Raw genomic sequence first — 288,358 nt, 5'->3', positions numbered from 1 at the left:
TAGATGATTAAGACACAAAAGCAGGAATTCATTTTTCTTTACAAAACCATTCCAAAGTTTCAGACTTGCTTCTATTTTGAGTCAAAGTCTCCAGCTGGAGATGTAGCACAGTGGCAGGGCAGTTACCTAGTAAGCATGATGTCCCATGTTCAATCCTAACCCAAAGCAAACAAGCACCACACCACAGAGAGTAGGCTTCTGAAATGTTTTCATAGGTTTAAAACAGAGAAGGTGCTGCAGTAAGATTAGGATTTGATCTCCGAGGCGATATGGCAGTGTATATTAGAACCCAATTCTTGATGACATAGAAATATTCACAGAGATCACACACACAAGTGGAGTAGTTATGCTAGTAAAAAGATAGAGTCACTAGGTGTGCAACTACAGGGAATTGGCTTAATAGATTGTGATATACGTGCCTACCATTAACAGGAGTGCTTCCAAAGATATTTTTAGGAAATTGAAAATTACTAAATATTTACTAAATAATGATAAAAATCTGTACATAATATCAAAAATTATACATATATTTATCTCTGTCAAAGATATTCTTTTACACATGTATTACATATGTGTATTGAATGCACATTGTAAAAAAATGAAAATACTATCTCTGACTGAGTGGTGGGGCTAGGAGTCAGTCTTACTTTAAAATTTTTTATATCTTATATTTTGAAACAGGGTCTCAGTCTAGCTCAGGCTGACCTGGACCTCACTCTGTAGCCTAGGCTGGCCTTGAACCCACAACAATCTTCCTATCCGCAATGAAAGGTGAGAGCCACCACACTGTTCACACCTCACTCTGTAATTTATTCTACACTTCCTCTGGCTGTGCCTGGACAGTCAATGCTAGCTGTTGCTTTGCATGTGCTACAATTTTCCACTTGATGGATGAGTCCTGGTACTTTGGCTTGGCTTCCTATACCACCAATCCCCTTGTCTAGAATGTCCTCACCTTTGATGTCATCCCATCTGGCCAATGACCTTTCCCTACTACTCCTGAATCTCACCCAATGTCCAGAGTTGGATTCTCTTGTTGGATCAGCTTATCCTTGTGGCTGGAGTGTCTGCTAGGTGTAGCTTGCAGGTCTCCCAGGTACTTTCGGGCCAATTGAGCATGGAGATTAGGTGGATAGGTAGATGGATGGAGATACACGTAGCAGGTAAATGACAGGTAGGTAGGTAGGTAGGTAGATAGATAGATAGATAGATAGATGATAGGTAGATGATTGATAGATAGATAGATAGATAGATAGATAGATAGATAGATGGATAGATAGATAGATAGATAGATAGATGATACGTAGATGATTGATAGGTAGATAGATAGATAGATAGATAGATAGATAGATAGATAGATAGATAGATAGATGATAGGTAGATAGGTAGGCAGACAGACAGATAGATAGGTAGGGTTGTGTTCCTTCCAAATCTTGCTCCAAAAGCTCTATCTTTACAAGTAAGTCAGGTGTCCTAAATGAACGGCTTAGTCTTTCTTTTTATTAGCAATGGGAACTTACCTGGTGCTTTCCCGTAACATAACATGGGCTCTACCAAAGCACCACTCCTGTGGCCTGGGTTAGGTGAAATCCTCAGGTAGTCAACTCCACCTGTTCCAAATTCCACTGTGGGATGGGAAGTAAATGATGCATAATTAATATTTATTCAGTTTTGGAAAGAATGATTCAATAACCCTATGCATAGCACCTCCTATCAACATATAAAATGTATCTTTGGCTCCCGAGAAGCAGGGATCCACGTTTGGCAAGGGCAGGCGTAGATTTCCTGGAACAGTCGCCTCTGCCATGGCTCTGGCTAAGGCATATTCCCTGCTCCCATCCCTACGCCTTCCCTTATTTCCTCTCCCAGAAACAAATGAAGGGCGCCTTTCTGGGTGCTCCTTCTGAGCTCTACCATGAGGGACACTGTAGCTCCACAGTCTTTTCTGCAGTGAGGAAAACTCCCTTCCAGACGGCTGACTACCGTAACTGAAGTTAAGACCAGTCCCCTTCTACACAGTCATTTTCAAACTGTGCCATTCAGTATTTCCCTCCTGTTCTGCATTGACCTTGACCTGTGAGTCGGCCTCTGTTAAAGGACATCTTCTTCTACGTCAAAGTGTCTCTTTTCTCTCGACAGTTCTGGAAAAGTAAACAAATTCACTCTTGTTTGTTTGGGAAGCGATTCTTGGTGAGTGGTTGTAACTGGTCTCTGAATTTGGCAGCCTGTGGCCTTTTCCTTCCTTGTGCGGTGATCCAGGAGGGCTGCCTTCCATTGTCCTTGAGAAAGTGGTGAGGTCAGCTCCACCAGTAACTCAAGGCCCTAGGAGACAAGAGATTTTGAGTCAAATGTCTTTTAGAATATGAAGGGTCTAGTTTGGGAAATGATTACAAGAAAAGAAGATCCCTACATCGAATCCTAAAACCCTGCCTCGTACGAGGCCAGAGTGGAAGATACACAGTTGAGACACGAATGTGACTCTCAGCTAATCCTCAAAACAGCTTTGCCTCCTTGCTCAGGCTTACTAAGGATCCAAAACAGCTGGGTAAAATCTGGAATCATATAGAGTTACAGTTAGCATGTTTAAGTTGAAATTAATCTTAATCTTTTTTTTCATGAGCCTTTTATGTTTATCTGCTTCAAAAGCTCCTGGGGCGGTGATGTGAATTACCCTGCACAGGCTGATGATTTCAGGGTTGAGTTGACACTCTGCTCCTGCTGGCTTCCTGAGCTGGGGGTGGCGGGCGGTTCAGACTTGGTTTGTCTGGGACTAGTGACTCGTACGGGACTTTGTTTCCACAAAGCAAAGACTCGTCTAACTGGACGAGATGGCCAGCCGCCGCAAGTGCTTTGAAATATTTCAGGGAGAAATATTGCGGCTAGTAGAAAGTGTTTCGGAAGAGTTTTCCATATCACCATGGGCCATGGCTTGTTCCTTTCCCACTTTGGCTAAATGGAAATTTATAGCAATTGTATTATTCATTTTTAAAAATCTCCCTTTTTCTAAAATTTCTGAAGACAGCATCAAAATTAAATGGACATTTTTCTTCTAAGAGCTACATTGAATCGATTTGTATAAAGGATACTTGATTCAAGATTCAACTAAAGTATAGGATATATCAATTTGGTATTTTGTTTTCTCTTCACAAAGATGTAAATTTGGTCCTTTTTATTGAGTGAAGAGGTTTTATAATCTCCAATAACTCCTCTCTCACATTGCTTGCTCTAAGAACATTGTACGCATGTATGAAAAAGCCACAATGAAATCCAGCTTTTTACAATTAACATATGCTATTAAAAAGTTTTTTTAAATATTTTTTGTTCATTTTATTTATTTATTTATTTATTTGAGAGTGACAGACAGAGAGAAAGACAGATAGAGGGAGAGAGAGAGAATGGGCGAGCCAGGGCTTCCAGCCACTGCAAACGAACTCCAGACGCGTGCGCCCCCTTATGCATCTGGCTAACGTGGGACCTGGGGAACCGAGCCTCGAACTGGGGTCCTTAGGCTTCACAGGCAAGCACTTAACTGCTAAGCCATCTCTCCAGCCCTATTAAAAAGTTTTTAAGTGCTCACTTCAGCAGCACATACACTAAAATTAGAATGATACAGAGAAGATTAGCAAGGGCCCTGCCCAAGGATGACACAGATTCATGAAGAGTTCCATATATTTTTTAAAAGATTTTAGCCAATTTTTTTTTTTTTTTAAGTTTTGGTCAGCCTCCCAGCACTCAGGAGGCCAGCTTGGGCTAGAGTGAGATCCTACCTTGAAAACCCCCCACCAAAAAAAAAAAAAAAAGTTTTTAAAGGGCTGAAGAGATGGTTGGTTCAATGGTTAAGGCCCTTGTCGGTAAAGCTTAAAGACCTGGATTTGATTCATCCCAAGTGCCCATGTAAATAAAGTCAGATGCACAAAGTGGTGCACATATCTGGAGTTTGTTTGCAGAAGCTAGAGGTGCTGGTATCTCTCTCTCTCTTTCTCTCTGTTTTCAAATAAATAAAAAGTTATAAAAGTATAGGATTTGCTGGGCATGTGGTGGTGCATGTCTTTAGTCCCAGCTGTTGGGAGACCAAAGTAGCAGGGTCGCCTTGAGTTCAAGGCCAGCCTGAGACTCCATAGTGAATTCCAGGTCAGCCTGGGCTGGAGTGAGACCCTGCCTCACGAAAACCAAATTACAAGAAAAGTATGTAATTTTAAATTCTTGACAAATTTACATAAATGACACCCCCTTTTACAAATGTGTTTATATAAAGAAGAAATGTCATTTAGCCTTGTGAATTTTGTATTTGTTCCTGGAGAATTGCTAATTTTGATATGTATAAATGCCCTGTGAATACATAGTGAATGCAAGTCAGCCTGGGCTAGAGTGAAACCCTACCTTGAAAAACCAAAAAGAAAAAAAAAAGAAAGGTCAGGTGTACAAAACTGGTCAACCAGGGAGTGTGTCATCTACAGAAAAGTCGCCTTCATGTTACAGAAGAGTTTGCACCAGAGCGCCCATCAATGCAGCAATCTACGTGCATTTACATACAATATTTTAAAAACTTTCTCATTGTAAATATCCATGTCCTAAATTTCATTACATTCACCTCATTATCCAGGAAACTATGGTTTTATAAAAAGATACACCTTGGGGCTGGAGAGATGGCTTAGAGGTTAAGGTGCTTGCCTGCAAAGCTTAAGGACCCAGGTTCCATTGTCCAGGTCCCAAGTAAGCCAGCTGCACAGGGTGGTGCACACCTCTGGAGTTCATTTGCAGTGACTAATGGCCCTGGTGCACCCATTTTCTCTCTCTCTCTGTCTCTAATAAATAAAAAAGAAAAAAGTGTTGTTCTAAAAGAATAAAAAGATGTACTTTGACCTATCCTAAAAGCAGGAAATTACATTACTCGCTTGTGGAGATGAATGGAGCCTGGCATGGGTTTGGCTTTTCAGCTTTAGCTTGCAGTTTTAAGGCAGTCAAAGACAGTATTATCTCCATGTTCATGTTCATTTATTCTTGCTCATAAGCATGTGTGTTTTTTGTATTTTTGTATTGTGCTTATGTGTATTTGCTATAGGACATTGGCTAAAATTTTCCAGCCTAAAAATGGCAAAAGAAACTTGATTTTCTTTTTGTTATTATTATTTTTTTCCTGAGATAGGGTGTCATCCTAGCCCAGGCTGACCTGGAGTTCATTATGTACTCTCATAGTGGCCCTGAACTCACAGAAGTCCTCATATATATATATTTTTGTTTGTTTGTTTGTTTTCGAGGTAGGGTCTCATTCTAGCCCAGGCTGACCTGGAATTCACTATGGAGTCTCAGGGTGGCCTCGAACTCATGGCAGTCCTCCTACCTCTGCCTCCTGAGTGCTGGGATTAAAGGCGTGCGCCACCACGCCCGGCTCTTTTAGGCTATTTTGATAGAGGCTGGCCTCAGACTCAGCAATCCTCCTGTCTCAGCTTCCTGAGTACTAGGACTTCAGGCCTGTGCTACCATACTAGCTAACAGAAAGAAAGAAAAAAAATCCCTTGCCCAGTAAATAGCAAATGAAATGACGGCATCTTAATGATTTTACAAAGTTATTCACTTGTTGTGGGTACTTCAGAGGCTGAGGCAGGAGGATAGTGAGATGGAGGCCAGCCTGGGTTACATAGTGAGAGCCTGTTTCAAAGCAAACAGTTGCAAAGTATCTGGCAAGCTGCTTCGCCACTCCATAAAAATGATAAAAGAAACTTACTTTCTTGATGTTTTTGAAACAGAGTATACTATGTAACCCAGGCTGGTCTCAAAACTCGTCCTTTTCCTGCCTGAGCCTCCTGGGTGCTGGGAGTGAGGCGTGCACATTGTGAAATGGTGCGGAGGTGAGCCATCAAACAGGAGGGGACAGAAGCCCCACGGGAGACTTCTCCAGCTCCCGCTGGACCTTTTGAACTCTGGGGGCCCCAGAGAAAACATCCTTTTGAAAAGGTGGCATTCACTGGGTTGTCAGAATGAAACACTGAAGGAAAGCTCTGGTGAAATGTGTCTGGACTTGTAACATCACCTCTGGGTTTCATCCCCACACTTGGAGTCACTGTGGTGCTAGTTTGAAACATTAAGCAAAGCTGCCTAGAGGAAATGAAGGGGGACGGGGCATCATTGTACTTTCTGAACAAACACGTAAATTTAACGCTGGAAAAGCTCCGGGTGGGGGCTGTAGTTTATAGAAATGTCACAGCTGCATTCAATTATATAAAAGGACAGACTGTTCATTTTCGGGTCCAAGAGGAAGATTTGCACCCCAAGTATTTTTGTCTCCTTCCCTGTCCTACCCGGAGCCCAAAGGTGTGTGGAAGGAGCAGATCTTCCAGAAATCAGCCCAGGTCTTCTGACATCCCTATGGTACAGCTTCTCACCAAAGGGTGGCCTTGAAAGTGTTGACCTCGGAGGAAGCTTTATGCTAGAATTGTTTTTCTTTTTTTTTTTTCTTTTGAGCACATCTTGTAAGTAAAGAACCTCAGGGTTCTCCTGGCCTGAAGGTATTTACGGTCTCAGATTCCTACCCTGGCTGGGAAGTGTTCAACCTGTCCTCTACCACCCAGACTCTCTAGTACTGATGATGATGGACACCTGGTCCTGTGAAGCTCACAGTGCAGAGGCCAGAGCCAGCGTCCGCAGAGGCGGGCATCGCGTCTGCACCCCACGGTGCGGCCGCCCTGGCGCGGGGTTTTGGCCCACCGGGCCCCTCATTTCAGCACAAAAGCTCGAGGTGCCTTGCTTTCTTTGGCATAAAGCCCTGGCCGGGTCAGAGTGGAGTCTCCGCTTTTTTCAGGAGCATAGCGACACAAAAGGTTTAAGGGGAGAAACTGCTAAAAGGAAGCCCTTTTCTCTCAGGCTGAATGCAGGGGGAGATTAAAACTTTCATTGGCGATTCCACAGCGTTCATGGTGGTGGGAGGTGAAAGGCGCGTGAAAGCCGAGCGGGTGTGCCCTTTTATCTGCACATCTTCACACACAGGTTGTTTGCACTTGAAAGAAGGAAAAGAGGGGAATGTGGGGTTTGACAGCTGATATTGGCCTCTGAACTCTTGACGGGGATTTTCTAATTAACCCCAAGTAAGCATCAGGTGGTCAGCTCAGAGGCGTTTCTGCCAGAGGAAGGCACGTTGTCCCGTTTGGGTCAATTGGACAGGGAGGGGCTTAACACTTTAGGAAATCCAGAAAGAACCTGTGAATACAGCATATGAAAACCCACACAAGGGGAGCTGTGTTGGGAGAAATCAGTGCCCAGTGACCAGGACACCTGCCCACCCCAGCTCAGCCAGGCCTGGGTAGCGTACCGCTGGGAAGTGAGGCGCGAAGGAGAATTGCTGTTATGGCCACACTGGAGGGCCCGGATTGTTTGTGAGAATTCTGGCTCAGAAGTAAGACGGATTGCCAGGATCTTGACATCTCACGCCCATGTGAAAACACATGTGTATGGATACTCTCATTGGGAACAACCCTGGGGGGCTTTAATGAAGGCACCTTATGTTTAAGGGATGGGAGTAACAGCTGGCCAGCCTTTGTAAGCAAAGAGAAAGCTAACGGCTTGGGGCTCAAAACCAAAAGTCTGGAAGAACTAAGAATAAACAAGTTTAGGTGATGAGCTGCTAACCTTCCTTAGGATCAGAGCTCTGAATACTTTGGGGAACGCCCCTCAAAGATAGTTTCGAAAGGGCCCTGAGAAGTGATTCTTCTACCTGGGCAAGCCCCATGCCGCGCCTCCCAGCCCACTGATGGAGAGAGCAGGGGCTGTTCAGGGAGCGGAAAGCCAGCCTCTGGTGTCTGTGTTCATGCTGAGTGCACGCTTCTGTGGGTAATTCCTGGGCATGGGCTCTATTTGTTTTTATAAGACAGAGAGAGAAAGAGAAAGAGAATTGACACATCAGGGCCTCCAGCCACTGCTTTTGAACTCTAGATACATGCATCACCTTGTGCATCTGGCTTACATGGGATCTGGGGAGTCAAATATAGGTCCATAGGTATTGCAGGCAAGCGCCTTAACTGCCAAGCCATCTCTCTAGCTCACGGGTTCTATTTTTAATAAGCTTCTAGGTCCTCCAAGCCTGATTTCCTTGCCACACACTGGCTGCTATTGCATTTATTTCACAGCTTCCCTTTTAAAATGTCTTAGTTGATTTCTAATTGACAAGTGTATGATTCATTGATGTAGCAAGAAGTTTGGAGTGGAGTCTACATTGCAAACTCCATCAAGATAACATGTCTCTTCCTCTGAAGGCCCAGCCTTGAATCCTATTCTCTTCCTTATTGTCTCACCATTCTCACAGCTTGCCAATAACTTAACAGCTTCTCAGACACATCTCTGGCACAGGTGTTAGCCCTGAACACCACACTCCATCTAGCCAATGGGCTATACTATAGTATTATCTCTCCAGACATCAGAAACCAGGCCAGTGTGCACAAGATGCTATGGAAAATGGTGAAAGGTGAGGATGGAGAGGAGGGGGAATAAAGGTCGACCATGGAGAGTCCTTTAGGCCATAGAAAGAAGTCTAAGTTCTGTTGGAAGGTTTAGAGAATTAGAGAGACCTTATGTGATCTAATTTCTTTTCTATTTTGAAACTGGGTCCATAACATTGGCCAGCCTTCCCTGGAACTTGCTAGGTAGCCTGAGCTGGCCTCAAACTCATGATGCTCCTGCCTTGGCATTTTAAATATTAGGACCACAGGCATTGCCACTCTGCCTGGCTTTAAGGATTTTTATATCAAAATCTCTTATAATATTTTAAGTAGATTTCAAATCAATCAAATTAAATGAGCCGGAGTTCTCCTCAGTTCTTGCTTTCGCAAAGGAAAGAAGTTAGCTGAGAGACACAGACGGTTTAGGCAGAGATTTATTTGGCAAAGCAAAGGAATAGCGCACTCTAGAGAGCTTAGGAACTGGCTCCCAAGAGTGGGTAGCCCTCAAGAGTGCTTGGCCTTGCTATTCTTCTAAGAGGGCATTAATGAATATTTATGAGACGAATACATATTCATGAGGCAAGGTAACCCCTTTCTCATCCCAAATCATAGTGGATCAGATCTCCCTTTTTGGGTATTTCTTCCCATGCTCCTCTCAAAAAGCCACAATGCTAATATGGTATAATTGCACCATGGTCTTTTGAGGATGCAGCCCCTTTGTTAGTGAGCAAGCTTGGCGTTGGGAAAGTCTTCTGGCACCTTAGCTTCTGGTCCAGTGGTAGGGACCCAGGCCTCCATCTGTGAGAGTGTTAAGCAGAGCCTGGAACCTGTAAGGGCTTCAAGGAGAAGCTGTGCTATACTGGCAAATGGACCTTTCATCTGCTCAGCCCCTGGCATCATCCTCATGGCCACCAGACCAGGTGTCCTGGGCAGAGCTCACTGCTGGCTTCTAACTGCTACCTCCAAGTCTCTGGGCTGCCTTCTGTGTCTTTTCTTTGTGGACATCCATGTTCGCACCACCAGTGCAGAGGCTGAAGTTGATATGTTCTAGTCTTTCCAGATCTCAGCTTTCTTCACTTCACTTGTGGGGAAATTGAGCTTCCTGACTGTGCCAGGAGGTGGGAATGAAGCTCGTAACTCCAAGATATAATGAGCTCTCTAAGAAAAAGGCAGGCTAGTCAGTGAGCCATGCTTTCTGAATTGGTGGAACACCACAGCGTCCCGGGCTGGAGCTGGCCTGGACGGATGGGTGCTTTCCTGGAACGGCAGCCTGGGGGAGGTCACAGCTCCTGAGTGGTTCTGCTGCCAGCTGCTTACTGCCCGAGTCAGCTCAGCAGGAAGGGGCAGTGCTGGCCACAGGACAGTCTGTGCATCAGGTAACCTGTGCCGGGACAGGCACGAGGGCTTCAGAGCCTCTCCCCTGGGATTCCCTCCTGTGTGCTTCTTCCTCTGTGCCATGGATTCTGGGGTCCACTCAGCCAGCTCCCCTTGGTGTCTACTACTGATGTAGCCAAGTTTGTGGCTTTGGAGGAAGACCTATTAGGATTTGCTGGTGGGTGTCTGCGCCACCACAGACTTACTAATCGCCCTGCTGTTTCCATTAGCAGCACTGGGACAGTGGGAGAAAGTAATTTTGAAGCCACCTGATGTCCTTTGGAGAAGGTTCCCATTGGCTTCCCTTTTTTTAAATCTCCACAAATTTTTCATAATTGGGCCGGAGAGATGGCTTAGCTGTTAAGGTACTTGCCTACAAAGCCTAAGGACCCAGGCGTGATTCCCTAGTACCCATTATGCCAGATGCACAGACTGGCACACGTGTCTGGAGTTCATTTAGAGTGGCTGGAGACTGTGGTGCACCCGTTCTTTTTCTCTCTCTGTCTCCCCTCTCCAATAAATAAATGAATTAAATATTGGTTGACACGTAAAATGGAATGGCATGCTGGAAGCTGGAAGAGAGTCAGTCCCCAGACAGTCAGCATGTCTAGTGTCAGAAGGTGCTACATGGGTGACTGGGGGAAAATGACCAATATCTGTCCAAGCAACTCATGGTCTAACCTACTTAGCAGCAAATAACCTGGTGTGATGCCTACACAAGTGCAATAGTGGCACACAGCCTTGGTGGGGAACCACCTGCTCTTGATTTGGCTAACTGATCCCCTCAGTGGTATGGGGCCCACAGCTGGAGCTGGGAAACAAGTCAGAACCATATCCAAACATAAGCCCACTCTCCATTATCAAGCTGCCACCAATCGTGGGCTACAAGAGGGCCTACGCCTATTAAATTCTCTATAAAAAAGTAAGGGTTATCTCATTTGTCTGGTGCTAACTTACTCTCCATTGGAGAATCTGCTTCTCTTTTTCAGATATACATAGATCCTAAGGAGACAGCCACCCCATCATACCTCAAAAGGGCCCCAGCTGAAACTAAGAACAATTGGCGAAACATGCAAGGGTGCTGTTTTCTTGGTGAACCGAGTACCAGCACAAGGGTGAAGGAGATCAACACAGAGAAAAATCAACTCCTACCAAATCAGAGATCCAGAGACCCAGAGGCCCCCAACACCTCATCACTGAAGCAGATCAAAAATGAACCCAACATGGCTCCAGGAAATTTTGCAGAAGAGGGGGCAGAAAGAATGTCAGAGCCACATGTTTGGTCATGATATGCAGAGACATTTAAACTACCCATAATTGTGGGCTAACTCCAGAATGCATGACCCATATATCTCAACAAGGAGGGGCCAGGGGGAGGGGGTAGGACATGGATGAGCCTAACAATGGTACCAAATTGACTGTATTCACGGAGTACAAAACTAATTAATAAAAAAAATTAAAAAAATTTAAAAGGGAGCCAGGTATGATGGCACATGCCTTTAATCCCATCACTTGGAATGCAGAGGTAGGAGGATCACTGTGAGTTCAAGGCCACCATGAGACTACATAGTTAATTCCAGGTAACCCTAAACTAGAGTTAAACCCTACCTTGAACCCCCCCCCAAAAAAAAATTAAAAGGGGATGGAGAGATAACTTAGTGTTTAAGGTGCTTGCCTGCAAAGCCAAAGGACCCAGGTTTGATTCCCCAGGACCCATGTAAGCCAGATGCACAAGATGGCGCATTCATGTAGAGTCTGTTTGTAGTGGCCAGAGGCCCTGGCGTGCCCATTCCCCCCACCCCAGCCTTCTCTCTTTCTCTTTCTCTCTCTCTCTCTGTCTGCCTCTTTCTCTCTCAAATAAATAAATAAAAGTTTAAAAAGTATTTTCTAAAAAGGAGGCTGGAGAGATGGCTTAGCAGTTAAGGCACTTGCCTACAAAGCCAAAGGACCCAGGTTCAATTCCTCGGGACCCACGTAAGCCAGATGCACAAGGTGTTGCATGTGTCTGGAGTTTGTTTGCAGTGGCTGGAGGCCCTGGAATGCCCATTCTCTCTCTACTTCTCTCTCTCTCTCTCTCTCTCTCTCTCTCTCTCTCTCTCTCTCGATCTCCCTTACAAATAAAATTAAATAAATAAAAAATTAAAATTAAAAAAAGTTGATCTGGGTGTGGTGGTGCATGCCTTTAATCCCAGCACTTAGAAAGCAGAGGTAGGAGGATTGCCATGAGTTCAAGGCCACCCTAAGACTACATAGTGAAATCAGGTTAGTCTGAGCTAGAGTGAGATCCTACCTCAATAAAACAAAACAAAAATAAAATAAAATAAAATAAAATAAAAATTTTCATGACTACCTGGAAAACCATCTTCAGGCTTAGATTTTTTAGCTGGTGCCACAACTGCTGTTCTTTCCTCCTCTTCATCCTCATTAAACCATGTCTCTTCATCTTCTTCCATGGCTTTTGCACCTCTGTGAAATCCATTATTGTTTTCAGTTTTATCCTGAGCTAGGAGGTACAGTACAGTTAATGGGACTTCTTCATACTCTGATTGATCCTGAAAACATGTTGGCTACAACTAATAAACAGTTTTTGTTTTGGATAAACATTTTACTATTTTATTTGATTTCCAGTAACATTAATCCCCTCTGAACACATTCTTTCAAAAGCACTCTCTTTCCTTGACTTTCTAAATAAAACTGACAAGAAGCTGGGTGTGGTGGCACACGCCTTTAATCCCTGCACTTGGGCGGCAGAGGTAGGAGGATCGCCGTGAGTTCGAGGCCACCTTGAGACTACATAGTCAACTCCAGGTCAGCCTGAGTTAGAGTGAGACCCTACCTCAAAAAAGGAAAAAAATGCAAAGCATCTTGGGAAGAAGGGGTCTGGGCTTACAGTTGGGGGCATCAAGCCCATCATGGTAGAGAAGGCTGCGGCAAGAACATGAAGCAGCTGGTCACGCTGTTACCGCTGCAGACCAGAAGCGGGTCAGGCTACAAACCTCAGCCCGGCACCAGGGTCCCACTGCCTTTAGCCATGCTCCACCTCCTAAAGATCCCAGAACCTTCCAAAACAGTGTCACTGGGGACCAAGCGCTAAATGCCTGAATATATGGAGGTGTATTTCGCATCCTAACCACAACACAGTTATGCCCATAGATTAGTGTTGCTTTCAGCTTTGGTCAGAAACTCTGCTGGGAATAAGCAACTGTAGAGTGCTCACCCCTGAAAGGGACATCTATATTACTCTTTCAAAGGCTCAGGAGTGGAGGTGGGCAGAATTAAGAGATAGAAGAAGGGTGGACTGTTATAATATGTCCCTCCAGGTGTGACATGGCATCGTACTCTTGAATTCCCAGTAGCTTGGGGTTACCTGCACAAAAGCCCTACAAGATTGGGCCTTCCCACACCTCGTCATGGACAGGGTGAGGACTATTAGAGCCCCAATCTCCCTGAAGAGCTTCTTGTAACCAGCTTCACATTGCTGGGATGAACCTCCACATTAGAGCCGATACCATCTTTAAAAAAAAAAAAAGACATTTTAACTGAAGTAATATTCATTAAAAATCTAGGTGTCATGGGAGTATGGATGAAAGAATTTTCACAAACTGAGCCCAGACTAAGGAGAACGTGCCAAGTCCCTAGGACCCCCCAGCATAGGGGTCAGTAGCGCCCAGTGGAGCTGGTATCTGGGAGGATGGGCAGGGTGGGCATGTCAGTGGGGATGCAGGTAGCAGATGGAGTGGGTTGTCTGTCTGCAGTGGCCCAAGCGAGCTTGAGTGTGGTTCCTTTCCCAATCTGTAGGACCTGGTGGCCTCCTGGTGCCCAGCACATGCTTCGAGGAGGGGCCGTGGCAGTGGATCTGGTGGGTGCTGTGGCCTGTGATAAAGAGGCTTGTCAACCTCACGGACACGTCTGCTTCAGCTGCTTCTGTGACAAAGTGTTTCTCTGCTAAAGTTCAACCTAAGTGTCACAGCGTGGGCTAGAGGGAGCTGGGGTGGGGTGCGGCTGCCTGCGGCAGGCTGCTGTGTCTTAGGAACCACAGCCTAGTGGAGGTCCTGAGAGAAGCTCATTTCCAATTTACCTAATCAAACTTCAATTCCCAGTTTTAAGTCCAAAGCATGGTGACTTTTTTTTTTATTACTGACAACTTCCATAATTATGGACAATACACCATGATAATGCCCTCCCCTCACTTGTCCCTTCAGAACGCCAGTCTCCATCATGTCCCCTCCCCCTCTCCATCAGTCTCTTTTATTTTGATGCCATCCTCTTTCCTCCTAGCATGCTGGTCATTGTAGGCAGTGCCAGGCACCACGAGGTCGTGGATACCCAGGCTGTTGTGTGTCTTCCAGTGGCCTGGGCCCACTTTGGTGAAGGTCTTACCTGCCTCCCCGGCCTCCCGAGTCAGCCCCTCGCTGCTCTCCTGCTTCCCCAAGCCAGCCACTGTCCCTATGCAGGCCATGCTTTGACATAAGTCTCTTCAGCAGCACATGGCCCCCGATTATCTATTTGATACACGGAACAGAAGCCGGAGTTGGAGTGCTGTGAGCACCTCATATGTACTGACCTGCAGCTGGGCTCCACCTGGCCTTCTTGGTGATGCCCACCATTGCCAGCATCCTTCCTGTCCTTTGTGGCACTCCCCAAGGACCTTTAGCTTTTCTGACATACCTGCAATCCAATACAAGGCTCCACAGGCTTGCTCTGAACCTGCACCTGGTTGCCTGTGGCTAGAGACAGCCCTCTCGTCTGCCTACCTGACAATCATTACAGCCTCCACAGGAATGTCCTCTGCTCTGAGAAGACGACAGCAATGTAAGCACGTAGAATCAGCGTGAGGTGCCCTGAGATTCAGTCCCGGGGAACTGTGGTCTCAAGCGGAGCACTGCTGACCTTCGTGTGAACTTTCAACAGAGACCCTGTAGGCAGTGAGGGCAGCAGAAAGTGGATGCCACCACGCTGCACTTGGATGGATTTCAGGCCAGCACTGGGCCTCGCCCAAGGCAGACACCTGGTGAATCAGGACATCGCCCTGCTGTTCCCGTGCTCCTTGAAGCGGTCCTCAGCAATGCTGAGGTCATTTCTTCCTTGCAGCTCCCATCCCCCAGCTCATCACACAGGTCTTCTCAGAGGGACTTTGTTTGTGCGTCTCATTCTCCTGCTCTTCATGGGACCTCCCATTCTCCGCCCATCCACCGGTCTTCTCAGAGGGACTTTGGTTGTGCATCGCCTTCTCTTGATCTTCATGGAAGCTCCCATCCTTCTTCCATCCCCTGGGTCTTCTCAGAGGGATTTTCATTGTGCATCTCATTCTCTTGCTCTTCTTGGCTGGCATATGCCACTTCTGAAGGGTCCATGTCTTAAGAGTGGCCTTGATTGATGCCTGTTTACCTCACTTACATTCTTGAATCACTACTTGTTGGGGGGAGCAGTTTTTCTCTAGAGGTATTGTTTAGCCTCGTTACTGGCTAAGAAATGGTGCTTCTGTGGTAAGTTTAAGATTGCAAGAAGGAGAAATTCAGTTGTCACAGGGGTTTGGTTTTGGATCCACCTGTGTCTAGTGGTCACCAGGGCAGGCTGTAGTGGCTCTTGGCAGCTCCTCAGGTAGGCACAACAGCCTTGAAGATACTGTCTCTTGTGCCTAATACTCCATGCAGTTTGCTTTTCTGTCTCACTGAGTAGACAGCAGTCATTGATGACCCTGGTGTTGTTCATGGGGCAGCTCTGTCCACCTGTAGGAACCCTGTGAGGCCCGTGGTCAGGACTGGCTGTATTCTCTGGAACCACTACAGGTATCTCCCATGACAGGGTGGCAGCTTCCACAGCAGTTGTTGGGATTGGGATTAGGGTCACACATGCCTGTGACCACAGTCCTGACCCCCTTTTTGGTGTGGAAGGGTGGAGCTCAGACAACCACTGGACTCACTGGCCAGCTGGCCTGACCAGAAGCAGTAGCTCCAGGTTCAGGGAGAGATGCTCCGGATGTTCTCCTCTGGCCTCTGTACAATCTCACAATCCATGCACACATGTGCATAGACATCACACCTAACATACACACACATACACACACACTCATGTGTCAAGGCAACTAAACATTCTTACAGTTGCCTAAGTTTCTCAGTAGCAGGTGAACAAAAAAGGTTGGCATATGTGGGAATTCAGAGCCCACACGAGTTTACTTGGGGCTGGGGTGGACCTTCCTAAGATCATCACTATTCATTTCTAGAATACACTGGGTTTTTTCTTTCTTTTCTTTTTTTTTTCTTTCTTTCTTTCTTTCTTTTTTTTTTTTTTTTTTTTTTTTTTTGGTTTTTCGAGGTAGGGTTTCACTATAGTCTAAACTGACCTGGAATTCACTCTGTATTCTTAGGGTGGCCTCAAACTCAGGGTGATCCTCCTACCTCTGCCTCCCAAGTGCTGGGATTAAAGGTGTGCACCACCACGCCCGGCTTAGAATACACTATTAATGGGCAGTTGTTCCCTCTACTTGGAATAGCAGACTCACTCGTCACCTTGGAAACCTAATCTATGAGTATATTGCCCTGAGAGCACACATTTGGGCCATGAAAGGACGGTGTGCCACTGTGCTGCTGGATACGGATCTGCTTGTGAGCCTGGATCATCCATTTCCTGTAAGGAGAAGGCAGTGGTGTTGGAAGCATGGCTCCCTTTCTCCCCAGCCATGCTTCTTGCCAGCTCCTCCCACTTGGCTTTGGACTCTATGGGCACCTGTGAGATCCAGGCCTGCCTTGGGTGGCAGGCACACCTGGGGAAGCAGGGAGACGGTATGCCCGTCCTGAGCCTCCACCTCGGGAGCACGCTTGCCTCAGTCCTTTCCCAACTCTGCCTGGGCCGTGAAAGCACATGGGTGCTTCGCTGGGGGATGAGACCACATGCAGGGCAGAGCCAAGGCTCACTGGATCCTCCACCCATAGTCAGCAAGGCTGCTGACCCAGAGTTAGTCGGCCCAGCCGAGACCAGGCCCACTGAAGGCACACCCGCGTCACGCATGCTGTAGTCACCGAGCTGCCCGTCTTCAGCAGCTGCAGCAAGCTGTGCCTTTGTGTGGCTTTGGAGACTGGGAGATGGTACTTAGGACAGATGCTCCAGCTCTCTGGTCAGTTCCTCCAGTGTGTGTGAGGTACTTGAGGTGACGGACACTCATGTCTCAGTATATTTTTTTGTGGCTGTCATTAATCATGAAGTTATTTTGAAATATTTTATGACATTTTCATATCTATATGTCATTGTACTCTGCTGATACTCCCTTACCTCTCCCATCTACTTCCCCATCCCTCTCCCCCAAATACTTCCCTTTCTCCTTTTATTTATTTATTTATTTATTTAAGAGCGACAGACACAGAGAGAAAGACAGATAGAGGGAGAGAGAGAGAATGGGCACGCCAGGGCTTCCAGCCTCTGCAAACGAACTCCAGACGCGTGCGCCCCCTTGTGCATCTGGCTAACGTGGGACCTGGGGAACCGAGCCTCGAACCGGGGTGCTTAGGCTTCACAGGCAAGCGCTTAACCGCTAAGCCATCTCTCCAGCCCTCCCTTTCTCCTTTTATGCCATGGGTGTGAGTGTGTGTGTGTGTGAGTGTGTGTGTGTAAATGTAGGTTCCTTACATGATCAGTAATTTGTCTTTCTTCCTCACATCGTCCTCTCGTCCCCCCCCCTTGAGATGTCTTCTTGCCCCACACAGCACCCCTCCTACTTTCATGTCATTTAGAGATTATTTTTTTCCCAATGCATCCTGCTGAAAGGCATTCGTGGGAAAGGCCCAAGTTAGCTTTACTTAGATGCTCGGGCTCGGAAGCTTGGGCATGACCTCCTCAAGTCAACTTCACGGCAACATAACTGCATTCTTCTGCTCATTAAGTAGAGGGATACAATTTCAATTTGGCTGCTTCTTGGACAGCAGAAAATTGCTGACATGATACTAATGAAATGCTCACTGACTTACATTTCCTTAAAAAATGTCTCAATTATTTGTGTCCTTCTCTATTTTCCAGTGACCTTTCTCCACAGACATCCACTTGGCACCACACACAAAGGGATGCTCTTTCAGCAGAGAGGAGAGGAAACGCTCACCTGTCCCACAAAGCTGCCACCGGGGTCCTGGAGCCGGCAGAGCTGCCTTCTCTCACTGCCATGCTATTTCCCCAAACAGACTGTAAGTTCATCAATTTTCCATGCTCACGGTCATGAATGCGTGGCATTACCATAGCTGAGCATTAACAAAGAAGGAATTTCATGGCTCCAGTTTTCACTTGAAGGCAGGGGAGGCGTGAAGACCTCATCAGAAATATGGTGTGTCTCGTGTTGGTGTACACATGCCTCTCTGGGTACGTTTCCTTTGGCCAGTGGTAGGCATTGCCCACCTCCCAACCCTTGCCCTGGTCCTGTTAGGTAACAAAGAGTTGAAAAATCTTTTCCACGGCCTTTGTTATAATAGCTACAAGGTTAATGCTTACAAACTTTGGACTAGGAGCTGGGCGTGGTGGCACATGCCTTTAATTCCAGCACTTGGGAGGCAGAGGAAGGAAGATTGCCATGAGTTTGAGGTCACCTTGAGACTACATAGTTAATTCCAGGTCAGCCTGGACCAGAGTGAGACCCTACCTCGAAGAACCAAAAAACAAACAAACAAACAAAGTTTGGACTAGGGCTGGGGAGATGGCTTAGTGGTTAAGGCACTTGCCTGAGAAGCCTAAGGACCCATGTTTGACTCTCTAGGTCCCACCTAAGCCAGATGCACAAGATGGCACAGCACGCAAGGAAGCATCTGGAGTTTGATTACAGTGGCTAGAGGCCCTGGTGCACCAATTTTCTCTCTCTCATTCTTGCATAAATAAAAAGGCCAGGATCACTTGCTCCAGAGGGTGTGTGCTTGGAAATCTGTTCTTTTTCAGAAGATAGCGAGACCCAAGGAGTTAAATGCCCCCTCACACTTCAGCCAAGCCACAGCTGAAGCCACAGAGGAATTGGGGAGACCAAAAAGAGTGCTGCTTCCATGGTGAGCCTGATAATCAGTTCCAGGGTGAAGGAGACAGACTCTGAGGACACTCAGCACCTACCAAAGCAGAGATCCAGAGGCTCCTAAGAGCTCATCACTGAAGTAGATTTAAAACTCACCCACCACAGCTCAGGGAACTTTGCAGAAGAGGGAGCAGAAAGATTGTAAGAGCCACAGGTTGAGACATCATGCCCAGAGGCATTCCCTCCCTGCCAAAAAATAACTGTCTGCTGCTCCCACAATGCATAACTCACATCCCCATGGGGAATACCTGCAACCCCACTGAGGAGGGCCTTCAGTGGAATGGGGGCAGGGGTGAGGGAAGGAATGGTACCAACACATGACATAGTCATACAAAATATGTTGTTAATAATAAAAAGAAGAAGAAAATTGTCAATTAAAAAGCTAAAAAAGAGCTGGGCATGGGTGGCATGCACCTTTAATCCCAGCACTTGGGAGGCAGAGGTAGGAGAATCGCCATGAGTTTGAGGCCATCCTGAGACTGCATAGTGAATTCCAGATCAGCCTGAGCTAGAGTGAGACCCTACCTCAAAACAAACAAATAAACAAACAAAAATGTTTAAAAAGAAATAAGCATTTAAAAAAAAAAAAGGTCAAATAAAAGGCCAGGCTGTTGAGCTTGCCTCCAAAAAAAAAAAAAGTTCAGACTAGTATCCATTATGGAGACCTAGCAGTGCTTACAATCAGGGCTCTTTCTTTTGTATTTTCTTTTTAAAGAATTATTAATCGTTTATTGAGCATGTATGTGTGTGTGTATGGATGTGTGCACCATGGTGTCTTGCCACAGCAAACAAATGTCATATGCTTGGGCCACTTTTTGTGTTCAACTTTGAATGGGTGGCTAGGGAATTGAACCCAGGGCTGCAGACTTTGTGAGCAAGCAACTTGAACCACAGAGCCATCTCTATAGGCCTCTGCATTTTCTATATTCCTCTATTGCTGAGGTCCAGCCTCAGCGGGGCTGTAGGACTCGAAGGGGACGTGTGGAGTGGGCATTGTGAGGAAATGATGTGGACCAGTGGTTCAGGCGAAGCACACTGGACGCAGAGCACCACTCTGCTTCTTTATTTATACTTTTACCATACACTATTTCTTTTGCAAGCAAGACAGCAACTTATTCATGTAACTTCTATTCTCTAAGAAATCTTGCATGCTATTCCTCTTGGTTTTCCCTGCTTCTGCTTAACTCATGAACCTCTTGCCCCATAGACATTCTGATAACATCTTAAACAAGAAAGTCAAGGATTATTGGGCTTCTGCATGAGAAGGAAAATACTTGGTAGCAGAGGCCAGTAAGTTAAAAAGGAGACATAAAGGGAAGAGAAAGGAAGAGAGGAGGATACTTCATAGGTTGATATTGTATATATGTAAGTACAATGATTGTAATAGGGAGGTAATATGATGGAGAATGGAATTTCAAAGGGGAAAGTGTGGGGGTGGGGAGGGAGGGAATTACCATGGGATATTTTTTTATAATCATGGAAAATGTTAATAAAAATTTAAAAATTAAAAAAGAAAAAAAAAAAAAGAAAGTCAAGGATTGCAAGCTGGTTAATACCTTACCCAGGCTCATGGAAACTAGCCAAGAGCCCCGGCAGGCAGCACTTGCGGTTACAAGCTGCTAGACATTTTTGACCTCAGAAAGGGAAGTGTTAGCCACTCTCTACATAATATTATCTTGCAGCCTGAATAACAGTACGTTTTTCTATTTCTAATCCATTACTGATTTAATTGTCTCTCTATGACCTTTTTTGTTGCTCTGTTTTACAGTTTGGTCCTGACCTTGCAAGTCTCTCCATAAAAGGAAAATTTTGACATTTAACTCTTTTCCCATCTTTCCAGACTATCCTTACTCCATTAATGTATGCCCCTATATATGGTAAAGGTTGATCTATCTAACCAGTGTTTTGCATTGATGTCTTTCCTATAGAAGCCCACCAAACTCTATTGTTAATTCTGAAAGTTACATATTCTGTTTTACTTCTTGTGTGGGCCCAACCCCATTATTTGAAAGATAACTTTTGCTCCCTAGCAGTTCAGGCTCCTTTTCTAGTAAGTCATCTGTAGGTTCATGAAATGTGCCCCTTAATTCCTGTAATCATAAGTAATGTTTCTTGGGAACAATTGGTAAGGCATGTGACATAGCATTGTGAGGAACACGTCTCATTAGGTGAAATATACATTTGTGGTGTTAAGAAATTTTGTTCATTCAAAATACTTGTAGTTTCAGAATCCATAATGTGTTTAAACATTATAGCCTCAGAAATTTCTGTAGGAGAGGATTTATTTCAGACTCACAGGCCCAGGGGAATTCCACCAAATGGTGGAAGGAGCTGCTTCTACTCATACATCCACACGGGGAGAGAGAGACTGAGAGAGAGACCACCACTGGCAGCAAGCCCCAACAGCATCAGGCACAAAACTGGCAGCAAGCAGCAGGGGCCCCCACCAGAGCTCAAACCTCTCTGTGCACCTTCGGGCTGGAATTCAGATCATCCCCCAGTGACACCCTAGGGCAGGACTCCAAGATCCACCCCCAGGGACACCTCTTCCAGCCAGGCGGCCAGAGATCCAAGTTGTAATCTGAATAAAACACCTGAGTAGGCCAGGTGTGGTGGCTCACGCCTTTAATCCCAGCACTTGGGAGGCACAGGTAGGAGGATTGCAGTGAGTTCAAGGCCACCCTGAGAATATATAGTGAATTCCAGGTCAGCCTGGGACAGAGTGAGACCCTACCTCAGAAAACAAAGAAAGAAAGAATCAAACAAACAAAAAAAGCAAGTAAGCAAGCACCCGACCAAACTCAGTTTATGGGAGGAAAGGTGTTTATTCTGGTTTACAGATTCAAGGGGAAACTCCATCATGGCATGAGTAAAGGCTGCACGTCACCTTTGCCACAGCAAGTAACAAACAGAACCAGGAGGATGAGCCAACCACTGCCAAGGGGAAGCTGGTTGTAGCACCTATAAGCCCATCTCCAACAACACACCTCCCTTCCATTCAGAACACATGATCTTATGGGGACACCTGAATCAAACCAACATGCATGGTTTTTTTTTCTGGACACAGAATTTTATTTCTTTTGAGTAAATGTCTAAGAATGGAATTTATTACATATAAAGCACATGTTCAAATTTAAAAGATACTTCTAGGGCTGGAGAGATGGTTTAGTGGTTAAGCGCTTGCCTATGAAGCCTAAGGACCCCAGTTTGAGGCTTGACTCCCTAGGACCCTTGTTAGCCAGATGCACAAGAGGGCGCATGCGTCTGGAGTTCATTTGCAGTGGCTGGAAGCCCTTGGGCGCCCATTCTCTCTCTCTCCCTCTCTCTCTCTCTCTCTCTCTCTCTCTCTCTCTCTCTCTCTCTCTCTCTGTCACTCTCAAATAAACAAAAATAAACAACAACAACAAAAGATACTTCTAAGCTATTCTGCACATGCACCACCTTGTGAAGCTGGTTTACATGGGTCCTGGGGAATCAAACCTGAGTCCTTAGGCTTTGCAGACAGGGCCTTAACTTCTTTGCTTGTTTGTTTTTGTTTTTCGAGGTAAGGTCTCACTCTAGTTCAGGCTGACCTGGAATTCACCATGTAGTCTCAGGGTGGCCTTGAACTCACAGTGATCCTCCCATCCCTGCCTCCTGAGTGCTGGGATTAAAGGCGTGCACCACCACACCCAGCCAGGTTCTTAACTTCTAAGACATCTCTCCAGCCCTATTTCTTTCTTTAAGTTAATTTTAATTGTATTTATTTATTTATGCTTGAGCAAGAAAGAGGCACAGAGAGAGAGAGACAGGGTGTGCCAGGGCTTTCAGCAGCTGCAAACAAACTTGACTTGCATGCCCCCTTGAATGCATGGGCGACATTGCCTGCTTGTATCACTGTGCATCTGGCTTATGTGGAACCTGGAGATTTGAACATGAGTACTTAGCCTTCGCTGACAAGTGCCTTAACTGCTAAGCCATCTCTCCAGCCCTTTATCTGTATTTTCGTGTATTTCTACGACCTTGAGTTATATCAACAACAGTTATCTTCTTGTTGCTGGAACAAAACACCCTACCAAAGCAACTGATAGGAGAAAAGAGGTTAATTTGGCTTACAGTCGATGGCAAGGGAAAGTATGGCATGAGCTGAGGCAGGATATTACCTCTGCACTTACCTCAAAATAACCAAGGTTTGTGGGTACAGCTCAGCACCTGTTTGCCTAGCATGGCATGGCTCTGGGCTCAATCTCCTGAGCTGAAAAAAAATAAATAAATAGCAACAGACAAACAACAAGGAAACCACTTGAGAGCCCCTGAGCTTTTCTCAGGTTCAGAGTGTCTTGCCGCTGTCCAGGCTCCTGATCTTGATCACCAGAGGAGGAGGGCCAGGGACATGGTGAAAGAGCAATGGGAGACTCAGGTTTGGAGGCTCATCCCGCCACCAAGTGGCTATGAGTTTTAAGGCGAGCTACATAAATTCTCTAGGTTTCTGTAACTTCCTGTAAAATGAAAGTACTGACATTATTGGGGGGAATAATAACAGACATATGAGAACATTTTAGAAAATATGAGGAGGATCCCTAGGACGACGAGGCAGCCCTTTCCGCCTACTCGGTGAACACAAGGTTTGTGAGAGATCCTGTCTCAAGAACAACAAAACAACAGGTGGGTGGCACTGGAGAATTATGTGTATGTTACTAAGGAAATTTGATAAGTAAATAAACGCCTTTTCACTGACTTGTCTATGGTCCATTTTAAGACTCTTTTAACTCTAACCCCATGCATTGATCTCATGGTCCCCTCAGGTGGGCTGACACCGTGAAGCTTGCTCCCCTTCCCCGTGTGAATGTGGAGGCTGTGGGTGTCCCAGGCAGCATCTCTGGGCACAGGGCGATGGCTCACAAGCTGCCCTGGTCTGTCCCAGGCTCTGACTTGATGCACGAGCTCTATGGTGGGAGGGGCTGGCATGTCTCCTGGTCTGGTTACTGTCTTTCATTCCACAGGGCTCAGCATCCTTGCAGAGACCTTGCACCTCCTTAAAAGCCAGACTGAGAAGCACCAGCTGCGTTGCACCTGCCACTGTCCCTTGATGGGCTGTGTCTTCTTCCTCAGTGGCACCACTTACTGCTAGAAGTGGCCATCTTGGAATCTGGATAGATCACGTGACTCTTGCATATGGTGTCCACATCTTCTGGTCCAGGCACATACTTCTGTTCTTTAACTGTCCTGAAATACACTGTGCAGAGATGAACATTTCCTGTTTCCTCTTCTAGGCTGCCCACACTGCTGCCAGGTTAACTTCTCTATTGCCTTTGGCATCATTCCATTCCTAGGCTCCAAAACCACTTCCATAGAATTGGGTCAAACTCCCCTGACAGCAGACCCTTCCTCCCCGGCTGCTGCCATGTGAATACCCAGAACTTCTGTAGTCTGTACTTTGCTGACGTTGGCACCTGTCTCAGGCTGTCTCTCTCATGTCTGTGTCTGGCTCTTGTGGTCTCTTCCACCAGCCCCTCATTCCCCTTCCCACGCATGCATGGCCTCAGCTTGCCCCCTTCAAGGCATAGCTTGAATGCCATCCTTTTTACGCAGCGACCGCTTGCTCTTCTGAGCTCACTTTCTGCTTTGTGCCCAGGGAGCTTCCACTCTTCCTGTAGGCTCTGTTCTAGCTTTGTATTCCCACAATTGCAGTGCGAAACAAGTCTCCTTTATATTACTATCTGTTGGACAACATGAGTGAATGGAATTTAATCTAAAGGGCTCTTGGGGGAGTCTGCCATTGGAGTCTGTGGTTATCCCTGTTCCCTGCCTGACCCTCCTTCTGCAGCCTGCACTTACTTCTGTTAATGTTTTCCTTTCTTTCATATGAAATTTACAGCTTATATGAAGCCTGCTGGTTGAAAGATTTTTTCCTGTTCCCACTGTTCTCGTCTTCCTTTACGATGTATGCAATTACATGCGCTGCCTTTGAAAGCCAGATTAGATTTTAAATCTCGTGATTAACCTTTCCCATTGTGAGAGCAGCTCCAACTTGCTCGTCAGATCCCCGGTGCTCATTTCTCATTTCATCTCTTCTATTTTGTTTCTTACAACTCCATTCTTGGCTGCACGGGCCCTGTTGGGAGAATTTCTTCTCTCCATACGGAATGCATCTACAGAACAAACCACCCAAATGTGTAAATGTGGGAAAGCACCCTGAGGAGATTTTCCAGTTAGCATGGGGCAGCATGCACAGTTGCAAAATTCTTGTTAGTTTGTTACTTTGAACACAAGACCTTAGAAGGGAAAAGTTTGAAAAATTTATTGAAAATACAAATTACGTATATTTACATAGAGGAATTTTCCCCAAGTTGACATCCACTTAGCTTTAAATCAGAACATTGGGTTGGAAGTTTTTTGACCCTACAAAATGCTGTTGGGAGGCTAAATTTTTTGACTTTTATTTTTATTTAAATTAAATTTTAAAAAGAAACTGTTAGGCTCTTATAAGAGCATGCCAACTTTCAGAGTTCAGTAGAAAAGTATTTTGCTACTTATCCAACAACAATGTTAAAAGTATATATTTTTAAAGTTACACAAAAAAATTTATTCAGAAAATAACCAATGGCTAAACTTAGAAATAAACAAGACGTGTGATATTTTAAGGTATTTTTAAAATAAAATTGTAATAACTTTTAACACTTCATTTCCTGGCTGCTAATATAAAGCTAACATGAATAACCAATCCGTATTTAAACCAAGGGAAGAAATTCACTGATAGTAATTGGCTTTAGACAACATTTTAGGCATGAAATTAATTCAAGCCTGATCTGAAAACCCTGATAGTATGAAAATGGGTGTTTAGTGCGTTATTGGTTAATGATATTTGGTCTGAAGACCTTATCAGGTTGCGTACAGCGAAGCTCTTGTCATTATTTTTTACTCTCCCAGAGTGACACTTTAATGAACCGTGTCAGCGCACCAGCCTCAGGATACGTTTCATTAATGCCCAGCACTTTTGTTCGACGCTTTACATTTGGAAACAGATTTAAGTATTAAGTGCCTCTAATGTCTGCAGCCAGGGAATCCTTTCCGAATTTGTAACAGTGACCAGAACAGACCGCATTACACTCTCCAAATGGCGCGGTTTTGCATTTGAATGTCTGAATTACCCTGGTTTCTTAGAGACGACCACAACACCAACATCTCAAATCCTCAAAATACTGTCCGCTTCACTGAATGCTGGAGATCTGAGCATGTGTGTAATTATTCTGTAATTCTCCCCAAAGTGTGATTCCTTGGAAATGCATACTAGGTTCCCCTATTGTAAATCCAATGAGTATTTCTTTGTGGCCGTTTCTTTAACTACGGTAACAAGCCAGCCTGTGTGTCTGGGTGAACTGTCTTGTTAAAGATGGTTTCTTCCCAAGCTCTCCTCGGGACACCCATCGCGGAGCTATGCCCTCCGTTTGTTTGAGGGTAGAGACCAGGATCACAAAATAGCTACAGGACAAGGGGAGCCTATCCTGACAGCAAAGGTCGGCCTGGTGTCACTCACTAGAGCCTTAAAAATAGTCTTGGACAGGAAGTTGAAACTCACACGCGCTCCCAGAGCCAGCTGCGGCCATCCGCGCTGCAGACAGATTGCAGAAACAATGTCCTGCCCCTTCAGCCGCTTTGGGTGTGGTCAACCGTGGAAAATTAAAATGTAAACTTTAAAACCTGACAGCTGAAAGAAAGGTAGAGGGGAGGGGGAGAAAATACAATCAAAGGTGGACTTGGGGCAGAGACTAAGCTCAGTTCTTTTTTTCAAAGTTTCGTGCAGCCTTTGGGAAAACTCGCCAATGATGACTTTTCCAGGAAAGGACTATGGTGTGCAGAGATCTTGGGTGTGCACTGTTCAGGTGTCATACGTTATATAAGTTATATAAGTTATAGGGGTGGCAACCCCTATAACTCCAACGTGGGTCAGTTCAAGTTGCCTTTTAGTTCAGTAAAGTAGAATGGGTCTGCGGGTGTTGACTGGTACGTGCCAATAACCATGGAGGCCAAGAAAGAACAGTTAACTGGCAAGGTCATACTCAGGCTATGAATAACTCACTAATCATGTGCAAACAGGTGTTTGATTGGTGTAATCTCTTGCTGGGGTTTAATTTTGCAAATTATTTGGCTTTTATAGCCATCCTGCTCCCACAGCCCAGGACTTGAAGTCTCCTCATTTTTTCTTTGTTCTTGGTGAATGTAATGTATTTATGAACGAATTTAATGTATTTAGAATCTAGAAGGAAAGGAAATACTGTGACAAAGAAAGAGAATCTGCCTCACACACATTTAAAATTTGGGTGAAGGGAATTCTTTTCTTTTCAGAATCACATGTATTCCAGGTTGGGCTTGAACTCACTGTGTAGCTCAGGATGACCTTGAACTAACTAAGCTTCCAGCCACCACTTCCAAGAGTGCTGGTGGATGGGCCTCACTATGCTGGTTTTATGTGGTGCTGGACAGAAGCCCTGGGCTTCCTACACACTATGCAAGCTCTAAGCTCTCTACCAAGTGAGTGTCACCCCCAGCTCTGAAGTTACATCTCAGTCTTCCCAGAGGCACAAAGACAAATGTGAAGACACCTGAGAGCTGGCAAAAGCTGAACAGCAGCTGCTAGGGACAGAATCCACTGGGACACCGGAAGTCCTTCCTCTGGACCACCAGTTCCTCATGACTGATTCATTTGATTTTTGTTAAAAAAAAAAAAAAAACAAATTTCCAGTTGTAGAGTGATTTAGGAAATGAAAGAAATAATGTCAAGAACCCCTGCAAGACTCATCATGTTGCTCAGAGCTATAGCTTTCTTCCCAAAAGAAACCAATTTATGTGTAAATAATCCAAGGATGCCTGAACTCATCATGCCTACTATTGCCATTAATCTAAGTCCTGTACTATATAATTTATATGGGAACTATATGTCAATCTAAAGAGGAAACAGGTCCAGTAAGGTGAGAATAATGAAATGTATACCATAGGTCTGTTCACTAATTTACTACTGAGAGCCCCTCAATGCTCACTCCAGGCCAATCACTCTTATGATCTAAGTACTTCTAATGAACATTAATGTCTGTGCTCCTCTCAGAGACCAGATTAGAGGCAGCATAGCAGATGGGGAACAAATGAAGAGAGGGTCTCAAGACATACTGGGAACAGCAAGAAATGATAGCTGACAGCTTGATTGTGAGGTGAGACAGAAAATCCATACAAAGCAGACACAAAAAACGAGGAAGGTTTAGTAGTCTGCAACTGCCCAGGGTTTCACAATGTAGCAAGCCCAGGTCTCCTTGACCCCATAACGCAGAAGAAAATGCCCATTGTGATGATGGCACCAGGAAAAGATTATGTATTGCAAGATGTGCTTGACTGAACAGCAGGTTTATAATTATTTCCATTAAAAGAGATCAGTGTTTGTACTTAAAAGTTGATCTTTCATGCTGAGAAATTAGGATGCATGCATAGGTATATAGGATGGATGTAGTTGCACAAGCATGGGACTACAGGATTCACTGAGACACTGGGACTGAGGACAGTGTCAGGACTCACTGGGACACTGGGGAGGAAGGCAGGGTCAGGACTCACTGGGACACTGGGGATGAGGGTAGGGTCAGGACTCACTGAGACACTGGGGATGAGGGCAGGGTCAGGACTCACTGAGACACTGGGGATGAGGACAGTGTCAGGACTCACTGGGACACTGGGGATGAGGACAGTGTCAGGACTCACTGGGACACTGGGGATGAGGACAGTGTCAGGACTCACTGGGACACTGGGGATGAGGACAGTGTCAGGACTCACTGGGACACTGGGGATGAGGGTAGGGTCAGGACTCACTGAGACACTGGGGATGAGGGCAGGGTCAGGACTCACTGAGACACTGGGGATGAGGACAGTGTCAGGACTCACTGGGACACTGGGGATGAGGACAGTGTCAGGACTCACTGGGACACTGGGGATGAGGACAGTGTCAGGACTCACTGGGACACTGGGGATGAGGACAGTGTCAGGACTCACTGGGACACTGGGGATGAGGACAGTATCAGGACTCACTGAGACACTGGGGATGAGGACAGGGTCAGGACTCACTGAGACACTGGGGATGAGGTCAGGGTCAGGACTCACTGAGACACTGGAGGTGAGGGCAGGGTCAGGACTCACTGAGACACTGGGCATGAGGGCAGGGTCAGGACTCACTGGGACACTGGGGATGAGGGCAGGGTCAAGACTCACTGAGACACTGGGGATGAGGTCAGGGTCAGGACTCACTGAGACACTGGAGGTGAGGGCAGGGTCAGGACTCACTGAGACACTGGGGATGAGGGCAGGGTCAGGACTCACTGGGACACTGGGGATGAGGGCAGGGTCAGGACTCACTGAGACACTGGGGATGAGGGCAGGGTCAGGACTCACTGGGACACTGGAGATGAGGACAGTGTCAGGACTCACTGGGACACTGGGAATGAGGGCAGGGTCAGGACTCACTGAGACACTGGGGATGAGGGCAGGGTCAGGACTCACTGGGACACTGGGGATGAGGACAGTGTCAGGACCACTGGGACACTGGGGATGAGGACAGTGTCAGGAATCACTGAGACACTGGGAATGAGGGCAGGGTCAGGACTCACTGAGACACTGGGAATGAGGGCAGGGTCAGGACTCACTGAGACACTGGGGATGAGGGCAGTGTCAGGACCACTGGGACACTGGGGATGAGGACAGTGTCAGGAATCACTGAGACAGTGGGGATGAGGGCTGTGTCAGACTCACTGAGACACTGGAGGTGATGGCAGGGTCAGCACTCACATGGACACTGGGGATGAGGGCATTCTCCAAAATTCCTGTTGAGGTATTAACAATGACTTGAAGCTTACATAAATTCCAAAATATTAAGGGCTTTTCATATTTATATTCTAATACATACTAAATTTATTTGATCTTGTATTTCTAGGCCATCATGGACTTGTTACTTCTGAAACTTCTAAAAAAAAAATAAAGCCATTTATATAACATAAAAACAAAATTTCAAGCTTGAGGATTTCAAAATCTGAGTGAGAGCCATTTGAAACTGTGCCTGTGCAATGTCTAGTGATGAGCGGAGCTCCACACTGAGATACATTCTGCAGTTCTCCATCTACATCGTGCCTGGAGCTCCACATGGTGACACACTCCACAGTTCTCCATCTACATCGTTCCTGGAGCTCCACACTGAGACACACTCTGCAGTTCTCCATCTACGTCACGACAGGAGCTCCACACTGTGACACACTCTGCAGTTCTCCATCTACATCGTGCCTGGAGCTCCACACTGTGACACACTCTGCAGTTCTCCATCTGCATCGTGACAGGAGCTCCACACTCAGACACACTCTGCAGTTCTCCATCTACGTCACAACAGGAGCTCCGCACTCTGACACACTCTGCAGTTCTCCATCTACGTCACGACAGGAGCTCCACACTCTGACACACTCTGCAGTTCTCCATCTACATCGTGACAGGAGCTCCACACAGTGACACACTCTGCAGTTCTCCATCTAAGTCACGACGGGAGCTCCACACAGTGACACACTCTGCAGTTCTCCATCTACGTCACGACGGGAGCTCCACACTCTGACACACTCCACAGTTCTCCATCTATATCGTGACAGCAGCTCCACACTGTGACACACTCTGCAGTTCTTCATCTATATCACAACATGAGCTCCACACTCTTACATACTCTGCTGTTCTCCATATACATCACAACAGCAGCTCCACACGGTGACACACTCTGCAGTTCTCCATTTACGTACGACAGGAGTTCCACACTGTGACACACTCTGCAGTTCTCCATCTACGTCACAACAGGAGCTCCACACTCAGACTCACTCTGCAGTTCTCCATCTACGTCACAACAGGAGCTCCACACTCAGACACACTCTGCAGTTCTCCATCTGCGTCATGATAGCAGCTCCACACTCTGACACACTCTGCAGTTCTCCATCTACATCGTGACAGGAGCTGCACATGGTGACACACTCTGCAGTTCTCCATCTACGTCACGACAGGAGCGCCACACTCTGACACACTCCACAGTTCTCCATCTATATCGTGACAGGAGCTGCACACTCAGACACACTCTGCAGTTCTCCATCTATGTCACAACACGAGCTTCACACGGTGACACACTCTGCAGTTCTCCATCTACGTCACAACAGGAGCTCCACACTCTGACACACTCTGCTGTTCTCCATCTACATCACAACAGGAGCTCCACACTCTGACACACTCCACAGTTCTCCATCTATATCGTGACAGGAGCTGCACACTCTGACACACTCTGCAGTTCTCCATCTACGTCACGACAGGAGCTCCACACTGTGACACACTCTGCAGTTCTCCATCTATGTCACAACAGCAGCTCCACACTCAGACTCACTCTGCAGTTCTCCATCTACGTCATGACAGCAGCTCCCCACTCAGACACACTCTGCAGTTCTCCATCTACGTCATGACAGGAGTTCCATTCTGCCTTTCACCCTCTGCTACATGTATGCGTCCCAGAGTAGCTATATGTTCGTTCAGACTTGGCAAGTCAAATCAGCCTCTGGAAATCCATAGAGGTGTGGCATTAGAGAAGACAAATCTGAGGGCCTGAGTTCAATCCCCATAACCCATGTTTAAAAACCACAGGTAGTAGCTCTCCTTGTCATCCTAGTTTAGGGAATCTGAGACATGGAGGGTCTTGGAGTTCGCTGTCCAGCAAGTCTAACTCACTTGGTGAGCTCCAGGCATTAGGGAGAACCTGTCTCAGAGAAGGTGGGGAATGACAGCTGAGGCTGTTCTCTGACCTTCACATGCAGGCACACAAGAGTGCATGTACACCTGCACACACTCACACATATACATCTACACATGCACACACATGCATACACAGGTGCACACAGACATGCATTACAAAGGAAAGAGTTCTGGCTTTCACAGCAAATATACTAAAGCTGGAATGATACAGAGAAATTTAGCATGGTCTCTGCATAAAGATGACCTTCACATTCATGAAGCATTCCATGCGTTTTTAGAAAAGAAAAAAAAAAACCACTTAATGAAAAGAAAGAACTAAGAGTCCATAGTGAATTCCAGGTCAGCCTGGGCCAGAGTGAGACCCTACTTTGAAAAACCAAAACAAAACAAAAAAAGAAGAATGAATGAAAGAAAGTAAGAAAGAAGGAAAGAAAGAAAACTCTCCAACCAAGCAACTGCTCATCTCCTGAGGTTCCCGTGTCCCCTGTCTTTCAGCTTGTTACGTGAAGTATCCCTCTCCTGGGCAGCCTCACCATGATTCCCCTAGTGCCTGTGTCGGGAAGGAACAGGTTTCTGGGCTGGAGGTGGCTGGCTTCTCTCCCAGGATCATCTCCATCTTCAGGTCTTAGGACATCTGCAGCCCATGGAAGCGTCTTGGGGACATCACATATGCCAGGATGCCCTGGATGTTGAATGTCCCAGCCAGCACCTCCTGGACACTGGCAGCAACTTGAAAATAAGTTGATTGAAGCTTGGTAAAGGTGCCCCCCAATTTAGTGACAGCTTGCAGGGAGTAAATCCTCTCACTGAAGGTTGTGAATAAATAATAATAATAAAGGTTGTGTATAAATAAATAATCTGAATAAATTCCATTTCAGAATCTGCCCTTGATCTAAGCCCCAGACCCTCCAAGGACTAAGGACCTTCAGGGTCAATGCCAAAACAAAGGATAGGAAAAATCTGCTCTTCCTCATATTTCATCGCTCTGTTACTCCAGCCTACTAGTGCAAAATGCTCTCTTTAAATCAAGCAGTTTTAGGAGAATCTACCTTTATTTTAAAGGTGGTATTCAGCACTTCCTTTATGACTGTTCAATTTGATACTAGAAGGAACTCTGGAAAAAATCTTGGGAAACCAGGGGTACAATCCAGGCAGGGGAGGGATTTGGTAAAACAATTTTCCCCATCGGAACAGCAAGATGGGCCAGTGTATTTTTATCCAAACTGTGGTGTTTTCAGAACCATTCCCACCCCCACCCACTGGAACAATCACAAACTTGTGAGACACACCAGGTCTTATCCCTTATCTCTGAGGCAGCCCTGAGGCATCCTTCCCTAGAGACGTGTGTGTGTGTGTGTGTGTGTTTCAACCCAGTTTTCCAATTTTTTTTTAAAAATTATTTATTTATTTATTTGAGAGCAACAGACACAGAGAGAAAGACAGATAGAAGAAGAGAGAGAGAATGGGCGCGCCAGGGCTTCCAGCCTCTGCAAACGAACTCCAGACGCGTGCGCCCCCTTGTGCATCTGGCTAACGTGGGACCTGGGGAACCGAGCCTCGAACCGGGGTCCTTAGGCTTCACAGGCAAGCGCTTAACCGCTAAGCCATCTCCCCAGCCCAGTTTTCCAATTTTTCTTCCTAAATTGAAACCCTATTTTGCCCAGTAGTCATACTGTGAGGGAACACCCCACACGCGCTCTGACACAACCATGGGCGCATACGTGGTATGCCCTGTGTGCACCATGTTCAGGCAGTTGCATGACTGCATAACATTGCTGGTGCTTGAGGTTGGGGGGAGAGAATTAACTCATCCCAAACTTCTCAACAGTTCTACTAGTTTCCTGTAGGTGTTATGACAAATAACCTCAAACGATATGGCTTCAAATGTCAGAGCTGGAAGCTGGAACCTGTTCCCCAGAGCCCAAATGCTCCAGCGCTCCCCCTGGAGGCCGGTGGGAGAATCTGTTCTCTCTTGGTTTCTGGGGCTGTGACATTCTTTGACAGTATGACTACAGCCTGGGCCCCTATAGACCCATTGTCTCCACCTCACCTTTTGGTATCAATATCTCTCTGCCTCTCCCTCATGAGTCTCTTGGGGTGGCATTTAGGTCCTCCATGGATAATCCAGTGCCATGACTTTTGACTGAATTCCCTCTGCAAAGGCACTTTCAAATGAGATGATGAGGAGCTGATGAGATGGCTCAGCTTATAAAGGAACTTGCATGCAAAGCCTGACTGCCACCGTTCAATTTCCCAAATTATGTGGTCTTGGACACTCACAGGACCCAGGGAGAAGGACCTGGTATTTTGGTTCGTTATTGTTCACTACAGTAGCCTGAAACCAAGAGTTAGACCAAGTACGTCTTCAGGCATAAATGTTGAGTCTTTGTGCTTGGGTAACTAAACAAACAAAAAAGACAAAAATAGCAGATGCAGAAAGATGTGCTGCTGCAAAGGACACAGTGAAAAAAGCAAAGAGGCAACCTACAGAATGGGAAAAAATCTTCGCCAGCTATATATCTGATAGAGGATTAATATCTAGGATATACAAAGAGCTCAAAAAGTTAAATAATAAGGAATCAAACAAGCCAATCAAAAAATGGGCTATGGAGCTAAATAGAGCATTCTCAAAGGAAGAAATACGAATGGCATATAAGCATCTAAAAAAATGTTCTACGTCACTAGTCATCAGGGAAATGCAGATTAAAACTACATTGAGATTCCATTTCATTCCTGTCAGATTGGCCACCATCATGAAAACAAATAATCATAAATGTTGGCGGGGATGTGGAAAAAAAGGAACCCTTCTACACTGCTGGTGGGAATGCAATCTGGTCCAGCCATTGTGGAAAACGGTGTGGAGGTTCCTAAAACAGCTAGAGATTGATCTACCATATGACCCAGCTATAGCACTCCTAGGCATATATCCAAAGGACTCATCTCATTTCCTTAGAAGTACATGCTCAACCATGTTTATTGCTGCTCAGTTTATAATAGCTGGGAAATGGAACCAGCCTAGATGTCCCTCAACTGATGAGTGGATAACGAAGATGTGGCACATTTATACAATGGAGTTCTACTCAGTGGTAAAGAAAAATGAAGTTATGAAATTTACAGAAAAATGGATGGACCTGGAATGGATTATAGCAAGTGAGGTAACCCAGGCCCAGAAAGCCAAGCACCACATGTTCTCCCTCATATGTGGATCCTAGCTACAGATGATTGGGCTTCTGTGTGAGAATGAAAATACTTAGTAGCAGAGGCCAGTAAGTTGAAAAGGAGACATAAAGGGAAGAGAAAGGAAGGGAGGAGGATACTTAATAGGTTGATATTGTATATATGTAATTACAATGATTGTAATGGGGAGGTAATATGATGGAGAATGGAATTTCAAATGGGAAAGTGTGGGGGTGGGGAGGGAGGGAATTACCATGGGATATATTTTGTAATCATGGAAAATGTTAATAAAAATTAAAAAAAGAAAAAGAAAAGAAAGATGTGCTGACTTAGTGAAAAGCTAGTCACTGACCAACTGGTTGTAAGAGGCACTGGATCAGATGCCTCGGCAGCACTGTGACCATAGACAACTTGATATGCAGTGTTTTATTTTCTTCGCCTAGGAAAGGTTTGTGGCTTTATTTTATTAATTTTTAAAATTAATTTTAAGTTAGCATAAAAAGTGATGGACTTTATATTATGGTGTTTTCATTCATATGCCGACTTTTACTCGTCTCCCACACCTTCTCCTCTGGCCCCATCAGGCTGTGTTGCATATATTCCAGTCCCCTCTCTTACCTCCACTTAAGATCTCTTCCTATCCTCTCATGACCCCTCTCATGGCCTACATACAGACCTATATGTACATATAATCTAAATGTGGGCTTTGTGTATGTCAAAAAGGTACAATGTGCCCAAGATTACCAAAGATTCTATATTTAATAGAAGCCTTTTGCCTTCTGCAAGCTATAAGTTGGTATTTTCTAGTATTTATGAATTCAGCTCAGGCTCTGACCTCAGCCCCAGCAGTCAGCATCGGGACAGCCCAGGCCAGTTATTCCCTCCTGTGCACCTTCCTTTTCTCATGGGCAGAGTGAGCAAGCAATGGCAGGGCCTCCAAGGGCTGGACGAGACAAGGATGAGATGACCATTACCCAGTGCCTGGCTAAAAGAAAGTGCTGGGTACATCCAGACTAATACACCAATGATTATGACTATAGGGTCAGAGATTCTGAGAACCTTTAAAAAAGTAGGATGCATGCAAGAGAAGCATGTTAGCACGGTGTGTGACCATTCCAGAAGGAAGGAGCAATGTGGAACCTAAGAGTGGAGAGCCATCCTCAGATGTATGAAGTGTTTCCATGAGGAAGCTCAAACAGGCTTGTTCTGGGGGGTGCAGAGCTGACATCAGCAGAGGTGTAGCAGGCTTGTTCTGGGCATGCAGGGCTGAGGTCATCAGAGGTGCAGGGGGCTTGTTCTGGGCATGCAGGGCTGAGGTCATCAGAGGTGCAGGGGGCTTGTTCTGGGCATGCAGGGCTGAGGTCATCAGAGGTGCAGGGGGCTTGTTCTGGGCATGCAGGGCTGAGGTCATCAGAGGTGCAGGGGGCTTGTTCTGGGCATGCAGGGCTGAGGTCATCAGAGGTGCAGGGGGCTTGTTCTGGGCATGCAGGGCTGAGGTCATCAGAGGTGTAGCAGGCTTTTTCTGGGCATGCAGGGCTGAGGTCATCAGAGGTGCAGGGGGCTTTTTCTGGGCATGCAGGGCTGAGGTCATCAGAGGTGCAGGGGGCTTGTTCTGGGCATGCAGGGCTGAGGTCATCAGAGGTGCAGGGGGCTTGTTCTGGGCATGCAGGGCTGAGGTCATCAGAGGTGTAGCAGGCTTTTTCTGGGCATGCAGGGCTGAGGTCATCAGAGGTGCAGGGGGCTTTTTCTGGGCATGCAGGGCTGAGGTCATCAGAGGTGCAGGGGGCTTGTTCTGGGGATGCAGGGCTGAGGTCATCAGAGGTGCACAGGGCTTGTTCTGGGGATGCAGAGCTGGTGTCAGCTGAGGAGAAGCGGGCTTTTTCTGGGAGGGATGCTGTGCTCCCATCAGCAGAGGTGCAGATGGTAAGATCCTGGCTCATCCCTTGGAGAGTCTGAATCCATAGGCAGAGCATCAGGTGTTTCCAGAACTGCAAGACCGATCACAGGAAGAGGTCAAGCAGATTTGCGAAGGCTAGTGAGCCATTTCTTCCCCACAGACTTGTCCTCGTGCAAGAATACATAGCCTTTTGACCATCACTTTATGCCCAGAGCTTGTTTAGGGCACAGCACAGAAAGGATTCAGAAATGATTGGATGGGTGAATGATAAACACCAGGGATGTGCAGCGTGGTAAGAGCCAAGTGAAGGAAGTTAGGGAAGATCAGTTAGGAGGAAGCAGGCATACTCACAGTCTGAAACATGCCTACAGGTAAAGCACATTTTGGGAGGCTAGATGCCATGGAAGTCTGTAGAAAGAAGCCACTCACTGTGCTCCAGTGTTTCCCGTCCTGACCATATGGGAACATTCCCAGTGAGTACTGTGACCACTGAACACCTGCCGTGCAGACTGGGACGTCAGGAGGAGACCAGCCACTCCTGCACAGAGCCTGGCTGGCTGGCACGGTCTCCTCAAGGTCCACTTGCCCTGCTGGGGGCTGTCACTCTGCTTGCCAGCCCAGTCATTCCAGGTCAACCCAAACATTTCTTTGTTTTCTTTTCTTTTCTGTCTGTGGGTGTGCATCTGCAGATACGTACCACAGTGCATGTGCGAAAGTTAGAAGAAGACCCTGTGTATTGGTTCTAGCCTTCCATCTCTTGGTTGGATTATTTTACTTAAAAAATTTTAAAGCCAGGTGTGACACACACCCTCAATCCCAGCACTCAGGAGGCAGAGGTAGGAGACTCGCTGTGAGTTTGAGGTCACCCTGAGACTACATAGTGAATTCCAGGTCAGCCTGGTCCACAGTGAGACCCTACCTCAAAACACCAAAAAAAAAAAAAAAAAAAAGAAGGAACAAAGTTATTTTATTAGCATGTGTGGCAAGCACTGTTCTGGGTTCCTGTTCTCCTGGGGAAGAGCTCCTCCCCATGACCTGAGTGCTACAATTGGTGGGAAACAGACGGCCTTGCGGGGACCTTAAGTACTGGGCTTAGAAGCTTGCTTCTTCCAAGGGCTGCTGTGCAGGGCACCTGCAAGGGGAAGGAGACATGCCTGGGTTCCCACGTTGAGTGTTCGGCTCTCACCTGGCTCTTCTCTGTTGTCAACACCTGGAGTTCAGGGCCCTGACTCAGTCAAGGAAGCACTCATCAATGTAACTCCGACCCTAACACGCCAACAGAAACTTGGCAGGGTGAGTGCTGAGGCAGCCATTCAGGAGCCACCACCAGGACTGCAAATGCACGGACCCATTTTCTCCCTTGGGTAGAGGACTCTGGGCTGGAAAGAAAATGCACTGCATTGACATGCACTCCTGTCTGTTGGCATCTGGAGTCCCCATGCTATTTTTGTTACCATGTGCTATTTGAAGACTGGTCACATTTTACCTCACCCCTAACAATGGATCACTGATGAATTCAATTTTAACTGCAACTTGGGGCTCAGCTTACCAGAACCATCCTTGGTCCCCAATGGGAAGCTCCTTGCCAGATTAAAATAGTTCTGCTCACCAGTAGCACTCCTCATGGGATTTAACACACACCTCACCTTCCTCACACCCCCGCCCCCCGAAACTTGCCCTCTTCAGTGGCATTTCGTTCATCCCATTCTAAAAACCCTTCTCCCATTCTATCCCTTCTTCAAGGCTGGAAGCCTAGAGCCTCTCACTTTGCCACCCACCACCCACCCCATGACTCCCTGAGACCATGGAATATAAGGCCCATGGGAGCTCAGGAGGGTTTTTTTGGCTGTGTGGAGAAACTATTTGAAATTTGAAAGCATAGTTGGTGCTGTAGAGCTTTTGAGAAAACAAATAGTACAATTGCAAAGAAATTTAGAAAATCATCAATGAAGTCAGCCACTGTGAATACTTCAATAGATGAGTCTTTTTCTTTGTTCAAGGGAAATATGATATATTTTACCATAAATGGTAAATGTGAGTTTCAGCTTGGTCTACTTTTATTCTTTACACCCTCTTGTGTGCACATGTATATTCATGTATGTTGATACACATGTACATACGTGGGCATGTTCACATGTGGAAGCCAGAGGACAATCTTAGGTGTTCCTCAGGAATGTCTACCACTTTTTTGTGAAACACGATCTCACATTACTCCAGAGCTCAGTAGTTAGTTTAGACTGGCTATCTCCTGAGGCTCAGGAACCTTCCTGTCTCCACCTCCCAAGTGCTAGGGCCACGAGGGCACGTCACCGTGGCTGGCATTTCTACATGGGTTCTGGGGAATCAAGCAGGTTTTCATGCTCGTGGGGCAAGCACTTCACTGACTGAACCATATCTCTGGCCTTTTTTTTTTTTTTTTTTTTTTTTTGAGGTAGGGTCTCACTCTGGCCCAGGCTGACATGAAGTTAACTATGTAGTCTCAGCGTGGCCTCAAACGCACGGCGATACTCCTACCTCTGCCTCCCAAGTGCTTGGATTAAAGGCATGCACTCCTTTTTTTATTCTTTACAGCTAACTATGAGCATTGTCTAAGTCAAACTGCATTTATAGGATATCAGTTTTGAATGGCTACATAGTATGTCAGGGTATATTAGATAATGATTGACTTATGGGTATCAGACTGACATTACAAAGGACAAGTATAAATATTTTATTCTTAAAAGTAAAATTATTGTGACAAAATTATGAATATTTTAAAACTTTTGATTTCATGTCTATAATTCTGTTACATTTTCTCCAACAGGTGTTAACAATTAACTTGTTAGTATTTTATAGGCATATTATTAATCTTAATGAAATATAGGGCCATTAGGGCTGGAGAGATGTCTCAGTGGTTAAGGCACTTGCCTGAAAAGCCTAAGGACCCAAGTTCGATTCCCCAGTACCCACATAAACCAGATGCACAAGGTAGCACAGGTGTCTGAAGTTCCTTTACAGTGGCTAGAGGCCCTGGAACACCCATTCTTTCTCTCTCTCTGTCTCAAATAAAAATAAATTTTAAACAAAGGTTAAAAAATAAATTTAAATTCTTGGAAGATTTCAACAAGGATGGCCTCATCTCATGAATCTTAGAAACACTTTTCTAGAATAACTTGATCAACTTGTGTCTTGGGGAGTTCCAGTTGTGTATGGCTGGAGACACTTCAAAGCTGGAGGTGACCCTGTCATTAAGGAAGGATGTATGGAGCTTGTTTCCAATACCCAGAGAGTGTCAGACTTCGAAGTGACTTTAGAAGTCATCTTCTCTACTGCCTCTTCCAAGCTAAGTCAGAGAAGAGGGTCACACAGAGATCTGAGGTAACAGCTGAGGCCAGACCTGAGAAACAGGGTGTGATCTGGACAGTGTGAAGAAAAGGCATAAGATTAAAAGAAAGAAAATTACCTTAAGGAGAGGGCTGACTTCATTTATCTTAAATGGTATCGTCTCCTATTCAAATGTAGTCTCAGTTCTTGTACAACACAAGCCATCATCCACATGTCTCTCTCAAACTTGCCTGTTTTCTTTATTACATTTTCCTTTTTGCCTTTAGCTAATTAACTCATCTACTGCAATCATACAAGTTATACAAAATACACACATTAAGGAGGAATTACTTTAGAAACCAGATATTTAGATTTTCAAAATCACTCAGGGTACCTTTTGAAATTACAGATTCCCCAGAGCTTTTGATTTCAGAGTTCTGATCATCTCAACAGCTTCCAAACTTGCTTTAAAAAAGAGAGTTGCCGGGCATGGCGGCGCATGCCTTTAATCCCAGCACTTGGGAGGCAGAGGTAGGAGGATCTCCATGAGTTCGAGGCTACCCTGAGACTACAAAGTGAATTCCAGGATAGCCTGGGCTAGAGTGAGACCCTACCTCGAAAAAAGCAAAAAAAAAAAAAAAAAAAAAGAGAGAGAGAGAGTAAAAGCCGGGCATGGTGGCACACGCCTTTAATCCCAGCACTTGGGAGGCAGAGGTTGGAGGATCGCTAAGAGTTTGAGGCCACCCTGAGACTACATAGTGAATTCCAGGTCAGCCTGAGCCAGAGTGAGATACCACCTTGAAAAACCAACAACAACAACAACAAAAAGAGTATAAAACATTTCTGAGACTGGAGAGATGGCTTCGAAGTTAAGACACTTGCCTACAAAACTAAAGGACCTAGGTTCAACTACTCAGGACCCATATAAGCCAGTTGCACAAGGTGGTGCATGCATCTGAAGTTTGTTTGCAATGGCTAGAGGCCCTGACACACCTATTCTCTCTCTGTCTGCCTCTTTCTCTCTCCTTCCCTCCCTGCTTTCTCACTCTCAAATAAAATAAATAAAAAATAAAATATTAGCTGGTGGTGCACACTTTAATTCCAGCACTTGGGAGGCAGAGGCAGAAGGATTTCCGTTAGTTCAAGACTACCCTGAGACTACCGAGTGAATTCCACATCAGCCTATGCTACAGCAGGACCCTACTTCACAAAACCAAAATAAAATAAAATATTTTTAAAAAATTTCTGGGGCTGGAGAGATGTCTTAATGGTTAAGGTATTTGCCTGCAAAGCCTAAGGACCTAAGTTTGATTCCCCAGGACCTATGTAAGTCAGATGCACAATGTGGACATGTGTCTGGAGTTCACGTGTAGTGGCTGGAGACCCTGGCATGCTCATTCCCTCTTTATCCACCTCTTTTCTTTCTCTTTCCCTCTCCTCCCTCAAATAAATTAAATAAAGTATTTTAAATTTTTCTGGATGCTGGAGGGATTGCTCAATGGTTAAGGCACTTACGTGCAATGCCTAATAACCCAGGTTCAATTCTCCAGGACGCACAGAGTATGCAATCATGTGGAGTTTGTTTGCAGTGCTGGAGGTCCTGGTGTACCAATTCTCTCTATCTTTTCTTTCTTCTTGCAAATAAATAAAAATGAAACTAACTAAATAAATAAAATTTCCAATTTTAAACAAATCCTTAAAAATAAGACTAAGTTCCTAAGAAGTTTAAAGACTATATACAGAATGATTGGTTTTGAAATGTCAACATCATCTGACCAAACATAGTTAAAAATTAATTTGAAAAAAAGATAAAAATAGAAAAAGAAATAATATGAGGAGGCCACCTTCTCATTGTGTTCTCCATACTATCCCATACTGGAAATGAAGCTAGGAAGGAAGGAAGGAAGGAAGGAAGGAGGGAGGGAGGAAGGAAGGAAGGAAGGAGGGAGGGAGGGAGGGAGGGAGGGAGGGAGGGAGGGAGGGAGGGAAGGAAGGAAGGAAGGAAGGAAGGAAGGAAGGAAGGAAGGAAGGAAGGAAGGAAGGAAGGAAGCAACAAGTGGATTTTATATTGCATGCATGTTCATACAGATGTTGTGAGTGAGACTTAAAAACAAGCCGCAGGTTGCTGACAGCAGACAGCTTTGCATGTGTGTTAACAGAGAGCATGCTGTGTTCAGGCGAGTGCGGGAGTGGCTCGCAATGACTTTCAGATCAGCTGGAACAGATGGGAGGGTCACAGTTGAGCAACTTGACACACAACATAAAGGCGTCGATGCAGTGGGGTTCATTGCCTCGCACAGATACTGTCAATCAACACATGCTCACGCTCCATGAGCTAAAAGCCTGGGCCTTGAAAGATTTTAAAAAGCATTTGAAAAAAAAGTTTTTGAGGCAAGAACTGGAGTCTCAGTTTCAGCTCTGGATTTTATTGCAGTCTGACAAAGATTTTAGAAACAAAACACCAGATTGTAGACAGTTTAGAAACTAATATATATTTGGGGGTCATCCACTTATTAACAAACTTTGTAAAACTTTAGACCTTCTGTTATCTGACGTTCCTTTATCATACTAATAAGTAAATGGTGCTAAGTACTCAAATGAAGAAGGTGACAGTTGTCTTATGGGTCAGCTGGAGGTTTGATCAGAAGGATGTGCCCAAGAAAATGCTACAATATTCTGTCTTTTTTTAGGCTTGACTTTGTGACTTGATATGTACTTAGCTCCTGCATGTGGCCCAGGTGGTTAAAGGAATAGGATTCTCTTTCACTGTGAACTCCTCAGCAGAGCACAGTGCTAACCATTCTGTGATCATGGCCTGTAAACAACCTTTCAAAAGTAGGCTGAGCTGGGTGTGGTGGTGCACACCTTTAATCCCAGCACTTGGGAGGCAGAGGTAGGAGGATCACCATGAGTTCAAGGCCATCCTGAGACTACCTAGTGAATTCCAGGTCAGCCTGGACCAGAGTGAGACCCCCACCTCAAAAAACAAAAGAAGGGCTGGAGAGATGGCTTAGCGGTTAAGCACTAGCCTGTGAAGCCTAAGGACCCCGGTTCGAGGCTCGGTTCCCCAGGTCCCACGTTAGCCAGATGCACAAGGGGGTGCACGTGTCTGGAGTTTGTTTGCAGAGGCTGGAAGCCCTGGCGCACCCATTCTCTCTCTCTCTCCCTCTATCTGTCTTTCTCTCTGTCTCTGTAGCTCTTAAATAAATAAATAAATAAATAAATAAATAAATAAATAAAAGAAAACAAAAAGTAGGCTGAGCTTGGGACCCAGTTTCTTTTGTTAGTCTCTTTGAGGACACCGAGGGATCCTTAAAGGTCTGAAAACTCTTCCATACCATCAGCCTTAGGTGGGCTTGTGCATGCGCAAGCATGCACACGTGTGTGTGTGTACAATCACATATGTGTTTGGGTTCACTTGTGTGTGCACATGCACATATGTGCACCTTCAGTAGAAGCCAGAGGACAACTTCAGATTCATTCTTCATGAATTCCATCTACCTTTTGGTTTAAGACAATGTCTCTTATTGGCTTAGAACCTACCAAGTAGGCTAGGCTATCTGGCTAACAGGTCCCGGGGATCCACCTGTCTCGGCCTTCCTGGTGCTGGGATCCTAAGTGCCTGGCTTTTATATGTGAGTTCTGGAGATTGAACTCCAGTCCTAATACTTGTGAGGCCAATATTTTGCCCACTAAGACATCTACTCAGGCCCCTTAGGTGGACTTTTTACAGAAAGACAGTTTTCTCTCCTGCCTTAGTGCAGTTAATTAATCCTGACTTTATAGACAGCTTTGCATTGATGATATGAACATCTAAACCAGGCACAGTTTGGGGAGGAAGGGATTTACTTCAGTTGACAGACCCAAGAGGAAATTCTAACATGGCAGAAGAATCTGCTTCCATATATCTAAGGAGAAAGAAAAACCAAACAGGCAGCAAAAACTAAAAGCAGCCAGCACAAACCTGCAGCAAATAGTGTCTTTAGAGCTCACACTAGTCTCTTACACCTTTGGGCTGGATCCCAGGATCCACCTTTAGTGACACCTCCAGCCAGTGAGATCCAGTTACAAGCTTTAATAAAACACCTGAGCCTATGTAGGACACACATTCAAGCTACCACATCCGCCCTCTGACCCCCAATATACTCATGACCATCTCAAGTTTCAAGTTGTATTCAGTCCAACTTCAAAGGTCCCCATAATCTTTACCAACTTTAAAACTGTTCCAAAGTCCCAGAGAATCAAGACCATCTCTTAACTGTGAGTCCTATAAAATGAAAGCACATTACATACTTACAACATATAATGGCACAGAGTAAACATTTCCATTGTTATAAAGCACAGCAAGGAGGGACTGGACCAATGCAAAATCAATAGCCATCAGGCAAATACCAAACATCTGTAGTTCAAGTTTGATATCGTAACCAGTGATGACAGTCTCTGGATTCCCATTTTCCCTCCCTCCAGCTGGGCTGAATAGCAAGAAAAAAAAAATCCATCCTGAGCCAACAGTTCTTCATGGTAGCCTCTGCACGGTCCTGGCATATCCAATATATCTTCAGGTCTCCACCACAAACCACCTTCCAATGGCCTCATAGATCTCTCTATCAGAGACATTACACCCACTTTATACACCACATTTCAGGAGCCACACCTGGAACTGTGCACTTCATGACCAACTTTCCTACATTTTCATGCTTCCACAACCAATACCAAGTGTGTAACAACACAGACATATTAATCCAGGGAGGAAATAAATTGTGACCTTGAAGAGAATCTTTCTTCTTTTCAGTCATCTTCTTTCAAAAGTGTTTGCATTTCTACCACTGAATCTTACTTGGTGGAATTGCCTCAGGCATCTTTCCATTGGACTGTCCTTAATGTATAGCAGCTTCAATAACCTAAAACCTGTCTCTATGCCAATAACTTTAAACTTCCTTGATTTTTCCAACTTTAAATTTTGTATCATTCAGTTCTATATCTTATGCCAAACACATCTTAATCAAACTTTTGGGCATGGGCAGTGGAATGCAGCCAGCCTTCATGCCAGTAGTCCAGTTCCAACAAAGTGCTCTGCAGTCTTTCCTTCTCCCTTGAAAGTTCATAAACACAGCCTCCAATTACAATGCTCTCTGCCTTTAGCATTTTCAAGCTTTTATCAGAATAGCTCATAAAATTTGGCTTACCACACTGTGAGTCTTCTGCAGTTACAAGTACCAAGTCCATACATATTCCTCCAGCACATAAGTTTCAAAAAACTAAAATCCCTATGGTAAGATTCATCACATAGTAACACCCCACTTCTCTGGTACCAAATTTCTGATATAGACAGCTTTCTATCGCTGAGATGAACATCCAAATCAAGCACAGTTTAGGGGAGGATGGAATTAATTTCAAACTTACAGATTCAGGGAAAATTCTTTAGATAGCAGAATAAGCTGCTTCCATCCAAGCAGAGAGAAAAACCAAGCAGCCAGCAAAAACAAAAGCAGCAAGTATAAATGTGCAGCAAATAGGACTCCCAGATCTTTAACTGTTCTCTTACACCTTTGGCCTAGAATTCAGATCTGCTCCCAAACACACCTTTGGGCTAGATTCTATAATCCAGCCCCTAGTGACACCTCCTCCAACCATATGGCTGGAGACCCAAGTTTAAAGCTTTAATAAAACACCTGAGTCAATTGGGGGCATACATTCAATTTACCACATTGACACTTGATTTGATACAGCTAGTTAATCCTGACTGACAACCAGGTTCTAATGAGCCTCTGTGCAGGCTGCTGAAGGACAGAGCTATGGGAGAAGAGAAGGACTGATACCTGCACTTTTCAACTGGGAGGGACTCTGACCTTGACCACTAGCAGTCAGTGGGCCAGTGGTTTCATCTGAGAGTGGCCATGGGCAGTGGAGATGCTCATTAGAAGCATAGGAAATTCTGGGCAGCATGCGCCATTCCTGCATGATCCCCTTACTGCAGGCCTCCTTCCCTCCAGCTTAGCTACATTGGAAACAGTGAGCTGAGGGCAGATGCAGGAGGAGCATCTTGTGATAGTACTTCAATGACAACGATGGCTGTAATGATTAGTCTTCATTGCCAATGTGACTGGATTAGAATCACCATGAAAACACACCTCTGCATGTGTCCATGAGGATGTTTCCAGAAAGGTTTAATTGAGAATGGAAGACCCATCCTGAATGTGGACAGTACCATCCTGTGGGCTGGCATCCCAAACGGAACAGGAAGGGGAAAGTGAACATTCATCCCTCTCTGCTTCCTAACTGTGGATGCAATGTGATAACCCTCCTGATGGTGGGCTGTATCCCATCCAACTTTAAGTCAGAATTAATCCTTTACCCCTTAAGTTACTTCTTGTCAAGTATTTGCTCCAGGAAAACGCATACAGTGGTGTTTTACGTCCTAAAGCCATTGTTAGAGGACCAAGGACAGTAGCCAAAATTCCAAAGTACTGTGGAATACCCTTAACTGTGGGTTTCCACATATCTCCTCAGCATCACCATTTCCTCCCAGTCTTCGAAGCCTGTCTCTCACAGAATAGGTGAAGGAGCACAGAACTGCAAGACTCCAGCCTGCCAATAGGTGCTTACACCCACACATGCACCATGTCTGAGCTCAGGCAGATTCACTTTCTCCCCGGATTTGGAAATTGATGCAGAGGAAGCCATTCGGTATAAGCCACAAGCAGGTAGCATGGTCAACATGGCTACCCAAAGCCTCATCAAAATGGAACTATGTGGCAATGAAGACTAGCAGTGAACTTGTTAAAGAGAGAGTAAGTTAGACATGGAGAAAGGAGCCAGGTCAAGAGATAGCCATGGCGTGGGGGCATACCCTTTTAATCCCAGCATTCAGGAGGCAGAGGTAGGAGGATCACTGAGAGTTCAAGGCCACCCTGAGACTACAGAGTGAATTCCAGGTCACCCTGAGCTAGAGTGAGACCCTACCTCAAAAAAAAAAAAAAAATTCTGGGCTGGAGAGATGGCTTAGCGGTTAAGCACTCGCCTGTGAAGACTATGGACCCCGGTTCGAGGCTCGGTTCCCCAGGTCCCACGTTAGCCAGATGCACAAGGGGGCGCACGCGTCTGGAGTTCGTTTGCAGTGGCTGGAAGCCCTGGCGCGCCCATTCTCTCTCTCCCTCTATCTGTCTTTCTCTCTGTGTCTGTCGCTCTCAAATAAATAAATAAAAATTGAACAAAAAATTTCTTAGGTTAGGCAAGGTGATACCCACCTGTGATCCTAGTACTTGGGCAATAGAAGCAGGAGAATCAAGAGTTCAAGGTTATCCTCAGCTACATAGTAAGTTTGAGGCCAGCATGTCCTACATGAGATCCTGTCTCAAACGATGGAGCCTGGGAAATGAGAAAACAGAGGTGATAAGCATCAACTCCCTCTTCTTTGTGTGATCTTGACCAAGACAGGAAAAGATAGAGGATGTGATACTAGTGAGGGATGGAGAATGGTGAGACTTTTAAAATTCTAGGTGACCTGAGTAGATTTATAATCTGCACAAGAGGTCTTAGCAAAGAGCACCAGGAAGGGTTAGAACATGAGAGTAAAAGGAACAAAGCCTTGCTCTTAAATAAATTCCAAAGGGGCCTATAGTCCTAGCACTTGGGAAGTGGAGGCAGGAAGATGAGGACTTCAGTTATTCTCAGCTACAAAAGTGACTTTGAGGCCAGCCTAGGATACAGAGGCCTTGTAAAGAAAGAAAGAGACAGAAGGAAGGAAGGAAAGAAGGAAGGAAGGAAGGAAGGAAGGAAGGAAGGAACGAAGGAAGGAAGGAAGGAACGAAGGAAGGAAGAGAGGAACGAAGGAAGGAAGAGAGGAAGGGAGGAAAAGAAAAAAAGAAAGAAAGAGGAAAGGAAAGGAAAAGAAAGGAGAAAGAGAAAAGATGGTGGTTACAGATACAGATTAAAGAACTGACTCAGGGCCAGGACACATGTCGACTTTCCCTTAGAAGAAACACTGGCTAGAGTGTTTCCTTTCATTGCTGGTTCACCCTTTATTTGAGATCAGTCACTTCTGGAACTTATTATAGGACATGGTCAAGATGTTCCCATGGGTGTCCTTGTTTCTCAGAGCCACACAGCTTCCTACTTTTGGCACTATTCCCCAGCTTTCTGTGGTGAGATGGAAACCCCCACCAAGAACAGCTGGTTTTCTTTGATAATTTTGCAAGAAATTTCACTGAAGCAGGAGATAATAAGCACAAGGCTTATACTGCCTTCTTCAATTTTAGATCTTTTTTTTTCCTTTGCCATGGTGTCACAGGTTGGAACTTGGCATATCGCCTATACAACTAGGCTGCATCCAAAGTTGAGCTATTCAGATGCATATGACTAAAAAGTATTTGAATCTTTTTACCCAACCACTTCCAATGGAGATCATCACCATGCTCAAAGAAATCTGGGCACGTGGGACCATGAAGACTATTGTGTCGAGGCGCCGCCAGAAAGCCGCCAGAACCATGGGCGCTGCTCCCTGTGTCCCTCTCACGATGATGTTTCTGCCTCTGTGCAGGATTCACCCAGCTGCCTTCCTAACTGCCCCACAGTCCCAACTAGACATTCTGATGCTGTGTCTGCCTCATGATCTTTCCGCTCAGCTCCAGTCTCTGACTGCCTTGTTCTTTCCAAGTTCCTGAGAGGTTTCCAGTAGGCCCAGCTCAAAGTAGTCAGCAAAGTTTTAAAACATAAATAACAGGTCCCTGGATGGGCCATCTAGGTCCAAGGACAGTTCCCTTCAGCTGAGGTACAGCCCAGTTAGAGAAGCATGTGCTGTTGAGGCAGCTGGTAAGAGCCAGGCTGTTGCCCTAGTGGGTCTGGCTGGTCCTGGCTTTGAACCAGGTTGTGTCTAAAAGCATCCCATTCCCTGACTTCCATAGCCAACAAGACAAAGCTCCTACTCTGCCAAGCACTCAAGGCTTTGTGCTCATAGCCATGCCTCCCACTTCCCAGTCATGCCTCCTTCTCGCCCTCTCTGCCAGCCTGGCTTCGCTATTCACATTGCCCCATGCTTGCCATAGACAATCCTGCCCCTGGCCTTTGTGATGCCATGCCTACCTTCCTCGCCCCCTGTAAAACCAGCAGAAGCGGCTTTTTATTAAATACCAATAATAGCTACTGTTTATTGAACAGCTACAATCTACTAGGCATTCTCCCAGGTGCCTGCTGTATAGAATCATACTGGATTGTCATTGCTCCCATTCTGCGCATAAGAAAACACATATTCTCTTAGTAAGAATCCAAGTCAGAATCCTCGTTTCAGAGCCTGCCTGGCATCAAAGCGTACACTTTTTCTGGCATCATGCACACTTGTCAAGAATTTCAGACAGCCGGGTATGGTGGCGCACACCTTTAATCCCAGCACTCAGGAGGCAGAAGTAGGAGGATCACCAAGAGTTCGAGGCCACCCTGAGAAAACATAGTGAATTCCAGGTCAGTATGAGCTAGAGTGAGACCCTACACACAAAAAAGAAAGAAAGAAAGAAAGAAAGAAAGAGAGAGAGAGAGAGAGAGAGAGAGAAAGAAAGAAAGAAAGAAAGAAAGAAAGAAAGAAAGAAAGAAAGAAAGAAAGAATTTCAGGATGGGGCTAGAGGGATAACTTAGTGGTTAAGGCACTTGCCTGTAAAGCCAAAGACCCAGATTCTATTACCCAGGTCCCACATAAGCCAGATGCACAAGGTGGCACATGCTTCTAGAGTTCATTTGCAGCAGCTGAGGGCCCTGGCATGCCCATTGTCTCTCTCTACCTGTCTCTCTCTCTCTCTCTCTCTCTCTCTCTCAAATGAATAAAATATTTTTTTTAAAAAAAGAATTTCAGGATGACTTATACTCACAGCTGTCTTGCCTACTCTGAACAGTATTTGGAAGTATTCCTGGCTCATGTTCATGCTCTTACTCCCAGAATGGAACTGGACAGGTAGTCGGTGCCCAGTCAATAGTCACTGAAGAATAAGTGGTTACCACAAAAACTACAAAACAGAAAGACGTTTCAGGGGAACTCTTCTGGGTCAGAGTGGTGGAGGGGCTCCTGTGAACAACTTCCCCTAAGAAAGGTTTATAGTACCCCAGAGGGGCAGCTGTTAGCATAGTACATAAGTGTATTTATTCTTTTTCCCCTGTTTTTGTTTTTTTGAGACAGAGCCAAATGAATCCCAGGCTGCCCTTAAATTAGCTATGTAGCTACATCCTGGGTGCTGAGATTATAGATGTGTGCCACCATTATGCCCTGTTTATGTAGTGTTGGGCATTAAACACAGCTAGGCAAGTACTTTACCAACTGAGCTAAGTCCCCAGTCTTTTTCCCCAAAAAACTTTGTGTTCCAGTGCTGGGGATCAAACTCAGGACCTTGTGTATATGAGGAAAGTACTATCACTAAGCTACACCCTTAGTCCCCATTTATTCTTGTTAAGAAGCACGCATGTTGCTATGCTTACTGGGGCAACCTCTTCCTTAAGACCAACCCAGCTGCTATTCAAGGAGTAACATAGGATAGTTCCCGTGAAGCCTTGTGCAGAAAGTGCTGCTGGTTGGTATTTCGGAACAGAGACCTCACACATGGGTCTCTGAAATCAGCATCATTGAGTGGGAAGGCCAGGCTGCAGGGAAGGGTGAGGTTGCCCCACCATGAAACTCATGCTCCTCTTTCTAGCTAAAGGGATCCTTGACCCTTCTACAAGAGGAGAGCAAATGTGTTCACTTTATTTCACACAGTGAAATAAAAACTGACTGCAGAGTGCAGAATTCCACCAATCAACAGTGAAAAGTCTCCTACACTTCCTTTCACAGATGCTGTCATGGCTACTGCCTCCTGACCTTGACACTGTCCTTGCAGTCATGGGCATTCCTACCTCCAGTATTTGCGGGTGCCAGTACAACAAAGTGTGTCTCCCAGGGCATTTTAAAGAGCTGGGCTGTGAGTATTCAGGAGGATGTAATGTCCACTCTACTGAGAAGTCAGGGTAGAGAGATGTGAGTGTTAAGGAGATAAAAGCTCCAGAAGGGAAGGACTGTCTAGCAAGGGCTCCTGGGAGCTCGGCGAATCAGAAGAATAACACAAGCAAAGAGCCACTGCCGTCACTGCACAGTGATAGCATCTTCCAGAACCATCATGATTATCCACTCCCAGTGCGTAAGCCAGGAAGGCTTGCGGGAAAGAGTCCAGGGAAGAGGTTGTTATGAGTGCTGTTTTACAGATGAGAAGCCTGGCTCAGAAGACAAGTGAGCTGCCCACAAGTCATACAACTGGATTCTAGTTCATCTTAGGACAACATAGAAGTCCATGTTCTTCTAGAACATTCTGAAGACACACATGCCCCAGTCTTTATGCTCTGTGGGGCTGCCCTTGTTTTGACAAACCCTACCGATCTTGGACAACCCACAGAGCTTACAGAACAAAATGAGGACTTTTTTTCCTTCACAGGAAAGGCAGTGTCCTGTACCCCAGAAGCATAAGCCCAAGTCCAAAGCATCTTGCCGCAGACACCAATAGTAGCCAGTCACCTGCTGAAGGTAGCACAGACAGTGCTTGCTCCTGGGGACCGACGGCTGTCTCCCCGCTTGTGTTGTGGGGAGCCTGGCCGCCAGACTGACTGAGAACAGGAAAGCATTCAGAGGCACCCTCTGGAGAGCCTGGGAAGCTGCTCACATCTCCGGAAAATTCAGTGGGAGCCTGAGTTGACGGAGTTTATTCAACACGTCTGAGGCCTTTCAGAGCCAGCGAGGGTCTATAAAGGGGCAGTCAAGCATGGGCTGGGAATTATCTCCGTTGGGTGCCTACCTGTGACAGGCCCTCAAGAGCTGCTAAGAGGCTCATTCAGTGCCCAAGGAACAATGGCCAGTGGGGACAAACAATTCGGAGGAGTCTATCATTCTGGTGGTGTTATCTTTAGCACTGAATGAAACCGGAGTTCCCCCTTTCTGCCTCCTCGTCAGCCCTGTTTTTAGGACCCAGTGGTACTTTTCAACTCTCTTTCAGTAGTTTTCAACAGGTTCACAAGGGCACGAAGTGCAGTGTATAAAGAGGATAATGACTTGGCTTGAGGGCAGGAAGAGGCCGATGAACGGAGCAGCCAAGCTTGCCCAGACTAGAATAGATGAAAGTTTGGAGAAGCATCACGAAGTGGCATTGTCTGCACGGAGCTTCTCCTCGTTCACACACAGGACTTGTGAGGAGCTGAGGCAGACTTTCTGAAGTCCAAAGTGCAGAGAAGAAAGTCAACTGTGAGGTTGGACGTGAAAATTCAGAAGAATTGGAGGCGTTCTCGGAACTGCTGACAGTTGCCTTGGGTGTGGCTTTGCTCCGTTATGTGGACACATGGTTTCTCTTGGCAGGTCTAGCTGTGTGGGTGTGTGTCCTATGTCCTGTGCCACACAGGACTCCATCTTGTCCCTAGAAAGATCCTGCACTGGGTAGCCATCTTGAACTTCTCAATAATTCCACTAACAACAGAGCCTATAAGCTTGTTTTGTCCTGAGCCAAGTGATGAAGGCCCATCTCATAGTCTGGACCTTGGCTGTGCACCAACTGTCTTGGGAGTGAAGGATATAATTTGTGTTACATCAACCCCCTAAGTAGGTAGCCATTCTCTTCCTGTTTGTTATATTTCTGGGTGTTTTGCTGTCGTTGTCTATGACTCTGAGGATTAAACCCTGAGACTCATGTGTGCTGGGCAAACACTCTCGCCCTGAGCTTCCCTCCCAGCACCACACTTGCATTGCTCGGTGTGGCTCCTGTCACAGAGAGACAAGAAGTGCTGGATTGTGGGTTTTATGTTTTTGATTGATTGATTGGTTGATTGATTGATTTTTGATTTTTGGAGATAGGGTCTCACTCCTGCTCAGGCTGACCTGGAATTTGCTATGTAGTCTCAGGGTGGCCTTGAACTCAAGGCGATCCTCCTACCTTTGTCTTCCGAGTGCTGGGATTAAAGGCATGTGCCAGGGCATCTTATTTTTAATGCACATTACTTTTATGATTCACAGAACTAAACCTACATCCATGCTCTGTGGTTAATTCTATACTCCACATCCCACAGGGCAGGCCTTGTTTGGAATTCCCTTATGCAATTCAACATGGTTAACAAGGTCCATTTTCAAGTCCAGCAAGTTCATCTTGGGAAGAATTTTTCTTGCTTTTCTGAATGTGGAGAGGAAGAAAAGAAAGGTCACTCTCCTGCTTCTCAGAGAACAGAGATCATTCCATGAGCTGTTGTATGATCCCAGTTACAGTCCCAGTGTGTGTGATATCCAGAGAAGACAACTTTCATACAACTGTAATGGAAACAAAAATTAAAATATGGGACAGTGTCTCTCCAAGGATTGGGACTTGAATTCTGCCTCACTAAATCCATAGAGGGAACAAGGGTGCGTGTTGGATGGTGTCTTGTTCAAACTAATAATTATGCATGAATGATATTTTACTTAGTTGACTTTGGAAAGAAATCTAGCCCACTATCCTGGTCAGCATGAGGAGAAATGGCAGGACTAGTCTGTGTCAGCTGTGCTTTCCACCTTCCAAAGGTCCCTGTCTGTAGGAAGAAACTAGGACTCACAGAGACTGCAGACATAGGAGCCATTGGCATTACTTCACATATCTGGTTTGGCATCTTGGTTCCCACATTTCTAACTGTGATCATGGCCAGTTTCCTAACTGCACTAATCCCCAATTGCTTCATCCTACAAACAAAACCAAAACAAAACCCAGAGGTAATAAGGCAAAAGGCTAGGTCTTTGTGAGGCTCCGAACTGGCTAACATCAAGTCGCCAAGTGCTCATGCATGAGAAAGCAGATCAGACGCCATGGCAACTTGCAGCACCCCTGAGTTCCAAGGACAGAGGCCTGCCTGCTCCGCTCCCCCCACCTTCTCCTCCTCCCTCAGCCTCTCTGGGGCAGAGCCGACCCACATCTGGAGCAGCCGCAGTTCTGCAAGAGCCCCTGCCCCGGCCACCCCAGCACCCGCTCTTCTTCATGGGACGATCATCTCTAGGACAGTCATTCTCCCCACCAGTGCCACCTCACAGATGGAGGACCCAGTCTGTGGGAAAGAAGAGACCATGACTTATTGGGACATATGGTTTCTTAATTCAAGTTAAAGTGCCTGAGCCCTGTTGCATCTGGTGCCATTTTAGTGAGTTAAAAATGCCACACAAGGCTGTGACGAAAGGGTAAGAAACAGAGAAAAATACAGTTATTACACACTCAAGAGCAGGGGCTTGCGGCTCATTAGCCAGTGGCCTCCGTGACTAATTAGGCTTTGTCACTGTTGCCGGGTCATTATGCCTTAATTTTTTTGCATAGTTATTCAGCCGTCACTTGAGGAAAAATGAAGGAGAGAAATGCCCTCCTCTGTCTCTGCAGCTCTGAATCACTCAGGCTAAACAACTCCCCGGCAGAGAGTGCCCAAAGCTGATGAAATGATCACTTTGCCACAAAGGGACAAAGCGATGTGAGTGTTATAGAGGCTCCTCTTTATCTACCGGCAGAAACCTCATTGAGCTGCAGAGGGCACCATTCAGAGCGGGAGATCATTGACTTTGAAGTCAGTCAGCCAAAGATAATGTTTGTCCCTTTGCTTTCTTTGTTGCCCAACTGGCCTTGGCAACCTCCACTTTTTTTACTCATCCTTGAAAAACTTGTGGGGAAAATGCATAGAAAAATAAAACCCTTAGATATTGCACAAACCGGAGGCCTTGGTTAATTTTTGCTAGCAGCAAAGGGAATTGAAGACACCATGGACTTAGCACAGTAGGTCTTGTGTTGGGTCCAGGATAGTAAAAGAACCCATGGTGAGAGGGGGACACTGGTGTCAACCACGAGGTGGGCCCACAATGGCTGGTGATTGGCGTTCTGGTCCGTCCCGCTGAGCCGGCAGCCCCCAGGCCCGCTCCCGAGCCCCATTGCTAACAAGCAGACAATTTATCAGGGTGAGGTCTCCTGCCGGTTGCCCCATCTCAGACTCCATTCAGCCCCTGTATCACCGCCAACCCCCGTGCCAGCCCCGCCACACACACAAAAATTTACGTACACCGTGCAATTTGGGGCAGACGTACCATGTAGCAACAAATTTACAACAGACTTACCATGACAATGGCTGTGTCAATATAGTTGCACACTAGGGTAGCCATGCAGCTGTGTCAGGCCACAACTGGTGGTCCCTGGAGTGTGTCAGGGGAGGGGTTGCGCACATCATATCGGAGCTGATTACGAGCCCTTGCTTGTGACACAATAGCTCACAGAGATGTTCATGAAGGCGCTCAGTTAGGTGGCCCAAGCCCAGCATGTGGGAGACAGTCAGTGAGGACCCTTCCCTCCCACCCATGCAATGACACCCATTTGTCTACAAACAAGCCGGCCAGGTAAGGAGCTGCGTAACTTGCACAAGTCATGTGGCTTCCCCGGGGAGAGTCAACATGGGATTTTCCAACCAGATCTCCTGCAGCCAAATCCATCAAAAACCTCATCACAGGGCTCACTCTGTCCCGTCAGGATTTCCAACAAGCTCTGCCCTCTGTTCCAACAAAGCTGGCATACACCTGTCTGAGAAGGACATCAGAAGGGGGAGGCTACTTATCCAACACCCATTCTTAAAACTTTGTTTATTTATTTGAGAGAGAGAGAGAAAAAAAAACAGAGAGGGGGAAATGGGCATGCCAGGGCCTCTAGCCACTGCAAACGGACTCCAGCTGCATGTACTACCTTGTGCATCTGGCCTATGTGCATTCTGGGTAATCAAACCCAAGTCCTTTGGCTTGGCAGGCAAGCTCCTCAATCATTAAGCCATTTCTCCAGTCCAGAAAACTGATTTTGTCATCTGCCTTGTAAGGATTGGGAAATGGGGCTTTGAAAAGGAAAAGAAGTGGTAAGTTTTGGAAGTGGAGTTCAGAACCAACTCATCTGCCTGAACTGGTTCCCAGAATCTCCCGTGCACTGCTTTGTTCAGGTGGATGGATGAAGCTCTGTCTCCTGCTTCAGAGCATCAGGATGAGGAGGGTAAATCTCAAGGGAAGGGCAGGACTGACCACTCTGGGCATGTTAGTTCATCAGTGTCCATTGTCCCGCCTCTGGCTTCTGCTGTTGGGCTTTTCACTGACCCAAGTCTCCTTCAGCATTAGAACATGCCCTAAGTTCTGGATAGTGAGCATGTGCCTTGTTTATATGTTTCAGGTGCTACTTGTTATAGCACTTATATCTACTTAAGATGCATTGATACATTTTAAAAATTGGATACATTTGAATCAAATACACACACACACACACACACACACCCCTGTATCTCAGCATTGGTAGGCCAGATGAATTTTTTCAAGTTCTTGGAAAAACCAATGTTTCTGCCGCTTCTCATCTCTTCTCCATGGGCCAGGAATGATCTGGAGAAATCAGTACTTAGCAGGTAGCGGAACATGCCATCTGCAGAAGAAATACTAAAACCACAAACAAGGGGCTGGAGAGACGGCTCGTGTTGAAGCACTTGCTGCACACCTCATAGGACCTGGGTTCAGATCCCCAGCACCCACATAAGTGCCCGTGGGTGTGGCTGCCAACCTGTGATTTCAGCACCCAGGGTGCAAGCTGGCTGCCTAGACTTGCTGAATCAGTGAACTCTGGGTTTAAGTGAATGATCGCTTCAGTAAGTGAGGTGGACAGTGATTGAAGAAGAGTGTAGACATCAACTTCTGCTACACACACACACACACACACACACACACACACACACACACACACCACAAACCTATACATATCCCCCCAAAAGGAAAAAACCCTGAGTGACGAAGATCTCGACATGTAAACTTCACACCCTGAGGGAAAGTTGCACAATGGAGCATAATGTTTGTATTTGTCCCCCAGGCCTCCCTTACAGTGCAGCCGAGCCTGAGGCCCTGGGCCCTCTGTGGGGCAGCCTACTCAGCTCAGGCAGGAAGGGAGCAGGAACCATCCCATGGCCAGAAATCGCAGCACTTCTGTCCTCCCTCCCAGCTGAAACAAAGAACCAGCCCACAGGAAATGAGCTCTCTTCACCCTACCTTTTACTTCCACTTCTTTCTTTGGGTGAGCCATAAATAGATCCATGAACACAGCCTGTAAAGCCCCTGTCGCAGCTAGGAGCACAGCTGGTGGGCCCTCTGGCAGGCACGTGGGTGACAGCAGGCAGCTGGGCAGAACTCCGCCTAGCCAGCTCTGCTCCCGGGAGCCCTCGGCAACGGTGGGTGTCTGCGGTTAATTGGAACTGAAACTCAGACTTGCCTACCATCCCTCTGGAAGGCTGATGGGAGTTACCTCCAGTCAGGGACAAAGACAAGTAGGAACGAACCTTATTAGATCTCACAGTGCAACTCACGGAAACTTCCAGAAAAAGGCAAGTTGTGTAAAACAGCAGTACCGTCATGTTTGCTGTCAGCCCTTCCCAGGTGTCCCCATCTTCTTTCCACCAGGAGTCCCTAGGTCCTGGGGCTCCTCCTCCTAGCAGGCTGTGAGCTCGACAGCTTTCACTCTTTCTTCTGTCACTGTCGTTGCCTCCCAGTTGCCACACTTTGCCTTCTTCACCCCCACCTGTTGGAACTCCACACCCTCTCTATGATCTATACCAAATGTCCCTCCACCCTGGATTGACCTCTTGCATCAGGAGGGATGAAGGGTCCTCTCCTTCCAACCCAGGCAACACTTGTCATCTGAGAGCTCCTCCCCCTGTTCTTGGTGTATTCCCTGTTTTGTGTCATTTTGTGGACTGAGCTCAGGACTGCCCAATACCAGCTGTACTTCCGTGGCCGAGGTAACTGCCTCAGAAGTGATCCCTTTCCAGGTGAGGCTCATCACTGAGGACAGAAGCAGACACGTAGAGGTAGCTTACCACACAAGTGTAGCAAACAGAACTCTGGAAATAACAAGGGCATCTTTAGTGGTAAAAAAAAATAAAATTAAAATATTTAAATTGTCATAATTATACCATGACAAAGCTAACATAGTTTTGTTTATTTTCCATATGGACATGATGGTCTTTAAAATGTCATCACACATGAATAGAGTGAGAATGCTCATGACCTAGAAGTACAATAGCTACTAGAATGGATGAAGGTCAACATATTCCTCTGTCCCCAATGTCACTTGTAAATTAAGCACAGATGTCAATGAGTGATTTTTAAGCCAGAAATGTCAGGAATACCTGGGACCCTGCTAGAAATGCAAAACCTTGGGCCCCACCCCAGATCTATGGAATCACAAACTGGGGCTGAGAGCCCTTGCAATCTGCGTTTGGACAAACTCACCAGGTGCTGTGAACGTCCATTAGTGCCCCTGGGCGGAAGGCTTGGTGGATGCAGGGCTGACCCCCGCCCCCAGCATGACCAGGAGCACACTGTCCCCTCGGGAGACATATGGAGTCTGCTGCGGGCAGCTCTGTGAGGTTGGCTGCCATGATGATCATTGCCTATGATCAGAGTCTCTTCAGAGCTGCTGGCAGTGTGAGCTCTTGTTTGGGGCACAACCTGTGCACTGTAAGACTTTCAGAAGACCGCGCTCTCTCCTCTCCACACGCTCTAAGAGGAAAATGGCCGCAGTGGAGAAAAACTGATTTAGAGTCACTGTTTTCTCTGCCTTCCTTGACAGATCATTCCACCTTCATTATGAGCTGCTGTGCTTTCACGGACATTTCCCCTGCGGAGCCAGTGACATACAGGGAATTACGTTAGTTCTGACGGGTAAGAGTAATTCGTTTTTTTGGTTTTCCAAGGTAGGGTCTCACTCTAGATCAAGCTGACCTGAAATTCACTATGGAGTCTCAGGGTGGCCTCGAACTCATGGCAATCCTCCTACCTCTGCCTTCTGAGTGCTGGGATTAAAGGTATGTGCCACCACGCCCAGCTTTTTTTTTTTTTTAACTTCACAGGCAAGTGCCTTAACCACTAAGCAATCTCTCCAACCCAGCACACACCTTTATTATTTTTTTAAATTTCATTTATTTGAGAGAGCAAGAGAGGGGGGAAAAGGCAGACACAGGCAGAGAGAGAAGAGAGAAAGGGCATGCCAGGGCCTCCAGCAACTGCAAACAAACTCCAGATGAGTGCACCACCTGGTTCATCTGGCTTACGTGGGTCCTGGGGAATCAAACCAATGTCCTTTGGCTTTGCAGGCAAATGCCTTAACTACTAAGCCATCTCGCCAGTCCAGATCAATTCTTTTATTAAAAAAAAAAACAAACCTTTTTTATTGACAGCTTCCATAATTACAGACAATAAACCATGATAATTCCCACCCTCACTTTCCCCTTCACAAATCCACTCTCCATCATAATGTCTCCCCTTCTCAATTAGTCTCATTTATTTTGATGTCATCATCTTTTCCTCCTATTATGAGGGTCTCATGTAGGTAGTGCCAAGCACTGTGAGGTCATGGGTATCCAGGCCATTTTTAACCAGAAAAGGGACTAAACTGGTGGGCAAGCTGGCAGAGAAGGCGAGAGCACTTAGAAGCACTGTTAAGGTCATGGTCTCACGGCCATGCCTAACCTCAGTGGTGCAGCAGGGTGACTCAGTCCTAGCTGTGTTCAGCTCAGTGGGAGCATTGACTCTCTGATGGGAGGGAGTCCACTCAGCCCACTTCTGCTGTGGGGAGCAGAGCTGGCTCTCCCACCACAGGTCATGTGGAGGGGCTTTCCCCCAAAGACAGGAAACTTGATGCTTACTAGATAAAAAAAATATATAAGCAAGGCATGGTGGCGCATGGCTTTAATCCCAGCACTCGGGAGGCAGAGGTAGGAAGATCGCCATGAGTATGAGGCCACCCTGAGAATACAGTGTGAATTCCAGGTCAGCCTAGACTAGAGTGAAACCCTACCTCAAAAAACATATATATATATATATATATATATATATATATATATATATATATATATGTATGTATGTATGTATATGTATGTATATGTATCGTCATATGTCACCTGGAATTGTTTGAGTAGAAATGCCAGAAAAAATACTTTCATCCATCAATTTCTATGCTGTGAGAAAAACTCCGTGAGCTCAGTGAGTAGTAGAGCTTGCTTTCATTTACCCACATTACCTCCTGGGAATACACGTGGGCCTTAAATGCCACCCCGGCTCCCTTTCCCTGCTAAGTCACCCACTGGAATCAGTGGTGGGTGCATCAGGTTTGTAGAACTCAGCCAGAATGGCTCATAGAATAACTCCATAAAGGCGTCATGACACCCACAAGAAGCTGGGGCAGAAGCCTGCAGGAGTGCAGAGTCTCTCTTGGTCCAGGGTCCCCTGTTCTCTAGTCTTTAGGTTATGAGCAGGTCTTGAATCAGGTAGAATCAGGACCTTTAAAACAACAGCGGCAATTGACAGCTGGTCCCACATCCCCAGCACTCACTCTGAGATGGGCACTGCCATCACACTTGGTTTAAGTAAATCTTTTAATTCTCAGAGTGATGCTTTAAGAAGACAAATTTGCTGCTTTTCACAGAGAAATGAGAAAATGGAGATGCAGAGTGGTATAATTTGCCAGGTCACTGGGCAGATATTCCAATTCAGAGACCTTGTGCAGAGCCCATTTCTAGGGACAAGGAAACCAAGAGACAGGAAGTCCCATCTGGCTGACTCTGACACCTCTGACTTTTGGACTGAGCCAACCAGCTTAATCCGTGAGTAACTCTTCAGTTCATTTTGTGAGATCGTTGTGGCTGCCAGATAAGTTAGGCTATTCCTCATGCTGCCTCTCTCAAATCTGTTTCAAGGTTTTAATAAAAGTAAATATCAGGCTGGAGGTATTGCTTAGTGGTTAAAGCATTTGCCTGGAAAGCCAAAGGATCCTGGTTCAATTCTCCAGATGCACAAGGAGGCACATGCATCTGGAGTTCGTTTACAGTGGCTAGAGGCCCTGGTGCACCCATTCTCTCCCTCTCTCTCTTTCTCTACCTCTCTATCTGCCTCTTTCTCTCTCTCAAATAAATAAATTATATATATGTATGTAAAGGTAAATCTCATGGGCTGGAGAGATGGTCTAGCACTTAAGGCACTTGCCTGCAATGCCCAACATTCTAGGTTCAATTTCCCAGGACCCATGTAAGCCAGATGCACAAAGTGGCACATGTATCTGGAGTTTTTTGTTTTGTTTTGTTTTTGCAGCTAGAGGTCCTGGCACACTCATTCTCTCTCTCTCTCTCTCTGATTACAAATAAATAAAATCATTTTTAAAAAGTATGTCTCAGACTAAATTCTCTCAGACACATAGATACTCCCTACAATTGCTACACCCTGTCTTTTAGGCTCAATTTGATGCTAGATATCTATTCTTTTCAATGCTCCAATTATACCCTGCATGAAAATCCATGGGAAGAAGACACACAGGCAGTCTTGGGTAGCTTTCTGTGCCCTCTAGTTGGTGGTATGTATTGAATGTGCACTGAATGCAATGCTGGATAGAGGACCAATTAGGGGTCAAGGTTAACTAGGGAATGCCTCCCAGAAGGGGTTCAGAATGTTTGCTGCATCCCTACGTCTTAAATGCCTCTGACTTCCCCAACAAGAGCCCATTTTCTGACACTCCTGACAAGATGTGTTTCAATAATCCCCACTTCCAAAGCCATTGAATCAATGAGCAACATGCTGACTAAGGATAGCGTGGTGCGGCGTGCTCGGGGCTGTATTAGCTGACCTCCTCTGGACAGTGAGTTCTTGATAAGTGGTTACCTGTCAGCTGCTGCAGTCTGAGCAGAGGCACATCCGTCTACAATGTCACTGGTGGTACTGGAAACGTTCTCTGGAAGAGACACCAAAAAGACCTGGCTCCAGGTACATGCTTTCTGGCAGACAGAAGTCCCAGAAACTGAGAGTGAAACCCTACCTCGGAAAAAAAATTGAGCTGGGTGTGGTGGCACACATCTTTAATCCCATAGTGAAGTGCAGGTCAACCTGGGCTAGAGTGAGACCCTACCTTAAAAAAACAAACAAAAAAGGAGAAAGAAAGAGAAAAAGAAAAATGAAATTGAGCTGTAGAGATGACTCAGCAGTTAAGGCATTTGCCTGCAAAGCCTAACAACCCAAGTTCAATTCAGTACTCACATAAAGCACAAAGCTGCATGCGCCCATTCTCTTCCTCTCTATTCCCCCTCTCTCATCCTATGTGTCTATCTGTTTGTCTCTCTCTCTCTCTGCTTGCAAATAAATAAAAAATACATTAAAAAAAAAGCAAAGCCCTGGAAAGCCTCAGCTACCCCCCCCCCCCAATGACAGGGACTGAGGAGGCTCCTTAGGCTGGCACCAAGTGGCTCCTTTCCTGAGACGCACGTACGAGCACCTTCCAAGTGCCAGTGCTCCTTGCTGACCTGATCGCCAGTGTTAGAGGCGGAGACCGAACTTCCACATCACCCAGTGTGGGTGTCCGGTGGTCATCTGTGGCAGGCAGTTCACAAACATCGGAGATGGTGAAACCTTTGTGGGGGGGACTCAGGGCCAAACTTTTGAAAGAACTGTTAGTAGTAATCTAGCTTTTTGTTCAGTCAGAGACAGTGGTTGATAAAATACTCACATTTTTCTGTAATAGTTAAAGAATTACGTATCACTTGGGCCAAATATCTCATTAGCGGCTTTCTGAATAAACCAATCCCCCACCAAAAAATGTTTTCAGAATCCATGGGTTGGGAAGAGACTAATATATTCCAGAAAAAGAAAAGGCAACTAGATTTGTAGATCTGCCCTTAAGATGTAAATTCACAGCTGCCTTCACACTAAAAACATGTAAGCTCACCATGTATACTGCTTATCCTCAGACATACCTTCAGTTTAATCAGAATTTCCAATTTGCCAAAAACTTAGCAATTAGCATATAATAAAATATTATCTAAATATTGCCTTTCTTTTCAAAACATGTGTACAGTGGGATATAGTTTATGCTAGAAATTTACATTCTAGGTTCTTACACCAACACTGAATCAACTTTCTGCTGGCAATGTAGCAGTCTCGGGCTTAGCTTTCAGATGTTTCTCAGGTTAAGAAATGTGTTAGGATCAACCTGTCAGTTCACTTTTTGATCCAAATATACTTTCTGCCTTAATAACCAAGTTATAGTTTAAAAAAGTAAGAGAACACTCATCTTACTAAGAAGGCAGTTTGTCATTAAGGAAATAATGGATCAGGCATACCCGGGAAACATTCCTTGACATAAGTATTAGTGAACAGGTATAGCAATAAAAAAAATAAAATAAAAAAAGTTTAACAGGAACACAATAGTAACTGAGTTCCCTAAAGGAAATCTTATCTCTGGATTAAAGACCTTGAATTCCACCCCACCCCCATCCCTGAGAGGCCTATAGATATATGCCACCATCTCTTAAAGGCAAAGGACACTTCTGGTGTCATCTAAGCAGCCTCTCCCTACCCCTACCTGCAGTGCTGGGGAGCCACCTCATAGCCTTGATCTTGCTAGGCAAGCACCTAACCCTGAGCTATGTCCCAGCCCTTAAGAGTCATGCTATGCAGCCTTGAAATTACTATGTAGACCAGGCTGGCCTCAAACTCATGATTTGTCTGCCACAGCCTCCTGAGTGCTGAGATGAGAGATTTGCCCCACCACACCCATGCTGAGCACATGGATGTATTGTGGCTTGGCAGAAGTGGGACAGTAGGAAGGGTAGAGGGAAAAACCACAGCTGGATTTTACTTGGTGCCCAAATTACTCAAACCCTTGTTCAAGCTGTTACTGCCTTTGAAATTTTGCCCCATTTGATTTCAGACATTTAAAGTACAACTGCCAAGACGTGGGTCTTACGTATTTGGAGCTAGCAGAGGGACTTTACTTTTGACTTCAAAAATCCATTGTTGGGGCTGGAGAGATTGCACAGTGGTTAAGGTGCTTGCCTGCAAAGGCTAACAACCCAAGTTGGATCCCCCAGTACCCACATAAAGCCATACTCACAAAGTGGCATATACATCTAAAGTTTGTTTGCCAGTAGCTGAAAGCCCTGATGTGCCCATTCTGTCTGTCTCTCTCTGCTTGCAAAAAACAAAAAAAATATATTGTTGATCTTTCAAAACAAACTAAGTCTTTTAAAAGAACTACAAAGCCAGGCATGGTGGTGCATGCCTTTAATCCCAGCACTCGGGAGGCAGAGGTAGGAGGACAAGAGTTCGAGGCCACCCTGAGAATACATAGTGAATTCCAGGTCAGCCTTGAGCCAGAGTGAGGCTCTACCTTGAAAAAAAAATACAGTGAGTATTTTGTGCTTTATAAAAGTTTCTAAGATACCTTATTTGAATGTCATTATGTGCTTTCTAAAACTCTTGTAAATTATCAGTTTTGTTAGAAGGTATATGTTGTGTTCGTCACAGTATAATGAATGTCAGCACTGGGCTATGAACTATTTGGTCTTTAGTCCTTCACTGCTCCTCTCCACTCACCTTTCTCTCTGTTGCCATCTCATGGGCTGTACTCTATTCAAATAAATTGTCTTAAACAGTAAAAAAAACTAACAAGAATATATGCATGCATATAAATCTCTAAGCTCTGAACATGAGAGGACAGGTTTAAAGATTTAATCTCACCTTTACTCTGTGATACCTAGGTCCCTTTCTATGCATCTAGATCCCTCTCTATGATACCCAGACACCTCTCTTTGGTTCCCAGGTACCTCTCTGATACCCAGGTACCGCTCTGTGATACCTGGGTACCTCTCTGCAATGCCCTGTGATAGAATGGAGAATGATGAAGCTATGATGGCTGATCGAGGACTTGACACATGTCATTCCAGATATCCTAATAGGCGCCTGTTTTTGTTTTTGTTTTTTCAGATCTCAGCTGAATATTGAATAGGCTTTGTCTGAGCTTAGCTTTGGAAATTAAGTCCTACTAATTAAGATCTGCCTAATCCCCCCTGTGGATCCAGGGTTGTGTTTTCAAAATAAAAGTGAAAATCGGCTAATTATTGGAGCTTTGATATGAGATCCCAGGCGTCAGAGTTTTCCTCTATTTTAGGATGTTTGGTGGTACCCAGATGAGGCACAGGGCGGTTTACATAATGTGTCCACATCATGTTTTCTCCTTTGTTGTATAAGGGAAGGTTTTCATTCTTTTCCTAAGGATGAAAACCCCTTTCCTCAGGAAATACGTGCAACCTCTGGACTGCCTGGTATGCTATTAATTGTATCAACTGTACTTTAGACAGTTTACCTGTTGTAATTAAGGAAATGGAATGAAGTCCTTTGAAACCAGTTCTGTGGCCCCATTCCCACAGCCTGCCAGAACAGACCAAATGATTCTCCCATTCAATGAATGGTTCATGGAATTTGCCAAAACAAATTGAATACTTGAAGTAAGCCAGCTCTGGAAAATAGTCTGAAATAGTCAAGTTATCCTCTATGATGGGTAGCTGAAGTTTTCACTGGTGAATTTGTTTTCACATATGTATTAAGTTAGTGCAGTAAACATGCTTTGAACGCCTTCTGTCTACAAGTACCATCTGAGTCAAATGTGCTTCCTGCCATCAGAAATGCCCTTAGATGCCGGGACCTTTCAGTCCCTCTGTCTTTCAGCCCTGAAATTTCATCAGGGCCCTTTCACAAGTGAAGCCAACCACAGTGGACTCAAGGCTGAGGAAGTGGGCTGGGGAGATGGCTCAGTGGTTCAAGGTGCTTGTTTGCAAAACCTGCAAGCCTGGGTTAGCCCAAGTTCAATTACCCAGTACCCATGTGAAGCCAGATGCACACAGTGGTGCACGCCCATTCATTCTTTCTCCCTCTGTCTTCTTGCAAATAAATCAGTAAAATACACATGTTTTTACTTTTTAAAGACTGATGTGGCAGTGGTTGGCTACCCATGTGATCACTCACCATGACAGAAAACCAGTAGCAAACATGGAGGCCTCTCTACTTGTCCCCCTGCGAGAAAAGCACTTTCTCCGCAGCTCCAAAAGTAAAATGTTTAAGCAAGTTCAGTGTTTCGACTGCTGCTGGAAGGACGTCCACGAGGGTTTTCCAGCCTACGTGAGCTCGTGCTCGCCGGGCGCCTCGCCTCCAGCTCTTGAGAGCTTGCGACTCCATCGCTCCCTCCATTTCTTCAGTTTCACAAAGACAATGATCATTAGGCGTGGATTATCACAATCACACCCACATTCCTATCTTATCACCACAATACCAATCGCGTGTATTTTTTATATTGGCAATCTCTGAATGGTGAACAATGTTTTTTTTTTTGATCCAGGTAACAAAATATAAGACTTTCTTATTTAAAAGAGCAATGGGGGGGGGGGGCGGGGAGCTGGGGAGATGGCTCAGCAGGTAAGAGTTCTTTCCTCACAAGCACGAGGACCCAATGCACCCATGTAGGAAGCCAGGCATAAACCACACATGCCTATCACCCCAGTGCTGAGATGGGCAGAGAGAAGAGGGTCACTGGGGCCCACAGGACAGCCAGCCTGACTGACAGCAGAAAGCTACAGTTCCATTGAGAGATGGACGTTGTCTAAAGGAAACAAAGCCAAAGAGGGAGAGGAGACATTCTAAATTCTAATCTGCCCTCTGCAGGCGCGTGTACAGGACATACACATCTGCACACGCTCATATGCACATGCCACACACAAAAACACAAAATAAAAAAATGAAACAATGAGCCATTTTCCCACCTTTGTTTTGTTTTGTTTTTCTGAGACCAGGTCTTGGCATGTAGGCCAGACTCACCTGAAATTCACTATATAATCCAGGGCTGGCCCCAAACTCTTCTGTCTCCTGCTCAGCCTCCCCAGTGCTATGATTACAGGCAGGTCCTATTATGCCCAACCTAAAAGACAACTTTTTTTTTTTTTTTTTTTTGAGGAAGGGTCTTGCTCTAGCCTAGGCTAACCTGGAATTCACTATGTAGTCTCAGGGTAGCTTTGAGCTCATAGCAATCCTTCTGCATTGGCCTCCCAAGTGATGGGATTAAAGGGGTGCACCACCATGCCTGGTCTAAATGACAACTTTTGAAAACACTCAGCTCTGGGGCTGGAGAGATTGCTCGGTGGTTAAGGTACTTGCATGCAAGCTTAATGACCCAAGTTTGATTCCCCAGGACCCATGTAAAACCAGATGCACAAAGTGACACATGCATCTGCAGTTGCTTTGCAGTAGCTGAAGGTCCTAACACCTCTCTCTCTCTCTCTCTCTCTCTCTCTCTTTCTCTCTCTCTTCTTCTGTGCTTGAAAAATAAATAAAATTATTTTAAAAAATAAAAATAATCTCAGCTCTGTAGAAATTTTGTTTTATAAATCATTCACATACCCTTTTTTAATTTTTTTAAATATTTATTTATTTATTCAAGAGAGAGAGAGAATGGACACACCAGGGCATCCAGCCACTGCAAATGAACTCCAGAAGCATGCACCACCTTGTACATCTGGCTTATGTGGGTTCTGGGATATCAAACTTAGGTCATTTGGCTTTGCAGACAACCACCTTAACTGCTAGGCCATCTCCCCAGCCCACTTTTTATATTTTATACTTCCAACAGTTTATATAGTTGAAATGATTTTAATTTTTGTTTTTCTTTTTCTTTTTCAATGTAGGGTCTCCCTCTAGCCCAGGCTGACCTGGAATTCACTATGTAGTCTCAGGGTGGCCTCAAACTCACTGCAATCCTCCTACCTTGTCTTCTGAGTGCTGGGATTAAAGGTATGCGCCAATACACCCAGCTGATTTCAAGATCTTATTTATGTATTTTTTTTTTTGTTTTTTGAGGTTGGGTCTCACTCTAGCCCAGGCTCAAATGGAATTCACTATGTAGCCTCAGGGTGGCCTCGAACTCACGGCGATCCTCCTACCTCTGCCTCCCAAGTGCTGGGATTAAAGGCGTGCGCCACCACGCCCGGCTAATTTCAAGATTTTTATTCATTTATTTGCAAGCAGAGAGAGAATGAGAGAAGGGTAGGGGACAGGAATAGGTGCACTAGGACCTCTTGCCACTGAAAACAAACTTCAAACACATGCACCACCTTGTGTATATGGCTTTACATGGATACTGGAGAATTAAACCTGGGCCATCAGGCTTTGCAAGCAAGCACCTTTAACCTTAAGCAGAGCCATCTCTATAGCCCTGAAATGATTTTAAATACTGCTTGTGGATAATCTCTCCCTCTCCCTCTCTCTCTCTCTCTCTCTCTCTCTCTCTCTCCATATATATATATATGCTAGTAAAACCTATTATTTTCTATAGTAACTGAAAAAAAATAAAAAGATTTAAGCTGGGCATGGTGGTACACACCTTTAATCCCAGCACTAGGGAGGCAGAGATAGGAGGATCGTTGTAAGTTGGAGGCCACCTGAGACTACATAGTGAATTCGAGGACAGCCTGGGCCAAAGTGAGACCCTACCTCAGGAAAAAAAAAAAAAAAAAAAAAAGATTTAGAGGGCTGGAGAGATGGCTTAGCTGTTAAAGTGCTTGCCTGAAAAACCAAAGGACCTAAGTTTGATTCTCCAGGACCCACATAAACCAGATGCACAAGGTGGTGCATGTGTCTGGAGTTAGTTTGCAGTGGCTAGAGGCCCTGGTGTGCCCATTCTCTCTCTCTCTCTCTCTTTCTCTCTCAAATTAAAAAAAATCATTTAGAGTAATCTTGCATATTTCATTGTTCACTATTACTAAAAATATGTGCATGCATTTTTCAAGGTAGGGTCTTGCTGTAGTCTAGGCTGACCTGGAATTCACAATGTAGTCTCAGACTGGTCTTGAACTCATAACAATCCTCCAAATTTAGCCCCCTGAGTGCTGGGATTAAAGGTGTGCACCACCATGCCCAGCATCTTTCTTTTTTTTTAAATTAATTCATTAATTTTAATTGTGTGTTTTTTTGTTTGTTTGTTTTGTCTTGTTTTTCGAGGTAGGGGCTCACTCTAGCTCAGGCTGACCTGGAATTCACTATGTAGTCTCAGGATGGCCTTGAACTCACGGTGATCCTCCTACCTCTGCCTCCCAAGTGCTGGGATTAAAGGCGTGTGCCACCATGCCTGGCTTGTTTTTTGTTTTTGTTTTAATAAGGGAGAGAATTGGAGCTCTAGCTCCAGTTGCATGCCTAAAATTTATAAAATATCAACAAAAAAAAAAAAAACAAGCAGAAAGGGGATTTAGAGTGAAAAACTGTCATGCACTCTGGGAGCTCTTCTGTCTTGATGTTGCTGCCACACGTGTGACACAGTGATCACCTCACTCTATGTGGTTTCCAGGCTGCCCCACTGCCTGCCTCTGGGCGTCTGGCCCCATGTAAGGAGCCCTGAACTCCTGCCCTTTCATCGCGAAGATCTACAGTCCTGTTTTTGCTCAGCCATCCAGTGCAGATGAACCGCTGCGTCATGGGATGGCATGTGTGAGAGAAGCGTCTTTAGTGGCTGTTGACAGCTCCGCAGAGCGTGAAGCAAGCAGGGAGAGCGAGCTTGGGTTTGCAGGCAGGGCTTCCTCTCCACCAGACACTTGCAGGTCCTGGAAAAAGTTTGCTCCACTCAGTTCTCAGGTCCTCATTTAATATCCAGTGAAATTCAGAAGGATTTTGTAAGGGTGAAGTAAAATAACATATACACTGTTATGATATAACATAGATCAAAACAGGAAAAGCGAACTCACCATCTAGAGATATTGTAACATGGAAAATGTGCACAATTAATATGATGAGGTATTTGGGCATGAACTACCCCAACCATTGCCAGCAGCTGTCCCCTGACTTCCAGTTGATGAGTCGTTAAGCTTTAAAGTGTTCATCGCACATCACATCTCTATCGCATGTTGATGATGAACACTTTGTTTACTCGTTCGCCTTCCTGCCTCTCCAAAGATGTCTGCCACTCTTTCCATGACTAAAGATTGTGGTCCCTATGACAGTTGTGTCCGGGGAACATCTGTCAGAGAAGTCAGTCAATATAGTGGAAAAGTTCAAAGAATGCCGATCATTAGCAGCATCGGCTTTACAACCAGGAGGTAATGGCATTAAAGGGAACGGGTCTTAATACCCAACAATAGTGACCTCATTAACCAGTGATTTATCATGATGAAAGACCTGTTTAACCTTTGGTCTGCAAAAGCTTTCTCCCCTGAACAAAACGGCCTATTATTTCAAGTTGTCAGGGGATAATTTGTGAGTTGTTAAAGGACAGATTCAATTACTTACTCTTAAGACAATTACATGGGAGCGATGCTCTCTGAAGGGTGCCTACAGTCAATTTTGTTTTCCTCAGCCATCTTTCTAGACGCAAGCAGAACGCAGGTGTTTGATGACTTTTGCCACAAGCTATGTCTTCTTATAGTCCTGCTGTGGATCTCTGTTACTAATTAGGTTTGCCTCGAGGTTTGCGGGAGTGGGACTGGAGTTCCTGGAGCCAAGTGGTCTGAGGTGAAGTGCCCTGCTCTTCCACCCATCTCTGCAGCCTCAGAGGAAGGGCCAGTGCAGGATCCATGGAGCTGGGCACCATGGAAAACAGCCACACAAGGTCGCACACGGCATCTGGACACTCATAGACCATGTGCTGGATGTCTAGAGTCTTGCCAACAGCTCCCGAAGGTCTTCTGCTGGGAGACAGTATCTGGGAACTGTTTCTTTCATGCTGTGGAATCTGACCTAGAGAAATATCAGACACCTAGAGGAAAAATACAAAAAGAAGCCAGGCGTGGTGGCACATGCCTTTAATCCCAGCACTGGGGAGGCAGAGGTAGGAGGAGGGCCGTGAGTACGAGGCCACCCTGAGACTTCATAGTGAATTCCAGGTCAGCCTAAACTAGAGTGAGACCCTACCTCGGAAAACCAAAACCAAAAAAACAACAACAAAAAACACAGTTCATATTTTGGGCTGGGCAGATAGCTGGAAATAAGTAACACTGCTGGGTGAATTTCTTCCAAACTGAGGAGGTCGGGACTCTAACATCTGGGCCTCTTTAGAGCAGAAACTGTCAGCGGTGACAAACGGAACCCCATTGTGTGGAGGCTTTTGTGAGGCAGACAAATGTCCGTCAGGGTCTCAGATGGGACCACGAAACTCAGTCCTCTTGTGCCTTCTCTCTGATTTATACCCTGCGTCCCTGAGGTGAGAGACCCCACTATTTGGTCATCTGACCACAGTAAGTAACATTAAGTTGGAGAACTGTTTTTACTGAAAGTGCTTACACAAAGCTCAGTTTTCTAAACGTGGAGGCAGGCTTTGCACAGGGTGGCTGGCTCTTGTCGCCTTACTGATGCAGCGTGGGAGACACACTTCAGATGTTTGTATTCAGAGCCGAGTCAATACCCCAGATTTTGAGTAGAAGTTAAGTGTTTTCATGCTTTCTTTAAGAAAACACATGTTCACTGTTTATACCATATAGATATTCACATGATGCTCTCGATAATCTCAAATATTTATAGCAGTCTTTTCTTAGGGAAAACTGTGACTCACTGCTGGGATCTACTTGCTGACAAAAACTACTTTTTTAAAAAATTGTTTCTTTCTAGAAACCCAATTCTGATTTTACCATTTCTGATTTTATTAAAAGAGAAGAATAACAGTGTGGAGCTTATATGGAATTATATCATTAAGTAGATTCTACTAAAAGAAATGTGCTTAGTCTCTTGAAAGACCTCTAGCTCTAAACAACTAACTTAACTAACTAAACAAATATAGACAGTTTGTAACCTTCCATTATTAATATAATCAGGGTAGTTATTATTTTTAAATTTTTTATTTACTTATATTCAGAAGAAAAGAGAGAAAGAGAATGAGAATGGCCACACCAGGGCTTCTTGCCACTACAAACAAACTCCAGACAGATGTGCCAGCTTGTGTTTCTGGGTTTATGTGGGTACTGGGGAATCAAACCTGGGCTGTCAGGCTTTGCAAGCAAGTGCCTTGAACTCTGAGGCATCTCTCAAGCCCTAATCAGGTTATTTTTAATGCTAAGTACCCACCTCCACAGGAGTGCCAAGGTAGCTTAAATAAGCCTGCATACATGGAAAATGCAGTGAGAAGTCAGGAATCACACAGAGGAAGTTAATGAACTCTAAACCAAATACAAAGTTCCTGTCTTATACCCAAAACAAACAAACAAACAAAAAATGATAAGTCACCTATCTCCTGTTTCATGGTAAATAGAAGTACATAGGCATATCAGTAAAGTTAGACCTTTTCTGATATAAATTCTTAAAAAAGTTTCTGTATAGATGTATCATAGATATAAAGAAGTCATGGCCACCTCTTTAACAAATATAAATAAGTTACTGTCACCTGTATCATAGATATAAAGAAGTCAATGGCACCTTTATCATAGACCTAAAGATATAAAGTCAGGGCTGGAGAGATAGCTTAGCAGTTAAGGCACTTGACTGCAAAACCAAAGGACTTTGGTTCGATTCCCCAGGACCCACATAAGCCAGAAGCACAATGTGGAGTTCAAGAAGTACAGTCCTGCTTTCTCCAAAGTGTCATGTCACTGTTCTTACTGCTTTTTTTAATATTATTTTATTTATATTTATTTATATTTATATATAAATTTATTTATATATATTTATTTATATTTTAATATTAATATTTATTTATATATATTTATTTATATTTTATTTTATATTATTTTATTATATTTCCAACTGATTTCACGTTTTCTTTAACTAAAGCCAGATATGGTTATTCATGCTATAATCTCAGCACTTGGAAATTGGAAGCACAAAGACCACCACAAGTTTGAGGCCAGCCTGGGGAATGGTACAGAATGAGATTATGGGGAACTTCTGGTTAAGATGGCAGCTTAGGTACCACGCCAAAGCAGCCTAGGGGGGAAAAGACCGAAAAAAACTCAGAAAAATACACACTTTTACTAAAAAGTGAGGTGTATAGGAAATCAAAATGGCAGTGGAGAAGTAGAAGAGATCCAGAGCCCGCACAGGCCGGCAAAAGTGGCCCTGGCAGGTCCATCAACCGCGGCGGCGGCACCGCACCAGAAAGCTGCCAGACTCGGCTCGAGCCGCAGGAGAAGCCAGGTGCGGGCGCTTCCCCTCACACCGCACTCTCCGCAACTCGGGAAACGTGAGGGGAGAGCGGCAGTGAGCAACAGAGGAGCAGACCGCGAGGTAGAAGAACACGTGGAGCAGCAAGAGAACCGGAGCAGCTGCGGCTCCCTCCCCGCCCCCACCGCCTGAGCCCAGCTCCAGCGAACAGAGCAGCAGCCCGAGACCCAGCCACGCCAACTTGAGCCGACAGAGGGACCCAAGCAGGAGCAGAGTCCGGCAGCAACATCAGTGGCTCGGGCACCAGCAGCAGTGGCCCCAGCAGCAGCAGATCCAGTAGCAGTGGCAGTGGCAGATCCAGCAGCAGCAGCTTCAGAGGCAGCAGTCGCAGATCCAGCAGCAGCAGTGGAGGATCCAGCAGTGGCAGCTAAAGCAGCAGCAGCAGCAGCTAAAGCAGTGGACCCAGCAGAGGTGACAGACCCAGTAGCAGCAGCTTTAGCAGCAGTGGCAGTTCCAGCAGTGGGGGTGCTGATCTGCAGGGCCACAGTTGCCAGGCTCAGGTTGCCCTGCAGGAAAAGCCAGTGCCCAGCTCCAGAAATCAGAACAGTGGCCCAACGACCCAGCCAGAAACTTGACTGAGACCAAAATCATCCAAAAAGGTAACTGGGATTGATTGCACCAGGGAAGGGTCTCACTTGGCTACAAGCGGACTTGGATCCCTCAACAGACCAGAAATCTTAACCTCTTTGTTGCTAGAGGATCTGGTTGTTATAATAACTACTCTTGCATAAATATTCGGTGCTGTTTTTGATTGAATGTGTACAGTTTAGTTAAATTTTAGAATCTACCTGTATTTTATTCCACTCAGCCTGCTTGAATACTCCCATAGCAGGGAGACTCAACCCCTAGGAACACCTTTGTAGATACTCTGAGAGCTTTAAGAGCCACACCTAACACCTTAAGCTCCTATCCTGAAGATATATAACAGCAAATCAATTGATACAGCTACAAATACCTAGATAGCTAGAAAATCCAAGCATTAACTTAATCCAAGATGCAAAAATATATACATTATAACACAAGAAACACTAAAAAGCAAGACAATAAAAATCCACCTAACAGTATTAATGCATCAGAAATGACCTCCAGTGAGAACAAGTTAGAGGAAATGCCTGAGAAAAATTTCAAAAGAATGATTGTAAATATGTTCGAAGAAGTCAGAGAACAAATCAAAGGAGTCAAAGAGAAAATCAAAGGAATCAAAGAAGATGCAGGACACCAATTTAATGAAATAAAGAAGGCAATGCAAGACATAAATAAGGAAATAGAAATAATAAAGAAAAACGAGTCAGAATTACTAGCAATGAAGAACACAGTTAGTGAAATAAAAAACTGTAGAAAATCTCACCAGTAGGATGGATGAGGGAGAGGACAATATATCTAAGCTAGAAGACCAGGTGGCAGACCTAATGCAGTCCAACAAAGAGAAAGACAAACTTATAGAAAAGTATGAGTGGGAACTTCAAGATATTTGGGACTCTATGAAAAGATCCAATATAAGAAGTCAGGGCATAGTAGAAGGAGAAGAACTCCACTCCAGAGGCATAGTAGGCATCTTCAACAAAATCATAGAGGAAAATTTCCCCCAAATTGGGAAAGAGGTGCCAATACAGATACAGGAAGCCTTTAGAACCCCAGCCAGACAAAACCCAGAAAGAACCTCCCCTCGCCATATTATAATCAAACTTCCAAACACACAAACCAAAGAAAAATTATTGAAAGCAGTTAGAGAGAAAAATCAAGTTACCTACAAAAGCAAGCCCATCAGGATTACAGCAGATTATTCAACACAAACTTTTAAAGCCAGAAGGGCTTGGAGTGATATATTCCAAGTTCTGAAAGATAACAACTGTCAACCAAGGTTACTTTATCCTGCAAAGTTATCCATTCAAATAGATGGAGAAATAAAGACATTCCATGACAAAAGCAGGTTAAAGGAGTATTTGAAGACAAAACCAGCTCTACAGAAAATACTTGATAGGATCCTCCATGCTGAAGAAAAGGAAAAGCTCACATATAAGGAACCTGGAAGAAACAAGCAATACTCAAATACTAGTTAACACAAGAAAGCAAAGGTAGAACCGGAACCACACACAAAAAAATGGCAAACATAAATACACACCTTTCAATAATATCTCTTAATATCAACGGCCTCAATCCCCCAATGAAGACATAGGTTTGCAGACTGGGTTAAAAAGCAGGATCCTACAATTTGTTGTCTCCAAGAAACTCACCTTTCTACAAAGGATAGACATTATCTTAGGGTGAAAGGTTGGAAAACAGTGTTTCAAGCAAATGGGCCTAGAAAACAAGCAGGGGTTGCTATCCTAATATCTGACAAGGTAGACTTCAGTCCAACATTGGTTAAAAAAGATAAGGAAGGTCACTTTATATTGATTAAGGGCACACTCCAACAGGAGGACATTACAATCCTAAACATATATGCACCTAACATGGGGGCTCCCAAATTCATCAAACAAACACTATTAGAACTAAGGTCACAGATAACACCAAACACAGTGGTGGTGTGTGACTTTAACACCCCACTCTCATCAATTGACAGGTCATCCGGGAAAAAATAAACAGAGAGGCATCTGGACTAAATGAGGTCATAGAAGGAATGGACCTAACAGATATATACAGGAAATTTCATCCAAATCCTTCAGAATATACATTCTTTTCAGCAGCACATGGAACATTCTCTAAAATAGACCATATATTAGGACACAAAGCAAATCTTAACAAATTCAGGAAAATTGAAATAATTCCTTGCATTCTATCTGACCACAATGAAATTAAACTACAAATCAGTAGCAAGAAAAGCCTATAGAGCATACACAAAATCATGGAAACTAAACAATACACTACTAAATGATGAATGGGTCAATGAAGAAATCAAGAAGGAAATCAAAATATTTATAAACTCAAACGATAATGAGAACACAACATACCAAAATCTCTGGGACACAATGAAGGTAGTTCTAAGAGGTAAATTTATAGCCTTAAGTGCCTATATTAAGAAATTAGAAAGGGGCTGGAGAGATGGCTTAGCGGTTAAGCGCTTGCCTGTGAAGCCTAAGGACCCCGGTTCGAGGCTCAGTTCCCCAGGTCCCACGTTAGCCAGATGCACAAGGGGGTGCACGCGTCTGGAGTTTGTTTGCAGAGGCTGGAAGCCCTGGCGCGCCCAATCTCTCTCTCTCTCCCTCTATCTGTCTTTCTCTCTGTGTCTGTCGCTCTCAAATAAATAAATTTAAAAAAAAAAAAAAAGAAATTAGAAAGTTTGCAAGTAAACGACCTAATGCTTCACCTTAAAGCCTTGGAAAAAGAACAGGGCAAACCAAAAATCAGTAGATGGGAAGAAATAATAAAGATTAGGGCAGAAATTAATGAAATAGAAACAAAAAAAAAATCCAAAGAATTAATGAAACAAAGAGTTGGTTCTTTGAGAGGATAAACAAGATTGATAAGCCCTTAGCAAATCTGACCAAAAGAAAGAGAGAAGAGACACAGAATGAGATTATGTCTCAAAAACAAAAGTAGAAGGCTGGAGGGATGGCTTAGCAGTTAAGGCGGTTGCCTGCAAGGCCAAAAGACCCAGGTTCAATTCCTCAGGACCCACGTTAGCCAGCTGCACAAGGGGGTGCATGCATCTGGAGTTTATTTGCAGTGGCTGGAGGCCCTGGCGGGCCCATTCTTTCTCTCTTTCTCTCCTTCTTTCTCTGTCAAATAAATAAATAAGTGCTGGAGATATGGCTTAGCAGTTAAACACTTGCCTGTGAAGCCTAAGGACCCCAGTTTGAGGCTTGATGCCCCAGGACCCACGTTAGCCAGATGCACAAGGGGGCACATGTGTCTGGAATTCGTTTGTAGTGGCTGGAGGCTCTGGCACACCCATTCTCTCTCTCTCTCCCTCTCCCTCTTTCTCTCTCTGTGTCTGTCGATCTCAAATAAATAAATAAATAAAAATAAAACAAAAGTAGAAAATTAAGTGTTCTAATTTAAATATTTGAGCTTTGTTCTTGGGTTTTATAAATAGATAATCATACTATCTAAAACTATGACCTTATTTCTACTTTCCTGATTGCATAACTTTTAATACCTTATTATTTAGAAAGATTTGGGCTGATAATTTTAGATGACTTCATACTGTTATATTTTGGTCATATATTAAGTTACATTATTGCATTTTTTACATTTTGGAGAGTAAAACATCCAGGATAAACTATCATGATGGTGTACGTCTGTCATTCTAGCACTGAAGGGGTTGAGGTAGGGGGATCAGGAGTTCACAGTGAGTTCAAGACTAGCTTCAGTTGCATGAAGCTCTGTCTCAAGCAAGCAAACAAACAAAAATCAGGTGCTAAAAATAGTAAAAATACAAATGGAATCCTTCAGTTTTGGACAATGGAACACTCAGGAGCCATAGATCGTTGCTAGAAAATTTTCAGTGTCAGGGATGGGTTACCTTCCAGTGAGTTGTTGGCCAGGGAGGTCCCTGATGCCCCAAAACATTATAGGCCATTGCTGAGACCCTTGGTTTCCCACCAGGAATTGATGGTAAGACCCTATTGCTGAAGACTCTACATACTTGGGCTGCAAGGCCACTGAGAAATCCTGCTGGAACTGAGCTGATAACCTCCTCCATGTAGACCAGCTGACAGAAATCTGGAAGAAGCCACTCTACATGCAGTTCAATGGGAGAAAGATATACCACCAGTGAAGATACTCAACAGTGTACACTGCAAGCCTTATAATTGGCCAGCCAGGCCAAATGAGCCAACGGGTGCAATAGTGGCACATCTGTCATGGTGGAAACTAACTGCCCTCCAATTGGACTGGAGGCACGCTCCAAGGGAGGGAATACATCCCTGATACTGAAAACTTAATACAGGGGTAACATGAGCCCTTGGGGTATAACATCTGCTGATGTTTGGATAAGTGTATATACTATGCTTATTAAACTGTCCAGTAAGCACTTTTCTTAATATTCATACCCTTATATTAATGCTACTCTCACTTTTGGCTGAGAATCTTCTCTTTTCAGATGGCAGTGTCCTTGGGACAACTCAGAAGGTATCATGGTGCTGGAAAGAAGTAACTAAAGTACCGAGTAACATCTCAATCACCTTCCAAGGCTCAGGGTCTAATGCGGAAGAGGTGGCGGAAAGAATGTAAGAGCCAAAGGAAGTTTTGGACTCCTTACAACGTGCTCCCTCCAGACAAAAACTTGGCCTCAATATCCATGACCTCACAGTGCCTGACACTACCTACACAAGACCATCATAAGAGGAGGGAAAGATCATGGCATCCAAATAGAGGCGAGACTTATTGAGATGGGGAGTGGATGTGATGGAGAATGGAATTTCAAAGTGGAAAAGCGGGGAGGAGGGTATTACCATTGGATATTTTTTATTTTTTTTATTTTCTTTTTTTAAAATTTTTATTTATTTATTTGAGAGCGACAGACACAGAGAGAAAGACAGATAGAGGGAGAGAGATAGAATGGGCGCGCCAGGGCTTCCAGCCTCTGCAAACGAACTCCAGACGCGTGCGCCCACTTGTGCATCTGGCTAACGTGGGACCTGGGGAACCGAGCCTCGAACCGGGGTCCTTAGGCTTCACAGGCAAGCGCTTAACCGCTAAGCCATCTCTCCAGCCCGGATATTTTTTATAATCATGGAAAATGTTTAATAAAATTGAGAAAAAAATAGTAAAAAAAAAAAAAGAAGAAGAAGAAGACGAAGAAGAAGAAAAAAGGGCTAGAGAGATGGCCTAGTGGTTAAGGCTTTTGCCTGCAAAGCCAAAGGATCCTAGTTCGATTCCCCAGGACCCACATAAGCCAAAGGCACAAGGGGGCACATGCATCTGGAGTTCATTTGCAGTGGCTGGAGGCCCTGGTGTGCCCATTCTCTCTCTCTATCTCTCTCTCTTTCTCTCAGATAATAAATAAATAATATATATTTAAAAAAGAAAGAAAGAAAAGAAAAGGAAAGGAAAAAAGAAAAAGAAAATTACTAACTGAATCAGTTTTGGAATTTTGGAACAAACTATTTGGCATGATATGCTAATCTTTAAAAATATTTCTCAAAGCCTGTTGTGGTAGCACATCCCTTTAGTCCCAGCACTTGGGAGGTAGAGGTAGGAGGATTCTTTTGAGTACAAGGCCACCCTAAGACTACATAGTGAATTCCAGGTCAGCCTGGGCTAGAGCGAGACCCCACCCCAAAAATTGAACAACAACAAATAAAACCAAAAACCTTCTCAAAACAGTTTGGAACTGCTTTGATATATTTGTGTCTATAGTCACAGTGGGGTCAATCACTGTAACAGTCTGTTCTCGGTCTCTGGCTGTTCTCATAACACTGGGAACCATCATCTTTTCCTATGGTCTGGGAAGTTTAAACACACAAGTATACCTCATGCTGTAAGAGCTGGACTAGTCCACCACATACTGGTTCTGTTTTTTTAATAATCTTTTATTAATTAATTAATTAATTTGAGAGAGAGAGAATGGACATGCCAGAGCATACAACCACTGCAAATGAACTCCAGACTCATGTGTCACCTTGTGCATCTGGCTTGTGTGGGTCCTGGGACATCGAACCTGGGTCCTTAAGCTTTGCAGGCAAGCCATCTCTCCAGCCCTGGTTCTTTTTTAATACTCCCATGAGAGTTTCTAAATCATATTTCTGAGTTATAATTTAGAATAAAATACACCCTTTTAAAGTATGCAGTTCCAATGCTCACCAATCAAACTGCCAAGTAAGCACTTCTCTTAATGTTCATACCCATATATTAATGCTACTCTCACTTTTTGTTAGAGAACCTTCTCTGTTCAGATGGTGGTGATCTTGGGATGACTCAGGAGGCACCATGGTGCTGAGAAGAAGTGATATAAGAGTGCTCAGCAGTGAAATATCTCTATCACACCTTCCAAGGCTCAGGGTCCATTGCAGAAGAGGTGGCAGAAAGAATGTAAGAGCCAAAGGAAGGGTAGGACTCCTTACAACATGCCCCTCCAGATACAAAATGGTCTGGATATCCATGACCTCACAGTGCCTGACACCACCTACACAAGATCATCATAACAGGAGGAAAAGATCATGACATTCAAATGAAAGACTGACTGATTGAGAGGGGGAGGGGATATGATGGAGAATGAAGTTTCAAAGGGGAAAATGGGTGGAGGGAGGGAATGACCATGGGATATTGTTTACAATTATGGAAGTTGTCAATAAAAATAATAATTTTAAGTGTGGGGGAGGAGGGAGAGAATTACCATGGGATATCTTTTTTATAATCATGGAAAATGCTAATAAAAATTTAAAAAATAATAATAATTTTAAAAGTATGCAGTTCCATAACTTTCACTGAACACATGCAGCTGGGTATCCAAGACAGAAATGTTTCCATTATCTCCCTAAAAGTCTCTCTGCCTGTTGCCTATGCCCAGAACTACACAGTTTGATTCTGTGTTATCTTCGAGTCTGCACTGTGCTCTGGAGTCATCTATGTTACATGTGCCAGGAGTCCATTCCTGTTCACTACTAGGTGGAATTCCTTTGACAGATGCACCCAAATTCATGCATTAAGAAGTTTGGGGACATTCAGGCTATTTCCAATTTGGGGTGATTATGAACAGAGTTGCTGCAAACTAAACATTTACACACAGCCTTTATGTATAAGTACATCTTCTTTCTTCTGGGTTAAATATCTAGGAATAGATTGCTAATTCTTGTGATCAGTATTTTTGTTATTATTATATATTATCATTGGTTTTTCAAGGTAGGGTCTTGCTCTAGCCCAAGCGGACCTGGAATTCACTATTTTAGGCTGGCCTTGATCTCATAGTGATCCTCCTACCTTGGCCTCCCAAGTGCTGGGATTAGAAGCATGTGCCACCATGCTCAGAGATAAATATTATTATTTTTATTTTGTTTTGTTTTTCAAGGTCGGGTCTTGCTCTAGCCCAAGCTGACCTGGAGTTCACTATGTAGCCTCAGGGTGGCTTCAAACTCATGGCAATCCTCCTACCACTGCCTCCCAAGTGCTAGGATTAAAGGCATGTGCCACCATGCCTGGCTTGATAAATATTATTTTTAACTCATAAAAAACTATCAAATTCTTTTTTGAAAGTAGCTGCAATATTGTACATTTTATAGAGCAATAATATATTGTACCAGCATCTGTGAGTATTCTTACTGTTCCCATCCTTTAGTTCTTAGAATTATCAAGGTTTGTTTTGTTTCTTGATATCTATTTTGCCTTTATTTATTTGTTAGCAAGGAGAGAAAGAGAGAGAATGAAAATACCAAGGATTCTGCCACAGCAAATGAACTCCAGAAGCTTGTGCCACTTTGTGCCTCTGGCTTTATGTAGGTACTGGGGAATGTAACCTGGGCCTGTAGCCTTTGCAAGCAAGTGCTTTTAACCGCTGGGCCATCTCTCCAGCCCCACTTTGGGTTTTAAGACAGGATCTTACCAAGTACCTCAGGGCGCTCTCAAACTCACTATGAAGCTCAGGCTGGCCCCAAATTCCTGATCCTCCTGTCTTTGCTTCCCAAGTGCTAGTATAACAAATGTTAAGCACTTTGCCTTCTTTTTTGTTTTTTGGCCATTCTGGGAAGTCTGCAGTGAGATTTTTCCAGTTCTAAGTTGTAGTTTCTGGTGACTAAAACTCCAGGTGTGTATAGCAAAGTCCATTCTCTAGTAATGTGTTTGTTCAGGGGTAGGAATGTGGCTTAGTGCTGGAGACATTACCCAGCATGCATAAGGCTCTGGGTTGGATTCTCAGTACCACAAAGGAAAAAAAAAATTACGTCTATTCAAATCTTCCTTTGCCCATTTAATTTTTTTCTTCTAATTGAGTTATGAGTACTTTATATATTCTAGATACAAATCCTTTATCAAGTGATTGGCTTACAAATACTTCTTCCCGGTTTATAATTTAAATTTTAATCTCAATAATGTCTTTCAAGCAGCAAAATTTTGCTTAAGTCTATTTAGCAATTTTTATGGCTTAAGTTTTTTTGTGTTTTAACATAAAAATATTAGCCTTAACTAGTTTCACAAAGATTTTCCCTACATTTTATTCTAGAAGCTTTATAGTTTTAGGTTTTATACTTATGTAGGCTAACTTTTGTATGTATTGTAAATAAGAACTCCAATTCCCTTCCAACCCATCCACTTCTTTCCAGCTTTATGAGTGCATTGACTTACCTGGACACGTCAGTTAAATATCAATTGAGTATGTCTCTATGGGCACACAGTGTTCTAGACCCTTTTCTGTTTCATTATCTATATGCCTGTCTTTATTCTAAGTCCACATGATCTTTATTATCATTGCATTATAAAAAGTGTTAAAAAATCAATCAGCCTTTCTCAGAATTGTTTTATTACTTCAGTTGTTTGATTTTCCATAAGATTTCTTTTTCTTTTCTTTTTTTTTTTTTATTTTGGTTTTTCGAGGTAGGGTCTCACTCTGGCTCAGGCTGACCTGGAATTCACTATGTAGTCTCAGGGTGGCCTCTAACTCTCGGCGATCCTCCTACCTCTGCCTCCCGAGTGCTGGGATTAAAGGCGTGCGCCACCACACCCGGCCCATAAGATTTCATTCTACAAAACATACTGGTTTAAATTTATAACTGGCATTACCTAATACTATCTTGCAATTGATCAATGTGGTATATCTCACTATTTACTTAGGTAATGTCTTTTTCCCTTAGTATCTTATTTTTTATCATTATAAATCTTATAAATTGAATTTCTCCTAACACATTTCACACTTTTAGAAGGAATCATAAGTAACTATTTGTAGGGGTTTTTTTCTTATTTAAAAATTGTTTTAGGAGCTGGTGAGATGGCTCAGTGGTTAAAGGAACTTGATTGTAAAGCCTGCTGACCCAGGTTCAATTCCCAACTACACACATAAAGACAGACACAAAAAGTGGTGCAAGCATCTGGCATTTTATTTGCTGTGGCAAGAAACTCCGGTGTGCTCATGTGTACATGAACACATGCACATATACACACATAAATAAAGAAATAAATAAATAAAATTGTTTAATATTTCTGATTGGTTATTACTAATCTGTACAAGTATTTAATTTTGTATGTCCTGAAACCTTGTTAATGTCACATTACTTTCAGTATAATTTTTGATAGGTTGTTTGGGATTTTCCAACTAGATGTTTATATTATGCTCAATTAAAGACAGTCTTATTTCTCCCTTTCCAATTGCATGGGTTTTTAATTTTTTTTTTCTTTTTCTTAGCTTATTGCATTGACTATAATCTTTACCACAGTGTTGAGTAAGAGTAATGAAAACAATTAACCTTGTTTTCTTGATCTTAAGGGCAAAGATTACATCTTTTTCTATGAAGAAAGATATTAGTGTATGTCATAGTTTGAATGTATGTCCCCATAGACCGATGTGTTTTATTAAACTTGTAATTTGAGTCTCCCACTGTCTGGCTGGAGGAGCTGTCACTGAGGGAGGATCCTGGAGTCCCGCCCTACAGCATCCCTGGGGGTGGGGGTGGATCTGATTCCAGCACAAGTATGCAGACAGGTATGAGCTCAGGCAGGATCCCTGCTGCTTGCTGCTGGTTTTGGTGATTGCTGGCTGCTGGCAGTTTCTCTCTATGCCTGGATTTATGAATGGGAGCCAGCTTCTTCCACTATAAAAGGAACTCCTCATGAATCTGTCAACTTTAAATAAATCCCTTCCTTCCTAAACTATGTCCAGTTTGGATGTTCTCAGCAATATGAAGCTTTTTACTACATAAATTTGGTACAGGAAGAATGGGATGTTGCTGTGTGATGGATCTGACCATGTGGATTTTGGTCTTTTGGAACATTTGTTCTGGAGGAATGGGCCTGGACTTTGTACTACATCTAACAGAGAGGTCAATAGAGTTTTATGGGATATTCTGATGAGAGTTAGAAAATGCTAAATTCAGAGAGTACTGTGTTGGCTTATGAACTTTCAAAAGGGGAATGGAAAGACATCAGATAACCTTGTTGGAATTTAGCATAAATTGGCATAAAGGCTGGCTGCATTCTGCTGCCCATGCCCAGAGAGTTTGACCCAGGTTGAATTTGAAAGTGATGAACTGATATGCTTGGTGGAAGATATAGAACCAAAAGATATATGATTTCAAATTGGAAAAATTCAAGCAATTAAAATTTAGGCACAGAGACAGACTTTAGATTACTAAAGCTGCTATTGGCAAGCAGATTACCACCACTATGGATCCTTTACATTGAAACAATGAAAGTATGCCTGAGATGATTCCACCCAGGAAAGACTGAACAGTTGAAATGCAAACTCTTTTAAAAGTAGACGGCTGAAAGGAAGAAACCTGCTCTTCAAGGTTAAGATTTATTTCTTCCCTGGACTAATAATATGGCTGTATGGCTGCATACCTGGTATTATTCCTGAAGGCATGAAAAATGTGTGGAAGTGAGTCATGAAGTGCACACAATTCCAGGAGCCACTGCTTGGACTTGACAAGTGGAACAGAGCAATAACCCTGGCCAATGAGGCCATTGTATGATGGACCATGGTTTATGGTAGAGACCCAGAGATGTTTGGAAATACCATGACTCTGCAGAGGCTACCATGGAATGATGTGGGCTCAAGGTGGAAGTTTTCTCCAGCTACTCAGCCCAGCTGGAGAGGCAGAATTGGAAAATCCAGAGGCTGTCGTCACTGGTTATGGATGTCAGACTTGAACTGCAGATGTTTGATGGTTATTGATTTGCATTGGGCCAGTCTTTCTTTGTTATGCCTTATAACAATGGAGATGCTTATTCTGTGTCATTATATGTTGGAAGTATGTAACTTGTTTTGATTTTACAGTGAAGAGAGAGTCTTGAATCTCAAATGAGACTTGGGACTTCAGAATAATCTTAAAGTTGGTAAATATTACAGGGACCTTTGAAGTTGGACTGAATTTGTGAGATGATCATGAGTTTATTGAGGACCAGGGGTGGAATGTTTGTAGTTTGGATGCATGTCTCCCATAAACTCAGGTGCTTTATTGGAGCTTGTAACTTGGACCTCCTGATGTCTGGCTGGAGGAGGTATCACTAGGGGCAGATGTGAATGCTAGCCCAAAGGTGTACAGAGAGGTGTGAGCTCCCTCAGGGTTCCTGCTGCTTGCTGCTGATTTGTGTTTGCTGGTTTTGGTGTGTGTTGGCTGCTGGTGGTTTCTCTGTCTGCTTGGATTTATGAATGGGAGGCAATTTCTTCTGCTATGAATGGAACTTCCATCTAGATCTATAAGCTTGAAATAAGCCCCTTTCTCCCTAAACTGTGTCCTGTTTGGATGTTCATCCCAGCGATGTGAATCCATTTACTACAGTGTAAGTTTTGCATAGCTGCCTTTTATAAGGTTAGAAAAATTCCTTTCTATTCTAAGCTTGCTGAAAACTATCATCAATATATAATGGATTTTGTCATATGATTTTTTTCTGGCATCTAATAAGATGATCATTGGATTTTTCTTTTCAGTCCATTGATATGCTTGTTTATATTGATTAATTATCCATCTGTTGAACTGACTTTACTTTCCTGGTAAAACCTCTATTAAGGTTATGATATATTACCTTTTATGAATTTGACTGGATAAAATTTTGCCTAAGATGTTAGCTTTTAAGGGGGCTGTTATGCTGTTTTCTTTTCCTATACTGCGTTTTTCTGATTTGGTCATCAAGGTAATGCTGTCATCATAAAATGATGTAGAAGATGTTTCCTCCTTTCCTTGAAGAGTTTATTTAGAATTGGTTTTACTGTTCATTAAGGGTTTGATGGAATTTACAAGCATATTTGTCTGGGCAAAAAGTATTATTTGTGGAAAATTCTATAGTAATGAATTTAATTGCTTTGAAAATGGGTAATAGGCTGGAAAGACGGCTGAGAAGTTAAGGTGCTTGCCTGTAAAACCTAAACACCAGGTTTGGTTCCCAGTACCACGTAAACCAGATGCACAAAGTGGCACATGTGTCTGGAGTTCATTTTCAGTGGCTGGAGGCCCTGGCATGCCCATTATTTCTCTCTCTCTCTCTTTCTCTCTCAAATAAATAAATAAAATATTTTAAAATGGGGAATATTTAGGTTCAGTGAGAAACTCTGTCTCAAGATGGAAGAGTGATAGAGGATGCTACCTCTGCCTCCACTGCCTTTACACAGGGTGCATGCTTCTATACACACACACCCCAAAATAAATAAAATAAAATAAAAATAGAGGATAGCTGGACGTGGTGTCACATGCCTTTAATTCCTAGCACTTGTGAGGCTAAGGTAGGAGAATGGCCATGAGTTCGAGGCCACCCTGGGACTACATAGTGAATTCCAGGTCAGCTTGGACCACAGTGGACCCTACCTCAAAAAACCAAAAAAAAAAAAAAAAAAGAAAGAAATAGAGGATTATTCAGATCACATTCTTTCTTAAATCATTTGTCTCTTTCAAAGACTTGGTCTATCTGTCTAAGTTATCAAATTGGTACAAAGTATTATATTACTTTATTATCTTATTAATTTATGTTAGTGATTCTGATGTCTTGGTTTCTAACCTAATTTTCTTGCCATGAGACAAGAAGTGGGCTGAGGGAGACTTCTCAAATAGCCGCCTAAAAAAAGTGAAACAAATGGGCCCAGTGGATCTTCCCCCACACACCCCTAGCAGGAGAGAAAAGATGTCCTGAAAACCAGGGCTGCAGCTTCCCCGCTCAGGGGTGAGCAGGGGTGAGACTTTCTAATGACTAAAGAAGGTGGGAACTCTCTTTCCCAGGATCTATGTGAACATGGAGAAAAAGAAGCAAAGGCCTGGTTCTCCACTCGCCCTCCGGTCACCATCTCCTCCCCAGTCACATGCCTTGGAGACAGAGCACATTGTTAGGGTCTCTTAACTGAGGTTGGTGGGACTTAGGTGATATGAGTAAACTCTACCAGCAGGTTATTTTCAGAACCTCAGTGTTTCCACAATGTTGGGAATGCACTCTTTCCACAATGTTGTGTTTAAATCACCCCCCCAATGGCCTTTGAGTTTATAACCCAGATGTAGATGTGTGTGCATGCATATGTGCGAGTGTGCATGTGTGTGTGTGTGTGTGTGTGTAGGGGGAGATAAATAGAGATTATTTATTTTGGTTAATTAACTTGTGGCTTCTAGAGACAGCTGTCATCGCAAAGGACTAGAAATGCAGTATGTTGTTCATAGTGACTTATGTCAAAGACATCGATCTTGGAAGCCAGCATTGTCTGACTCAGAACTCAGCTACTGTTACTTCTGTTCATTCCTTCTCACGTGGCAGTGCTAAGTCACAAAGTCACTTGACTTTGGGATCCCAAAGGCATAATTTTCTTGCTGTCTTCCCCCACTTGTAGGACTCCTGCCCCTGGAGTACTGCCCTAGGACACAGGACTCATAACCAACTGGCCTGAGTTTTGTTTAGCAAGAGGAACGAAGCCTCTCGTGGAGCTGCCGGGCTTTGTGAGGCGGGAGTTGTGGCTCTTACGAACTGTCCCAAGTTTCTCCTCCCAGCCAGCCTTTCCCCCAGGCCACCCCCACCCCCGCACCAAAGCAAAGGATGTGTGTCCATCTATCTGCATATTCATTAAAATGCACCAAGTCTCAGAACTGGCTTTCTGTCCCCCCATTCTCCTGCCCAACAAAGGATTTGTGACAAAAGACCTTCTTCCTAGTTTGTAAAACAGTTGTGTAAAACTCGGACTGTAAAGTCACAGTTGACTGCTTTAATGTGGAACAGCTGGGAGGGTGTAGACACACTGGCAGGTTGAGACAGGCACTGGGAATGGCCCCCATTCTGCACAGGGTCGACTTAGTCACACCACCTGCTGCCCCTATTATTTCCACAGCAAACCAGTCCTGACAGCCTCAACAGACGGACACACGGCACCAGACGGTGCCAGGGAAGTTAAGAAAAGATAAATTAAGTGATCAATAAAGATAAGGGACCTGGCTCGGCAGTAAACGGTGCTGACAGGCCAGAGAAGACTTGAAGCAGAGAAGCATTTGGTAACGTGGGGTCTGTGGAGCTCAGCATCAGCTTTCCTGCATTGATGTTTCGTTGACCATGGGGACCTGGGCAGTGCATTTTCCTGGCTCAGAAGCCTTGGTTTGGAGAAGGTGGGCTGCATCCTTCCACCGTATGTGAAAGAAGAGTCTGGGACCCACTTGAGAGGGACAGTGGTCAGCACCATGCACAAAGGAGCCATGCTAGTGTGTCGTTATCCCGGCCAAAGTAGACTGGGCATAGGTGAAGGCTCATGCCCATAGTCAAGGTCCACAAACCGCCTCTTTTTTGTTTGTTTGTTTCAAGGTAGGGTCTCATTCTAGCCCAGTCTGACCTGGAATTCACTGTGTCGTCTCAAGGTGGCCTTGAACTCATGGTGATCCTCCTACCTCTGCCTCCTGAGTGCTGGGATTAAAGGTGTGCACCACAACACACAGCCTTCTTTCTTTGCTTTGAACTCTGTGTGTGTGTGTGTGTGTGTGTGTGTGTGTGTGTGTGTGTGTGTGACACACAGCGATGTTAATGTGAGCATGGGGGCACACATGCCATACTGCGTGTGCACAGGTCAGAGACAGCTGGCTCTGGGTGTCAGTCCTCACCTTCCATCCTGTTTGAGGCCGGATCTCTTGCTCACTGCCACATATACCAGCGTATGCAAGCAAGCCTGTGAGCTTCCAGAATCCTCCTGCTCCACCTCGCATCTTTCCTTAGGAGGGTCTGGATTTCAAAAGTTCACAACAGCACTGAGGTTTTTATGTGGGTTTGGGGATCCACACTCAGGTCCTCATGCTGACATTGACAAGCATGTTACCCACTGAGCCATCTCCGCAGCCTCTGGCTCTTTTTAATGTGATGAGGCTCTCTGATTCATTTCTTTGTTCCATCTAGTCACTTAGGCACAATGCAAGGCCAATGATGGCGGTTTTATAAGTGGGGTGGTAGAAAATTGTAGTGACTCTCCTACAAACTATAAAAGAGCCAGCCCATCCCACCTCTCCTCCTGAAAACCAGCTTAAATATGACCTCCTCACTACTACAGTGGAGGGACACGTGACATGCTAGAGTGTATAAGGGTAAAAATATTTTAATAGAGGAGGCTAGGAGGGAGGAAGTTCAATGAAAGATACCTCTAGCAAAAGTAACAACATAGAAAAGCAGAAAGACAAATATAGTCTTCTTTCCCAGCTCCGATCTGAGGAGTCCTCAAAGCCACACACCACCCAAGAGTGAGGGATTTCAACAGTAAATTTTGAATCAGGTGAACAAGAGTGAATAGTAAAGAAAAATGAAAAGTCAAGTGAATTTTTTGAAATGAAGCCCAGCTCAGTCAAGAAATTTGGGGGCACTTCCTCAGTCACCTCGCTCTGTCCCCCTTACTTACGGAGCATGTGCACATCCTTCTCTGCCATCTCTAGGAACATTTGACACGCATGCACGCACGCACACACGTGCACGTGAAGTGTTTGGTTTGGTAAAACTAGAAAACAAATCCCAGGCCTGAGATGAGGAGGAGAAGAGAGCAGGATGGGGCTGGTCAGAGTGTGGCCGTGTCCAGCAGGGCCCTGGCCTCGTGTACAGAAAGCTGTGCAGCGTTCAAAGTATGGTCACAGACCTGTTCCACTGACTTTACCACGACCCCCCTAGGACTTTGATATGGAGCCATTACAAGCAGATCTGTGGAATTTGTTGTTTAACATTTGGATTTCAGAAAGATGCTTTAGGACTGGAGAGATGGTTCAGTGGTTAAGGCAATTGCCTGCAAAGCCTAGCAACCCAGGTTTGATTCCCCAGTGCCCATGTAAAGCCAGATGCATGCATCTGTGGTGTATGCATCTGGCTTTCATTTGCAGCTGGAGGCCCTGGTTTTGTGTTTGTTCTCTCTGTCTCTCCGCCCCCTCTCTCCTTGCAAATAACTGTAAAAGAAATTTCTAGCTGGGTGTGATGGCACAAGGTAGGTGGCCTGTAAGTTTGAGACCAGCCTCCTGAGGCTACATAGTGAATTCCAGGTCAGCCTGGGCTAGAGCAAGACCCTACCTCAAAAAAAAAAAAAAAAGCCATGCATGGTAGCACACATCTTTAATCCCAGCACTCAGGAGGCAGAGGTAAGAGGATCGCTGTGAGTTCAAGGCCACTCTGAGACTACATAGTGAGTTCCAGGTCAGCCTCAGCTAGGGATAGTGTGAAACCCTACCGTGAAAAAAAAAAAAAAAAAAAAAAAGATTCTTTAGTTGGGAATGGAGTGGGGGACACACTCCTACAATCTTAGCACTTGGGAAGTAAAGGCACGAAAATAAGAATCCACTGTCATTCTTGGCTACACAGAAAGTTCAAGACCAGCCTGGGCTACATGAGACCCTATCTTAGAGAAGAAAGGAAGGAAGGAAGGAAGGAAGAAAGGAAGGGAAGAAAAAATGGAGAGGAATGCTCTGTGGAGCAAGAAAGATTTATTCAAGAAGAGAAAACATGATTAAAATTATTGAGTATCCACAGAAATCCAAATATTTTACCATTCAGTATGGTCTTTATGGTTTGCTCTGTGTAACAAAAACTCAAAATAAGGTTAGTTTAAGCAAAGTTAATTTTCTTGAACTCAGGTGTTACAGAGCCCAGGTCCAATACCTAGCACTGGATAATAAACCAGAGTGGTAGCCCAGTAATCACAGCACTTAGGAAGTAAAGGCAAAAAATCAGAAGCTCAAGGTCATCCTCAGCTACATAGTGAGCTCGAGACCAGCTTACACAAACCAAAAACAAAATAAAATAAAGCCACACAATTTGATTATCTTAAACCATTCAAAGAGATGCCCGTGCAATCCTCGCTCTCATCATATATATATACATAGAAGTCATTATTGCACCCGTATAGAAACCCATTCCCATCTCTGGGTTTTAGGCTCCTCCTAGCTCTGAACTCACTCATCTGTGAGATCCACAAGCTTGGTGAGATTCAGCCATCCCACTTTAGTTCCAAGAAATACAGACAGATTGAAGAAAGACCAACACAGTTGTAGCTCACTGACTAAATCTTAGCCAAGTGACCAGAATCACCTACAAAGGAGGCTGGGAAATAGGCTTTTCTATTCAGGCAAGATGCCCAGATGCAAAAGAAGGAACTAGAAACTGGGATAATACAATTCTTATCTAGATGGCTTGTCACAACTCACAAAATTAAAGGCCTGTAGAACTCAGATACAATTCTAGTTCTCCCTCAATCTGAATCGGATGCTGTCTGTGCTCCAGCTGCCCGTGGCACCGTGGGGGTGTGGGCCATGGTCCAAGGTGGTAAGGATGATGTGCACAAAGATGGAGACGAGGAGAACACTGAATAGCTTAATTGACACCAGGCTTAATGACAAAGAATCTCCTATTTGGTAATAGCAACAATCACTTCTTATATGTTTGACCACATACAAAGCTTTAGTTTAAATTAGCTTATTAATTCTCCCCAAATGTGAGAGTTAGCTACTGCTACTTTTTACTTGCTGATGGAGAAACCAAGACTCAAGGATTAAAGAATTTCCCAAGTATCATTCTTCATGCTCTTTGATCTCTCTCTTTTTCAAGGTGTCATTAGAAAACAGAATGTGAGGGCAATCTGCATGAAACCTGTCACCCCACTTTTTTTTGCCAAGTTTTACTCTGGCTGGCCATGTCGATAACCCCTTCTTCCCTCACCACACAACCTGTGTCCCTCCTGAAGCTAAGCACTTGTTGGAAGAGGCCCGCCATCCCCAAACAGAATAGGGTTTCTTCAGTCACGGGTTAGGAGAGCCATGTGCCCCTGCTAGAACCTCCTAACAGGCTCTCAAGAAAGCAGTGATTCTTAATTGCAGGTGCCATAGTCCCTACAGTTTCCCTGAAGCATCGCTATTGTTAATTCGTTGCTGAAAGGAGCCTTAGCCTTCAAAATTGAGTCCCATCATTAACAGTGAGTGCTGGAGGCAGACATATATTGGCAACAAAGACCAGCAACTATGGGTCTGGACGATTAAGAGCTGTGGGGGAGGTGTACCCCACTGCCTCCCAATGCTTGCAGCTGCTCCTGTCACCTTCTTCCATGACCCTTGTCAAGGGGAAAGGAATGACAGTGTGTACAGTGAGAACATAAAACACTGAGTGGGTCATGGTTGCCCATCCCTGGGGCCACCGAGAAACTGCCTGCCATGTATCTTTATCTCCGTACACTGAATAGGCGTAGTCAGGGTCTGACCTAACAATGTGGGTCCCTCTTCCTCTCCTACCTCCTTTTCCTCCCCTTCTTTCTCTCTTTCTTTTCTTTATTTATTAGTTACTTATTTATTTTTAGTTTTTTGAGGTAGGGTCTCACTCTAGCTCAGGCTGACCTGGCATTCACTCTGTAGTCTCAGGGTGGCCTCGAACTCCTGGCGGTCCTCCTACCTCTGCCTCCTGAGTGCTGGGATTAAAGGCGTGCGCCCCCATGCCCAGCTCCTCCCCTTCTTTCTTCTCTTTCCTCCTCTGTTCCTACAGTCCCTCACTCCAATCCTGGCCAACTTGACCTTTGTCTTTCCTTTCACTTCCTTCCCTCGTGAACCCAGTGGATGGTAGGGAATTCTGGGATGAAGACTTCTGAGTTCTCAAGCCAAAGCCATGTGCTTCTGCATAACTTTTCCCCAACTTCCAGCAAGGGTTGAGTGGTGGTTTGAATGTGAAATGGCCCCCTGGCCTCACATGTTTCTGACTAGGCCTTATACTCAGTCCCCAGCTGGTGGAGTGTGTGGAGGGTGGGAATTGCTGGGGCAGGTGAACTCCTGGGGTGGGCTTTGGGATTTTATGATCCAGCCCCCTTGCCAGTTCTGTCTAGTTCACCTTTGCTGTTTGCTCCCTGCGGCTGAGGTGTGACAGTGTGACTTGGCTTCCTCCGCAGGCTGCTTGCATGCTGGTCTTATGAAACTTCTTGAACTGTGAGCTGAGCGAGCCCTCTCTTCCCGAGAACTGGGGTGCCCAAGTGCCTCGTTCTCATACTCTCAGTGTGCCCCACTGGCTCACTGCGGCCCTTGCATTCTGGGCGGGCAGTGGTCAGGAAGCACCAGCAGCCTCGGCCTCCTGTGGTGACGGCCTGTGAAGAGCAATGCTAACCCGGAGATGCAGACCAAGGACCTCTCCTGGCAGAGCATGCCCGGCCTCGTGGCAGAACAGGAACACAGCCATACTGTGGTAAACAGGGCTCAGGCTTCAAGGCAGTCAAGGAAGCCACCACTGCCAAGTCTCCCCCACAGAGATAGATGCATGGCAGACCAGCTTTGCCACCGCAGTGCCAGCAACAAATGGTCCTAGTCCTGAGCCACCACCCTCCTGTGTGGTGGATAACCAACCAACCGCTCTGTCTTTACTGGTCTCAGGCCTGGAAAAAACTGTAATTTCTGTAGCACTGGGAGCCCTCAGGCCTGAGTCTTTTTAAACACCCAAGCATAGTGGTATGCAGATGAAGTATTTGTGGTTCTCAACTCCCAAATACTTAAAGTTATCGCTAATTGGCTTATTTATTCTCCTTGCTGCTGTGACAAAACAACTGACAAAAGCAATTAAGGAAGGAAAGCTTTGTTCTGGCCCGCAGCTCGAGAGTGCGGTCCATCTTGGTGGAGAGGCATGTGAGGCAGCTCATCACACTGCAGCCACGGTCAGGAAGCAGAGAGAGGTGTTGTTGGTACTCAGCATGACTTATCCTGATGCTGATCAAGCCCCATTTGTCTCTGAAAATGTCACTGATTAACTGTCTCATGGTTTGACCTGGATTATCCCTCATGGCCAGGGTGGAATTTGTCTCAGTTGGTCTGGTCCCATGTTAGGGGATAGAGTTCATAACAGGTGTCAAGGAGTTAGAGCCACACACCCCCTCAAAAGCTTATAGCCAATTTAAACAACTAAGAGGTATAAAGGAATGGCTTTTCAGTTAGGCCTATCTGGAGTCTATTTTTAATTCTTTCTGTTCTGTAGGTGATGTCCCAGAGTATCCAGAAATGAAAGGCTTCCTCCATCACTGTTGTATCTCTACAGAATGTCAGCAATACACAACTGAAGACAGAACGCTAGTTCAAAAATTAAGTATGTGGGGCTGGAGAGCTGGTTTAGTGGTTAAGGCACTTGCCTGGGAAGCTTACGAACCCAGGTTCAATCCCCCAGTACCTCCATAAGCCATACACAAGGTGGTACATGCATCTGGAGTTCATTTGTAGTGGCTGGAGGCCCTGGTGCCCCCATTCTCTATCTTCCTCTTCCTCTCTCCCCTCCCCCAAACAAATAAATAAAAATTAAGTACTTGCCTGTTGATGTTTACAGACATGCTCCACCAGTGACCTCTATCCAATACCTTTTAGTTGTTAGGAGGCAGTGCCCGAAGTGCAGGGTTAGGGCCTCTCACTGTCTTTAAAGGAGAGTGCTCAGGATTGAATCAGAAACACATGAACAAGGCCTGAGAAAGGTTAGTACCACTAACAATTCTAGCTTGTGGGATACTAACTTGGTAAAGTTTTACCTTAAGTGTAGCATTTTGGGAAGGTACAGCAGTTACTGTTTTATTGCTGGGACAAAACATATGACCAGAGGCAGTTTGTGGAAGGAAAGGTTTACTTCTGCTGAAAACTTCAAGGGCAAGCTTCACAATGGTCCTTAGGCTTCACAGGCAAATGCTTAACCGCTAAGCCATCTCTCCAGCCCAAGACACTGGATCTTTGAGCCAACATGTTACTGCTAACAGAACCACTCTAAACTCTTTTCATTAAGTTTTTCTCTGGGCAGGTCAGTGGGTATCTTTTTTTTATAATTGACAACTTCCATAATTATAGACAATAAACCATGATAATTCCCTCCCTCCTCACTTTCCCTTTCACAACTCCACTCTTGATCATATTCCCTCCCCTCTCAATCACGTTCTCTTTTATTTTGATGTCATGATCTTTTCTTCCTGTTATGGGGGTCTTGTGTAGGTAGTGCCAAGCACTGCGAGGTCATGGCTATCCAGGCCATTTTATGTCTGGAAGAGTGCATTACAAGTAATCTTCCCTCCCCCCGGTTTTTTTTGGCTTTTACATTCTTCTGCAATAAACCCTGAGCCTTCCAAGGTGTGATAGATATGTTTCAGTGTGGAGCACTCCTCTGTCACTTCTTCTCAACACCATGGTGTCTTTTGAGTCATCCCAGGGGTCACCACAATCTGAAAAGAAAAGCTTCGCTAACCAAAAGTGAGAGTAGCATTAGTATGTGTGTATAAACATTAACAGAAGTGCTAACTGGGCAGTTTAGTGAGCATAATATATGCATTTAGCCAGATATCAGCAGACGTTACACACCTAGGGCTCATGACTTTCCCCATCATAGGTTTTTCAGTATCAAGGATGTACTCCCTCCCATGGAGTGGGCCTCCAGTCCAATTTGAGAGTGGTTGGTTTCCCCCACAACAATCATGCTACTATTGCACCCATTGGCTCATTTGGCATGGCTGGCCCAAATTAAGGCTTGCAGTGTCCACTGTTGTTTATTGCCACTGATGACTTCTCTCTCTCCCATGGAACATGGAGCAGGCAACATAGCTTTTTCTAGCTTTCTGTCAGCTGGGCTACAAAGAGGTTTTCAGCTGAGTTCCAACAAGATTTCTCAGTGACCTTGTAGCCCAAGCATGTGGAGTCTTCAGCAATAGTGTCTTACCATCTATTCCTGGTAGGAAACCAAGAGCCTGTAATGTTTGGGGAGTAACAGGGACCTCCCTGGCCAACAATTCACTGAAAGGTATCCCATCCCTCAAAATTTTCTACTAACAATCTATGGCTTCTGGGTGTGCCATTATCCAAAAACGTAGGTTTCCATATGATTTATTCATACCCTCTTAGATTTTGATTAACTCTTCCTCCACCCTTCCTTTACTCAGTCTCTTCCCCTGGCCTCACGTAGGTCTTTCCACTGTGCATCTTAAGGAATAGTGATTCGTCATCAATGTTTTTATTTTTGAAGTAAAATTTAGACTCTGGCCAGATAGTATAATAGGTCTACAGTACTAACAAAAAAAAAATCAAAACTTAAGGCTTCTTGCAGATTGAGGGAACAGATTTAGTGCTATTACCATAAATCGACTCTATGAAGTACAGGTGTATCATATGTGTGTGTGTGTGTGTGTGTGTGTGTGTGTGTGTGTGTGTGTGTGTATTTGTGTATATATGGTTATATATACATGTATGTGATATGAGATATATATATATATATATATATATATATATATATATATACACATTTCATTTGTTACAAAAATCAATGAATGTAGACCAGGGCTTTAACTAGAAGATTGCTCAAGTGGAAGTTTTTAAATTCGGAACAGTGATGATTAAGTAGCATACGTGTCAAAAGAATACCACTGACCATAATTGTTTGCATACAAGACAGCACCCACTGGGCATGTTGTATTAAATTTGTAGGCCTTGAAGCTGCGCGTGGGGGCATGTGCTTTTCATCCCAGCACTCAGGAGACAGAGGTAGGAGGATCGCTATGAGTTCGAGACCACCCTGAGACTACATAATGAAGTCCAGGTCGGCCTGGGCTAGAGTGGGACCCTACCTCGAAAAGCCAAAACAAACAAACAAACAAATAAATAAATTTATATGCCTTGAACCAAAAACTTACGTATAATATATAAAATTCAGACATATATCTCTATACATTTTAATTCACAGATACATCATATATTAATTGTACTAAAATTACTTTAAAATGATAGTTTATAATGTGATTATTTAAATATTTTATTTTATTTATTTATCTGAGAGAGAGAGAACAGGCACACCAGAGCTTCCAGCCACTGCAAGTGAACTCCTGACGCATGCGCCACCTTGTGCATCTGGCTTACGTGGGTCCTGGGGTAATCAAACCTGGGTCCTTTGGCTTTGCAGGCAAATGTCTTAACTGCTAAGCCATCTCTCCAGCCCAGGTGACAAGAATTTACAAACAGAATAGGTCACAGATATTTGCAGTAAGTAAATAGGTACACACATTTACACATATATATGCATACATACATACATAGACGTCATATACATATATGTACATAGACATATCCACATGGACTGATATGTAGCTGAGTCTGCCCTTGCATTCCCGAGCCCTCTGCCTGCACCGCTCAAGCGCTAGGATTGTGGGTACGCATCATCTCTGACAAGCTAGTATGTTAACCTTTTTGCTGAGAGGGGGTTTTCAATGTTGTTTACGTGGTTGAATTTAAAAGCCTTCAAAGTCTAATCTTGTTTATGTGAAAGAGAGAATATGGGCACTCCAGGGCATCTTGCTGCAGCAAATGAACTCTAGACACTTGCACCACTTTGTGAATCTGGTTTTACATGGGTACTGGGGACTTGAACTCAAGCCATCAGACTTTAAAGCATATATAGGCAAATAACCAGGGAAACATCTCTAGTCCAGTTCTATTCTTGAGATTTCACGAATCTCTGGCATCGAAAATTATTATGTGCGCTAGGATAAAGCATTTCCCTGTTCTCTTTCCTGACTGTTAGTCTAACCAGTTTACTTCCAATGCCCACTAGTCATTTCAAGGTAAGATTGAAATCTTTCTTTCTTGGTTTGATAGGCCTCTTTCTAACCCCTACTTGAGCACAGCACAGAGTAAGGGCTCCAGAATGTTAGCTGAATTGTGTGAGATCAAGCGCTGAGTATTCACATGATATTGGCCAAATGATAGTCTTGATCATCGTTTCACATAAAAAATTGAATGTGTGGATGTCAAGACTACAGTTTTTTTTTTAAATATTGTTACTTTTATTTATTTATTTGTAAGAGTGTGAGAGAGAAAGAGGCAGATATATAGAGAGAATGGGTGTACCAAGGCCACTAGCCAGTGCAAACTCTACCCACATGCTCCACCTTGTGCATCTGGCTTTACATGGGTACTTGGGAATCAAACCTGGGTCCTTAGACTTTGCAGGCAAAAAGTGTTCCTATTTACTTAACTGCTGAACCATCTCCCTGGCCCAACACTATAATGTTGTTTTGTGTTGTTTTTTTTGCAACAACTTGAAACATGCCTTTATTTTTCATAAGTACACCAATTTTATTCAGAAATGTGAAAACCCCTGGATTTGAAGACTGGGTCTCATTAACAAATGGTGTCCTTTTTCAGAACAATCTGTCCACCAGTGGTCAGTTTCTGTGTAACCTAAGCTCTGAATGGAGGCAAGTACAGGAGCGACTACTGCCAGGGAGAAGTTAATAGCAGTGGGCAGAGATGTGAACTAAAGACACATGGTTACACTGGGCAGGAGGGCCAGAGGCCAGAACCCAGTATCATTACAAAGTGGGAAGCCAATGCTGTGCATTCTGAGAAGGGCTAGTCTGCTTTAAAACCTAATAGAATTCATTTCTCTTCATAAAACACGTATTACTTTAAAAGCTGGCTACCATTTTCATTAATAAACAGCATTTGGTATAAAAATTCCTTAATTCAGTCTTAGTAACAATCAATCCTCCAATACTAGTAGGATACACAGAATTTTGCACTGCTGTAATTGGGCAGATGTAGTCAGAGACTAAGAAGACCTCTAAGTATTCAGCAGACAATTTCCCACCCGTGAGCAGTAGTTATTGCACTTATTATGAAACAGAAAAGTCTGGCAGCTCAGACCACTGTGCTTTGTCAGCCCAAAACTGTAGTTTTTAATAAGGCAAACAAGACATAACGTCAACCTTTACAGAGCTGAAATTTCCCCCAATGCTTCTGTGGTGTTTTTATGAAAGAAAGTCAAATTCCCTCAAACTCCATGCTCTTCCCCTCTGTTCTCTGGCTGAGCTCTGGCCTTGGGACAGGCCCTACTCCAGCGCGCTGGCGTCCCCCCCCCCCCCCACTCGGCAGGCCCAGCACTGCTGATGAATAGACATCTCTGTGGCTGTGGCGACCAGCACATTTTGGAGACAAATGTTCAGCTTCAAAGTTTTCAGAATTGCCTGGGGTGTGGGGTGAGACGGTGGTGCGTCTCTGATGTCACCAAGGCCTTCAAGGGGCTCTGTCCCCAGCTGCCCAAACAGCACAGGAAATGGAGTTTGTCTTTATATTATTTTTCTGCCCTATTAAAATTATGCAAACCCAGCAAATACAACAGTTGCTTTGTTGTCTCCGAAATGTCTAACCATTCATTTCCCAAAGAAGGAGCCTGCGGTGTGTTTGATGGCTGGAGATGGTTAATCCCAAATGTGGAAAACTAATAAAATAATCAAAAAAAAAAAGTCCCCAGAAGTGTTTATAAACTGCAATTATCTCTTGCTCCCTGTCCCAGGATTGGCCCGGGCGGGATGGGGCTGCCTTCAAGTAGTACTTGAGTCCTGCTGCATTTTTTCCTCCTGGCCCTCAGTCACCAATGCCCCCTCTTTGTGGCTGAGTCGTCCTGGCGAGGCTGGTGCTCAGAGCCTGAGGAGACAAAGCAGGCAGTCTCACAAAGGCAAGGGAGCCAAATTGAATCTCTAGCACCCTGCTTCTGAGTAAACAGGCAAAACTAATGGGCCTGCCATTTCTCCTCCCATCCAATTACTGGGCTCCAGTAGAGAGAATATGCCAACAACATCAGCTCAAACAAATTCTAAAACTCCTAATCCCTTCCATACATATAAACCTCACATCCAGCCACATGACTTCATTCCCAAAGCCACCCAGGCAGGCGAGTGTGAAGGAATGGGCCAGCCAGCTGCAGAGACCTGCCTTCAAGTTTTCTCCAGCTAATGAGAGATATGCAAATGAGCAGCTTATAGGATTATAGCTTGTTGGACAGCAGTTCACCCCTAGCCAGGGAGAACTAATACAGGTGTTAGTAAACGGGTTATTAGGCCTGGCCCAATTCAGACCTATTCATACTGCCTTGCCCTCTTAGCCTCACCATTTGCCAGCATGCCAGGGGCCCAGCAGAAGCCACCTTTAGGCCTGTGGTAGGTCTGACATGAACTCCTGCTAAAAGATATGAAGTTAACAAATCCGGCCATTGGGTGTTTAGGCATACACAGCAACAGAAGAGTGCCTTTAGGCAAGGGCTTTTCTCTCCCCCATAGGGGAAGGGCCTGAGAAACGGCTAGGGAGTGTCGCACCATGTGGGATTCAACGTTCCTCCTGCTCACTGCGCCCTTGCAGCCTCCACTGGGCAAATGCTGCCTGGGCTGGTGCCCTAGACCTTGTGGGAGGGATTGTTTTTTTTCTTACAGCCTGAGGCAACTGGGTTCCCACCACACTGCTGACTGCACAGGGCACCTGTGGAATCTGCCAGCAGAGAAACGTGGGTGTTGGAGGGAGGGGTGCAGCACAGCTTGGTGGCAGAGCACTTGGCATGCATGCAGTAGGGCTTGGCTTCAACGCCCCTCCTCCCACATCTAGCGGAAGAGAGCCACTTGCCTCCGCGGTTCTGAAATCTCTAATTCTCAGAAACCAATTTTTCTCATATGATTTTTAAAATTTTATTTATTTATTTATTTGAGAGCAATAGACAGAGAAAGAGGGAGAGAGAGAAAGAGACAGAATGGGCGCGCCAGGGCCTCCTGGCCACCGCAAACGAACTCCAGACGCGTGCGCCCCCTTGTGCATCTGGCTAACGTGGGTCCTGGGGAATCGAGCCTCGAACTGGGGTCCTTAGGCTTCACAGGCAAGCGCTTAACCACTAAGCCATCTCTCCAGCCCACTCATATGATTTTTTAAAATTTTTTTTTATTTATTTGTTTGTTTATTTGACAGAGAAAGAGGGAGAGGGAAGGAGAGAGAAAGAGAGAGGGAAAGATGGAGAGAAAGAGAGAGAGAATGGGTGCTCCAGGGCCTCCAGCCCTGCAAACGAACTCCAGATGCATGAGACCCCTTGTGCATCTGAATAACGTGGGTCCTGGGGAATCAAACCCAGGTCCTTTGGCTTTGCAGGCAAATGCCTTAACTGCTAAGCCATCCCTCCAGCCCTCTCATATGATTTTAAATAGCGGAACCTGGTAGGAGGCTACTTCTAGAATCTCTAGCCTGTGAAGTGCAAGCCTAGGCTGCAGATAGACAAATCCGTCTCACCCACACACTCCCCAGGGTTTTAAGTAGGCAACATGGTGAACGTTGACATTACCATTTTCAAATTTGTTTTAAAAAGTCTGAATCCTAAACATATCTGGCCCAACCACGTCTGTTAGAGAAGGCATCATGGAATGGAATAATCAATTCACCCAGATGCAGCCAAGTGCCAGAGAAGGGCCACACAGAAACGACCCGCCAGGCCTCCGTCCCATCGGCAAAATTTTCCAGGGACAAGGACACAGGTACTTGGTGCTGCTTAGACCCTGCCTGCCCATGAGGGAGCCCACAGAGGCAAACAAGCTGGCGACCAGAAGTTACAAGGCAAGTACGGAGCAGTCTGAACCAACAGCAACATCTAAACCCACAGAGTGTGTGTGTGTGTGTGTGTGTGTGTGTGTGTGTGTGTGAGATCCTGCCACAGCTCCCCTCTGCAGATGGGGAAACTAGAACTTCCAGGGAACTTGACATCCTGCAGGCATTTTGAGGAATAATAGTGCATCAGGACCTAGGAAAAATTGTACTAAGTTAGTGTAAAGTGAGAAAATGTATCAATTTTGGGAGGGCCTTTTGTTTGTTTTTTATTTATCAGGCATGGTGGCGCACACCTTTAATCCCAGCACTCGGAAGGCAAAGGTAGGAGGATCACCATGAGTTTGAGGCCATCCTGAGTCTACATAGTGAATTCCAGGTCAGCCTGAGCTAGAGTGAAGCCCTACCTCAAAAAAAAAAAAAAAATAGTGTTTTTCTGTTGCCTCAGCTGACTTGGAACCAAGGTGGCCCAGCGAGCTCCCGTGATTGGTGACGCAAGCACCCAGAGCTGATCCCTTTGCCCCCCAAGTGAGGAGCAGACATGTGAGCCCAGGATGACTGACACCTCCTTCTGTGGGTTATTTTGCCTCACTAGTCCTTCACACCACTGACACAACTCTTTCTTCTCTTTTCCATTTCCCTTACCTTCTTGAAAACATGGCCTTGCTGTAACATTTTAGCTACCCTCTGTGGTCATTCTGCTTTCCTCATTTCCTGTTACGTGTGTCTACAAAGTGTCTTGAAATTACAATTTCAGGCTTAACATATCCTTATGTGTCCAAGAGCAGCTAGTGTAAGGCTTGCAATATAGAATTCTTTCACGAATGTTTCATGAAAATCTCCTCTATGCCAGTCAGACATTGGCAGAAATGGATGAAATAAACGTTTATTGACAGTAATCATTGAGGGACATGCATAATCCTGTTTCATTCCTTCCCAGACCCCTGACAGAGGGCGCTAATATATCCTCGGATTCTCAAACCCCAAAAATAGAATCAGTTGCTAGGGCTTGTGCAGTTAGTACACAACAAAGTCAAGATTGGAAGTGAGGGGTAGAGACCCAAGTGTTCATGCCGAGTTATTTTGCGTAGTGCAATTCTGTAAGAAGTAGTCTCTTGGCATGTGCTCGCTCTGCAGCTGGAGACAAGCCTTAATAAAACACCTGAGTCTATTCAGGTGTGGTGGTACACATCTTTAATCCTAGCATTTGGGAGGCAGAGGTAGAAGGAACTCTGTGAGTTTGAGGTTAGCCTGAGACTACATAGTAAATTCAGGTCAGCCTGGGCTACAGTGAGACCCTATCTCTAAAACCCCAAAACAAGCAAACAACAGCAGCAAAAAAGAAAACACGTCTATTGGGAGGACATATAGTCAAATGCCACCTCTCACTTCCTTTCTTCCTTCTTTCCTCCTTTCATTTCTCCCTCCCTTCCTTCCAACAAGGTCTCAGTATGTAACACCAGCGGACCTTAAAACTCGCCATCCTCCTGCCTCTGCCTCACAAGTGCTAGAATCATCACACATGACTGACTCGATTTTCTATCAACTGCTTTTTGTTGTTGTTGTTTATTTTTTTATTTATTATTTACTTGAGAGAGACAAACAGAGACAGAAAGAGGCAGAGAAAATGGGCTCTCCAGGGCTTACAGCCACTGCAAACGAACTCCAGACGTGTGCGCCCCCTTGTGCATCTGGCTAACATGGACCCTAGGGAATCGAGCCTCAAACCGGGGTCCTTGGGCTTCACAGGCAAGTGCTTAATGGTTAAGCCATCTCTCCAGCCCTTTATCAACTGTTTTTATGTAAAATAGCAAATTGGAACATCTTATCCTCCTAAGACACCTTAAAATTAGACTTTAAAAACTATAGCTCTCACTGATTTCCCAAGGAATAGTAATAAACCCTTAATAAGAGAAAAACATCCCTAACCACCTCATCCACAATTTTCATGTTTTCTTCATAATCTGTCTTAGCATATACAATAATATACAGATCATTTTCCACTCCAGCCTTATTTCTTTTTTGCCTCTCTCTCTCTCTCTCTCTGTCTCTCTCTCTCTTGTGTGTGTGTGTGTGTGTGTGTGTGTGTGTGTGCGTGCGTGTGTGTGTGTGTGTGTGTGTGTACGCACACAGGTATGTACTCCTGGGCACATGTGTTGGGACCTGAGGAGAGCACCAGGTGCCCTCCCCTCTCAGTCATCTGTGTGGCTCCTTGGATGGAATCTCTCACTGAACTAGCCCCAGTGATTTTCCAGTCAGCCTACAGGATGTGCGGCCACACCCAGCTGTTGACAGGAATGTTGGGACTGAATACAAAGCAAATCAAGCCCTCCCACACTGCTTCCACGGTTCCAAGCGCCTGACCCTCTGCACTGTCTCCCAGCGCTCATCCTTACTTCTTGGTGAGGGGAAAGGAGCAAACACTGTAACTGCTGAGTGTATTTCTCACAATTGCCCAATAAAGTGAGCACTATTTAGAATTTTAGAAAGCTATTTAAGTCACATAAACCTAAGAAGTTAGACTAATAACTAGTTGTCAAGGCAACCTAACTTATAAACAGCAGAGGGTGGTGTCCAACCCCATCCTTCTGCCAAAAAGGCCCTCCCACATCAGTTTCCCTGTTCTGTCATCTCCGTTGGTGTGACTGTGTCCCCATGGCTGATAAACCATATGGCATGTGATTTCCTAACCCTCCCCCCCCCCCCCGCCCTCCTGCAGTACCTGGCAGGTGGCAGCGTCTGGTATTGTTGGATGAGGCAGCCCTGCACCTGCCCTTTCCCAACTCCTTGTGGGCTCAGGGCCTGTCAGGACATCCTCTGGCTTTATTTCTCCTTCTTTTTCCTGACTTTATCTGGAAGAGACTGGTTCACCTCCTGGCCCATGCTGAGCCACTGACAAGAGACCGAGAAACAAAGCTCAAGGGCTCCTGCTGCACGTCAGCAGGACTCGGGGTCTGTCCAAGAGACGCAGCAGGCATGCTGGCAAAGGTGGGCACTGGAAGTTCACACCTGCAGGGACAGGCAGCTGGGCCAGGGCTCCGGGACCTTCCAGGATGCTTTCCAAGAGAGACATCTTTGGTCCATTATAGACACCACCAAAACCTCAACTAGCCACCATTTTAAGTTTTTTTGTTTTTTGTGCGTGCGTGCGTGCGTGCGTGCATGCGTGTGTGTGTGTGTGTGTGTGTGTGTGTGTGTGTGTTTTCGAGGTAGGGTCTCACTCTAGCCCAGGCTGACCTGGAATTCACTCTGTAGACTCAGGGTGGCCTTGAACTACCTCTGCCTCCCGAGTGCTGGGATTAAAGGCATGCACCACCACCCCCAGCTAAATTTTTTTTTATTGCAGTGCTAAGGATTGAACTCAGGGCTTTGTTCATGCCAGGCAAGCTCTCTACCTCTGAGCTACATGCACAGCTCCTGGCCACATTCTGAATGAATGCCTTTGGTCCAGAAAGGTCTGTATTGAAGCATCACTAAGGATGGAGCTTCAAGACCGCCCTTTTTCAGTGACATATTACCTTCTATAGAAAGTATTTGTCTGGGCATGGTTGTACATGCCTTTAGTCAACCTGGGCTAGATCGAGACCCTACCTCAAAAAACCAAAATAATAAAAATAAAGATAAGGTGGAGAGTGATTTAAAGATGCACACCACACACATGCATGCACACACCACACACACACACACACACACACACACACACTTTTCAACAAGACCTATGATCTAATTGCTATAGAGCCCCATCTTTAGATGAGAACATTGCTGAAAGCCAGTGCTTGGGGACTTTTTTAAAGGTAGAATTTATTTGTATTTACTTATTTAAGAGAGAGCGAGAAAGGGGCAGATAGAGAGAGGAAGAGAGAATGGGCGTGCCAGGGCCTCTAGCCACTGCAAACGAACGCCAGATGCTTGTGCTATGCTGTGCATCTGGGAAATCAAACCTGGATCCTTGGGCTTAACCACTGAGCCATCTCTCCAACTTTCAACTTGAAGAGAACTTTTCTCACCTTGAAGTCTATGTGGGCAATTGTTCCATCACATTTTTCCTTTGAATTCTAAAATAATTTTCCTCTTCCTGTCCTTGCCCCAAACCAAGATGTCATGAGTGATATTATTTTTTCTAAAAAGTTAAGAATATTTGAAGTATTTATGTCTGAGGCTCAGGCCATCATCTGTACTTCTTGATAATTCAGGTAGGTCTGTGAAAAAGTAATTTCAAATCAAAGTGATTGAACAAGTAATCCTACAGTAGGTTTTGAGTTCTCAGAATACAAATCAAGTTTTAGTATTCTGTGTCTACAATTATCTCCTTAAAACGGGGGGAAAGATTTTAACCTCTTCTGTCCCCTTGGAGAATAGAGAATTCAACTAGATTTCTGGAATTCTTCCACACAAAAGTCCTTCTTGTTCCCTAAATACTTTCACTATTGGACATAAAGAACTCAGCTCACTAAGTCCTTCAGCAAATGTGCTGAATACCTAATCTGGGCCAACACCTTGTCACGATGGCCTGCTGACCTCTCACCCTGTACCAGCCTTCTGTGAGGAAGGGTCCTCTTGGGCTCCTGGGTGGGGGTGGGGGCATGCCACAGGACAGGCGCTTAAGTCTGTTTGCCCTGGGGATTTGGGGAACAATTTGGCCATTCGGCATTGTTCTTCCCTGCCATTTGTTATCCGAGTTTCTTCCAATTATCTGTCCAGGGCTTTGGAAACACATTTGATTTTTGTTAATGGTGCCTAGGACAAAATTTGGCACCTTGCACCTGCTAGCAAGTGCTCTGGCTCTCAGCTGTGTGCCCAGCCTCACGCCACCTCGCACAGCCCTCCTTTATCCTACTGAGAGGAGCAAGACGTTGTACAAGATGACATCACAGTTACATAGTCCCAAGAAAACACCTGCCCCATGTATTAGAACACATTAAAAGAATGGCAGACGTCTCTAACACTCTTTAGAACTTTTAAAGTGTTTCACAAGCCCAGTTTATATGTTGCTTCTTTTTTTTTTAAGATTTATTTTTGTTTATTTATTTATTAGACAGAGAGAGAAAGAATGGGCATGTCAGGACCTCTACCCACTGCAAATGAACTCCAGACACATGCACCACCATGTGCATCTGGCTTACTTGGGCCCTGGAGAATTGAACCTGGGTCCTTAGGCTTCTCAGGCAAGCACCTTAACCACTAAGCCACCTCTCCAGTCCTTTTTGTTGCTTCTTGAAGAAAAAAAAAATGATGGAAAGCTTAGTGGGGTGGCACAAGGCTGTAATCCCAGTACTCAGGAGGCCAAGATAGGAGGATTACAGTAAAATCAAGGCCAGCCTGGGGCTACAGAGTGAGTTCCAGGTCATCCTGGGTTAGTGTGATACTCTACCTTGAAAAAAGCCACAAAAAAAATACCCTGTAGGGGAGGTGGCATTACAAATACCTCATTCATAGATAAGGAAAGGAACTGAGGAATGACAGGACATCTCCCAGACCACCCACTCAGGTAGAGCTGATTCACACAAGCTCCCACTGCAAAATGAGGCGCCATTCCTGAATGATTGATGGACATCAAGTTCATGTGGGTTTGCTAGAAGATTCTCTATGCTCTGTCCAGGCTAGAAGCCAACACATAAAACTCAGGAAGGATGAGACCTTGCCTCAAGAAAATGGGAGGGGAAAAAAAAGTCAGATGACATGACAGTTCTGACACTGGACAAATTTGAATGTCTGCTTTTAATTTGAATAATATATTTTAAATGTAAATAATTTGGAATATGGCACCGTGGGAACCACACCAAAGCAGCCTAGGGGAGAAAAAGCCAAAAAAAAAAAAAATCAAAATAAATAATTTGATTTTTTTAAACTTACTTTCTTCTTATTAGTCAATAACTAACCAAGTAAAACCTACTGAAAGCTTACTATTCCTTATGTTGTTGGTACAACATGAAAAATGAAGCCAAACAAGAAGCCTAAAAATCTAGTATATTTGAATATTTGAAATATGAGTTGTAGGGCTGAAGAGATGGCTTAGTGATTAAGTCACTTGCCTGCAAAACCAAAGGACCCAGGTTCAATTCCCCAGGACTCACATAAACCAGATGCACAAGGTGGCCCACACATATGGAGTTTGTTTGCAGTAGCTAGATATCCTGGTGTGCTCATTCTCTCTCTCTTTCCACCTGTCTCTTTCCCTCTCTCATTGTCTCTAATAAATAAACAAAAATAAAATATTTTTAAAATATGAGTTGTAACATTATAATTCAGCAGAAAAAACATTTATCATGCAGACAAACAAAAAAGAGAAAAAAAGAGGGAGACACTAATGTTTCCTGGCCTCAACAGGGCACATGGGGCACACATATGTGTATATACCACACACATATGCAAAAAAATAGTTTATTATATAAATACTGTTAGCACACCTGAAAGGAAAACATTTCCTAATTTGTGTCTTATGTAAAAATTTTAGGTGAATTAAATATTTTAGTGCCTTGAAAATGTATCCTGGCTTGATGGCTCACACTTTTAATCCCAGGAATTAGGAGGCTGAGGCAAGATTCAAATTCAAGGTGAAGCCTGGCATGGTGGCGCACACCTTGAATCTGCCATGAGGTCAAGGCCATCCAGAGACTACATTGTGAATTCCAAGTCAGCCTGGGCTAGAGCAAGACTCTACCTCAAAAAAAAAAAAAAAAAAACCATCCAGGTGAACTGGGCTACATAGTAAATTTCAAGGCAAACCTGGATTGTAGTGGGAGATCCTGTCTCAAGAAACTACTACTAATAATAACAAAATTAAATTAAATTAAAATATAAAACATTTAAAGACTTGTAGACCTTCCTGGTATGACAGGAAATCCAGAAGTGATGAAATAAAAGAGATGCTTCTATAACGTGGCTCAATACAGTATGACTGTGGTGGTTTGATTCATGCGTCCCCCATAAACTTAGGTGTTCTGAATGCTAGGTTCCCAGCTGATGGAGATTTGGGAATTAACACCTGGAGGGAGTGTATTGTTGGGGGTGGGCTTATGGTTCTTATAGCCAGTGTCCCCTTGCCAGTGTTTGTCACACTTTCCTGTTCCTGTTGTCCACCTTATGTGGGCCAGGGGATGATGTCCATCCTCTCTCTGCTCATGCCATCGTTTTCCCCTGCCATTGTGGAGCTTCCCCTCAAGCCTGTAAACCAAGATAAACCTTTTCTCCCACAAGCTGCTCTTGGTTGGGTGATTTCTACCAGCAAGGTGAATCGGACTGCAACAGTAAAGTGGTACTGAGGAGTAGGATTGCTGCTAGACACCCGACTGTGTGGCTTTGGCCTTTTGGAGCTGATTTTTGGAGAGGAATGTGGAAGGATTTGAAACCTTGGCCTAACAGACGCCTTGCAGTACTGTAAGTACAGCTTGATGGGCTATTCTGGTCAGAATTGAAAGACTTAAATGCAGTAAGAACTATGGACTGTGAGGTTTGGTTTATGAGGGTGAGAAAGAGCTTTGCCTGGACTGGGCTAGCAGTTTGTGTGAGAAGCTTGCTCTTATACCCGTGTCCTGAGAAGTTGTGCAGGGTTGCTTTGCGTAGAAATGAACTGGTGTGAGCAGAGGAATAAGGCACAGAAAGAAAAATATTTGGGTGAACTGTTGCCCATTCAGCTGCAATTGAGAGATTACAACCTTTGAGACTGGGCCAGCTAACCTGCACTGGGGCAACAGGAAGAATGTAGACTCTTTTGAAGGGGCCTGAGTGCTCAATGAGTGACCTGTTCTTCAAAGTCTGCTTTATTCCCCTCTGGATTAAAAAATTGGCACCCAAATGAGCCAACAGATGCAATAGTGGCACGTCTGTCATGGTAGAAACGAACTGCCCTCTAATTGGACTGGAGCCCCACTCACTGGGGGGGGGGGGGAGAATACATCCCAGATACTGAAAACCTAAAACAGGGGTAGTCATGAGCCCTAGGGGTATAATGTTTGCTGCCGTCTGGCTAAATGTATATACTATGCTCATCAAACTGCCCAGTGAGCACTTTTCTTAATATTCATACCTATATATTAATGCTACTCTCACTTTTGGTAGAGAACCTTCTCTTTTCAGATGGCAGTGACCTTGGGATGACTCAGAAGACATCATAGTGCTGGGAAGAAGTGACAGAGGAGTGCTCATCACTGCAATATCTCTATCATACCTTTCAAGGCTCAAGGTCCATTGTGGAAGAGGTGGTAGAATGTAAGAGCCAAAGGAAGGGTAGGACTCTTTACAACATGCTCCTCCAGACACAAAATGGCCTGTATATCCATGACCTCACAGTGCCTGACACTACCTACACAAGACCATCATAACAGGAGGAAAAAAATCATGACATCAAAATAAAAGAGAGACTGATTGAGAGGGGGAGGGGATATGATGGAGAATGGAGTTTCAAAGAGGTAACTGGGAGGAGGGAGGGCATTACCATGGGATATTGTTTACAATCATGGAAGTTGTTAATAAAAAGAAAGAAAGAAAGAAAGAAAGAAAGAAAGAAAGAAAGAAAGAAAGAAAGGAAGGAAGGAAGGAAGGAAGGAAGAAAGAAAGAAAGAAAGAAAGAAAGAAAGAAAGAAAGAAAGAAAGAAAGAAAGTGCACACCTTGAATCTGCCATGAGGTCAAGGCCATCCTGACACTACATTGTGAATTCCAAGTCAGCCTGGGCTAATACCCTCTCCAGTATTGTGGAGTGTAGGAAATGCAGGAACAAGAGGGTCATTGAGTTTGCAACACGGTCTTGTGTTTTGGAAATGGCCATGGGCAGTGTGCGGCAGGTTTGCTGGATGCCTGCATGGAGACCCCATGGGGCCATGAGGATGGACCGTGAGTTGTGGTGGAGATCCAGTGGAGATGCTGGGACCATGAGATAACTGCCAAGGAGAGCTGCTGGCCCCAGATGAAGCTTTCCAGGACTGTGAGTAGCCTAGCTGGAGGGGTAGAATTGGAACTCTAGAGACTTGTTGCTGGTTAGAATTGCTGGACTTAGAGATTTGTCATTGACTAGAGTTGTTGGACTTGAAGCTACAGAGTTTGGTGTTTGCCCTGTTTAAATTATGTATTGCTTGAGTATTTCTTTATATTGACCAATGCCATATTTTGCAGTATGAATGTTTATTCTATGCTATTATGGGTTTGGGGGGTGACTTTTTGGTATTATGGCTCAGTTAAAAGATCTTGGACTATGGGGATGTTTGAACATCATTGGGATTGGTAAAAACTATGAGGACTTTTAAAGTTGTACTGAATGCATTGTATTTTACATCATGTATAGATATCAATTTATGGGGGCCAGGGGTGGAATGTGATGGTTTGATTCAAGTGTTTCCCATAAACTCAGGTGTTCTGAATGCTAGGTTCCCAGTTGATAGAGATTTGGGAATTAATATCTCCTGAATGTGGTGTATTGTTGGGGGTGGGCTTATGGGTATTGTAACCAGTTTCCCTTGCCAGTGTTTGGCACACTTTTCTATTGCTGTTGTCCACCTTATATGGGCCAGAGGGTGATGTCCACCCTCTGCTCATACCATCATTTTCCCCTGTCATCATAGACCTTACCCTCAAGTCTGTAAGCCAAAATAAACCTCTATTCTCACAAGCTGCTCTTGGTTGGGTGATTTCCACCAGCAATGCAAATCTGACTAAAACAATGACGAAATCAAAAACTATGCTAGGAGGGAAAAATTAACTGCATGGCAAACACTTCACAGCTATAACTATCCCAAGGCCCATGCAAACTTGAAGACGCACGCTGTAGAACTCAGTGAGTGATATACATGGATATTCCCACAAAGACAAATGCAGGACTTCCGGTTAAGATGGCGGCGTAGGTACCATGCCAAAGCAGCCTGGGGGGGGAAGACCAAAAAAAACTCAGCAAAATACACACTTTTACTAAAAAGTGAGGTGTATAGGAAGTTGAGACGGCAGCGGAGAAGTGGAAGAGTTATAGAGCATCCAGAGCCTGCACAGGCGGGAACAGCGGCTCCGGGGCGGCTCGGCTACCCGCCACAACCGCGGAGCGGCAGAAAACCGCCGGACTCTCGGCTCGAGCCGCAGGACAAGCCAGGTGCGGGATTTTCCCCTCACACCGCGCTCTCCGCAACTCGGGAAACGTGAGGGGAGAGCGGCAGCGAGCAACGGAGGGAGGAGCAGACCGCGAGGTAAAAGCACACGTGGAGAAGCGATACAACCAGAGCAGCCGCGGCTCCCTCCCCTCCCCCGCCGCCTGAACCCAGCTCCAGCGAACACAGCAGCGGCCCGGGACCCGGCCACGCCAACTTGGGCTGACGGCGGGACCCAAGCAGGAGCAGAGTTCGGCAGCAACTTCAGCGGCTCCAGCACCGGTACCAGTGGCCCCAGCAGCAGTGGACCCAGGAGCGGCAGCGGTGGCAGATCCCGCAGCAGCGGCTTCGGGGTGAGCAGCAGCAGTGGACACGGCAACGGCAGCTTCAGCAGCGGTGGTGGCTCCGGGGGTGGCAGCTACAACAGCTGCAGAGGCGGCGGCAGCGGCTCAGTTTGCCCCGTAGGAAAAGCAAGTGCCCAGCTCCAGAAATCAGAACAGCAGCCCGACGACCCAGGCAGCAACTTGACTGAGACCACAATCACAAATGCAGAGAGGCCCCTCCTCATTCAGCAGGGGGATGCAGAGCACAGGGACAATGTGGCTTCGTTTTACCTCATCACAGTGGCCTAAAAAGAACAAGAGTATGAGAGGAGACTAAAACTTGCTATCCCCTTAGACTAATGGGAAGGAGAGGCTTGTCAGGTACCCCACCATCACAGACAGTAACTGACTACATGCATCAAAACAGTATATTTTTAGCTGGGCGTGGTGGTGCACACCTTTAATCCCAGCACTTGGGAGGCAGAGGTAAGAGGATCACCATGAGTTCAAGGCCACCCTGAGACTACATAGTGAATTCCAACATTATATTTTTAATATATTAAACTTCCACTTGGCTCAGTTATCCTACATTTTATTTTTGGTTTTTGAGATAGTATCTCACTGTAGCCCTGGATGACCTAGAATTCACTATGTAATCTCAGACTGGCCTCGAACTCACAGCAATCCTCCTATGTCTGTCTCCCGAGGACTGGGATTGAAGGTGTGCACCACCATACCCGGCTTAGTCATCCTACATTTTGAAAATGTTCTCCAGAGGTAGAAAAGCTAAAATAAGGTTCTCAGTTCAAGGATTCTTTTTAAAAATATTTTATTTTTATTTATTTATTTGAGAGAGGGAAAGAGGCAGAGCAAAAGAGAGAGAATGGGTGCCCCAGGCCCTCCAGCCACTGCCAACAAACTCCAGACACATGCACCACCTTGTGCATCTGGCTTATGTGGATCCTAGGGAATCAAACTGAGGTTCTTTAGCTTTGCAGGCAAGCGCCTTGACCACTAAGCCATCTCTCCATCCCAAAGATTCTTATTATAACAGTGTTTCTAGTAATAGAAAAAGAAAGAAAGCTGGGGTATCCATTCAGAGTGGTGTGGTAAATAGTAATATAAATGAGGGCCTCGCTGTATAGAATATACAAAGTTATGCACGTATCTTATCATCCAGAAAGACACTAGGCTATCTAGTGTGGCTTCGTACGGGACCTGAGGACCCACACCTAGGTGCTCGGGTGCTCTACCCGCTGAGCCATCTCCCCAGCCCTTGCTTCCCTTTCTTACTGTCATTATAAGTGTGTATTCATTTATCTTTTAGTGGATTTCCCTGTGATATTTTTATATGTGCATTTGCTATGTGGGTTCCACCCTCCCTCTCAGTTACCCTCTGTTATCATCCACCCTTCCCCCAACCTCCCTTTTGCCCTTCTCATTCACTAGTTGTCTATTCCCCTCAGATCTTTTATTTTAAATTCAGGTTTCCAACTATGAGAGAAAGCAAGTACTACTTTCTGCGCCTGCCTTATTTTGCTTAACATGATAACCCTGGTTCCATGCATTTTCCGGAAAGTCACATGGTCTGTCTTCCTCACTTGTTCTCTGAATAGTGCTCCAGGGTGTGTGAGTGCCACCTTTCCTTTTCCATCCGTCTACTGACAGAGAGCCAAGCTGGTTGCAGGGCTGCCACTTGCAGCTCGGTTGCAGAAGGATAAGAACGCCGACAGTCTCTTTGGCGTGCTGACTGCTTCTCTGAGCATATGGCCAGAAGGTGGATCATATGACAAATTTGATTTTTGGTTTCTTGAAGAACTGTTATGCTGTCTTCCGCAGTGACTGTACTAATTTACATCTTCACCAGCAACATGCAAGGGTCCCTTTCCCCCACATCCTTGCCATCATTTCTTGCTGTTATTTTTCATACTCACCATTCCTACACATGTGCAATGGAATCTTGTTGAGGGTTGACTTGCATTTCCTTGATGGCTAAGGATGTTTAGCAGTTCTTTCACAAATTTATCGGTTTCTGGGACTTTACTTGAAAAGTGTCTTTTCAGATTATTTTCCCATTCACTGGTTAGGTGGCTTGTTCTTTGGTTGAATTATCTGCACTCTTCACTCTGGACATGGGGCCTGTCAGCTAACTACACAGCTGTGTCCTCACTCTGTCAGCTGTCTCTTCACTTTGCTGATTGCTTCCTTGGATGTAATTCCATATGTCAGTTCCTGCCTTTGGAGTCCCGGTCTGGAAACTGTTGTCTGTACTGATATCTTAAAGTGTTCCTCTCTTATTTCAGTTTCAAGTCTTACTTTAAGACATTTGACCTATTTTGAGTTGCCCTTTTAAATATTTTATTTTTATTTGTTTGTTTGACACAGAGAGAGAGAGAGAATAGGCACGCCAGGGCCTCCAGCCACTCCAGCCACGAACTCCAGATGTGTGCATCCCCTTATGCATCTGGCTAACGTGGGTCCGGGGGAATTGAACCTGGGTCCTTTGGCTTTGCCGGCAAACGCCTTAACTGCTAAGCCATCCCTCAAGTCCTAGAACCATATTTTTAAAGAGTAACTTTATGCAACTAAAAGCAAGGTTTCCTTTATACATACACACCTCTGTATGCAGAAGAGTACTTTTATGTTGCCACCAATCTCCTCCCGGCGCTGCCTCCCGTTTCAGTGCAGACACCGCTTTCGTTGGGAGTGCTTCCTGACGGCACCCCAGACGTCACGTTCATGTCTGCACGCCCCACGACACCCACACTTCCTTGCTCAGCACTCACGGCAAGGCCTCCTTGTCCTTTCCTGCAATCCTTCTTGATGCATACACAACTGGAAACTTGCCCTAGTCACTCTGTCTCCTAACACTCTGCTTAGCAAAACGTATGTACTGAGTGAATATTAAGACATGGTATTTAGTTGTTTTTAATTGTGTGACTTTTGGTTTCACAATGGTTCTGGGGGAAAATACGAGAAAATGTAACTTTTTCCTGGCCAGTTTCTGCTCTTTGGTGTGGGGTGTGTGTGTGCAACTTCACGCACCGAGGTGTACGTGAGGAAGGCAGAGGACAAGTTTCAGGTGTCAGTCCAACTTCCACCTGTTTAATTTAGGGTTTCTCATTTTTCACTTCTCTGATCAACAGGCTAGCTGGCCTGTGAGCTTCTGGCCTCCCGCCTCCCTTCTCACCAGGTGAGGCGCCTGCTACAGCATCTAGCTTTCTGTGGGTGCCGGGGACCCAAAATCCAGTACTGCATGTTCACTGCCGCTTCACCCACTGAGCCATTTCTTCAGCTCCAACTGTGGTGGTGTTTTTTTCACTGCAGTACTGGAACAGGACCTGGACCATGCCAGATAAGAAATGATCATCCAGCCTGGTGTGATGGTGCACGCCTTTAATCCTAGCATGTGAGAGGCAGAGGTAGGAGGCTCACTGTGAGTTCAAGGCCACCCTGAGACTACTTAGTGAGTTCCAAGTCAGCCTGGGCTAGAGTGGAACCCTACCTTGAAAAATGAAAAAAAAGAAAGAAAGAAAGAAAGAAAGAAAGAAAGAAAGAAAGAAAGAAAGAAAGAAAGAAAAGATCATCCATACAGATGTGCTCACAGTCTGTAAAATGAAATTGAAATCTCTGTGTCACAGGGGTCAATGACACCATAAATATGAAGCTGCTCTATGGCCCTCAAAGTGAGATGGACATATTTTCAGTTGGGATGATGGTGAAATGGAGTGTCCCATTTTTTCTTGTAGCACCCACACTCTGCGTGATTAAGGCCTGTATGCACTACATTTAACCCTTCAGATATCTCAAAAGAAAAGGATCAATCTTAAATTGTCTTGGTTACTTTATTAAATGAAGAGGAAATTGCTGAAATAACACTTTTTATACTTCTGGTTTTTCAGAAAAAAAAATTTTTTTAAAAGAAAAGGATCAGAGAATCATAAAATATGAGGATCAGAAGGGACCACAATGACCAGGCCCATCTCTCCATTCTGTACACAGGAAAACTGAGGTCCTTATGCAAGCTGTGTGGCAAGTTGGTTCCACTAAACTTATTACCAAAAAAAAAAAAGGACCACTTTAAGCCAGACATGGTGATGCATGCCATTAATCTCAGCATTTGAGAAACTGCTAGGAGAATCACTCTGAGTTCAAGGGCAGCCTGGGCTGCAGAGTGAATCTCAGGTCAGCCTGGACTAGATTGAGCCCTGCCTCAAAACAAAGAAACAGACAAACAAACAAAAACGGGCTGGGCATGGTGGCACACGCCTTTAATCCCAGCACTTGGGAGGCAGAGGTAGGATAGCGATGAGTGCTAGGCCACCCTGAGACTACAGTGAATTCCAGGTCAGCCTGGGCTAGAGTGAGACCCTACCTTGAAAAATAAAAAATGTAAATTAATTAATTAATTATTTAAAAGTTGGGCTAGAGAGATGGGTTAGTAGTTAAGGTACTTGTCTACAAAACCAAAGGACCCAGGCTGAATTCCCCAGGACCCACATAATCCAGATGCTCAAGGTGGAGCATGCATCTAGAGTTCGTTTGCAGTGGCTGGAGGCCCTGGCATGCCCATTCTTCTCTATCAGCCTCTCTCTCTGTATTCTTCTTCTTTCTCTCTCAAATAAATAAATATAAATGTAAATAAATAAAATATTTTTAAAAATTAAGTTAGGGCTGGAGGGATGGCTTGGCAATTAAGACACTTGCCTGCAAAGCCAAAGGACCCAGGTTCAATTCCCAGGACCCATGTAAACCAGATGCACAAGGTGGCACATTCATCTGGAGGCCTTGACGTGCCCATTCTCCCCCTATCTCTATTTTTCTCTCTATCTCTTTCTCTGTCAAATATAAGGACTTTTTATTTCAAAGTTATATTAGTATACAATGCAATGGTCTCGTTATGGTGTCTGTAACTCACTTTTTTTTTTTTTTTTTTTTTTTTTTTTTTGTTTTGCAAGGTAGGATTTCACTCAAGTCCAGGCTGACCTGGAATTCACTATTAAGGCTTGTAACTCACTTTTTGTGCCTCTCAAAAGAACTGATATCAAGCAGAATTTGCCTTGCTTTGACAGAAATACTCTTAGTCCTAAGCATTTCACAAAGACTTCTTTGATAAGTCTATTCATGTGTTGAGCAGTGAATTAATTATTGCAATGAAAAATGCAAATTTCCCTAGAAAAGTGCATGATCTTTTGGGTTTGTTCATAACAAATGTTACTGCACAGTTGTCATGGATGTGGGCCAGCCTTATGCAGCCCCAGTGGGGGGAAAAAAAGTTATGTAATAACAGCAAAACCTCCAGAACAATCTCTGAACACAGGCAATAAGAAATCCTGTGAACTCCAAGACACGCCTTTCCGCAGCTTCTGTGTTGGGGGAATTGTTTTGGGAAGAGTTTGATGTTGTGTCTTGAGTGTGGGGACAATAGCGATCCCTTACACTTGTGCCTGCCTTCGGGGTGTTCAAAGCGTTCCCACTTTGATCCTCAGCCAGGCCTGTGATGCAGGCAGCAATTTCCTCAGAAAATCCACTCATGTCCTCCACTGATCTCCTCCTTTGTGTCCAGCATATTGCGACTGGAGGAGCCGCAAGTCTCAAGTGCAGAGCCGGAGTCGCTGAGAAAGAGCTTTGCACGAGGAGCTGTGTGGGCGCCGTGTGAAGATGACTGGCGACACCCGAGGAAGCCAGAGCCGTGGGACGAGCGCGCGCGCCAACGGCACGCACCGTTTGGGGCTTGCTAATTACGCCCCAGCGTGGCGCAGTCTGCAGCTTTAACCTGCGGGGATTTTCACCCGTGACCTGGTGAGAGTCGCCATGCTAGAGCCAGCTCTCAGCAGCCACTGTCCTCAGCGAAGCACCGCCGTGGAGGGTAACAACGGTGGGCAGAAGCCTGGCCTCTGGGGTCACAGGGGCAGTGGCCACTGCCTAAGGGTTACCGGCTGTGCGCCACGCTGGTGGAGCTCTGGGGTGGCCACGGCCTCGGCTGCACACGCCCCCGCGAAAGCTGACCGTGTGAGCGTACAGGAAGCACTTGCCACGGGTTTGAAGTGAGGCAAGCACTGCGGGTTGGTTACCGCCTCCTCTTCCTCATTGCTTCTGAATCTCCTTCTCAGACCTCTGACACACAGGCAATTGAGGGTCAGGTATGTGTCTCATAGGGCTTCAGAGTTTGGGAATTCTTAACCTTTTCATAAAAACTTGATGTGTAAGTATCTTTTTTTTCTTCTTCAGTTTTGCAAGGTAGGGTCTCTGTCTGGTCCAGGCTGACCTGGAATTCACTCTGTAGTCTCAAGGTGGCCTCGAACTCACAGCGATCCTCCTACCTCTGCCTCCTGAGTGCTGGGATTAAAGGCGTGCACCACCACACCCAGCTTGATGTGTATCTTCTAACGGGCTAGAATTTGGAAGGCTGTACACTGCAATTACAATTCTTAGCTCGGGAGCCAGACTACATACTCAAAAATCTCTCCTCTACTACTTGCAAGGCATGTGAGATCAGGCAAGTGATATCCTCCCTCAGGAGCTTGTTGTGATAATGGCACCAACATCACAGGCCTGTTGGACACTTTCCCTCAGAAGCACATGTACCCAGCACGTAGGAAAGCAGCCCCAGGGAGCTATGAGGCGACCTGGCCAGCAGCGGGAACATAAGGGGGAGGAGAGGCACGATCGGCTCAGAAACCTCTGCGTGAGCAACAAGCCGTCAGAAGGACGCCTGCAGCACAGAGGGAGCGTGGGAATGACAGCAGGCCTCCCTGCTTGTACTGCTCTCCTACCGCTCTCTGCATGCCTGCCGCCCTCCAACTCACTCGGCATTTATATGCTGCACACACAGGGGCAGATCACTCACTAAGAATGCTTAAAAGTTGAGAATTGAAGGCTGGAGGGATGGCTTAGCACTTAAGGCACTTGCCTCCGAAGTCTAAGGACCCAGGTTCACTTCCCCAGTACCCACATAAGCCAGTTGCACAAGGTGGTGCATGTGTCTTGAGTTTGTTTATAGTGTATAGAGGCCCTGGTATGCTCCCCATCACCCTCTCTCTCCCTCAAATAAATAAATAAACATATTTTTTTAAAGTTGACATTTGGGGGCTGGAGAGATGGCGCAGCAGTAATGGTGCTTGCCTGCAAAGCCCGAGACCTGGGTCTGATTCATCAGTACCTGTATGAAGACAGGCTCTCTTTCTCTCTCTCTCTCTATTATCGTCTCTCTCTCTCTCTCTCAAATAAATAAATAATTTTTAGGGCTGGAGAGATGGCTTAGCAGTTAAAGGGCTTGCCTGCAAAGCCTAGGGACCCAGGTTCAATTCTCCAGGACACATGTAAACCAGATGTACAAGATGGTGCATTATCAAATGATAATGAGAATACAACATACCAAAACCTTTGGAACACAATGAAGGCAGTGATAAGAGGGAAATTTATAGCTTTAAGTGCCTATATGAAGAAATTAGAAAGGTCACAAGTAAACAACTTTATCTTAAGGCCTTGGAAAAAGAATAACAAGGCAAACCAAAAATCAAATGAGAAGAAATAATAAAGATTAGGGCAGAAATCAATAAATAGAAACAAAAAAGGCAATCCAAAGAATCAATGAAACAAAGAGTTGCTTCTTTGAAAAGATAAACAAGATTGATAAACCCTTAGTAAATCTGACCAAAAGAGAGAAGAGACACAAATTAATAAAATTAGAAATGAAAAAGACACCATCATAAAAGATACCAGAGAAATTCAAAAAATCATAGGGACATACTATAAGGACATATACTCCACTAAGTTTGAAAATCTGAAAGAAATGGATGATTTCCTTGATTTGCATGAACTACCTAAATTAAATCAAGATGAGATTAACCACTTAAATAGACCTATAACAAGTATGGAGATCCAAGCAGTTTAAAAAAAAAAAAAAAATCTCCCAACTACAAAACATTCAGGCCCAGAAGGATTCACTGCTGACTTTTAGCAGACCTTCAGGGAAGAACTAACACCATTGCTTCTTAAGCTTTTCCATAAAATAAAAAAGAAGGAATCCTACCAAACTCCTTCTACAAAGCCAGCATAACCCTGATTCCAAAACCAGGCAAAGATAGTACAAAAAAAGAAAATTGCAGACCAATCTCCCTTATGAACATGGATGCAAAAATTCTAAACAAATATTGGCAAACAGAATACAAGAATATATCAGAAAGATCATGCACCCCGACCAAGTAGGCTTTATCCCAGAGATGCAGGGATGGTTCAACATACACAAATCGATAAATGTAATATATTATATAAATGGACTGAAGGACAAAAATCACATGGTCATCTCATTAGATGCAGAGAAAGCATTTGACAAAATCCAATATCCCCTCATGATAAAGTCCTACAGAGACTGGGAATAGAAGGAACATATCGAACATATCTCAACATAATAAAGGCTATTTATGACAAACCTACAGCCAACATAATACTAAATGGGGAAAAACTGGAAGCTTTCCCACTAAAATCAGGAACAAGACAAGGATGTGCACTACCCCACTTTTATTTAATATAGTACTGAAGTCTTAACCATAGCAATAAGGCAAGAGACACACATAAAAGGGATACAAATTGGAAAGGAAGAGATCAAGTTATCATTATTTGCAGATGACATGATTCTATACATAAAGGACCCTAAAGACTCTACCAGTGAACTGCTAGAGCTGATAAAAACCTATAGCCATGTAGAAGGACACAAAATAAACACACAGAAATCAGTAGCCTTCATATATGCTAACAACAAACACACAGATGATGAAATCAGAGAATCACTCCCATTCACAATTGCATCAAAGAAAATAAAGTACCTTAGAATAAACCTAACCAAGGAAGTGAAGGATCTCTACAATAAAAACTTTAAAACACTCAAGCAATAAATTGCAGAATAAACTAGGAAATGGAAAGACATCCCTTGTCCTTGGATCAGAAGAGTCAATATTGTGAAAATGACAATGTTACTGAAAGCAATCTACACTTATAATGCAATCCCCATCAAAATTCCAATGGCATTCTTCACGGAAATAGAAAAAAAAAAATCCAAAAATTCATATGGAAGCACAAAATACCCCTCAAGTATCTAAAACAATTTTGGGCAACAAACATAAGGCTGGTGGTATCACCATACCTGATTTTAACCGCTAATAAAACATCAATTATTTTAAAAAATCAATTATTGCCAAGCATGGTGGTGCACGTCTTTAATCCCAGCACTCAGGATGCAGGGTGGGAGGCTCACTGTGAGTTTGAGGCCATCCTGAGACTACTTAGTGAATTCCAAGTCAGCCTGGGCTAGAGTAGAACCCTACCTTGAAAAACCAAAAAAAAAAAAAATCAATTATTAAAAATAAATAAAATGGTACCAAACTGCCTGTATTTACTGAAAAGAAAACTAATAAATTAAATTTTTTAAAAAAAAGAAAAAAAATTAAAAAAAAAAAAGCTACTCACTGCTAATGTGCTAGGGTTAATCTGTAATTTTTTTATGTAGTAATGTAATTTTATTGAATTAAATTATATTGTTATATTTAATAAATTAAATTATAATGTGAAAAAATAAATAAATAAAAAGCTGGGCATAGTGGTGTATACCTTTAATCCCAGCACTTGGGAGGCAGAGATAGGAGGACTACTATGAGTTCAAGGCCGCCTGTGACTACAGGGTGAGTTCCTTCCTGGTCAGCCTAGACTAGAGTGAGACCCTGCCTCGAACCCCCCATCCCCAAAAGCCTTCCAGAAGGTAGTGGAGCAGGAATCTAGGACTTGTATGGGCAAATATCCTGTGGGTCAATAAGCCATGCACCTCCATGGATGTAGCTGTAACATATGTGTTTCAAGCAGAGCACAGTTCTGCCTGCTGGCGTCCTCTACAGGGCTAGAGGGCTGTGCGCGCCCAGTCAGAAAGTGCGGGGAGCGAAGGCCTCTCACAGCAGGTGGTGATCTCTTTTAGTGGGTAGTGGAAACCCTATTTTAGGTTTGCTTATATAATCTGAGGAGTGAATTCTCTTTTTTAATATCTTATTTTTTTATTTATTTGAGAGAGAGGAAGAGGCAGAGAGAGAAAGAAAAAAAAATGGGCACACCAGGGCTTCTAGCCACTGCAACAAAGTCCAGATGCATGCGCGTCCTCATGCATCTGGTTTACGTGGGTTCTGGGGAATCGAACCAGGGTCCTTAGGCTTCTCAGGCAAATGCCTTAATGGCTAAGCCATTTCTCCAGCCCTGAATTCTCTTTTTATGTCCACTGGTGGCTCAGCCTTAGGCCCAGCTACATAAGCATTCCACCCCTATTTTCAATGTGCCCCTGCGAGTTTCCTTCTTTGTATAATGGCTTTATCTTCAGGTAGGCTTCCAGTATTGTCCACGGTATGGTGCTGAGGCCACCCTTGCCAGACTGTACTGCCAGGGCACAGAGATGGGCAGCATGTGCCCAGGAATCTTGTGCTGTGACCATATTCCAGGTGTTCAGACCCACTAAGTGGTGGGAACCACTGGATAGCCATGAAAAGAGAAGCAGCTGGGACTGAGGGTTTTGGTTTGGTCCTGTGATAAAGACAGGACATACGGTAACCACCAGAGGCAGGAGGAAACTGAGATCTGGTGCTGCAAACCAGGTACAAAATGCTTCACTGCCGCAATAAAAACGGGTTCTGGCTTCTTTATGGGGAAAACTGGGTGTGCTAGGTTATATCTGGCACTCGTAGGCTTGACAAGAGGCCATGGAGCTAGGCTCTGAGATGCTGGAGGAAGCATGAAGATCTGGAAGATGAGAGAGGAGCTCCTACGAATGCTCCAGCACAGCCGCAGTCTGTCTGCTCTGGGAAGCAGGTGACTTCCCACCCCCTGGGCCCCCTGCACTACTTGTTCAAGACCAGAGGTCCTGGGAGAAGATGTCCAGCTGGCCAAAGGAAAGTGAAACATCCGTCACGGACTTCTCTTTGGAGGAAACATGTAAAAGCTGGCACTGTGGGCTTCTAGGTTGAAAGCTGGCTATGCCTCTCACCATGGCTACACACCAGGGGAGTGCCCAGAAAGGAAATAAGTGGACAGCCAGATAGTGGGCATTTCCGTGCCACCCTAGAAACTCTGCTTTACAAAACCCATCAGCATCCAAGGACACTGGTTTGAAAGTGCCTTAGCTTCAGGCCTCCCTTCCTCTGAGCATCACTGCTCTGGGTGAAGTGGGTACAGTCTTGAGTCACTTCTTCCAGCCTCTCCAACTTCATTCAGTCTCTTAACCCCAATCTAAGCCCCTGGGCCCTTTTGCAACACTGTGTCAATCAACTGTCACCACAAAGCTGACTGATCATGCAGCCCCAGCAAAGACCATTTCATGCCTCCGCTATGGTTCCAAAGGCATGGACCTACAGTCTTGATCTCCTGCAGCTTGGCATAAGACACTGGCTTGTGCTCTTGATCTTCGGTTCTATGGGATCACAGGCTATGGTCTTCATCCCTGGGGGTTCAGCAGGTGGCTCAGGCTCTTGATATCTTACAACACAGAAGGTGCAATGCCATGGTCTTGACTGGATGTTTCCGTGGAAGGCGCAGGGACATGGTCTTGATCTCTGGCTCTGCGGAGGCCAGGCTCCAGTATGGAGCTTTGGTGGCATGCAGCAGGCTTGTGGCTGTGGTCTTCATGGCTGTGACTCTGCAGGAGGTGTGGGCCTGTGTTCTGGGTCTATAGCTCTGTACAAGGCATAGGGCCAGGGCCTTCGTCTCTTCTGGTTCTGCACATAACACAACGTTATGGCCTTGACCTCGTATGATTAAACAGAAGGCATGGGCCAACTGCCTTGATCTGCTATAATTCTGAAGTAGGTCCAGGGCTATTGTTTTACTCATAATTCTGCAGGTGGCATGGACTACAAGCACTTTCGTTGACTATACCCATCCTTGGGTCCTCTCCTACCTATATTTTCAATCTAGTGGTACAAACTCAAGGTTAGCATACTCCACATTCAATCCTACTCTATTTATAAAACAAAATTCAATTTATGGTGAGGGGTTTGGACTCAAATTTACACTAAAGCTTGAAAGACTAAATGTGTTCTGCACGTGGGTAGTTGGGCTGGTGGCCATAGGAGGGCACAAGTGTGTGGCTGAGTGGCAGGACACAAATGCAGTGACAAAGCCTAATTGGCCAAGATCTTCCTACTTTCAAAACAGACTTCCCAGAGCCCCTATCAGCTGCATGTTCACTTCATAATACTCAGTAAATGCTTCATTCTTGTTTTTTTATTTATTTGAGAGAGAGAATAAACCTCCTGCCACAGCAAATGAACTCCAGTTGCATACACCACCTAGTGCATCTGGCTTTACATGGGCACTGAGGAACTTAACCTGACCCAGCAGGATTTGCAAGCAACTGCCTTTACCCACTGAGCCATCTCCGCAGCCCAGCAAACCCTGCATTCCTTCCCTTAGTCAGGAGATGTGCATGCATCTGCTGTCTCCCAGGCAATAGGCACTTGTCAGCTGATTGGTCTGACCCACAAAGCAGGGACTCTGACAGGTAATTCTCATTTTCCTTCAATCGCTACTTCCTTGAGGCTCTGATAATTCAGAACCAGCATGCAGGTTGTGCGCCAAGCTCTGTGAGCTGTGAGTGCTGTGAAATGATGGGACTTCTATCATAAGCAAATCTTTCTGGAGCAGATAGGAGACCTCACACATGATTCCCGCCTCAGCTTCCTGGAGGTGGAGCCCCTGTGGTGCAGGTGAAATGCTACAGCCATCTTTTTTTTTTAGTTTTTTTTTATTTTTTGGTTTTTTGAGGTGGGATCTCACTCTAGCCCAGGCTGACCTGGAATTCACTATGGAGTCTCAGAGTGGCCTTGAACTCAAGGCGATCCTCCTACCTCTGCCTCCCGAGTGCTGGGATTAAAGGCGTGCACCACCACGCCCAGCCTCTACAGCCATCTTTAATCATTTGATCACCATCCCTCTGTATTGATGGTGCTGAGGGAGTCGGAGTCCAGAGAGGAGCAGCCTGTCCTCATGGAACCCACGTCCGCTGGACACGTGATGCTGGTGATCACGTCTTGAAGTCAGTCACTGTTGAATGTTCTTTCTGTGGTCCGCCATGTGTTAGACATACAAAGAATGAAAACCAGCAAAGGCTATCCTTGTTGGGACGGTTTCCATAGACATACAAACAAGGAACGTGTTCAAATTGCTGTCATTTCATACGCAACTGCAGAGCTACAGGGCTCAGGGCAGTCAGAGAATGCTCAGGACATGTGACCTCACAGGGAAGGACCCGCCAGGTTCCCCAGGTGGACCCGTGAGCATCAGCTTCTAGTTTATCCTCCTGGTGGATGTAAGACCTTTCAAGCCATGACTCCAGGAGACATTCAGAGCAGAAGAACTGCACCACAGCAGCTTGGGCTGCAACCCGCCGTTCAGCGCAGCTCTTCAAACAGTAGTTTCTCCTCTTGCTTTGCTAAACGTACACAGCAAGACCGCCGTCAGGCAGAGCACGCTGCTGTGGGGAGTTGAGTTCGTGGAGTGTATGGTTGAGCCATATGTTTTCAGCTACTGTTTCCCACTTAACATCACCTTCCTTCACTTTGCTTTTCTCAGTAAGGACAAGGTGATGAAGGAAGGAAGGAAGGTGGGAAGAAAGAAAGGGAGGGAGGAGGAAGGACAGGGGAGGGAAGAGAATGAAGTTAAATTTTTATTTCCAGGCTGGAGAGATGGATCACCAGTTCACTGTACTTGCCTGCGAAGACTAAGAACCTAGGTTTGATTCCCCAGTACCCACATAAGCCAGATGCACAACGTGGCACATGCATCTGGAATTTGGTTGCTATGTCTAGAGGACTTGGTATGTGCCCATTCATTCTCTCTCTCTCTCTCTCTCTCTCTCTCTCTCTCTCTCTCTCTCTCTCTTTCTTCTTCTCCATCTGCTTCTCTTTCTCAAGTAAATAAATAAATAAATTTTTTAAAATTCATTTCCTATATAAAACCAGCAAGCTGAAAACTCCCCAAAACCACTGGAATTCTGTTCTGGGGTTACTGGCTTTGATCACACCAGAGCAATTTCCCACTTGGATGGTGCTTCCCTGTTCCTCGCTGGCTATGGTTTGTTCAACTTTTTGCACACAAACAGAATAGGATCCTGGGAAGCTGACAAGGCCATCCTCTTCCTGGATACAGTGGCCTAGTCCTAGAAAGTCCCATTCCTTAAAATTACCCCAAACCCAAGCAGCTGTACATGACTTGATTTTCAAATAAGAGTCTGGGGACATGCTCCTCCCTGTGGGTTTGTCCTTTAAGCTGGAGAGCGACAGGCATCAAAGATGGCCATCTTCTGCTGCCCGGGACAATCTTCGTGTCTCACAGCTGAGCCGAAGTCCACAATGGGCCAGGGAAGAGCTCTGAAGGCTTGAGAGCTCCAGTGACTCTCTTCAAATTGGAATGCTAATGATGGCCCCTAATGAAGCCTGACAGTACAATCTGTTTCTCATTGTTGCCTAAGTGCGGCTCCCAGGCACACCCCAGCTTGCAGGGCAGGGCCAGACTGGGATAAATGGGCCCCGCTGGTGAGCTGTGCCTAAGCACAGCTGATCGCTCAGCCAGGATTAAATTAATTAAAGTGATTCTCTGGGCCAAAGAATTAGTCTTTTTATCTGTCATTATTGTATTGTTTATTAATCTCCAATGGAGGCTAATTGGTATCTGAGCTTTGGGGAGTGAGGAATCTTAGAGTGATAGGGATGAAATTGCCCTCATTTGGAAGGGGGAGAGAAGGAAGGGATGTCTTAGTTCTAGATGTGAAATGAGCTTGTTAACTTAAGGCCTTAATCAAAAGACGACAACAGCCCAAGGCAAGAGCAAGCAGTAAGGCAAGATGAACCCATAAGGAGAAAGGTTTAGCTGGCTTGGCTCTGCTCCAGATTCTTTAAAAAAAGATATTTATTTACTTGAGAAAGAGAGACAGAGATAGACAGAGAGAGAGAGATTGAGAGAGAGAGAGAGAAAGAGAGAGAGAGAGTGTGTGTGTTTGGGCACATCAGGGCCTCTAGCCACTGCAAATAAATTCTAGGTGCATGTACCACTGTGTGCATCTGGAGTTACATGGGTACTAGGGAATGGAACCCAGGCTGTCAAGCTTTTTGAGAAAGTACCTTTAACCTCTGAGCCATCTCTCCAGCCCTTGTTCCAGATTTTTAACCAAGGGGATGACACAGACAAACCTTGTGCAGTAACAAATGGGCCCTGTTATAAAGCTCCACAAATGGGATGCAGTGTGGGAAAAGACATCTCCAGGGTCCCAGGTTTCAGGGGGAGCAAGAGAACCATGAGTGCTCTGTAGCTGAGGTTTTATTTTTATTTTTTAAATTTAATAGATATTAAGGAAAGTATGACCAGCAATGCCATTGGCTTGAATATAAAACATCCCCATAGGCTCATGTGTTTGAACAGTTGTTTCCCAGATGCTGGCGTGTTTGGTGGGGGTGGAACATTTAGGAGAAGGAGCCTTACTGCAGGAGCCTCCTCACTGGGGTGGACCTTGAAATTTTATAGGTTAGCTCCACTTCCTGCTCATCCTCTGCCTCCTGTGGATGCAGTGTGACTGGCCACTTCCTTCTCCTGCCACAGTGCCTGCCTTGACCTGATGAGGTGTATCCCCAGACCCATGAGCTAAAGTAAATCCTTCCTTCCTTAGGCAGCTCCCCTCCCCTCACCCCCTCCATTTGGTCAGAGCACCGAGTAAAGTATAAGGGAGCTTATAGAAGTGAGGGCGCATTGTTTAAGGTAAGAGACAGGTGCCAAGGCAGCTTGGAGCACCAAGGCCTCTTTGGAGTCCAAAGGGAATATGGGCTTATTTTCTATTCTTGATCGAGTTCTACTCCCAGGATGAACTTGAAAGGATGATCTATGAGAGGGTTTTGGGGAGCTGGGCAACTATGGAGGGATGTGTGCCAAAGCATTTTGATACAGCTTCACCAGGAAAGAGACCCAAAGTTGTGCTCAGTTTTCTACAGGCTTCTGTGGTTCCAGGAGGCAGATGCTCATTGTCCTTGCTCTTCATGGACACTCCCAAGAGGGCTGTTCTGCAGGGCGTGGGAGATCCCTGTTCCAAAAGGCTTCCCGTTCAGCAATTCTCTTCCTCCTGGTATGAGTTCTGGGGTCCAGAGGTGGCAAACAGGAGAGACAATCAGGACTAGTGGGACTAAGCATGACATTGAAAATCCTAACTTCAATTAGCTTGTGATCAATGTGGCTGCCATGTTGTACACCAGGACTTCAACTTTTTTCCACCAAGACCTTGTTTGGCCCAAGAAATTTTTCTACACTCTTAGGTGTATAAAATATATATATACATACATACATATATATGTGCATATATATATTCAAAAATTTACTGGTAATAAATCAGACTTTTTAATTTTTAAAGTTTATTTAGTAATAATACTAAATACTGCAAGGAGAAAGGGAGAGAGAGAGAATGAGAATGAGAATGAGAATAGGTGCACCAGGGCATCTTGCCACTGCAAATGGAACTCCAGGTGCATGCACCACTTAGTGCATCTGGCTTTACATGGGTATTGGAGATTCAAACCTGAGCTATCAGCCTTGCAAGCAAGCACCTTAACCACTAAGCCATCTCTCCAGCCCCCAAAATAATTTTTTAAACAATTCTTTGATACATACTTTAACCTTTTTTATTTGTATGTTGCAAGGAGAGAAGAGGGAGGAGGAGGAGTAAGAGGAGGAGGACAATGGATGCACCAGGACCTCTGACCACTGAAAATAAACCAATGGAAATAAAGATGCATGTGCCACTTTGTGCTTTTTTTTTTTTTTTGGGCTTTATGTGGGTGCTGGGGAATGGAACCCAGGTCATTAGGCTTTACAGGCAAGTGCCTTAACCAGTGAGCCATCTCTCCAGCCTGTTTTTGTTTTATTAAGTATTTTATTAAGTATTTTATTTCATTTACTTATTAGAGAGAGAGAGAAAAGCAGATAGAGAACGGGCACACCAGGGCCTCTAACAACTGCAAACAAACTCCAGACATATGTGCCACCTTGTGCATCTGGCTTACATGGGTACTAGGGAATGGAATGTGGGTCCTTTGGCTTTGTTGGCAAATGCCTTAACTGCTAAGCCATCTCTCCAGCACCCCCCTTTTTGTGTTTTTGAGACAGGTTCTCATATAGCCGCAGGCTGATCTCCAACTTTCTACATAGCTGAAGATGACCTTGAACTTAAGATGCCCCTGTCTCCCCTCTCCCAAGTATTGGTAGTACAGGCATGCACCGCCACACTGAGCTTTACGTGATGCTAAGGATCGGACCAGGCCGTGCGCGTGCTAGGCAGATGCTCCACTTTCACCACACATGTAAGTAAGTACAAGAGCAAATGTGCGTGCTATTGAGATGGATGTGTTTGTTTACTTTCACATGAAGGGATAGACTTCAGGATTCGTTTCCACAGGACACGAGTTAATGTTGATTTATAACCACCAATGCTGAGAACACCACATTGCATAAACGTGGAGTACAAAATGGAAGGTGTGTGTTTAGGGCCAGTTCAGAAATTGTTGAAACTTCCCTCCTAACCTGAAGATAATATTCATTTAATGACTTTTTTTATGAAGCTCAAATCAGATATTCAAATAGCAATTTTTAAAAAGTCAACCATTTTTAAAAATAATTTTAATTAAATTTTTATTGACAACTTCCATAATTCTAGACAATAACCCATGGTAATTCCCCCCACACACACTTTCCCCTTGAAACTCCACTCTCCATCATACCCCTTCCCCTTCTTAATCAGTCTCTCTTTTATTTTGATGTCATCATCTTTTCCTCCTATTAGGATGGTCTTGTGTAGGTAGTGTCAGGCACTGTGAGGTCATGGATATCCAGGCCATTTCGTGTCTGGGGGGAGCATGTTGTAAGGAGTCCTACCCTTCCTTTGGCTCTTACATTCTTTCTGCCACCTCTTCCACAATGGACCCTGAGCCTTGGAAGGTATGATAGAGATGTTTCATTATCTCCTCTGTCACTTCTTCTCAGTACCATGGTGCCTTTTGAATAATTCCATAGGTTACTGCCATCATAAAAGAGAAGCTTCTCTAAGCAAAAGTGAGAGTAGCCAGCAGTAAAGAAAAATGAAGTTATGAAATTTGCAGAAAAATGGATGGACCTGGAAAGGATTATACTAAGTGAGGTAACCCAGGCCCAGAAAGCCAAGCGCCACATGTTCTCTCTCATATGTGGATCCTAGCTACAGATGATTGGGCTTCTGCGTGAGAATGAACATACTTAGTAGCAGAGGCCAGTAAGGTAAAAAGGAGACATAAAGGGTAGAGAAAGGAAGGGAGGAGGATACTTAATAGGTTGATATTGTATATATGTAATTACAATGATTGTAATGGGGAGGTAATATGATGGAGAATGGAATTTCAAATGGGAAAGTGTGGGGGTGGGTAGGGAGGGAATTACCATGGGATATATTTTATAATCATGGAAAATGTTAATAAAAATTTTTAATTTAAAAAAAATAAATAAATGAAAAAGTAAATAAAAAAAGTGAGAGTAGCATTAATATAAGGGTATGAACATTAAGAGAAGTGCTTACTGGGCAGTTTGGTGAGCATAGTATATACATTTATCCATACAGCAGCAGACATTATACCCCTAGGGCTCATGACTAACTCTGTCATAGGTTTTCAGTATCAGGCACGTATTCCCTCCCATGGAGTAGACCTCCATTCCAATTAGAGAACAGTTGGTTTCCCCCATATCAGACATGCCATTATTGCACCTGTTGGCTCATTTGGCCTGGCTGGCCAAATACAAGGCTTGTAGTGTCCACTATTGAGTATCTTCACTGGTGATTTCTCTCTCTCCCATTTAACCGCATGCAGTGTGGCTTTTTCTAGCTTTCTGTCAGCTGGCCTACACAGAGGAGATTTTCAGCTCAGCTCCAGCAGGATTTCTCAGTGACCTAAAATAAACCATTCTTTTTTTAAAAAATTTTATTTATTTGACAGAGAGAAAGAGGGACAGAGAGACAGAGAATGGGCATGACAGGGCCTCCAGACACTGAAAACAAACTCCACACACATGTGCCACCTTATGCATCTGGCTAACGTGGGTCCAGGGGAATTGCACCTGGGACCTTTGGCTTCACAGGCAAATGCTTCACTGCTAAGTCATCCCTGCAGCCCTAAAATCAACCATCTAACACAATACAACCCATAGGTTCACTAATGTGATACTTACACACTGAGGCATCATGGCAGGGAAGAGGCTGAAAAGTGTTGTTTTCCATAGTTAAACAATTAGGCATGCTTGTTAGTTTGCAGACAGGACCTCGCCTAACCCAGGCTGGCCTGGAGCTTGCTCTGTAGCCCAAGGTGACCTGAAGCTCATGATGCTCCTGCCTCTTCCTCCCCTAATGCTGGGGTTATAGGCATGTGCAACCAGTCCCAGCTAAACCACTGTGTTTCTGTTGGCACAGAGAACTTTGTACAAAGAGTAAAACCACTGCAATCTAATATACAAGTGTGGTCTGAGCTGAGGGGTTCCAGGCAGCATTGGCATTGTGTGGCATTGGCATGTATTGTACCTTCACAACTAAGGCTACTGGGATGTCCTACCATAGGCCAACTCTGCCAGAAATATGTGAGTCTCAGAAAGATCCCTGAGGGGCTGCAGAGATGGCTTGGCAGTTAAGACATTTGCCTGCAAAGGCAAAGGGCCCCGGTTCAACTCCCCAGGACCCACATAAGCCAGATGCACAAGGGGGTGCATGCATCTGGAGTTCATTTGCAGTGACTGGAGACCCTGGTGCGTCCATTCTCTGTCTCTACCTATTTCTGTGCCTCTCTCTCTCTCTCTCAAATAAATAAATAAAATAAAAATTTTTATAAAGATCCCTGAAATATGCTAGGCTCCGCCCCATCCTCTGCACCCGTCCTCGCTGCCTGTGTGGATGTATGGTCATCAGGTCCACTCGCTCCCCAGGCCCTGCGAGGCTGCCGGCCATACTCCGGACGGCCAAGTCTGCGATCTACACCCGGGGAAGGAAGTCACTTCGTACAGCTTTCAAGCGAAGGTTCTAAGCTTTACTGTGCCCGGAGCACGCCCGAGGAACGACAACGAGGCCCCCAGACTCGCCTAGAGCCACCAGAGCCAGCTCGGGGGGAGTCAGCCCCACCCAGAGCGCGCGCACACCTAACAGCGAGCCACGTGTCTCCCGGAGGAGCCCCGGGAACCAGGAGCCGGCGCCCGGAGCGGAGGCGCGCTTCAGTCCCGGGCCTAGAGAGACTGGGCTCAGCCATACACTCGAGGCCAGCTTGGGCTACACAGTCAGCCTGGACCCTGCCTCGAGAAAAAATAATAAAAAATAAAGAGAGAAGATCTGTGGTGCAAGGAGCGGGTGCCACAGCTGCGGGAGTGCACGCCTGGCTCTTACCTCTTGCTCTACGCTCTTGGCTCCTTTGCTTTCCGTTGCCACCTGCCGAGCGACCGTGACCGTGGTGGCTCCAGGGACGAGGCTGTCCGGGGCTCGTGGGGTGCGGAGGGGCGCGGGGTCCGCAGTCCGCAGCAGCAGGTCCAGTGGGCGCTGAGTCAGTGAGGACCAGCGAGGCCGCCGCGAGCCTCCGGGAAGCGGGTCTGTTCGTAAAGAGTGAAGAGCGCGGCTTTCAGCTGGTTCGCAGACTCCGAGCTGCCCAGCCTCCTGCACAGCACGGCCGCAAGCCTCGGAGCAGGAGGCCCGCGGGCTCTCGGTGTAACGGGAAAGACGGTTCTGAAACGGCTTTCTTTGTACAGCGATTTGGAGATCACGAAATGCTTAAGTGCATGAACATCAGATGGATGTTGAAGCTTTGAGATTTTGGGCCTAAAGTTGGGACCGCCTGCGTGAGTGGCTGCCGACTATAGGCTGAAAACCAACCACTCCTAAGAGTCCCATAGTGTGAGTGTGTAAGAGGGTGTGGCGGTTCGATTCAGGTGTCCCCCATAAATTCAGGTGTTCTGAATGCTGGGCTCTCAGCTGATGGAGATTTGGGAATTAACACCGCCTGGGGGCAGTGTATTGTTGGGGTGGCTTATGGAGGTTACAGCCAGCGTCCCCTTGCCAGTGTTTGGCACACTTTCCTGTTCCTACTGTCCACCTTATGTTGTCCAGAGGGTGGTGTCCACTCTCTGGTCAAGCAGAGAAAGAGAGAGACACAGTGAGAAAACGGGCATGGCAGGGCCTTCTGCCCCTGCAAATGAACTCCAGACACGTGTGCCACTTTGTGCATCAGGCTTTACCTGGGTACTGGGGAATCAAACCTGGGTCATTAGACTTTGCAGGCAAGCATCTTAACTGCTGAGCCACCTCTCCAGCCTCGAAACAGATATTTTCAAAGTTACTGTGGAAAATGGTGACTATTCTTCAATGTCATATTGGTGGGGTATTTTTGTTGTTGTATATAGGGGAAAAAAAAAAAAACTTTTGGGCTGAAGAGATGGCTTACTGATTAAGGCACTTGCCTGCAAAGTCTAAGGACCCATGTTTGATTTCCCAGAACCCACGTAAACCAGATGAACAAGGTAGCACACGCATCTGGAGTTCGTTTGCAGTGGCCAAAGGCCCTGGAGCACCCATTCGTGTGTGTGTGTGTGTGTCTGTCCATCCCACCCCCCTGTCTCTAATAATTTTTTTAAACCTTAAAATTTGTGTCAAAGCTGGGCAGGGTGGGCATGTCTTTAATCCCAGCACTAAGGAGGCAGAGGTAGGAGGATCATCGTGAGTTCGAGACTACATAGTGAATTGCAGGTCAGCCTGGACCAGAGTGAGACCCTACCTTGAAAAAAAAACTTGTGTCAGATTATATTACCTTCAAATAATGCTCACATTTTGGATGCTTTTTCTTAATAACAATGCTATAAGAGGCAGAAGTGAAGGCATATGCCTATGATTTTAGCTCGTAGGAGGTGGTAGAGGCAGGAGGACCAGGAGTTCAAGGCCAGCCTATCTGAGAAACCAAAATAAAATAAATAGCAAATAGACTACTTCAGATTCACAAAATAACCTTAAAATATTAGCAGCCACCTTTACTTTCTTCTTTCTATTTATTATTTATTTGAGAAGAGGCCCAAGTTTGTCCACTTCTCAATTATTTTTTTTCAGTTTTTTTGAGGCAAGCCCAACAGAGTGGCCTTTTTTTGTTTCGCATGAGAGAGAGACAGAGAGGGAAGAAGGAAGAGATAATTGGAATGCCAGGATTTCCAGCCACTGTAATCAAACTCTAGACACTTGTGCACATGTGCGACCTTGGGCACATGAGTCACCTTGTGCATCTGGCTTATGTGGGATCTGGAAAGTCGAACATGGATCCCTAGGCTTTGCAGGCAAGCCCCTTAATCGCTAAGCCATCTCTCCAGTCCTCACATCTCAATTCTTAAATGAATTCTCCTTCCAGATCAAATAGGTCCCAGCCAATGGGTTGGAGGAGGGATAAAAACCCTTCTGACCCTACAGAATATTGACTCTCTTCATTTCTAGGTATGGTGGCACACACTTTAATCTCAGCACTTGGGAAGCAGAGGTGGGAGGATCACTGTGAGTTCGAGGCCACCCCAGGATGACATAGTGAATTCCAGGTCAGCCTGGGCTAGAGTGAGACCCTACCTCAAAAAACAAAAATAAACAAATAAATAAAACTATGTTGAGATTCCATCTCACTCCTGTCAGAATGGCTACCATCATGAAAATGACAATAAATGCTGGTGAGGATATGGAAAAAGAGGAACCCTTCTACACTGTTGGTGGGAATGTAGTCTGGCACAGCCATTGTGGAAATCAGTGTGGAGGTTCCTGAGATAGCTAAAAATAGATTTACCATATGAGCCAGCTATAGTACTCCTAGGCATATATCTTAAGGACTCATCTCACTAGCTTAGAGATACTTGCTCAACCATGTTTATTGCCACTAAACTCACAATAGCTGGGAAATGGAACCAGCCTACATGTCCCTCAACTGATGAATGGATAATGAAGATGTGGCACATTTATACAATGGAGTTCTACTCAGCAGTAAAGAAAAATGAGGGAGGAGGGTACTTAATAGGTTGGTATTGTATATATGTAAATACAATGATTGAGATGGGGAGGTAATATGATGAAGAATGGAATTTCAAAGGGGAAAGTGGGGGGGGGAGGAATTACCATGGGATATTTTTTATAATTACGGAAAATGTTAATAAAAATTGTGAAAATAAAAAAAAATGAAATTTGCAGGAAAATGTATGGATCTGGAAAGGATTACACTTAGTGAGGTAACCCAGGCACAGAAAGCCAAATGTCACATATGTGGGTCCTAGCTACAAATGATTGGACTTCTATATGAGTAGGAAGAAAACTCAGTAACAGAGGCCAATAAGCTAGAAAGGGAATAGAAAGGGATAGAGGGGGGACTTGATAGGATGGTATTGAAGATATGTAAGTAGATGAACAGATTAATGGGGGTGAAAAGGCCTAAGTGAGGTCAGGGGGAGAGATTGAGTAAGGAGAAGATGGAGGAAGGGCTGGAGGCCTTGGCATGCCCATTCTCTCTCTCTCTCTCTCTTTCTCATCTCTCAAATAAATAAAAATAAAATATATTAAAGAAAGAAAGAAAGAAAAATAACAAAGAAAACAATACATGTCCCAGCACTTGGGAGGCAGAGGCAAGAGAATTTCCACAAGCAGGTTTGAGGCCAGCCCGGTCTGCCTAGAGGTTTCAAGCCACTTGGGACTACAAAATCTCAACAACAACAACAAAAAAAAAATTATGGAAAATGCTAATAGAAATTTTAAAAAAAGAAAAAGAAAAAAAGTTCTTCTTTCAAAATTGTGAAAATTAGCCTGGTGTACTGGCTCATATCTTTAGGAGGATTGCAATGAGTTTGAGGCCAGCCTGAGCTACAGAGTGAGTTTCAGGTTAGCCTGAGCTAAAATGAAACCCTACCTTAAAATGAATAAACAAATGTTACTGGTATTTGGGGAAATCAAACAGAAACCCCAGAATACGTATGAAAATCAAACAAGCAAGCAAAGACATCCAAAAAGGCAAGAGCAAGAAACAGCTATTTCATGTAGAGTGAAAGATCCTTCAGAAATAGGGTGACCAGGTACTACTGATGGACCTTACTTAGTTACTGACCCAAAGTAAGCTATAAAGTGAGAACTCAGAGACAATTACAACTATTTGAATATCAACTGTATGTAGGAAATTTTATTAACATTGATAATGGCTTGAATTTATAAAAAAAAAAATAAACCATCTTTCATAACCCTGCAATAGAGAGGAAAAAACAGCAAGGTGTCTGGAGCCTGTTCTAAAATTCCTCTGAAACAATATAGGGGAAAGATGCTTGTATTGAGAGTAGCGAGTTCTTAATTTTATTATCTGGGGGAAGAGTTTAGAAATTTAATATAGGGTCCTTGCTACTCCTGTGCGTACCTCTAGTTTTCATAAAGCATTGAAAAGTTGATTTGCATTATTTGGGAAACAGTCTCATAAACAGAATGCTGGCTTCTTCCCGCAGAACTTCCCGCGTAAGGCTGTATAGATCATGGCTCTTGATTCAAGCCCTTCTGGAGGCTGAACCATCAGCGTTGCACTGCACTGTCCTCTGGCGGCCGCCCCTGGGATTACATCATGAAGCCTTGATTCAACTCCTCTCTGTCAGGGACTCCAGCTCCTCCTCCCTCTTCCACTGCAACAGTCCCACTAGCCCGCTGGTTTTAAATTTAAATGGAGATTTTGGAAGGTTCTCGAAAAAGAATAGAGCTTTTTCCATGCTGGAATCCGGGGATTCCTCCCATGTACTTCGAGATTTTTCTCCCTTCATTGCTTGCTCTCAACTGTAAACTGCATAAGAATAGTTAAAAAGATTCCAAGCAGGGCTGGAGAGATGGCTTAGTGGTTCAGGAACTTGCCTGCAAAGCCTAAGGGCCCAGTTCTATTCCCCAGGACCCACATAAAGCCAGATGCACAAGGTGGTATATGCATCTGGAATTCATTTGCAGTGGCTAGAGGCCCTGGCATGCTCATTCTCTCTCTCCCTCTTTCTCTTTCTTGAATAAATAATAATAATAAAAAGATTTCAAGCAGCCAGCTTCCAAGATCTCCAATTTTGAGTGGGAGATTGCAATGCTTATCAAGCTAAGAAGTAGACTGAGTCCCAGTAAATTATTCAATTATGAAGTCAATGAATGTAATTTGTTTTTATTCTTTAAAAATCTATAGTTTTATTAAGACAAAAACTGACAGTATGATCAGTTTACACTTAAACAAACATTTCAGACATCTAACGCACACCTAAGATGATTTGACAGTGTAGCTCTGCTGCAGGTCTAGATGATATCGAGAGCTGGTGGGTCTCATGAGTCAAGACAGCATTGTGGGGATCAATTAATCTGAAGATTTTATTTCGTGGTTTCAAGTGAATCATTACCCCCACAATAGGGAAGTTAATTGTCTCCTGAGACCAGAGCTTTTGAAGTCTTCAACCCTGGAGTTGAAATTGTGCCGTTAGTGACTGAAGCCTACCACTAAGCTACAGAATTCAAAGTTGAAAAAATAGGCTCCATGCAAAACCTAAGGACCTGGGGTCCAATTCCCCCGGTACCCACAAAAAGCATGAGGTGGTGCATGTGTCTGGAGTTCATTTGCAGTGGCAAGAGTCCCTGGTATACCCATTCTCTCCCTCTCTCTCTCTGCCTCTTTCTCTCTCAAACAAAAAAATAAAACATTTTAAAAATGTATGATTATCTACTCACATGATGCCTTTTCATGTGTCCTATTTCCTTATCAGTACTTCCCAACCAGGACTCTAACTCTGCATAAAAATCATGTTTTAGGGCTGGAGAAATGGCTTAGTGGTTAAGGCACTTGCCTGTGAAGTCTAAGGACCCAGGTTTGATTTCCAAGAATCCACATAAATCAGATGCACAGGTGGTCCATGTGTCTGGAATTTGTTTGCAATGGCTAGAGGCCCTGGAGTGCCTATTCTCTCCCTCTCTCCTTCCCTTCTTCTCTCTCTCTCTCTCTCTATGCCTCTTTCTTTCTCTCAAGTAAATAAATAAAAATATTTTTAAAAACAGAAAAGAAAAAATAGGCACTCCTATGCCACCCTCCACCCCTCCCACAATGCTCCAGCCAGTGGCTTGGATGGACAAACTGGTATTTAAAACTTCATGATTGAAAAAGAAAGGGTCTTTTCTTTTTCCTCCTAATTTTAATATTAGCACCTCTAAGGCAGAATGAACTCTCCAATTAAAGATTTTCCTGCTTCTGGTTCCATCTTTAAGCAGCTTTGGGGCTGGGTAGATGGCTTAGTGGTTAAGGCACATGCCTGTGAAGCCTAAAAACACAGGTTCAATTCCCTGGGTCCCACATAAGCCAGATGCACATAGTGGCACATGCATCTGGAATTCGTTTGCAGTAACTAGAGGCCCTGGCGTGCCCATTCTCACTGTCACACACACACACTCTCTCTCTCCCCCCTCTCTCTATCTCAAATCAATAAATGAAAGCTTTAAAATGAATAAATTAAAAATAAAATGGCAGCTTTGGTTAACTTAGGAACTGGCTTTGTCCTTTATGGGAAACATGAAGCTCAAGTAAGGAACATCACAGCTTTTGTTTTTATTTTTATTTATTTATTTGAAAGAGAAAAAGAGATAGAGAGGATGGGCTACCAGGACCCCCCAACCACTACAACCAACCTCCAGACACATGCAGCACCTAGTGCATATGGCTTTATGTGGGGCCTGGGGAATCAAACCTGGGTCTTTTAAGAAAGAGAGAGAGGGGCTGGAGAGATGGCTTAGCGGTTAAGCGCTTGCCTGTGAAGCCTAAGGACCCCGGTTGGAGGCTTGATTCCCCAGGTCCCACATTAGCCAGATGCACAAGGGGGCGCACGTGTCTGGAGTTCGTTTGCAGTGGCTGGAAGCCCTGGTGCGCCCATTCTCTCTCTCTCTATCTGCCTCTTTCTGTCTCTGTTACTCTCAAATAAATAAATAAAAATAAACAAAAAAAATTTTTAAAAAAGCGAGAGAGTAATTTGTTGTTTGGACATTCCCAAGCTGTTCAAGAGTGTTCCAGGAGCCAGGCATGGTGGCGCACGCCTTTCATCCCAGCACTCCAGAGGTAGAGGTAGGAGGATCACCGTGAGTTTGAGGCCACCCTGAGACTACACAGTGAATTCCAGGTTAGCCTGGGCTAGAGTGAGACCCTACCTTGAAAAAAAAAGAGTGTCTCAAGAGCTGGAGAGATGGCTCAGTAGTTAAGGCACTTGCCTGCAAAGCCAAACAGCCCTGGGTCGATTCCCCAGGACCCATGCAAAGCCAGATGCACAAAGTGGCACATGTGTCTGGAGTTTGTTCATAGCAGTTAGAGGTCCTAGTGTGCCCATTCTCTCTCCCTTTCCTCTCTCTCTCTGTTTGCTAATACACAAACTATATTTTAAAAGTGTCTCCATGCACTTAGTCCACGTTTACTGACCATCTGGTAAGTGACAGACTCTGATCTAAGTGGCAGGAGGGCTCTGATGAGCCAAACAGCTCCAACGCGGTCTCCGTGGAGTCCCGTGGGAAGTTCGCTTCACCGAGGCTTTGTTTTGTTTTTCTTATCTCAGAGCTGAGAGGGACTCAGGACTCAGCCTCAAGGGACAGACACCCAGCTGGGGCTCCACGCTCTCTTCCCTCTGTTGGAAGGGTGACCCTGGCTGGGCTGAGTGTTTAGTCTCCACTAGATTTCCTGCCTTCCTGCGAGGGCTGCAGGCTGTCAGGGTTTCCCTCAGTGAGAGGATGGCTGGCCATTCCTCCCCAAGCTCCCCCACCAGGAAAACCGAGGCTTATTGGTTGCTGAACTGTGTTTTGGTTGGACTCTGAGAGGCCGCTCATGTGGAGCACTGTTACCCAGCTGGGGGCACTATCTTGGGAGGCTGTGGGGAGGTGGGGCCTGTACGTTCTGGTTCAAGAAATGGACGACTCAGAAATGGACTATTTCTTGGACCTAAGATTTGCTTAGAGCCAGGGGAAAGCCTGGAAGGGATGGAAGGGACGCTGCTTCAGAAGGCCCAGAAAGGGAGGTGGTTTCAAGGCTCTCCGGGAGGGGATGGGACCTTACACTGTAAGGGACCTTACACTGTAAGGGACAGGCCTTGTATGGGGATGGAGCTGGGCATCTGTGACTCAGGCCCATGTGAGCCTTCTGGTTATCTGGAGCACATTTACTGAACCTGTGGGAGGGAGTGAGGCCTAGACTGTCACGTCTGCACCGTGCCACAGGTTGCCCTGGGAGGGCCTGGTGTTCCTGGACACGTGCGCCGCGAGTGGGGAGCGGGCTGAGCAGTGACCAGTGGCCAGTGCCGCCAGCAGCACGTTCCAGACTGGAGTCAAGGTGCTCTGTCCATCGCACAGTGTGTGCAGCTCCTCACACCTGGCAACTATGCTTAGTGACAGTCTAAGTTAACGCCATACGTAGAGCTGTGCCCCTGCTTCTGTCTCTGGATAGGCCTAGGTGTGTGTGGGGGGGGTACGACTCCATCTCTTCACTCAGTTGAAGTGCATGTGGATAGGGTCCACTCAGCTTAGTCCAAGAGTTCAGACTGGGATGGGGAGCCCCAAATAGCCTCACCAGCTTCTAGAATCTGGTTTCTGGCCTATGAAATTGTAGTGACCTGAGGAGCAGCCAAGGGTGCAGGTGCAGCAAGTCCCAAGTGGAAGCTGGCCAGTGGGTGGCCATCACCAGGGCGCAGGGTCCCAGTACTAATGGCTCCAGGGGGCTGCCTTTATCTCCAATTTGCATGGCCTGTTTGTCCTTGAGAGACAGTGAGGCAGCCGTGGACAGGGGTGTTTCTGTTTGTGTTTGTGTTTTCCCTGCTTTAGCTGCTGGCACAATTTTAACTCTAATCTCATCCTGTCTTGTCCCAGTGCGGCCATGTGTGTGTTTGCTTCTTTACGCATTACACATTGCCTGGTGTGACCTTGCTTACATCAAATATAAACACTGTAAGCATGTTTACCTACATCACCAGTGTGGCACCCATTGTGGTGTTCCTGGCAATCACAAAGCCAAAGGCCTTGACAAGTTGGGGGACCTGTCACAGCTGTGGAGAGGGGAAAAGTGAATGAGCTTGCCGAAAACCCGAGCAGGACCTGGCTGGCAGAACGGAACCAGCAGAGAAAGGCCTTTGAAGGTTCTAGCCTGGGTCCCAGCCACAGCCCCTCTGCTTCCAGGGCAGCTGTGATGGGAGGAGCTGGTCACACTGTCCAGTCACCTTGAGCTGCTCCGCAGCCTCCCTCCCGCTGTCACTGAACTGCTCTGGAACCCGATGAAGCTGATTCTGTGTCATAGCCACACAAGAATAGATAAAGCAACGCCACCCCTGCCAAGCTCCTGAGCGCCTCACTCCAATCCTCCCGCAGCTTTCATAGGCTTTGGAAGGTTAAGAAACTTCTTAGGCTGCAGAGATGGCTTGGCAGTTAAGGCGCTTGCCTGCAAAGCCAAATGACTTTGGTTCGATTCCCCAGGACCCACGTAAGCCAGATGCTTAAGGTGGCACATGTGTCTGGAGTTCGTTTGCAGTGGCTGGAGGCCCTGGTGCACCCATTCTCTTCCTCTGTTGCTCTCTCAAATAAATAAAAAGAAAATGAAAGAAAGAAAGAAGGAAACTTCTTAGCCAGGTGTGGTGGCGTACACCTTTAATCCCAGCACTCGGGAGGCAGACGTAAGAGGATCACCATAAGTTAAGTTCAAGGCCACCCTGAGACTATATAGTGAATTCCAGGTCAGCCTGGGCTACGGGGAGACCTTACCTCAAAAAAGAAGAAGAAGGAGGAGGAGGAGGAGGAGGGGGGGGGAAGGAAAGAAACTTCTCCATGCTAATACAGCCAGCAAGGGGACAGAACTTCTTCTGGTTGATCATAATATGAGGGCTTACATGCGTATGACTTCGCTTCCAGCCCTGTGGTGGCCTGAATCTCTGATCACCCCTTGTTCCTGAGTCTGGGTGGTATCAATAAGAGTAAATAGAGCCCATGCTCTTCATCTTGACACGATCCCAAGCACTCTGTGTGGATTATCACTTAATTTTCATAAGTCACTGAAGGAGGGACCACTGCCTGCTTCACAGATAAGGAACCCAGGGCATTCGCAGATTTCAGGCAGAACTGAAGATGAAACCAGGTGTCTCCTCCACAGCCCTCATTCTTCACCATTGCCCTCACTGCCTTTGATGAGCTTTGTATAGAACAGGTATAAAAATGAAAACTTCCAGTTAAAAAACACGTAAAGATTTTGTTTCTAATATTACTAGCAGGTTCAACAGAACATGTGATTTGGGGCTGGGGACACAGTTCTGTAGGTAAGAACACTTACTGTGCAGGAGGCCCGGGTTCAGTCCTTAGCACCCACGTCAAAAGCTGAGCAAGGTCACGCGTGCCTGTGACCCCACCCCCGCGGTGGAGGGACACACGGTAGTGGGGCTTCCTCGCCAGCTCGTCCACCCCAAAGCAGTGGGCTCCGCGTGCAGCCAGAGGCTCTGTCCAGCGAAGTAAGGGCAAGGGTGAGAGGGGAGGACAGCTGACGCCCCTCCCCTGGCTACTGCCCATGTGCACACGAGGCACATGCGTCTGCACACACACACACACATCTGCATGCGCACATGCATAACCACACATACCACAGATTACATAAACACACCTGCTCCCAGAAAAGAAGTGTAGTTTCATTCATTTATCCACAGCATTTAACACAATAGCAAGCATGCAGAAGCAACCAATGTGTTTGAGAAGTGAATAAATGCATTACTAGCAATCTTCTTTATTGCTGCTCCCTTCATCATTGTAAGTTTTTGTGGTGTGTGTGTGTGTTTGAGACAGGGTCTCATCATGTACTCCAGGCTGGCCTCAGTAGCAGAGGAAGGTAACCTTGAACTCGTGATCTGCCTCCAGCAGGTCATCACAGCCTTTTATGCAGTGCTGGGACTTCCTGCGAGCTGTGGAAGCCCTCTGTCAGCGGCACTGCGCACCCAGCCCAGACAGAGCCCGTTCACTGTAGAGATTCTACCTCGGAAAGTGTTAGGCATTAACCCACACGCATTCCCACTCTGTTCTTTAAGGTCCAGCAAGCGTCCTCATAAAGATCAGAGGGGGCTGCAGCCAGTGATGCGCGGTCCGGCCTTCTCTGGCGCCCTCTAGTGCTCAGTAGCCGCAGCCGCAGCCAGCGCGGGTGGACGTGAGGCCCAGTCTGGAGCTCGCCTGCACTCGCCCTGACCTGCTAAACCGGCCTGTCTTCTCTGTAGCTCTGATTAGTGCTTGTGCTAGGAATTGTGAAATTTTCTGCAACCCGGGTTTACCTAGTCTCTCCTGATCTCTTTGATCCTCCTCCTACTCCTGCAGCTTCAACAGCCTGTAAAATGCATTCGTGTCCATCTGAGCTGCCCATCTACCATCCATCTAGCCGTCCATCCATTCAGCCAGCTATCATTTCTCTGTCTGTCTGTCTGTCTATCTCTGTCTCTATCTATCGATCGATCGATCGATCAGTGAAACTATCTATCATTTACTATCTGTATCTACCTCTTCCCTGCCACCCTCCTTCTCTTCCTCCTTCTGTTCATAAGGGCGAGAGGTAAGTATTAGATGAGTTACTAAATATAAATCATGCAGTATAGATTAAGTGGTTTTTGGGGAGCATGCTGAAGTGCAGTTTGCTTCCAGTCACCCTGTGTTCTCCCCAAGAGAGAGTCTTAGGGGCTGCTGTGAGGAAATGGATCCTGCTGGGCCGCAGACTCTGAGGCACTCTGAAGCTGGCTCTCCACGCAGGCGGCTTCACTTAGGACTGTCCTAAAGAGATGCCTGGGCAGCCAGCACGGGAGCAGCGCCCATGTTCATCCGGTGCCTGGTGAGCGGGAGGGTGAGTCCCCCATACCCCGGGTCTCCTCACGTGATGCTCCAGTGGCCGCTCTGAGGGTCAGGTCACGGTCGTGGTCATCACTCACACTTTGCACGTGGAAAGGCTGAGGGTCTCGACAAGGCTACTGAGCCAGGGTGGCAAAGCCAAGACCTGAAAACAGGAATTTCAGGGCCGTGGTCTGGACTCTTTCTTTCCCTTTTTAGCTTTTTTATTATTTTTTAATTAACTTTAGTTAGTGTACAAAATAGTGGAAATGAAGGCTGGCTACATCAGGTAGCAATGAACATCCATTCTCCTTGCTTCCTATGAGAGTGGCGCGGACTCTCCTTGGTGACACTCCAAGCGGGGTTTGCTTGATGTCTTGAGTAGTCTGTTCGCCCCTTTTCTCCACTCTTTTCTCTGCACTGCGGTCCCTGGGGCTCTGGTTGAATGTGGCCACTGAGGAATGCCTTCAGGAGGCCAGGAGGGAGGAGTGCGCGTTGGTCTCCACCAGCTCAGTGCCTGACTTTGGTCATGTGCAATTCTCTTACATGCTAGGATTTTTTTTATAAATTGTATTTCAGGGCTGGAGAGATTGCTCAGTGTTTAAAGGTGCTTCTTTGCAAAGCCTGATGGCCTCGGTTTGATTCCCTATCACCCACTGCACACAAAATAGTTACATACGTCTGAGGTTTGTTTGTAATGGCAATAGGCCTGGTGTGCCTCTCTCTCTTTCTCTCTCTCTCTTTCTCTCTCTCTGTCAAATAAGTAAATAAGTAAAAATAAAATATTTAGAAATAACTCCTGCCAGACATGGTGGCACATGTCTTTAATCCCAGCACGCGGGAGGCAGAGCTAGGAGAATCACAGTGAGTTAGAGGTACCCTGAGACTACATAGTGAATTCCATATCATCCTGGGCTAGAGCAAAAGCGTCCCTCAAAACAAAAACAAAAACAAAAACAAAACAAAAGAAGGCTGGGAGTGGGAGCGCATGCCTTTAATCGCAGCACTTGGGTGGCCAAGGTAGGACGATCACCATGAGTTGGAGGCCACCTTGAGAGTATAGAGTGAATTCCAGGTCAGCCTGAGCTACAGTGAGACTTTACCTTGAAAAACAAACAAAAGAAAGAAAGAAAGAAAGAAAGAAAGAAAGAAAGAAGGAAGGAAGGAAGGAAGGAAGGAAGGAAGGAAGGAAGGAAAGAGGAAGGAAGGAAGGAAGGAAGGAAGGAAAGAGGAAGGAAGGAAGGAAGGAAGGAAGGAAGGAAGGAAGGAAGGAAAGAGGAAGGAAGGAAGGAAGGAAGGAAGGAAAGAGGAAGGAAGGAAGGAAGGAAGGAAGGAAGGAAGGAAGGAAGGAAGGAAGGAAGGGGAAGAAATAGCACTTTACAGATAGGAAAATGAAAAGAGAAAAAAAATCCTTCCAACCCCAGCCTCAGACCCAGAAGCTTCCATGATCTTGATGCCCAGGTAAAACCAGATGGCCATTGCTATGAGCAATTTTTTCAGAAGGAGTGATGAGGACAGGGAGTGTGCCCATGGGCATGTGCCCAGGCACCCAAAACTGGCAGACAGGAATGTGCCTGACCTCCCCACCATGTAGGACACAGTCTCCCAAGTCTCAAGGCTCCATGAAGGAACAGTTTGCCTGGAGACATTTCTACTGGTACCAAACAACTAAATGTCCAGTACCTCTGGGATTACTTCCACCTTTCTCCTCAGTTCACGCCCGGCACCCAGCAATACAGCTCTCCTGAGAGTGGCCCAAGGTCTGGAGGGCAGGTGAGTGCCTCACAAGGGGAACCTGACAGAGACACCTACAGAGGTTCTGTGGGCCCCCTGATGCTGGTAAGAAAGCTCAGGCTGGGCCTGGGTCAGCAGTGGAATTCCAGGTCAGAGGCAGCTTTGGTGGTAGACGTGCAGTAAAGTTGGAGGGATTATTTTGTGTTGTGTAAGCTTGTAGCCAGAGACCTCATCATACCTGAGTGCGGCAGGCAAGTCTTTTGTTTCCTTGGGTGTCTCCTTCCCCCTTTTCTAATATTTATATACTTATTTATTTAAGAGAGCTCGAAAGAGAAAGAGGAGATAGAGAGAATGGGCACTCCAGGGCCTCTAGCCACTGCATAGGAATTCCAAAAGCATGTTCCATCTTGTGTATCTGGAGAATCAAACCTTGGTCCTTAGGCTTCATGGGCAAGTGCCTTAACCACTAAGCCATCCCTCTAGCCCCTCCTTTTCCCTTTCCTGTGAGCCGGTTGCTCATAGCCTCTGTCATGTTGCATCATCTCACTCCTTTGCGAGCAGACACAAGCTTCCAGAGAAGGAAAGCTGTTGCCAACATCTTCCTGGTGCTGGCCCAAAGCCCTAAGCACCCAACCAAAAGCAGCATATGGGAAGCAAGGGTTTATTTTGGCTTACAGACTCTGTGATGGCAGGGAAAAGGATGGCCTGAGCAGAGGCTGGACATCTCGTCTGGGCCAACATCAGGTGGACAACAGCAGCAGGAGAGTGTGCCAAACACTGGCAAGGGGGAGTTGACTATAACTCCATAAGCCTGCCCCCAACAACACACCTCCTCCAGCAAGGCTCCGGTTCCTGAATTATCATCAGCTGGGGGTCAAGCATTCAGAACACATCTAATCTAATTCAAACCACCACAGACACCATAGGCTTGCCTTCCTTTGAGTTTCATTTCTTTTCTGTGTACTCATTTGGTTTAAGTGCAGGGGATGTTTTATGATGTTTTTAAATTGTGCTTTTTTGTTCAGCGTCCCAAGTATTTACAACTTGCTTCACAGGTCAGAATGGCTGTGTCTGATCCAGTTCATCTTGGAAAAGTCTACACTGTTCAGCACAGCATGTACTGGCGTGAGGTAATCAGTAAATATCCCTGGGCAAGATTGACCAAAAGCATCCTACATTAATGAACATACTGGCTAAGCTGCTGATGTGGGTTCAGTGGCCCAGCAGGACAGACGCTGATTCCTTCTCACTGTGCAGTGGGGCAGTGGTGGGCGGGCAGGGCAGCGCCACGCTGGGAGGAAGATCTGCCTCCCTGCCCCACCCCAGACTCAGAGTCCAACTTCTTGCCTCCATTCTCTCCTACTGGGCAATGCCGGCTCACCACCAGCACATGCACAGTCAATCCTGAGCAAAGAGGGAAAGAAAAGTGAAGGGAGAGCAGGAAAGTCCCTCTAAAAAATGCAATCCAGGGGCTGGAGAGATGGCTCAACAGTTAGGGTGCTTGCCTACAGAATCTAATGACCAGGTTTTGATTCCCCAGTACCCATGGATAGCCAGATGCACAAAATGGAGCATGTATCTGGAGTTTGTAGCTGGAGGCCCTGGCCTGCCCATTCTGTCTGCCTGTCTCTCAGCTTGCAAATAAATAAATACATACATACATACATACATACATACAAGAACAAAACAAAAACAACAGCAGGCTGGCATGGTGGCACACACACGCCTTTAATCCCAGCACTCAGGAGGCAGAGGTAGGAGGATTGATGTGAGTTGGAGGCCACTCTGAGACTTCATAGTGAATTCTAGATCAGCCTGGGCTAGAACAAGACCCTACCTCAAAAAATAAAGAAAGAAACCCAATAAATAAATAGATAAATAAATAAGATAAAGCTTTCAAAAATGTGATCCAGGGCTGGAGAAGTGAAGTGGATAAAAGTACTTGCAGTGAAATCATGCATCTGGATTTCCAGCACTCTGTGGAAACACAAGTGTGGGTGGAGCACCTGCCTGTCACCCCGGGGCCAGGAGGAGGAGACAGGAGAGTCTCTGGGGCTTGCTGGTTAGCTAGCCTGGACACATGGGTGAGTTCTGGGCTCAGTGAGAGACCGTGTCTCATAAAAATAAGATGGAGGGAGAGCGCGCCGGCGGCCGCGCGGCGTGCGTCGCGCCGGGCTCCGTTCCGGTGTGCTGTCTCACTGGTGAGGCCGAGCAGCCGCCAGCCTTTCCCCGCGCCGACTCCGCAGCCTCCCGCTTCCCGTCACCATGGAGTACCTGATCGGCGTCCAGGGCCCCGACTATGTCCTTGTCGCCTCCAACCACGTGGCCGCCAGCAATATTGTCCAGATGAAGGACGATCATGACAAGATGTTTAAGATGAGTGAAAAAATCTTACTGCTATGTGTTGGAGAGGCTGGAGACACTACAGTTTGCAGAATATATCCAGAAAAACGTGCAACTATATAAAATGAGGAATGGATATGAATTGTCTCCCACAGCAGCAGCTAATTTCACATGGTGAAACTTGGCTGACTGTCTTCGGAGCCGGACCCCATATCATGTGAACCTCCTCCTGGCTGGCTATGATGAGCACGAGTGGCCAGCACTCTACTACATGGACTACCTGGCAGCCTTGGCCAAGGCCCCCTTTGCAGCCCACGGCTATGGTGCCTTCCTAACTCTCAGTATCCTGGACAGATACTACACACCAACGATCTCACGGGAGAGGGCAGTGGAGCTCCTGAGGAAATGTCTGGAGGAGCTCCAGAAGCGCTTCATCCTGAACCTGCCAACCTTCATAAAGTGTTCGCATCATTGACAAAAACGGCATCCACGACATGGATAACATTTCCTTCTCTAAACTGGCTTCCTAACGCAATGTCCTTTCCCACTTACCAGGGAACTTTTTTGATGGGCTCCTTTAATTTTTTCTACTCTTTTGGTGTGCACTCTTGATAGATGGTTAATTCAGAATAAAGCTGGATATAGATAAATTGAAAAAAAAAATAAGATGGAGGGACTGGGAAGAGGGCTTAGCAGTTAAAAGTACTTGCCTGTAAAGCCTGCCAGCTCGGGTTAAATTCTCCAGCACTTAAAGGCAAATGCAAAGTGGTGCATTCCTCTGGAGTATCTGCTGAAGTTACAAACCTACTCCCCACCACACACATGCAAAGTAATAATATTTAAAATGATTTAATTTAAATTTAAAATAATAAGGTGGAAGCCAGGGTAGTGGGGCACACCTCTAATCCCAGCACTTAGGATGATTGCCATGACTTTGAGGCCAGCCTGAGCTACAGAGTGAGTTTCAGGTCAGCCTGGGCTGGAGTGAGACCCTGCCTTGAAAACACAATAAGGGGAGAAGCAATATGGGGAGATACCTGGTGTTGACTTCTAGTCTCCGTACACATGTGCACACATGTACATGTGCCTACATATATACATGTACCCACACACACAGAAGCACACCAAACACACACCACAAACATACACACATGATTCAAAACGTGCACAAATGCCCTTTGCTTGCTTTTCCCTGGTGATGTCATTGTCACCAGGTCCTACCATCTTGACAGTGATGCTAAGAAATATAGAGCTGAAAAGCTTCTACGTGTTCTAGCAAAACACTGGGCTCTGGGGCAGGAGGGATGGCTTAGTGGTCAAGACGCATGCCTGCTAAGCCAAAGGACCCAGGTTCAGTTCCCCAGGACCCACGAAAGCCAGACGCACAAGGTGGAACATGCATCTGGAGTTTGTTTGCAGAGGCTGAAAGCCCTGGCGTGCCCATTCTCTCTCTCTCTCTCTCTTTCTCTGCCTCTTTCCCTCTCTAGCTATCTCAAATAAATAATAAAATAAATTTACAAAAACAAAACACTGGGCTCTGTGGTTAAAAATGATGAGCAGTAAGCTGGGCGTGGTGGCACATGCCTTTAATCCCAGCACTTGATTGACTTGGGAGTCAGAGGTAGGAGGATTGCTGTGAGTTCGAGGCCACCATGAGACTCCATAGTGAATTCCAGATCAGCCTGAGCCACAGTGAGTCCTTACCTCAACCAAACCCCCAACAAAAAAATGATGAACAGTGACTTGACCATGGAATGGCTCAAAAATTAGAAGGCTATGATACTAAGGTGATGAAAGAAAGAAATGGCATGCCTGCTCTGGGAGAGCGTTCACTAGAAGAAAGGCACTATAGTGTCCACAGGCCTTACTTACAACCATTGGAAACTGGAAACAAACCCAATGCTCTCTTACATGGAGTGTTTGAATATCTTGTGGGATATTTCTATTGAAATAGTGGAATGCATCCCAGCAAGGAAAAGGACTTTCTGCCACATGAAACACTTATGACTAGCTGACCCATTTGTCACACTAGGTAGAAGACCCATGAAAATGGACTTTTCAATTAAAACTCAGTTGAAGATATAAATTTAAGAATATGGGTCTGGTGAGATGGCTTAGCAGTTAAGGTGTTTGCCTGCAAAGCTATAGGATCCTGGTTTGATTCTCCAGGACCCACGTACGCTAGATGCACAAGGGGGCACACGCATCTGGAGTTCGTTTACAGTAGCTGAAGGCCCTGGCACGCCCGTTCTCTCTCTCTCTTGCTCGCTCTCAAATAAACAAATAAATAAAATTTTTTTTTTTAAAAGAACATGTTCTTTTTTTTTTTAATAAATTTTTTATTTATTTATTTGAGAGCGACAGACACAGAGAGAAAGACAGATAGAGGGAGAGAGAGAATGGGCGCGCCAGGGCTTCCAGCCTCTGCAAACGAACTCCAGACGCGTGCGCCCCCTTGTGCATCTAGCTAACGTGGGACCTGGGGAACCGAGCCTCGAACCGGGGTCCTTAGGCTTCACAGGCAAGCGCTTAACCGCTAAGCCATCTCTCCAGCCCGAACATGTTCTTTTTAATGAAGGAAGGAGCCCAGTGTTGGAACTTATTTTATAGCTCTACAAACCACAGAGATGAATATTGAAAAGGAATAGACACACAAAATTCCCTGAGACCAAAAACCCATGTGCTCTGGGACTCCATTCAAATGGAGTTCTAGAAACAGAAACTAACCAGTGTTGACAGTGATCAGAAAGTGACTGGCTCTGAGGAGCAGAGGCATTGCTGAGATAGAAGAATGAAGGCATTTTCTGGGATAACAAATTCTAGAGTTCTTGCATTTGGTTTATAGATACATGTTCTAGAATCATGTACCTGAACCTTCAGGATTTAGTATTTTACTGTATGTTAATTATATAACATTAAAAATTTTTTTAAATCTATTTATTTGAGAGTAACATTGAAAGAGGCACAGAAAGAAAGAATGAGTGCACAAGGGCCTCCAGCCACTGCAAATGAACTCCAGATATATGTGCCACCTTGTGCATCTGGCTTACGCAGGTTCTGGGGAATTGAGCCTCGAATCGGGGTCCTTAGGCTTCACAGGCAAGCACTTAACCGCTAAGTCACCTCTCCAGCCAGACAACAATTTTGAACAATAAAGAGGGAAGAATACACTTAATAACCTCTGCAGTGTTGGCGCAGGGGTGTCATAACCCATGCACGTGGCCTGTGCAGATAGCCCAGTGGGGAATAAACCAGCTAGCCCCCTATCTGCAAGCAACATCATTATCCTGGTTGGCCTACTCTGGAAAAGAATTTGTCAGAGTAACAGGAAGTACGCAGCACAGGGTCTGCAAAGAGGCAGCAATGCAAACAGGAAAGATGTGGAAGCGGCTAGTGGTGCACAGGACACCAGCAACCCAAGCCCTTCCGTACCCAGCTGGGCTCCGGCTCGGGCTTCGGCTGTGCCTTGGTGTGGCAACACCTGACTGGCTGCGCTTGTCCAGGCGTACACCTGGCACCTAGGGAGCTAGGAGAGGGAATGCATGCTTCTTTTGGCTTGTAGGTTGGGAGCTGGGCCTCAGCACGACCCGTGCAACCTCTGTCCAGATGTTGTCATTCTACCCTCCCTGGCACACGCCCCAGAGCTGCAGAAGTCCAGGGACTTGGGGACCAGTGAAGGCGGAGTCTGGGAAAAGTGGGGGGCAGTGATGGCGGAGTCTGGGAGGTGGGGGGCAGTGAAGGTGGAGTCTGGGAAGCGGGGACCAGGCAAGTCAGGGCTGAAATGTCGTTAGGCCCGAGCGTGCCGGCGCTGGTCCGGGGCGGCGAGGAAGGAGGCAGGCGGGAGGCTCGGGGGCGCTGGCCCGTAGGCCCCGGCCGCGGCAGGCGCGCCCGGCCCCGCACGCCGCTCCCCCCGGCCCGCCCCTGGGCGTGGCGAGGCGGCGCGTCCCGGGCGTTGGCGCGGGCGCGGGGCGCGGTGGCCGCGCGGGGAGCCGGGCTCGGGGCTGGCCGCAGGGGAGCGCGCGGCGGCCGGGCGGACGGCGGCCGTGCGTCCCGCCGCGGTCCCGGGTCTGCGCGCCGCAGACTCAGCGCCGCTCTCCGCTCGCCCCGGCGGCTTCCGCCCTGGCCCTCGGCGCGCGGGGACGCCCTGGGAGGGTTTCGTTTGCCCAGCATGGGCGAGGAGGAGGCGCTGCCGAAGCTTCGGGAAGCCTTCAGGATGCAGAATCGATCCGTCTTTATCCTGGGAGCCAGCGGGGAAACCGGCAGAGTACTGTTAAAAGAAATCCTGGATCAGAACCTGTTTGCTAAGGTCACGATCATTGGCCGGAGAAAGCTCACCTTCCAGGAGGAAAATTATAAAAATGTGGTGGGTATTTGAGCTGAGACTTAAAGGAACAATGTAGCTGCAATCATTTTGTGAGGTCAGCGTGATCCGTGCCTTACGGCCGCGGAGGAGACAGGGCGAAATGAAGAATAGCCATGGTTAATCCACAGAGCCCGCCAGCAAGCCCACTTTCTGCGTCGTACCTGGCTAGTGGGCCGCCTAGTCACGTGGCAAAGCCCTTCTTTAGGTCTAGAAACTATTAGAGCGGGTGCTAGGTGCCAGCGGAGGTTGGCAAGATGTATTTTCATACCATCGAGTTCCCTTGTCTTGGGACCACGGAAAATTGGGCAGATAAGAGGTGCGCGTAGGCAAAGAGATATAAGGGGGGGGTGAGAAAGCCCTGCAGTCGCCAAGGCCACCCTACTTAGGGTTTCAGCGGGCATCCAAAGTGTCAGAAAGAAAAGGTTCCCCCTTTGGAATGAGAGCTCAGCAGAGTGGGCAGGGCCGCAAGGGTTTGTGGGCAACTGCCACCAGGGCTCCGCGCATCACGTCCTTCCGGGACAGCTGTTCCTCGCGTCCCCACCACGTGAAGGACCCCAGTGCTAGAAGACTTTGTGCCTCTTGTCAGGCGGAAATGGCTCTTCTCCATGGAGGGATGATGTTTCCCTTTATAACCTGCAAAGGGAACAGGAAGTGGGGTCCACCCTTCAAAGACCCCCAAGCCTAATGTCTGCCTGCCTACCGCTTCTAGACATGGCCCTGCAACCTTGCACTTCCCTCAGCCCCGTGCCTATTTTATCTAGCTGTTCATGTCACATGTCAGAGACTCTGAAAGGCCTTGCAGACTGGGAAAGGTCCAAGAATTTGCAGACCCTGGCTTCCCAGGCTGGTGTCAGTAAGTGGGGTGATGCCTGTCCTCCAAGTTGCATGTTTGTGGTTCAGCAAATGATACCCCAGATTTGCCTCTGTTGGTAACTCCTAACAGACTGAAGACTGAAGTCCAGCCACGTGGAGATTCCGGCCTCATGTGAACTGGCGCTCCAGAGCTGCAGCTCATTAAACAATGCAGGGTGCTCCTGGGGCCAGAGCTGAGTCCAACCCCGGAGTTTCATAGAAAGAGCATTGCACATGCTGAGCGGACTTGCTGATAAATGTTCTGATGCCTACAGGTGCCTATTCGGATGGTTTTGCAAGTGTGTCATCCATCAGGACTTGCCTGTTTAGAACAGGTTTCTCTGCCTAAGCGCAGGCGGGTGCTGGGTGGCTCCACAGTCCAGTTCCATGGGCCTGTGGGAAGGCTCCTGGCACTTACAACCTGAAGTTGCAATTTGCCTTGAGGGGCGTTTGACCAGGCACTTTGCGCCTTAGCATAGAATACTGGGCCTGGAAAGTTCTTTGGAAAGGGCTGATGGTGGTGAAGGAAACCAAAATTCTGTTTGAACTTCTCAAGCTTCATGGCTCACGTGCACGTTCACACACATTATTTGGTTTGAGTCAAAGGTCTCTGTAAGTACAGGCCAGCCTTGAACCCCAGCCTCCTGCCTCCACAGCCCCCATGCTGGTCTCACAGGCACTCACACCTTCCTACTCATGGCCGATAATCTCAGTTTCCATGAAGATTAAAATCCCATGGTGGGAGCGATGGAAGGTGCTTACTCACAAGTATTGGGATGGGACCAGGAATGTGCTTTTCTTTTTTTTTTTTTTTGGTTTTTCCAGGTAGAGTCTTACTCCAGCCCAGGCTGACCTGGAATTCACTATGGAGTCTCAGGGTGGCCTTGAACTCACAGCAATCCTCCTACCTCTGCCTCCCGAGTGCTGGGATTAAAGACGTGCGCCACCATGCCCAGCAGGAATGTGCTTTTCTTGTTTTTTGTCTTCTGTGCATCAGGGTCTCACTCTGTCCCAGGCTGACCTTGAACTCATGGAGATCCTCCTAACTCAGCTTTCTTAATGTGGGATGAAGGTCATGAGCCATTATGTCCTGCTAGAGCTATACTTTACAAAAAATTTTTAATGAGAGAGAGGGTTGGCATGCTAGGGCCTCTGGCCACTGCAATTGAGCTCCGTATGAGTGTGTCACCTGGTGTGCTTGTATTACTTTGTGCGTCTGGCTTACATGGGTTCTGGGGAGACCAACCTAGGTCCTTAGGCATCACAGGCAAGCACCTTAACTACTAAGCCATCTCTCTAGCCCAGAACTATACTGTTTTCCCCAAGGCCCTTTCCTCTGAGCCTAATGAAGTTAGCTCATGAGTTACACTGAAGGAAAGACTATCACCCACGGTTTACAGCTGAATAAAACTGAGGCATATGCTTAATAACTTGGTTACTACGACATGCCTAGTAAAGAGATCAAAGATTTGAACTTGGGTCTTTTTTGAGATTCCAGGTACCCTTCCGTGTCTCCACATTATACCTTCCTTAACTGTCTCCTTTCTGGTAAGGTACAAACCAGTCTTGTTTTCCCATAGAGAAGAAATAGTTGACCTTGATTTTAGAAATCTGGTTTACTACTAGTCTAGTCACATGTACCAGAAACTTATATGTGTATTGTTGATTTTCAGTTTAGATTGTTGTTCATTTTTTTTTTCCTAGTGTTGAGGGTCCAGCCCAGGGTCTTACATATTCTGGCAAGTGCTCTGCCACTGAGGTCTGGCCCCAGCCCCAGATTAATTGCTTTTTGGTGGAAGAAAGTTAATTTGGAAAATTTGATATGAAGTGGTTCGACCCTCAGTTAAAGATCTTTAATTTGTTCTTTAAATCTAGGAGAGTGTTGTCTCTGTTCTGAAGTAATAAGGTTGTATGCACCTTTGCCTTCCTTTGTCTAGAATCAAGAAGTGGTGGACTTTGAAAAGCTGGATGACTACACTTCTGCCTTTCAAGGTCATGATGTTGGGTTCTGTTGCCTGGGTACCACCAGGAGTAAAGCCGGGGCGGTAAGAAAGAAACAAACCCTTTTTCATTTTACTGGCCAATAATATCAATGGTTCCTTTCTGGCTTACTCACTGTGTGCATACTGTAGTGCTTAAATGTAAGTAAGTTTTTGTTGTTTGTGACTCCATCTGTTCCCTTTGTTGTACTTTGAACACTACTGATAAATGCATCTTCCCTTCAGAATAATCCCTGAGTCATTCTCCGGTGAAATATTTACATGATTCTGCCTATAGCAAATACTGCAATCCTCACACCATCCCGACTAAGGGCAGCAATGAAAGACTTCTGAGGAAAAGGAATTGGCTAATGCTGTTGGCAGTAACTCCTCCCCACCCTATTTCCATCATAAAGGTTTTAAACTTGAAGTGTTCTTTTTCACTCCTATTTCAACCTGTTTTCACAGTGAGCTATAAAGTTCTGAGGCACGATTCAGGATGTAGGCACCCCATAATGACTCAGCCTCCAGCAGTGACTCAGCCCCACAGATGACTCACTCACGCAAAACTGCCTGACGCACATTTGATTTTCGTTTTAATGGTCTTCTAAATTGAATCATCTCTTATCCAGAAGTTACTACACATTTAAAAGTCATGGTTTAGCCAGGCATGGTGGCGCATGCCTTTAATCCCAGCACTCGGGAGGCAGAGGTAGGAGGATTGCCATGAGTTCAAGGCCACCCTGAGATGACAGAGTTAATTCCAGGTCAGCCTGGACCAGAGTGAGACCCTACCTCAAAAACCAAAAAAAAAAAAAAAAAAAGTCATGGTTTATAACGTAGATCCTTGATAAATGTTAATACATCTTATTTAATTTGTACCTTGACTATAGTTTGTTCCCCAGGCAGAATTTACTTGCTGGAGTCAGACATTGAGTGTGCAGGTCAGTGATCCTGCCTTTGTGACTTCCTGGGCTTTGTCACCAGGCCGGTGCTCCTGAGCAGCAGGGCTTCCAGCTAACGACTGTCGGTTTTCACCTGCCCAGCAGTGGCTCAGCTGCGTTTCTCTGGGCTTCCCGGTGGCCCAGCAGCTAATTCACTGTACCTGCTCAGTGGCGTTGGACTTGGACTTCTGGCACAGTTTGTCGTGTCCACCCTGGAACCCCGCACTGAGCTGGGAACTGGAGCATGAAGTTTGATTTATTTTTATTTTTCGAAGTTTGATTTTAACTGGAATTGCATCGTCTCTCCTAGAATGGGTAGTGTTCCTGCTCAGCAGCCAGTACAGTGTCTTCTTTCCCAGGGACAGTCACAGGAAACGTGCCCTTCAGAAGTTCTGAAGAGCTTTGTCCCAGCACACTGCGGGTCTCTGAGCCCAGGTGCCAGCCTGGCTTCGGTGATGACTCAGCAAAAGAAACTGCATTCCCCTTAGAGCAGTTGATCTCATGATGGAAGGCAAACCCCAAGGGACATTTTTGGGGAAATTATAAATGGTTACATTTAGATTGAATAAGGCAGCTTCAGTCAGAGGAAAATAGTATTTTGTTGTTACCTTTTAATGGGCATGGTTCTTCATTTGTCACACCACTCAGTACCTTTTGCTGTCCTATAAAATCAGTTGATGGGGACTGGGGAATTGGCTCAGTGGGTAAGGGTGCTTGCCTTCCAGCCTGTCCATGGGATTTAGATCTCCTCAGTGTTCTCTGATAAGGTAAGCCAGGTGCAAAGTGGCATGTGTCTGTCATGCCAGCATGCCTTTGGCAATGGGAGGCAGAGCCGGGAGATTCCTGAAGCTCGCAAGCAGCAGTGGGAAAATCAATGGGAGAAACCTGACTTGAAAGAAAGTTGAAGGAGGGGAGAAACACCTCAAGGTCATCCTCTGACCTTCACTGCAGGCTGCATCACGTACAAACCCACACACACAGATCATACATGCGCACACACATGTACATACACACAGAAATAAAAACCAGTTTGAAATGATAAAAGTGATTAGTAAGTGCATAAGATAAAAGATTCTCCTTGACTTTGGAATGGTCACCTTTGCACACGGCATTTTCCCCGGATGTCTGCTTTTTTCTCTTTTTTTATGAGGGCACCAGTTTATACTGGATGAAGGGCCCACTCGTCCCAGCCCCATCATGACTACATCTGCAGTGACCCTGTTTCCAAGAGGAGCTGCTGGAGCATGTACTTTAATCCATGAAGTTCAGCCCACTCACATTTCCATTGGAATGGAGGCTCGGAATCAGCCTGTTGGCCTCCACTGCCCCGTGGTGGCCGACCAGATGCTCAGACCGTAGGTGTCCAGTCCACGCTGAGCTTCCTGACTTGGCCCTAAGCAAGACCCGCTGCGTCAGAGCTCTGAGGCCTGTGTTCTCTGCAGGCTCCTCAGGAGACCTGGACACAGCCAATCCAGTTTCCCTCCTGGGCTTGCTCCTGGGACGCTGGGTATATTCATCTTCTTCGCCTTCCGGTCTTCTGAGTATGTAGCTCCAGCAGCCTTCACCTTGCTTTAGCAAGCATCTTGACTCTATTGAAGGCTGAGCTAGACTTGGAAGCCAATGAGCATTGAACTTGAGTGAGAAAGACTTGGTGGTGAGCTTGGGTGGTTTCAGCTCTTCATGTGTCTTAACTGTCAGGAGAGGCTCCAGCTATCCAGGCTCTTGGGTTCTGTTGAACTCATGATGATGTAACTCTGACTGGTCCAGCCACTATAACATTTCCTGGGTGTCTTTAGGATCATGTGGCTTCAGATTCTAATAATGTACTCCATTCACCCGGAAGTTTGCCAACTGTAGTCTGAGAGTCAAATGCTACCCATCAGCAGTTTTTGTCTGAGCAACTAAAAAAATTTGAATAATTTCATGCTGCATGAAATTTCATCTTCAAACCTTAGTATCCATAAACGCAGGTCCATTAGGACACTGCATGTTCATGCCGCAGTGGCCGAGCTGTGTAGACAGAACGGGGGCCTTGCAGCTGGTGAGCTCTGTTACCCGTGCTTTTACAGGAAATAGCTGCCCAGATCTGTGCTAATCATTGTTGGGTCTCATGTCCAGGAGTAGCCTTGCTCAGGGCTGATGTCATAGATGGTGCCAAGGGCCAGGGCCAGGGTGCTCTGTGTGGTGGTTTGATTCAGGTGTCCCCCTTAAACTTGTGTGTTCTGAGTGCTTGATTCCCAGCTGATAGCAATTTATGGGTTGGAATCTTGTCAAAGGATTTTTTTCCCTCTTTTTAACAACTTTTTATTGACAACCTCCCACCACCCTCTTTTGTTCCCTCTCCAATATCCCCTCCACAGAACCCATGCTTTTTAAAAAATTTTTTCTGACATTTATTTATTAGAACAGGAAGTGGGACAGAGAGGTAGAGTGAGTGAGAATGGACATGCCAGGGCCTCTAGCCACTGCAAAGGAACTCCAGATACATGTACTCCCATGTGCATCCGGCTTACGTGGGACCTGGAGAATTGAACCTGGGTCCTTAGGCTTCGCAGGCAAGTGTCTTAACCACTAAGCTATCTCTTCATTCCTCCTTGCTTCTTTTCAACTCATCCTTCTTCTATTTTGATGCCATCACTTTCTCCCTCCTATTATACAGATCGTGTGCAGGTACTGACAGCCACTGTGAGGTCATGTATGTAATGGCCACTTTGTGTCTGGAAGACAGCATTTGAAAGCGCTCCTCCCCATAATTTGATTCTTACACTTTTTAAAAAAATATTCTTGTTTATTTTTATTTATTTATTTGAGAGCAACAGACAGAGAGAGAAAGAGGCAGAGAGAGAATGGCCGTGCCAGAGCCTCCAGCCACTGCAAATGAACTCCAGATGCATGCACCACCTTTTATATCTGGTTTACGTGGGTCCTGGAGAATCAAGCCTTGAACCAGGGTCCTTAGGCTTCATAGGCAAGTGCTTAACTGATAAGCCATCTCTCCAGCCCTGAGTCTTATATTTTTTTGACACCTCTTACACAATGGACCTCAAGCCTTGCAGGGTATTCTAGAGTTGTTTTTTAGTGCTAAGTTTTAAGTCACCATAGGGGTCACTACCACCTTTAATGAGAAGCTTCTCTCATCAAAAGTGAAAATAGCATTAATCTATGGACATAGCTAGGCGTGGTGGCGCACACCTTTAATCCCAGCACTCAGGAGGCAGAAAGGTAGGAGGATCACTGTACGTTCGAGGCCACCCTGAGACTACATAGTTAATTTCAGGTCAGCCTGACCTAGAGGCTCTATCTCGAAAAACCAAAAGTGTGTGTGTGTGTGTGTAGATAGATAAATATAGACATAAACAGAAGTATTTAGAAGGCAATTTGATGGGCATAATATATCTATGTAGCCAAGTAACAGTAGTGTCTTCCCTCCAGGGCTTATGACCTCACCAGCCACGGGCTTTTGATTAGGTTTTCAGTACCAGGGAGGCATTCTTTCCTGTGGTGCTGGACTCAACTCCAATGAGAGTAGTTGATTTCCTCCAGAGCAGACATGCCATCATTGCACCAGTTAGCACATCTGGCCCGGCTGTGTAGCTTACAGGGTCCACTGCTGGTTAAGTCCACTGACAACTTCTCACCCCCAGAATGCTGCATAGCACTTTCCAGCACTATGACTGCTAGTCAACAGAGAAGAGGCTCCAGCACAATTGTAACGTGAGTTCTTAACGTCCTGCAGCCAGAGCACGCAGTTCTGCTGAATAAGCACGTGCCTTGCAACTAACCTGTAAAGTCTGGGGGGCGTCAGGCGCTTCACTGACCAACAACTCACTGGAAGGTGTCCTATACCTGGTACTGAAATTTTCTTTTAACAGTCTATGACTTCTGGACACACCATTATCCACCCCCATAGGTTACTTCCCACCCAAACTTTCTTTTGAAATATATATATATAATGTATGTATGTATATATATAGTAGGTTTCCATGTGGTGTACTCACATCTTTAATAACTAAGCCTCCTCATACCCCCTCTGCTCCATCCCCCTGGATGAGTTATTATTAAGCCACAGTAGGTGTATTTCACAGATGTCAACTTATTTGAAATTTATTTGTTTATTTGAGAGAAAGAGGATGGGTGCACCACTGCAAATGAACTCCAGATACATGCACCACTTTGTGCATCTGGCTTTGAGCACTGAGGAAATTAACCGGGGCCATCAGACTTTGCAAGCAAGTGCCTTTAACCACTATCTTTCCAACCCTCCTGGGTTTAGATTTTGATAAGACTTAAAAGTAGCCTGGAATTTTCCATTGCTGTTTGTGAGCCCCCAAAGGACGTCTGCTGCATCATGTTCATTCCCCTGAGGAGTTTCTAGGAAGGAAGCTTACAGGGGAACTTAGTTCCTCTGTTCTAGAAGGGACTCCCGCAATTCTTAGCTTAGGGTCAGGCAAAGCTGCTGTGGAATCCTAAAGACATGCTGACACAACGGACTCCGTACTCTTAGAAGAGAGGCTCATCTTTTCTCTTGCCATATGGCCAACACACGAAGGACAGTCTCTGGGATACACAGTAGCTTCTGCCGTTTGTTTTTCTAGTGTTTTTGAATTGGAGCTATTAGAGGAGAAGAAAGTATAAGATTTCAAAGACATGTTCTTCCCTCTGTAAGTAGAACCATCCTCGCGCCAAACAAAATGGTATGTGTTGGTGTCACTAGCCTGTCCCCATGACCCCCTCTTCAGTTTGATTCTTAAGTCTTTGAAAGCTGTTGACCCTTCTGCCTTTGAGTTTCATTCACCAGCTAAAAGGCCACGCCATCGGGGTGAGGGAAGTGAAATTTAAGATTTAGTGGGCTCAGAAAAATGCGTATTTATAATCAGCGTGGCCTCAGAGGATTTGTGAAATCGGTTTGGATTAACAGCCATTGATTGCTAATAAAACAGTATTTAGCTTTGTCCAGAGGACAGCTCTGGAGAAAGGTATGGGCACCTTGTCAACGAGGCCCATTGAGCAGGGATGATGGGCTGAGGGTGGGGGTCCACACAGCAGCGAGGGCACTGGTCCTTCAAGGAGCCCTGTCACTTGCTAGCTGGGCCATTGAAAGGAGGGACGCCAGAGCCTGATGGCTGGGGTGGTATTCATGTGCCTTTGCTGACTGGTCAGACTGAAAGCGTCGCATGGCATTTATGTCACTTTAATTTTCATCAAACAATTGGTGGCGACAGGACTCTATTAAGCAGAGGTTGGTCCAGAACTAAAGCCAAATAAATTAGGGTCTCAGTTTAATCAAATTACCCTCTCCTGGCTCTGGATTAAGCCAGGGAGACAGCGTCAGTCTGGAGGCTTGTGGTTGGCTGAATCTCCCTTAGTTTTAAAGAACCTGCGGAAAGAGAAAGCGTTTTAACAGACGACTATAATAACCCTTCCAAGCAGTTGTGCTAACATAAGAAAAAGCAAAAGTTGTGTCTAGTCAGCTATGTGATTGTGCCATGAACACCAAGCCAGTTATTGGTTTTAATTGGAATGAGGGGAAAGAAATAGACATGAAAGAGAAATTCAGCGAGGTTTTCCTATATTGTTGTTTTGGCTTTTTCTTGGCACACTTTCAGCACATCTAAAAATCTCAGTTTAAGGGGCTGGAGATATGGCTTAATGGTTAAGATGCTTGTCTAAAAATCTCAGTTTAGAGAAAGGCCCTAAGGAGAATCAGCTCTCTCTCACTGTTCTCTTCTTTCCATCTTTCTCTCATGCTGTTAAAAATGGATTGTACTGGGCTGGAGAGATGGCTTAGTGGTTAAGCCCTTGCCTGTGAAGTCTAAGAACCCTGGTTTTAGGCTTGATTCCCCAGGACCCACGTTAGCCAGATGCACAAGGGGGCGCACACATCTGGAGTTCATTTGCAGTGGCTGGAGGCCCTGGCGCGCCCATTCTCTCTATCTCCCTCTTTCTCTCTCTGTCTGTCGCTCTCAAATAAATAAATAACAATATTTTTTTTAAATGGATTGTATTGCCGGGAGTGGTGACACACACCTTTAATCCCAGCACTTGGGAGGAAGAGGTAGGAGGATTGCTATGAGTTCAAGGCCACCCTGAGACTACATAGCAAATTCCAGGTCAGCCTGGGCTAGAGTGAGACCTTAACTCAAAAAACCTAAAAAAAAAAAAAAAAAAGTTTTGCATCACAATGATATCTATCTACCTACCTATTCATTTACCCAGGGAAGAATCTTTAGCTTTGGCAGGCCTGGAACTTGCTGTGTACACCAGACTGGCTTCTGCCCTTGCCTCTCCAGTGCTGGAATTGCAGCCACACCTGTCTGTTTCCACACCAGTTTAAAAATACAACCATAGCGCTGGAGGGATGGCTTAGCAGTTAAAGCATTTGCCTGCAAAGCCAAAGGACCCAGGTTCCACTCCCCAGGACCCATGTAAGCCAGATGTACAAGGTGGCACATGCATCTGGAGTTTGTTTGCAGTGGCCGGAGACCCTGGTGCACCCGTTCTCTCTTTCTCTCCCTCTTTCTTTCCCTCTCTCCTTCTTTCTCTCTGTCAAATAAATAAATAAGAATAAAATATGTGCTCGCTTCGGCAGCACATATACTAAAATTGGAAAGAATAAAATATAAAGAAATGCGACAAAATGTATTTGAATGAGTATGTAGGCCAAGCCTGCAAGTCAGTAGTTTAAGTCCCAGTGTCAAAGCTTGTAACACAAAAGTTTGTGATGAATCACTGAAGCAGAGATGACTTCCTGTTTCTTGGTTGATGATTTCCTGTTTCTGGGTGTGCATGTGAGAATGTACTGTGAGGATGAGAAAGGAGGGCCAAGAAGGCTTCAGGAATAGCACCGGCGTTCTGTTTTCCTGTCTGGTGCTGGTTGCAGAGGATTGCAGCTTGGGAAGATTCACTGAGCTCCAAGCCAACAGTGTTTCCTTTATGAAATATGTGATGGCTTGCATGTAAGATGTCCTCCTCAAGCTCCCGGGTTGAGGTGGTTCGATTCAGGTGTCCCCCATAAACTTAGGTGTTCTGAATGCTAGGTTCCCAACTGATGGAGATTTGGAAATTAACGTCTCCTGGAGGGAGTGTATTGTTGGGGGCAGGCTTATGGGTATTATAGCCAGTGTCCTCTTGCCAGTGTTTGGCACACTCACCTGTTGCTATTGTCTGCCTTATGTTGGCCAGGAGGTGATGTTCACCCTCTGCTCATGCCATCATTTTTCTCTGCCATCATGGAGTTTCCCCTTGAGTATGTAAGCCAAAATAAACTTCTTTTTTCCACAAGCTGCTCTTGGTTGGGTGATTTCTGCCAGCAATGTGAACCTGACTGCAACAGTAAAGTGGTACCGAGGAGTGGTGTCATTTGCTGCTAGACACCTGACTGTGTGGCTTTGGCCTTTTGGAGCTGACTTTCAAGAGGAATGTGGAAGGATTTGAAACCTTGGCCTAAGAGATGCCTTGCAGTGCTGTAAGTACAACTTGATGGACTATTGTGGTTCAGAGTTGAAAGCCCTGAATGCAGTAAGAACAATGGACTGTGAGGTTTGGTTTATGAGGGTGAGAAAGAGCTTTGCCTGGATTGGGCTGGCAGTTTGTGTGAAAAGCTTGCTGTTATGCCTATGTTCTGAGAAGGTGTGCAGGGTTGCATTGCATAGAAATGACCTGGTGTGAGCAGAGGGATATGGCAGAGAAAGAAAAATCTTTGGGTGAACTGCTGCCTATTCAGCTGCAACTGAGAGATTACAACCTTTGAGATTGGGCCAGCTGACCTGCACTGGGGCAACAGGAAGAATGTAGACTCTTTGGAAGGGGCTTGTGTGCTCAAGGAGTGTTCTGTTCTTCAAAGTCTGCTTTATTTCCCCCTGGATTAAAAAATTGGCACCCTACCTGGTATTGTGGAGTATTAGAAATGCAGGAAAGAGAGGGTCATTGAGTTTGCAACATGGTCTTGTGTTTTGGAAATGGCCATGGGCAGTGTGAAGTAGGTTTGCTAGATACCTGCATAGAGACCCCATGGAGCCATGAGGATGAACCGTGGATTGCAGTGGAGACCCAGTGGAGATGCTGGGACCACAAGACGGCTGCCAAGGAGAGCTGCCAGCCCCATATGAAGTTTTCCAGGATGGTGAGTAGCCTAGTTGGAGGGGTGGAATTAGAATGCCAGAGACTTGTTGCTGGTTAGAATTACTGGACTTGAAGATTTTTCATTGACTAGAGTTGTTGGACTTGGAGCTATAGAGTTTGATGTTTGCCCTGTTTAAATCTTGTATTGGTTGAATATTTCTTTGCTATGCCCAGTGCCATCTTTTTCAGTGTGAATGTTTATTCTGTGCCATTATGGGATTTTGGGGGATATTTTGGTGTTGTGGCTCAGTTAAAAGATCTTAGACTATGGAGATGTATGAACATTATGGTAATTGATAAAAACTATGGGGACTTTTAAAGTTGGATGAATGCATGGCATTTTACATCATGTATGGTTCAGTTTATGGGGGCCAGGAGTGGAATGTGGTGGTTTGAGTCAGGTGATCCCCCATAAACTTAGGTGTTCTGGATGCTAAGTCCCCAACTGCCAGAAATTGGAAATTGATGCCTCTTGGAGATGGCATATTGTTGGGGGCAGGCTTATGGGTGTTATAGCCAGTTTCCCCTTGCCAGTGTTTGGCACACTTTCCTATTGCTGGTGGCCCCGTTTCGGTAGGTTGTGAAACTTCTGGAGGTGGGGCCTAGCTGGAGGAAGTGGCACTAGAGGGAAGGAGCTTAGAGTCTGTGGTCGTTCAGCTTCCTGTCCTCTTTATTGGCTCGTTGTGAACAAACGAGTAGTCCCAGTCACACGTACCCATTGACGGCCGCTGAGAGTCTGCTGTCACGCTCTCCCCGTCGTGGCTGGCTGACTGACCCCTCAAATCATAAAGCAAAATAAGAAATGTAACTAATACAGCAGGTCAGGAAAGAATGAAAGGAGGCGGAAGGAGGAGAAGGAGAGAGCTGAAGGGAAGGGAAGGGAGGGGAGGGGAAAAGAGGGTAACGAGGCAGTCTTAGCATGGCCTTGACTTCTCGGTGGTACTCCTACCTCTGCCTCCAGAGTGCTGGGATTGAAGGTGTGTGCCACCACATGTGGCTCAGATCATTTTTAATTATATTTAATTTGTTGTATTTATTAGAGAGAGAGAGAGAGGGAATGGGTGTATTAGGGCCTCCAGCCACTACAAATGAGCTCCAGACACATGTGCCACCTTGTGTAACTGGCATATGTAGGTACTGGGAAATCGAACTGGGTCCTTAGGCTTCACATGCAAGCGCTGCTAAGCCATCTCCAGCCCTCAGATCATTTTTTCCCCCCAAGGTAGGGTCTCACTCTAGCCCAGGGTGACTTGAAATTCACTATGTAGTCTCAGGGTGATCCTTCTACCTCTGCTTCCCAAGTGCTGGCATTAAAAGCATGCACCACCACACCTGGCCATGTTTTTTTTTTTTTTTTTTGAGACAGGGTTTCATCTTGATCCAAGTCTGGCCCGGAACTCACAGCAATCCTCCTCCTACCTTAGTCTCCTCAGTGCTGGGATTACAGATGTCTATTGCCACACCCAGATTCAGATTATCTTGTTTAATACACCATCCTGTAAGGCATAAATCCTGCAGAAGAGGAAGCAAACACAAAATATAGCCTTGGGCCCAGGAATGGCTGGTGGCACAGTTTATGTTTTGGGTCACTAAAGGATGACCAGATTCTGACCTGGTCAATAAAAGAAAAGGTGGTTATCAAAGGAGATGCAAAAGTGATGACCAATGGGCTAGAGAAATTGCTTAGTGGTTAAGGCGCTTGCCTGCAAAGCCTAAGAACCTAGGTTTTATTCCCCAGGACCCACATGAACCAGAAGCAAACGTGGCACATGTATCTGGAGTCTGATTGCAGAGGCTGGAGGCCCTGGTGCACTATTCTCTTTCTCTCTTTGCCTTTGCCTCTTTCTCTCTCAAATAAATAATTTTTTTTTTTTAAAAGACAGAGAAAGAAAAAACCAGGAGAGGTGGTGCATGCCTGTAATCCCAGCACTCAGGAAGCAGAAGTAGGAGGATCACCATAAGGTTGATGCCAGCTTGAGACATAGTGAATTCCAGGTCAGCTTGGGCTGGAGTGAGACCCTACCTGGAAAAAAACCCAAACAACAACAACAAAAATGAGGGCTGGAGAGATGGCTCAGTAGTTAAGAGCTCTTGCCTTTAAAGCCTAAAGACCCAAGTTTGATTCCCCACTACCATATAATGCCAGATGCACAAGGGGATCATGTATCTGGAGTCTGTTTGCAGCACCTAGAGGTCCTGGTATGCCTGTGGTGGTTTGGTTCAGGTGTCCCCCATAAACCTAGGTGTTCTGAATGCTAGGTTCCCAGCTGATAGAGATTTGGGAATTAACACCTCCTGGAGGCAGTGTATTGCTGGGGGTGGGGTCATGGGTTTTATAGCCAGTTTCCCCATGCCAGTGTTTGGTACACTCTCCTGTTGTCCACCTTATGTTGGCCAGGGGGTGATGTCTACCTTCTGCTCATACCATCGTTTTCCCTGTCATGATGGAGCTTCCCCTCCAGTCTGTAAGCCAAAATAAACCCTTTTTTTCCTACATGCTGCTTTTGGTTCGGTGGTTTCTGCCGGTAATGTGAACCTGACTGCAGCAGTGCCCATTCTCTCTCTCTCTCTGCCTGTTTCTTTCTCTCACTATCAAATAAATAAAATACTTTTTAAAATGTTAAAACTAGCTGGGTGTAGTGGTGCATGCCTTTAATACCAGCACTTGGGAGGCAGAGGTAGGAGGATCGCTGTGAGTTTGAGGCCAGCTGGAGAATACATAGTGAAGTCTAGGTCAGCCTGAGCTAGGGTGAGACCCTACCTTTAAAAAACTTCAAAAAAAAAAAAAAACTTCACAAAAGTAGGGTGAGACCCTACTTTAAAAAACATTTGAAGATACAATGCATACTAATATCTACAGTGCATCATAAAGCCTACACAAAAATTAGAAATTAGCTGGGCGTGGTGGCAGCCTGGTCTAGAGTGAGACCCTACCTCAAAAATCGCCCTAAGGGGCTGGAGAAATATCTTAGTGGTTAAGCACTTGCCTGTGTAGCCTAAGGACCCCGGTTCAAGGCTCGATTCCCAGTACCCACGTAAGCCAGATGCATAAGGTGGCACATGCATCTGGAGTTCATTTGCAATGGCTGGAGGTCCTGATGTACCCATTCTCTCTCTCTGTCTCTTTCTTTCTCTCTCTCTGTCGCTCTCAAATAAATAAAAATAAACAAAAAATATTTTAAATCCCCCCAAACGGAAACTAGCATTATAGTTTTAGTGCCGGGACGTTTCCTGTCGTATCTTGAGATGTCAGCATGGCAGAGCTGACGCTGGACAAAGGAAGCTGAGCATGACGTGTAAAGTCGTTCAGAGACGAAGTAGTGGGTCACTTGCCTGGCATCCATGAGGCCTGGGGTTTAGTTTGTGGCACTGCAACAAACGAAAGGTGAAAACTGACTATGAACTATTTCCAGCCTGATCGTCTTGTTTCCTTTGCTCCTTGTGGATTTGTTGGCGTCTACTTCAATGTCATTGTCCTGTGATCGGCACAAACTGCTGTGTGTGTGTCTGGAGGACCATCCTTGGAACCTTTCCCAGGGTCTCAGCCTGACTTTCATGGCCAGCTTGGAAATATTCTGTTTAGATCCCCGATCCCCTTAAGGCTACTCAGCCAGCCAACCAAGCCACATAGTCGTCTTTAAAGTGAATTCTCAGCATTGGGAAATAACTCTCACCCTGCTCCCCCAGGAAGGGTTTGTCCGTGTTGACCGAGATTACGTGCTGAAGTCTGCAGAGCTCGCGAAGGCTGGAGGCTGCAAACATTTCAACTTGCTGTCCTCCAAGGGCGCCAACAAGTCCAGCTCCTTCTTGTACCTACAAGTGAAGGTTTGTGCACATTTATGTCACTTGCATACTTAGGGTAACTGGTAATAGTAAGTAACCCAAAATACTATCATTGTTTTTAAAAAAATAGCTTTAGATGTCTCATATTATAGATTTTTCAATGCTCAGGGCCCACTTTTGGAGGAATGTATTTAAAAAGCAGGACCATTCGCATGTCTGTTCCTGTTGATTACTAGTGAGGTTGCCAGTAAACCCTGTTAGCTCTGGCTGAGACATTTCCTATTTCCCCAGTGGCTGAGAGGACAGAGCGCCTGCTCCTCTGGAGACCTAACGAAGTTTAATCACCATCTCCACTTTCTCAAAAGTCCCATTTTTTAAAACAAACCATGCATATTTTTCTCTTCTCAATATGAACAGGTCCTTGTTTATTTAACCAGCAGAGTGCCCATTTAGTGGTAGGTGACAGAAATTGCCAAGGCAGTCAGGGTAATAGAACCCCAAAATTGTATTGCCTAGAAGTGCAAAATGTGACTTGGCTCATAAAAACCTAGATGTTTTCCTGATCTCCTATCTTTTCTGGAAAGATACTCCCTCCAGAAGAGATTTCTAGATTAAATTGGCACCCTTCCTACCAAACAGAATCTTTGATACCTACCTAATATTTCTGGAAATATTGTCCTATATTGCAGAAATCCAACCTTTCTACCATAAAACCTGTGAATCTGGTCCTTATCATGTAGACACCTGTGAATGTTGTCCATGTCATGTAGACACCTGTGAATGTGGTCCTTGTCATGGAGACACCTGTGAATGTGGTCCTTGTCATGTAGAAACCTGTGAATGTGGTCCTTGTCATGTAGAGTCCTGTGAATCTGGTCCTTGTCACGGAGACACCTGTGAATCTGGTCCATGTCATATAGACACCTGTGAATGTGGTCCTTGTCATGTAGACACCTGTGAATGTGGTCCTTGTCATGTAGAGTCCTGTGAATGTGGTCCTTGTCACGGAGACACCTGTGAATCTGGTCCATGTCATATAGACACCTGTGAATGTGGTCCTTGTCATGTAGACACCTGTGAATGTGGTCCTTGTCATGTAGAGTCCTGTGAATGTGGTCCTTGTCACGGAGACACCTGTGAATCTGGTCCATGTCATATAGACACCTGTGAATGTGGTCCTTGTCATGTAGACACCTGTGAATGTGGTCCTTGTCATGTAGACACCTGTGAATATGGTCCTTGTCATGTTGGAGACCTGTGAATCTGGTCCTTGTCATGTAGAGTCCTGTGAATCTGGTCCTTGTCATGTAGAGTCCTGTGAATATGGTCCTTGTCATGTAGAGACCTGTGAATGTGGTCCTTGTCATGTAGAGTCCTGTGAATCTGGTCCTTGTCATGGAGACACCTGTGAATGTGGTCCTTGTCATGGAGACACCTGTGAATCTGGTCCTTGTCATGGAGACACCTGTGAATGTGGTCCTTGTCATGGAGACACCTGTGAATCTGGTCCTTGTCATAGAGACACCTGTTGTGGTGGTTTGATTCAGGTGTCCCCCATAAACTTAGGTGTTATGAATGCTAGGTTCTCAGCTGATAGAGATTTGGGAATTAACGCCTCCTGGAGGGAGTGTATTGTTGGGGGTGGGCTTATGGGTATTATAGCCAGTTTTCCCCTGCCAGTGTTTGGCACACCCTCCTGTTGTTTATGTTGGCCAGGGGGTGATGTCCACCCTCTGCTCATGCCGTCGTTTTCCCCTGCCATCGTGGATCTTCCCCTCGAGCCTGTAAGCCAAAATAAATCTCTTTTTCCCCGAAACTGCTCTTGGTTGGGTGATTTCTACCAGCAATGAGAACCGGGCTGCAACAATAAAGTGGTACCAAGGAGTGGGATTGCTGCTAGATACCTGACTATGTTGCTTTGGCCTTTTGGAGCTGATTTTCAAGAGGAATGTGGCAGGAGTTGAAATCTTGGCCTAAGAGATGCATTGCAGTGCTGTAAGTACAGCTTGATGGATTATTCTGGTCATAGTTGAAAGACCCGAATGCATTAAGAACTATGGATTGTGAGGTTTGGCTTATGAGGGTGAAAAAGAGCTTTGCTTGGACTGGGCTAGCAATTTGTGTGAGAAGCCTACTCTTATGCCTATGTCCTGAGAAGTTGTGCAGGGTTGCTTTGCGTAGAAATGAACTGGTGTGAGCAGAGGGATATGGCACAAAAAGAAAAATCTTTTCGTGAACTGTTGCCCGTTCAGCTGCAACTGAAAGATTACAACCTTTGAGACTGGGCTAGCTGACCTGCGCTGGAGCAACAAGAAGAATGTAGATTCTTTTGAAGGGGCCTGAGTGCTCAAGGAGTGACCTGTTCTTCAAAGTCTGCTTTATTTCCCCCGTGGATTAACAAATTGGCATCCTACCTGGTATTGTGGAGTATAAGAAATGCTGTGTTTTGGAAATGGCCATGGGCAGTGTGAAGTTGGTTTGCTGGTTGCCTGCATAGAGACCCCATGGGGCCATGAGGATGAACCATGGCTTACAGTGGAGACCCAGTGGAGATGCTGGGACCATGAGATGGCTGCCAAGGAGCTGTTGGCCCTGATGAAGTTTCCCAGGACTGTGAGTAACCTAGCTGGAGGGGCGGAATTGGAATGCCAGAGACTTGTTGCTGGTTAGAGTTATCAGACTTGAAGATTTGTCACTGGTTAGAGTTGGTGGACTTGAAGCTACAGAGTTTGATGTTTGCCCTGGTTGTTTTAAATCTTGTATTAGTTGAATGTTTCTTTGCTATGCCCAATGCCATCTTTTGCAGTGTGAATATTTATTCTGTGCCATTATGGGTTTTTTGAGGTAATTTTTTGGTATTATGGCTCAGTTAAAAGATCTTGGACTATGGAGATGTATGAGCATCATTGGGATTGATAAAAACTATGGGGACTTGTAGTCAGACTGAATACATTGTATTTTACATCATGTATGGATATCAGTTTATAGGGGCCAGGGGCGGAATGTGGTGGTTTGATTCAGGTGTCCCCCATAAACTTAGGTGTTCTGAATGCTAGGTTCCCAGCTGATGGAGATTGGGGAATTAACGCCTCCTAGAGGGAGTGTATTGTTGGGGGCGGGCTTATGGGCTTTATATCCAGTTTCCCTCTGTCAGTGTTTGGCACATCCTCCTGTTGCTGTGGTCCACCTTATGTTGGCCAGGGGGTGATGTCCACCCTCTGCTCATGCCATCGTTTTCTCCTGCCATCATGGAGCTTCCCCTCGAGCCTGTAAGCCAAAATAAATCTCTTTTTCCCAGAAGCTGCTCTTGGTTGGGTCTTTCTACCAGCAACGAGAACCAGGCTGCAACACCTGTGAATCTGGTCCTTTTCATATAGACACCTGTGAATCTGGTCCTTGTCACGTAGACACCTGTGAATGTGGTACTTGTCACATAGGCACCTGTGAATGTGGTCCTTGTCACGTAGACACCTGTGAATCTGGTCCTTGTCACGGAGAGACCTGTGAATGTGGTCCTTGTCACGTAGACACCTGTGAATGTGGTCCTTGTCACGGAGAGACCTGTGAATGTGGTCCTTGTCATGTATGTAGAAACCTGTGAATGTGGTCCTTGTCATGTGTATAGAGACCTGTGAATCTGGTCCTTGACACGCAGCAACCTGTGACATGTCCCATAAAAACCCTAGCCAAGTCAACAAGTGAGTTTTCCTCCTTCTCGGAGACTCCCTCCTATCTGTACAGACAGGAGTCTTTCCTTTCTGTCAAGCTCTAGTGAGTTCCAGTGAAATAAATTTTGGGATTCCTTGTCAATACACAACACATCAATGTACCAATAAATTTAGGGACCCAGAGCTTTGTCAAATGAATTTAAGGAATTAAAATCCATAGACCAAGCTGTGCATGGTGGCGTACCCCTTTAATCCTAGCACTTGAGAGGCAGAGGTAGGAGGATCACTGTGAGTTCAAGGCCACCCTGAGACTACTGAGTGAATTCCAGGTCAACCTGGGCTAGAGTAAGAACCTACCTCGAAAAACAAAATAAATAAATAAATAAATAATCTGTAGACAGGAGAGCAGGGATTAGAGATTACATTAAGAGAAAGAAAATAGGAATCACAGAGAGCTCCTTCCATGAGGGAGGCAGAGGTGTGCAGCCATCTTCTGACCCAAATTGGGGTCCTTTATATATTTTGAGTGGGAGATGGGCTAACCCGCCATGACCCCAAGCTTTGGGGCCAAGCTTAACCAAGCACAATGTCAGAATCAGATTTAACCCTTCCAGGAATGCTCCTTCCCAGGGAGGGGCTAGGTTGTTTACGGAAAACCAAGTCTAGAAAACTTTTTCAGGGCAGATTCTTTTCTGATTTCTAGCAAAGTGGGAACTGCAAGGACAGGTCCAAGGACATTTCTGCGTTTTACTTCCCAGTCACCCTAACTGCCCCACCAGCTTCTTAGTTTCTGAGTCATAGCCCACCTAAGAGCTGAGCTAATGCTCTGTTGCTCCCAAGGGCACCCAAAAGTTCCCTATCATAAGGAGGGCAGGCTGGGCTCTGTCATGTGTGCTTCCTGATGCACACCATTTGCTGGGTGTCAGAAGCAGCCCTAGAGGCGATTTAGCAAAAGACTTCAGCCAGGCATGGTGTGGTGGTGCACGCCTTTAATCCCACCATACCAAGCCACCCTGAGGCTACATAGTGAATTCCAGGCCAGCCTGGGCTATAGCGAGACCCTACCTCAAAAAAAAAAAAAAAAGGGTCTGGAGAGATGACTTAGCATTTAAGGCATTTGCCTGCAAAGCCAGAGAATCCCAGTTTGAATCTCCAGAACCCACATAAGCCAGTTGCACAAGGGGGTGCAAGCATCTGGAGTTTGTAACTATTTGTTCTCATTCTCTTCTCTCTCTTGGAAAAACTGCTTTAAGGCAACCAGGACTATAGTGCAGAACTGGCAACAATTAGCATTTACAAAGTGACCCACTGCTCTTCAGCATGAGGACTTACTTCTTACAGTGGGTCTGACCCAGGCGAGGACTCTGGGACAGTGGTTGGTCCACAAGATGAAACTGGCTCCTGCTGGAGGTGGTTAAGCCAGAGCTAGGGGAGCCTCTGCAAGAGGATTTCACACTGAAAGGTTTTTTTTTTTTTTTGGTCTTTTGTTTAATATATATATATATATATATATATATATATATATATCTTATTTATATGAGAGAGACAGAGAGAATATGGGCTTGCCAGGGCCTCCAGCCACTGCAAATGAACTCCAGATGCATGTGCCACCTTGTGCATCTGGCTTTACATGGTCCTGGAGAATGAAGCCTTGAACCGGGGTCCTTAGGCTTCACAGGCAAGCGCTTAACCACTAAGACATCTCTCCAGCCCTGCTGTGTATTTTTTACAAGAGGTTAGTTAGACCTGAGCTCCTCTGGCTTCTCTGTCACAGAGATGCCTGGCACGAAAACTCACGGTTTCATAAACAGAAACACCAGCTATATGTCATTTCACCGTCTCTGGAGATGGAGGGCGGGGCTTGTTCATGCTGAAAAGCAAGCCGATGAAGGTTTCTTGACCCACTGGATCACCCGTGTGCTGGCCTGCAGAGCAGATCTGGCTGCGCTGAGGGCTGAATGAGTGCACCCCTGCGCTCTCTGGGTCACTTCCATGCTAGAAGCATGGTCCTGTGGCCATCTGCTCCTCCCCCAGCCACACGGCGGCCTCATCCTTAACTTCCCAGAGTCTGTGCACTGAGCTCTGGACAGGCTATTTGTAAGTCTTGAGACCTGCAAAGCCGACTGTATTCAAAACCCCAAGTTATTTTCACTTAGGCTTCACCTGTGTAGACTGGTCTTGATTAAATGCTTTTTTTCTTTTTTCTTTCTACTTACTAGGGAGAAGTGGAAGCCAAGGTTGAAGCATTAAAATTTGATCGTTATTCAGTGTTCCGGCCAGGGTAAGTAGGCATGTCTCCAGGAGTGGCTATTGTGGGGTAGTGTCCAGTGGGAGCAGCTGGCAGCCAGGAAATCTGCAGAAGGAAAGAAGCTGGTGGGTGGTGGATTGCTTTTCTTTCTTTCTTTCTTTTTTTCCATTTTTTGAGGTAGGGTGCTACTGTAGCCCAGGCTGACCTGGACTTCGAAAGACCAGGCAGCTCCAGAGTCACCTGTGACTGTCTGGGTTGTACTGATACATTTTCTTCATTTTATATTCATTTTCCTTTTTAAAAAAAAAATCATATATTTTTACTTATTAGAGACAGGGATGGGGGGAGGGAGGAAGGGAGGGAGGAAGGATGAAAGAGAGAGAATGGGCACACTAGGGCCTCTAGCCATTGCAAATGAATTCCAGATAAATGTGCCATGATATGCATCTGGCTAACATAGGACCTGGAGAATTGATCCTGGGTCCTTAGACTTTGCAGGCAAGTGCCTTAAATGCTAAGCCATCTCTCCAGCCCTCATTTTGCCCTTTTAAAAAAATATTATTTATTTATTTATTTGAAAGAAAGAGGGAGAGAGAAAGAGAGAATGGTCATACTAGGGCCACCAGCCACTGCAAATGAAGTCCAGCCCTTGTACCTATGGCTTATGTGGGTTCTGGAGAGTCAAACCTGGACCCTTTGGCTTTGCAGGCAAATGCTTTAACTGCTAAGCCATCTCTCCAGCCCCCTCATTTTGCTTTTTAAAATCCTCTTCATGCACCAAATCAAAAGTATCACCTACCATGCTGGCAGGCCAGGACTGCCATAACCAGGTAGTACAGCGTGGGGGTGAGGAGGGCCGTAAACCACAGGAAGTGATTTTTCTTGAAGTCCAGAAGTTGGAAGCTTCAAATCAAGGTGCCAACAGGGTTGGTGTCTTCTGAGGTGGCCTCCCTGTCTGCAGGTAGATGCCACCTTCTTCCGTATGTTCTGGGAGAGGTCTGGAGTCCCTCCTTCTTATAAAGATACCAGTCCCACTGAACCAATCCTGTACCATCCTTAAGACCGGCTTTAACTCTAATTCCTTCCATAAAGGCCCATCTCCACACAGTCACCATGGGCTTAGGGTTTCATCATACAGGTTTGAAGGGAGCACTGACACTCTAAAGTCTGAATGAAAGTCACACAGCTCTTCCTCATCTTATCTTTCTCCTAGAGTCCTGCTGTGTGACAGGCAAGAATCCCGCCCAGGTGAATGGGTGGTCAGGAAATTCTTTGGCTGCTTGCCCCACTCTTGGGCCAGTGGGCATTCGGTGCCAGTGGTGACTGTGGTTAGAGCCATGCTGAACAACATGGTGAGGCCTGGCAGTGGGCAGACAGAGCTGCTGGAGAACAAGGCCATCCACGACCTGGGCAAGGCCAATAGCGCTCTCAAACTGTGACCACACTGCGGAAGCACCGACCTCAGCACCTGATGCAAACCAGTCATTTCGTGGGCCGAGCTCCAACCAAGAAATAACTTTCCATCAGTCATGCAGAGCCTCGCTATACACAGGGCCACCAGGGGAGTCTGGGTCCCAAAGCCTCTGAGCTGGAATTTTTGGGCTGTGGGAGGGTCTGTAGTGTTCATTTGTTTTGTAGCCCAGTGGTGTTTCTGGAGACAACAGCAGCAGTGCAGCCTGTGAGCGCTGTGTGGGTGAGTGCTGGCCTGCATCTGATGCACTTGTCTCTGAGCTACACGGTGCTAGTTAACAACACAGACAGTGTGAGTGAACACTGCCTTTCCTACTGCTGTAGAACACAGAACCTATAGAACCAACCTTTTATAACTCAGGGGAGGAATTAAATAAAGGAATAAAAGTGAATGGACAAATCCTGGGTTCTGCTTAGATTGTTAAAAATGTGTTAGTGTGGAGGACAGCCTTTGTCCAGGATGATGTCACAGAGGCCAGTGTCTGTCAGGGGTCTGCCAAGCTCTGGGCTCCTGAACAGCCATATGGTCACCCTCATGTGCATTCTCTTTGCATTCTTATGTTTATATTCTTTTTGATTATTTTATTTTAAAAATATTTATTCATTTGAGAGAGAAAAAGGCAGATAGTGAAAATGGGTGCACCACGGCCTCTAAACATTGCAAATGAATTCCAGGATGCATGCATCTCTCTGCATCTGCTTTATGTGGGTATTGGGGAGCTGAACTCTGGTCCTTAGGCTTTGCAGGCAAGCACGACAGCCATTGTTGAGCCATCTCTCCAGCTCTTATGTTTACTTTTTTTTTTGGTTTTTCAAGGTAGGGGCTCACTCTAGCCCAGGCTGACCTGGAATTCACTATGTAGTCTCAGACTGGCCTCGAACTCACAGCAATCCTCCTATGGCACTAAAGGCCCGATTTTCTTATGTTTACATTATTGACCTCATATTGCAGTTGGAGGAATGGAGGGCTCACTGTGGTTAAGCACCTTGGCTAAGGCTCCAAAGCTAGAGACCTGGATCCAGGGACTAGATGAGCCAGGAGTTTACCCCACTCGGGCTGCTGATTCAACAGCTTGGTTTTTTTTTTTTGTTGTTGTTTGTTTGTTTGTTTTTATTTTTGTTTTTCCAAGGTAGGGTCTCTCTCTCTCTGGCTCAGGCTGACCTGGAATTCACTGTGTAGTCTCAGGGTGGGCTTGAACTCATGGTGATCTTCCTATCTGCCTCCTGAGTGCTGGGATTAAAGGCATGCGCCACACCATGCCTCACTGATAAAATAATTTATAACTGGCAACTGAGTTGGCTGCTTTCAGAGGGAGTTACCCCAAGGGCTGCTTCACTTCTTGGAGCATAGGCCAGTTACCATGGAAACAAGCGTAGGCTATTTAAAGTCCAGCCAAGGAAAATTTGAGACTGGGTTTCATTGTGTAACACAGGCTGGCCTTGAACTTGTGATCTTTCTTTCTCAGCCTCTCAAATGACAGCTTTATGGGCTTTCACCTGGCTTCCCATCTCCTTACACCTTACATCCCAACATCCTGAACCTGTAGAAGATGCCTCCTGCCTCCTGTCAGGGTGATTGACATTAGGCATGTCCTCTGTGTTTCAAGAACACACCTACATTATTCTCCAGTGTCCATCAAAACTCGGAATGTGCTTGGTGTACTCTAGATGCTAAACACTGAATCGCTCAAATCAAGTGACCTGATTCTACCAGCACAGAAGTTAAGACACGTCTGAACACTGACCTTCATTCCACAGTGGAAACTGCTCGCGTACTCCTTGTGGCTTTGGCCCTTTGGGCTTCACCTGCCCAATCACCCTTCTAGTCCATGGGTGTCACTAAGATGTTCATTCCACAGAGGAATGGGTCTTGCTGGAGAGAGCTTATGAAGGCAAAAGATGGGTGAGTCCAGGCAAAGGAAGGCTTTAATCTCATCAATTTATTTAGCACATGCTGATCAGCTACCACCTATGTGCCGGGCCTTGGGACTCCATAAGAGCACAGCCTAACGAAGGGAGCGGCAGATATTTTTGTGCATCCTAGAATGAATGCTCGGGAGCTTCATTTGATGAGTTCTGTCCTCTCTCTTGTGGGCCAGGCTATGTCATATGTGCTAGAGACATCACAGTATCAATTACGGTACAGTGCCGTGCGAAAGAAACGGAAAGGGGGAAAGGAGTTGAGGAAACGGTAGCAACCGAGAAAAAAGCAGGCTATTCCTGGAATAACAGGAGCCCATTCCCGAAATGGCGATGGGAGAAAAGCCCTCTGGTTGAGACGGAGACAAGAAACCTCTCACTGGAGCATTCCGCGGCCAGCAGGGTGGGACTGAGCTGAGAGGTCGCTAGGATTATGCAGGGCCAGGCGAACCACGGTCTCAAGTGCAGGCCTGCCTGTAGGGTGGTGCAGATTAGGTTAACTGAGGAGAGAAGAACGCCTAACGGGGGAGGCACCGCTCCGGGGCTCGGTGGGCCAGGTCGCCGCAGTTCTCTGTGCCCAGTGTGAGCAGCCATTGCAAGTTCCGGCGCTCGTGCTTCCCACATGCGACGGGCTCTAACATGGAACCGTAAGCAGGAACACACCTCTAACCTCTCTAAACTGGTATTGTTCCTAACTAGGGCCCAGTATCATCGGCGCACGCGCACACCTTCGGCGCACAGGCGAATGCAGCTCAATTCATAGTGCTCCGCCCGCGCCGTCCTCCCGCCGCCAGGGGGCGCCAGAGCAGGTCGCGCGCCCTCTCCCGGGCGCGCAGCTCAGGCCGCAGCACTGCGGCGCTCGCTCCTTCCCCGCGTTGGCCTGCCGAGCCGGGGGTCAAGATAAAGTCACCTCCAAGTGGTTCTCGCGCGGGCCCCACCCCCGCGCCGTCTCCGCCCGCACTGCGTCAACACTGCGACAGACGGGGCGCGGCCCGGCCCCTTGCCCCGTCCACCCGCCTCACGTGACCGGAAGCGACTCGGGCTGGTGCGCCCGCTCGCGTGCCCTGGCGTAGCAGGGATCCCAGTCCCCCGCCGCGCGCTCGCGCTGCTCCCGGGGTTCCGGTCGTGCGCCGGGCGGCTGCGCGCGCGTCCTGCGGGCATCCCGGGCCATGTGCTCGCTCGCGTCGGGCGCCTCGGGTGGGTACCGGGTCGCGGCGCGTGGGGTCGGGCGGACGGAGGAGGGCGGGAGCGGGTGGGCCCGGTGTCCGCGCGCGCTGACCGTGTGCTGTGGCAGGCGGCCGCGGCCCCGTGCGGGAGGACGAAGACGACGAGGAGCTGCCGGAGCTGTGGGAGAGCGGCGACGAGACCGCGTGGGAGGAGGAGGAGGAGGACGCCGACGCGGGGCTCCCCCGGCACCCGCGGCAGACCCCGTGCCTGTTCTGTCACAGGTTCGTAGCCGAGCCGAGCCCGTGCCTGTGAGCGCGCCTGAGGCCGGGGCCACGTGCTGAAGCTCGCGCTCAGCGGAGAGCCGACGGGCGCAGGTTCCGGCCCCTGCACCCTCGTCCCAAGTCACGGCGGGTGTGCTGCCGAAGACGCGATGTGAGGCGGATCTAGTTCTTGTGTGTGTCGTGTTTGGGAGACCACGTGGAGCTAGATGCCCCTTCTCACTCGTCAGAGCGCGTCAGCGGTCCCAGGCCACACGTTTCCATCCGAGCCTTTCAACTACTCGTAGTTTCCTTCCCTCATTGAGAAACCGATTTTCTTTTCACTGCAGTGTCACTGGTTCACGGTCACAAAGCTGGGGTTTCTAGTTGTAGGACACATTGCTTCCACGTACAGTTCAGTAGCTTAGTATCAGGAAACCGACTTTGGCTGCGGTGGGCAAGCATGCCTGTCGAACCTGATTGATACGGGTCTGCTCTCCAGTCAGCATTTCCCGGCATTCTTAGTACGTGGGCGTGGCGTTCCCACGTGCAGGAGTCGCAGTGGCGACCACACTGGTATCATAAAGCACTCCGTTGAGCACCCTTGATGCAGTGCCCCCTGACAGGCTGCATAAATGCTGCAAATAACCTGTCATGGCAAACGTTTGTTGAAGTGTAACTGCTGCTCCTGCATGTGCCAGGCACACTGAATAGGTATGCAGTGTCTGCGGCATGGTCCTGTCTTTGTGCTCTTCAGTATGCAGGTCACTTAGTAAAAGGTGTTCTCTTCCCTGCGTTTGTAATGAGGTGCTGTGGCAACACAAGATCGCTTTGGAATATGTCCAAGCTGTAATTTGTAAAGTTACATCACATGCTTTTTGTTTGTTTTTGTTTTTCAAGGTAGTATCTCTAGCCAAGGCTGACCTGGAATTCACTATGTTGTCTCAGGGTTGCCTCGACCTTTTGGAGATCCTCCTACCTCTGCCTCCCGAGTGCTGGGATTAAAGGTGTGCGCCACCACGCCTGGCTTCACATGCTTATTTCTGAAAGCACTTTGAGGATCTGGGGATGCAGGTCAGTTGGTAGAATGCTTGCTTAGCATGTATGAAGCTTTGAGGTCAATCGCCAGCTCCACATGTGTGAGTGGTATATGTCTGTAATTCCAACACTTGGGAGATGGAGGCAGGAGGATCAAAAGTTCAAGGTCACCTGGGCTACATGACATGGTCAGAAAAAAATACATGGAAGTAGCTTGAGCTGTGCCAGATGAAGGCCCTTGAAGAAGAGTGACACTTGGAGGAGAAAAGAATCTTGAGTACAGAGTTGTCATGTCTTAAGCATCCATATTTTTGTTTATTTATTTGAGAGAGAGAGTTGTGGGCATGCCAGGGCCTCTTGCCTCTGCGGACAACCTCCAGACTCACATGACACTTTGTGAATCTTGATTTACATTGGCAGTGGGGTGTCAAATCCAGCCAGCAGGCTTTGCAAGCAAATGCTTTGACCACTGTGCCATCTTCCTAGCCCTGGAAGTGTGTCTTGAGAGAGAGACTTTCAGAGGGAACTGTCTTTTCTAAAAGTAATGCTAGTGTTTGCCTGTTGAACCACAGGTCAGTATTGCATTTCCTGGGGGCTGTTCCCTGAGACTGTCACTGCCCCTGTCTTGTAGGTCATTCACATCAGCTGAGGAAACGTTCTCCCATTGTAAGGTGGAGCATCAATTTAACATCGACAGCATGGTCCACAAGCATGGTGAGTGCTGCCAAGTTCAGAGTTCATCACTTTTAGACCTTTTTTTTTTTTTTTTTTTTTTGGTACAAGTCCAATATAGTGAAACCTACAGCACTACCTGAAGGAACTACTTTTCTGACTTGTGGCCTTTCACTAAAGATTAGTAAAAGATAAAATTCATTACATTAAGCTTATAATGGCTACCAAATAAAAAGAGAGGGGGAAAAAACCAGCATATTTTCATTCTGTTAGAATTAAGACATTCAAAGGCCAAGGAAGACCTTGGGCCAGGATGTCTGTTTTAAAGGCACTAATCAGGTCTGAGTGTAACGTGAGCTTCAAAGCCTATGAGACTGGGTGGTAAACATTACCACTGAATATAGAAAACATGGACTTGAGGACATCAAGGTACAATGCACAATACTGAGCTGATTTTCTACTGATTTGTTTTTAAGTATGCTGTCTTGCTTAAAGCCTTCCACTTCACATGGGTAGAGAACAGCTGTTGTCTTTCATAAACATTAACCATAGACAGAACTGGACTTTGTGGTTTCTGATTTTAGTAACAACCAGAAGGAACCTTAAGGAATAGGAAATACTAGACAGATTTTTAGGTCTCATAACTAGGCAGTATGTTTATAAATCATATATAAAAATACAACTGCTATGAATCATGTAAGCTATAGCCTCATCTTCCTTGTTCTGTTGTTGCATTTTAAGATCCTTGTCCCATGATGACTAATGACCACATTTATCTCCTGACAGTGGTAGTTACTACTTGCCTTAATTGTAGCTGCCTCTTCATGCTTGGGGAACTAGAGCCGGCTAATGAGCATCATTGTTTCTTAGTGTGCATCATGTAACTCAGTAAAAGGCCAGCAGACTTGTTACCTACCATGTCTGAGCAACATTCTAACTGGTATTCACCATACAACTTAGGGTGTAAGGACTCTTACTTTTCTAATGGTCACTGGCAAATGGTTGGTCCAATATAGGACCTCATGTTCCAGATTTGTATTACTCTTTACAAAGGAGGAAAATTTCAAACATAATTTTTTTAGAAATACGAAAAAAGTACTTCAAGACTGGTCATCTAGGGCTCCTTCTCAGGTAAAATATACAGAAGTATCACAATTATGATTTATGATTCTTGATATGAGGTTCAGTATATATGTGGTAGTCTAGGGATCCAAAATGTCTAGAGGAGCGTTTTTAGAGCAGCTTGATTAAACAGAACAAGCATATTAAAATTACTGGGTTTTAGTTTTAAAATTGTTCTTTTTTCCCTTTTAGGACTTGAATTTTATGGATATATAAAACTAATAAATTTTATTAGACTTAAGGTATGTTAACAGCTTTATTTACAGTCTTACATAGACATGGCAGAGGTGTCACCGTGACTGTCGGTGCACTGATCATGTAAAGGATGTGGGGTGCTGGTGGGAGGGACCAGGTGGGCGGCTGTGCTCACTGAGATGACCAATACTGTGGGGAAGGCCAGAGGAAGAGAGACAGCATGTCTGTCCATCAAAAACAGTCTATAGTCAGATTTGCAAACCCTTTGGAGACTCTTGTTTTTTTGTTTTGGTTTTGGTTTTTCAAGGAAGGGTCTCACTACCCCAAGGCTGACCTGGAATTCATTATGTAGTCTCAGGTGGCCTCCTGAGTGGTGGGATTACAGATGTGTACCACCATGCCTGGCTCTTGTTTTATTTTTCACATACTTTGTTCTTTCTTTTTTTAAAATTATTTTTTGTTTATTTTTATTTATTTATTTATTTGAGAGTGACAGACAGGGAGACGGAGGGAGGGAGGGAGAGATAGAGGGGGAGAGAGAGAGAGAGAGAGAGAATATGAACTGAGCGCACCAGGGCCTCCAGCCACTGCAAATGAACTTCAGACGTGTGCGCCCCCTTGTGCATCTGGCTAACGTGGTTCCTGGGGAATCAAGCCTCGAACCGGGGTCCTTAGGCTCCACAGGCAAGTGCTTAACTGCTAAGCCTTCTCTCCAGCCCTACTTTGTTCTTTCTTCAATGGTTTTTTTTTTTTTTTTTTTTTTGTCAGCACTTTCTCTAAATCTAGCACAGGAAAACTGTATCAAAGCCATTTGACAGGTAAATACAGACTTCTGAAATAGAGATACCACAACTTTGTGCAGTGTAGGCTTGGTTTCTTTTGTTTAAAGTCCTCCTTTGTACTAGGGAGATTTGTGCTTCCATGCAAAGAATAAAGTGTGCAATTAATTCATACCCAGAATCCAACAGTTGAGTATATGAATTCCATATACAACCCAGTGCCTTGGGAGAAGGAAGAGTATTTGAAGCCAGTATTAGAAGATGATCTGCTCCTTCAATTTGGTAAGATGAACCTGCAGTATCTGCTTGACCAATCCATTTGTTGTGGCCCAGCGGAAGTAAAGTGCTACTTGGAAATGTACCATTAGTCTCTCTGTCAGTGCTCTTGTCTGTCTCTGTCTTCTGTGCTCAACTGCAGTCCAAAAATATTAAATAGGTAATTCTAGAAATGAACAGTTTATAAGTTGTAAATCACATGCTGGTTGTGGTAATGTGATGAAGTATTGTGCCAACCAGTTTTGTGTCTCCCTGGAATGTGCTTTCTGCGTTTGCCAGACTGTCCACACTGAGCATGCTACCTGCCCCTTCCCCACCACTGTTCTGATGAACAGATGGACGCTTGTGGTGTCATAGTGCTTGCTGTCACATACTCCTCTTTGAGAGAGACCATAGGCACACAGCATTATAGCATCTTGGTCTGTTCTGTTATCCTGCATTGCTTCTTTCTGTGCCTGGTTCATCGCTTAAACTCTATGGTGGGCACGTAAAGGGAAAATGTGAGGTATATAGGGTTGAGTTGCAGGCCTGTAGTATGAGTCTTGAAATGCCCCCTTCACAGTTAGGGAGGTCAGTCTCTGAAGACCTCAGTCAATAAGTGGTTTCACAGAAAAACTGCATTATTTCCACACCTACATACAAGCATGAGCTTGTTGAGCATTTAGAACAGGATGTTTTGAAACATGGAGAGGTTTTTCAGAGCAATTTTTAGTTACTAGGCAGTGATTTTATGAAATGCTTAAAACATGTCCTTCACTGGGATTTTTTTCATCAGTTATGAACTGTACTGTATGAACATATTGTGTGGTGGTCATATATCTGGTTATACTCTTTTTATGTTTTTACTTTTTAAAGATTAAAAAGAATTCTTTTTGTTTGTTTATTTGAGAGAGAGAGAATGGTCACGCCAGGATTTCTAGCCACTGCAAAGGAACTCCAGATGCATGCACCACTGTGTACATCTGGTTTATGTGGGTCTGGGGAATTGAACCAAAATCCTTTGGCTTTGCAGGCAAGCACCTTAACTTCTAAGCCAGCTCTCCAGGCCCTATACTCTTTTTTAAAAAAAAAAAAATTAGCAGCAGCCAGGCATGGTGGCGCATGGCTTTAATCCCAGCACTGGGGAGGCAGAGGTAGGAGGATTGCTGTGAGTTTGAGGCCACCCTCCATAGTGAATTCCAGGTCAGCCTGGGCTAGAGTGAGACCCTACCTCGAAAAACCAAAAAAAAAAAAGAAAAAAGAAAAAGAAATTATTTATTTGCGGGGGGGGGGGGGCAGAGAACGAGAATGGGTGTGCCAGGCCTTGTGCATCTGTCTTCACATGGATACTGGGGATTCAAACCTGGGTCCTTTGACCTTGCCAGCGAGCACCTTAAGCTGCTAAGTCATCTCTCCAACCTTTTTTTTTAAATGTAGGGTCTCTCTGTGGCCCAGGCTGAATGGAATTCACTATGTAGTCTCAGGGTGGCCTCAAAATCACAGTGATCCTCCTACCTCTGCCTCCCCAATGTTGTTTATACTCTTAGATCCCCTCCCCTGTCCTTATTCCACGGGAGGGCCCTCCTCTGTGGGGTCATTGATATTTATTCACTCTGAGGATATGAATGCATCAGTGAGTCGGGGGGGGGGGTGCACAGGATACTTCTTCCCATTCTGTGGTTCTGAACTATCTCTCTGCCTCCTCTTTAGCCTTGTTCCCTGAGCCTTGGTGGGCATGTCGTAAGTCTACTTTAGTGCAAAGTTCTTTGCAATCTCTGAATTTCTGCTTTGATAAGTTTTGAGTGTCCTCAGCATCTACCATCTCCCTGGAGCTGGCTGTAAGGCTGTTAGTGAGAGCACTCACGTGTATTGTCTGTAATGTTTCCTAGGTTCTGGCAGACATGATATAGGTGGCTTGTGTTGTGCTAGCCAGTCAACTGCCTTCCTTGTCATATTTTTTTCAAATATTTTATTTATTTATTTATGAGAGAGAAAGAGACAGAGAAAATGGGCACACCAGGTCCTCTAGCCACTCCAGGCACTCCAGGAACTCTAGGAACTCCAGGCACATGTGCCCCCTTGTTCATCTGGCTTGCATGGGTCCTGGGGAATTGAACCCAGGTCCTTAGGCTTCACAGGCAAATGTCATAACTGCTAAGCCATTTCCCCAGTCCCCCATCCTTGTCATATTGATGGATCTTGGTTCTGCCCAGTTTAGCTGCCATCTGTTGTTTAAGAAAACAGATTTACCAAGAGTGAGGGCATCATGGATAAAGGGGGTAAGCATAGTTTTTTGTTTTTTGGTTTTTTTTTAAATTTTTTTGTTGTTGTTGTTCATTATTTATTTATTTATTTGAGAGTGACAGACATAGGGAGAAAGACAGATAGAGGGAGAGAGAGAGAATGGGCGCGCTAGGGCTTCCAGCCACTGCAAACGAACTCCAGATGCGTGCGCCTCCTTGTGCATCTGGCTAACGTGGGACCTGGGGAACCCAGCCTCGAACCGGGGTCCTTAGGCTTCACAGGCAAGCACTTAACCGCTAAGCCATCTCTCCAGCCAGTTTTGATTTTTTGAATTTATTTTATTTATTTGAGAGAGAGAGAGAATGGGCACTCTAGGACCTCCAGCCACTGTAAACAAACTCCAGATGTATGTGCCACCTTGTGCATCTGGCTTACATAATCCAACCTGGGTCTTTAGTCTTTGCAGGTAAATGCCTTAATCATTAAGCCATCTGTCCAGCCCAAGCATAATTATTTAGAACACTTTTTGATGGTTATAACCATTGCAGCCATGGAACAGGCATAGGCTGAGCTGAATGGTGGCTTTGCAGTGTCTAGAATGTAGGCTGATAAGGCAGGGTGGGGGTGGAGTTTAGCTTCTTCATTTGGTGGCTGTATGACTTCTGGCTGGTTGCCTTATTTTACCCATGTCTAAACGGGAATAATTGTAATGGTTTTGGCTTGTTTCAGAGTGAAGTGAGATGTGATGTTGGCAGTGCCCGTAGTAGATGGCAGTGGAGGTTGGTCTTCTGCATTTAATTTAGTGTAGTTAACGCATACATGTGGTGAGTTGGCTGACAAATGAAAAAGACAGATACACTCTAAATTCAAATGGAAACAGTTTGAATGCTAAATGTTTGAAAAGTACTTGAAATAATTTTCCCCAGTTGACCACATGGTTGGTAGGCACTTAAGATTCATTTATTCTAAAAAGCATTCTGATAATAATGTTCATTTATTTCTCTAGATGTAGAAGATCTTTACGAGCCAGTGTCTGTCCCATTCTCATACCCCAGTGACCTCAGTGAAAATTCCTCTGTGGTTGAGAAGTTGAGGCACATGGAGGCCCGGGCACTGTCTGCAGAGGCTGCACTGGCCCGAGCGCAGGGTGATCTGCAGAGGATGAGGTAACTTGCCAAGTGAACGGCTAGGTCGCTCGGAGGACAGGGCTGGTGGAAGGTAGCATAGGGAACACAGGCGTGTAATAGAAGCAGGGCAGAGTTAATTCTAGCAGTATTGATATGTAGCATTTTATGTGTGTGAATGTAGTTGGTAGAAATTTTCATGATTTTATGTTCTACATATCATAGTTATATGTTTGTGGTAATTTTCTGACTGATGTCTCTTGAGTACTTTTGGTTTTATTTCTGACTTTTCAGTTTCCGTGCTTGATTTCCTCTAGTTTTCTATCCTAGATTTTCAGAAGTGGAAGAATTACTATTTTTTAGCTTTGAGAGAGTCACAGTTGAAATTTCTGTTTATATTTAGTTAGTTAGTTTATCTATTTTGGTTTTTCTTTTTCTTTTTTTGTTTTTTCAAGGTAGGGTTTCACTCTAGCCCAGGCTGACCTGGAATTCCCTGTGTAGTCTCAGAGTGGCCTCAAACTCACAGTGATCCTCCTACCTCTGCCTCCCAAGTGCTGGGATTAAAGTTATGTGCCACCATGCCTGGCTAATTTTGATTTCTCGAGGTATGGTCTTGGTCTAGCATAGGCTGACCTGGAATTCACTATGTAGTCACAGAGTGGCCTTGAACTCACGGCAATGATCCTCCTTTCTCTGCCTCCTGAGTTCTGGGATTAAAGGTGTGCCCCGTGCTCACACAAGTGTGATGAGTGTGCCGCCTTGACCTGCTGGGGTGGTGGCTGGTGGCCATTGCCTGAGCACCTGCTTGACGGTCCCCCAGCCTGGAGGAATGCTGAGACAGCCCAAATTCCTGCTCCACATTTCTCAGTTCTTATGCTCAGGAAATTAGTAACCAATTCTAGTCTGCTTCTTGCCCCTTTGTTCTCCTCATATACCGTGTTGAGATGGAGAGCTAAGCTTTAGAGCTGCTGTGGGCAGTGTCAGTGTTATAAATAGTCAGAACTAACGGGAGCCTTCTTTCTGCCCATGTGAAAAGATAGTTGTGTTTCAAGAATGTTAACAATTGAGATAGGCTGCATTGATTCAGATGCTAAGAGCTTAAAACATCGTAAATACATAAATCTGACTAAATCAAATGCACCAATTTGGTTCATTGGCAGTGTTGTGGTCAGGTTTGCATTCCTTGTGGAAATCACTCAACCAAGAGCAGCTTTTGGGACAAAAGAGTTTATTTTGGCTTACAGACTGGAGGGAATGCTCTTTGATGTCAGGGAAAACGATGGTGTGAGCAGAGGCTGGACATTAGCCCCGACCAACATCAGATGGACAACAGGAACAGGAGAGTGTGCCAAACACTAGCAAGGGGGAGCTGGCTTTAACACCCATAAGCCCACACCCAACAATATACTGCTTGCAGGAGGCTTTAATTTCCAATTGCTATCAGCTAGCATTCAGAACACATAAGTTTATGGGGGACACCTGAATCAAACCACCATAAGCAGGTGTAAAGAATTATACTAAGCTGGGCGTGGTGGTGCACACCTTTAATGCCAGCACTCCAGAGGCAGAGGGAGGTGGGTCACTATGAGTTCAAGGCCACCCTGAGAATATGTAGTTAATTCCAAGTCAACCTGGACCAGTGTGAGACCCTGCCTCAAAAAACAAACAAACAAATAATAATTATACTGAGGCAGTTGGCATGGTCTTAAGGTTTACAGGATCATGACTGGGAGGAAATGTGCTACCTGCCCATGGTCCAGCAGGGGGCGCTCAGGGCTGCTCCAGCTGGAAAGCAATTTTAAAGGCTCACCATAGTCCACTCTCCTGCTGCCCATTCCCCAACCTCTAGCCTTCCCTTTTTCATGGTCCAGTAAACCTGTCTCAAGGGTGTATTTCAAATTGATTACAGACAATTTGCTCAGGATTTTGTGATGAACGCAGATGTCGGATCCCGCGCCTCACCCGCTAATGCCATTGTGGACCTGCAGGAGGACGAGGATGGCGTTTACTTCAGCTCCTATGGGCATTATGGGATCCATGAAGAGATGCTGAAGGTTAGCCACAGCATACTGAGCAAGTGCCCACTGAGAGAAGACAGGAGAGCAGGCTTCTCTGGGTACTGGGAACTGCCCTGTGCTGACAGCTGACCTGGGTGACTCAGGCATTGGCACTGCGGCCTGGTGTTCATCATTCTGAGCCTTCACTGTGAAGTCGTCTTCACTCCAGACAGCCTTGGAAAAACGTCTGCTTTGGGATCATGGTCTCAAAGCAGCTATTAAACAGGAATGAAATTGTAGGTTTGTTTTTACCTTGAAAAGGAAGTGATTAATGATTTAACTAGTAGTGCTGACTTAGCTTAGACAAAGAATTATGTTAGAAAGTTTCATTATGAGTAGTTCTCACCATTTTTATGATGCATCATGGGTAAGAAAGAACTATTTCATAAACTGGTCAAATCAAGTCTTTCAATCTAATTGGTTTTAATTTTCATAATGGAAATGTCCATATAAAATAGAACTTGGTACTTTTAATCAAATATTGTAGATTAAGATAGTAAGATTTTATTTTATTTTATTTTATTGTGGCTTTTCAAGGTAGGGTCTCACTCTAGCCCAGGCTGACCTGGAACTCACTGTAGTCCCAGGTTGGCCTCAAACTCACATTGATCCTCCTATCTCCACCTCCCAAGTGCTAGGATTAAAGGCATAAGCCACCATGCCCTGCCTGATGGTAAGATTTTTTTTTTTTTTAAGGTTTAGAGAGATTTTATTAGACTAAGAGAAGGAGAATATAAAAAGAAGACAAGAATGAGATAAAGCCCACCTAGAGAACCAAACTGGAGTCACTGAATGGGGGCTGAGCTCATTGCTCTGACACCAAGTTTTCTTTCTCTCTCTCTTTCTCTTTCTTTCTTTCTTTCTTTCTTTCTTTCTTTCTTTCTTTCTTCTTTTGTTGTTGTTTTTTTCGAGGTAGAGTCTCTCTCTAGCCCAGGCTGACCTGGAATTCACTATGTAGTCTTAGGGTGGCCTTGAACTCTCAGTGGTCCTCCTACCTCTGCCTCCCCAATGCTGGGATTACAGGCGTATGCCACCACGTCCGCCAGATATCCCTGATGTCAAGATTTTTTAAAAAATATTTTTCATTTTTATTTATTTATTTGAGAGAGAGGAAGGGAAAGAGGCAGAGAGAGTGAAGGGGGGAATGGGCACACCAGGTCCTCCAGCCACTGTAAACAAACTCCAGATGCATGTGCCACCATGTGCAGCTGGCTTATGTGGTTCCTGGAGAATTGAACCTGGGTCTTTAGGCTTTGCAGGCCAGCACCTTAACCACTAAGCCACCTCTCCAGCTCTGATGGTAAGATTTTTATTTTTATTTCTTTTTTGTTTTTTCGAGGTAGGGTCTTGCTCTAGCTCAGGCTGACCTGGAATTCACTATGTAGTCTCGGGCTGGCCTTGAACACACAGCAGTCTTCCTACCTCTGCCTCCCCAGTGCTGGGATTAAAAGCACCTGCCACCACACCTGGTGATGGTAAGATTTTTAATAAAGTAAAACTGAAAATACCTGACTAGCATGAAATAAATGTTGGGTTATAAAAGTTACTGAACATTTTAGTTGTTTATCTCTGGGAATTTTAGATGTCACTATTAACTTTTTTAAAACCAATAAAACCCCTTCCAGTGGCTTTCCTCTAAGGATTATTCTATTTAATGGAAACTAAGACTGGATTTCCCTGAAACATCCTATTTGATAACACGCAAAATAGACATTTGGTGAGTTCTGTAGAATCAGAGTGGAAGTGTGCAAATTCATGACAACTGGGGCTATTGAGATCTTTTAAAGTTATATCACTTCATTACTAAGGACGTGTCATTGTGCTCTCTGCTCTCTTGAATAATGGCATCACATTGAAATAATGGGTCTCTTATAAGTGAGCCAGATGAATTTGTTTAGAGAAATAGACTCACCCCATATTCTCTGTTGATGTCAGTGCTGTGGCCTATACTATTTTCTGTAGGGTCAGTCATGTAAACACTGTGCCCTTGTCTGTGTCTGTATGGTGCTGGTGGTGGTTTCTTAGAAAGGTAAAGGTCATGAAACTTCACAGGATGTGTTTTCACTACCGTGATTAAGTTCCGTGTGCCCATTTATGTCTCTCTCTGGACACATGGGCCCATGTGTTGGTCATGAGTGGCTTCGCACATGACTGAGTCTGCTTGTCCTCCGTGAAGACTTGAGAGGCTCCATCTTGAAGGTTGCACTGCTGCCTTTTCCCTTTAAGAGAAGGAGTGATCACAAACAACCTCCAGATGCATGTATCGCTTTGTGTGTCTGGCTTTACATGACTACTGGGCCATTGAACCTGGGCTGGCAGGCTTTGCAAGCCTGGCCCATCTTCCCAGATTCCATCTTTTCCCTTTTAGAGAATCTCATAAGGGTCCACATTAACTTTCTCTGTGCTTGGGTTTTCCTCTTGGAGATAACAGTGTTCGTAGGAAGGAAAGACATCCTCGATTCAGAAGGAACTGCTGGTGCACACCGCCTCTGCTCAGTCAGGTGTGTGGCTCTCGGCAGGCCGTCTGTGTCTGTCACCAGAGCAGCTGTTGGCGCTAACCCACTCCAGGCCAGCTTCCTGGAATGGTGATTGAGTCAGGGTCTCTCTTTTTGGTTTCTGATGCATTAGTACCACTACTTTGACATACAACTTAAGCAGGAGTAGTTTGTGGTCTCATTTCTGATGAGGATGGAGGTGATTATTTTGAGTTTCAGAAACAGTTGATACAGCAGGATAGACCAGATGGACTTGAAGCTTGTTGGTAACTAGCATAAACTGGCAAGAAGCCCTGTGGGGAGGGTCGTGGCTCAGCCTGCAGGTGTCGATGGAGGTGCTGCTTACTACTGGCAGCGTGGTGGCTTTTCTTTCCTAGTCTCCCTTTCTTTTTTTTTTTTTTTTTTTTTTGCTTTATTTTTATTTATTTATTTGAGAGTGACAGACAAAGAAAGGCAGAGAGAAAGAGAGAATGGGTATGCCAGGGCCTCCAGCCACTGCCAACGAACTCCAGATGCATGCACCCCCTTGTGCATCTGGCTAACGTGGATCCTGGGGAATTGAGCCTCAAACCGGGGTTCTTAGGCTTCACAGGCAAGTGCTTAACCACCTTAGCCATCTCTCCAGCCCTTTCCCTTTCTTTTAAATGTTACTTATTTATTTGCAAAGAGAGAGAGAGAAAAGGGGCACATCAGGTTCTTCAACCACTGCAAATGATCTCGAGGTTCATGCGCCACCTTGTACATCTGGCTCCATGTGGTTACTGAGGAATTGGACCTGGGACATTAGGCTTTGTTGGCAAGCACCTTAACCACTAAGTAATCTCTCCAGTACCCCATTCTCTTTCTCTATGGCTTACTCAAGCTTTCTGTCCTTTTCAAGCCAGCATATAAACACTTATTTGTAATTGTAAAGTTCACAGTGTGTCAATTTCCCTTTGGTTTCAGCCTCACTCCTGCCTGTGTGCTTGCAGGAGTAACCAGTGGCACCCCTCCTCTTCCCAGTGCTGCCCTGTCAGTGGGCCTCGAGCTTTCATAGTGTTTCTTTTTTGTTTGTTTGTTTTTGTTTTTTCGAGGTAGGGTCTCACTCTGGCCCAGGCTGACCTGGAATTCACTATGTAGTCTCAGGGTGGCCTCAAACTCATGGCGATCCTACCTTTGCCTCCCCAGTGCTGGGATTAAAGGCGTGCACCACCACACCCGGCTCCTGGCAATTCTTTTCTTTTTCTTTTTTCTTTCTGGTTTTCATGGTAGGGTTTCACTCTAGTCCAGGCTGACCTGGAATTCACTATGTAATCTCAGGGTAGCCTTGAACATATGGTGATCCTCTTACCTCTGCCTCCTGAGTGCTGCGATTAAAGGTGTATGCCACCACACCTGGCCCATGGTGTTTCTTAACTTCAGTAATTGGTATAAAGGATAGCTTAAAAAAGTTTCATTTTTTGTATTCACATGTTAGCCTTTTGTTAGAATGCAGTTTTAGAAATGCCTTTTTCTTTTGAAACAGGGTCTCATGTAGCGCAGGCTGGCCTCCAACTTTCAGTGCATCCTAGGCTGGCCTTGAACTCGAGTGGCATCATCCTGCCATGTGCTGGGATTATAGACATGTTGCCACCAGGCCTGCCTTAGAAGTGCCTTTTCCAGCAAGTTTATTTGCTTTCATATAGATGCCCATGTTGTGTGTTGTTCAGTTGAAGCCATGCTGGACACAAGGCCCTGTGAGGGTTTCCTCACACTGCTAAGCAGTCCAGCCACACAGATGATTTGCAGGAAGAGGCCTTAGAGTACAGTGGAGCTCAACGGAACATCAGCTTGTGGGGTAGGACCATAGCCAGGGTGCTGCTGATGAAGTGGGAGCAGTGAGAGCCAGAAGCAGGGATAGGCAGGGACGGTGTTCCCAGTGGCTGTCTTTGTGACTGATGGCTGCCTTTGGAAGTTCTGTTGTTTCAGCAGAAATCCCTGCCTTGTTGTAAAGAGTAAACAGGAAAATCTATGAAATGGTAAGATTTTAAAGGGACACTTTAAAATTAGCTGGAATATAAATTTACTTAAGCATGTTCTGTTTGTGGTTTTGAACTAATTTTAATAAAAGTTAAAGACAAACCTGACTGTAAAATAGAAATACCGAAAGTGGGATTAATTCTGGGCATTTCTCTTTTCAGTTCTAATAAGTAGAACAATTTTTTTTTCAAGGTAGGGTCTTGCTGTAGCCCACACTGACCTGTAATTCACATTGTAGTCTTAGGGTGGCCTCAAACTCACTGAAGCCCGTCTACTTCTGCCTACAGAGTGCTGGGATTAAAGGTGTGAGCCACCATGTCTGGTGTAAAACAACTTTTGATTTGAGATCTGCTTACGGGCTTCAAGTGGATCTCCGTATTGGCATGAAGTGTGTGTGAGGGGTGAGGCTTGTACTGTAGCATGTATTATACTCTTGGTTATTCTGCCAAGTCCACGGTAAAGGGCATGGCCCTGGCATCTGACCTACCCTCGTCCTGCTGCACCCTCCTCTGTCTAGCTCACCTGTACATGCTACAGTGTGAGTGCTGTGTACAGAAGTGATAATGTGTGGTTCCAGGCTCCTGGCTGTCTCTAGCTTACCTACTCCGATCCCGCAACTCTTGGTCGTCTCTAACTTATTCCACTCTGCAGCTCTCACTGACCGTCTGTCTCTGGCTTGCCACCCCCACCCTCCTGCTCTTGGCTCTCTGTAGCTTATTTACCCCAGCCTGATGCTCTCTAGCTCCCTTCTACATGCTGCAGCCTGAGTGCTGTGTACAGAGTTGCTGTTGATATCTTTCAGGGCTCCTGGGTGTTTCCAGCTTACTTCTGCATGGTGCAGTATAAGTGTTGTGTATGTAGCTGACATACACACCATTCAAGTACAGGGTCAGCTCAGTTGTAGTTTTTATTTTCCGTCCTTGGTTTGAATTCACAAAAGTGAGACCTACCATTTGACTGTCTTTCTTTAACATAGTGTGAGATCCAAAGCAACAATTCTTGTTTTGTGGGATTTATTTATGTAATTTTTTAGGGTTTTTTTTGTTATTTTTATTTATTTATTTGAGAGCAACAGACAGAGAGAGAAAGAGGCAGAGAGAGAGAGTGAATGGGCGCGCCAGGGCCTCTAGCCACTGCAAATGAACTCCAGATGCGTGCGCCCCCTTGTGCATCTGGCTAATGTGGGTCCTGGGGAACCAAGCCTCAAACTGGGGTCCTTAGGCTTCACAGGCAAGCGCTTAACTGCTAAGCCATCTCTCCAGCCCAATTTTTAAACTTTTTTTAGTAACAGCTTCCATGATTATAAAAAATATCCCATGGTGATACCCTCCCTCCCCCCACTTACCCCTTTGAAACTCCACTCTCCATCATACCCCCTCCTCATCTCAATCAGTCTCTCTTTTACTTTTGATGTCTTGATCTTTTTCTCCTCTTATGATGCTCTTATGCAGGTAGTATCAGGCACTGTGAGGGTATGGATATCCAGGCCATTTTGTGTCTGGAGGGAGCACATTGTATGGAGTCCTGCCCTTCCTTTGGCTCTTAGATTCTTTCTGCCACCTCTTCTGCATTAAAACCTGAGCCTTGGAAGGTGTGATAGAGATATTGCAGTACTGAGCACTCTGATCATTTCTTTCCAGCACTATACCACCTTCTGAGTCGTCCCAAGGTCGCTGCCATCTGAAAAGAGAAAATTCTCAACCAAAAGTGAGAGTAGCATTAATATAAAGCTGTAAACATTAAGAGAAGTGCTTACTGGGCAGTTTGATAAGCATAGTATATACATTTGGCCAGACAACAGCAGATGTTACACCCCTAGGGCTCATGACTACCCGTTTTAAGTTTTCAGTATCAGGGATGTATTCACTTCCCATGGAGCAGGCCTCCAGTCCAGTTAGAGGGCAGTTGGTTTCCCCCATAACAGACGTGCCACTGTTGCATGTGGGATTTATTTTTGCAGTGCCCTTGTGTTACGTCCTTGGCCATAGAACTCTTAGCCACCTGACTTGCAGGCTGTGTGTGTCCACCAGGAAGCAGCTTAGATCACGAGCCAGTGTGTGTATGAGGATGTTGAGTGCCTGCATCTCATGGTCCACGTGAGACTTGAGGGTACTCATCTCACAGAGTGGCCTGCAGAGTTCAAACAAGGTATTGTTTTGGCCTGCGGGCTCTTAAGATTATTTCCTACTACAGACATTCCTAGAAACGAAATAGGATTATGAATGAAACAGGTATTGACTGTGACTGTCTTAGCAAAACTGTCTTTTTTTTTTTAATACATATACCTATATTTTTGCACATTGCTTTTTTTGGTCTCAGTTTTCTTGTTTTCCGATAGCTCCAGTGCAGGCAGTTAGGTGCTACATGGCACCTGATTCAGGAAGCAGGTCCTAGCTTTCACAATCCTTTCAAGCCTCATGGCCGTGGTGCGTGGACAGATGTAAGAATGTCATAGATTTGACTTGAATTTTGGGGGTAGTCTTTAATTGTGGAGCCATCTCCCTAGTCCCTTCAGTGATAGGTTTTAAATAGACATTTCTCTATTCTTATTCCTTACTTGTTTCCTTTGGAAAGAAATAAAAACTCATTAGGCTTTGTAGGCAACTGGTGCTGTGATAGGACAGTGAATAGCATCCTGGAGCTGTTCAGACAGCGGTTGTGACCTGCCTTTCCTCTTCCCTAGGACAAGGTACGCACAGAGAGCTACAGAGACTTTATATACCAGAATCCACATCTCTTCAGAGACAAGGTGAGTGTGCGTGGCTGCATAGTCGTCCCTCTCATCCTGTGCTTCTTGGGCACTGCAGATCCCCTGCTTGGCCCTTGCTTGGCTGGCACTGCAGTGGATGCTTCCAGAAGCTAATGGGGCTCCTTCTTACCACTGAAAGCCACTAACTGCAGGGACATTGCAGTTAACTTCACTTGTCCAAATAATTTTGCCTAAACCATTTTTTAAAAATATTTCTTTGTGGGCTGGAGAGATGGCTTAGCGGGTAAGCGCTTGCCTGTGAAGCCTAAGGACCCTGGTTTAAGGCTTGATTCCCCAGGACCCACGTTAGCCAGATGCACAAGGGGGCGCACGTGTCTGGAGTTCGTTCACAGGGGCTGGAGGCCCTTGTGCGCCCATTCTCTCCCTCCTTCTCTATCTGCCTCTTTCTCTCTCTCTGACACTCTGAAATAACTAAATAAAAAATAAGCAATAAAAATATATATATATATTTCTTTGTTATTTATTTCTTACAGTCAGAGAGAGAGGGAGAGGGAGAGTGAGAATGTGTGCAGCAGGGCTTCTAGCCACTGCAGATGAACTCTAGGTGCTTGTGCCACTATGTGTGACAGGCTTATGTGGGACCTGGAGCATCAAACCTGTCTCCTTAGGCTTTGCAGGCATTATTTGCGAGGAGAGAGTGGGTGGGGGCAGGCTTTTCAACCAAGCACCTTTAACCACTTTGCCATCTCTCCAGACCCCTAAACTGTGTTTTTTTTTTTTCTCAATTTTTATTAACATTTTCCATGATTATAAAAAATACCCCATGGTAATACCCTCCCCCCCCACCTTCCCCTTTGAAATTCCATTCTCCATCATTTCCCCATCTCAATCAGCCTCTCCTTTATTTTGATATCATGATCTTTTCCTCCTCTTATGATGGACTTGTGTAGGTAGTGTCAGGCATGTAAACCGTGTTTTCTTAAAATTTAATTTTTTAAACACACACACACACACACACACACACACACACACACACACACACACACAGGTCATTCTCTTTTATCCCCTTGTCCCTGCTCTTGTTTCCCTGAAGCCCTCCTCAGTGGGGTTATGGTATTCACTTTGGGGTCATGAAGGCCTCAGTCAGTTGGCTATCTTCTTGTCTTATCAAGGGATCTTAGTTCTCTGTTTTCTCTGCCATCTACAAAATAAAACAGTCTCCAACCAAGAGTGAGAGCAGCATGGGTTAAAGAGACTTTTTGGTGTGCAAGCCCACTCTTCTTCTCCAGAGAACAGTGGGGCTTCTCTCTGATATCCGAGTCTCCTGACCATGGGGTTCTGACTTTTCCAGTACCAGATATGAGTTCTCTGCCATTGAGTGGACCTCATCTCCAAGCAGAGTTGGTTACAAACAGTTGGTTTCCCACAGAGGCTGTGTGCCACTATTACACGTGTGTACTTTTTGGCTGGCTTCATACAATGCAGAGTCCCCTACTTATGCTATTGGTGGCTCTTGTCCTCCAGTGCTCTTAGGGATCTCCAGCACTATGAGCGCTAGCCAGGAGGGAGCTAGTTTCCTTTTTTAAAAATAATTTTATTTGTATTTATTTAACAGAGACAAAGAGGGAGAGAATGGGTGCGCCAGGTCTCCATCCACTGCAAATGAACTCCAGACACATGTGCCCCCTTGTGCAGCTGGCTTATGTGGATCCTAGGGAATCAAACCCAGGTCCTTTGGCTTCACAGACAAATACCTTAACTGCCAAGCCATCCCCCTCTAGCCCTAGTTAACTTTAACTCCAATGTGGTGTTCTAATGTCTTATGACCACAGCCTGTGGTGTCTTCAGCAATAAGGTCTTACCTTTTAGCACTGGCAGTGTGGTGGTTTGATTCAGGTGTCCCCCATAAACTTAGGTGTTCTGAATGCTGGGTTCCTAGCTGATGGAGATTTGGGAATTAACGCCTCTTAGAGACAGTGTATTGTTGGTGGTGGCTTACGGGTGTTATAGCCAGTGTCTCTTTGCCAATGTTTGGCACACTCTCCTGTTGCTGGTGTCTACCTTACATTGTCCAGAGGGTGATGTCCACCCTCTCTCTGCTCATACCATTGTTTTCCCCTTCCATCATGGAGTCTGTAAGCCAAAATAAACTTTTTCCCACAAGCTGCTCTTTGGTCTGCCTTTTTCTGCCAGCAATGCAAACCTGACTGCAACAGGCAGGTAACCAAATGCTTTGGCAATGGTCTACATTGTTTTGAGGACCTCATGGGTCTTTCTGGCCAGTAGTACACTGTGCAGTGGGGGGGGGGGGGACCTAACTCTGGGCCTGGGGCTTAGCAGCCAGAGTCTATGCTAAACTTCATTTTTGATGTATAGTAATTGATGTAAATTTGCAGTGTGTCAGATAAGCCCCATGTCAATACACATTTTTAATTATTATTGACTGTGTGTGAGCAGTGAAAAAAAAAAATGTTACTTGTGAGTAGGGTTATGTATTATAAGGTGTATGCATTAATCCCTTAAAGTTTCTTCCCTTTGTGAGACCATCAGTTCTAACACTGTGAAATTTATCCTCTGTGAATGTTTCCACATATTTTACTCTCGTTCCCTTTCTCTATTGTCATGGTTAATTGGAAGTTCAGGTTTTCAGCTAATGAGACAAGAATTTGACTTTCTGCCATTTGTATACCTTTTTGGAATTTTTCTCTGATGTTTTTACCTCAAAAATATGTCTTCTGAGAATACAGCATGTTTTTGTAATTTTCACTTTCATTTTAGAGGTGTCACTAAGTGGATTTCATGGGCTTTACTTCCCCTGGTGTTTGTGAGTGGCCTTTCCTGCTTTTCACCTTGACTGGGTGTGTCCGGAGTGGTGTTCTGTTTCCTAAGCACCTTCCTGAGAGAGGTTCGTTGGGCAGTGCGCAATGTGAAATTTCTGTGGAGCTCTCGTGTCCCTCGACCTGTTGTGAAAGGTTTGAAATGAGGTACTGCTTGTCATTGATCTCACATGGACACGGAAATGATTTCCTGTTGATATCATGGTCTTTTAGCATCTCACATGTCACAGTAGCAGAGACTCAGTGTGTCTTCTGGTTTTCTCTTTGCACTCTGACTGGAAACTGGAATGCACTTGGCTCCCAGGGAAGCGAGTCTCAAGCGAGTCGCGTCACTTGAGAATGTGCCACACAGCCACAGGCTTTGTTTTGCTTTGCTCTTTCCCTGATCAGCTCTTATAGACGTTGCAATACTCTTGGTTAGGCAGTCAGGATCTAGCTGTAAAATTTAGACAGCTGGGGATCTCTCTACATCTATCAGCAAGAAGCTTTTTGTTGTTGTTTTGTTTTCAAAGCAGTTCTTTTATTTATTTAAAAAAAATTTTAAAGTATTTTATTTACTTATTTATTTGTCTTAAGCACACTTAACATGAAATTTTTAAAGTTTATTGTTTATTTGTTTATTTGAGAGTGACAGAGAAATAGGCAGAGAGCAAGAGAGAGAATGGGTGCTCCAGGGCTTCCAGCCCCTGCAGACAAACTCCAGACACACGCACCCCCTTGTGCATCTGGCTAATGTGGGTCCTGGGGAATTGAGCCTCGAACTGGGGTCCCTAGGCTTCACAGGCAAGCGCTTAACCACTAAGCCATCTCTCCAGCCCTGCTGTTGCAGGACCTCTAGCCAATGAAATCTCACTCAAGTCATGTGTGCCATTTTGTGTGCATGTGTGACCTTATGTGCATACGATGCCTTATGCATCTGGCTTATGTGGATTCTGGGGAGTTGAACCTGAGTCCTTAGGCTTCACAGGCAAGCACATTTTAGCCGCTAAGCCATCTCTCCAGCCCGGTAAGTAGTTTCTAAATCTTTCCTGGTACTGAAAGTCTGTATGTTTTATTACTGTAAAAAGCATCATCATGTCTTTGAGCCATCTTCCCTTAGCACTTTGTGATGTGCCTATCATAGGACTTTAAGCAGCTAGTTACTAATTTTTTTCTTTTTAAATTTTTGTTTGCTTATTTATTTATTTAATTTTTTTTCGAGATAGGGTCTCACTCTAGCCCAGGCTGACCTGGAATCACTGTGTAGTCTCAGGCTGGCCTTGAACTCACAGCGATCCTCCTACCTCTGCCTCCCAAGTGCTGGGATTAAAGGCATGAGCCATCATGCCCGGCATAAATTTTTGTTTATTTTTATTTATTTGAGATCGACAGAAATAGAGGCAGAGAAAGAGAGAATGGACACACCAGGGCCTCTAGCCACTGCAAATAAACTCCAGATGCATGCACCCCCTTGTGCAGCTGACTTACATGGGTCCTGCAGAATTGAATCTGGGTCCTTTGGCTTTGCAGGCAAACACCTTAAACACTAAGCCATGTCTCCAGCCCAGGAATTTCTTTTTTTTTTCTATTGCATTCTGAGTAAGGAAATACTGAAGGGGTTGAGGTAGTAATAATTGAAAGATGTAGTTGTTGAGAATAAGTATTTGTGAGTTCGGAGCAGTTTGTAGGTGTGGGTGCTTTGCCCCAGCTTCCTCTTTACCGCACTGCTCTGCAGACACTTGCCAAGAACCAGGGGAGAGCATGTAGTCGCGGCCGTGCGCCACCTCTATCACTTCCCTGGAGGCTGTCCTTCCCAAGTCAGAGCATGGGCCGAGAGTGAGTGAGGAATGTTTTTCCTTACTGCTTTATCCCAGGTACTGGGGTTTAACCTCATTAGTATGTAAAGAATTGTGCTTGGCAATTTTGGTTGTTCAAAAGTAACTTTAATGTAAAATATTGCACCCCAGTTTTTAACTTGTTGTTTGTTTTTTTTTTTTTTTTCTTTTTTCCTAACCCTAGTCAGCCTGGGTTAGAGTAAAATTCTACCTCAAAAAAATTATTTATTTATTTATTTATTTATTTATTTATTTATTTATTTGTGAGAAAGTGAGTATATGGGCATATCAGGGCCTCTTAACACTGCAAAAGAACTCCAGATGCATGCACCACTTTTGCATCTGGCTTTATGTGGGTATTAGGGAATTAAACTCGGGTTGGCAGACTTTCCAAGCAAGTGCCTTTAACTACTGAACCATCTCTTCAGCCCTTGAGAAGTACTTTTCAAAAAGGTGCTTGAATTTAAAAATGTTTTTGCTTCCTTCCTCACTGTATGGAGGGACCTCAGAAGTGTATAAAACACACTCAGTGATGTATATCATTAGTGTATATTCATGTGTGCGGGTGCATGTGGAGGCGAGAGGGCCATCTTGGTTGCTATCTTCAGAAACATGGTCTACTTTTTTTTTGTTGTTTTGTTTTAAATTATTAATGTTATCTGGAAGAATGTATTGTAAGGAGTCCTACCTGTCCTTTGGCTCTTACATTCTTTCCACCACCTATTCCACAATGAACCCTGAGCCTTGAAGGATGAGCATAATAAATATATTTAGCTAGACCACAGTAGGTATTATACCCCTAGGGCTTGTGACATCCCCCATTGTAGGTGTTTTAGTATCAGGGATGTGTTCCTTCCCCTGGAGCTGGTCTTCAGTACAGTTAGAGAGTGGTTGATTTTCCTCATAACAGCTGTGCCACTACTGCATGCACCCATTGGCTCATTTGGCCTGGCTGGTCAAATTTAAGGCTTGTAGTGTCCATGGTTGTTTATCTCCACTGATGACTTCTCTCTCTCCCATGAAGCCTACAACATAACTTTTTCCAGATTTCTGTCAGCTGGTCTACATGGAGGAGGTTTTCAGCTCAGCTCCAACAAGATTTCTCAGTGACTTTGCAGCCCTCATATGTGGAGTCTTCAGCAATAGGGTCTTACCTTCTGTTCCTGGTGGGAAAACAGGAGCCTCTGCAGTGCCCTGTAATGTTTTGGGGGCATCAGGGACCTTGGCCAAGAATTCACTGGAAGGTAACCCATCCCTGGCACTGAAAATATTCTAATAACAATCTGTGGCTTCTGGGTGTGCTGTTGTCCAAGAAAGTAGGTTTCCATGTGACCTATTCATACCATCTTAGATTTTGATTCACCCTTCCTTTATTCAGTCTCTTCCCCTGATTCACTTGGGCCTTTTCATCCCCTGAAATCTGTTCTTCTACGTACATACACACAATATTGTTAACTTACATCCTCTCCTCTTCTCCGGTCCTTTGCTTTCTGAGACAGGGTCTCTCATTGGCCTGGAACTCTCCAGTTGGGCTAAATGATTGGCTGTGATACGCCTCCCCAGAACTGAATTACAGGCACATGGCAACGTGCCGGGTATTTTTCTGTGGTACTCAGGATTGAACCCGGGTTGCTATGCTTGCAGGGAAAGCGCTCCACTGACTAAGCTATCTCTTTGGCTTTTCACTCACAATCTTTATTTTCTTTTGTTTTTTTGAGGTAGGGATTCACTCTAACCCAGGCTGACCTAGAATTCACTTTGTAGTCTCAGGGTGGCCTTGAACTCATGGTGATCCTCCTACCTCTGCCTCCCGAGTGCTGGGATTAAAGGTGTGTGCCACCACGCCCAGCTCACCTCATAATTTTCTTAAGAAAATATTTTATTTATTCATTTACAAGCAGAGAGAAAGAAAGAAAGAGGGAGGGAGGGAAAGAGAGAGAATGTGTGCACTAAGACCTCCAGCCACTAAAAACAAACTCCACATGCATATTTCACTTTTGTGCATCTGGCTCTATGTGGGTACTCTAGGGAATCTCACCCAGATTGTTAGATTTTACAGGGAAGTGCCTTAACCATTGGGCCATCTCTCCAGCCCCTCCCCACCTTTTCGAAATATTTTATTTATTTACAAGCAGAGAGAGAGATAGACACAATTTTTTTTATATTTATTTGAGAGAGAAACAAGCAGATACAGAGTATGGGCATGCCAGGACTTCCTGCCACTGTAAACAAATTCCAGGTGCATGCAACTCTTAGTGCTCATGGCTTTATGTGGGTATTGGGGACTCCAACTCAGGTCCTTAGGCTTCAAAGGTAAGCGCCTTAACCACAGAGTCATCTTTCTAGCCCCATAACTTTATAGAGACCATGCCTGATTATTATTCTTTCTCCCCATTTAAAACTATATTTATTTATTTTAGAGAGAGAGAGAATGGGTGCGCCACTGCAGACAGACTCTAGATAGACTCTAGATAGAATGCACCACCTGCACATCTGGCTTACTTGGGTCCTGGGAAACTGAACCTGGTTCCTTTGGCTTTGCAGGCAACTGCCTTAACTGCTAAGCCATTCCTCCAGCCCTGTTTTGTTTCTTGAGACAGGGTCTCACTTTAGCCCAGCCTGTCTTGGAACTCACTCTGTTGCCCAGCCTGGTCTCGAACTCACAGTGATCCTCCTACCTCAATTTCCTGAGTGCTAGGATTAAAGGCATGCACTACCAAAACTTTGTCATTTTTTTAAATGCTCTCATTTTATTCTTTATGGTAGACATCAGTTGTACATATGTATGGTGTATACAACACTGCTTTTTGAGGTTGTATAAATGTGCTCTTTGAGCCAGGCATAGTGGCTAACGCCTGTCATCCTAGCATGTCAGAGGCAGAGGCAGAAGGATCACACAATGAGGCCAGCCTGAGTCGCCTAGCAAGATTCAGTCTCCAATAACCAAATAGATAAATACACTGTTGGCAGTGCTGACAATCAAGGTTCATTTGGGGATATCACTGGGTTTAGGAAACCCTGCTAATGTAGGAGTCAACATATAAGCCCTCATAAGGAACCATGAAATGCTGTTTTATTGGCTCAGTTTCTCTCTTTTAAAAAATATTTATTTATGTGGGGGGGTGGGCAGAGGAAGGTTGAGGGAGGGAGAGAGACAGAAAGAGATAGAGTATGGGTACACCAGGGCCTCCAGCCACTGCAAAGGAACTCCAGATGCATGTGCCACCTTGTGCATCTGGCTTACATGGGTGCTGGTGAATCAAACCTGGGTCCTTTGGCTTTGCAGACAAACACCTTGACCACTAAGCCATCTCTCTAGTGCCCCCATGACCTTTTCTCTCTTCTTTTTTTGTTTCCTTCTTTTTTTTTTTTTTTTGATGTAGGGTTTCATTCTAGCCCAGGCTGACCCAGAATTCACTGTGTAGTCTCAGGGTAGCCTTTAACTCATGGTGATCATCCTACCTCTGCCTCCCAAGTACTAAGACTAAAGGCATGCACCACCATGCCCAGGTTTTCTTTTTTTAAAAATATATTTTTATTTATTTGAGAGAGAAAAAGAGGGAGAGAGACAGAGAGAGAATGGGTACACTAGGTCCTCTAGCTACTGCAAATGAACTACAGACACACACACTATCCTGTGCATCTGGAATCCATGGGTTCTGGGCAATTGAACATGGGTCCTTTGGCTATTGTAGGCAGTTGCCTTAACCACCAAGCCATTTCTCCAGACCTCCCCCCCTTTTATTTAAGAATGTACTTTGTATCACTATATCATGTGTTGTTTTTTTTTCAAATTTTAATTAACAATTTCCATGATTATAAGAATTATCCCATGGTAGTGCCCTCCGTCACCCCCCCCCCCCCACTTTCCCCTTTGAAACTCCACTCTCCATCGTATCCCCTCCCCTTCTCAGTCAGTCTTTCTCTTATTTTGATGTCACGGTCTTTTCCTCCTCTTATGATAGTCTTGCACAGATAGTGTCAGGCAATGTGAGGTCATGGATATCCAGACCATTTTGTGTCTGGAGGGAGCACATTGTAAGGAATCCCACCCTTCCTTTGGCTCTTACATTCTTTCCGCCACCTCTTCCACATTAGACCCTGAGCCTTGGAAGGTGTGATAGAGATATTGTCGTACTGAGCACAGCGGTCACTTCTTACTAGCACCATGTTACCTTCTGAGTTGTCCCAAGCCCACTGCCATCTGAAAAGAGCAGATTCTCAGCCAAAAGTGAGAGTAGCATTAATATAAGGGTATGAACATTAAGAGAAGTACTTACTGGGCAGTTTGATGAGCATAGTATATACAAGTATATACATTAAGCCAGACAGCAGCAGATGTTACACCCCTAGGTCTCATGGCTACCCCTGTTGTAAGTTTTCAGTATCAGGGATGTATTCCCTCCCATGGACCAGGCCTCCAGTCCAATTAGAGGGCAGTTGGTTTCCACCATGACAAATGTACCACTATTGCACCCATTGGCTCATTTGGTCTGGCTGCCCCAAATATAAGGCTTGCAGTGTCCTCTGTTGAGTATCTTCACTGGTCATTTCTCTCTCTCCCATTGAACTACATGCAGAATGGCTTCTTTCTGCTTTCTGTTAGCAGATCTACATGGATGGGGTTATCAGCTCAGTTCCAGAAGGATTTCTCAGTGGCCTTGCAGCCTAATTATGTAGAGTCGTTAGCAATAGGGTCTTAGTATATATGCCTAGGAGTGCTATAGCTGGGTCATATGGTAGATCTATTTTTAGCTGTCTTAGGAACCTCCACACTGATTTCCACAATGGCTGGACCAGATTGCATTCCCACCAACAGTGTAGAAGGGTTCCTCTTTTTCCACATCCTCGCCAGCATTTACGGTCATTTGTTTTCACGATGGTAGCCAATCTGACAGGAATGAGATGAGATCTCAACATAGTTTTAATCTGCATTTCCTTGATAACTAGGGATGTAGAACATTTTGTTAGATGCTTATATGTCATCCATATTTCTTCTTTTGAGAACTCTATTTAGTTCCATAGCCCATTTTTAATTGGCTTGTTTGATTTCTTATTATTTAATTTTTTGAGTTCTTTATATATCGTAGATATTAATCCTCTATCAGATGTATAGCTGGCAAAGATTTTTTTTTTCCCCATTCTGTAGGTTGCCTCTTTGCTTTATTCACAGTGTCTTTTGCAGTACAAAATCTTTGTAATTTCATGAGGTCCCAGTGGTTAATCTGTGGTTTTATTGCCTGAGCAACTGAGGTTATATTCAGAAAGTGTTTGCCAAGACCAATATGTTGAAGGGTTTCCCCTACTTTTTCCTCTAGTAGTTTCAGAGTTTCAGGTCTGATGTTAAGGTCTTTAATCCATTTGGACTTGATTCTTGTTCATGGAGAGAGAAGAATTTATTTTCATCCTTCTACAGATAAATATCCAGTTTTCCCAGCACTATTTGCTGAAGAGGCAGTCTTCAATGAGTATTTTTGGTATTTTTTAATCGAATATAAGGTGGCTATAGCTACACAGACTTACATCTGGGTCCTCTATTCTGTTCCATTGATCTACATGTCTGCTTTTGTGCCTTTACCATGCTGTTTTTGTTACTATGGCTCTGTAGTATAGTTTAAAATCAGGTATGGTATGATATCATCAGCCACATTTTTGTTGCTCAGAATTATTTTAGATATTCAAGGTTTTTTTTGTGATTCCAGATAAAGTTTTGTAGTGTTGTTTCTATTTCCATGAAGAATGCCTTTGGAATTTTGATGGGGATTGCATTCAGTGTGTAGATTGCTTTTGGTAAGATTGCCATTTTCACAATATTGATTCTTCTGATCCAGGAACAAGGGATGTTTTTCCATTTCCTATTGTCTTCTGTACTTTCTTGCTTGAGTGTTTTAAAGTTTTCAATTGTAGAGATCCTTCCTTTCCTTGGTTAGGTTTATTCCAAGGTACTTTTTTTTTTATTCAATTGTGAATGGTTGTGATTTGTAGAATTACTTGCTTCATGGAAAAACATTTCCTAAATTTAGCATTTGTTCCTAACTGTATTACACTGTAGCCAGCTATACTGTTTATTGATTTAATATAACTCATACTATTTTATTTCCCCTAAGTAGAAATTACCATATTTACTCAGTAAAATTAAAAATTCAACAACACTTGTTTTTTATGACCCCAGGTGGTTTTGGATGTTGGGTGTGGAACTGGAATTCTCTCCATGTTTGCTGCCAAAGCTGGCGCAAAGAAAGTTCTTGGAGTTGACCAGTCTGAAATACTTTACCAGGCTATGGATATCATAAGGTAGGTATATTTTAAGGCTTGAATTAAAGTTAATTTTTAGTGTGGCAGTAGACTTTATCTTAAGTAGCTAATGCAAACTCACGATACTTGTGAGTAAAGCTTTCCTCCAGAATAGGTTTGCTGTGCTGCAGCCAGCCATACTTGAACGCAATCCTGAGTGAGCTGTCACAGTTCTTGCAGAATTAGTTTTATATGGATTTCTTGCTTTCTAGTTATGAGCAAAGACATGTTGTTCTAAAGTGAAATTAGGAAGCTCTTGGTGTGTGATGTTGTGATGTGCTTTTTTTTTTTTTTTTTTTTTTTTGGTGGTAGGGTTTCACTCTAACCCGGGCTTACCTGGAATTTACTAGGTAGTCTCAGGGTGGCCTCAAACTCATGGTGATTCTCCTGCCTCTGCCTCTGCCTCCTGAGTGCTAGGATTAAAGGGGTATGCCACCATGCCCGGCTAATGTGAGGTGCTATTAATTAAGAGAGAGCTCTGGAGGACTAAGTCTGTCAGCATTTCCTTTACCACATCACAGACTAAAGACAAGAGTCTAGGTCACTTAGCTGGACTTGACCATACAGATCCCATGCTGCTCTGTGTTGCTTCTAGTTATCCTTCTCTTGCTCTGGCCATACTCCCAAGGGCATGGGCTGTTTTCTCTCTTAGTGCCCAAAATAGGGAGTTGGTGGTGATGATGGCATAGCATCATGTGTGAAGTCAGGTTTAAGATAGAGCAGTTAGCCACACTCATTCTCAAGTAGTTGGTGACTCACTGTCTATTGACTGAGTTAAAGGAATGGTTTGACAAAGGCTTTTTTATTAAATTGAATACTTGTATAGATTAAATTGTTAGTTTTCTTGAACATGCTTCTGAAGAGGTTCCTCTGGGGTGCTTTTAGGCCTAGAGTAGGAGGAACCATTGAGGAGTCTGATGCATGGAAAGCCCTGGAAGGCACTTTTTGGTGAGGATGCATCTATACTGTTTTTGTTGTTGTTGTTGTTTGGTTTGTGTTTTTTTTTTTTTTGGAGGCAGGGTCTTGCTCTAGCCAAGGCTGACATGGAATTCACAATGTAGTCTCAGGGTGGCCTTGAACTCATGGCGATCCTCCCACCTCTGCATTAAAGGCATGCGCCACCATGCCTGGCCATGCCGTAAGCACTTTTAATCCAGGTTCCTGAGCACTAAGGGGCCTGTCTTTTTCCTGTGTACTCTCTAAAATCATAATCTCCCCTATTATATTCATATTTGAACAAGTAATTACTGATGCAAATAGGATTATGACCTGTAGCTCACAGTAACCAGCCTGAGCAACGGCTGCTTACAGAATGCAGGTCTGTCTTCAGCATACCAAGCAGGGACGCTCTGCTGTTAAGAAGCATGTCTTCTGTCATTAGAGAAGGATACTTGTGGAAGCCTGGGAACTTCTGTAGATAGCAGGCAATTGCTGCATTCTTTGTTGAGTGTTCCTTAAGGAAACTCAGACAACATTCTTTCTTTTTCTGTCTTATATGAAATGTAGCATAGAGGGCTGGAGAGATGGCTCAACAGTTTAGGTGAATGCTTGCAAAGCCCGTTGCCCAAGTTTGATTCCTCAGTACCCACATGAAACCATATGCAGAAGATGGTGTATGCAGTGGCAGGAGGCCCTAGCTTGTTTTTTCTCTCTCTCTTTTTCTTTGCTTGTAAATAAATAAAAATATTTTTTAAAAGTACAACACAGAGCCAGTGTGGTGGCACACGCCTTTAATCCCAGCATGCGGGAGGCAGAGGTAGGAGGACTGCTGTGAGTTCGAGGCAACCCTGAGAAAACAGTGAATTCCATATCGGCCTGGGCAAGAGTGAGACCCTACCTCGGAAAAAAAAAAAAAACAGCACAGATATAAATACAAATAAATACAAAATGTAAATGTGCATTAACATACGTAAGTGTGCATAACCGGCAAATAGAATGAAGCATAAGGCACCACGTCGGGCTCCAGTGATCCTGACAGGGAGAGGGCTTCGGTTCTCTACAGGGTGTGATGTGGTTGTTGTGTTGTGCTTGAGATATGCACATGGTGTTCCCAAATGCGTGACCTTGAGCTGCCAGCAGGACAGTACTGAGACTGACGACCAGCTGAGAAGACAGAAGCTGGCTGCTGTGTGCGGTGTCAGGTGCTCTCACCACCCACACACAGACTCGTGCACACCACAGCTTTTGTGCTGCTGCTGGGTTGTGTTTTACATCATTATAACGGCGATCCTCCTACCTCTGCCTCCCAGTGCTGGGATTAAAGGCATATGCCACCACGCCCGGCTTGTACTTTTTTTTAAGTTGTTTTTTGTTTGTTTTTCGAGGTGGGGTCTCACTCTAGCCCAGGCTGACCTGGAATTCACTATGGAGTCTCAGGGTGGCCTCGAACTCACGGCGATCCTCCTACCTCTGCCTCCCCAGTGCTGGGATTAAAGGCGTGCGCCACCACGCCCAGCTTAAGATTTATTTATTTTTATTTATTTATTTATTAGAGACAGAGAGAGAAAGAGAATGGGCATGCCAGGACCTCTAGCCACTGCAAATGAACTCCAGATGCCTGCACCACGATGTGCTTCTGGCTTACATGGGACCTAGAAAATTGAACCTGGGTCTTTAGGCTTCTCAGGCATACACCTTAACTGCTAAGCAATCTCTCCAGGTCCAAGGAACTGTATTGTAAACATACATTCTTTTTTTTTTCTTGTTTTTTTTTTTTTTTTTTTTTCTTGTTTTCAGAGGTAAGGGTCTCACTCTAGCCCAGGCTGACCTGGATGAATATATATCCTTGATAAAATTCAGATATCTTTTGAAACTGAAGTTTTTGTTACTGGTTCAATGTATTGTCTTACTATTATTATTATGAATACCCCAGAAATGTACTGGGGTATTCACAAAATAACAAAACAGTAAGTCCAAGACCCATGGATAAAGGAACTTTGAACATGCTTTTGTTTTACAAAAAATATGAACAATTAGCATAAAATACTGTGAGTTAATTCACTTTCAAACATTGTTTAACCTACTAATCTAATTCATCATAACTTTCAGGCTAAATAAGCTTGAAGATACCATTACCCTGATTAAAGGAAAGATAGAAGAAGTTCACCTTCCTGTTGAAAAGGTGGATGTCATTGTATCGGAGTGGATGGTAAGTCTTTACAGAGAGAAAGAAAACTTGCATTGGTAAAACAAGAAAGGAAGTAATGAATAAGGCAGAGGTTTCTCTGAATTTTATTACATTTGACAAATGGCAAGACAGTGGCACTGTTTTAAGATAGTGTCAGCCAGCCAGGTGGGGTGGTGCACACCTTTAATCCCAGCACTCAGGAGGCAGTGGTATGAGGATCGCTGAGAGTTCAAGGCCACCCTGAGTCTACAAAATGAATTCTAGGTCAGCCTCAGTTAGAGTGAGACCCTACCTCAAAAAACAAACAAAATTTTATTTTTATTTTTTGTAAAGTAGGGTCTCACTCTAGCCCAGGCCAACCTGGAATTCACTATGTAGTCTCAGGGTGGCCTCGAATGCACAGTGATCCTCCTACCTCTGCCTCTCAAGTGCTGTGATAAAAGATGTGTACCACCATGTCTGGCTTTAAATTTAAAAAAAAAAAATGTAAAAACACCTTATCTTTTTAGAGTAGTTTATTCTAAAATGGCACTGACTTGTTAAATATTTTTTTTTTCAAATTTTTATTAACAACTTTCATGATTATAAAAATATCCCATGGTAATACCTTCCCCCCCCCCACTTTCCCCTTTGAAACTCCACTCTCCATCAAATCTCCTCCCCATAACAATCAGCCTCTCTTTTATTTTGATGTCACGATCTTTTCCTCTTCTTATGATAGTCTTGCATAGGTAGTATCAGTCAATGTGAGATCATGGATATCCAGACCATTTTGTGTCTGGAGGGAGCACATTGTAAGGAATCCCACCCTTCCTTTGGCTCTTACATTCTTTCCGCCACCTCTTCTGCATTAGACCCTGAGCCTTGGAAGGTATGATAGAGATATTGTCGTACTGAGCACTGTGGTCACTTCTTTCCAGCACAATGATACCTTCTGAGTTGTCCCAAGCTCACTGCCATCTGAAAAGAGAAGATTCTCAGCCAAAAGTGAGAGTAGCATTAATATAAGGGTATGAACATTAAGAGAAGTACTTACTGGGCAGTTTGATGAGCATAGTATATACAAGTATATACATTAAGCCAGACAGCAGCAGATGATACACCCCTAGGTCTCATGGCTACCCCTGTTCTAAGTTTTCAGTATCAGGGATGTATTCCCTCCCTTGGAGCAGGCCTCCAGTCCAATTAGAGGGCAGTTGGTTTCCACCATGACAGATGTGCCACTATTGCACCCGTTGGCTCATTTGGTCTGGCTGCCCCAAATATAAGGCTTGCAGTGTCCTCTGTTGAGTATCTTCACTGGTCATTTCTCTTTCTCCCATTGAACTGTATGCAGAATTGCTTCTTTCAGTTTTCTGTCAGCTGGTCTACATCAAGGAGGTTATCAGCTCAGTTCCAGAAGGATTTCTCAGTGGTCTTGCAGCCCAATTATGTGGACTCTTCAGCAATAGTGTCTTGCCATCTATTCCTGGTGGGAAACCAGGGGCCTCAGGAATGGCCTATGGTGTACTGGGGGCATCAGGGACCTCCCTGGCCCACAACTCACTGGAAGGTATCCCATCCCTGGCACTGAAAATTTTCTAGCAACAATCTACAGCTCCCGAGTGTTCCATTGTCCAAAAAGTAGGGTTCCATATGATTCATTTATATTCTCTTAGATTTTAATTAGCTCTTCCTCCATCTTTCCTTTACTCAATCTCTTACCCTGACCTCATTTTGGACCTTTTCACCCTCATTAATCTATTCTTCTACTTACATATATATAATATCATCCTATGAAGTACCCCCCTCCCTTCCTTTCTCTTTCCTTTATATTTCTTTTCTAGTTTATTGGGGCCTCTGCTACTGAGTTTTTTCCTTCTCATACAGAAGCCCAATCATCTGTAGCTAGGATCCACATATGAGAGAGAACATGCAATGCTTAGCTTTCTGGGCCTGGGTTACCTCACTTAGTATAATCCTTTTCAGATCCATCCATTTTCCTGCAAATTTCATAACTTCATTTTTCTTTACTGCTAAGTAGAACTCTATTGTATAAATGTGCCATATCTTCATTATCCACTCATCAGTTGAAACACATCTAGGTTGGTTCCATTTCCCAGCTATTGTGAATTGAGCAGCAGTAAACATGATTGAGCAAGTATCTGTAAGGTAATGAGATGCGTCTATAGGATATATGCCTAGGAGTGCTATAGCTGGGTCATATGGTAGATCTATTTGAGCTGTCATAGGAACCTCCACACTGATTTCCACAATGGCTGGACCAGATTGCATTCCCACCAGCAGTGTAGAAGGGTTCCTCTTTTTCCACATCCTCACCAGCATTTATGGTTATTTGTTTTCACGATGGTGGCCAATCTGACAGGAGTGAGATGGAATCTCAACATAGTTTTAATCTGATTTCCCTGATAACTAGGGATGTAGAACATTTTTTAGATGCTTATATGCCATCCATATTTCTTCTTTTGAGAACTCTATTTAGTTCCATAGCCCATTTTTTTAATTGGCTTGTTTGATTTCTTAATATTTTATTTTTTGAGTTCTTTGTATATCCTAGATATTAATCCTCTATCAGATGTATAGCTGGCAAAGATTTTTTTTTTCCCCATTCTATAGGTTGCCTTTTTGCTTTATTCACTGTCCTTTGCTGTACAAAATCTTTGTAATTTCATGAGGTCCCAGCAGTTAATCTGTAGTTTTATTGCCTGAGCAACTGGGGTTATATTTAGAAAGTGTTTGCCAAGACCAATATGTTGAAGGGTTTCCCCTACTTTTTCCTCTAGTAGTTTCAGAGTTTCAGGTCTGATGTTAAGGTCTTTAATCCATTTGGACTTTCTTTTCATGGAGAGAGAGAATCTATTTTCATCCTTCTACAGATAAATATCCAGTTTTCCCAGCACCATTTGCTGAAGAGGCTGTCTTCAATGAGTATTTTTGGTATTTTTAATTGAATATGAGGTAGCTATAGCTACCCAGACTTATATCTGGGTCCTCTATTCTGTTCCACTGATCTACATGTCTGCTTTTGTGCCTTTACCATGCTGTTTTTGTTACTATGGCTCTGTAGTATAGTTTAAAATCAGGTATGGTATGATATCATCAACCTTATTTTTGTTGCTCAGAATTATTTTAGATATTCGAGGGTTTTTTTTTTGTTTTGTGATTCCAGATAAAGTTTTGTAGTGTTGTTTCTATTTCTGTGAAGAATGCCGTTGGAATTTTGATGGGATTGCAATTAGTGTGCTTTTGTTAAGATTTCCATTTTCACAGTATTGATTTCTGTGTATTTTTCTTGTGTCCTGCTACATGGCTTTAGGTGTTATTCAGTTGTACCAGCTCAGTATTATTAGATGTGTCAATCAATCTGATGTTATATATCTTCAGGGTAGGAGCTTAAGGTGCTAGGTGTGTCTCTTAAGACTCGTAGAGTATCTACAAATGTGAACCTATGTGTTGGGTTTGATTGCTATGAGAGTATTCATGTAGGCTGAGTGGAACAAAATACAGATAGATTCTAAAATTTAATCAATGTATACATTCAATGAAAAATAGCACAGAGTATTTATGGGGTATTATGACAACCAGATCCTATATGAACAAGAAGGTTAAGATTTCTGGCCTATTGAGGGTTCCAAGTCCACTTGTGACCAAGTGAAATCCTTCCCTAATGTGTAACAGAAGAGGAAATAAAGCCACTGTAAATCAAGAAACAACAGATAAGACCAAAATATAGCTTATTTAAGATTGGCAAATCCAGTCGTCCATCAGATTTAACATATAATTTATCCTGATATGGAAGGTGCAATTAGCACTTCCAGTTCAGGGCTATATACCAGGATTATTGGGCTGGTACTGACCTGGTGTAATCACAGTTACCTTTTGGGATTATTTTTGTCTCAGTCATGCTGCACTCCTGCTTGGGTCCCTCTTTGGTGCACTGTGGGTTCAAGTAGGCTTTCTGGGTTGCTGGACCTCTGCTCTGTTCGCCAGAGCTGGAACTGGTGGTGGAGGAGAGGAGGCTGTTGATGGTGGCTCTAGTTCTCTCGCTGGGTTTTTTTTTTTTTTCCTTTTGGCTTTTTCTCCCCTAGACTGCTTTGCTTTGGCATGGTTTCTATGCCGCCATCTTAACTGTAAGTCTCCTTATTTTTATTTATCTATTTATTTGACAGAAAGAAGGAGAGAGAGAGGGCGCACCAAGGCCCCTATCCACTGCAAAGGAACTGCAGATGCATGCACCCCCTTGTGTATCTGGCTAACGTGGGCCCTGGGTTATCGAACCTGAGTCCTTTGGCTTTGCCGGTAAACACCTTAACTGCTAAGCCATCCCTCCAGCCCAGCACTGACTTTTTGAGTAGTCTTTTAAAAAAAGGATTAAGTTGTAGTTTATTACTTTTATTTTATTTTAAATATTTTTCTTATATATTTGAGAAAGAGAGAAAGAAGCATGTAGAGAGAGAATGGATGTACCAGGGACTCTAGCCCTGTAAACACACTGCAGATGCATAAACCACCTTGTGCATCTGGCTTACGTGGTTCCTGGAGAATAGAACCTGGGTTCTTTGGCTTTTTTGGCAATCACCTTAATTGCTAAGCCATCTCTCCAGCCCTGTTTTATTTTTTTTATTGACAACTTCCATAATTATAGACAATAAGCCATGTTAATCCTTCACTCCCTAATTTCCCCTTTGCAACTTCGCTCTCCATCATACATCATATCCCTTCCCCTCCCCCTCTCAATTAGTCTTTTTTTTTTTTTTTTTGCTCAAGATAGGTTCTCAGTCTAAGCCAAGCTGACCTGGAATTCACTATGTAGTCTCAGGGTGGCCTTGAACTTATGGTGATCCTCCTACCTTTGCCTTCCAAGTGCTGGGATTAAAGGTGTGTGCCACCACGCCCAGCTGGTCTCTTTTATTTTGATGTCATGATCTTTTCTTCCTGTTATGAGGGTCTTGTGGAGGTAGTGTCAGGTCCTATGAGGTCATGGATATCCAAGCCATTTTGTGTGTGGTAGATTTCATTGCACGCAGTGTTGCACTTCCTTTGGCTCTTACTTCTATCTGTCAACTCTTCTGCAATGGACCTGAGCCTTCAAAGGTGTGATAGAGTTATTTTGGTGGTGAGTGCTCCTCTGTCACTTCTCAGCACCATGTTGCCTTCTGAGTCATCCCAAGGTCCCTGCCATCTGAAAAGAGAAGCTTCTCTAATCCAAAGTGAGAGTAGCATTACTGTATGGGTATGAACAGTAAGAGAAGTGCTTACTGGGCAGTTTGGTTGATGAGCATAATATATATGTTTAGCAAGACACCAGCAGACATTATACCCCTAGGGCTCATGACTTCCCCTGTCATAGGTTTTCACCATCAGGCATGTATTCCCTCCCATGGGGCAGGCCTCCAGTCCAATTAGACAGCAGTTGGTTTTCCCTATAACAGCCATGGGCTCATTTGGCCTGGGTGGCCAAATTTCAGACTTGCATTGTCCACTGTTGTTTATCTCTACTGGTGTCCTCTCTCTCCCATGGAGCTGCATGCAGCATAGCTTTTTCCAGCTTTCTGTCAGCTAGTCTACATGGAGGTTTTCAGCTCAGCTCTAGCAGTATTTCTCAGTAACTGTGTAGCCCAAACATGTGGAGTCTTCAGCAATATTTTTTACTTTTAAAATCAGAACACATGCATGGTGGCACAAACCTTTAATCCCAGCACTTGGGAGGCCACTGGCACAAACCTTTAATCCCAGCACTTGGGAGGCCACGGTAGGAGAATGACTGAGTTTGAGACCAGCCTCAGAGTACGTAATGAATTCCAGGTCAGTCTGGGTTAGAGGGAGACCCTAGCTTGTATAACCAAAACAATAGAGAATACCAACAAATGGACTAGCTCTTGCTTCATGTACTGGTGCACACTTTTAATCCCAGCACTTCGGAGGTAGGAAGATTGCTGTGAGTTTGAGGCCAGCCAGAGACCAATTCCAGGTCAACCTGGGCTAGAGCAAGACCTTACCTTGAAAAACAAAACAAAACATATACACACAACAGAAATGTTATTTTCTGCTTTCTAGGTCTGTAGGGATAAATGCTTGCTTGGAAATTCCCATGACTGATAAGGATGCGGTAGGACTGTTTCTTCAGTGTGGCCACCATGTTCCCACTGTTCCTGCCCTGTCGAGTATCTTGTCTGCGTGAACAGTATCCCTTTTCCTTAGAGTTCACTGATACTGTGAAAGTAGTAAACATTGAATTATTGGCTTTAGAGTGTGTGTAAATTAAACTGAGTCATATTTGCCACCCAATTTGATTAATTGTTACATCCAATCTGTGGGAAAGCTTCAAGTTTTTTTTTTTTTCCCCATTTAGTATTATGTTGGCTGTAGCTTGTCATAAATAGTCTTTATTATGTTTAGATATGTTCATTCTATTCCCGGTCTCTGTAGGACTTTTATCATGAAGGGATGTTGGATTTTGTCAAATGCTTTGTTTGCATCTAATGAGATAATGTGTGATTTTTGTCTTTCAGTCCTCTAACAAAGTCACAGTCTGTTAGGATGTGTGTTGCCCCACAACCTTAATCTTGTCAAGAAGGAGGCTAAGATTTCTGGTCTGTTGAGGGTTCCAAGTCAGCTTGTGACCAAGTAAGACCCTTCCCTAACAAACGACAGAAGAGGAAACAAAAGATGTATAAATCAGGAAGCAACCAATGACAAGCCCAAAATATAACTTATTTAATAATGCCAAATTAAATCATCCCTCAGATTTAACATATAATTTATCCTGAAATGGAAGGTGCAATTAGCACTTCCATTTCAAGCCTATATGCCAGGCTTATTTGTTGGGTACTGACCTGGTTTAATCCCAATAACCTTCTGGAATTGTTCTGGTCTCAATTATGCTGCACTCCTGCTTGCGTCCCTCTTTGCTATGCTGTGGGCTGAGGTAGGCTGGCTGGGTTGCTGCTGTGATCACCTGTTTCAGATGCTGTGTAGGTGAGCTCCCTTCCCCAGGTCTCTGGTCCTTGCTGGCTCTTGACGCGGGGAAGGAGTGGCTATGGATGGTGGCTGAATTTCTGCTGGTCCTTGAGATCCTCTTCCTCATGAGTTGCTGCTCCTCCATTCTTTCTTCCCTTCATGTTTCACGAGTTTGCAAGGAGCTTCGAGGTGAGTGGAGAATCCCCTCACCTGGCTTTTCCTGTGGCTCAGGCTGAGCCTGGCTGGCAGCTGTGTGGCCCTGCAGACCTGGTGCTGCTGCTGCTGGAGCTGCTTCTACCTGCCTGTGTGGGCTTTAGTCACTCTGGATCTCTCCTACTTCTCTGCTGCAATTGGTAATTTCTTGTATACCTCACTTTTTAGTAGAAGAGTGTATTTTGTTGTTGTTGTTGTTTGTGTTTTGGCTTTTTTCTCCCCTAGGCTGCTTTGGGGTGGTTTGTACTCCACCATGTTAACTCCAAGTCCAGTTTTTTTTTGTTGTTGTTGTTTGTTTGTTTGTTTTGGTATTACAGCTCAGTTAAAAGATGTTGGATTATGGGAGTGTATGAACATCATTGGGATTAATAAAACTATAAGGACTTTTAAAGTTGGACTGAATGCATAGCATTTTACCTCATGGATGGTTATCAATTTATGAGGGCCATGGGTGGAATGTGATAGTTTGATTCTGGTGTCCCACATAAACTTAGGTGTTCTGAATGCTAGGTCCCTAGCTGGTGGCAGTTTGGTAATTGGAGTCTCCTGGAGGCAGTGTATTGTTAGGGGTGGGCTTATGGGTGTTATAGTCAGTTTCCCCTTGCCAGTGTTTGGCACAGTCTTCTGATGTTGGCCCTGGGATGATGTTCCCCCTTTCTCTGCTCATGCCATTGTTTTCCCCTGCCATCATGGAGCTTCCCGTCAATTTTGTAAGCCAAAATAAACCTTTCCTCCCACAAGCTGTTCTTCATTAAGTGTTGTTTTTTTTTTAACCAGCATTGCTCAGCTGACTGCACCCCAGAGCTAACCTCCCTCCCTACCCTACTCTTAATCTTCCTGACCTTTATGGTGGTCTCTTTGCTTTCTTTTAACACTTATATTGACCTTCAGAGTTAGATTTCTCACCCACATATGAGAAAAAGCATGTGATACTTGTCTTTCTGAGTCTTACTTATTTCATTTAACATGATCTCTAGTTCTTGACATTTTCCTGCAGATCAGGTAATTACATTCTTTTTTATGGCTGAATTAAACTCCATTTTGTATAGATCATTATCCATTCGGCATCGAGGCTGACTCCATGACTTGGCTGCAGTGCTGCAGTGAATAGTAAAAGGGTGGGGGTTTTGATTGTGGGTCCCAGTGTATAGCTAGATTGTATAGTAGTTCTTTTACTGATTTTTGAAGACCTCCACACTTACTTCCATGGAGGCTGTACCCGTTACATTCCCATTCATGACAAGTGCTCTTTTCCCCACATCCCTTGTCTCTTTTGATGAGCATAGGTTTTAGGTTTTAATGGAGTCCAACCTATTGCCTTTTTTTTTTTTCATGCTAAGTACTTTTCCCTACAAAAAAGTGAAAATATTCTCCACAACTTTCCGTCTTTTCCTTCTTACACTTGTATCTTTGACCCACTTGTTCAGTCTTGAAATGACAACTTGCAATCACTGCCCAGCAGTCAGGTTGATATGCTCGATGTGCATGTCCTGGGCTTCTGGCTCAAGTTGGCAGGACTGCTTTTTGTTGCAAGTAATTTTCTATTTTATCATTACATGATTTCAGATCATTGGCTGTTTGCCACCAGTTTTTCTACAAGTTCTGTTTTGCCTGAGGGTGTTTTAGTAACTCAGCTGTTTGAAATGAGTAGATGTGCTTATACTGGAAGTCTGACATTCCTTCGTTATGGTGACTCTGCACCACAAGAGCTGAGCAGCCGTTTTAGATCAAGTTGCTATTTCCATGAATAGTAGTATCTGGTCCCCAATTTAATTCCATATGTCTTTTTGCAGTGTTTAATTTTTGAGAGACAAATGCAGTATTTAATTTTATAAATTCTGCTTTTGAAGGAAGAGCACCTCATGAACACCATTGAGGAAAATATCAGGTATACTCTCCTTCCAGATGGCACCCTAAAGATGAGGCAGCAGCCTGTGAGATTGCAGTCTGAATGACTGCAGACAAGCAGGGCATTTGGAGCCAAGCTTTGTAAGAACAACTTCTTCATGACCAAGGGAAGTTCTCAGTAATTTAAAGTCTGACTAGTCACATGTTGAACCTGTAGTAGTAGTAACTGGGAAGTTGAAAGAATGGACCTTAACTGGCATAAAAAGGGATGAATCTCCTGCTGTATTTTTTTAAACTTTATTTTTATTTATTTATTAGAGAATGGGTGAACCAGGGCCTTTAGACACTGCAAACAAACTCCAGATGTATATGCCATCATGTGCATCTGGCTTACATGGAATCTGGAGAATCAAACCTGGATCCTTAGGCTTCACAGGCAAGCACCTTAACTGCTAAGCCATCCCTCCAGCTTCCCACCGTATTTTTATTCATTTATTTATTTGTTTTTTTGAGGTAGGGTCTCACTCTAGCCCAGGCTGACCTGGAATTCACTATGTAATCTCAGTGTGGCCTTGAACTCACAGCAGTCCTCCTACCTCTGCCTCCCAAGTGCTAGGATTAAAGATATGCACCACCACACCCAGCCCGCTGTTTGTTTGTTTATTTATTTATTTATTTTTATTTATTTGAGAGCGACAGACACAGAGAGAAAGACAGATAGAGGGAGAGAGAGAGAATGGGCGTGCCAGGGCTTCCAGCCTCTGCAAACGAACTCCAGACACATGCGCCCCCTTGTGCATCTGGCTAACGTGGGACCTGGGGAACTGAGCCTCGAACCGGGGTCCTTAGGCTTCACAGGCAAGCGCTTAACCGCTAAGCCATCTCTCCAGCCCACAGACAGAGAGACAGAGAATGAACCACCATCGCCACAAGCCAGCACATTCCAGGAATACCAGGGAGAGCTCAGATATTCTGCTTGTCTTAGGCTGGAATTCAGATCCTCCCCCAAACACACTTTGGGGCTGGACCCTGGGAGCTGCCCACAGTGACACCACCTCCAGCCAGGCTACTAGAGATCTAAGGTGTCAAGCTTGATCTGTTGTGGGACATCCATTCATACTACCACAGATGGTGACTTAAGAGCCAGTTGCCCACTAAACTGTCACACTGAACACTCTGACTCATCCTTTTACCTTCTAATGTTACTTAATGTAACCTGTGGAAATTACTCACTTTGGAGCAATGAATTCCTAAACTACCCATATAATCTGAATACAGATCCTAACCTGACAGTCACACCTGTTGGCTCAAGCAGCAGCACAGGACAGCACTTCAGAATGTGACTGCTGTCCTTAGGCTGCAGCTCGCCTGCCTGTCAGGCCACTTGCTATTGTCCGTGTGAGCATGGTTGCTTGGCAGGCTTTGGCTTCCATAGCATTTCTAACTTTTGGTGTCTTTATCAGTGGATGGAACCACCAACCTCTGCTCTGAAGAGGTAGTGAGATAATCTTTGTGAAGCACTGAGTACTTTGAACAACTGTTACTACTTTCAGCTTTTGAAAGCAAGTTATCATTTAAAAAAAATAATTTCAACTTATATGATTTCATGTTAACAAATATAATACAAAGTATTGGCTGTTCCCTATTCATCCAGGAATTCCTTGCTGAGCTCCTGCTATGTATCAGCCACATTCCCAGTCCTGCCCCTTACAGCTTCAAGAAGCATGAACCAGTCGGGCCTTTAATCCCAGCACTCGTGAAGCTGAGGTAGGAGGCTCACTATGAATTCAAGGCCGCTCTGAGACCACATAGTGAATTCCAGGTCAGCATGGGCCAGACTGAGACCCTACCTTGAAAAAAAAAAAAAAAGAAATTAAAAAAGAAAGAAAGCAAGAAACATGGACCACATCCTTGCTTTTCCTGGAGCTTATGTTAGTAGCATGAAATGGACACAGAATACTTAATATTCTAATTCATAAGTGCTGTAATGAACTAGTTAAGGAAGTAGACTTGAAGGAAGGAAAAAAGAGTTTACCTAGTGACATCAGAGAAGTTCAGCCATTTGAAACAAGGAAGTAGTAAACTGTCACCACCATGGAGTCTTAATGTGACAGAGCTTCTGTTGCAGGTGAAATGTGGAGTCTTTGTTTGGAGGGAATGCTTTCCCATGGACAGGCTAGCTCCCTTATTCCTTGGGGTTTAGGTAGTCTTTGAAACTCAAGCAGATATGATTTTGCTTTTAGAATGAAAATATCTTATCAGAAACAGAATATTATTTTAATGATAGACCCATGACAACAGAGGGGGATGAAAAGTAGGGGAGGTGAAGCAAGGCTGGCTTTAGCCTTCTGCTTCTGTCTGTTAGCACAGTCACGCTATGTGGAAACCTCCATCACGTTAAACAGGCATGTCACGGTCATTGTGTGTTCACTGTGTAGCAGGCACTATGCTGAGCCTTTATACAGGTCACCTAAGGCACTGCAACATTGCGTTTGGAAAGTCTTGGATCTAGTAAAGACTAACTGAAAAATAAGAAGCAGGCATAACTTTCATGGATGGTGTGTTTGCTAATTATCTTTACCTCCCCCCCCGCCCCCCCCCCCGGCCTTTCTCCCCCTTCTCCTCTTCCTTCTCACTAGCTATTGTTTTGGAAGATTCTCACAGTTAGAATTGGCACCAACTTGGCCAGTTTAATAAACTCATTTTATTGTATTTTATGTTTTTGTTTTTTGGGTTTTTTTGGTTTGTTTTTTTTTTTGAGATAGGTTCTCACTGTGGTCCAGGCTGACCGGGAATTCACTGTGTAGTCTCAGTTTGGCCTCAAACTCACATCGATCTTCCTACCTTTGCCTCCCGAGTGCTGAGATTAAAGGCATGTGCCACCACACCCTGTTTGTTTTAGTTTTAAAGAAAGTTTGAGTGGTCTTGTATTTTCTTATACATAGTCTTTACTGGCTTGATTAAATAGGTGATGGAAGAAAGTTTATTCTGAGCTGGACATGGTGCATATGCCTAATCCCAGCACTTGAACAGAGGCAAGAGGATCACTGCAAGTTAAATGCCACCCTTGGAACTAACAAGTTTCCAAGCTAATTTAGTGAGACCTCCATCTCAAAAAAAGTTTTTTTAGGGGGCTGGAGAAATGGCTTAGCAGTTAAGGCACTTGCTTTTGAAGTCTAAGGACCCAGGTTTGATTTTCCAGATCCCATGTAAGCCAGTTGCACATGGTGGCACACGCATCTGGAGTTCGTTTGCAGTGGCTAAAGGCCCTGGCGTGCCCAGTCTCTCTCATGAAAAAATAAATAATAAATATTTAAAGAAACAAAAAATTCTTTTAAAAACTCCCCATGAAATAAAAATAAATAAATGAGGTCAGGTGTGGTGGCACACACCTTTAATCCCAGCACTTGGGAACTTGGGAGGCAGAGTTAGGAGGATCTCTGAGAGTTTAAGGCCACCTTGAGACTATATAGTGAGTTCCAGGTCAGCCTGAGCTAGAGTGAGACTACCTTGAAAAACCAAAGGGGAAGGAGGAAAAGAAGAAATAAATAAAAAACAGAAAATATATTCTGATAGACTTCTGAAAAAGACCAGCAAGAATTCTATCCTGACTTATGAGTTGTAACAGGATCACTCGTTGAAGTAACTGTTAGTTTGATACAATTTTTAAAAATTATTTTTATTTAAGCCAGGTGTGTTGGCGCACACCTTTAATCCCAGCACTTGGGAGGCAGAGGAAGGAGGATTGCCGTAAGTTCGAGGCCACCCTGAGACTCCATAGTGAATTCCAGGTCAGCCTGGGCTAGAGTGAGACCCTACCTCCAAAAAACAAAACAAAAAAAAAAAAAAAATTTTATTTGAGACAGAGAGAGAGACTTCTACAACTGCAAATGAACTCCAGACACATGTGCCATTTTATGTACCTGGCTTTATTTGAGTACTGGGGAATCAAATCCTGACTGAAAGGTTTTTCAAGCATCTGCCTTTCACCACTGAACCACTCTTCAGCCCTAGTTTTATAAATGTTTATGCTCAACTAAACATAATTTTAAAATTCCAAGGAGTTCTTCATAAGCATATTCTTTTTGTTTGTTTTCTTTGAGGTAGGGTCTCACTCTAGCCCAAGCTGACACCTGGAGCTCTGTCGTCTCAGCCTGCTCTCAGACTCACAGCAGTCCTACTACTTCTGTTGTGTGCCACCATGCCAGGCCGTCAGTAATACAGCGTTTAAAAAAGAACTAAAGTAATGTGTTTGAGAGAGAGAGAGAATGGGCATGACAGGACCTCCATCTGCCACAAACCAACTTCAGATGAATGTGCCACCTGTACATCTGGCTTACGTGGGTCCTGGGGAATTCAGCCCGAGTCCTTTGGCTTTGCACGCAAGTGAAATGCCTAAATGCCTGCTAAGCCAACTCTCCAGCCCAAGTAATACCTATTTTAATTTAGCTAAGGTTATAATTCTATGATTTCATATAATAACATTTAAGCCATGCAACACCCTGTGCATTAGAATGTACTTGTTATTGTAATTTTTCTTTTCTATTTTTTGGTTTTCCGAGGTAGGGTCTCATTCTAGCTCAGGCTGATCTGGAATTCACTCTGTAGTCTCATGGTGGTCTTGAGCTCATAGCCCAGCTTTTTGTCACTTTTAAGATCAGGAAGCAGAAGCACAGTAATAAGAACTTGCCTGAGGTCACCTCGGAAAGGGGTCTATATAGGGTTTACATCCAGTCCAGAAGACTGCAACTTAACCGCTGTGTTGGTCCTGGCCACAGACGAAGTCAGTAATGCAGTGTCATTTAGTCTCAGAGGAAGGTAATGAAAACATCATCTTAGATACAGTTCCTGAAGAAGTAGCCAGAGGAGCTGCTTTCAGTTGTTGATTCAGACATGGATTTTAGTTTGTGATTCATGGAAGTCAGGTGGACTTTGAACATACGGGACTATAATACCTACCTTTGGCTGTATTAGTTGAAAAAGATATACTAGAAATAGCTGGGCAGGTCCAAACCAATAATAAACCATTTTTGCCCTCTTAAAAAATGTCTGGCCTATTATGAATACTTACTTTGTACTCAGATATTAATATTAGTGCCTTTTAATGTCTTCATGTCTATCTTGTGACTAAGAGCTTTCATTTCATCCACAGCTGTTTTTTTTTTTACATGGGTTAAATACATGTCCTTCTTTGAATAGTTCCTTCGCAGAAATTATAATTCACTTTACTTGGTGGAAGGATGCCCATTTGTAAGCCTTTGCCCACACAGTTCTGCATGAGTTATAACAGATGTCAAAAATATGCTAGTTAAATTCCACACATCACTTCTTCTCTGCATATATAGGCATATTGATAGAGAGTTTAGCATAAGACTAAAGTACCCATGAGGAACCTTCTAGAAAATAGTCCTACCTGATCCTTAACTTTCCTGATAGAAGTACATAGTTACTATTCCTGTGGCTAAGGCTGTGTGTGTTGAACTTTCTGAGTGGTGGCTCAGTTTGTCAAGGAGGCAAATACCAGGGCAGAGTCACTGCTGGTGATGGTAAGACATGTGACGGTGTGACAGTGTTCCTCTGTGAGTGATCATGAGCGCTGTGTGATGGTGTTCCCGTGTGAATGATCATGAGAGCTGTGTGATGGTGTTCCTCTGTGAGTGATCACGAGAGCTGTGTGATGGTGTTATCGTGTGAGTGATCACGAGAACTGTGTGATGGTGTTATCATGTGAGTGATCATGTGACCTGTGTGTCGGTGTTCCTCTGTGAATGATCACAAGAGCTGTGTGATGGTGTTCCCGTGTGAGTGATCACGAGAGCTGTGTGATGGTGTTCCCGTGTGAGTGATCATGAGAGCTGTGTGATGGTGTTCCCCTGTGAGTGATCATGAGAGCTGTGTGATGGTGTTCCCCTGTGAGTGATCATGAGAGCTGTGTGATGGTGTTCCTCTGTGAGTGATCATGAGAGCTGTGTGATGGTGTTCCTCTGTGAGTGATCATGGGAGCTGTGTGATGGTGTTCCTGTGTGAGTGATCACGAGAGCTGTGTGACGGTGTTCCTCTGTGAGTGATCACGAGAGCTGTGTGACAGTGTTCCCATGTGAGTGACCACGAGAGCTGTGTGACGGTGTTACCCTGTGAGTGATCATGAGAGCTGTGTGACGGTGTTCCCGTGTGAGTGATCACGAGAGCTGTGTGACGGTGTTCCCTTGTGAGTGACCACGAGAGCTGTGTGACGGTGTTCCCCTGTGAGTGACCACGAGAGCTGTGTGACGGTGTTCCTCTGTGAGTGATCACGAGAGCTGTGATGGTGTTCCTGTGTGAGTGATCACGAGAGCTGTGTGATGGTGTTCCTCTGTGAGTGATCATGAGAGCTGTGATGGTGTTCCCTTATGAGTGGTAATGAGAGCTGTGTGATGGTGTTCCCATGTGAGTGATCGTGAGAGCTGTGTGACAGTATTCCTCTGTGAGTGATCACGAGAGCTGTGTGACAGTGTTCCTCTGTGAGTCATCACGAGAGCTGTGTGATGGTGTTCCCGTGTGAGTGATCATGAAAGCTGTGTGACAGTGTTCCTCTGTGAGTGATCATGGGAGCTTTGGTGCATGGAGTTGTGTGATGTCGAGAGCTGTAGTCATTGTAGAATGTGGTCAGCATCTCCTGTGCTGTTCCAGTGTGAAATTGAGTTTCTTCAGACACTGAGGCGTGTTCCCATAGAGGCAACTTATGTTTGGGGCATTGCAATAGATTAATCTTGTCCATCCCTGCAAAGAGTTGCAGGTTTGGCTAACAGTTTTCTTTCCCATATTTTCCTTCATTGAAGAAGTCTTTTGTTTAGAGAAGAGAACCTCAATAGAAAAAGTGCAGGATCGCCTGCTTAAGACACTTATTGGACCCACTTTATTTTTTTCTGAGGTAGGGTCTCACTGTAGTCCAGGTTGACATGGTGTTGCAGTCCGGTTCGCATTGCTGGTAGAAATCACCTAACCAAGAACAGCTTCTGGGAAAAGAGTTTTATTTTGGCTTACAGGCTCAAGGGGAAGCTCCACGATGGCAGGGAAAAACGATGGCATGAGCAGAGGGTGGACATCACCCCCTGGCCAACGTAAGGTGGAACACAGCAACAGGAGGGTGTGCCAAACACTGGCGTGGGGAAACTGGCTATAAAGCCCATAAGCCCGCCCCCAACAATACACTCCCACCAGGAGGCATTAATTCCCAAATATCCATCAGCTGGGAACTTAGCATTCAGAACACCTAAGTTTATGGGGGACACCTGAATCAAACCACCACATTCCGCCCCTGGCCCCCATAAACTGATATCCATACATGATGTAAAATACAATGCTTTCAGTCTGACTTTAAAAGTCCCCATAGTTTTTATCAATCCCAATGATGTTCATACATCCCCATAGTTCAAGATCTTCTAACTGAGCCATAATACCAAAATATAACTTAAAAAAACCCAGAATGGCACAGAATTAATTTTCACACTGCAAAAGATGGCATTGGGCATAGCAAAGAAACATTCAACCAATACAAGATTTAAAACAACCAGGGCAAACATCAAACTCTGTAGCTTCAAGTCCGATAATTCTAACCAGCAACAAGTCTCTGGCATTCCAATTCCGCCCCTCCAGCTAGGCTACTCACAGTCCTGGGAAACTTCACCGGGGCCAGTAGCTCCTCGGCAGCCATCTCATGGTCCCGGCATCTCCACTGGGTCTCCACTGCAAGCCACGGTCCATCTTCATGGCCCCATGGGGTCTCTATGCAGGCAACCAGCAAACCTGCTTCACACTGCCCATGGCCATTTCCAAAACACAAGACCGTGTTGCAAACTCAATGACCCTCTTTCCAGCATTTCTTATACTCCACAATACCAGGTAGGGTGCCAATTTGTTAATCCAATTTGTTAAAGCAGACTTTGAAGAACAGGACTCCTTGAGCACTCAGGCCCCTTCAAAAGAGTTGACATTCTTTCCCTTGCCCCAGCGCAGGTCAGCTAGCCCAGTCTCAAAGGTTGTAATCTCTCAGTTGCAGCTGAACGGGCAAGAGTTCACCCAAAGATTTTTCTTTCTGTGCCATATCCCTCTGCACACACCAGTTCATTTCTACGCAAAGCAACCCTGCACAACTTCTCAGGACACAGGCACAAGAGCAAGCTTCTCACACAAACTGCTAGCCCAGTCCAGGCACAGCTCTTTCTCACCCTCATAAGCCAAACCTCACAGTCCATAGTTCTTACTGCATTCAGGTCTTGGAGCTCAGACCAGAATAGTCCATTAAGCTGTACTTACAGCACTGCAAGGCATCTCTTAGGCCAAGGTTTCAAATCCTCCCACATTCCTCTTGAAAATCAGCTCCAAAAGGCCGAAGCCACATAGTCAAGTGTCTAGCAGCAATCCCACTCCTTGGTACCACTTTACTGTTGCAGTCCGGTTCGCATTGCTGGTAGAAATCACCTAACCAAGAACAGCTTCTGGGAAAAGAGTTTTATTTTGGCTTACAGGCTCGAGGGGAAGCTCCACGATGGCAGGGAAAAACGATGGCATGAGCAGAGGGTGGACATCACCCCCTGGCCAACGTAAGGTGGAACACAGCAACAGGAGGGTGTGCCAAACACTGGCATGGGGAAACTGGCTATAAAGCCTATAAGCCCGCCCCCAACAATACACTCCCACCAGGAGGCATTAATTCCCAAATATCCATCAGCTGGGAACTTAGCATTCAGAACACCTAAGTTTATGGGGGACACCTGAATCAAACCACCACACATGGAATTCACTATGTAGTCTCAGGGTGGCCTTGAATTCATGGCAGTCCTCCTACCTCTGCCTCCCAAGTGCTGGGGTTAAAGTGGTTGTCCACCACACCTGGCCCCTAGATCCACTTTGTAAGCTGGCATTATTTTCTACAGTTATTATATGGAAAAATAATAATATCTGATTTCACAGAATATGATGTGGCAGAGAGACAATTTTTTTTGTTTTATTTACTTTTTGCTAAAAGCACAGTCTTCATGTTTAAATGGATCTATTTATAGATAAGTACGCATTTCTGAAATTCATGTTTTCATCTTTTTGTGCAGGGCTATTTTCTTCTTTTTGAGTCTATGTTAGATTCTGTCCTTTATGCAAAGAATAAATACTTGGCAAAAGAAGGATCAGGTGAGTATGAAGTTTCCTGTTTCATTTTAGTCTCATAGAACCAAATGGGCCTTTTGAATTTTCAAACAAAGTTCATATGGCTGAGAATGTTCCCAGTAGAGATAAGAAATGTTTCTATTAGGATCTTTGAAACATTTGTGTGCCTTATTGTTACTAGTAGAACATTATGTAAGAGACTCTGGACTCTAAGGTAATGGCATTTTTAAAAACATTTTTATTAATTTATTTGAGAGGGAGAGAATGGGTGCTCCAGGTCCTCCAGCTGTTGCAAATAAACTCCATACGCATGCTCCACCTTGTGCATATGGTTTATGTATGTCCTGGAGAATCAAACCAAGGTCTTTTGGCTTTGCAGGCAAGCGCCTTAACCACTAAGCCATCTCTCCAGCCCTGATAATGGCATTTTTGAAAAAACATTTTGTGGGGGCTGGTGATTAGAAGCTTTTGATATTCAAATCAACAATCCCTCAGAAACTTTTTCTTTGTTTTCTTTTCTTTTCTTTCTTTCTTTATTTATTTTGGCTTTCCAAGGTATGGTCAGGGTGGGTTCTAACTCATGGCAATCCTGCTACCTCTGCCTCCCAAGTGGTAGAATTAAAAGCTTGCACCACCACGCCCAGCCTAACACTTTATTTTTAATTCTCATATTGTTTACTTTTGTCCCAAGTTGGATATTATTCCCTTCAATGGCAGTTTTGATGACCTCATTAACTGTAAGTGTTGCTGCTCTGATTTAATGAGAATATTTAGTTAGTAATTTGTTTCTAGACAGTTTTTCAGCACCTCTCACCCCATATTGTATAAGTAGATCCCAATAAATTTCGAAGCATTTTTCCCCCTGTGTCTGTGGAATACCTTTTATCATTTCAGTTGCATGCTGGCATGGGATTGAATCCCCTTGGCCTTTTGTTGGGATGAATGTTGTCTTTAAGAGCAGGGTCATGTTTATTTCTTTGTCACTTGAGGAAATTCCATAGCTTCTGGAAAACCTGTGTTTGTTGCACTGACTCATTACAAGTGAGCTGCATGGTTTCCTTCGCCTCTGCTTGTGCCCCTAGCCCTCTCCTTTTCTCCAGGCCTCAGAGCCAGCCAGTGAGCTGCACCACCAGAGTTGGTGAGTGCTGCCTGGAGTCCGCGGCAGGGACTGGACAGAGGACTTGCCTCCTGCCTGCCACTAGTCCTGCGGTTGGCAGTTGTGCTAGTTCAAAGTCCTGAAGCTAAACATGACAGATTGTCCAGAACATTAGAGGTCTTTTTTAATTTTTTGTTCATTTTTTATTTATTTACATGAGAACGACAGACAGAGAAAGAGAGAGAATGGGCGTGCCAGGGCCTCCAGCCACTGCAAACGAACTCCAGACACGTGCGCCCCCTTGTGCATCTGGCTAACCTGGGTCCTAGGGAATCAAGCCTGGAACCAGGGTCCTTAGGCTTAACCACTAAGCCATCTCTCCAGCCTGGTCTTTTTATTTTTTTATGGTAGCAACTTAAATACGTTTTTCTTCTCTTTTGTTTTTTCCAAATACACTATTTGGTCACTATATTTTCTATGGCTCTCTCACGATGTGTTCCTGATCTTTGCTGTGAACCTGACTAGAAGTTTCAGGTATATTTTGTGCTATAAGAATTGGCTATGTTTTTCAATAATTATAGTGATCTTTTTAATGACTAAAGGAAATAATATTATTCTTATCTTCCCTAGTAGCTGTCAAATAATGTACTCTGCCCTTTTTTATGTCATTGGATGTGACCCTCAGCACAGCTCTGGAGATCTGGGGAGCAATCTCAAAACAAGTGAATCCATTAGGTGGCCAGGCCTTGATTTCTTCCCCTTCTTCTAGGAGTTCTTGTCTGCCTGGCTCCTGCCTTCATATTCTTCTCAATAAATCTTTGCCTATGCAAGGACACCTCTTTGAGTCTCACTCACAATGAGCTTCTAGGGAAAATGCAGACAACTGTTCCCATACTGCCCAGAGGTGCTCGTTGGTTTTCCTGAAGATCTGACAGCAGCCATGTGAGCCATACAGAGGGAGGAAAGGGAGATTAATAACTCCAGTTCATTCCATATTTTTGTGCACTGAGGAGGTGTGTGCAGAAGCACCAGTGGAGGCCGTGCTGCTAGAAGTCATTTGTAACAGTCAGAAACACCAGCAGCAGTAAGTGGTTTAGCCTGTTAATGCATTTGCTGTGGATGGTCCTGACCGCCACAATGTGGCTGCTCATTCTCCTGTCTGGTTTCCCTTTGTTTTCTCTGAAGGAAATTCTAACCAGCAGTAGTGTCGGCATTTTAGAAAGCGATTGTGCACCATGGTACCTGTGAGGTCTCTTCACAAGTGAGGCACTACATGTGGCTGAAGCACACCCACAGCAGATGTCACAGCAGCCACAATCCTACCTCTTGCCAGGACTTGGCCCTTGGCTCTGACCCAGCTAAACAGAAACTTGCATGTTACATGTTCACACTCGCAAGTTCTCTGCTTGTGGTCCCTTTCCTGTGTCTGTCATCTCATTCCTCACACAGAGCCAAAGAAGGCAAGCTGAACACTTCTATTTTTCTCATGTAATTAATGCTTCTTACCTGTCTTTTTCCATCTATTTTCTCCTACTCCTTTCTCTTCTGACAAGTGCTCATTCACTGTGGGAAGATGGGGCTTTTCTACCTTGATGCGTACCGGGTGGACGACGGGGAGTGTGTGGCTTCCAGGGGTATACCTTCCTTTGAGCCTCTGTCAACAGCCAGTTCTCTTCAGAATCAAGATCAGTCATTTTGGTATGACTCTACAGACTCCGAGATTCATTTATTCATCTGTAAAGTGAAGGTTATAATGCTGCTTTAGAAACTCTTTCAAAGCTGTCTCATGAGCCCAGCTATTTTGGAAGCTAGGGCACAAGGATCTCAAGTTCAAGGCTTCCCTGGTCTACAGTGAGTTGCAGGTGGAGAAACTTAATGAGACCCTGACTTGGAATACAGCTCCATGAGGAGCGCTTACTTAGCCTGTGTGAAGTACTCAGTTCATTCCCCAGCACTGCAGTAAAAAGAAATTGTTCAGAAAGAGTAGTTGACCCATGGTGGTTACATCTCCTCCTAAATTGTAGCCAGTGAACATAAGATCAGAACTCAACTTAGGCCTTAAAGAATGGATGCATTGGGCTAGTGCGTGCCCTCTGCCTAGCACTTCCCTCTCTACACTTGTTTTTAGGCCATGTGGGATGTGGACAGCATGGGCAGAGCTCACCATGTGTCCTTATGTGGGATGTGGACACTGGGCAGCACTTCCCTCTGTAGATGCGTGCTTACAGGGACTGCTTCCCCATATATCCATCACCATCGCCATCATTCATTGCCCACTGCAATTAATTTTGGTGAGTTTTTTTCTTCCAGCCATATTTCAGTGATGTCATTTCCTAGTTTTCCAACACATAGGTTTCAAAGCATATTGTACCCACATGTTTGTCTAGCTAAGCCTAATCACTATTTATAAGGTAAGGCTCGTAAAATATACCCTATTTTCAAATGTTATTTAATTTTAAAGATATCCTTTCATATAAGCCAGTGACTCTTAAATGATTTGACTCCCAGAGTAGTGCTGGTGCAGTGGCTTGGACTTTACTTCCTGTCATGCATATCCAAGCATTTAAAAAAAAAAACTTATTTATTTATTTGCAAGCAGAGAAAGGGCGGGGGGGGGGCGGACAGACAGAGAGAATGAGAATAGGCACATCAGGGCCTCAGGTGCATTGTGCATCTGGCTTATGTGGGTATTAGGGAATCAAACCTGGGTCCTTGGGTTTCCCAGGCAAGTCTTAACTGCTAACCCATCTCTCCAGCTCATATCTCGCATTTTACTGGCACTGATTTGCTTCAGTGAAATCTCCCTCAATTGTTCAGCTCTTTGTGACCACTCCTGCTGTGAGCCCCGGCACCCTGAGGTCTTTGCATACAGCAGTGATGCTGGTGTTGAGTAGGTGGATATGGCTTGTGAAGCCTTTCTGGGGGATAAAGAAGTTCCCATTTGGTCTGTTCACTGTGGTGACAAATGCTCTCTGGGCAGTGAGTCGAGAAGGACGCAGATGCCACACCGTGAATTCCCAGTGGTGCTGGACTGTTTTTGTCCAATCAGCACTTTGCTAATTTCACTTACATGCAGGAATAATTACTCAATTACAGTTTCTCCAAAAAACTCTAATGACAAATGTATGAGAATGTGTAGGTACAGGCTGGTCGGGATCTTGGCAGGAGGGAGGCCCATAGCAAGACAGCTGTGTGTGCAGAGGTGGATCTGGGCCACATGGACCCCAGACACTGCATACAGACTCTCATAAATATTCATAGGTCAGAATACAAAAGCCATGGTTTTTATGCCTTTGTGAGATAAAACTATATTTCTTATCTGCATAGTTTCAAAACTGTTTCATTGCTATTAATAAGTTACAATGGGCTGGAGAGATGGCTTAGCGGTTAAGCACTTGCCTGTGAAGCCTAAGGACCCCAGTTCGAGGCTCGGTTCCCCAGGTCCCACGTTAGCCAGATGCACAAGGGGGCGCACGCGTCTGGAGTTCTTTTGCAGAGGCTGGAAGCCCTGGCGCACCCATTCTCTCTCTCCCTCTATCTGTCTTTCTCTCTGTGTCTGTCACTCTTAAATAAATAAATAAACAAAATTTAAAAAAAAATTCTTTAAAAAAAAAGTTACAATGCTTTTGCATAAAGAACTCTGGGCTTTTTTTTTTTTTTTCTTTTCTTTTCTTTTTTGAAGTAGGGTCTCACTCTAGCTCAGGCTGACCTGGAATTCACTGTGTAGTCTCCGGGTGGCCTCGAACTCAGGTTGATCCTCCTACCTCTGCCTCCTGAGTGCTGGGATTAAAGGCATGTGCCCCCATGCCCAGCAAGAACTCTTTATTCTTTTTATTATTTAATTTTATTTTTTATCAATTTTTTTTAAACATCTTCCATAATTATAAAAAAAGTCCCATGGTAATGCCCCCCTTCCCCCTTTTTCCCTTTGAAATTCCATTCTCCATCATATCCCCTCCCCATCTCAATAAGTCTCTCTTTTATTTTGATGTCATAATCTTTCCCTCCTCTTATGATAGTCTTGTGTAGGTAGTGTCAGGCACTGTGAGGTCATGGATATCCAGGCCATTTTATGTCTGGAGGGAGCACGTTGTAAGGATTCCTACCCTTCCTTTGGCTCTTACATTCTTTCCACCACCTCTTCTGCATTAGACCCTGAGCCTTGGAAGGTGTGATCAAGATGTTACTCGGTATTCTAGACACTTCTTTCCAGCACCATGATACTTTCTGAGTCATCCCAAGGCCACTGCCATCTGAAAAGAGAAGATTCTCTACCAAAAGTGAGAGTAGCATTAATATAAGGGTACAACTATTAAGTGAAGTGCTTACTGGACAGTTTGATAAGCATAGTATATACATTTATCTAGACATTCACAGATGTTAACACCCCTAGGGCTCATGACTACCCCTGTTTTAGGTTTTCAGTATCAGGGATGTATTCCCTCCCTTGGAGTGGGCCTCCAGTCCAATTAGAGGGCAGTTGGTTTCCACCATGACATACATGCCACTATTGCACCCTGTTGGCTCATTTGGCCTGGCTGGCCGATTATAAGGCTTGCAGTGTCCACTGTTGAGTTTATTCACTGGTGGTATCTCTTTCTCCCATTGAACTAAATGTAGAATGGCTTCTTCCATCTTTTTGTCAGCTGTTCTACATGGAGGAGCTTATCAGCTCAGTTCCAGCAGGATTTTTCCAGGGCCTTGCAGCCCAAGTATGTGGAGTCTTCAGCAATAGGGACTTACCATCAATTCCTGGTGGGAAACCAAGGGCCTTGGCAATGGCCTATAATGTTTTGGGTACATCAGGGACCTCCCTGGCCAACAACTCACTGGAAGGTATCCCATCCCTGGAACTGAAAATTTTCTAACAACGATCTATGGCTCCCGAGTGTTCCATTTTCCGAAACTGGAGGATTCCATATGATTTATTTGCATCTTCTTAGATTTCGATTAGCCCTCCCTCCACCTTTCCTTTATTCAATCTGTTCCCCTGACTTCACTTTGGGCCCTTTCACCCCCGTTTATCTATTATTCTACTTATATATATACAATACCAACCTATTAAGTACCCTCTTCCCTTCCTTTCTCTTCCCTTTGTATCGATTTTTTAGCTTACTAGCCTCTGCTACTGAGTTTTTTCCTTCTCCCACAGAAGCCCAATCATCTGTAGCTAGGATCCACATAGGAGAGAGAACATGCGGTGCTTGGCTTTCTGGGCCTGGGTTACTTCACTTAGTATAATCCTTTTCAGATCCATCCATTTATCTGCAAATTCCATAACTTCATTTTTCTTTACCACTGGGTAGAACTCCATTGAATAAATGTGCCATATCTTCATTATCCACTCAAGAACTCTTTATTCTTCATGGTTTCTCCTATATACCACATTACTGGAGTCAAAGGCCAGGAAGTAAATACTTTGTATCTCAGCCCAGATGACCCCCTCTCAACCCTCCATTTCTGGCAAGTTACCTAGTGCAGCCTAGGTGACATGTAAACAAATGAATGCCAAGTTGTTCTCGTTAAAGTTTTTTTTATGATTATTTTTTTAAATTGTATTTGTTTGCAAGGAGAGAGAGAAGAGAGACAATGGGCACACCAGGGCCTCTAGCCACTGCAAATGAAATCCAGATACATGTGCCCCTGGGGAATCAAGCCTGGGTCCTTTGGCTTTGCAGGAAAACGCCTTAACTGCTACACCATCCCTCCAGCCCTCATTAAAGTTTATTGACAAAGCAGGCAGCACATTGGACTGGAGCTGTGAGCTGCATCTTACTGAACCGGACCTGGAATTGACAGCAGTAAAAGTTAACAAAGGTGGAACTTCGTGAGCTGTGTCAGTAACGGGACAGTGTGTGTGTTATATTACTCCACAGGGTATTCATTCCCATAGACTGTGGTTCCAGGGCCACTCAGAAAGAGTCTGGTGGCCCCTGATCCCCATTGTCCCCCTCTCCTCCTTTGCCAGGGTCTCTTGATGTGGTCCACTGTCTGTTTTGTGGCAAGGCTTCAGTGGGTGACAGCCACGTGCAGTGGTTGTGGCAGCTTTCACACTAGCCTCCATGGAAAGTGGGCTTTGCTACCTCTCCCTTCGCTGGGTTCCTTTCGAGGGCTGAGTATTCAAGCAGCAGTGCAGCAAGCTTCACAGCTGTCACATAAAGGCCCACGGCGGCTGTCAAAAGTGAGCCATGCTGTGCAGGGAACTACTGAGCTCATGCTGGTCAGCACTTCCAACATCTCTCTTTGAAGAACGTGTGTCAGTCAGGAACCAAAAGCAAGTCAACTGCATGGCATTGAGCCCTGGCCCTGTGCAGCTGGCACACCTTGGTCACATCTCCCCTAGGGATGACTGGAGAAGCTTATCCTTGAGGTGGCACTGGGTGCTTTATCCTGGATGTCGCATACATTAGTTTCAGATACAATTGTTGGATCCAGCAGACCTTATCATAGTTGTCATTGGATGATAGTTTGGTACTATCGTATTGAATAAGAAAACGTCCACAGGTGGAACAGAGTTGAGAGGAGGCATTTTCTCTACAGCTTAAATCTGAAGGGGGAATTATGAGAGTATTTGTTTTCTGCATTTCTTTGGTACATTTATCCTGGTTCTCTGTTGATATGGAAACATGATTTATAATTGATTCTATGAATTCTCTAAAACTTGATATTTGGGTTATTTGAAGGGAGAGTTGATTTTGGCATGTAAGTCCAAAGAAAGAGAAAAGGTATTTTTAGCTTTTTTCCTAAATCTCTTTACCACTTGTACCCAGCTTTTCTTCCCATACTGTCCATTCTGTGACTTGCAATACTTTCTCGATGTCTTTCTCAGCCTCGTCTTCTCGTCTGTGTCCCCACTGTGGTGCTGACCACGCATGTGCCGGGTGTCCACTTGCCCTGTTCACATTTCTGATGGCTGTTCTGTCAGTCAGAAGACCTTGTGAATTTCAGAGCTGTGTTCTGTTTCCTCACTGTGCATCTTTGTCTGTCCAGAGCAATTAACGTTTGTATTCCTCCTGCGTCTGTCTGAATTGATTCTGTTATAAGCTAATGGCTGGTCTGTTCATTGCTAAGGCTAAGCACTGTCACCCTTGACCCAGTCTCAAAGCCCTGAGTTCTGTCTCCTAACTGTCCCTGGAAGATACTTCTTTCCAGTCCCACAACCTTCCCCTGCTTCACATCACCTGGATTATTACATCTGCTTCTGCATGTATCTCTGCTTGTCCTGTGTGCTCCCAAATGGCTGATCACATTGCTGCAAAGTCCAGTTCACTGCTGTGTCCTATCTATAGCTTGTTGCTTGGCTTCTTCCTCATAGATTGTCTGTGCCACTACTTTTTTAAAAAATTTTTTATTTATTTGAGAAAGAGAGAGAGAAAGAGGCAGGGATAAAGAGAGAGAAAAAAAATGGGTGCACCAGGGCCTCCAGCTACTGCAGACAGACTCCAGATGCATGCACCAGCTTGTGCATCTGGCATATGTGGGTCCGGGGGAATTGAACCAAGGTCCTTTGGCTTTGCAGGCAAGTGCCTTAACAGCTAAACCATCTGTCCAGCCTGTGCCTCTTTTTTTGTTGTTGTTTGTTTGAAATAGGGTCTCACTCTGGCCCAGGGTGACCTGGAATTCACTGTGTAGTCTCAGGGTGGCCTTGAACTCATGGTGATCCTTCTACCTCTGCCTCCTGAGAACTGGGATTAAAGGCATGCACCACCACGCCAGACTTCTTACTGAGGGTGGCCTCTTTGCACACTGCTCACTGTCTAGAGCACACTTTCCCTTTTCACACCTACCTGATACCTCCCAGAATTCCTTGTGCTTCCTTTTTTCCCCTCCCTCTCTCCTTTCCTCCCTCCCTACTTTATTTCTTTTCCCCTGCCTGCTTGCCTTCCTTCTCTTGTTTTGCTATAATCCAGGCTAACCTGAAATTCACTTTGTAGGTCATTCTGTCCTCAAACTCACAGTGATCCTCCTACCTCAACCTCCCAGGTGCTGGGATTAAAGGCATGCACCCACAACACCCTTTCTTATAACTGCCATGTTACATACAAGGTTCTTGAGGAGTAAGGTCACGTAGAATCTAAATTAGACTGGCACATACTTGATGATCATAAAAACATCCTTGTGTATTGAGTAGAAGGTAATATACTGGTCCTCTATGTACCTATAAATTTCTATTTGATTTTTCAGATGCTACATAACCTTGTGAATGGTTTCTCCCCTTCTGAGTATTTTAGAGGGATATGGATGAGAGAAAGTAAAGATAGCACTGCTTTCAAGTTGTCACATTTTAACCTTTTGTATCAATGATATTTATTCATTATTTTGTTTTGGTTTGGTTTTTTAGAGGTAGGGTGTCACTTTAGCCCAGGCTGACCTGTAACTCACACTGTAGCACCAAGCTTGCCTTGAACTCGCAGCTGTCCTCTTAGGTCTGCCTCCTGAGTGCTGGAATTAGAGGCATACACCACCATGCCTGGCCTAATGATATCTATTTTAAGATTGTTTTAGTAATTTTAATAAGAATTCTATTTGAATCCTAATTTCAATTGTATCAGCATGGTGTTAGGTGTCTCTTGAAGAATACAAGAGGGACATTGGTGGTTCTCCCTTCTTAACGTTCTCCCCCCCCACCTCCTGTGCACTGGGTCGTGTTTTACATTTGGCCTTCTCTTGGTGGCAGTGTACCCTGACGTTTGCACCATCAGCCTGGTGGCTGTGAGTGACTTGAGTAAGCATGCTGATAGAATTGCTTTCTGGGATGATGTCTATGGTTTCAACATGTCCTGCATGAAGAAGGCAGTTATTCCAGAAGCAGTTGTAGAAGTTCTGGATCCAAAGACTCTGATTTCAGACCCTTGTGTTATTAAGGTAGGTGTTTTACCAGTTTATTTAAATAATAGGATTGCTATTTTTTTCTGAGTCCCTTACTTAAGTCAATACAGTCTTCCCTCTTTGTTGAGGGATTGGCTCCAGGACTGCCTGCAAGTGTGAGGGTGCTCAAAGGCCCTCACACAAGATGTCGGATGTGTACATGTGCTCCCGCACTCTTTAAAAAGTCTCAGCTCCTAATGTGCAGTGAGTGCTGTGTTGTTTAGGGAATGTAAGAAGGAGAAAGTCTGCACCTGTAGTACAGGTGAGACTAACATTTGCATCCACAGATATAGAGGACTTTCTGTGTATTGATTTTACATGCAAGACCTCTTCCTGTTCTAATTTAGTCTAAACAATTCCAAGGTCATATTTGTACTTGACAATATCATCCATTTGGAATCACACTATTACTCAGCTTATCTACCTTCAAATCTAACTTTGAGCTGGTTGAGTCATTTGCATTTACTTTGGCTTAATGAAAGCTAAGTCTTCCTTTTGTGTCATTTCTGCTTCACCACCTCCTGCCTTGCCACTTTCCCCATGAGTTAAGGGTGGCCCCTGTCCTGTCTCCCCCTCCCCCCTTCCTCCCTCTTCCCCTCCCTCTCCAGAGTGAGCTGAGGTGATCCGGCAGAGGCAGAGCTCAATAGTTTTGCTGCTTGGGGTTTGAATTGTTAGGAGCTTTCCTAATACATAACTAACAGCTTTAGATACACTGAGGGAAATGAACTTTAAAAACAGTTTTTCCCTTCACTAGTCTAAAGGTTAACCAGTACTACATGTAACGTAGTAAAGGAGATAGGTGTACCACAGGTGGGATCCAAAATCATTGGAGGTAAAGCACAGAAAACTCTTTTTTCTTTTCTTTCTTTTTTGTTCTTGGTTTTGTTTTTGAGGAAGGGACTCAATCTAGCTCAGGCTGACCTGGAACTCACTGTGTAGTCCCAGGCTGTCCTTGAACACCCAGTGACCTTCCTGCCAAGTGCTGGAACTAAAAGCGTACCACCATGCCTAGCTCAGAAAAATATTTCTCATTTGAAGTCCTTTTCTTTTTTTCTTAGTTATTTTGTGTTTTCATTTATTTTATTTGAGAGAGAGAAGGTGCACCAGGCCTTTTGCAGCTGCAGATGAACTCTAGACTCATGGCTTCACGTGGGTACTGGGGAATTGAACTTGAGCTGGGAGGCTTTGCAAGCAAGCCCTTTTAACAGCTGAGCTCCCCAGCCCTCTGTTGTCACTCAACTATGTTGTTGCGGTATGGCTTGAGAAAACTGATAAATGAGAGCCATGATTTAATGCCTATTATTGCTTATAGAAAGGTGAAGTAGACAATATTAATTTGCTTTTAAAAAAAAAAAACTTTAATTGTGGCTCAGTGGGTAGAGTGCTTGGTTAGCATGCGTGAAGCCTTGAGATCAAACCCAGCACTGCATAAGATGGATGTGGTGGTGGAACCTGTCTGTAATCCCAGTTCTCAGGAGGATCAGGAGTTCAAGGTCATCCTCAGCTTACATAAAAAGTTCAAAGCCAGCCTGGGCTACATGGAAGAAAGGGAGGGGGAGTTTATAAAAATAAAAAATTAACTAAATTTCTTTTAAATTTGGAAATAACCTCACCACAGTGTGATTAAAGTTTATAATGCCGTGGTTTACATAGCATTGTGTATGTGTATAAAAGGTAAGTAGTGTCTATCTTGGTCTCTTAGTTTCACTAATCTCTTCCTTTCTACTGAGTAGCATATAGATTGCCATACCACATCTCTGTCAGACTTGGAATTTTCTTCAGACTTCTCCTTGACAATCACCAGGACATCCACGTGTACGGTAAGCTGCTCCTTTTACCTCTGTAGTGCTCCCCAGCAGTGTGGCCTATTGCAGAGAAATGAGTTTATTGCAGGGCATGATGCGTGAAGGAGGCTCTTGCCTTTGACAGTCTATCTTTACCTTTGCTAGGCCATTGAGATGATTCATAGATAATGGGGCTTCAGAAGTTAGCTGAGCATGCCAACGAGGCAGCAGGAGGATGAGGAGTCAGCCTTGGCCAAATGTGGAGTCAGAGATAGGCCAGGGTGCCATGAGACCCTGTCTCAAACAAGTAACAAAAGTTGTGCATCTAGGATTTTCATTTAATTGAAGTTTTTATTTTTTTATTTTATTTATTTTTTTGAGGTAAGGTCTCACTCTAGCCCTGGCTGACCTTGAATTCACTGTGTAGTCTCTGGGTAGCCTCAAACTCATGGCAATCCTCCTACCTCTGCCTCCCGAGTACTGGAGTTAAAAGCATATGCCACCAAGCCTGGCTAAATTTTTATAATTTTTTTTTAATTTTTTTTTTATTTATTTATTTGAAAGCGACAGACACAGAGAGAAAGACAGATAGAGGGAGAGAGAGAGAATGGGCGCGCCAGGGCTTCCAGCCTCTGCAAACGAACTCCAGACGCGTGCGCCCCTTTGTGCATCTGGCTAACATGGGACCTGGGGAATCGAGCCTCGAACCGGGGTCCTTAGGCTTCACAGGCAAGCGCTTAACCGCTAAGCCATCTCTCCAGCCCGTAAATTTTTATAATTTTTAAAGGGTGAGTATTTCGATTCTAGTTTTGGAACCTTGGGACACCGTTATATACATTTAATTAATGAAAAGCTATATTATATTTTATTTTCTACATTTCTCAACAAATTTTCTAATTTTACATTTTAGTAATTGAAATTACTTTAAAATTTCAGAACAAATGCTTTAACTCCTGTTTTTCCTGTATGTTCTGACACTAGTAATCTCTAGGAATTTAACAACCATAGTAAGTGGAAACTGGACAACACACAGGGAAGTCTTGCAAATCATTTCTCATTACCATAACTATTAAGTAACCTCTCATCTGTTTTCACTAACCTTCACTAGAAGAAAACAGATGAAAAAGTCAAGTATAAGTATCACAACTACTCATTGTCAATTATGTATAGTTTGTGCCTTGTGTATCAGGAGGACACTGGCCCTCGTTGTATGTCTAGAGGACGCTAGCTCTCATTGTTCATCTAGAGGACGCTGACCCTTGTTGCGCGTCTAGAGAATGCTGACTGTCACTGTACATCTAGGGGACACTGACTCTTCGTTGTACGTACAGGATGCTGACCCTTTTTGTACATCTAGAGGATGGTGCCTCTCGGATGCCGACTCTCATGTGCGTCCAGAGGATGCTGCCTCTCATGACTGTGCTCTTTGGTTGTGGCTGTGGGTTCCAGGATCTAGACCAGCTTGCTTACACTGACAGTCATTTACTAAAGTGATTTAGGTCATTCATAGACACATTGGAAGGCCTCGTCTTCTAGAAACAGTCCTTAGAACTGCACCTAGGACTCTACCCCCGGCCTGTCAGTGCTGTGAAGAGAAAGGTGGGTCCCTCACACCATGACCTCTTCACCTTGTGCCATAAGCACTCACAGTATGCTTTCCCACCATGCTGTTCCCTGTTCCCCATTCCTTCTCTCAGTCAGCATGTCTACTTGGAAGCTAGGCTGTGTGGATCCCAAGCTTATCAGGAAACTGGAAAGTTTTTTAAGCTGAATTGCTTGGGCTACAAAATAGTTTCCTACTGTTTATTTGAATTGTTTTCTATAGGTAGAGTGTAAGAAGCACAGTGTTAAGAGAAATTGTATCTATCCTTAGTTCTGTAAGTAAAATTAAGGAAACAAAACAAGGAAAACCTGATGATGTATAACCAAAACTTTGGTATTGAAAAAAGTTTAGGGTTGGGGAGATGGCTCAGCAATTAAAAGTACTTGTTTGCAAAGCCCAGGTTTAATTCCCAGTACCCATGTAAACCCATATGCAAAGGGGTGCATGCGTGTGGCAGGAGAATCCGAAGCTCATGGACCAGCTGATCTCACATTTCTTTGCAGTCTGGTGGTGCCATGACAGAAGACCCTGTGTGAAAGAAGGTGGGGCACACACATCTTGAACTTGTCCTCTGACCACTGCATGTGCACGCACACACACACACAATAAATAACATTTTAAAAAATATTTTTGTTTTTATTTATTTATTTGAGAGGGAGAAAAAGGCAGAGTGAGCAACAGAGAGAGAATGGGCACTCCCAGGCTTCCAGCTACTGCAAACAAACTCCAGGCGCATGTGCCACCATGTGCATCTATCTGGCTTACGTGGGTTCTGGGGAATTGAACAGAGGTCTTTTAGCTTTGCAGGCAAATGCCTTAACTGCTAAGCCATCTCTTCAGCCTGTGACTAACATTTTTAAAATGTTTCTTTGGATGTGGGGAGGTACAGAGTTTGGTTGGCAGGTGGGCATTGGTTGGGGTGCACTGCTGAGAGCTTGCTCAGTATGTGGGGAGGAATGCTTTGCTTTCCACCTTGGTGGGTGTACTCAACACTGAAGATACCGATTTTAGTGTGTGGTAGGATTTTCTGGGTTGTTTTTTTTTTTTTTTTTTTGGTTTCTCAAGGTAGGCTATCACGCTAGCCCAGGCTAGTGTGAAATTACTATGTAGTCTCAAGCTAGCCTTGAACTTGTGGAAATTCTCTTACCTCTGCCTTCTAAGTGCTGGGATTAAAGGCATGTGCTACCACACCCAGCTTCCTGAGGATTTTCTGTCAAATAACTAGCAACTGAAGCTATCTTCCAGTGACAACAGCAGTGAAATAATAGCCTTTGTGCACATGAACGTCAGCTAAGGTGCTAATGCCTTCAGTTAGTTCTCATAACTATTTTAATTAGACTGGGCTGCTAATTCTGTAGTTTCACTACTGAGAATAGAAATTGTTTTCCTATTTTACTCACGAACCAAAATGCCTTTGCTTTTTCCTGTTCCCTCTCCCCCCAGAAAGGCCTTGATAATGAGCTTAATGGGATTGCACAAATTAATAGAACCACATTCTAAGTGTGGAAGCAGTCAGCTTACATGCTGCATGTGGACTAGCATGAAATAAATATGTTGCATGTGCGACAGTCAATCGTGTTTCTTTTCAGCCCATAGTCTAGCACTTTGGGGAGAGAGAAATGGGCAAATATGTGGAGATGCATTCCTTCCCAGAGGCAAGACTAAAGATCTGCTGATGAAGTGATCGCATCTCTTCCGTGAAGCAGATGGAAGGGAGAGCTGCAAGTTTTAATACCTGGGAGTTGTTTGGTTAAGCATCTGGACTTCTAGGAGACCCCTTTCCTTCCCAGCATGCTTACTCTAACGTGAACTGAGTAAGATACTGTGGCCTAACTAAGTCTTATAATAAGTTCTGTTATCTGTGAGTCCCAGCTCACCCTTTGATCTGTTCTTTGGCTCTTTGGGGTGGTGCCAACGCCTTCTGTTCCCTACGGCTGGCTGGAGTTATTACACCAGCATAGTCTCCGAATAGATTAGTCACCCGGCTTGTAATGCGTCTTCCATGACAAACACATTTAAGGCAATGAGTGCCTACTAGAACTTTCGCTTTTATGTAGTCAGTGGAATTAGTGAGGATAGTGGAAAAAGAAAAGGTGCCTGGTAAAAAGATGAGGTGATCTTGGGGAAGAGGAGGAAGTGAGTTTTTTAAGGAAGAGTGAAGAGAGTGCGGGATTTGTTCTACCCAGCACAGACCTTCAGATGACTGACTGAGTGCTTTCTTGTGCCTGAAACTTTAACGCATAGCCAAAGATGGAGGATTTCTAAGGAGTGAGCTTATTTTGAATATATGCATAACCATTTTTTCTTAATGAGAATCCAAATGTGTGGCTAATTAAAAAAGTAGAGGAAGTTGAATTTTCAAAACTAACAAATTGCTAAGAACAATCCTTTTTGGATTTAATTTCAGTGACACATGTGCTGTTGACTGGTAGGGATTTTGGTAGCCTCTCCAGGTTGTGTGGACATCCATGGAAAAGCTTGTCTTGGTGTCTCCCCACCACTTACACATACATATACTCACCACAGAAAAAGCTTGGTAGCATTTAATGTAATGATTTTCATTATAAAGCCATAAAATTTTATAATGAGTGTGTTTTCCTGTGAGTTCTAGTTTATCTGTGTTGTACACTCTGGCTGTTGTGTCACTGTCATGATCTCACTGTGCCCAGAGATTTCATGATGCAGCTGTCTATAAACCCTGGGGAGTGCAGAAAGCATCCTGAGCCTGGTGTGGTGCCCATGCCTATAATCCCCGTGCTAGGCAGGAGGACTGCTGTGAATTCAAGGCCAGCCTGGGCTGTGCTGAGTGACACCCTGTCTCAAAACACAAATATGTAATAAGTTTTTGAACTAAGATATTTTTTCTCTTTAAGTAATTTTTAAAAATATTTTATTTATGTATTGGAGAGAGAGAGGCAGATAGAAAGAGAATGAGCCCGCCAGGAACTCCAGACACATGTGCCATCTTGTGTATATGGTTTACGTGGGTCCTAGGGAATTGAACCTGGGTCCTTTGGATTTGCAGGCTAGCGCTTTAACTGCTAAGCCATCTCTCCAGCCTTCTTTTAATAAAATTTATTTTTATTTTTGTTTATTTGACAGAGAGAGCGAGAATATGGGCATGCCAGGGCCTCCAACCATTGCAAACAAATTCCAGACACATGTGCCTAATGTAGTTCCTAGGGAATAGTTCCTAGGTCCTTTGGCTTTGCAGGCAAGAACCTTAACTTCTAAGCCATCCCTCCAGCCCCTAAATAAAAATTTTAAGGTCTGTTTATTGTCTCTACCCTGAGGCATCTGTTGTTGTTTCTCTTGCTTTTTTGGTGTTATCTGTGACCTTAGTGCTAATAGCGTTTGTTTGATGAATTTGGGGCCCCCCATGTTAGGTGCATGTATGTTTAGGATTGTAATGTCCTCCTGTTGGAGGGTACCTTTAATCAATATAAAGTGACCTCCCTTATCTTTCTTAACTTATGTTGGACTGAAGTCTACCTTGTCAGATACTAGGATAGCAACCCCTGCTTGTTTTCTAGGTCCATTTGCTTGAAACACCGTTTTCCAATCTTTCACCCTAAGATAGTGTCCATCCTTTGTAGAAAGGTGGGTTTCTTAGAGACAACAAATTGAAGGATCCAGCTTTTTTTTTTTTTTAAATCATTCTTTTTTTAAAATTTTTTTTTGTTTTTATTTATTTATTTGAGAGCGACAGACACAGAGAGAAAGACAGATAGAGGGAGAGAGAAAGAATGGGCACGCCAGGGCTTCCAGCCTCTGCAAACGAACTCCAGACGCATACGCTCCCTTGTGCATCTGGCTAACATGGGACCTGGGGAACCGAGCCTCGAACCGGGGTCCTTAGGCTTCACAGGCAAGCGCTTAACCGCTAAGCCATCTCTCCAGCCCTGAAGGATCCAGCTTTTTAACCCAGTCTGCGAACCTATGCCTTGTGGTTGGGGCATTGAGGCCATTAATATTAAGAGATAATATTGAAAGGTGTGTATTCATTTTTGCCATTTTTTTGTAGTTCTTCCAGTTTTACCTTTGCTCTCTTGTGTTAAGTAGTATTTGAGTATTTGTTTCTTCACGGTTCGGTTCCTTATATGTGTGCTTTTCTTTTTCTGCAGCATGGAGGATTCTATCAAGTAGTTTCTGTAGAGCTGGATATGTTTTCAAATACTCCTTTAGCTTGCTTTTGTCCTGGAATGTCCTTATTTCTCCCTCTATTTGAATGGATAGTTTTGCAGGATAAAGTAACCTTGGTTGACAGTTGTTATCTTTCAGGACTTGGAATACATCACTCCACACCCTTCTGCCTTTTAAATTTGTGTTGAGTAATCTGCTGTAATCCTGATAGGCTTGCCTTTGTAGGTAACTTGATTTTTGTCTCTGACTGCTTTCAATATTTTTTTTCTTTGGTGTGTGTGTTTGGTAGTTTGAAGAGAGGTTCTTTCCAGGTTTTGTCTGGTTTCCTGTATCTGCCTTGGCACCTCTTTCCCAATTTGGGGGAAGTTTTCTTCTATGATTTTGTTGAAGACGCCTACTATGCCTCTGGAGTGGAGTTCTTCTCCTTCTACTATGCCCTGAATTCTTATGTTTGATCTTTTCATAGTGTCCCGAATATCTTGAAATTCCCACCCATACTTTTCTATTAGTTTGTCTTTCTCTTTGTTGGCCTGTATTAGATCTGCCACCTGGTCTTCTAGCTTAGATATTCTGCCCTCTCCTTCATCCATTCTACTGGTAAGATTTTCTGCAGAGTTTTTTATTTTATTAACTGTGTTCTTCATTGCTAGTAATTCTGACTGATTTTTCTTTATTATTTCTACTTCCTTATTTATGTCTAGTATTGACATCTTTATTTCATTAAATTGGTGTTCTGTGTGTTCTTTGATTCCTTTGATTTCTTCTTTGACTTCTTTGAACATATTTATAATCATGCTTTTGAAATCTTTCTCAGGCATTTCCTCTAACTCGCTCTCACTGGAGGTCATTTCTGATGCATTACTACTTTTTGGTGGATTTATATTGTCTTGATTTTTGGTGTTTCTTGTGTTATAATGTATATATTTTTGCATCCTGGATTATTTAATGATTGGATTTTCTAGTTAGCTGGGTATTATTAGATGTATCAGACAATCTCATGTTATATAACTTCAGTGTAGGAGCTTAAGGCATTAGGTGTGGCTCTCAAGACTCTCAGAGTATCTACAAAAGTGACCCTAGGTGTTGGGTTTGCCTGCTATGAAAGTATTCAAGTAGGCTGAGTGGAACAAAATACAGGCAGATTCTAAAATTTAACTAAACAATCAACAATCTAAACTTTGAAGGAAAAACAGCTCACAGTATTTATCCAAGAGTAGGTATTATGACAGCCAGATCCTCTAACTGTCACTTAGGGTGGGTGGTATGCCACCCACACCCTTAATCCTGACAACAAGGAGGTTAAGATTTCTGATCTGTTGAGGGTTCCAAGTCAGCTTGTGACCAGGTGAGACCCTTCCCTGGTGTAATCCCAGTTACCTCAGCTCCTGCTTGGGTCCATCTGTTGTTTCAAGTTGGCTTGGCCAGGTCCCTGGACCGCTGCTCTGTTCGCTGGAGCTGGGCACTGACAGTGGGGGAAGGGAGGCTGCTGATGCTGCTCTAGTTCTCTCGCTGTTCCACGTGTTCTTCTACCTTGTGATCTGCTCCTCTATTGTTCACTGCTGCTCTTCCTTCAGGTTTCTTGAGTTTGCAGAGAGCTCTGGTGTGAGAGGAAGCTCCCCTCATCTGGCTTTCCCTGCGGCTCAAGCCGAGCCTGGCAGCTTTCTGGTGCACCGCTGCCACCTCTGCCGCCACGGTGGTCCGCGAACCTGCCGGGGCGCTTCTGCAGTCTCTGGATGCTCTGGATCTCTCTTACTTCTCAATTTCCTATACACCTTGCTTTTTAGTAAGAGTGTGTATTTTGCTGAGTGTTTTTTTTTTTTTTTTTGGTCTGTTTCCCCCCTAGGCTGCTTTGGTGTGGTACCTACACCGCCATCTTAATCAGAAGCTCTCTCTTGCTTTTTTTATTGATTGAGTTTTCCAGTTTATTCTCATGCTTCATAAGTATATGGTAGTCTTTTGTTTGTTTATTTTATTTATTTATTTATTTGAGAGCAACAGCGAAAGAGGGGGAGAGAGAGAGAGAGAGAGAGAGAGGGAGAGAGAATGGGCCTGTCAGGGCCTCTAGCCACTGCAAACGAACTCCAGACGCGTGCACCCCCTTGTGCATCTGGCTAATGTGGGTCCTGGGGAATCTAGCCTCAAACCGGGGTCCTTAGGCTTCACAGGCAAGTGCTTAACTGCTAAGCTATCTCTCCAGCCCTATGCTAGTCTTTATATAACAGGACAATTCAGACCAAATTGTTTCCCCAGAAGGGCATCTCCGAGATAGTGAGGGGTACCTGAGTCGACTGGGTTGGGGCTAGGCAACTTTATAGTGGTCTCTCCTTCCAATGCTTATGGCACAGGTCAGGTTTGTCTTTGGTCAGCTCCCTGAGAACATGAAGCCAGGCTCACAGTTTGCTGCAGGGATGAGACCGCCGCCTTGACAGTCCTAACTAGCATTGAGGAAAACCAGCCAGGACAATGACAGAACTGCAATGCAGGGTTAGAGGTGAGAGAGCAGTTCCTAGCAGGGACACATGGACATGGCATTGAGACTAAGTGCTTGGAAATTGGTGTGGTAGGAGAGGTGAGCTAGTTTCAAAGGATGTTTTGCAGAGCTGACACTCTCATTCAAGTCACCTGGTCCTCCTCTTTCAGGGTCTCACCATGCAGCCAGGCTGCCCTCAAGCCTGCGGTCCCCCTAGGTCAGCCTTCCAAGTACTGAGAGGGAAGACCAACATTGCCACACTTGGGTGAGCCCTCTGCTTTGAGGTCTAAGCAGTCTGGTGTTCTGATAAACAGATTTTCATTTGAGATAGAGGTGGGAGGGGGAGGAGAGAGAGAGAGAGAATATGGGCATGTCAGGGCCTCCAGCCACTGCATACAAACTCCAGACCCATGCTCCACTATGTGCATCTGGCTTATGTGAGACTTGGAGAATGGAACCTGGGTCCTTAGGCTTCGCAAGCATATGCCTTAACCACTAAGCCATCTCTCCATCCCTGATCAAGCATTTCTAGAATCACAGAGAATTGAACAATAAGGACCTGTTTTTGGTGACTACGAACTATGTGACTTTAGGTGGACTGGGCCAGGGTTGGAGTTCTTCAGGAACCTCCTTCTCCCAGCATAGCTATGTCACTGCCTTGAGATCCCTAGTCCTGGTCAGCAAGAGGCTGGTTGACTTTGTCCACCTGACTTCCTGTTCCTGGCCATAACTGATTCTTTATACCACCACATGGCCTCTGTATTTGACCTGAGCTTTGAAAGACAGTGTCTCATTCTTCTCTGAAAGTAGTAGAGACTTGTCAGTATCTCAGGTTCCTTCATGTGCGGTGTAGTTTTGTTTTCCATTTACAGTCATAGCTAGAATGAGACACAAAGAGATTACACCTGTAAAACCATTCCTCCAATTTGTTGAATGGCCGAATGGAAATCTTGTTTCTTTCTTTCTTTCTTTCTTTTTTTTTTTGGCTTCTTGAGGTAGGCTCACTCTAGCTCAGACTGATCTGGAATTCACTTTGTAGTCTCAGGATGACCTTGAACTCATGATGATCCTCCTACCTCTGCCTCCCAAGTACTGGAGATAAAAGTGAGCGCCACCATGCCCAGCCTAAAATCTTGTTTCTTAAGGGTTGGTATCTTAGTGTAAAGGAAGGGATAGCAAGTATAGATTAAAATTCAAGGCCATCATACCCAGAAACCGCTACTTGCTTCCCACTGAAGATGCCAGGTTTCTCCTGGCCTCAGCATGGTAGCTGCATGTGGTTCACCAAAGGGGTGACCTCCACGTTGTGCCCAATGCCAAAGGGGTGACCTCCACGCTCTTCCCAACGCCATGGTGCCAGCAGCTCAATGGCTCTAAGGAGTACTGTGAGGAGATAGCTGCTTCACACCAAGCCCCTTCCTGTCTGGGGTTTTCTTTTCTTTTCTTTTCTTTTTTGGTTTTTCGAGCTAGGGTCGTCTCACTCTGGTCCAGGCTGACCTGGAATTAACTCTGTAGTCTCTGGGTGGCCTTGAACTCGTGGCAATCCTCCTACCTCTTCCTCCAGAGTGCTGGGATTAAAGGTGTGCACCACCAAGCCTGGCTTGGGGTTTCTTAAAGTAAATGAAGGTCCAAGGTCCTAGTGAGCTTGAAGTCTGTCACATGATGCCTCACTCAGTCCTTCCATTCTGAATGACTGGCTGGATCAGTGGTTGAAGGCTATTCCCCTTTGAATGACAATATGGATAAGGGGCTGAAAGGTACAGGAAGCCTCAGTTTCACCCTTTGAGTTACCAGTGGTTTTCAGGCTAGCAGGGTTTTTTTGGTTTTTGTTGTATTTTTCGTGGTAGGGTCTCATTCTAGTCCAGGTTGACCTGGAATTCACTATATAGTCTCAGGGTGGCCTTGAACTCATAGCAATCCACCTACCTCTGCCTCCCCAGTGCTAGGATTAAAGGCATGCACCACCATGCCCAGCGCTAGCATAGTTCTATGAGGAGAAACTTAAAAATGTTTATAAGTCAACCTCACTGATTCCTTGGTCACTGTACTTTTCATTTTATTAATTTTTTTATTGGCAACTTCCATAATTGTAAGCAATATCCCATGGTAATTCCCTCCTTCTCCCCACTTTCCCCTTTGAAACTCCACTCTCCATCATATCCCCTTCCCCTTTTAATCAGTTTCTCTTTTATTTTGATGTTATGATCTTTTCCTCCTATTATGATGGTCTTGTGTAGGTAGTGTCAGGCACTGTGAGGTCATGGATATCCAGACCATTTTGTGTCTGGAGGAGCACATTGTAAGGAGTCCTACCCTTCCTTTGGCTCTTACATTCTTTCTGTCACCTCTTCTGCAATGGACCCTGAGCCGCCGCCTTAGCACCGTGGTGCCTTCTGAGTCATCCCAAGGTTACTGCCATCTGAAAAGAGAAGATTCTCTACCAAAAGTGAGAGTAGCATTAATATATGGGTATGAACATTAAGATAAGTGCTTACTGAGCAGTTTGATGAGCATAGTATATATATTTAGCCAGACAGCAGCAGGTGTTACACACCTAGGTCTCATGACTATCTCTCTTGTAGGATTCCAGTATCAGGATTGTATTCCCTCCCATGGAGCGGGCCTCCAGTCCAATTAGAGAGTGGTTGGTTTCCCCCAAAGCAAACATGTCACTATTGCACCTGTTGGCTCATTTGGCCTGGCTGGCCAAATATAAGGCTTGCACTATCCACTGATGAGTATCTTCACTGGTGATTTCCTCTCTCTCCCATTGAACTGGGTACAGAATGGCTTTTTCCAGCTTTTTGTCAGCTGGTCTACATGGAGGAGGTTTTCAGCTCAGCTCTGGCAGGGTTTCTTGGTGACCTTGCAGCCCAAGTATGTGGAGTCTTCAGCAGTAGGGTCTTAACCATCTATTCTTGGTGGGAAGCCAAGGGCCTCGACAATGGCCAATAATGTTTTGGAGGTATCAGGGACCTCCCTGGCCAACAACTCACTGGAAGGTATCCCATCTTTGGCACTGAAGATTTTCTAGTAATAGTCTATGGCTCCTGAGTATTCCATTATCCAGAAAAGTAGGATTCCATATGATCTCTTAGATTTTGATTAGCCCTCCCTCTACCTTTCCTTTACTCAATCTCTTTCCCAGAACTCACTTAGGCCTTTTCACCCCCATTAATCTGTTCTACTTACATATACAACACCATCCTATTAAGCCTCCCTCTCCCTCCCTTTCTGTCCCCTTTATATCTCCTTTCTACCTTACTGGCCTCTGCTATTGTTTTCTTCCAGCTCACATAGAATTCCAATAATTTGTAGCTAGGATCCACATATGGGAGAGAACATGTGATGTTTGGCTTTCTGGGCCTGGGTTACCTCACTAAGTATAATACTTTCCAGATCCAGTGATGCTGATGGGCTTGCCTTTGTATGTGGCTTGATTTTTCTTTCTAACTGCTTTCAATATATTTTCTTTGGTTTGTATGTTTGGTAGTTTAATTTTATTGCAAGAAGTTCTTTCCAGATTTTGTCTGTTTGGTGTTCCAAAGGATTCCTGTATCTGCATTGGCATCTCTTTCCCAATTTGGGGGAAGTTTTCTTTTGTAATATTGTTGAAAACACCTACTATGTCTTTGGAGTGAAATTCTCCTTCTACTATATCCTGAATTTTTATGTTTGATCTTTTCATAGCATCCCAAATATCTTGAAATTCCCATTCATGCTGGTACGCCGATTCATTCTCTCTTATAAATAAAAATATATTAATTTTTTTTCCTTTAAAAAATAAAAGTTTGTCAAAACGTGGTGGTGGTAACCACTGATTCCAGGATATTATACCAGTTCCTACTGCTTTCTGGAGTAAATTGACCTAATTTTGACCTTGCAGAGCTAATCATTGAAACAAACTAATTATTGAAACACATCTGTGCTGCTTAGAAATAGTAAAGTTTGTCTTGAATTTACATTATAGGCTTCCATGGAACATCTGGCCAATATTTTAATCACCTTCATTAAGTAAATTTTGTGTCATGGCCGGGCATTGCTGACTGACTCCACTTGCAATTGTAGTTAACTTCTCATTTGTGGAACAAACATCTGAACAGAAGTAGCTTAGTGAGGAAAGTGTTTATTTCAGGTTTACAGATTCCAGGGGAAGTACCGCAATGACAGAGCAGCTGGTTTACCTCAGCATTCACAGCAGAGAGAGAAACAGCAGCCAGCAAGCACAAACAGCCAGAGCTCCTAACTGGCCCTCTATACACCTGAGTATGGCTGGACTGAAGATCACCCCAAGTGACACACCTCCTCACTAGCAGGCCTCTTCATGCAAGACCTAAGTGGTTAGCTCAATCTTAATCCAAAATCCCTGAGGCTGTGTTACATTCAAACTACTACAGAGGCGCTGCTGTGACTCCAACCATCACAGCTGTTGCTGACTGTAACCCCACCTCTGTGTCATGGGGGTGGAGGACTTTGCTGACTGTGACTCCACCTCTGTGTCATGGGCTTGGAGGACATTGCTGACTGTGACTCCACCTCTGTGTCATGGGGTTGGAGGACATTGCTGACTGTGACTCCACCTCTGTGTCATGGGGGTGGAGGACTTTGCTGTCTGTGACTCCACCTCTGTGTCATGGGGGTGGAGGACATTGCTGACTGTGACTCCACCTCTGTGTCATGGCGTTGGAGGACATTGCTCACTGTGACTCCACCTCTGTGTCATGGGGTTGGAGGACTTTGCTGACTGTGACTCCACCTCTGTGTCATGGGGGTGGAGGACTTTGCTGACTGTGACTCCACCTCTGTGTCATGGGGGTGGAGGACTTTGCTGACTGTGACTCCACCTCTGTGTCATGGCGTTGGAGGACATTGCTCACTGTGACTCCACCTCTGTGTCATGGGGTTGGAGGACTTTGCTGACTGTGACTCCACCTCTGTGTCATGGGGGTGGAGGACTTTGCTGACTGTGACTCCACCTCTGTGTCATGGGCTTGGAGGACTTTGCTGTCTGTGACTCCACCTCTGTGTCATGGGGGTGGAGGACTTTGCTGACTGTGACTCCACCTCTGTGTCATGGCGTTGGAGGACTTTGCTGACTGTGACTCCACCTCTGTGTCATGGCGTTGGAGGACTTTGCTGTCTGTGACTCCACCTCTGTGTCATGGGGGTGGAGGACATTGCTGACTGTGACTCCACCTCTGTGTCATGGCGTTGGAGGACATTGCTCACTGTGACTCCACCTCTGTGTCATGGCGTTGGAGGACTTTGCTGACTGTGACTCCACCTCTGTGTCATGGGGGTGGAGGACTTTGCTGACTGTGACTCCACCTCTGTGTCATGGGGGTGGAGGACATTGCTGACTGTGACTCCACCTCTGTGTCATGGCATTGGAGGACATTGCTCACTGTGACTCCACCTCTGTGTCATGGGGTTGGAGGACTTTGCTGACTGTGACTCCACCTCTTTGTCATGGGGGTGGAGGACTTTGCTGACTGTGACTCCACCTCTGTGTCATGGGGGTGGAGGACTTTGCTGTCTGTGACTCCACCTCTGTGTCATGGCGTTGGAGGACTTTGCTGACTGTGACTCCACCTCTGTGTCATGGGGTTGGAGGACTTTGCTGACTGTGACTCCACCTCTGTGTCATGGGGTTGGAGGACTTTGCTGACTGTGACTCCACCTCTGTGTCATGGGGGTGGAGGACATTGCTGACTGTGACTCCACCTCTGTGTCATGGGGGTGGAGGACTTTGCTGACTGTGACTCCACCTCTGTGTCATGGCGTTGGAGGACTTTGCTGACTGTGACTCCACCTCTGTGTCATGGGGGTGGAGGACATTGCTGACTGTGACTCCACCTCTGTGTCATGGGGGTGGAGGACTTTGCTGACTGTGACTCCACCTCTGTGTCATGGCGTTGGAGGACTTTGCTGACTGTGACTCCACCTCTGTGTCATGGGGTGGAGGACTTTGCTGACTGTGACTCCACCTCTGTGTCATGGGGGTGGAGGACTTTGCTGACTGTGACTCCACCTCTGTGTCATGGCGTTGGAGGACTTTGCTGACTGTGACTCCACCTCTGTGTCATGGGGGTGGAGGACTTTGCTGTCTGTGACTCCACCTCTGTGTCATGGCGTTGGAGGACTTTGCTGACTGTGACTCCACCTCTGTGTCATGGGGTTGGAGGACTTTGCTGACTGTGACTCCACCTCTGTGTCATGGGGTGGAGGACTTTGCTGACTGTGACTCCACCTCTGTGTCATGGGGTTGGAGGGCTTTGCTGACTGTGACTCCATCTCTGTGTCATGGGGGTGGAGGACTTTGCTGACTGTGACTCCACCTCTGTGTCATGGCATTGGAGGACATTGCTCACTGTGACTCCACCTCTGTGTCATGGGGGTGGAGGGCTTTGCTGACTGTGACTCCACCTCTGTGTCATGGCATTGGAGGACATTGCTCACTGTGACTCCACCTCTGTGTCATGGCGTTGGAGGACTTTGCTGACTGTGACTCCACCTCTGTGTCATGGGGTGGAGGACTTTGCTGACTGTGACTCCACCTCTGTGTCATGGGGGTGGTGGACATTGCTGTCTGTGACTCCACCTCTGTGTCATGGGGGTGGAGGACTTTGCTGACTGTGACTCCACCTCTGTGTCATGGGGGTGGAGGACTTTGCTGACTGTGACTCCACCTCTGTGTCATGGGGGTGGAGGACTTTGCTGACTGTGACTCCACTTCTGTGTCATGGGGTTGTACTCACTGTGACTCCACCTCTGTCATGGGTCTTGGAGGACATTGCTGACTAACTAGTTGTATAGTTGGTTTTGGGTCTCTGTATCAGTTACTTTTTTTGCTTTGATGAAATTCCCAAGCAGAAGTAGCCCATGAAAAAAGCATGTACTTTAGCTTATGGTGTCAAGCGAAATCTTTGTTTTGGCAGGGAAGGCATTCCAGGTCTTAACAGGAATCCTGTGTCAGTTTGTTTGCTTGTGACACGGTTATACATTGTTACCTACTGTGACTTGAAACTTATGAGGTAGCCCAACTTGACCTTGAATTTAGAGTGATCCCAAGGGCTAGGATTATAGGCATGAGCTATCCTGCTACCTCAACATGAAATTATATAAAATATACACACACATATGGATGGAACTAGCACTTGACAATGGTGCCAAAACAAACACATAAGAAAGAACAGCCTCTTCAACAGACAGAGCTAGGAGAACTAGATAGCCACGTGCAGACTGAACTCAGCCTCTGTCTCTCATCCTGTATAGAAATTGGACCAAATACCCGAATGTAAGGCCTAAAACTGTCAGAAATAAACAGGAGAAGCACTTCATGACACTGGTAAAGAAGTACCTTTTCTGGTTAGGACGCTGTTATAGTCAGCTTTTCATCACTGCCAGAAAACACCCAACCAAGAGCAGCTTGTGGGATGAAAGGGTTCATTTTGGCTTACAGACTTGAAGGGAAAGTGATGGCATGAGCAGAGGGTGAACATCACAAGCCCACCCCCAACATTATACTGCCTCTAGGAGGCTTTAATTCCCAAATTGCCATCAGCTGGTGACCTAGCATTCAGAACACCTAAGGTAAGGGAGGAGGGTACTTAATAGGTTGGTATTGTATATATGTAAGTGCAATGATTGAGATGGGGAGGTAATATGATGAAGAATGGAATTTCAAAGGGGAAAGTGTGGGGGGGAGGGATGTATTACCATGGGATATTTTTTTATAATCATGGGAAATGTTAATAAAAGTTAAATTTGGGCTGGAGAGATGGCTTAGTGGTTAAGCACTTGCCTGTGAAACCTAAGGACCCCGGTTCGAGGCTCGGCTCCCCAGGTCCCACGTTAGCCAGATGCACAAGGGGGCGCACGCGTCTGGAGTTCGTTTGCAGTGGCTGGAGGCCCTGGCGCGCCCATTCTCTCTCTCCCTCTATCTGTCTTTCTCTCTGTGTCTGTTGCTCTCAAATAAATAAATTAAATAAATAAATTTTTAAAAAAATAAATAAATAAAAGTTAAAATTTAAAAAAAGAACACCTGAGATTATGGGGGGACATCTGAATCAAACCACCACATTTTGTCCCTGGCCCCCATAAATTGAACCATACATGATGTAAAATTCAGTGCAGTCAGCCCAACTATAAAAGTCCCCATAGTTTTTATCAATCCCAGTGATGTTCAAACATCCCCATAGTCCAAGTCTTTGAACCATAGTACCAAAAGCAGACAATCCCCCCCCCAAAAAAATATATCCATAATGGCACAGAATAACCATTCACACTGCAGAAGATAGCATTGGGTATAACAAAGAAATATTAAACCAATGCAAGATTTATACAGGGCAAACATCAAACTATGTACCTCCAAGTCCAACAACTCTAACCAGTGATGAGTCACTAGGTCTGTTTTAACCAATGATGAATCTTTGGAGTCCCAATTCTACACCTCTACCTAGGCTACTCACAGTCCCAGCAAACTTCATCCAGTGCTGGAAACTTCTTTAGCAGCCATCTCATGGTCCTGGCATCTCTACTGGGTCTCCACTGCAACTCACAGTTCATCCTCATGGCTCCATTGGGTCTCCAAGTAGTTAATCCAGCAAGTCTGCTTCATACTGCTCAGGGCCATTTCCAAAAAACAAAACTGTGTTGCAAATTCAATGGCCCTCTCTTTCCTGCATTTGTTATATACTCCATAGTACCAGGTAGGCTATCAACTTGTTAATCTAGACTTTGAAGAACAGGACACTCCTTCAGCATTCAACCCCCTTCAAAAGAGTCTGCATTCTTTCTGTTTTCTAATGCAGGTCAGCTGGTCTAACTCAATGGTTGTAATTTCTCAAACAGTTGCAGCTGAATGGGCAGAAGTTTCATTTAGCCCAAAGATTTATTTCTGTCTGTGCCATATCCCTCCACTCACACCAGTCCATTTCTATGCAGTGTAACCCTGCACAAGTTCTCAGGATGTGGGCATAACAGCAAGCCTCTCACATAAACTGCTTTTAATCTGGTCCCTACAAAGTTCTTTCTCACCCTCATAAGCCAGACCTCACAGTCCATAGTTCTTACTCTGACCAAAATAGTTTATCAAGCTGTATTTACAGTACAAAAAGGTGTTTCATAGGCCAAGATTTCAAATCCTTCCACATTCCTCTCAAAAATCAGCTCCAAAAGCCAACAGCCACACAGTCAGGTTTCTAGCAACAACGACCACACTTCTGGTACCAATTTTAATGTTGCAGTCAGCTTTTGATTGTTGCCAAAAATCACAAGAGCAGCTTGTGGGAGGAAATGTGTTTATTTTGGCTTATAGACTTGAAGGGAAGCTGCATGATGGCAGGGTAAAACAATGGCATGAAAAGAGAGTGGACATCACCTCCTGGCCAACATCAGGTGGACAAAAGCAACAGGAGAGTATGTCAAACACTAGCAAGGGGGAGCTGGGTAAAACACCCATAACCCCAACAATACCCTGCCTTCAGGAGGCATTAATTCCCAAATTGCCATCAGCTAGGGACCTTGCATTTGGAACACATGAGTTTATGGGGGACACCTGAATCAAACCCCAACAGATGCCAAAAACATAGGAAATGAGAAAAAATTGACAAGTGGGATTACATCAAAGGAAAAGGTTTCTGTGTGCAAAAGAAAGAACCAGTGACAGGCGGGGACCAGAGGGAGAGACAACAGAGTGGGGTCTTTGCTAGCTGTTCATCCAAGAGTGTGCTCGTAGTAGTCAGAACTCAAACACCAATTTACACTCCAGTTAAAGATGGACAGTGACTAGAATAGACACGCTCGAAAGAAACAAGTATGAAAAGTGAGCAACACTGTCCATCACTAAGGAGGTAGAACTTAGAACTGCAGGCAGGCTTCTCCAGTTAGAAGGCAGCTGCAGGGGAGAGCCTCTTGCACACTATTGCTGGACTGGTGAGCTAGTTGTCCTTATGGAGAGGAGTGTGGAGATGCTGTTGGACAGGTGAGCTAGGCGTCCTTACGGAGAGCAGTGTGGAGATGCCGCTGGACAGGTGAGCTAGTTGTCCTTATGGAGAGCAGTGTGGAGATGCTGTTGGACAGGTGAGCTAGTCATCCTTATGGAGAGCAGTGCGGAGATGCCGCTGGACAGGTGAGCTAGTCATCCTTATGGAGAGCAGTGTGGAGATGCTGTTGGACAGGTGAGCTAGTCGTCCTTATGGGGAGCAGTGCGGAGATGCCACTGGACAGGTGAGCTAGGCATCCTTATGGAGAGCAGTGTGGAGATGTTGGACAGGTGAGCTAGGCGTCCTTATGTAGAATAGTGTGGAGATGCTGATGGACAGGTGAGCTAGTCATCCTTATGGAGAGCAGTGTGGAGATGCTGTTGGACAGGTGAGCTAGTCATTTTTATGGAGAGCAGTGCGGAGATGCTGCTGGACAGGTGAGCTAGTCATTTTTATGGAGAGCAGTGTGGAGATGCTGCTAGACAGGTGAGCTAGGCGTCCTTATGGAGAGCAGTGTGGAGATTCAGCACAGAGACCAAAAGTAGAACCACCATGTGATGCAGCTAGCCCACTCCCAGGTGTGTCTCCAGAGGGATAACTTAAGCTGTCCACATAAGGCAAGATGTGGAGTCAGCCTAGGAGCCCATCACCAGCTGAGTGCCTTTCTAACAGTGTGTGTCTGTACTCGCTCAGTAGGGCTTTGTTCAGTCATAAAGCAGAATGAATTGTATTAGCAAAATGGATGGAACTGAAGGACACTGTGTTAACTGGAAGACAGGCACCGTGTGTTCCCTCTCCTGTATGAAAACTACATGTAGGGTGGTGACTGCTAGCTCCCGGGAAGCATGCTAGGGAAGGAGGGGTAGATTTGATCAGTACATACTATGTTCGTTTGTGGAGATGCTGTGCCGACTGACCCCTGTTGGTGTGTACACCTAATACATGTAAGTTTACACAAAGAAGAAAAAGTGGTGTCTGCAGAGGGGAGAACATCCCAGATCATTCATCATCCGTGTTTTCTCTGTTCTTAGAACCATGGGAGGTGGTGGTTGATGCTGATTAAGCTGGGTGATAGGGTTGGGAAGATCCTGAGACCGGAGTACATGTAGGTGGCTAAGAGTAGGCTTGCTCAGTTGCTTAGCCCAGAAGTGGCAGTGAGTTGCACAAGGTAGCTTTAATGGAAAAGGAGGAAAAGCAGCCACACTCAAGAATTCTCTTGGAGGTCAAGTCGAGAGAATTTGAGGGAGAAACTGATAATGAGTGAAGGAAAAAAAAGTTATAGTTAGGGGTTACTTTTTGATGTATTATAACACTGTCTTTCAAGACAGCTGGAAGAATACAGTTAGAGCAGGATCAGAAGCTCAGATACTAATACATGGTGTATGAAAGGCACAAGTGTGGCCTCTCTTCTCATGTCTGCCATACATGGTCCAAATACAGGAGTCAACCCAAATCCATTTAGGGGAGGATATTTTTAAATATCCTTCAAAACATACTGACAGTATTTGACAGAGTATTTTAGGTAATCATAAAATTGCATAAAGGGAAAGGTTATGTTTTAAAAATCCCTTAAATATGCTGTTTGACAAAGTATTTTAAGTGGTCATAAAATGACATAAATTGTTCTTAAGTTTGGTGGGTTCTAACAGTTTGCTTTTTTAAAGCAAATCCCAAAAGAATGGCATCATATGCAAATATAACTTATCCAGGCTGATCCATTGTCAGCATCCAGGTAAACAGCCTGGGAGCAGGAGGGATCTGAGCTCTGAGCATCCAGGCTTGTGTGGTAGGTTGTCAGTGTCCACTTAAAGAGAACTATGTATTTTATTACAACATGTGACTCTTTTATAAATTGTTTACTTTATCAGGAATTCAGCCCAAAAATAAATTATGATGTGGTTTGAAAAATTCATTGTCCCAAACTTATGGATGGGTGGTCTTTGTTAGTCTTCAATACAACAGCACACTAAGGATATTCCAGAGTAATTTTGATTTTCCGAGATGACCCTCGTGTGATTGACCTTCTGCGTAATGAGAAGTACTGGAAATGAAGGCCTTGTCTTTCTGTTGTATGTGTCTAAGAGTTTCTAGACAGACAAGGTAAAGCATCTGTAATCCCCTACTGCGAGCAGGAAGCAGACACAGGAGACTCTCAGAAAGTTCATGGGCCAGCTAGCTTGGCATACACAGAGGTACACGAGGCCCTGCCTTGAACAGGGTGGAAGACAAGGATGTCCTCGGACTGTGGCATATATGCTATGGCATGTGTACACACACAGCTTTAAAAGTGAGAAAATAAAAGAGATGTTATATAGTTTTGGGTTTTATTTTGTATTTAAATTCCAGGTCACCCTGTGCATTGCCTATAAAATCTACTTCATTGAATCTTCTCTCATTTTCCAACCCCAATGTCTAAAGCCTTTGACAGTAGACCCTAGAAATTTTAGCCTTTTAAAATCTGGAGTTCAAGCCATTCCTATGTTAGTTACTTTCCATTCACTTTTATACGTTCTGCTTAAAACATGATGAAGAAAAATAATTTTTAATAAGTTAGATGCTTCCTATTTGTACTTACTTTTAGGTGCATATTTATTGAGGATAGCAGAATGAATTTCCTACAGCATTTATTTATGTGCTCCGCTGCCAATGCCCATTACTAGGTCATGATGATGAATGAACTTGGCCAGGTAGTGTTCTCTGTGATTAGGTGGCAATCCCTGGAGTAATGACCTATGAAGGGGGAAAATCATATAATAAATAATAATAAAATATTACATATTTTTTATGGAAAGACAAGTCAAGAATTGAAAACTATATATATGCATACTTACATATATATATATATATATATATACACACACACATATACATACACATGCATGTATATAAACATGGTGGGTTTTTTTTGAGATAGGGTCTCTCCGTAGCCCAGGCTGACCTAGAATTCACTCTGTTGCCTTGGGCTGCCCTTGAACTCACAGAATTCACAGTGATCTTCCTACCTCCACCTCCCATGTGCTGGGATTAAAGATATGCACCACCATACCCAGCAGAGAGAGAAAGGGTGCACCAGGGCCTCTAGCCACTGCAAACAAACTCCAAATACATGGACCACTTGGTGCATCTGGCTTGATATGGGCATTTGGGAATTGAACTCGGGTTGTTAGGCTTTACAGGCAAGCACCTTAAGTGCTGAGCCATCTCTCTAGCACTTCTACAGTAGTTAAATCACTGTTCACACCTGGTCAGAGAGTATACAAGCATCCACAGAGTGTGTAGCCCCGAAGTGAGAACAATAATGGGTGCATGTAGTCAGTATTGATTTTGGAAAGCTGGGCTGTGAAGAGTGTCTCAAGTGCAGATCAAAGAGTTTATCACTGACTTTTTTTTTTGTTTTTTGTTTTCTAAGGTAGAGTCTCACTCTAGCTCAGGCTGACCTGGCATTCACTATGTATTCTTAGGGTGGCCTCGAACTCTCGGTGATCCTCCTACCTCTGCCTCCCGAGTGCTGGGATTAAAGGCGTGCGCCACCACGCCCGGCTTTATCACTGACTTTTAAGGCCTCCAGATTGAATTATAAAAGTATTTTAGAGCTGGAGAGATGGCTTAGCAGTTAAAGCATTTGCCTGCAAAGTCAAAGGACCCAGGTAAGCCAGATACACAAGATGGCAGTGGCTAGAGGCCCTGGTGTGCCTATTCTCTCTCTCGCTCTTTCTCTCAAATAAATAAAGTATTTTTTTTTATTTTTTTAAATATTTTTTTGTTCATTTTTTATTTATTTATTTGAGAGCGACAGACACACAGAGAAAGACAGATAGAGGGAGAGAGAGAATGGGCACGCCAGGGCTTCCAGCCACTGCAAACGAACTCCAGACACGTGCGCCCCCTTGTGCATCTGGCTAACGTGGGACCTGGGGAACCGAGCCTCGAACCAGGGTCCTTAGGCTTCACAGGCAAGCGCTTAACCGCTAAGCCATCTCTCCAGCCCTAAAGTATTTTTAAAAGTATTTTAATACCAGTTTGTTCTGAAACAGCTTTGAATGGTGTCCTAGAATTCTTAGCTATATTGTACTCACTCGATCTAGACAGTGTCAGGGTCATGCTTGACCCCTGTGATGTCAAAGTAAGTGTCCTCCAGCAGGATGAAGGTGTCCAGCTCAAGCACAGCAATGGGTGTGGAAACAACATAGCTAAATTATTAATAGCAGTGGCTCGGGCAAGAGCTGTCAGGGGAGTGTGCTCCAGCTTGTCACAGAAGGTGCCAGTGCCCGTTACTAGGTCATGATGATGAATGAGCTTGACCAGGTGGTGTTCTCTCTGATTCACGCGCGATCCCTGAAGAAACGACCTATAAGAAAAACACCTTCCCAGTTCAGATTTCTTTGGACTATATCCTGGCAGAAACCATTGTGAATATCGGCATTCATATCTTCTAAGTGTGTGTGTGCATGCATTGACAGGAGGGTTCCAATATGACTTTAGTTATATTACTGTTTTTCTCTAGCTTTTTATTTTAGAAGTAGAGATGATGCTAGCTGTGTGATATAATTCATGCAAGTATGTCCAGCTTTGCCTGGCACATAGAAAATGCTGGATTAATAACCCAATCATGTCAGGCTTCATTAAACTCTGGTTGTCACAGAGTCTAGCTATGTTGGTGAAGCTCAGGCTGCCTTCAAACTCATGATCCTTTTGCCTCGACTTTCTGATTGCTGGGGTTACTAGTAGGTGCCACCATGATGGCTCATGCTTCACTTTCAAAAAAGAAAGTTTGTTCAATTTTTTTGAGGTGAGGAGGATTTTCAAGGTAGAGTTTTATTCTAGCCCAGGCTGACTTGGAATTCCTTATATCGTCTCAGAGTGCCCTTGAAGTTATGGCAGTCTTCCTACCTCTGTCTCCCAAGTGCTGAGATTAAAGGTGTGCCATCACCATGTCTGGCTAAAATGTTTTTTGGTTTTTCAAAGTAAGGTCTCACTATAGCCCAAGCTGGCCACACTGTGTGTTTACAAAGACTGGTCATGTGAATGCTGTTAGGGAAAGCCGGTGCTAGCAGGCAGAGCACAGTCCACAGTGTGTGCTCACGAAGACGGCCATCAGGAACATGTAAACTGAGGCAGTAACAGATGAGATCGTAGAGCTGGAGGTTGGAGACATGGTGCAGGAGAAACCAGTGCAGTGAACAATCTGCCTATTCTAATGGTAGACCATATGAAGCAAAACTACATTTTTTCTAAGAATAATTACAGAAGTTGAACAAAATAGAAAATACTACCTTCTGCAAAGTCTTAGAATAATAAGTAGTATACTGCCCATCCAGGAGTTAGAAGAAAAAAGCACAAAGGGGTTCTAGCTCAGATGACCATTTGCTTACATGCACGAATCCCTGTGTGTTCAGTTCTGCATATCACATAAGCTGTGTGTGATAGCAGACACCTGGAATCCTTGCGCTCAGGAGGTGGAGGTCAGAGGACCAGATGTTCATGGTACTTCTCCACTATCCAGTGAGTTCAGAGTCAACCTTGGCTACATGAGACCCTGTCTCCAAAAGAGAAAAAAAAAGAAAAGGAAAAGGAAGAAGAAGGGGAGGAGGGGGAGGGAGGAGGAGAAGAAAAAGAAAAGAAACAAGACTAATGTTTGGGGCTGATCTTGCCCTAAAAACACCTAAAGTCAGGAAGCAACTTCCCAGGCTCATGGGGCCCTGTTTCTGACTCCTGTGGGTAGCAGTATGTAAGTAGACCCTGGTAACTCCCTGGGGTTTGGCTAGAACCTGAAAGACTGATTTCAAGGGTGTGTAGAAGGAAAATGGGAATGCCACATAGAAGCTAGCTGAACTGTCAGCTGGGCATGTCTGATGCCTCTGGAAATCTGAATCCTTGGACATGGTCAAGGTGATCTTGATTTACTGCCCCTACCCCCACCAGCTTCCTTGCAAAAACAAAAAATACTTTATAGAAGATAATTGTAATAGGTCTAAAATTATTCAGTAATTTTTCAAAATAAATGTGCAGAACATAGTTTGAAGCAACCACTTTACAGTGGTCCAAGCGTCACAGCGCAAGAAATGGCAGAAACAGCAGGAGAACTCTTGTGGATAGTGCAGTCATCATTTACATGGCCATAGATTTTGAAATAACTGTTCACTGCATCCAGGGAGAAAAGAAGTTGCATTAAAAAAATAAAGAGCCGGTTTTGAAAAAGAAAGACACCCTGAAACTGCACACAATATAATTTTAGCAGCAGGTTGTTACATGAGTGTAAAGAATGTCAATGAGGCATGAGAGGGAAGGGCAAAAGAATCACTGGATAGGAGAAGTGTGATAAGTGCTTAAATGGGAATCCAAAATATTTGGCAAGACAATGGCTGAGAATTCTCCAAGATGGATGAAAGTTAATCTACAATCATACACATAAAATAGCCTGAATATGGTGTTTTTTTTTTCAATTTCATCAAATTCTGCATATAAAATGCAACACAAATACATCATATTAATGTTTGTCACTCAGAAAGCATCACAGTACTACTAGTAAAGCTCCAGGGGTGTTGGGCATGATGGGGCATGCCTTTAATGCCAGCACTTGGGAGGCAGAGGTGGGAGGATCACCATGAGTTCAAGGCCACCCTGAGACTACATTGTCAATTCCAGGTCAGCCTGAGTTAGAGTGAGACCCATCCACCAAAAACCAAAAAATAACAACTCCAGGGGCTGGTTGAGTGGTTAAAGGCACTTCCTTGCAAAGCCTGATGACCCAGGTTCAATTCTCCAGCATGTGTGTAAAGCCAGACACAAAGTGGCATATGCATCTGGAGTTCATTTAAAGTGGTAAAAGGCCCTGGCATGCCCACCTGTGTGTGTGAGCGCATGTACACGCGCGCGCAAACACACACACACACAATGCCTATTCTCTCCCTTGAAAATAACAAGTAAAATACTTACAAACCTCCAAGCCATTACAATGTCTGTAAGTAAAAGGCAAGATAAAGTCTTTGTTAGTAGTTCCCTCTTATCCAGTGTTTTGCCTTCCATGGTTTCATTTGGATGTCAAGAAGAAGGTAGGTGAGTCCAGTACAAGCTGTATTTTGAGAAACATTGTTCACATAAATTATAATTGTTCCATTTTAATTTCATTTTTGAGAGAGGAGAGAAAGAATTGGGGCACCAAGGCCTCAGCCACTGCTATTGAACTCCAGATGCTTGTGCCACCTAGTGGGAATATGCGACCTTGTGCTTGCCTCACTGTTGTGCATCTGGCTAATGTGGGATCTGGAGAGTAGAACATGATTCCTTATCTCTCCAGCCTTGTTAATCTTTTTTTTTTTTTTTCAAATATGGAACACTTCACAAATTTGTGTGTCATCCTTGCACAGGCTCCATGCTAATCTTCTCTGTATTATTCCAATTTTAAAGGTTTTTGTTTATTTTTATTTATTTATTTGAGAGTGACAGAGAAAGAGGCAGATAGGAAGAGAGAATGGGTGTACCAAGGCCTCCAGCCACTGCAAACAAACTCCAAATGCATGCACCACCTTGTGCATCTGGCTAACGTGGGTCCTGGGGAATCGAGCCTCAAACTGGGGTCCTTAGGCTTCACAGGCAAGCGCTCAACCTTTAAGCCATCTCTCCAGCCCTTCCAATTTTAGAATATGTGCTGCCATAGCAAGCACTGGTTAATCTTCTTAAAAATACTTTATTTGTTTATTTGAGAGAGAGAGAGAGAGGAAGAGGCAGATAGAGAGAATGGGAGCGCCAGGGTCTCCAGCCACAGCAAAAATACTCCAAGTGCATGCTTTACCTTGTTCATCTTGCTCATGTGGGTACTAGGGAATCAAACCTAGGTCCTTAGAGTGTTAATCTTTTACTGTGCTTTGTAAACTTGGATGTATTATCCATGTTATAAAAATAGTGTCAATACTGATTTTTTAGCATCCCCTGGAGGCTTGAAGCCAGGCCTCTACAGTCTCATATTCCTACAGCCACAGTACTTTCCTACATGCCCATATGCATTAAAAGATTTGTAAACCCAGCATAGTGTTGCACACCTGTAATGCCAGCACTCAGGAGGTGGAGGCAGGTGTACCAGAAGTGGAAAACCAGCCTCAGCTACACAGTGAGCTTTAGGCTAGCCTGATCTATGTGAGACTGTCTCAGAAAATCTAATGACAATAATAATAATAGATAATAATAAGATTTTGAGGTAAGCCTACTGATATGAACAATAACTATATAAAATCATGTCATCTTGTGTTTCTTGTCATGAATAAATGTACAGTTGAGGCAAGCCAAGGTGATCGTTTTTAAAATTTCAGATACTTGTGTTTTAGTCACCAGCATGCATTTGGGGAAGGCTGTTAGTACCAGCCACTCAGGAGACTTAAGCAGGAGAGGATTATTTGAGCCCAGGAATTAAGCACTAGCCTGAGCCACATAGGAAGTCGCCTTGTCTTTCTACAAAGCAAAACTGTACACTCTTCAAATGATTCGGTTTGCCCAGAAATACTTTTTAATAAGCAATTTGAAAATTTAAGAGAGCAGTCTAAATCAAGAGGAAGTTTCAGTTGCTACCTGAAAAGAATTTAAATAACCCAAAAGTGAATTGTAGTGAAAGTGCATTTTTCTTTTTAGACCTTTTGTCCCTTTCTTTGCTGTTCCCACCCCCTGAGTCTATGCTAAACACTAGCCTGGCAGTGTCCTCAAGGCGCACATGGCACTTAGGGCATGGTCCCCTGGAGGGCTCACAAAGGAAGCAAAGATAGCTTTACTCTTGGGAGAAAATGAATTACTTGAAGAAGAGTGTAAGTTCAGGTATCAGTCAGCCTTGGAGGTGGTTGCAGTGTTTCCCCTCGCGGTCTGTGCACCGTCATCCCAGCACAGCTCCTGCTCCTGCCCCGTGCGTGGCAGCTGTGGCGTGCACGTTTGTGTTTTCCGGGGTCGGCTGGCTTTTATGTGATGATGTAAACTGTAATCGTCTTTGCTTTGTTTTGTTTTGTTGTCTGCTTATTCTTTCTTGGCCTCAGACTTAACATGAGTTGGTGCTTAAATTTCGTGTTAAGAATTTGAAAGAAATAATCCAGCCAACAATGACTCGCTTTTTGTCGCAGTGATCCTGCTGCATGGGTTACAGCGCTGTCTCCATGCTTGGGTAAACGCCATCAAAAGCACATTATCCTCTCCGCCCGTGCCAGCTGCCTAATTGTATCTGCTGTAACCACACGCTGGTGCAACGTGATACCAGTGAGGAACAGAAATGATGAATGGCTCCCTGCAGGTGATAGTGATCATGATAATTTTTAATTTCCTTTTTCCTCAGAAGTCTAGACTAATTCTATTTCAGTGGCTACCATCATACATGCACTCAGTGTCCCCTTTATAAAGACCCATCACAGCAAGCACATGTAACACTCAGGCTTGAGACAGTCTTCAAGAGAGCTGCCTTTACTTACACATACAAAGTAAGCAAGCAAAATGTGTATGCAACATTTTTAAAAATGATTCTCTACACATGCTGTGAATTCCCGTATTCCTGTGTGAAATCTGCAGGAAAAAGGAGAAGTACTTATTCTGCAACAGCTTTCAAATCCTACAATATTAAGACTACCTGGTCAAGCCATGTGCTTGTATTATCTCCCTGTGTGCTTCACAGAATGGTGGCAGGTTCTTGACAGATTTTAGGAGTGATCAACCCATCCTGGAAATCCACTGTATTTTCCCTCTGTCTCTTGTCTGCTTTCCATTGTTGCTACTCATCACCACTCCTTGTCTCTCCTCTTCGGATCTCTGCTGGCATGGTTTGGAGAAACAGGTTGTAGGTGTGTGTGCAAGGCCTGGCTTTGCATATTAGACCAGCCTACTAAGCGGTCGTCAGCGCTGTGACGAGACATACGTGTGGGCAGAAGAGAAACGTGGTCCGTGCTCTGGCTTCTGACCTATCTGATATTTGCCAGGATTATGTCAACTAAGCGCTGCAGTTATTTAGTGCTGTTACCTAGTAGTCACTGCTTCCAATTTCCTGTCCAGTGGTTGGTTCTTTGGTTTGGATGACTTCCACAGAGAAAATGTAAGTGCATTGCAATCAACACTCAATAGACACAGGAATTGCCTGTCATGGTGATGGTGACAGGGTGGTGAAACCATAATTGTAAAATAGCTGCACGTTGTGTTCTATATGCAGAGTGGCCTTGTTCTCAAAGCAGCTGGCACATTTGATAGAAAGAGTGATCTAACCAGATGTTCTCAGAGCAGCTAGCACGTGTGATAGAAACAGAGAGTGATCTAACCAGATGTCCTCAGAGCAGTGACATGGGTGACAGAAACAGAGTGATCTAGCCAGATATTCTCAAAGCAGCTAGCATGGGTGATAGAAACAGAGTGGGCTGGGGAAGTGGCTTAGCAGTTAAAGGCTTTTGCTTGCCTGGCTTGCCAGCCTGAGTTTGATTCCCCAGTGCCCATGTAGAAACAGGGCCACAGAGCAGTGCACGCATTCATCTGGAGTTCATCTGTAGTAGCAGGAGACACTAGTGTACCCATGCTTACTTGTTCTGTCTCTTTAGCCTCACAAATAAGTATTTTCTAAAAGAAAACAGTGTGATCTAACTACATTTCTCAAAACAGCTGCTATATTTGATAGAAAAAGAGAACAAGGGCTAGAGAGATGGCTTAGTAGTTAAGGCATATGCCTGCAAAGCCAAAGGACCCAGATTTGATTCTCTAGGACCAACATAAGTCAGGTGCACAAGGAGGCACATGTGTCTGGAGTTTGTTTAAAGTGGCTGGAAGCCCTGGCATGCCCATTCTCTTCCCCCTGTCTGTCTGCCTCTATCCATCTCTCAAATAAATAAACAAAAAGAGATCTGGAGAGGTGGCTTAGCAATTAAGGCACATGCCTGTAAAACCAAAAGACCCCGTTCAGTTCCCCAGTACCTGCTTAAAGCCAGATGCACAAGGTGGCACATGCATCTGGAGTTCATTTGCAGTGGCTATGGACTGTGGTCTTCTTTCTCTATCTACTTCTTTCTCTCAAATAAGTAAAATATTTTTTAAAATTTGTTTAAAAAATAAATAGAAAGAAAAGAAAAAGAGCAATTTAACCATATGTTCTCAGTGTTGTTGGCATGTTTGATAGAAAAGAAAATGGCCAGACATGGTGGTGCACACCTTTAATCTCAGTGCTTAAAAGGCTGAGGTAGCCTTCTAAGGCTGTGAGTTCAAGGTCAATCTAAGACTACAGAGTGAGTTCCTGGGCTATAATGAGACCCTATCTGGGGTGCAGGGGGAGGACAGTGAGGTAAGCAAATGGCTCTGCAGAAATAAAAACAATAGTAAGCCAGGTGTGGTGGTGCACGCCTTTAATCCCAACACTCAGGAGGCAGTGGTAGGAGGATTGCCATGAGTTCAAGACCACTCTGAGACTACATAGTGAATTCCAGGTCAGCCTGAGCTAGAGTGAGACAAGACCCTACCTCAAAAAACCAAAAAAAAAAAAAAAAAAGTAATAAGTTCAACTGGTTTATAGGACCGCATCTCAGGTTTGATTTTTCTTTCTTTCACCTCTGTGGATCCCATGTCTTATTTATTTGAGAGAGAGAAAATGGGCTCATCAGTGTGGTCTCTACATACACACAGCACATACACATGCAAAATAAGTAATAAAAAAATGAAAACAAGATTTTGTTTAGAAACTTTGTGCTTCAAACCCATGGCTTTCCACAGTAATCTGTATCTGAACACCATGTTGCTTTGTGATTGTTTGGCAGAATTGTAGATAGCATTTTGGCTGTCTCCTCATGTCTATGTAAGGAACTTCAAGGTTGAATATTGAATTTGCTTTGGACCCAACCCATATTTTCTCTACGAGATAGATAAAACACCACATTCCTAGTAAAAGAGCAGACTTCACATTGCCTTAATAGTTTTCAATAATCATTGTCTTATTTTTAAACACTTGATAAGCTTAACTTAATGCTGTTTTGAAAATAGATTGTCAAGCTAATCCATTAGTGAGAGGAAAAAATGGTATTTAAATTTTACACAAAAAAAGTGAAATGATGTATTTATCTGAATGTGTTTTATTTCTTATAAAAGACCTTTCCATACTGTCACAGTAACCCTTAGCGCTAACTTTAACATTTTCCTTTTGGGTTTTTGCTTAAACATGAATTTTTTAATTTATTTTTAGTTATTTATTAGAGACAGAGAGAAGGGGAGAGAGTGAGTGAGAAAGGCGTGCGAGGGCCTCTAGCCACTGCCAACAAACTCCATGCGCATGCGCCACCATGGATCCTTAGACTCATAGGCATGTGGCTTACCCACTAAGCCATCTCTCCAGCCCTTAAATATGACTTTTTTTTTTTTACCAGCCTGCTATTATTTATATTCATTTTATTTTTAGGAAAAAAATAGGTACCATTTAAAAATCATTTTGTTTATCCTCTAGCAAAACTATTCTTAGGGCAGGTATGGTGGCTCACACCTTTAATGTCAGCACTTGGGAGGCAGAGGTAGGAGGATCACTGTGAGTTTGAGGCCACCCTGAAACTACATAGTGAATTCCAGGTCAGCCTGAGCCAGAATAAGACTCTATCTCAAAAAAAAAAAAAAAAGAAGAAAAAAACAAAACAGAACTATTCTTAGTAACTTGCTTAAGACTGGTTGAAGTAGATTAGAGGAGGTCATAATGACCTATGATAAGAACTGGTGAGCTGGATAAGAGGGTGTGTTTCTCTGTGTCATAACAAAACCAGGACATAGTGGGTGGAGGCCATGGTCGTGCAGAGTAGGCTGGACTCTGAGAAGAGCTGCTCATCTTTCACAGCATCTGCCTGCCAGGCAGGTGTCTGGAAGTAACTGGAGCTGAGGGTGCAGGTTGGCTTAGCTCTTACCTTCTGGACGTCAATTACACCTATATTATTTGTTCAACCTGTTGTCCTTATTATTACACTGTTTCTATGGGGAAAGCTGGTTGTATTACTTAACTGTACTTAGAACATCTTCTATAGGAAAATAGTGACCTGTCCTAAGTTTAAGACATGTCTGATCTGGTTTCTAATGTGTCATGTCTTAAAGGCTATGTGATTAATTGTTGCATCATGTGATTGGTTTAACAATCATCTATATTCTTTTTAAACAGGCGGTTGCTGGCTACTTTGATATATATTTTCAAAAGAATTGCCTCAACAAGGTAAGTCCATGTGTGTGATTCATGAGAATTAGTTATGCAGAGTACATTGTATCTGATTTTGTGCCCCAAGGTGTTTGATCAGAAGCATTTTGCTGTTATAAGCAATTGGACTTGTATTTGATTTAGTAGATTAATGTACCATGATATTAAAAATCCTGTACATCATCAGCTGCTTCTGAACTTCCCCAATGCAGGTCGTGTTCTCCACCGGGCCTCAGAGCACCAAAACACACTGGAAACAAACAATATTTCTACTGGAAAAGCCGTTTTCAGTTAAAGCAGGTGAGAAAAAGAGAAAGAAAAGATAGTGTATGCATTCAGAAGTAAATAGTGGTTGCTCATTTCACAGCCATGTTTGTGTGATACGTGGAGTAGTATCATGGTTGTTACAGCGAGATGTTTTCATAGCTCTACATCCATATGTTTTAGGTATATGTCATTGAATTAAAGACTTCTTTTCCAAGAAAATGTACAATTTTGAGTCTGATAGTGTTTTGTTGGCTTTTTGCAGTGTTAGGGATTGAAGCCTCATGCATGCTAGGCAAGTGCTCTATCACCAAGCTGTACTACTTTTGACCTTCCAAAATAAATAGAGAGTGTATATAGCTCAAAACCATGACACAAGAATTGAGAAAATGCTTCTTTAGTAATTAATAGCATGCAAATATAACTAAAAATTATTTCATTTCCTGAGTGACTAAACAAATAACTGATAGAAGGCATAAATTAGAGAGAATGTGACTCAGTAGTTACTGGGCTCAAGAGATTTAGGTAGAATGCTTTCTGCCATCTCCTCTCCACCTACTCACATGCTCCATAGTTTTCAAGGGCTGTTTAACTTCTGTAGTCTTTTTGGTTTTTTCGAGGTAGGGTCTTGTTGCAGCCCCAAGCTGACCTGGATTTCACTATGTATGCAGTCTGGGGGTATCCTGAAACTCACAACGATCCTCTTACCTCTGCCTCGCAAATGCTAGGATTAAAGGCATGCATCACCACACCTGGGTCATCCCTTTGTTTTAATCTTACTAATGGTTCACTGATAATTCACACACTTATGCACTTGCTCCAAGAATTATAATCCATAAAAGTCTCCTTGTCCCGCCTTCAAGGAAAGCCTTCTGCAAGGCAGAAATGCTCAAAGCATCAGTTTCAATAAAGGGATGGTACCCTTCACTGCCACCTCAGGAAAAGGCTGACACAGTGCCAAACCAACTTATGTACTCTGGCTGTTAGATGTCGTTAGTTTAGTCTCAATGTTCCATTGCACCAGCAGTAAAGTTCTTCCTGGACCTGTAGTCTGAACAGTCTCTGTCATCTTAACAGTGATCTGTAGTTATGCAAAATTGGAAACAGCTTAAATGTACTTCTTCAGAAGATGGGTAAACATATGTTGACCACAAAGAACAAACTCTAAAACAGCTTCACTCAGGAGACTGAGGCAGAGGGATTGCTGTAAGTTCTAGGCCAGCCTGCTATATACAGTGAGACCATGAGTGAGACCATGTGTCAATAATCAACTACTACATGAGTGGGTGGCTGGATTGATGTTTGGGTAAATGGATGGATGATATCTGACAAACTCCTTTACTGTACTGTACTGTTTATGTGGTGTTTAAATGTAATTGTCTTGCATATACATACATAGGAAAAGTCATCGTAGAGATGGTATTGCAGTCCAGTTCGCATTGCTGGTAGAAATCACGCAACCAAGAGCAGCTTCTGGGAAAGAGTTTTATTCTGGCTTACAGGCTTGAGGGGAAGCTCCATGATGGCAGGGGAAAACGATGACATGAGCAGAAGGTGGATATCACCCTCTGGCCAACATAAGATGGACCACAGCAACAGGAGGGTGTGCCAAACACTGGCATGGGGAAACTGGCTATAAAGCCCATAAGCCCGCCCCCAACAATACACTCCCTCCAGGAGGCATTAATTCCCAAATATCCATCAGCTGGGAACCTAGCATTCAGAACACCTAAGTTTATGGGGGACACCTGAATCAAACCACCATAGATGGCCACTATAAAAGGTTAGAAGTAGGGTCAGGCAGGCTGAAGAGGGTCTCCATGTCACAGGTAGTGAAGGATGTCAGGAAGTGCAGGCATGTGGTGGAGTGTTAGGGTATGCTCAGTACACACCCAGATCATCACCATGGTAGTCTCTGTTTATGCTGTTTTATAGGGTTCTAACACAGCTTTGACATCATGGTTGATGCATAAATTGAATGTAATAGGTGCAAACGAATAGCATTAGAGGAAGCTACAACTTGCTGCTTCCTTCACACTGAAGTCTCAGTGCTGTGGAAATAAGGACTTGATGGTGTCATTTACTCTGGCTTCAGCAAGACTGAACACAGCAGGACTGAAGCAGGGCAGAGATGGCATCCACTTAATAAATGCCAGCACTTTGCTCCTCACTGTGGCCATCCGTTCACCATAGTGCTGGTGTGAGGATGGACTCATTGTGCGGCTAGTGTGTTTATTAAAGGAGGACTGACTCACTGACAAATGGTGTGAGAGAGGACTGCTCACTGTGCTCCTGGTGTGAGAGAGGAGGACTGCCTCGCTGTGCTCCTGGTGTGAGAGAGGAGGACTGCCTCGCTGTGCTCCTGGTGTGAGAGAGGAGGACTGCCTCGCTGTGCTCCTGGTGTGAGAGAGGAGGACTGCCTCGCTGTGCTCCTGGTGTGAGAGGAGGACTGCCTCGCTGTGCTCCTGGTGTGAGAGAGGAGGACTGCCTCGCTGTGCTCCTGGTGTGAGAGGAGGACTGCCTCGCTGTGCTCCTGGTGTGAGAGAGGAGGACTGCCTCGCTGTGCTCCTGGTGTGAGAGAGGAGGACTGCCTCGCTGTGCTCCTGGTGTGAGAGAGGAGGACCTCTCCTGTGCCTATGCAGGCACTTACACTGAAGCCCACTCCAGCCCTGCTCTGGGCATGTTTAGCTGACTCTCCTGAATGCTTCTGTGGCTTATCCAAGGTAGTGTTCTGCACAGCTATCTATGTTGACCTCTTACTTGGTGAATTCTTACCCTGTTCAAACTGGGGTCATTTCTGTAAATCTGTCATTTTCCTCAAAAAGTTAATTGCTCCTTTCTGCCCCAAAAGGGTTTTCACTCACACACACACACACACACACACACACACACACACACACACACCAAGCAATAGAACAGGAACGTAGTTGTAGGGAACACGATCTGTGGGGTAGTGTGGCTTGTGTTTCATACTGTGACTTTGCCTGTAGTAAGTGATACACTAACATGCTTGTCCTGCATCTCATAGTTTCATCATTACTTTGCATGGCGCTGTGCCCAGGGCATTTATTTAGCTACTAGATGTGGTGAGCCCATTTTTTGCCACCTCTGATGCTCTCAAAATTTCACTGTATTCTTTCAGGTTGGTATTGCAATCTTCTCCTGACATATTTAAGAGAGTATATATAAGTTGGGCTTAAACTCCGAATATTTTATGCTAAAACACACTACAAACTTTTAAGTAACGTGACAGTCATGAGTCTAATTAGAAAATTTTGTCATATGTGAAACTTATTTTAGTAACCCAAAGGTAATATGACAAGATTTTTTAATACACAGAATATTGTTTTTTATTTGAGAGAGAGAGCAAGCATGCTAGGGCCTCCAACTACTGCAAACAAACTCCAAACATATGTGCCACCTTGTGCATCTGGCTTACGTGGGTCCTGGGGAATTAAACCAAGGTCCTTTGGCTTTGCAGACAAGTGCTTTAGCCACAAAGCCATCTCTCTAGCCCCTAGAATATTCGTTTTTGTTTTGTTTTGTGTTTTTTTTTTTTTTCCGAGATAGGGTCTCTCTGTAGCCCAGGCTGACCTGGAATTTACTATGTAGTCTCAGGGTGGCCTCGAACTCATGGCAGTTCTCCCACCTCTGTCTCTCAAGTGCTGGGATTAAAGGTGTGTGCCACCACACCCAGCTAGAATATTGTTTATTAATGTTATTTAATTATTTGCAAGTAGAGAGAGAGAGAGAGAGGAGAGAATTGGAGAGAATGGCCACTGCAAATGAACTCCAGATGCATACACCACTTTGTGCATCTGGCTTTACATGGGAACTGGGGAATCAAACCTGGGTTGTTAGGCTTTGCAGGCAAGTACCTTAACCACTAAGCCATCTCTAGCCCAATACAAAGAATATTTAAAACTTACCTATGTCATTCTGTCAAGATGGGTTATCTGTGTCTGTATGTTTATGTTAATATCCGCAGTAACAGTAAATGGGTTTTGTAGTGCCAAGTCTACCTCTGGAAATAGGTAGGGTTGGTCCATAGAAAGCAGGAAAAACAAGTGGATAGGAAATTTTTTAGCCTGGGGATTCACCTGAAATACTAGTTCATCTAGAATACATCTGACTGAGAACAAAATGGAAGTGCTTTATTTGGTTTGGTTTATACACAAACTAGTTCTAAAAAGAGTTCTAAAATAAAATGCATACTAGAGTGGTTGAACTCCTTCTGGCATTGTGAGGCCAACAGTGTGAGACTGGAGGACCTGTCTTCCAGAATGTGGAGGGTAAACTTGCAGAGCACTTCCTCTCAAGGCAGGTGTTTACTTTCCTTTAAGAGTCACGTGCAGGGCTGGAGAGATGGCTTAGCAGTTAAGGTGCTTGCCTGCAAAGCCAAAGGACTTTGGTTCAATTCCCTAGGACCCACGTAAGCCAGATGCACAAAGGGGCGCATGTTCATTTGCAGTGGCTAGAGGACCTGGTGCACCCATTCTCTCTCTCTCTCACTCTCTCACTCTGTGTCTTTCCCTCTCAAATAAATAATTTTTTTCAAAAGTCACGTGCAGCTTTACTTTTCAGATGTGTGTGACAGCTGTGACACTGAAGTGCAAGTCTGTTCCACGCACTTGAAACCTGAAACTTCGATTAGCGCCGGCAGAAGCTCAGTGGCTCAGTGGTAGAACACTTGTCTGGTGTGAGTGAAGCCCTGGCTTCAAGTTCCAGAAACTACAAAGTAAATGAAAAGTGGGTAGAGAGATGGCGTAGCAGTTAAGGTACTTGTCTTCAAAGCCAAAGGACCTAGGTTCAGTTCCCCAGTACCCACATGAAGCCAGATGCACAAGGTGGTACATGTGTCTGGAGTTCATTGCAGTGACTAGAGGCCCTGCTGCACTCATTCTCTCTCTATCTGTCTCTTTCTCAAATAAATGAATAAATAAAAATATTTAAAAAGTAAAAGACTCTGTCTCAGGGAAGTACAATGAGAACAATGGAGGAGAGTGTCTCACATTTTCCTCTGGCCTCCTCACACGTGCTGCCCATACATGCTTACGCCGTGAGAGAAAGAGTAAAAGTTTGAAGAGCAGTCTGTCGGCTTCTTTGCCTCTCCTGGAGAGCTGGGCTCTTTCCCACGTCACTCCTGCCGCAGAGCTTTAGGAGTGACGGCGTGCTTTCACTCACGGCTCCGGTGCAGTGTCTGAAGCTCAGAACAGAGTCACAGGATCAGCTTTGTTCTGACTGGCGCGGCAGCACGAGGTGGGCACGGGTGCTGTCTCCAGTGAGTCCTCTGCAGTGCCCATTCACGCTCACTGCACAGCAGCCGTGATCTCCTTGACACTGACTAATGACACGGATCCGTATGCTCTGGCAGCCACTGCCTTGCTCCTTCAGTTAGGCTTGGGCAATTGAAGGGGGTCCTGCAGTGTAAATTATGTATTTATTACTATGACCCTTTGTGGGCCATTTAATTAACTTGAGTAAGAGAGTGTATGTGTGCATGTGCAAGAAATCTTTGAAATGTTGTATTCCTATAAGTCATGAAAATAGTATACACCACACATATGTCTGGAAATTTATGTTATATTAATTTTCCAGATGTTATTTTTCCTATAGAAGGTCAGTTATCTGTACTTTTTACTTTCTCCTGAAAGAACTGGATCCTTGTGATGTACAGGTCGTTCTTGCTTCATTCAAAAATCAGTGAAACAGGGCCAGGCGTGGTGGCGCACGCCTTTACTCCCAGCACTGGGAGGCAGAGGTAGGAGGATCAGTGAGTTTGAGGCCACCCTGAGATTACAGAGTGAATTCCAGTCAGCCTGTGCTAGAGTGAGACCCTACCTTGATAAAAACAAAACAACAACAACAAAAATTAGTGAAACGTAAAAACTACTCTAAAATGTGAAGTCTGTGGAGAGATGGCTTAGCAGTTAAGGCCTGCAAAGCCAAAGGACTCAGGTTCGATTCCCCAAGACCCACGTAAGGTAGATGCACAAGGTGGGAACATGCATCTGGAGTTCGTCTGCAGCAGCTGAAGGCCCTGGTGTGCTCATTCTCTCCCTGTCTGCCTCTTTCTCTATAAAATAAGTAAAATAAATTTTAAAAACTTTAAGTTCAAATTTAAAAAGAAAAATTAAAAAGAGCCAGGCATGGTGGCTCACGGCTGTAATCCCAGCACTGAGACTGAGGTAGAAGGATTGCCAGCCTGGGCTAGAGTGAGCTCCAGGTCAGCCTGGGCTAGACTGAGACTCTGACTCAAATAAATCATGAAATCAAAAGTCTTCTAAGTAGTGTAATACAGCACTGCATAAAGAGACTGTCTAGTGTCACTGCTTACTGTCTCGAGGCCAGACCCCCTGTGTTCCTGAACACGTGCTCTTCTGTCTTTCCTAGGGGAAGCCTTGAAAGGAAAAATCACAGTTCACAAGAACAAGAAAGATCCTCGTTCGCTCATCGTGACACTGACCTTGAACAGTTCAACCCACACTTACAGCCTCCAGTGAGCAGGACAGCGTCCAGCCACCACGAAGCGTGAAGCACAACTTGCATTTCTGGTGTAGGGTGAGGTGGGCCAGTGGGACAGGTAGACTCACAGCAGTGAGGGATGGCCGGGCCTTTCCCAGCAATCTAGAGCTCAAAGTTGGGGATCTCAGCTGAAAACAGGGAGCTACTAACCCCTGCACTCCCCAGGGGTCCTAGTCTCAGAAGTCAGCTGACCACATTTACTGAGAGTCACCCTTCCCTTGCTGAGCTGGACACTGTTTGAATTGGCTTACTTTTGGGACAGTCTTACAGTCTCCTTGTTTTGTTTTGTTTTTATACATTTCTTACTATAAATTGTAAGCAGTAATAATGTATTAACTTGGGCTGTTTTATTAAACTAGCAGCACAAAGAAGGGCACATATGCTGCGCTGCTCTGAGGAGGGGTGTTCAGAACAAGCTTGTTGGTAGTTGGGTCGATTCGGTCCTCCAGCCAGAGAGCACCAAGCACACAGCACAGCTCCTTCCCTGCATCCTCCGCGGATGTCTGGCTGGCCTCTTCAGCCCCCGCACTCCTCACTTGTTCTGCTCCTCACTGGTCAGTGTTCTGTACCCGTGGCTGCTGCCACCCTGCCCGTGGAGGCAGAGCCCCTATACAAACCTGGTTTCAGACTCTTCTGCAGAGGCTGAACGCTGCTCCGACCAGCCTTGTACCTTTTGCAAATGATTGATGTGCAGAGCTGCCCTGTGTCTCAGAAAGTTGTGTCACCATGAAACTCATTTATAATTGGTTTGAAAGAAATGGAAATACTTAATAAAATGTATAAGACAATTTTTAGCATTAAAATATTCCATAATGCCTTTGTGAGATCATAAGCATTTAACAGGTCTTGGGGGAATTTTTTTTTTTTTTGTAAATAAGAGGGGTAGAAGGTGTGTTTAGCATGTATGAGGCCCTAGGTTCAATTCTTAGCACTGAAAACTAAAACAGGGTCTTAGTGGGAATGCTGGCACGTGTCTGTTGCTCTGTCAGAAGCAGGCATCGGCACACAGCGCAGCCTGAATGCAGGAGCTCTGGGGCCCACAGCCGCCGCCAGGTCTTCTTTGCTCTTAGCCACTTCCTTGGCCTCTCCTTGGGGAATGTGGCAGACTTTGTTAGTACACCCAGGTGTTCAGATGGGTGCCTCGGTGACTGTGAGGTGATGTCATTGGTCATTCAGGCAGCCTTTCCAAAGAGCATATAGCACCCATGCTCCCAGCTTGGAAGCTGCCAGGCTTGCCATGCCATGTGGCTGCCTACTCTGGCACATGGCCACAGAGGAGACTCAGAATGGCAAAACCTGTATCAAAAGGGAATTGTCCCCTGGTTTCCATTAGAAGACTGAGCTGTCATCTAGGGTGGAGTGGGGGCTTCTGATGCTGGCACTGCCTTCTTACAAGCCTGATTGGTATTTTCACTGGATCAAACAGCCCAACTGTCTTGCCACCAGGATTTGAATTCAGCACACTACTGAAAATGCAGAGTTCTGATAGTACCCACTAAGGTACATTTTTATATGGTCTTTTTTTTTGTTGTTTGTTTATTTTTTGAGAATGCCATCTTCCTGTGTTGTTGCCTAGGCTGGTCTGGAACTCCTAGGCACAAGCAGTCATTCCTCAGCCTTCCAAGTAGCTATGATTTCATGTGTGTGTCCGTGTCCAGCTTGTTTAAATTTGGTCTTCAGAGATTTTCTGCACAGACATACATGGATGAGGGTGAGAAGTGCAGAGGCCCATAGGAAGATGGATGGATTTTCTTTAGCTGAAAGCATCCAATTTTGTGGGTTTTTTCTTTTTTTCTGTGAACCGATACTTCCTACTGTTTAAAGTTAGCTCTCAGGCTGGAAATAGGCTCAGCAATTACCTGCAAAGCCCAAGGACCCAGGTTCAGTTCCCCAGTCCCATGTAAACCAGATGTGCAAAGTGACACATGTCTCAAGCTTGTTTAAGTTGGCTCTCAAAAACGATTCCTTCTTAGCACCTGTCTTGTTTTCTGGGATCTTCGTCCAAAGAGCCTCACACTCCCCCGTCCAGCCGTCTGAGCTCTTTGCGGTTCACCTTCCCAGGGTGGAGCGCTCTTGTCCCATAGCTAAGCGTTTCCTGAGGCAAGGGCTTCCAAGAGTTGACTCTTCAACTGCAGCTTCTGCTGTTGAACTGTTGTAAAGAGTAAGTGCTCCATAGCCCTAGACAGTGACAGATGAGTGTCCTTTTATGCTGTGGTGCATGGGCATTTACAGACACCAATCTATTTTCTTGCCATTAAGAAAACGCATCTTTGTCCTGTTTGCCTTTGTGGAAGCTAACGTCACCATGTGTGGTGCATGAGAGATGAGCATCTTCTGTATGTTCTGCAGCCGGCACTGGAAGGAGTGGTCCAAGACAGGGGGGCTCTTGAGGTGTGGCATGGGGTTGTTAAATAGCTGCAGCTGTCGAACAGGTGGCACACACCTGTAACCTAGATGCTTGGGAAGCTAGAACTGCAAGTTCCAGACTGGCCTGGGCAACTGTTTCAAAATTAAAAAAATAAAAAGGCATGTGCTAGGATTGGGGGAATGGCGTGCTGGTTAAAGGCACTGGGTTCAGTTGCCCACAAAGAGCTACACGCAAAAAGTAACATATCTGTCTGGTCTTCTTTGCAGTGGTAAGAAACTCTGGTGCACGCCCCCCCCAAACACACACATAGACACAGACACAAATAAAAATGCACAATATTTTATAAATTCCAGATGTATGTGCCACTGTGCATCTGGCTTTACATGGGTTCTGAGAACTCAACCACTAAGTCATCTCTGAGTCATCTCTTCAGCCCACTAGACATATTTTTTAAATTTTTCTGTTCTATTTTTATTTTTTTATTTATTTGACGGTGGGGAGAATGGGCACTCAAGGGCCTCTAGCCCCTGCAAACAAACTCCAGGCATATGCACCACCATGTGCATCTGGCTTATGTGGGACCTGGAGAACCTGGGTCCTTAGGCTTCACAGGCAAGCACTTAACCTCTAAGCCATCTCTCCAGCCCCTAACAAACCTTTTTTAAAAAGACATATCAGTGTATCTCAGTGGTAGAGCACTTGGCTAGCTTACATGCAGCCCTGGGTTTGGTCATGATACAAAGCACACCTCAATGAGGAAGCTTTACAGTGGTGGTGAGGGGATTCTCTGTCCTGTTTCATCCTGAGGCAGGGCTTCACTCTAACCCAGGCTGCATCAATTAGTTTTGCAACACTTACTATTGGGGGTCGGAAGGTGTTCGAATCCTGATCCTATTCACCTCTGCTTTCTCGTTACTTACTGGGGATCAATCAAAGAAGTCACTTGAGTCATTAGCATTGAACCTCCCACTTGTTACATTGGAAGGACAGAGGTGTGTCATGAAGTTGGGTTGTTACACTGAAACTCCTGCTTGTTACAGTGGAAGGACAGAGGTGTGTCAAGAAGTTGGGACGTTACATTGAATCTCCCGCTTGTTACAGAGGAAGGACAGGTGTGTTATAAAGTTGCTGACAGAGGTCATGCTTGTTGCTGGAAGGAAGGAGCATACCATGGGAGGAACAGACAAGGTGATGGGCTACTTAGCTCCCACTGGCCATGCCAGGAATTCGAGCCTGAGCCTGGCTTAGTGCTGTACTAGAGCACAGAACCAAAGCATTCAGGTTTTCAGAGTATCTCCCATCCTGTGCCACACCTTCGTACAGCTCCTGGGCATATCTTATTTGCACAAAGTAATGCTTTACAAATTAAGCTCTATTTGCTGTTTAACTTCTTCCCTAGAGACCAGTTTATGAGGCCAGACGAGGTCCAGAATTGTCCACTGTGAGGTCAGCAAGCTGCTGCCCTATGGCCAGGTGCGCACTGTTGCCTGTTTTGGTAAATAAAGTTCTGCTGGAGCACAGCCGTGGTTTGTTTCCTTTCTCTGTGGCTGCCTTTGCGTGGCTGTAGCAGAGCAGACTCGTGCTGACATCAGATGGCTCACCCAGCTGCACGTGCTGGACCCCTAGTGGGTCCTGCACATAGGCTCCAGCTCCCACTGCAAGGCTTGTAGTTTAGTTGCCCTCTGCCTTGTCAGTGACACTACTTACAGCTGAGTGAGGAAGTGCTCAGGGAAACAGGTTAAGGTGGGATTTGTGATATGTGCTGTGGTGGTCTGAATGTCATCGGATGCCTCCATAGCCTCAGGTATCTGAGCTTGTTACTCAGGTCTCCAGCAGCCTGCTGGAGGGAGGCACATCCCTGGGGGCAGATCGCATTCCAGGCCAAAGGAGTGGAGAGAGGAATCTGAGCTCTGGGTTTCTGCTTGCCGTCTGCTGGGTGCTGCGGTTGCTTCTCTCTGGATGGATGGATGAATGGAAGGAAGCAACTCTTCCATCATTAATGGAACTTCCCTGGATTTGTAAGCTTCAAGTGAATCCCTTTCTTGCCCAAATGGTGCTAAGAGCTCATGTGTTGAGTGCTCAGTCCCATCTGGGGTACATGGCATATTTGGAAGGCTGTAGAAGCATTAGTTGGATCCTAGGAGGACCTTATCCCTAGTGCCCTCCTGCCCCTGTGTCCTGTCAGTCATGGGGTGAAGAATCCACCTCGTGCTCCCCAACCACAATGCCCTGCCGAGCCCATGAGCCCAGGTACCCATATGCCCAGCCTTCCAAGGTTGTGAGCTACAACAAAGAATGCCTCCTTTAAGCTGTACTCTAGCGTCGTTTGATCTCAGCAGTGAGAAAAGTAACAATACACATAGCAAGATACTGTCTCAACCCAGAATGGGGGGAAAAAAAAAATTTAAACAGGTTATAAAACTAGGGATGATAGACTTTTTCCATAAGTTCCAGAAGAATGATCTCTGCACCTCAAAGAAAGAATTTACTCTAGTCCTGTTGTTCTCTGGGGCTCTCAAAAGGCTCAAGGAACTTACCTCACCTCAGCAGTTTTTAGCCCATCTTGGGACTCCAGTGTTTGGTATTGATGCATTAGGGTTTATGGCACAGTGTTCAGTGGGTCCTCACCCATCTATCCACAGAGCTCATGTTAGCTTGAACACTCAGCATCTGTTTCTTTAAATTTCTTCATGATTTTGTCTCCTTGCTGGAAGCTAAACTTTCCAAGGAGAATGATAAATAGCAAAGCCATTTGAAAAGACCTTTACAGTTCATTTGACCTTCCCAGTCTTCAATATATTGTCTGAGCATCTTGGCTGATGTGAAGCTGTTCACAGCCCTGTAGTTCTGGAAAGAGACGAAATATCCCCACAGTACACTGAGTTCGTTGTAATTATTTGACAGTAACAATAGTCTAACAATAAAGGAGGCAAGTTAAATTATAGCATAGGCATTTTATAGAATATTATGCATTTAGTAAAAAAAAAAAAGTCATCCTCATAGCAAATGGGAAAACGCACAATAGCATGTTAAATTAGAAAGCAAGAGTGGTAGCTGGAATAGATGGCCCCTAATGTATTCAGTGTTTTATTAGTTTGTAGTTTGCATCTGCAGCCACCTGGCTAGAGGCAGTGTCACTGGGCAGATCTTAAGGTGTGGTGTTGGGCTTGAGATTTCAATCTAAAGACATGCAAAGTGTGCCTGGCAGGAGTTACTGAAGTGTGCTGTGCTGTGTGGCTTTTGGCTTTTAGGCTTGTGCTTCTCTGTGTGTGTGTGTTTGGTCCTGTGAAGGCAGGCCAGCTTCTGCCATTATGGAACTTCCCCTGGATCTGTAAGTTTTAATAAATATCCCTTCCTGTATAACTGTGCCTGGTTGGAAGTTCATCTCAGTGAACCTAAAGCTGTCTACTACAGAAGTTGGTACTGAGAGTGGGGTGAGATGAACCTGACCATGTGGATGTTGGTCTTTTGGAATTTTTGTTTTGGAGGAATGGCCATGGACTTGGTACTTACTGAAGATACGTTCTGGAGTGGTAAGCCAAGTTTTATGGACTATTCTGATGAGAGTTTGAATGCTAAGTACAGACACATTGAACTTCAAGGCTTGGCTTATGAGCTTTCTAAGGGGAAGGAAAGACTGCAGAGGATTTGTTGAAACTGGGCTACTGTCATAAGGGCTGGCTGCGTTCTGCTGCCCATGCCCAGAGAGTTTGATCAAGGTTAAATTTATAATGGACTGATGTGCTTGGATAAAGATATTGGACTGAGAGATTTAAGATTTTTAAGTTGGAAAACCTCAAGCAAATTAAAATTATAGGCACTGAGACTGGTTTTAGGTTACTGAAGCTGCTATTGTCAAACACATTGGCAATCTTAAGGAAGATGGCCCAACTGCTTTACACTAAAACAATAAAAAGGGTGCCTGAGGAAAGACTGTCATAGAAATCCAAACTCTTTTGGAAAGAGTTGACTGGAGAAGGAATCTTCCTTTGAAGGTTATGATTTATTTCATCTCTGAATTAAGAGTATGTTTGTGTCCCACACACCTGGTATTTGTTTCAGAAGCATGAAGGATGCTAGGAGTGGTCATGAATTGCACATGGTTCCAGGAGCCGCTGCTGAGATGTGGCACGAGGCAGGGCCTGATGCCCTGATAGGCTGAAAGAGCCTTTGGAAGATGGACTGTGGTTTGCATGGAGACCTGAAGATGTTTTGGATATACCAGGACTGTGCAAGGGCTACCATGGAACACACGTTGGCCTGGGATGGAAGTGTTCCCTGGCTACTCTGCCCAGCTGGAGGGGCAGAATTGAAAAATCCAGAGAGTGTCAATCTCTGGTTATATTAAACTTGAATTGCAGAAGTATGATGTTTGTTTGATGGTGACTGAGTTTGCATTGTTTCAGTTTCTCCTTGTTATGCATACCAGTTGAAAATGTTTATTCTGTGTCTTTATATGTTGGAAGTATTTAACTTATTTGATTTTACAGGACTTACTATCTTAAATTGATCAAGACTGTGGGGACCTTTGAAATTGAGCTGAGTACAGCTTATAATATGTGATGGTTATGAATCTATTGGGGGCTAGGGGCAGAATGTGGTAGTTTAAATCGATATCCCTGATATAGTCAGTGTTTTATTAGTTTGTAGTTTGCATCTGCAGCCACCAGGCTAGAGGTGGTTTCATTGAGCAGATCTTAAGGTGTGGTGATGGGTTTGAAATTTCAATCTAAAGATATGCAAAGTGTGCCTAGTTGGAGTTCCTGAAGTGTGCTTATGCGGTGTGGCTTTTAGAAGTTCATCTCAGTGAACATGAAGTTGTCTGTTACAGCAGGATAACAAGATTAACCTCATTTTGTAAAGGCCACATATGCCAAAATACTAAAAACATAATGATTTGTTAGTGGTGGGATTATGAATTATTTTTCTCCTCTATTAGCTGCACTATATCATGTAACTTTGATTTGTTTTTTAAAAAAATATTCTCAAAAATAGAACAGTAGCTGTTGTGTGAACTGTCCCAGGCCTAGCGTGGTGACTGAGGTTTAGTAGCGTTGCTGAGAAGAGTGTGACAACTTACACATGGCCACACCCTGGCAATGCCCACATGTCCCCAGGGATGCACCCTCTGCCATGGAAGCTTCATGGGCTCCGTTTTGAGCTGGTCTCATGCAGGTGATCACCGCTGGGGATAGCTCAAGAAGGCAGCAGCGGTATCATGTTCAGAGGACAGTGTTCCCCAACAGTGGCTGAATGGTTTGGCAAAGGCTAATGCTCCCAGGCCCCCCATCAGTTTAGGTGGAATGTGGGTGTCTCAGAACTCGGAAGCCTCTGACTCAGCCCTCTGTGTTGGCACCATTGATTTGGGACTGCCCTTGGCAGTAAGTCATGAGGTAGGACACACTAGCGTCCTCTGAGAGCTCTCACCCACTTTTTGCACAGTGAGGGGACAATGAGAAGTCACTGATCTGTATCCTGAAGAAAGGGCCTCTCCAAAAACTGACCATGCCACCAGCTGCTCTCAGGCTGTCAGCCCCGCACCATGAGAAATGCATGTGTCTATGACTAAGGCACCTGGGTCTTCCTTCTCTGCCGTTCCTGGATCTTCTGCCGGCTCCTCATTGTCACATGTTCTCGCCTCAGTCTTGGTGTCTCTTCTTGTACTCCCTTCGTGCCTCATGTTGTCATCCAGTCCTGTGAGTTATTGTTTTAAATATTTTTGTTTATTTATTTGAGAGAGAGAGAGAGAGAAAATGGCATACCAGGGCCTCCAGCCACTGCAAATAAACTCTAGATACATGCACCACTTTGTACATCTGGCTTGCGTGGATCCTGGGGGATCAAACCTGGGTTCTTTTAAAGCACCTTAACTGCTAAGCCATCTCTCCATCATAGTTCGGTGACTTTAAATAGAGTTTTGTGAGTCCCAGTGACCAAATACCTAACAGAAACAACTTAGGGATCAGCCTCCAAAGTACACCCAGAGGGCTGGAGAGATGGCTCTGTGGTTAAGGGCATTTCCTGCAGGAGTATGAGAGCCTGAGGGGACCTGAAGCCATTCAAGTCTGATCTCCAGAACCCACATAAACAGCTGGGTATGGCCACATGTGCCTGTAACTCCAGGCCTGCAAAGAGACCAGGGAGTCACTAGGACTCACAAAAACACAACAGTAGGCTCTGCTATCATCAGTAAGAGACTCCAGCCCAAATAAAAACAGGTGGAAGAGCAATCAAGCAGGACACCCAGCATTTTGCTCACACTGCTGCTGGCCACTTCAGGTAAGCACATGGGGCACACACACACCACAGTACACATACCATGTTACACACGCACACATATAGCCAAAATATTCCTTGCTACTTCACTTCTGCTCTATCGTCATCACTGCAATCTCTGATCCTGGCAGTATGTACAGCAGACCTACGGCGATGCTCAGGAGAGAAAAACTTGCTGCTATGGCACTGTAGCCGTCCAGGAGAGCAAGACTTGCTGGCAGAGCCTGATGTGCGCTATAGCACTGGTAGCAGTTGGTACAGAAGTGACAGTGGGTCACATGGCTGCTCCCAGCACAGAAGGCGGTCTCACCACAGCACTGGGGTCACATGATCTCTTTCAAATGTCCTTGATGAAGTGCTAAGAGTCATCGTATTATTTCTCACCGCAGGCTGACCTATAGCTCAACTCTATAGCCCACGCTGGCCTTGAACACTTGGTGATCCTCCTGCCTCAGCCTCCTGAGTGCTGTGGCAGTAGGTATGAGCTACCATACCTGGCCAAGTCCATAATCTTCAAGACTATAAACCACTGACCTTGACAAACCCCTCCTGACTGGTCTTCCTGCTTCTGACCTACCCTGCCTTACAAGCCAGCCAAATTGCTTGGGCAGAGTAACCCTCTGAGATGTAAATTGGATGTCCGCCTTTCTCTCAAACACGTGGCCTTCTTGCTGAGCCCTGACCCTGGCTCCTCCAGCTACCGACCCTGAGCAACCTGCACCTGGCCTCCCGGGCTCCAGGGCCGCTCAGCCAGCCTCTCACCCACTTTCTGAAGCTCTGCACAGCCTGGAAAGCTGCGAAGTCATGACCCGGTCCTCTCCCTCCGTTTGTTGTCTCATAACTGCCGTTTGCCAGCTAGCCTACTTACTTTCTCACCGTCTTTCTCTGCTAGGATATAAGCTCCAGGAAGGGGTCTGTCCTTTTCACTGACTGCCATCTTGGGAGCTCAGTCAGTGCGTAGGGGAATGAAGTGCCGCTGCTGCTTCCAGACAATTACAGCTGGTGACACTGGCCATTCTCCACTGTCTGAATTACTGTGTTAGGCCCTCCTCTTAGGAAACCTCTCATTTATCATTGGTATATGTTTAAAGATTTCTTTCTTCCTGTGATTTTCTAAATTCACTATGATTGTTTCAAACTTCGGAATTTAAACCACAGAAATGCCTGAACTCACAGGCAAACGTGGGTTTGCATGTAGGTGGGGTACGCACAAGTCGGGTTGAATTGGCTCACATTCTGATGCTCCTCCAAAAGTAGGTGATGTGGAGTTTAGAATTGGAAATTGCTAAAATACTTGTACAGATACAATCAAAATTTCCTTCTGGGCTAGAGAGATGGCTTAGTGGTTAAAGCTCTTGCCTGCGAAACCTAAGAACCCAGATTCAATTTCCCTGTATAAGCCAAATGCACGAGGTGGTGCATGCATCTGGAATTCATTTGCAGTAGCTGGAGGTCCTAATGTGCCCATTCTCTCTCTTTCAAATAAACAAATAAAATGTTAAATAAACAGCTCCCATCCTTGAAAAAGTCAAATCAGAGCGGGAGAGATGGCTCCATGGTTAAAGGCACTTGCTTGCAAAGCCTGATGCCCTGATTTTGATTCCCCAGCACCCATGTAAAGTCAGATGTACAAAGTGGTACATATGTCTGGAGTTTGTTTGCAGTGACTAGAGGCCCTGGTGTGCCCATTCATTCTCATTCCCTCTCTTTCTCTTTACTGGACATTGTGAATGCCTTTAATCCAGCACTTAGGAGACCAAGGTAGGAGGATCAGTGTGAGTTGTGAAGGTCACCTTGAGACTACATAATGAATTCCAGTCAGCCTGGGCTACAGCAAGACCCTACCTAAAAAATCCAAAAGAAACAAAAAAGCTCGAATATCTAAAATAATACTGAGCAACAAAAAAGAGGCTGGTGGTATCACCATACCTGATTTTAACCTATACTACAGAGCCATAGTAACAAAAACAGCATGGTACTGGCACAAAAACAGACATGTAGATCAGTGGAACAGAATAGAGGATCCAGATGTAAGCCCAAGTAGCTATAGCCACCTGATATTCGATAAAAATGCCAAAAATACTCATTGGAGAAGAGACAGCCTCTTCAGCAAATGGTGTTTTGAAAACCGGATATATATCTGCAGAAGGATGAAAATAGATTCTTCTCTCTCGCCATGCACAAGAATTAAGTCCAAATGGATTAAAGACTTTAACATCAGACCGGAAACTCTGAAACTGCTAGAGGAAAAAGTAGGGGAAACCCTTCAACATATTGGTCTTGGCAAAGACTTTCTGAATACAACCCCAATTGCTCAGGCAATAAAACCACAGATTAACCACTGGGACCTTATGAAAT

General features: G+C 44.9%; 2 protein-coding genes, 2 non-coding genes and 2 pseudogenes across 5 annotated transcripts; 5 read left to right on the top strand and 1 right to left on the bottom strand.

Annotated features, from left to right (window-relative positions):
- The first annotated feature begins 3,569 nt into the window (after window positions 1-3,569).
- On the top strand, window positions 3,570-3,676 carry LOC123459674. Its single transcript, XR_006636432.1, has one exon. It is a non-coding gene; the product is annotated as a U6 spliceosomal RNA (small nuclear RNA).
- Window positions 3,677-31,785: 28,109 nt separating this feature from the next.
- On the top strand, window positions 31,786-31,888 carry LOC123459708. Its single transcript, XR_006636465.1, has one exon. It is a non-coding gene; the product is annotated as a U6 spliceosomal RNA (small nuclear RNA).
- A 115,732-nt stretch (window positions 31,889-147,620) lies between these two features.
- Window positions 147,621-148,416, top strand: LOC101606229 (annotated as a pseudogene).
- A 3,448-nt stretch (window positions 148,417-151,864) lies between these two features.
- On the top strand, window positions 151,865-175,586 carry Htatip2 (HIV-1 Tat interactive protein 2). Of its 2 annotated transcripts, XM_004673227.3 has the most exons (5): window positions 151,865-152,129; window positions 154,919-155,026; window positions 167,713-167,850; window positions 173,696-173,757; window positions 174,938-175,586. In XM_004673227.3, exons 1-5 carry the CDS (start codon window positions 151,935-151,937, stop codon window positions 175,161-175,163), a joined length of 729 nt encoding a protein of 242 aa, XP_004673284.2. In that variant the 5' UTR covers window positions 151,865-151,934; the 3' UTR covers window positions 175,164-175,586. The 2 variants fall into 2 exon arrangements, with proteins under 2 accessions (XP_004673284.2, XP_045000743.1); XM_045144808.1 differs by lacking the exon at window positions 167,713-167,850.
- A 2,688-nt stretch (window positions 175,587-178,274) lies between these two features.
- On the top strand, window positions 178,275-278,173 carry Prmt3 (protein arginine methyltransferase 3). The gene is made up of 16 exons (XM_004650814.2): window positions 178,275-178,311; window positions 178,409-178,562; window positions 180,208-180,290; window positions 181,563-181,612; window positions 182,524-182,626; window positions 185,850-186,009; window positions 187,877-188,021; window positions 195,201-195,266; window positions 206,051-206,172; window positions 209,221-209,320; window positions 227,407-227,485; window positions 237,235-237,422; window positions 239,159-239,245; window positions 270,535-270,585; window positions 270,780-270,867; window positions 277,225-278,173. The coding sequence occupies exons 1-16, from the start codon at window positions 178,284-178,286 to the stop codon at window positions 277,332-277,334; spliced, it is 1,614 nt and encodes a 537-aa protein (XP_004650871.2). The 5' UTR covers window positions 178,275-178,283; the 3' UTR covers window positions 277,335-278,173.
- On the bottom strand, window positions 264,734-264,829 carry LOC123459701 (annotated as a pseudogene).
- Window positions 278,174-288,358: the final 10,185 nt, after the last annotated feature.

The sequence above is a fragment of the Jaculus jaculus genome, chromosome 3, assembly GCF_020740685.1.
Source record: "Jaculus jaculus isolate mJacJac1 chromosome 3, mJacJac1.mat.Y.cur, whole genome shotgun sequence".
Classification (NCBI taxonomy): Eukaryota; Metazoa; Chordata; class Mammalia; order Rodentia; family Dipodidae; genus Jaculus; species Jaculus jaculus.
The sequence above is the reverse complement of the archived record's forward strand: the minus strand, read 5'-3'. Positions and strand labels throughout refer to the sequence as shown.

Bases quoted from the DNA above. Each gene is read 5' to 3' on its own strand.
- Htatip2 (XM_004673227.3), top strand. From the start codon at position 151,935: ATGGGCGAGGAGGAGGCGCTGCCGAAGCTTCGGGAAGCCTTCAGGATG. The intron at 152,130-154,918 runs GTGGGTATTTGA...TCCTTTGTCTAG, and splicing joins AGGAAAATTATAAAAATGTG to AATCAAGAAGTGGTGGACTT. The intron at 173,758-174,937 runs GTAAGTAGGCAT...TCTTTCTCCTAG, and splicing joins TATTCAGTGTTCCGGCCAGG to AGTCCTGCTGTGTGACAGGC.
- Prmt3 (XM_004650814.2), top strand. From the start codon at position 178,284: ATGTGCTCGCTCGCGTCGGGCGCCTCGG. The intron at 227,486-237,234 runs GTGAGTATGAAG...TCTTGGTGGCAG, and splicing joins CTTGGCAAAAGAAGGATCAG to TGTACCCTGACGTTTGCACC. The intron at 237,423-239,158 runs GTAGGTGTTTTA...TCTACTGAGTAG, and splicing joins CAGACCCTTGTGTTATTAAG to CATATAGATTGCCATACCAC.